Raw genomic sequence first — 288,358 nt, forward strand, 5'->3', positions numbered from 1 at the left:
CTTTGTAAGGTTACACAATCACGCCATTTTCAGGACTCACCACATTTCTGTCAGGGTCAGCTAAAACAAACACAAGCAGTAAATGTCACCAAAGATTTGCTTTTTTTTTTTATTTGAAAAAGGTTTTACACATTGTCTGCATATTGATAGCCCCCTACCCGCAAAGAATTCAAGGTATCTTAGCCGGGCATCATGGGCACTCAGGGGGGGCAAGCCAGGACGGCCACTTTCAAGCGCCGTCAGGGTTGGTTCATTTTGAATTCCGGCCTCAGGCCCAACTGAGCCAGCATAGTTGGCAGAATGTTGCCGTAAAAAGTTGTGTAGAACACAGCACGCCAGGATAATGTGATTCAGTTTGTACTCCGCCATATGTATGGGTGTAAGAAATAGGCGGAACCGGCTGGCCATGATTCCAAACGTGTTCTCCACCACTCTTCTGGCTCTGGTAATTAAAAACCCTCTGGTCCGGGGTGAGGGTCCTCATCGGGAATGGCCGCATAAGATGGTACTCCAGTGCAAAAGCTTCATCCGCAACGAAGACGAATTGGAGTCCTTTCACATTGTCTTCTGGAGGTGGCAAGTCTAAGCTGCCATTCTGGAGATGCCTGTAGAACTCCGTCTGGGCGATGACTCCACCATCGAACATCCGGCCATTCTTCCCCACGTCCACATACAGAAATTCATATGTAGCCGACACCACCGCCAACATCACAATACTATTGAACCCCTTATAATTATAATAGTACGACCCCGAGTTGGGTGTTGGGATGATGTGGATGTGTTTCCCATCAATTGCCCCTCCGCAGTTAGGAAAGTCCCACCGCTGGGCAAAGTGGGAAGCCACAGTCTGCCATTCCTGTGGCGTGGAAGGAAACTGTGGAGTAAAAAAAAAAAAAAATAGTCTTTTTGCACATAAACATGGAAAGCAGATTAGACACAAACATTCTTGGCCAACATCAAGATACCATTTATTTATGGGAATTTTTAAAGACCAAAGTATAAGGTACACCTATCAGATTCCCCCCCCTCTCATGGGCCATTTCTAACATTATAGGGGGGGAGACTTTTGGAGAGGTAACCCTCTCCACTTCATTGAGAGATGAATGCCTAGATAATGTGTAATACTTTGAACAGACTCTCCTTAGTTACACTATTGACAGCCCACTGGGCAGGTAAGAAGTGTCATAATACAAAGATTTAAATACACACTGTACACATTTTAGCACATTTGGACATTCTGCTATTACCTATCAAGATAATAATAGGATACCCAAACTTTAAACAGTGCCATTTGAAAGTATACAGGCAGGCCCTTGCACTACATGCTTTGGGGAATTCATCCATAAATCTGAGCACAGAAGAGATGGGTATAGTGTGTATGGGTTTGGCAAAGTCAGCAAATAGATGATTGAGGATAGATAGAGAATTGGTATCAGCTGACTTAGCAGTTGGGGGGAGGGAGGGTTCAAAATGATTTGGGGACCTCAAAAAAAAAGCCTCTGGCACTCTGCCTGAATTTAAAGCAGCAATCACATTTCAAAACATTTTATAGGGGTGTTTGGGGTAAAGCACTACTATGGAGCTGATAAAATACATTATTAAGTGACTACATGAGGTGAATTTAGGGTAGGAGACCATTCTGGGGAGGTAAGTGAAGGCAAATATGTATGAAGGACAACAAAAATAATGACATAAAAATCCAACATGCATGAGGAGAAAGGGGACATTCACAGCATATTACAATCATGGTAATTAGGGAATGAGGAAAGAAATACAATATATTATCAAACATTATATACAATAAAATGTGATATTAAAGGATAAAAATCTTACCTTAATATACTCCTTCTGCAGGACAGGTCTCTGGGATAATAATTCCCAGAGCCTGGGGGGAGATGCCTGTCGAGAACTTCAAGTCCTGCAGGCTTCTCCCCGTCGCCAAGTACCGCAGGGTGGCGATGAGCCTCTGCTCCGGAGTGATGGCTTGCCTCATGCAGGCTGGACTGGACTGGGACAAAAATTTGGCCCTGGACTTCCTCATGACTGGCCCACTTTAATTTTGAGTGTCCCCAACAGCGTCCCCCTTACATCATAGTGTCCCCAACAGCACCCTCCTTACATCAGAGTGTCCCCAACAGCGTCCCCCTTACATCAGAGTGTCCCCAACAGCATCCCCCTTACATCAGAGTGTCCCCAACAGCGCCCCCTTACATCAGAGTGTCCCCAACAGCGCCCCCCTTACATCAGAGTGTCCCCAACAGCGTCCCCCTTACATCAGAGTGTCCCCAACAGCGTCCCCCTTACATCAGAGTGTCCCCAACAGCGTCCCCCTTACATCAGAGTGTCCCCAACAGCGTCCCCCTTACATCAGAGTGTCCCCAACAGCGTCCCCCTTACATCAGAGTGTCCCCAACAGTGTCCCCCTTACATCAGAGTGTCCCCAACAGCGTCCCCCTTACATCAGAGTGTCCCCAACAGCATCCCCTTTACATCAGAGTGTCCCCAACAGCGTCCCCCTTACATTAGTGTCCTCAACAGAGTCTCCCTTACATCAGAGTGTCCCCAACAGCATCCCCCTTACATCAGAGTGTCCCCAACAGAGTCCCCCTTACATCAGTGTCCCCAACAGCTTCCCCCTTACATCAGAGTGTCCCCAACAGCGTCCCCCTTACATCAGTGTCCCCAACAGCTTCCCCCTTACATCAGAGTGTCCCAATCAGCAGCTCCCTTCACAGAGAGTCCCCACCAGCAGCCCACTTCACATCACAGTCCCCACCAGCAGCCTACTTCACATAGCAGTGCCCACCAGCAGCTCCCTTCACATCAGAGTCCCCACCAGCAGCTCACTTCACATCAGAGTCCCCACCAGCAGCTCCCTTCACATTGCAGTCCCCACCAGCAGCCCACTTCACATAGCAGTCCCCACCAGCAGCTCCCTTCACATCAGAGTCCCCACCAGCAGCTCACTTCACATCAGAGTCCCCACCAGCAGCTCACTTTACATCACAGTCCCCACCAGCAGCCCACTTCACATCACAGTACCCACTAGGGGTGCAACGGATCAAAAAACTCACGGATCGGATCGATCCTCGGATCAGAGTCACGGATCGGATCATTTTCGGATCAGCAAAAAAAAACGGAAACAAAAAAGACAAATCTTGTTACACCCACCGGAGTTTTAGATTTAAAAGCTATTTTCCACACAAAACGGAGCTTATATGCATAAATACAGTATTTGTAGATCGGATGGACTGTTTAGATGTTAAATTTTAAAAGCAGCAGCAAACCTGCTGACCTTACATGGTTGTTAATGTGACAGAACACCTCTGATTTTCACATTTAACGTTAAATGTGAAAATCAGAGGTGTTCTGTCACATTAGCAAATACTGTATTTATGCATATAAGCTCCGTTTTGTGTGGAAAATAGCTTTAAAATCTAAAACTCTCGTGGGTGTAACAAGATGTCCACTTGCCCCCTTCTAACTCTATAATTACAGTACTGTGCAAGGGAGTGTGGGGTGTAGCAAGATGGCGGTGACGAAACGTCACTTCCTGACGATACAGCGCCCGCCGCTGGGTGTACCAAGATGGCCGCAGCTCCGGAGCTAGGCCGAAGCCGCGGCCTTTCCTATGGCCGAGGCCGCCGAGCGCTCCGCGGATCGCGGGTGTGCCGATCTGTAGAGGTTGGCCCGAACGGATCATGGATCAGTGATGATCCGTTGCACCCCTAGTCCCCACCAGCAGCTCACTTCACATCAAAGTCCCCACCAGCAGTTCACTTCACATCAGAGTCCCCACCAGCAGCTCACTTTACATCAGAGTCCCCACCAGCAGCTCACTTTACATCAGAGTCCCCACCAGCAGCCCACTTCACATCAGAGTCCCCACCAGCAGCCCACTTCACATCAGAGTCCCCACCAACAGCCCACTTCACATCACAGTCCCCACCAGCAGCCCACTTCACATAGCAGTCCCCACCAGCAGCTCCCTTCACATCAGAGTCCCCACCAGCAGTTCCCTTCACATCACAGTCACCACCAGCAGCTCCCTTCACATCAGAGTCCCCACCAGCAGCCCACTTCACATCAGAGTCTCCACCAGCAGCCCACTTCACATCAGAGTCCCCACCAGCAGCCCACTTCACATCAGAGTCCCCACCAGCAGCTCACTTCACATCAGAGTCCCCACCAGCAGCCCACTTCACATCAGAGTCCCCACCAGCAGCCCACTTCACATCAGAGTCCCCACCAGCAGCCCACTTCACATCAGAGTCCCCACCAGCAGCCCACTTCACATCAGAGTCCCCACCAGCAGCTCACTTCACATCAGAGTCCCCACCAGAGAGCCCCCATCAGCAGCCCTTCACATCAGTGTCCTCCCTCTCCTCCCCCTCCCACATATACTCACCGTTTTGAAGGCAGCTTCTCGTTCCTCTCTCCAGTCATGTGATAACAAGTGATAGGGGAGAGAGGAAGTAAAGTCTGCCATTGGTCTATCTCCCCCTGCACTGCAGGTTGGAGGGAGCATAACGCCTAATGGAAGGAAGCTTCTCCTCCTGACAGGAGTGAAATTGCGATCACTCACTGTGAGAGAGGAGCGACTCCAGGACTGCATCTGACTGGCCCACTGAGCCATCAGCCCACCGGGAATCTCCTGGTAGTCCCTATGGCCAGTACAGGCCTGCATGCAGGTATCCTGTCTGCTGATATAGGGGGTCAGCAAAGCCAACAAACGGTGAAATACGGGGTTCGTCATCCGTGGGAAAGTTCCTGAAATCATCAGGATTATTCTCACGGATCTCACTGGGCAAAGGCATATGACAGAACTGGTCACGCTGAAGCAACCAATTCTTGGTCCATGAACTCCTCCCCACCCTGTTCATGGACTGGACTTGTGTCAAGGTTGGGACCCCAACACCAAGCCCCCGCACAGCACGAACTCTACGAGGAGTACGTATACGCAACATGGCTAGAAAACGGTCGGCTGCTCAGAACGAAGTAACAGAGCGCACTGAAGAACAGCAAGGCCTGTGAAGAGTGACCTGAAAAACAGTAACGAACGAACAAGAACACAATGACAAAGTCACGTGTAGCTTGCTTGCACGCACTGAAGAGCAGATACAAACCCACAAGCACAAACTGAACAGCAGAAAACAATCTGAAAACCACGAGTCTGAAAAAGCGCGAATCGTCTCTCACCAAACTTTTACTAACACGAGATTAGCAAAAGGAGCCCAAAGGGTGCCACGCTTGGTTCTGAACTGGCCTTTTCTAGTCTCGTCGTACGTGGTGTATGTCACCGCGTTCTTAGCAAGCGGAAATTCCGACAACTTTGTGCGACCGTGTGTACGCAAAACAAGTTTGAGCCAACATCCGTCGGAAAAAATCCATGGATTTTCGTTGTCGGAATGTCTGATCAATGTCCGATCGTGTGTACGGGGCATTATGCTGCACAGGGAAGGTGGTAATAAAGGCAACTATAGGGGAAATAACTTTGCTCTCTTCCATGAATTTTTCTTTAAGTATGTCCCCTCTGGGCATTAAGACAACTTGATTAAGAGTTGCCCTCAATGTCTCGATGTAATAAGCCTTTTCCACGAATCTCTTAGTTAAAATATCGGCCTGCACCAGAAATTCCTCAGGCTCGGTATAGTTATGGCTGAGTTGCATATATTGGCTCATAGGAACCGATCTGAGCCATGAGTCATAGTGGCAGCTATCTACAGGTATGTAAGAATTTCTGTCTGTTATTTTAAAGTAAGTTGATTTTCTATTTTTTTCTGTTTTACTTTATTATATTATATTATTTTATTTTCTGTTATATTCTTTTCTATTTTTTTTCTATTCTATTCCTTTATTTTCTATTCTATTTTATTGTCTTTGTAAATTGGAAAACTATTCGAATTCAAAAGCTTTCTGAATTAAAAAACTATTTGCATTCGAAAACTTTTTGAATTCGAATTTGAAACCATTCGCATTCAAAAACTATTCAAAATTGATTTGAAAACTATTCAAATCTATTTGAAACCTAATATTGTCCAAATTTTTTTTATTTTAGATACATTTAAATTTGGTACTATTGTGATTCGGAAATTCGAATACATCCGAATTTCCGAAAAATTTGAATGAGTCCGAATTTGAATTTGGATCAAAATGAACTGCACATGTCTAATATATTGTTCTGTGTGGTTCCTTTAAAGTCTCTCAATTTGGAATGCTATTACAAAAACATAGATATGGTACCTATGCAGCCCATAATTTTAGATAATTGTACTCCCACAGCAGAGTTGTACTGGAACAACAAAGCCCACATGGCCATCTTTTTGCAAGGTTTGGTGGAACGCATCGAGATTGCCTGGTTGAGAAATTCCTATCAAGCTTGTTGACCTTGTCTCCCTAGCTGTACAGATTAATATCTATTTTCAAGAACGTTCCTGAGAGAGAGCCTTCACTCCACGCCTGGCTCTTACCTTCCAGCATCTACTTGAACCACCTAGTGGTTCAAGTATCTGCACTCTGCAGACCTAACAGCTCTCACTTAAGAGAGGGGACTGTTTGTGCTGCATTGGATTGAAAAATGATATCTTGAGATGAAGTCATCAGAGTGTGGCTACGTTGTATGTACAGAGCATGGAGCATTGACGGGCTGCTAAGCCAATATGAATATTCAAAGGCAGAGGGAGACTCATGGCTTGTAGCAGCAACATCTTTGTACTTGTCACCTGAGATCTCTGCTCTGCCACCCTAAGAAGAGCATATGCAATTTGGCTGCTCACATATTCCTTTAAAGGAAAGAATCCATTGCCTGTCTCTCGGCCTCCATATCTGTGTTGCCAGAAGAGACATTTCCTAAAACAATTCTCACAGTGGGTGAAAAACTCCCATATCTATTTCCAAGCCAAACATTTCCAAGCCCCTTTTTTATTGATGTTGAGGACTTTTATGTGAAAGATGGGTCTCTTCTTTTTTTATTCTCTTGGGGGGACATCCTGGCATCCACAGGCACATGTTTCTTTCTTATCTATACTGGTGGCCAGGCCTTTACAAAGATGTGGAGGATTAGGTAAAAGCCTGTCCAGTGTGGGCCAAAACTAGGTCCCTTATCCAAGAACCAGCTGGTCCTCTCTTCCCATCGCCTATCCCCTAGGAACTCTAGTGCCATTAGGCCATGGGGTTTATCATGGATCTCCCTTCATTCAAGAGTTATACTGTAGTTGCAATTTTAGTTTTTCAAAAATGGCACATTTAATACCTCTCATGTTACTGTCTTTCACAGCAGCCTTGGTGCTCATCTTCATTCAAGAGATCCTCTGGCTCTATAGTATGCCAACCAGTATAGTATCTGATCATGGGCTCTAATTTACTTCAAATTTCTGGAGGGGTCTTTGTAAATCCTTGGATGTATCCCTACAGTTCTTTTTAGTCTACCATCAGTAATCCAATAGCAAATTAAGATAACTAACCAGTCACCTGAGAAATTAATTGGAGCCATCATATCTGCCCACCAGAACAACTGGGTTGCTCTTCTGCCTTGGGCTCAGTTTGCCCACAAAAATCGCTACAATGCCAGTGTCCAAGATTCTTCATTTTACACTATTTATGACAAACACCCATGTAATATGCTGCTGATATTCTGGTCTGGATACTTTGTAGAAAAACATGAACCAGAACTGGTCCAAAGTCCAGAACCAACTTGCGCAATCAGGCAGGCACTAAGCACAAACATTTGCTAGCCGGCATTGGCGAAAGGCAAACTGGAAACAAGGTTTGGCTGGCTATGAGGAATATCTTTGACGTTTGCCCCATGATAAATTGGGTCTTATGTTACTGTATCTCCACAGGAATCAACCCGGTTGGCTAGAGACTCCATTTGCTTCCACACCTGAAAATTCCTAACAGTAACAGATTGATTGGAGGGGCTTTTTTGAGATAACCTTGGTCCCAACTTCAGATGTATCAATTCTTCTCATGATAAGGTGATTACATCTTTGTATCCTGTTGAAACTTGGACCTCTGTGAGCGGGTAGACCACATAAAAGAGTGGGTAACGTTACACTCACCTGCGCTTTGCGCCAGTGCCAACTCTTTTCTTCTGTTCATGGTGCAGCTATTCAGAATCCACTGGCAGCACAGACATTTTGTTGCCAGATGTTGTCCTAAAGGGCTAGTGAACATTTTGCCTAGCTTTTGAGCAATGTATAAGTGTGCTAGCTGCTAAGCCCCCTGTCTCTCTAGAGTTTTTTTCTTGTTCATGTAAATCCTCGTGTTCCCCTGAAGCTTCTACCATTCCTGTGCCTGTGTATTCCAAGAAAGATTTCAGCATTGCAGCTTCTGTGACCCTTATGTACTCCTAGAGAGCTTTTAGTATCCCAGCACCTGTGAGCCCTGTGTGAACCTGTGTGATCTGTGCACTCCAAGTGAAACCTCAGCTTTTCTGCATTCAGTGCCCCTCCTCAGTTCTGCAAAAGCATGCCAGTGATGCAAGAGACTTTCACATCTGCGCCTGTGTTCTCAGCACCCCAGTGCTACAAGATACTCTTGTGTTGGTGTTCTGTGCTCGTACTCCTGTGTCTGTGTAATCCCAGCACCTCAAAGATCCCAAATTCTTCAAACTTCTTATACGCCTTGCCTGTTCAGATCAGTCAGAAGGCTGCAACCTTGGGCCTGTCAACAACCAAGCTCACCACTCTCTGCTGGGTGCTCTCCTGAATACCAGATCCTTAGATCATGTGCCTCCTGTGTTCATGGGGCTCTTGCTTTTGCTGAACATTCATTCACCTTATGTCCAGTTCCTTCCTACTGTAGAATATATTGTGTCCATTGTCACCCAGTGTCTTCTATTTCTCCTGCCACAAAGTGACTCTTAGGGAACAGATATTTTTCAAATGTTACCTCTGTGGCCTTCATCACCACACAGCCTGAGCTGCTACTACCCAGCCCTTGCCAGCCTGCTACTAGTAAATATGGACTCCTATCTGTGACAGTAGCCTACTGTAGTATGTGGTGATTTACAGGTTTTGTTTGACATGACACAACATTCTGTTTCTATTTAATCGATATATACAGTCCTAGGTGTAGTTCTGTACTCTCGTCCAATCACTGTCCAAATCTTGCCACCTCAACCTCCACAACATCTCCAAAATATGCCCCTTTCTAACTAATGACACAACAAAGCTCTTAATTCACTCCCTGGTCATCTCTCGTCTCTACTACTGCAACTCCCTTCTCATTGGCTTACCTCTACATAGTCTATCCCCCTTTCAATCCATCATGAATGCTGCTGCCAGACTCATCCACCTTACTAACGCTCTGTGTTTGCTACTCCTCTCTGTCAATCCCCCCACTGGCGTCCACTCACCTAACAAATTAAGTTCAAAATACTAACAACGACTTACAAAGCCATCCACAACTTAGCCCCCAGCTACATCACTAGCCTAGTTTCTAAATACCAACCTTTTCGTTCTCTTCGTTCCTCTCAAGACCTTCTGCTCTCCAGCTCCTTCGTCACCTCCTCCCATGCTCGCCTCCAGGACTTTTCCAGAGCCTCTCCAATCCTATGGAACGCCTTATTCCAATCTGTCCGATTATCTCCTACTATATTAGCTTTTAGACGATCCCTGAAAACCCATCTCTTCAGAGAAGCCTATCCTAACCACACCTAACATCTGTATTTTCTCCATCATCTTGTCCCCCACAGTGTTTACCTTTTGTTCCACTTGACCCTCCCTTCTAAATTGTAAGCAGGGCCCTCTGATCCGTCCTGTATTGATTTGTATTGCAACTGTACTGTCTGCCCCCATGTTGTAAAGCGCTGTGCAAACTGTTGGCGCTATATAAATCCTGTACAATAAAAATAATAATATAAAAGTAGATGTAAACCCGATTCATGAAATTTGAGCTAGGCACATATATCTGTGGTGTTTTGTTAGCGCTCTTCAAAGCAAGAGCAGGGTTCTGTGCTGGGACCAATCCTATTTAATTTGTTCATAAACGATCTAGAGGATGGGATAAACAGTTCAATCTCTGTATTTGCAGACGATACTAAGCTAAGCAGGGCAATAACTTCTCCGCAGGACGTGGAAACCTTGAAAAAAGACCTGAACAAATTAATGGTGTGGGCGACTACATGGCAAATGAGGTTCAATGTAGAAAAATGTAAAATAATGCATTTGGGTGGCAAAAATATGAATGCAATCTATACACTGGGGGGAGAACCTCTGGGGGAATCTAGGATGGAAAAGGACCTGGGGGTCCTAGTAGATGATCGGCTCAGCAATGGCATGCAATGCCAAGCTGCTGCTAACAAAGCAAACTGAATATTGGCATGCATGAAAAGGGGGATCAACTCCAGAGATAAAACGATAATTCTCCCGCTCTACAAGACTCTGGTCCGGCCGCACCTAGAGTATGCGGTCCAGTTCTGGGCACCAGTCCTCAGGAAGGATGTACTGGAAATGGAGCGAGTACAAAGAAGGGCAACAAAGCTAATAAAGGGTCTGGAGGATCTTAGTTATGAGGAAAGGTTGCAAGCACTGAACTTATTCTCTCTGGAGAAAAGACGCTTGAGAGGGGATATGATTTCAATTTACAAATACCGGACTGGTGACCCCACAATAGGGTTAAAACTTTTTCGCAGAAGAGATTTTAACAAGACTCGTGGCCACTCATTAAAATTAGAAGAAAAGAGGTTTAACCTTAAACTATGTAGAGGGTTCTTTACTGTAAGAGCGGCAAGGATGTGGAATTCCCTTCCACAGGCGGTGGTCTCAGCGGGGAGCATTGATAGCTTCAAGAAACTATTAGATAAGCACCTGAATGACCGCAACATACAGGGATATACAATGTAATACTGACACATAATCACACACATAGGTTGGACTTGATGGACTTGTGTCTTTTTTCAACCTCACCTACTATATGTACTATATGTGCAATATGCCCCGTAGCTGTCTCCTGCTCTGTTCTTCTGTTATCAGCCTGATAACTCCTGACAAGTTCTCTGTCACATATGATAAAAGCAGCCTGATTTTTTTGTTGTGGAGGATGCTATAGCTACATTAACAGAGCCCTGAACTATTCAACAAACAGAGGTAAAAATCTCTACCTATGAGGAGAAGGGGTGTGTGCCTTTCCTCCAATCAGCAGTCTTGGCTGTATGCCCAGGCTTCACTGCAGTGCTAACCAGGAAGAGAAAATCTCCTAACACGATGTGCACTTTCTAAACAGTATATAAAGATGGAGACAGCAGATATTCATGTAAAACTTATGTAGGGAGATTTGTTTCACCCCTGTGTATCATCTGAGGCTGTTCACTTCACTGGGTATATGTAGGGCTTTACATCCACTTTAATGATTACAGAGCTAAAATAATGTTTACTTTTTTTAAAGAGGAGCTTCAGTCTCCCTCCAAAAAGTTAAAAGTCAGCAGCTACAAATACTGTAGCTGCTGACTTTTAATATAAAGACACTTGCCTGTCCAGGAATCCAGCGATGTCCTAACCCGAGCCAATTCTTCAATCAGCTTTGGATTCAGGCACCGGCATCTTAAGTAAGGGAAACCAACAGTAAAGCCTTCCGCTTCCCGTGATGTGTCCCAGAAGGCTGCAAGGGGAAGAAGGCCCCCCCCCCCCCAAAAAAAGTGACAAATGTAGCAGTGGAGGGGGAAGGATGCAAACAGAACTTTCTCTTTTGGGTGAAGTTCCATTTTAATATCTGTTAGAGGTAAGCCTAAACTTAACATTGTAGTGTACATCAATACATAGCAGTGCATACTCAACCATGCATACATTGGTATAATAATATATTTTTTTTGGTGCTCTGTATGCCTGTTACTTATGCAACTGAAAAATATGAAATATAAAATGTATTCCACTTGCCTGACTGATTTCCATGGAATGACCAAGCGCCTCCATTATGAAAATGGATCCCTTGCATTTTGTTCAGAACACTTCCTTATGAAGTACTGCTGTATTGATTTGGGCACTAGGGACTGATCATTATAACAATTCAGTAGCTACAACATAATGAGTTTCCTGAGCAAAATCTTTATCTAGTGGTCACCTAGTTTGAAAAGTCTTAAGGTTATTTTGAGCCAACTCAATAAAATTATATAATCCCATTCTCTGCTCTGTGACTTATATTGATTTATTATTATAAAAGGCTGCTTCAAGACTACATTTCATTAACCCTTTAATTGTTGAAGGTTATCTAAAACCCTAATCTGAGACCTTCTTTTATGCTAGGTTAATTTCATCTAGTAATTACATCACAGAACTGCATGAACAAATTATAACAATAAACTCAATAAGCAAGTAAGGAATTATGCACAGCGATTAACTGCAGCTTGTGCTTTAATAACCAGTCCACCCGAAACTAATATTTCTTTCTTTTGTTTGATGTAGATGGCAGATGGACAGTCATAATAACAGATACAGATCTTGCTGCTAGAATTCCCAAAAACTTAAGAAGCCCGTGGTTGGTTCAGGTGTCCAGCCTACAAAAAAATGAAATATCTGTTTTGAATATACTGTATACTCAGCAGAGTTTTAAATCATTTATTCATTGATATCCAACCCATTGGAAGGACATCCCAGTTCACAGAGCTCATTTGATGTGATTAAATCCCTTCCATATGGTTTTCACCTAGCTGTTTGTATTATACGACAAGAAGCCGGTCAGAAAAGACTGTGCCATTGCTGACTTCTGCTTTGGAAAACTAGTTGTCTCGCTGTCATTTTGATCCTCTTGCTATAATAGTTGGAGGCTCTAGAAGAGAACAAAAATGCAGAAGAGTACTTTTTATTTTTCTCTTTCCTAGCCTGCATAATTGACCCAAAAGTAGTAAATCAATTAGCATTTTTAGAAGGAAATCACCAACTGGATATCCATATTTCTCAAAAGATACATTTATTTTAAGGCAAGACTCCAGGTAAACAGTTAAATACAACATTAGCAAGACAAGGTTGGTTGATTAGAAAAGTCAATGTTGACTTTTCACTAGTACAATTAAAAGAGAAGTATGAGATTGCTTTTTAAAAAGAATTATACCTTCCTAGGTAAATGCAGCATCGGGCCCGCCAGCTCTAAAACTGAAAGCCGAGCAATCAAACCTTGCTAATCGGTCAGTTCCCAGAGCTCTGTGAGCAGCCATCGCTGTCTGATCTGTCCCCCGCGCTCACTGCCTCAGGGATTCGCTGAGAGGCTGAGCCAGGTGCCGGTCCATGGTTGTGGGAAGATCCCGACCATATTGTCGTGATCTTTTCCCAGTTTGGACTGGCTCTCTGATGTCAGCCAACAGTGGGCTTCAGCCCGCTGTCTGCTGAAAACAGGTCACAGGTGTGCAGAACGAACTGCACTTCTGTAATTCACAGAAAGTGCAGCCAACTTCCCCAGTATCATCTTGGAGCCACCAAAAGATCCTGTTTTCTAGGGCTAAGCATATCTCTCTTACCAAAAACATGGTAGTGTTTAAGGGATTGGTTACCCATGTATTGAGCACTACATTGCAGGAAGCAGAGAAGGTGTGCCTGTGCTCCATACATAGAAATGTAGGTTTTAAAGAGGCTCCAACAGCAAACTACTGTAGGAAGTTACTCTTTACTAAAGATCGCCATACATTACTCAGTGTTTTCGTTTAGTTAAAAATTGAATTGATTCCCCCATCCACACATTCACGGATGCAGGAATCCTCCCTTCTATATCACTGTATTTTTACAGCAGGACTCCCCTGCCATCAGCATAATTGGCTGCATGCATTGATCAAAGCAAAATTTTCCAGCAGCCAGTTCATGAGAAGTCGATCAATAGATTGACTTCTCATGAACGGGAATGGCCATAGATGGATTGAAATTCAGCCGGTTCCTGCTGAACCAGCCAAATTTCAATCCATGTATGGCCAGCTTTAGAATACACACATAGGTAGTTCTCAGATGGTACGGTTAAGTTGGTGCCATTAATATACTTATTTACCAAAATAAAGAGTTTCACTCCAGTTCTTATTTAGCTTCATGTAAATTGACATTGCAGAGCAATGTAAACGTTAACGTAGGTCTAAATCCAGAATTAAGAGCATGTACAGTGAAACCTCGGATTGTGAGTAATGTGGTTTATGAGCGTTTCGCAATACGAGCTATTTTAAAAAAAATCCTGACTCGATTTGCAAGTGTTGTCTCGCAAGACGAGCAGAATTCAAGCCTCTGGGGTGTGCAGTACCGCATGTGGCCAGAGGTGCGAGGGCGCCAGTGATGCTCAGAGACACTCGGAGATGCTCGGAGACACTCCATTCCCGAGTGTCTCCAGGTGTCTTTGAGTATCTCCGAGCAGTCTCCATGCGTCTCCGAGTGTTTCCGAGTGTCTCCAGCGCCCTGCACCTCTGGCCACATGCGGTACTGCATACCCCAGCAGTGACACTGGAACCAATTATCTGAGTTTCCATTGATTCCTATGGGGAAACTCGCTTTGATATATGAGTGCTTTGGATTACAAGCATGCTTCTGGAACAAATTATGCTCATAATTCAAGGCACTACTGTAATTTGATAAAGCACTGTGTAATCCAAACATTTGCCATGTATGTTTTTTTTTTCATGAATATACTTGTTTCCCCCTTTTTCATAATTATTTGAGTATCAGTGCTGCTAAATCCCAACAGCCTTGTAGCAGCCTATGTGCATACATTCCAGCATTGGCAGCTTGTCTTAACTAATGATGACAACAGTAGACCATGTAGGTATTCAAACATTGACAATTACTTTTAAAATGACATTACAAATGTCAAAACTTATTTGAGACTTTAGTGAGTAGGTTTACACATGCTTTAATCTGGCACAATAGTATATATCTGATCATTTTTATACTATAATTATGATCATATCTTTATTTTTTGAACAGCACAATGTTGCTTGCCAGTAGGATAAGTGATTTATCTTTGTATTTGAGTTGCACGACCTTTGTTCTTGGCTTTCAGTGCTTTGCCTTCATGCATTAATCACATATCATGCCAGAGATATTTTTAGATGCATAACTGTGTACATTAGATGTTGCTACGCTCTCTGCATGCAACTCCAGTGCCCTATTCAGTGTTCAAGCGTATCAAAACCCAAGAAAAATATGTTGATCATATTGCAGCTTACATGTCCTTATGTGTGCTGGCTGCATTAATTTTCTTTTTTCACTTTTTCTCCTTTATCTTAACCTGGTAATCCTGCCATTAAATGAGTTCTGTGGTCACAGTATGCATTTTCTTTGAATAACATTGTAATAGCAATACAAACCGTAGTTATTTTTGACAATCAAATATTAGCTTACTTGAAAAATCTCCTTTCAGGTTGTGAGTTCTGCCTGTCTGCTGGTCATCTCTTTCCACAACTTCCTGGATTCGCTGCATGCTTTGCAGCTTTTCCTCTGCTGTTTACTTTCAGTTTCTAAGGACTACAAATCCCATGGTACCTTGCTGCCTGCAAGCACTGATTCCTGTACTGACTCTGCCTCCAGAAAAATACTCCTCTCAGCATCTCTGTAGTTCAGAGGGCAGGCTCTATGAAATGTGTGACACACATAGGTGTGCGCAGCCTATTGTATTAGGTGTGCACCTGAAATCTCCAACACATATGCCTTTGTGACATATTAACCGGCCTTTTCCCCAATCATCATCCTAAAGTAATGGGGTGGGGAGCAGGTGAGCACACAGGGGGACCTGGGCAGCAGAAATAAAAGGAACTGGGACACGAGGGGTGGCATACATTGGTACCAATAAGCTGTATTTTTCTCCCGTGGCAGCTGAATATCGTCGAGAGGAAGAGGAGGAGAAGCCTACTTTCAGCTGCTGCAGAAGAAAATACAGATCGGTCCCTTAACTTCCACTCCAGCCGCCTATCCTGTCCAGGTTCTGGGGGTCAGCAAGTAAGGATCGCGGCTTACCTGTCACCTGCCCACAATTGATGGGTTGCCAACTCCAGGATTAGGGTGTGCCCAGGCACACCTGGCACACCCCTTGTGCACGCCTATGGTGACACAACAGTGCCTGCTCACAGGGCATAGTGAGTACATGTCACAGAGTTCAAGGAATTAAATATTTGGGGGTTTTCACAAAGTATGTTTACAAGCTTCAAGGTCATTCTAATTAAAGCTGAACTCCAAGAATTTACCCACTTTGTAAAATGTGCTGGCTTACTATGAGTTAGGTTTCATTGGGAGCCGGGAGTACAGCTGTCACTATACTCCCGACTCTCTGACACAGCCGTTATGCCTGCCCCTTCCCTCTACTTTACATTCACAGAAGGCGTTATATTTTTAAATGGGTTCACATAATACAAAGTGCTCTGTTGGGCAGGAGGAAGTGAGGACCAGGCACAGCAGCTGCATGTAACCCTGCAGCTATAGAAGCTGAGACCAGAAGGTCCAGCATCTAATTGCTGGAAGTATAGCGACAGTTGTAAATTAAAGCGATAAACTTAAATTAAGGAGATAAGTCCACGAGGTGGTATGTACCTCATTGGACTTACCTTCAGCTTTAAAGTGGTAGTAAAGGTGTTTTTTTTTTAAATTTATACCTACATGTAAGCCTATAATAAGGCTTACAGTGGGAAAAAAAAAATATTTGATCCCCTGCATATTTTGTAAGTTTGCCCACCTACAAAAAAAGGGTCTATAGGGTCTATATTTTTTATCATAGGTGTATTTTTTTTTTTTTTTTAAATCTTTTTATTGAGTATAAGACATACAAACAAATAACAACATTCAACCTGCCACAGCATTGGGACTAGACCCACGCAGGAGTCAGTGCCAGCCGGCCATTGGGCTGCATCCAGCATTAATATCATACAGCTGTAGCATGTCCGAAAGAAAAGAACAACAACAACAAACCTAGTGCGGTATTGGCTCCTGCTCAATTAAAGTATTTCAGGATCAGATTTATCAGTTGAGACCCAAGGGACAATATTAGATATCAAATAAACCCATTTCAGAGATTACATTACCAAAAAATCAACCAATGTATCAGTATCACTTTCTCCTGTAGAGTGGTATTATGTACCTGTTCAATCAGTCTGCAGTTGCCGTGGAGGCCTCAGCTAGCCATTTTTTTGGGGCATCCCCTATTCGGATAGGTTTCCTTATAGAGTGGTAGTACTTTATTGACATGTGTTTTCCATAACAATATGGATGGCGGGGCTCGTTTTTTCCAGCAGAGAGTGATCATTTTCCTTGCATAAAAGAGCAGGAGCCCTATGAGGGTTCTCTCTGCTATCCTGGGGGCTAATTCTTCCACTAAACCTAGAAGGCAGATCTGCGGGGTTGGGGCTATATCTGCTCCCACCACTTCTTGTATTACAGATAGTACTTCTGACCAGTAGTTTTTAATTGCTGGATAGGACCAGAAAATGTGTATAAAATCACCTGGATCCCCAGTACATCTCCAACACTCCGAGGACAGGGAGGTTCTCATCTTATGCAATCTATATAGGGTGAGATATGCCCGATGTAGTATTTTGTATTGTATGAGACGGTCTCGAAGTGAGACCAGGATTTTGAAGGGGAAATCCCACATGTTCTCCCAATCCTCGGAGTCTAGTGTCGGGATATCCTGTGTGGGTATTATTTGGGCTTTAAACGCATGAGACAGTAGCATATAGCGAAATAGATGCGAGGGAGGCACATTGTATTGGGATACCAGGTGATTGAAGGGGTGTATGGCGGTGCCAGTGGTGAGGTCAGATATCAGTTTAATACCGCATTTGGCCCATATTTTAGGGTCTGGTAATGAGTAGAGATGGGGTAGAGTAGGGTTGTTCCAAAGGGGGTGACTGCATTTCGTGGGAACTTCTCAAGTTCCAGTCCTGCCCTTCAGGCCCTTAGAGTCGTGTGCATGGAGGTGGTCAAATCATATGGAGCCTTGGGACCTCGAAGGGGTAAATGTGTAAGGGCTTCCACAGAGTGAACCACTGCAGCCTCCAGAACCGCAGCGGGGTTGGACGCATCCGGTACTAGCCACCAAACTGCCGTGACCAGCTGGGCTGCCAGAAAATATTTCTGGCAGTCTGGAAATGCCAGCCCCCCTGCGACACCGTGTGGAGAGTGTGAATCTAGGGGGATTTGGACCCCAGAGGAAGGAGGAGAAAATTTGGTTCAATTTCGTGAAAAATGAGCAAGGTATACGAAATAGGTATGTAAATTTAGGTATGATTTTCATTTTAATTAAGTTAATGCAGCCTAATAGGGATAGAGGAAGGTTCTCCCGGGCTTTGAGTTTGGCCTTGACTACTTGGACCACCAGGTCTAGGTTAAGGGGGATAAAGCTGGATGCGTCTCTCGAGACGCGTACCCCCAAGTACACCAATTCGTCCACCCATTGCATCTGCAGATCCTGTGGGGCCAGTCTTTTTGCCTCAGTGTCAATAGCCAGCAACTGGGATTTTGTCCAGTTCACCCTTAATCCTGTTACATTGGGGAATTCAGTCAATACTTGCAGCGCTCCTCTAAGAGAGGAGTCCGCGCCATTCAGAAAGAGCAGGAGGTCGTCCGCATACAGAGCTACCCTCTCCTCCAGCTACGCTATTTTTAATCCTTTTATATGGGTCGAGACCCCCAGTGCCTCCGCCACCGGTTCCATAGCTATTGCGAACAATGCCGGAGAGAGAGGGCAGCCCTGCCTGGTACCCCTGGAAGGGGGGAGAAACATTACCTCCCAATCTGATTGCTGCCTTCGGGGATTTGTATAAAGTTTGCAGCCAGGCAATAAAAAACAACAGAAATCCCATCCTCCGCAGAGTTTCCCAGAGAAATGGCCATTCGATTGAATCGAATGCCTTTTCGATATCGAAGGAGGCAACCGTTCTAGTGCCCACATTGTCATGTATGGCATGTAAATTGGTGAATAATCTGCGGAGGTTAATATCCGTTGACCTATGTGCCATTAACCCAGTCTGATCTGTGTCTACAATAGAGGGCAGAAGTGGGTTGAGTCTAACAGTAATTAGTTTAGATAAGATTTTGAAATCAATATTAAGAAGTGCAATGGGCCTGTATGAGGCGCACTGTTTGGGATCTTTATTGGGCTTAAGGATTAGAATAATGTGCGCATCTGCCATAGAGGGTGGGAGCGCTCCCTCCTCCAGACATCGGGTATACAGGTCAGCCAACAGGGGGGCCAGTAGATCCGCATGAGACCGATAAAATTTGACGGGTAGACCATCAGGACCCGGTGCCTTCCCAACCGCCAGTGTGTTAATGATAGCATGTACCTCCTCCGCAGGGATAGGCCTAACCAGATGGGACCTCTCCTCATCCGAGAGCCACCCCAGAGCCAGGGGGTCCAGGAGAGGCGCCATCTCGCCAGGGGTCACATCCCGGGGGAGTGTGGTACTGTATAGTGTCTGATAAAAGGACTGAAACTCCTTTAGGATATCTTCTTGGGACGTAATAGATTCACCCGTGGGAGAGATCAGTTCGGGGATCAAAGTTATGGGGGTGTCATGATGGGACATCATTGCCAGTAGTCTGCCATTTCTATCCCCCTGCTCAAAGAATCTTTGTTTGGTGTGGAATAACTCTAAGAGCGTAACCTCAGTGAGATGGAGGTGGAGATCTCTCTTTGTGGACTGCAGTAGTTCAAAATTGGAAACCGAGGGGTCAGACCCGTAAGTGGCTGACGCCGCCTCAATCTCCCCCTCCAACCGCCTTGTGCTGGCTTGTTGATTTACTTTCACCCCCTTAATTGCTGACATATAGTGTCCTCTAGTGAACGCCTTGAAGGCGTCCCAAACTATGGGTGGAGAGGATGACCCCGCGTTATGTTCCCAAAATTCACGCAATGTTTGTGGAGTCTGCCCTGAAATCTCATCATGGGAGATCCAGTGGGCCCCAAGGCGCCACATGGAGCCATTGCGTTTGTCTCTGGTCCGCATAGTGATCTTGAGGGGGGAATGATCAGAAAGCCCGCTAGGTAGGTATGTTGCCTCCACTATGTTATTTAGCATAAGTTGATTTGCAAACGCATAATCAATTCTAGAGGAGGTTTTATATGAGGTAGAAAAACATGAATAAGCTTTAGTCTGGGGGTGTAACCACCTCCACACCTCAGTAACCCCTGCTGAAAGTGTCCACCCCAGCAGGTCCCCAGTAGAGGACTGCGAAGGCATGGGCCTATAAAGATCAGGGGAGAGGGTATTATTGAAGTCTCCTAGGATTAACAATTTAGCTGGACAGTATGGGGTAATCCTCTCCAAAATAGTGTATAGCACTTTCGGTTTGAAAGGTGGTGGGATATAAACTCCTACTATGATATACCTTTGTTGCCAGGCTGTCAATACCAAAATTACAAATTTGCCATGGGGGTCTGTATGAACTGCCTCAACATTGCACGGGTAGGATTTATTTATTAGTATTGAGACCCCCTTGGCATATGAGGAATACGTGGCATGAAAAGTTTTCTGAACCCAGGGCTTTTTCAAGGCCATCAGTTTGCCACCCGTCAAGTGGTTCTCCTGTAGGATCAGTACCTGCGGGTTGTGCGTCTTGACATACTGGAACATCAGTGCCCTTTTAAATTTTGAGTTCAGGCCTCTGACATTCCAGGATATCACCGACATTGTTCCCTGATCACGCAACTCCATGATACCAGGGGAGAATTGCTAACTTCAGGGTGAATGCGTCCCAACTGAAACCCACCTGATGAGTGTATTTAGAGCCAGAGCCAACCACACATAACATAGAAAACATAGCAACCAATTTAAAACTTCCCAAGCACCAGGTGCTTATCCTACCATTTCCCATCGTCCCCCAAAACAACATGGGGGAGGTCAGGAAGTGGCCTATACCCAAAAAAAAAAAAAAAAAACACAATGCCTGTGAACCTGATAGTCAGGTCACAGTGCAGTCTTCATAAGCACTGAGCTGAATTTAAGCTCGACTTTTGAATATTAAATGTCTCTTACTGGAGGCTCAAAATTCCTGGGATCACCCCAGCTAGTGTTCAACCTCTAACAGTAGGTGAGGGTTAGGGGATATGTATCCGGACACAGCCAGGAGGACCAGGTGATCTGGAGCAGTTGTATAGTTCCACCGGTTAGTGGAGTTCTCCAGATAGGTAGATAAAACCCGGCCCTCCGCTCTGAGAGATAAGAACAAAACAAACAAAAAACAAAAAAACTGGAGGGGGGGGGGTCACGTGTAAAGGTACACTTGAGGTAACTCCGGTGTTTACAGATAGTTTAGTAGGATAGATCAAAACCAGGATGTGGAAGATCCGTGCATTAGATGACTTAATGAGAAGAAACTTTTAACGCAAGTTGGTCAGCCAGTCATCAGCATCCACTGGGTTGTCAAAGAAGCGGGTCGCTCCGTCATGTTGGACTCGTAAGCGGCTTGGGTAGAGCATGCCATATTTAATGTTCTTGTCACTGAGTCGCCTGCGGACATCATTGAAGGTTTTCCTCTTCCTCTGCAGATCGGCCGAAAAGTCAGGGAAAAGAAGAATAGAGTTGTAATGTTTGAGTGTGGGGTGTTTGCGGGCTTCCAAGAGAATCCTGTCCCTGTCCCGATAATTAAGGAAGCGGACCAAAAAGGGACTGGGAGGACTCCCTGGGATGACATGGCCCGTGGGCACCCGGTGGGCCCTTTTAACAACGTATGTAGGGGGAACGTCCGTGAAGCCCAATAGGTTTTTAAAGAACTCCTCTGCGAATACAGCAGAGTGGTCCCCTTCTTCTCCCTCAGGCAGACCCAGGACTCTAACATTATTGCGCCTCAGCCTGTTTTCGGCGTCGTCCAATTTTGCGACAAGGGACTGTACTGTGCGCTGCAACTCGGCAATAGAGGTGGCATGGGTGGCCGTAAGATCTTCGGTGGCTGATACTCTGGACTCAGTTTTGGACATTCTCCCCCTTATTTTATTGAGGTCGTTCCGTATAAGATTACACTCCTCAGCGAGGTGGTCGATGCGTACCAGCAGCGAGGTCCTACTTCGCTTGATCGCAGCAAGGATCGTGGCTGTACCGTCTTGAGGCAGTGGGGCTGATCCCTCTGCCATTGGAGCCGGGCCAGGGTCCATTTCCAGGTCAGCCAGCAAGGCCCGAAGCTGCCCCAGTAGTATTGGGTCAGTCTGTGGGGAAGATGGCAGCGGTAGCCTGAGCGGTGCGTCGGTCTTTGTGGTTTTGGAGGACCCCCTCCCTTTTTTGGAGGAGGAGGACATTGGACAGTTCACCCCGAGAGCCCTCTATATGGGATATTTATTTATCCGTGCCCAGGTGAGCATGCAGGAGGCAATTCGAGGGCGATCAAGCTGGCAGCAGGCGCTGAGCCCCAGGAGAGAACACGCTGGGCCGGTCGTCAGTGTTCGCCAGCAGCTCCCAACTTCACCGCAGACACAGAGACAGAAACCAGGTGGTGAGGATGTGATGCTGGGTGCACTAGTGTGGAGATGGTCCAGGGCAGTATGAGAAGCAGAAGGGTGGCAGATGACAAACACTAGGCCCCAGGAGTTTTCAGCCAGCTCAGGTAAGCAGTCTCTGCTGGGCAGCACACCAGGCCTTGGCAGGGGTGTGGGTGGATGGCAGGAGTGTGGATGGATGGCAGGGCAGGAGGAGACAGATGATCCACGCGCCTGAGTCTGGGCAGGTCCGGCTGTGGCACCCCCCCGGCGGGATAGCGGCTCAGGAAACACCGGTGCTTTACAGGCTGTACTAGGCCGCGCTAGGCCGCGGCCGCCACGGACGTCCCTAGCAGCCAACCGTCCTCCGGACCACACTAGACAGGTGGATGGGCAGGCAGATGTGGATGGATGGATGGAGGACAGTCCCTTACCTCCAGTCCGGCCGGGATCAGATCTCCTCAGAGTGGCACAGGCCTGCAAGATGGCGGCGCCCGCAGGTGCCTGGAATCTATAGTGTACAGACGGCCCCGGGGGGGGGGAGAGACTCCGCAACTTTGACTCAGGACAAGGCAGGGGACACAGAGGAACGGGCTGGCAGGGTATCAGCCTGATTTGACAAGGCAGATGCACGGATGGGGAAGGATTCAGATCAGGATGCCCAGAGCTCCCCAGATACACATCCTCCTGTGCTCACATCAGGACACGCCCCTATCATCATAGGTGTATTTTAAATTATAGAGACAGAATATTAACCAAAAATCCAGAAAAAAAAACATGATACAAATGTTATAAATTGAGTTGCAGTTCAGTGAGTAAAATAAGTATTTGATCCCCAATCAAAACATGACTTAGTACTTGGTGCAGAGATCCTTGTTGGCAAGCACAGAGATAAGATGTTTCTTGTAGTTGGTTACCAGGTTTGCACACGTGCCAAATTATGAAATCTTGAAATGCAGCACACAATTCTCTTCTTCTTTAATGGGATAATAATGAAGCTACTTTGCTGGTGGTACTGATGGAGTTATTGCAAACTGATTTTCAAAGACTTTTTTTTTTCTAGTGATATCAAGAATAATATTGTTATGCTTTTTTTAATTCTTATTTGGGCAAGTTACCACAACATCATTATCCCGTAGTTTTTAAGATCAAAGATACAACTATGTTGGTGTCCCTTGTCAATATTACATAGTATTTTTTTAAATGTAACTGCCTACTCCCAAACTGTCATTTGAAGTAAAACACATAGCCAAGTATTATTCTCCACAATTGTTTTATTGTGCATTAAAAAAAGGAAAATTAGACATTCTGACTGCCAATAGAACTTAACCAAAAAGTGCATTCTATGCATCCAAAAATATGGAAAATATACCAAATCAAATCATTATTCAACCAAAAAATAAAATAAAAGACTCATGCATGTGTCCTGCTTCTTAAAGTGGACTTCCCTCAGCGCCGGCAGGGAGATCAACTCTGCCCCCTTTCTCTAGGCAATCGTCTGGAACACGTCACAGGTCCCAGATGATTGCGCAGCCAGTCATGGTTCCCGGCGTCGCTCGTGCATGCGCAGTAGGTGCCCAGTTACAATGCCGGCGCCACCAAACGGAGGGGGAGACGAGTGGGGATTTGAACCCCCGCATCGCTGGACCCTGGGACAGGTAAGTGTCCGATTATTAAAAGTCAGCAGCTGCAGTATTTGTAGCTGCTGACTTTTATTTTTTTTCTTAAGCGGAACTCCGCTTTAATATAGGGGGTCAACAATGCCAAGAGTTGGTGAAAACAGGGGTCCATCATCCAGGGATAATTCTGAAAAACATCTGGATTATTCTCCTGGAGCTCCCGCAGCAAAGGCATATGACATAAATGGTCACAATTAATAAAGCAACCAATTTTTGGTCCAAGAAAACCTCCTCCTCCTGTTCCTGGACTTGGGCCAAAGGAATAACTCCAAGGCCAATAATAAATAACACGTTATCTTCCCCGGTTCCACAACATGGCTGGTTGACGAATGGCTGTTCAGAAACGAACGGAAAAATGTGAAATGAAAAGCGTGAAATGAAAAGCGTGAAATGAAAAGTGCGAAATGAAAAGCGTGAATCAACACTCACCAAACTTTTATTAACGCAAAATTAGCAGAAGGAGCCCAAAGGGTGGTACTAAAGAGCTGAAAAACAACGTAGTATGTCACTACGTTCGTATTAGTTGGCCGACAATTCCTTGCCGTTTGTATGCAAGACAAGTTTGGGCCAACGCCCTTGGGGCAAAAGTCTACGGTTTTATTGGCCAACAATCCAATCTTGTGTACAAGGCTTTAGAGTGCCAACCATATTGAGCAGCATTGTCATGCTAGGACAGGAAGTGTGCAAGGATTACATAACACCTCCCTCTCCTCTCCATAAGGGTGGAATAGGTGTTTTGTAGTCCAGGGAGATATCAGGGAAAAAATGCTAACTGATATCAGCGCAGAGACAGAGTGCAGGAGATTTTCTGGCTGGATAGCTATTTTTTTGCACTTGACCAACATATAAAATAAAACCTTTTTAATTGTATACTGAACAGACCATAAGGGACCAAACAAGAGATATTTATTTATAGAGTTTACATAAATTTTTAGTGTGCGGTCCATAGGTGTGCGCAGCCTAATGCATTAGGGTGTGCACCCCAAAGCTCAAAGACACATACGTGTGTGTGTGTGTCTACATATATATGACCCCAGCACATTGATCTCCCTGCCGACACAGTGTAAGAGAAGTGTGCAGGTAAGAGGAAGATCTTTCCCATCTCCCCACCTGCACAAAGAGCAATAATGCTAATGCACACAAGGTGATTAGGGTGTGCCCAGGCACACCCTGCACATCCTGTGCACACACAGGGCCGTCTTAATGAGCAGGCACCCCTGGGCACTGCCCAGGGGCCCCAGCTGCATGGGAGGCCTCTGCACTTTACCTGCCCCCTTGTAAACATGTACTGCAGTGCTCGGCTTTGCCATGTCGATTCGGTCAGCAGGGGTGTCAGTGGTGCAGGGGAGGCTGCCTATAACACTCCCCTGCCATTTATTCAAGTTAGACTGTCCCAGACCCTCAGGCATCTTCACTATCTCCCGAGGCAGCAGGAGTTGGTGGGCGGAGCCAAGGGTGTGGCTGCCTCCTCCACTCCTCCCAAAGACTCAACTTCACTCAGGAGCAGGAGAGACCACACCAGCCCCGGGAGTCTTTGCATCTTGTAAGTGACTGAGCACATGTCACTGCATACTGCACTAACCTTCCAATATTTCACCCTATACTCTCCAAACCTACCACTATACCTCCCTATCTACCCACATCTGCCACTATATCTCCCTATCTACCCACATCTGCCACTATATCTCCCAATCTACCAACATCTGCCACTATACCTCCCTATCTACCCACATCTGCCACCATACCTCCCTATACCCACATCTGCCACCATACCTCCCTATCTTCCCACATCTGCCACCATACCTCCCTATCTACCCACATCTGCCACTATACCTCCCTATCTACCCACATCTGCCACTATACCTCCCTATACCCACATCATCTGCCACCATACCTCCCTATCTACCCACATCTGCCACCATACCTCCCTATCTACCCACATCTGCCACCATACCTCCCTATCTACCCACATCTGCCACCATACCTCCCTATACCCACATCTGCCACCATACCTCCCTATCTTCCCACATCTGCCACCATACCTCCCTATCTACCCACATCTGCCACTATACCTCCCTATCTACCCACATCTGCCACTATACCTCCCTATACCCACATCATCTGCCACCATACCTCCCTATCTACCCACATCTGCCACCATACCTCCCTATCTACCCACATCTGCCACCATACCTCCCTATCTACCCACATCTGCCACCATGACTCCCTATCTACCCACATCTGCCACTATACCTCCCAATCTACCCACATCTGCCACTATACCTCTCTATACTACTCACATCTGCCACCCTGACTCCCTATCTACCCACATATGCCACTATACCTCTCTATACTACCCACATCTGCCACTAAACCACTTATACTACCCACATCTGCCACTATACCACCCTATGCTACCCAAACCTTCCACTACACCACCCTATGCTACCCAAACCTTCCACTATACTACCCAAACCTGCCACTATACCACCCTATACTACCCAAACCTTACCCTTTACCACCCTATACTACCCAAACCTCCCACTATACCACCTATACTACCCAAACCTCCCACTATACCAACTGTACTACCCAAACCTGCCACTATACCACCTATAATGTCCCCTTCTGACCTTCCCTTTACTGTGTTCTCCAACCCCCCTGTACTATGCCCTCCTGTCCCCCCCCCCCATACCGTGTAAAGTTATACATAAATACACGCCGCTGATAGGCTGGAAAGAGGCATTTATGGCAGCATGGCAGGGGGCAGTGTGTACAAGGAGGGGGATAGTTTCAAAAAGGAGTGGGAGCAGTGTGTACAGGGAAAAAGTCAGTGTATAGAGAGGGGCAGTGTGTATGGGGGGGGGGGGGCAGTGTGTAGAGAAGGCGGGACAGTGTGTATGGGGGTGAATTTAATTTGGGATAATTCCCTGGTTGTGCGTATTTTTTGTTGCTAATCAGGCTCAAAAGCCACTCTCAATATGTAGCATCATTTATCCACACCCACTCCTTGCCACCTTGCGCATAGCGCGCCACAGGTCACCATCTCCCTGGTAGGGGCGCTAGTGCATTACTTTGCCCAGGGACCCATGATTTTAATAAGATGGCTCTGTGTGCACGCCTATGGAGCAGTCTATATATTGGCTGCATTAACTCTGGAAATGTTTAAAAATGAACTGACATGTCATAATATCAAGTTAAATTGAGTAATAAATCCAGCTCAGCAGCTACTATCAAATCCCATCATATATGTTAAAAGTCATGCCACCGCTGCTCTTAGAGAATGAATAGTATGCTGATTTCCTGTTTTAACGTTTTACTGTATTTTTACTTGATATTGATCTCCTCCTATACGCTATACTATATTTTCCTTAATCTGAATTTACTCCTTTACTTTTTCTTCATCCAAATTCCCTCTTTTATTTTTCCTCCCTCTGAATTTTCTTCTTTAGTTTTCCTCCATCTGAATTTCCTCCTTTACTACATTTTTCCTTCATCTGAATTTCCTTCTTGAAGCTAAAGAGCGATCTCAGAATGAAGTGCATCAATTAATAAATGAAGACATTAAGCAATCATTTTTCAGGCTTGACTCTAACGCTGGTGAGGCTGGTGTGTAATGGGAAGATGAATGCTCAGCGCTGATGTCTGTTAATGTGCAATAGTACATTCCCTAGCACTACCTCTATTCATCAGGGAGCTTCGGCAAGGGGAGGCATTTGTTATTGGCTGGCTCTGGTCCTCAAGGATAACATTCCTACCCTTTGATTGGTCAGCCGACTGCTGCAAGATTCTAAGCATCTTATTTTGATGATAAATATGAAGGCATGCTAGGCTGTGCAGGAGTGTAGTGTGCAGGCTCCTCCAGTCCAGGACTGACAGGCTGTGTCTCCCAAAGCCCTGAACAAGACAGGGGAAGAGGCAGAAAGTTGTGATGCTTTTCTTCACTCAGTGCTTTGGGGCTGTGTTAGATCTCATCCACCTAAGGTTTCAGCATTACCAAGCCAAGCGGGTCTTCTCCTCTGCTGGACAATTGGTGTGTGTGGTGAACCCAACACAAAACTCAAAGGTAAGTTGTCACACTGAGATCACAGAGCAGACAGTTCTTCCCTCTTGGAGCTTCCTGCCTGACAAACAACAGACTCTCCTTTCTCCTGCCTTGCACTCAGATCTACTATTGATTCATTGCTACTCCTGGTGTCTTATGTAACCGGCGATTTCTACAGCATTTATAATAGGATTCATCGTTTGCATGCAAAACACAGCTGTAGGGCAAATGTGTTTTATTGTAGGGAAGCAATTAGATGAAGTTTGCTTGCTGCGATGGCGTACACAGGATGTGTTTGTCTAGCTGGTGGAGATGTATGTTACGTGCTGCTTGTGCTGGAGGCTGCGATGTACCTCGTAGATGTACGATGGATGGATGGGGAGGTCAGACAGGCATGAAACCTATGATCGGTCCTCAACACAACTTTCACCACTGGACAGGCTGAGATGTCACTAGAAGGGTACATGGATGTATAAATGTGGCCGATTGTGCCGATCTCTGTACCCGGCTGCTGTACAAAGGCTATGAAAAGGGTATTTAGTGGGCATGATGTTTTTTATAACAGCCAGATGCTAAGAGAAGAACCCAGGATGAAAGATGCTGGGGAAACTTATGCTAAGGACAACAACAGTTATATTTATCTACCAATTTATACCTGGTTCCAAGTAACTAATACTAATATTAATATTTTATTATACTCATCATCATCATCACCTGCTAAGGACAACTGTATTTCAACAGTTATAGTTATTTACCACTTTATACATGGTACCAAATAACTAAACATAATAATATTTTATCATTACCATCATCATCACCTGCTAAGGAAGGATAACAACTGTATTTTCCACAGTTATATTTATCTACCACTTTATATATGTTACCAAGTAAATGATAATTTTTATAATCACCATTATCACCTGCTAAGGACAACAACTGCATTTTATAGTTATCTACCACTTTATGCAAGTAACTTATAATAATAGTATTTTATAATTGCCATCATCATCATCATCATCACCTGCTAAGGACAACAACTGTATTCCAACAGTTCTGGTTAGCTATCACTTTATACATGGTACCAAGTAACTAATAATATTTTATAATCATCATCATGACCTGCTAAGGACAACAACTGTATTTTCCACAAATATATTTATCTTCAACTTTTTTTTTTTTTTTTTAGTTGTTAATATGTAATTAATAGTACTATATAATCATCATCACCATCATCACCTGTTAAGGACAACAGCTGTATTTTCTTCAGTTGAATTTATCTACCACTTTTGTACATGTTTACTATGTAACTTCTAATAATATTTTATCATAATAGTAATCATCATTATTATCACCTGCTACAGACAACAACTGTATTTTTTTACAGTTTTATTTACCTACCACAGTATACATGCTACTTTGTAACCAATAAAAATCATCATCACCTGCTAAGGACCAATTAATTTTCTACAGTTCATCAACATCATCATCATCTGCTAAGGACAACAACTGTATTTTTTTACAGTTTGTTTTACCTACCACATTATACATGCTACTATGTAACTAATAATTATCATCATCTTCACCTGCTAAGAACCAATACATGTTCTACACTTCTATGTAACTTATCATCACCTGCTAAGGACAGGAACTGTATTTTTATTTATTTTTTTAGTTTTATCTTCGACTTAACATGTTAATCTGTAACTAATATTGATAATAATCATCATGCTCACTTGCTAAGGACAACACAATTTTCTACAGTTTTATTTACCTTCCACCTTATACATGTCACTATGAGGTTTGTTTACTAAAGGCAAAGATACTGTGCAATGCAAGTGCACTTGCCTCCAGAGCTGAGTAAAAGAGATAAAACTTCACTTTGCAAATCATATGCAAGGAAAATAATAAACATCATTTGTGTTTGTAAATGATTGGCTTATAGAAATCAGCAGAGCTTCCCCTCATTTCAGAGATTCCCCTCAGATCTAGAGCAAATGCACTTAAAGTGCACTTGCTTAGTAAATCAACCTCTAAGTAACTAATAATAACTAATAATAATAACTGTTTTTATGAAGATGGGTGATGAGTTGACAGGACAGCTCCTGTGTAGGGGAGGCAGGACTGCCAGGAGCTGTCCAGACAGGATGGTGCTGAAGGATGATCGCTCCCTCCTAGCTGTGTGCCACTGGAGAGATTCCTCCACACTGATCAGAGGGAAAACAGCTGTTTACATGGTAGCTGTGTGTAGACTGTGCTGTGATTTATTATTCGTGTGTAGCTGTTGTCAGGAATAGACTGAGCTCAGGATTTATTGCCTTTTAGCTGCAGTTAGGATGTTGTTAGACAAAGTGCTAAAACATTATCTGAGATACTCTGAAGATTAGGTAAATCCTGAAGTTTGTGATTTAGCTGCTAGTAGTAAACTACATCCAGATGGTTGGGCAGTCTATAGTAGGTGGTGAACTGCATCCCTTTGTTAACAATTATGATTAATAAGTCTTTTGCAGGTAATGACTATGCACTCTGGCTTACACCGACACAGGCAATCACTATAATCTACTGTGAAGTGCAATTTATGTCACAATAATTGATGATGTTGTTAGTGTTGGGATTTAACAGAGATCTGCACACTGCTTTATGGTAATAATAAGATAGCTCTTTTAGTCAGCTGGTACTCAATTTTTTTTGTGGGGGCGCAAACAAACTGAAATATTCTGAAAAAAAAAGCATCAATTGCAGCCTCACTGTGCCCATTAAACGCAGCCACTGCGCCATCAAACGCAGCCACTGTGCCCATCAATTGCAGCCACTGTGCCCATCAGATGCCACCACTGTGCCCATCAAATGCTGCCACAGTGCCCATCAAACGCAGCCACTGTGCCCATCAAATGCCACCACTGTGCACATCAACTGCCGCCACTGTTTCCATCAAACACAGCCACTGTGCCCATGAAACGCTGCCACTGTTCCATCAAATGCTGCCACTGTGCCTATCAAATGCTGCCACTGTGCAATCAAACGCTCCCACTGTACCCATCAAATTCAACCACTGTGCCCATTGAATGCTGCTACTGTGCCCATCAAATGCTGCCACTGTGCCCATCGAATGCTGCCACTGTGACTCCCCTGCCCGCTCGCCATCTGCCCAGCACTTACCCTGTCTCAGTGGAGCAGTGGGTGACGGCGCCAAGTGGTGTCCTCCATGGTCCTCCATGTCCTCCATGTTTTCTCCCATCCTCTCCTATAGGCGATTGGATGCCTGATAGGATGCCTGTCGTTTCAGCCAATTACGTGATGGGTAACAGACCCGAGCACCTGATTTGGTGGAGAGGCAGTTCAGTTGTAAGAAAGCGAATATTCATTCGCTTTTCTAACACACCTGGGTGAACTGTGAGCGCCAAGCATGGCGCTCGGGCGCTCACAGGTCACCTTTTTTGACGCATATTAGTGCCTAAGGCTCTAATCAGGTGCTTCAAAAACACCCCCCGCTGCTGTAATTCAGGTGCCCGAAAAGGGGCCAAGCGCCTGAATAGGGGGTGGCAGCGGCAGCCATGGAGAGATTCATGCAATGCATGAATCTATCCATTGGTCATAGAGGGTGGCTGGAGAGAGGGGGCGGCGCCCATGTGCCCTTATTGATGCACCGCCACTGGTTGTGAGTATAAACAACATGTGGGTTGGCTGTATACAAAATATGCATTTTATTCATAATGAGAGCTTCGTATGTGTAAGGTATAGGAAGCAGTTGTAGATTCAGTTAGATTTAGCTCTCCATTTAATGAGCATAGCAGTACCTTTCCAAGTTCTGTCATTTCTAGTAATATCAAAGATTAGAGGTGTAAACAATGAAATACAGGGTGCTAGATTATATTCAAGTGCACAATAATACCTGTATATTTCTTTTATTGGAGGCTTTGGAGTAGTGGATTTCTGGAGATTATTACAAACCGGTGCTTGCCAACATTTCATCTGAATGCTAACTAGATACAGTAAAACCTTGGTTTGAGAGTAACTTGGTTTGAGAGCATTTTACAAGACAAGCAAAACTTTTAAATACATTTTGACTTGACATACAGTATCTCACAAAAGTGAGTACACCCCTCACATTTTTGTAAATATTTTATTACCCGTATATCTTTTCATGTGACAACACTGAAGAAGTGACACTTTACTTCAGTGTAAAGTAGTAGGTGTACATCTTGTATAACAGTGTAAATTTGCTATCCCCTCAAAATAACTCAACACGCAGTCATTAATGTCCAAACCACTGGCAACAAAAGTGAGTACACCCCTAAGTGAAAATGTCCAAATTGGGCCCAATTGGCCATTTTCCCTACCAGTGTCATATGACTCATTAGTGTTACAAGGTCTCAGGTGTGAATGGGAGCAGGTGTGTTAAATTTGGTGTTATCGCTCTCACTCTTTCATTCTGGTCACTGGAAGTTCAACATGACACCTCATGGCAAAGGACTCTCTGAGGATCTGAAAAAATGAATTGTTGCTCTACATAAAGATGGTCTAGGCTATAAGAAGATTGCCAAGACCCTGAAACTGAGCTGCAGCACGGTGGCCAAGACCATACAGTGGTTTAACAGGACAGGTTCCACTCAGAACAGGCCTCGCCATAGTCAAAGAGGCTGAGTGCACATGCTCAGTGTCATATCCAGAGGTTGTCTTTGAGAAATAGATGTATGAGTTCTGCCAGCATTGCTGCAGAGGTTGTAGGGGTGGGGGGTCAGCCTGTACAGTGCTCAGACCATATGCCACACACTGCCTCAAATTGGTCTGCATGGCTGTTGTCCCATAAGAAAGCCTCTTCTAAAGATGATGCACAAGAAAAGCCACAAACAGTTTGCTGAAGACAAGCAAACTAAGGGCATAGATTACTGGAACCATGTCCTTTGGTCTGATGAGACCAAGATAAACTTGCTTGGTTCAGATGGTGTCAAGCGTGTGTGGTGGCAACCAGGTGAGGAGTACAAAGACAAGTGTCTTGCCTACAGTCAAGCATGGTGGTGGGAGTGTCATGGTCTGGGTCTGCATGAGTGCTGCCGGCACTGGGGAGCTACAGTTCATTGAGGGAACCATGATTGCTAAGATGTACTGTGACAGACTGAAGCAGCGCATGATCCCCTCCCTTCAGAGACTGAGCCATAGGTCTCTATTCTAACATGATAACGACCCCAAACACACCTCTAAGACGAACGCTGCCTTGCTAAAGAAGCTGACGGTAAAGGTGACTGACTGGCCAAGCATGTCTCCAGACCTAAACCCTATTGAGCATCTGTGGGGCATCCTTAAACGGAAGGTGGAGGAGCGCAAGTTCCCTAACATCCACCAGCTCCATGATGTCATCATGGAGGAGTGGAAGAGGACTCCAGTGGCAACTTGTGAAGCTCCAGTGAACTCCATGCCAAGAGGGTTAAGGCAATGCTGGAAAATAATGGCGGCCACACAAAATATTGACACTTTGGGCCCAATTTGGACATTTTCACTTAGGGGTGTAGTCACTTTTGTGGCCAGCAGTTTAGACATTAATGGCTGTGTGTTGAGTTATTTTGAGGGGACAGCAAATTTACACTATTATACAAGCTGTACACTCACTACTTTACATTGTAGCAAAGTGTCATTTCTTCAGTATTGTCACAAGAAAAGATATAATAAAATATTTACAAAAATGTAAGGGGTGTACTCACTTTTGTGAGATACTGTACAAGAGTTGTCCTGATAGACAAGTAATGTCATGTCATAACTGAGTATAAAACAGAACAGAGGAGCCTTTAAGTGTAGCAATATGGTTACAGGCACATCTAAGTATGCAGGCACCTGGAGTAAAGCTGTCCACATAAACCATCCTCCACACCGCCATCGATGTCATTCCTTCAACGAGCGCTTCAAGCCTCGCTTTCAAATCGCTCTACTGCAGGGTAGTCTTCCTGGTCATGATTGCAGACAGCGGTGAGAGGCCAGCGGTGTGGAGGACAGTCTATGTGGACAGCTTTACCCCAGACGCCTGCATACTTAGATGTGCCTCTTTTAATCATCAACCATGTGAGTTGCTAAATGTTGTACCTTCATTAAATGTAACCATATTACTACACCTAGAGGTGCCTCTCTTCTTTTTTATACTCTGTAGCTCCTGCTGGATTTTGCTTCTAATCCCCTTGTGGAGGCTGCCGTTTGAGGATGGACATTTTACGGTTACAGAACCTATCCCATCTCTATAATCTTTTTATATGGACTATAAACTGTACTTATGAATAAATGGTTGTGGAACAAATCTTTTGAGTTTCTATTATTTTTTATGGGGAAATTCCGTTGATATACAGTACAAGTGCTTTGGATTACAAGCATGTTTCCAAAACGAATTATTCGCGCAATCCAAGGTTTTGCTGTACACACTATTGTGTGGAATACTACATAATCACCTGTTATGATAAGCAAAGCATACACTGTAAATACTAGTTTGAAGGGAATTAAATTTTTCAATTAGGAATAAGTCATACTAATCAGAAGTTTGCATTGATTATTCATTTTTCTTATATAGGCATAGATATTTCCTTTGTTCTTAAAATAGCTTCCTTTATGTGTGTCAATAATGCATGTTGTTCTATCACTGGTAGCATACTTCACACACACAGTAACACACCAGAGCTTAGTCAACAGTTACCTTCAAGGCTCCAGCTGTTACTAGTTTGATCTGTGCTTTACACCTCTTTGGATCTTTGTTCACATTCTTTACTTTGCTTTGAACACAGAGGGCTTCCACTGAAATTACAATGTCAATGAGCCTGATTTTTTAAATGTAAAGTGCATGAAAAAGAAGTGATTCTGGGTCACATTTACTAAAGTGTGAAGTGCAGATATCCAGGTAGGGATTTACTAAAATCCTCCTTGCTCCTCCTAAGACCTTCTGCCCTCTAGCTCTCTTGTCTTCTCCTCCCATGCTCGCCTCCAGAATTTCTCCAGAACCTCTCCCATCCTCTGGAATTCCCTGTCAAATTCTGTCCAGCTATTTCCTACCTTGTCTACCTTCAGGCTGCATTCACACCTGAACATTCATGAAACACACGGAAAATCTTTTGTGTCTTTTGTGTTGTTCTTGCGGTGCCATTTATTGTTAATGGCACCCTAAATGTAGCAAACAGATGCATGTTTTTCCACATGAAAACACAAAAAATGCAGCAAAAAGCGCAGTTAGAATAAACACCCAAAATGGTACTTGAGCTACTTTGGTGTGTTTGTTTCATTGAAATGAATGGGCTGCCTTATGCGTGTAGCGCCAAAATGTGCACAAAAACAGGCCAAATAAAGCACACAAAAATGCGCATTCACAAATCGCTAGTTTCAAACCTAGCCTATGGCGGTCCTGGAAAGCTCATCTTTTTAGAGAAGCCTATGCTGCCTTCATCTAATAACTGTACTATTCATTTTTCCACCAGCTCATTCCCCTCACAGTTATTACCATTTGTACCACTTGCCCCTCCCTATTAGATTGTAAGCTCTCATGAGTAGGGCCCTCTTGTATTGACTTGTATTGTAACTGTACTGTCTCTCTTTATATTGTAAAGTGCTGTGCAAACTGTTGGTGACATATAAACCATTTATATTATTATTAATAATAATAATAAGCGTAAAATGAGCTAAAATGTAACTTTGCTTTCTTTAAGCATCCATCCTATGTAAGGACATTTGAGAAAAAAAAGAGCTTCTCTTTCACATGATTGGATATTTGAAATGAGCACAGGTTCAGTTCTTTTTTCATCTTAGTAAATCAGGCTTTGGAATCACTTCACTGCACTTCACCATACTTCACATTGATGTGTCATCAGGATACTGCCCTCTTCAAAATAGGAAGCATGGTTTATAGAAATGGACACTTCAGGTCTGCTTGATAAATTTCCATTCTACCTTTAGTAATTATCAGCCATGGCTAGAATGAGTGTTTTTTTCCCATAGAGAAAACATTTATTCTGGTGTTGGTTGCCAAGCACTAAAGGCAGTGTGCTGATTGAAATCACTAACTAAGGTTGTGCTTTGCTACGGGATTAACCAGAGTCTGTATTTAAATCCAAATCCAGCTGAACTCACTGAAATAAAGGACCTGTGGAAGAAAATAGACTAGACTATAGGGAACACTGATATATCCCTAAATTTCCTATTCAAAGTTTCCCCTTTCTGGTTCCAATTCATAGTTCAAGTCTGCTTTAAGTGGGGAAATGTATGGTCTTTTTTGGCTTGTTTTAGCGGAATGAAAGATATTTGCTATTTATATGAGCCTATTCTGTTTCTAATTGTACAGTTGATTATCAAAGTTTAAATCAGAACTCCAGGCAAACATTTTTGATGATTATCACTTTAAGGATTGCTGCTCTCTATTTATTTATGCCAGATAGTCAGTGGCGGCTGGTGCTCCATTTTTTTTGGGGGGGGGGGGGGTGGCGGCAAACAAACCTCTCCGCCAGGTCTTCACTTACCCCATCCCTGCCAGGTCCGCACTTACCCCATCCAGGTCGTGGCTTCCCGGCTTCTCCTCCTGGCCAATCCAGTCTTAAGACCCACTTCCTGTCCTGATTGGCTGGGAGGAGAAGCTGAAAGACAATAGCGAATATTGATTCGCTAATGTCATAAGTGGGTGGGCTCGGGGCGCAGTGCTCTGTGCCCCGAGCCCAACCTTTTTTGAAATATGTGCGTAAAATAAATAAAACTCATAGAAATCTATGCGTCTGGTGCCCTGCGCCCCTGGAGATTAGGGGAGCAGAGCCCTTGTTCCCCTTATGGACCGGCCACCGCTGCAGATAGTATAGCTGCATTGTCACTTATCCACCCCTCTTCTCTACTTATCTATTCACACAATGCCTTATATTATATGAACCATTCACAATATTCTGAGTGTTCTGTGAATATACCAGAGGAGAGGAGGGGTGGAAAAATAAAACTGTGGATTATGTGTATGAGAGCCACAACTCTTATTGTTGTAGCGACAGAAGTATAGCAAAACATGTGCTTTTGGCGGCACTAAATCTTTTTCTTTTTTTTTTTACTTGGAGTTCTGATTTAAAGTTAACAGAACAAGAGCTTTATTCAATGTTAATGTCTGTTATTAGTTTATGTGTGTGTATATTAACATCTCTCAACCATCTTAGTGCAGCAGTACTACAGCTATCTGTCCAAACCACCTGGATGCCCATCACCAAGACAATTTTCCATTTAGGCACACTTCCAATTGGCTAGGTTGGTGGAGTAAAATTCATAAGAATGATCCAAATTGTTCAGAGAAAATACACTCTGTATACTTCTACTATAATAATGAGTATTCATGGTGACATTTGTATAAGGGATGCACTAAACAAATTACATAAATCACTCTATTTCAGAACACATTATAAGCTATTTCTTTAAATGTTAAATGCAGTTTTATTTCTAAAAACAAAAACAGTGGTTTGGTACTGCAGTGTTTATCAATTCCATTTATCAAGGATTTCCCTAACAGTGGCTGAGCTTGTAAGATAAATGGAGAACTGCCTTATCCTAGACTGGTACATCTATCTCTGCTTGTACATCCACAAAAAGAATTCTTATGCATAAACTCATGCTCACTCTTGACACATTTAGATCTTTTGATTTAGGAAGCCTATTTAAGCATTATAGGCAAAAGTAGAACTTTTTAGGATAAAACACTTTATCAGTTTACAAACCTGATCAAGAATACTACTTACCAGTTTTACCATTAATAATTAAGATCAGTTTGATGCTCTTTGTAGAGAGGAAATGGGAAATACTGAATATTTTTCTGTATGTTAGGGACTACTCTAAACTCCAGACGCTGAGTTTATGCCCTGTACACACGGTCGGACATTGATCGGACATTCCCACAACAAAATCCATGGATTTTCTCCGACGGATGTTTGCTCAAACTTGTCTTGCATACACACGGTCGCACAAAGTTGTCGGAAAATCTGATCATACTGAACGCAGTGACGTAAAACATGTAGGTTGGGACTATAAACGGGCAGTAGCCAATAGCTTTCGTCTCTTAATTTATTCTGAGCATGCGTGGCACTTTGTGCATCGGATTTGTGTACACATGATCGGAATTTCCGACAACGGATTTTGTTGTCGGAAAATGTTATAGCAAGCTCTCAAACTTTGTGTGTCGGAAATTCCTATGGAAAATGTGTGATGGAGCCTACACATGGTCAGAATTTCCGACAACAAGGTCCTATCACACATTTTCCATCGGAAAATCCTATCGTGTGTACAGGGCATTACTCCTAGATATATTAGTCTATATGCTACTGCTCATATTTTGTGTGCTGCATGTCACTATCCAGAATATAAGCAAATTTAGAGACACCGGACCTCAGCAAGCTGCAATAGCACTTAAAGTGTTAGTAAACCCACAACAGGAAAATCAGTTTATATATGCAGTAAAGCATGCTTGCTAAATTCACTGTGGAACCTAAGGGGTTAATCCTCTGCATTGTGTAAAACGGCTGTCTTCTCTGATCCTCCCCTTCTTCCACAGTCCCCAATCTATCTGCTGATAGAACAGAGCTATGGGGACAAGCTGCACATGCTCAGTTTGGTGTGTATTGCTAGAGAGTTTTTTTTTCTTGGGAGAGTGCTTGTGATCAGCACAAGGCCAATCAGCACTGTCCAAAGGACAATCAGGGAGGAATGAAAACTCCTCCTACAAGCTTTAACCAGACACTGATAGAAGTCACAGGACTGCTCTAACTGCTGATGAGAAAGGGCCTTTAGCTTTAGTTTATATTGTATAAAATTATTTCATTTCCATGTTCTGTGTACTGTGGGGGATCAGATATAGTAAATGCACAGTCCTGGGCTTAGTAACACTTTAAAGTGGTTGTAAACCCTTACATTTACCCACTGAAGTGGCAAACAGGTGATACACAGAGATCAAACTAATCCTCCTACATATGTTGTATCTGTTTGCCTGTAGCTCTCTCTCCTCTCCAGTCCTTTAAAACACACAAATCAAAGGCTATTTCTCAGCTCCAATGTGCAGGGAGTGGGGTTTCAACATCACGCACTGCACAGCATAGATAGGAGAGCTAAGTGTAATCTGAGACCTGAGTGTAGGGAAAGAACACATGTCTGTCTACACAGCTGAAGCTGTCATACAACTTCTGTGTGCTAAGGGGGGGGGGGGGGGGTTCTGTGTTCTGAGTTTCTGTGGTGTTAGGATAACCTGTCAGAAGCAATTAAAGAGATAGCAGAGGGAAGAGAGAGGAGACAGAAACATTAATCGGTGCTTTGGCTTGAGACTAGTACACACTATGGAGGAATATGATCTGTTTATTTTTCATTTCAGAGAAATCTGATTTCCAGGTATGAATATTTTTACATAGTTATATTGCTTTAGGTTGGACCAATGTAACTATGCATATATTTTACACGGCTGATCCCTGGAAGCTGGAAATCACTGTATTAGACACTGCTACTACAGTGATCTTTACTAGTCTCCATGACGAGTGGCTGCCCTGCTATATTGTGAACACAGGCGGTCACTGTATTAGCTTTGCCTACTACAGTAATTTCTAGCTTCTCTGAGGATCCCACAGCTATGATGGTATATACATAGTTACATTGGTTCAAGCTGGACCAATGTAACTATGTAAAAATATGGATATCTGGAATTCATCTAGCCACTTAAGCGCCATGCTATTTGGCTGGCCAAAGACCAGAGCACTTTTTGTGAATCGGCACTGCGTCACTTTAACTGACAATTGCACAGTCGTGCGATGTGGTTCCCAAACAAAATTGATGTCTTTTTTTTCACCAAAAATAGAGATTTCTTTTGGTGGTATTTGATCACCTCTGCAGTTTTTATTTTTTGCGCTATAGACAAAAAAGGCGACAATTTTGAAAAAAAACGCATTATTTTTTATTTTTTGCTATAATAAATATCCCCAAAAAATGTATAAAAAAAATTTTTTTTCCTGAGTTTAGGCCGATTATATTCTTCAACATATTTTTGGTAAAAAAAATCGCAATAAGCATTTATTGATTGGTTTGCGCAAAAGTTATAGCATCTACAAAATAGGGGACAGTTTTATGAAATTTTTATTAATATTTTTTTTAACTAGTAATGGCGGCGATCAGCGATTTTTATCATGACTGCGACATTATGGTTGATACATCGGACAATTTTGACACATTTTTGGGACCATTGCCATTAATACAGCGATCAATGCTATAAAATTGCATTGATTACTGTAAAAAAAGTCACTGGCAGTGAAGGGGTTAACCACTAGGGGGCGGGGAAGGGGTTAAGTGTGTCCTAGGGAGTGATAATAACTGTTTGGGGGATGGGCTAGCAGTGACATGACACTGATCGCTGCTCCCGATGAGAGGGAGCAGACGATCAGTGTCCTGTGTTTACACTGGCATCTCCCTGTTCTTCAGCTCCGTGACACGATTGCGGGCAGCTGGCGGACATCGAGTCCGTGGGTTCCGCAGGCACGGTCATGGAGCTCGTGGCAGGCCGGCAACACACACGGCAGGAAATTCAAAGTGATGTACATGTGCATTACTTTGCCCAGCCATGCCATTCTGCTGACGTATATCTACAGGAGGCGGTCGGCAAGCGGCTAGAGAGACTCTGTCATGTACTAAAATGCTTTCAAAAAGGATATACAGTGGGGCAAAAAAGTATTTAGTCAGCCATCAATTGTGCAAGTTCTCCCACTTAAAAAGATGAGACAGGCCTGTAATTGTCATCATAGGTATACCTCGACTATGAGAGACAAAATGTGGAAACAAATCCAGACAATCACATTGTCTGATTTTTGAAAGAATTTATTTGCAAATTATGGTGGAAAATAAGTATTTTGTCAATATCAAAAGTTCATCTCAATACTTTGTTATATATCCTTTGTTGGCAATGACAGAGGTCAAACGTTTTCTGTAAGTCTTCACAAGGTTGTCACACACTGTTGCTGGTATGTTGGCCCATTCATCCATGCAGATCTCCTCTAGAGCAGTGATGTTTTGGGGCTGTCGCTGAGCAACAGGGATTTTCAACTCCCTCCAAAGGTTTTCTATGGGGTTGAGATCTGGAGACTTGCTAGGCCACTCCAGGACCTTGAAATGCTTCTTACAAAGCCACTCTTTCGTTGCCCGGGCGGTGTGTTTGGGATCATTGTCATGCTGAAAGACTCAGCCACGTTTCATCTTCAATGCCCTTGCTGATGGGAGGAGGTTTGCACTCAAAATCTCATGATACATGGCCCCGTTCATTCTTTCATGTACATGGATCAGTCGTCCTGTTCCCTTTGCAGAGAAACAGCCCCAAAGCATGATGTTGCCACCCCCATGCTTCACAGTAGGTATGGTTTTCTTTGGTTGCAACTCAGCATTCTCTCTCCTCCAAACACGACGAGTTGTGTTTTTACAAAACAGTTCTACTTTGGTTTCATATGACCATATGACATTCTCCCAATCCTCTTCTGGATCATCCAAATGCTCTCTATCAAACCTCAGACGGGCCCGGACATTTATTGGATTAAGCAGGGGGACACGTCTGGCACTGCAGGATCTGAGTCCTTGGCAGTGTAGTGTGTCACTGATGGTAGCCTTTGTTAGGCTCTCTGCAGGTCATTCACTAGGTCCCCCCCGTGTGGTTCTGGGATTTTTGCTCACCGTTCTTGTCATCATTTTGACCCCACGGGGTGAGATCTTGCGTGGAGCCACAGATTGAGGGAGATTATCAGTGGTCTTGTATGTCTTCCATTTTCTAATTATTGCTCCCACAGTTGATTTCTTCACACCAAGCTGCTTGCCTATTGCAGATTCAGTCTTCCCAGCCTGGTGCAGGTCTACAATTTTGTTTCTGGTGTCCTTCGACAGCTCTTTGGTCTTCACCATGGTGGAGTTTGGAGAGTGACTGTTTGAGGTTATGGACAGGTGTCTTTTATACTGACAAATTCAAACAGGTGCCATTAATACAGGTAATGAGTGGAGGACAGAGGAGCCTCTTAAAGAAGACAATACAGGTCTGTAAGAGCCAGAAATCTTGCTTGTTTGAAGGTGACCAAATACTTATTTTCCACCATAATTTGCAAATAAATTCTTTCAAAAATCAGACAATGTGATTGTCTGGATTTGTTTCCACATGTTGTCTCTCATAGTTGAGGTATACCTATGATGACAATTACAGGCCTCTCTCATCTTTTTAAGTGGGAGAACTTGCACAATTGGTGACTGACTAAATACTTTTTTGCCCCACTGTACTTGCCAACATGAGGCTAAATACTTACCTCTCCTCTCATTTTTGCTGCTTAAGGCTGCTCCATTGCAGAGAATTAGTCCCCTGAAGTCTGCTGAGAAACTTGCACTTCTGGGAATGTTGATCTCCATGGTTCTCTGCAGTTCTCACTGGTTCTGTCCTCTGGCTTCACATCACTGTAGAATGCAGTATTGAGATAAGCTCAAAGAAAGGAAGCTGTGAGAGCTGCAATGAACCATGAAGGCCAGCACCTCTGGAAGTGTTGGTTTCCCAGCAGAGTTTTGGACAGTAATTAGAGCTCTAATAAGTGACTTCGGGTAAGTATTCGCCTCTTCTTTAGGTTTGTCATGTAATGAAAACTTTCTAACACATGATAGGTTCTCTTTATTGCACTGGAAGTGCCATTATTGCATGTGATAACATTGCTTCATAAAACAAAGTACTTTAAAAGGTACAGTATGTGCCAACAAACAGATAAAAAGGTGAGCATTGAGGTGCATACTAGGAATGCTGCCTAAATGCTCAGTAATTAAATTTAGAACTATGGGCAAAACAAAAAAGGCTGGCATATATGCGGCAGCCAGTCATTAGCCTTGACACAGAAGCTTCTGTTTTTTCTAGAGTTCTACTTTAAGTTATTTATGCATGTAATGTTAAAATGTACTGGCCAACCCTATTGCATTGTGTTAGTAATTTGTTGATCTGGGAACCCCTGCTATTACATCAATTCCTAGGTCATGTGACAGTGGTAAGGCCTGGATGTTGGCTGCTAGGCTCAGGCACCATCACACGGGGAGGTATTCTTGCAGGCTAAGAATGTGCAGGTAACATGAGTATATGGGAGTCGGACACTGTCATCTTTTCATGCATTGACAAGGTGACAATGCCTTTTTAAGTTGAAGCAAGGTCCTGTATTATCTACATTAGTACCGTGAAAAGATAGAAGAAACTGCGCTTGGAGGATGGATGTAGCTGCTGGCACTTCACTAGACATAAAAAAGTGCATAATCAAATACATGCTTTATAGTGCAACGCTAGAATTGAAGTGAGTAAACACCGAAAAATATATAACAATATCAATCAAAGATCCATGCTCTGAATTCAGTACATAGAATAATGTGAAGAAAATTAAATGTATAAATAATAGAAGTGAAATGAATACACTTCAACAAATTAGTGCATCAAGATAGTCCTGAAGATGACAATAGCATAAAATCAGTGACCTGGTAAATTAAATATAGCAATCAATGTGAGGAATAAGTCCCAAGAGAATATAAGTGAATTCCCACATGAAAGATGATCTATCCAAAGGCTCAACAGTCAATCTGTGATCCACCACCACAATGTGTAGCCAGCACGCCTTCCAGAAATAGTGGACTTGGGTTTTGAGTCAGCAAAGCTGTGAAAGATCTCCATCTTTCCAATGAGGCTCAATCGCACTATAAGATCAAGCTCCCGTCTCATGGATATATGTAAAGGTTTACCAAGTATCTGCACATAGTTTAAAACCATTAATAAAAACTTTTATTTAAATTTACTAAACACATACAACAATCCAAATGGAAAACAGCGTTGTATAAAACCATCCGTCCCAAAGACAGTAAAAGGAAGGTCCTGGATCAAAGACGTAATGACATCATGGACACAACCTCCATCTGATGTGTTTTGTCCCATTTGAAATTGTCTGGGGTGTGGGCATTGTGTCAGGTCATTGCGCTTATATAAATTTTGCGTCCAAAGGAAATCGTCCGTTCGGACTATCAGTAATAATTTATTATTTTGCGTCGGGTGAAGTGTTTCAAGCCTCACTTTTGGCCCTCAGAAGAAATAGAAATAATCTAAGATTGCGCCAGGTGTTTGTTACTGCAGAGGATTTCCATTGCAGTTACGCCAGCCACACATGGATCGAAATTCGATCTGTTCATGCTGAATCAGCTGAATTTCGATCCAAGTATGGGCAGCTAGCTGGCAGTACTGATGTGTGTATTCTGACAGCAGGGAAATCTCCCCGTTGTCAAAATACAAGGGCCCAGTGGGAAGGATTGAGGAATCAAGTAATTTTCTTTCATTAAACCAGCACAAAAGAACAAAAGAAAATGACTTGCTTTTGGACAGTTTTAGCCATTAAATATATTATCCTCAGCTATGTTTGTAGTGATAAAAAGCACTGTCCTGATTAGCATTTACTGATTACTTGCTGGTTGCTGATTTGCTTACTGATTGGTTTCACTTTGTAGGTCTTCTTGTGGAACAAAAGCAATGCTACATTTTCCAGCATGTTGTATTGTGGGCATATAATTCCCTCCCAAGGTATACATGGGGTGCAGGGCTAGAACTTAATGTTCTTACTGACAGATAAGGGCACCACTTCATATGTGTTTATAATAAGAAAGCTTGATAAAATATTAAAATGTTATAAAATAGTTTTCATTTTGCACTATGCGTGATCAGCAGAAATATGAAACCAAAAGTCTTTTTGGAACAGAAAAATCAAAATGTATTATTTCTTAATGCAGTATAATATAATTTCATTTTTCATTGTTCATGTTAATGTTTCTCTGTCAGAGGGAAGCACAAGAGAAAGAGAGCTAATGGCATAAAAGAAGTGATTTGAAATGTCAAGGTTGTGTCATAGAATGGTATCATTACTGTATGCTGAGCTTTTTATCTTGTAAGCCTTTTATAGTCTACTATACTGTACCCTTTGTGTATAACTAATTTTCATTTACATAAATTACAATCATTCTGAATGGACCCATAAGTCACACTACAATAGAACCAGGCATTCTGAATCATATATGATTAACAAATTATTGTAAATTGAAGTAATTATAAAATAAAAGGATTTACATAGGATTGGTTTAATTGTCTATGTGGCAGGATCCCTCCCATCATATTTTTTTAAGAATTACACTCAACTTTTTAACTGAGAATGAGATTAGATTGCCAGGTAAACATGCTGTTTGTTCTGTAAGCTTACTTTTAATACACTAAGTTCTTGATTGTTTTCAAAGAACTGTATGGGTTACCTCCAGAACTGCTGACCAAAATTTAAGCAGAACTCCAGCCAAAAATAACAAGTAAAAAAATGAAAAGCCCATTAGGACTAAGATAAAATAACAAAACCAGCTTTGCTGCACTATTCAGCTTTAGTCCAGAGTTTCCCCCCACAGTACTTTTTTTCTGCCACTAGCTGTCCTAGATGTCTGATGGCCAGCATCATTTTACCCACTTACTCTGAACTCAGGTCACCATAGGCCCACCCCAGCCTGTTACTTGACAGTCAAAGGAGAAGCAGCCCAGTAATGAGCTCATCTCTATGACACTCCATTTCACTTCCTATCAGCATGCTCCTTGTCAGAACATGAACTGATTGGCTGATTATGCTATTGTTTCCTTTAACAATCTAGCTCTGACATATAGGGACTGCAGGACTGACATCAGGTCAAATTCAGGTACTTATACGGCATGTATTTAAATAATACATTTAATGTTGAGATAATGGCTACATATATAGACGCATCAGGGTTGATTTACTAAAACCGGAGAGTGCAACATCTGGTGCAGGTGTACATGGTAGCCAATCAGCTTCTAACTTCAGCTTGTTCAATTAAGCTTTGACAAAAATACCTGGAGGGCGATTGGTTTCTCTGCAGAGCTGCAAATGATTTTGCGCTCTACAGTTTTAGTAACTCAACCCCAATAATGTTTGTCTTTTAAATCTGCTTAGAAATTAGATTTAAAAATGGATTTGAGTTTATGAAATATACTTAACTTGATACCATTTTCTCCAACAAATTGCATTTATATTTTAGATGTCACAAGTGAAGTAAACAAGTATTCCACTTAGCCACTGAGCTTTTAAAATATCATTGTTAGGTCAAAGGACAGAAATGCACTCCTCTGAATGTGACAGAATGATTTTTGTCTAGACAATTTGCTGCATATTTTGTCCCATTTTAGCTTTGTTTTGATAACTTTGACATTAAATAATGTTAGAATGCGAATATCTATTTTGACATCGCTAAAATGAACTGATGGCTGTACTGCAATTTTGCTTCTAGTTGACTTTGTTCCACTTGGTGGTACTGCCAACGGCCCAATCACTAAGGGCCTCTTTAATTTTTTTTTTCACCATATGAAACAAAGCCCATTTTAAATAAAAGTGCTGCATTTTCTTTATTTAAGGCACTCTACTGATAAGGTTATATTAATATTTCCCATGGCCATCAATCATTTTTGGGAATATAATGAATGTACTAAATTATTGTTTCTCTTTTTTTCTTGTCATATAGTTGGTGGCCGGCATTTTCTGCACAACAAATTTTCAAGGTTTTAATATGTATCAAGACCCTAGGCCAGGGCAAAGCACCTGATGATTTCCTGAGTGCCATAATCTGTATTTTACAATAGAAAATATTCATAAGTAGAACATGAACGTCATACCTGGAGGTTAGAGCAAAGCATAACTTGAAAGACTGCGTGACTGGAGATTGATGACCTTGGCCCAGAAAAAGTTTAAGGATCACGTTTGGGATTCTGAGGGATAGGTCTCCGTTAATTGGTGACATTGGGGTTGATTTACTAAAACTGAAGAGTGCAGAATCTGGAGCAGCTCTGCATAGAAACCAATCAGTTTCCAGTTTTTTGTCAACGTTTAATTGAACAAACTAAAGTTAGAAGCTGATTGGCTACCATGCACAGCTGCACCAGATTTTGCACTCTCCAGTTTTAGTAAATCCACCCGCATGCATCAGGATTGAGAGGTTAACAGTAGAGACATACTATACAGCTGTTCTGTTTAACATAAGCAGTTGCAGTGTGTGGTTGCAGTTATTTGTCCATTCTGTCTAATCTTAATCATACTGTAGCTACCCAGGACACAATTATATAGGTCAATGGTAAAGAGGCCATCTCTGGCACAGTTGTGTCAATGTAGTATAGTGGCATTAATGATGTTTTCCTTGTCTTTAGTATCAAGAAACTGGAGCTTGCATTTTCAAGAACAAGGTATTTATGGCAGCTCCCATCATTGTATTCTGGCCGGTTCCCTTTAAGTAAGCGCAGTTTTACATTTGATTGTTTTTTTGTTAATGTCAACACATCATATAAGCTAAAGCTACCTGCGCTAGCGTTGTGCAGGTCCCTTAATTGTCATCCCTTTAAGTATAGCTGAAAAGAAATGTCCCTAAAGCAACAGTAATGTCTTCCCTAAAGAAAGATATAATCTGGTGGGCCACAAACCCTAACTTCACTGTGCTGAAGATCTTCAGTGGCTGAGGAATCTTCAGTGTCAAGCACACTTCCTGATGTATGTCCAAGTGTGTGTAGGATGCCTAGACCTCCACTGTGCTCTATGGTTCCATCCACTGCCCCCTACATCACTACTTGACACCGTTGCAATGTAGGGGCCGGTAGATGATACTACAGCATGCCAGGCATCTTACAAACTCAAAGTCATGTCAAATTTTGAAGATTCCTTAGCTGACGGGGGTCTTTAGCACATTGGAATTAGAGTTTACAGCCTACTAGAAAGGTAAGTATTAATACTTTTTTCTTCTGCAGGGATACTTTTTTGTGATAACATTTTAGGCATGTAATACAGCTGGGTGTAAGGAGTTTCTGTTAAGTAAATAAAGACATTTACACTCATTGTTTGTACTAGCTTTGATGTGCAAAGCTGTTTATTCACTCGAAAATTTTCTTGCAGCCCACTGTGGGCTGCAGAGAATTATACAATTCCAGGAACACATAATTCCAGAGTTGTACAATTAAGCACAGTTTGAAGTAATCGGTATGCATTTATTAAAATAAATCAAGAGTAATAATTTGTCCATTCAGGTGACGTGCAGATGATAATAATGCTGTCCACCAAGTTCAGCAAAGTTAAAACTCACACTTCCAGTTGATCCAGAATAGGGTAAAAAAACTGTTGAATATGGCCCAGTTTGCTCTAACAAGGAAAAAAAATTATTTTTGATTCCTAAAGGCAATGGAATAACTACTCAGATCCCTATGCTACAATTTGTTATTATATTAGTAGCTACTTATTTTGTGTGCATTTAGAAACGCATTCAGTTCTTTTTTACTACTAACAGTCCAGTCAGCTTGAACCAGTTCCTGTGGATGTATATTCCACATTTTCACAGCTCTTACAGTAAAGATACTTTCTTTATGCAAAGATTCAACCTTTTTCTTTCTAGTACCAAAGAGTATCTTTTATGCCTCAACATGAACAGCTTTTTTTATGACTTTACTATATGGGCTCTTTATGTTTTTATAAGAGGTGATAGTTCCCTTTAATTCTTCGCAGGGAGGCTAATTTAGTTCATATTCTTTCTAGCTAAGGTCCTTCATGCCTTTTAGCAATTTAGCATCCCTCCTTTGTATTCTTGAGCCTGTGGGGATGATTTACTAAATGCAAATAGGCTGTTCACCTTGCAAGGGAATTTTCACTTAGCTTAGTGAAAGTGACAAAAATTTACTCTGCAAAGAATAAGCAATCACAAGAAAGGAAATTAAAAATACTGTATTTATAGTTGCACATGATTGAACGAGGTAAATCAGCAAAGCTTCACTTCATTCATTAAACGAATGGAAGAAACCCTAGCATAGTGAACAACCTATTTACACTTAGTAAATGAACCGTAATGGGGTTGATTTACTAAAGGAAAATCCACTTTGCACTACAAGTGCACTGCAAGTGCACATGGAAGTGCAGTCACTGTAGATCTGAGGGGAAGATCTGAAATGAGAGGAAGCTCTGCTGATTTTATCATTCCCATTATGTACAAGCAAAAATGCTGTTTTTTATTTTCCTTGCATGTCCCCCTCAGATCTACAGTGACTGCACTTCCAAGTGCACTTGTAGTGCAAAGTGGATTTGCCTTTAGTAAATAAACCCCAATGTCTTTTCATACAAGAAAGTATCTTGACTGCTATAGAAACTGCAGATTAGCATGGCATACTGTTATTAAAGTGGAAGTTCATGCAAAAACTAAGGTCCCTGCACCTATAGCCACCAACATTCTAACACTAACCTCTCTAGCCCTGAAAAGAAAAAATCAGTATACATACCTTTTCTACAGGTGATCCGACCCGATCTCCAGTGGCGGAAGCTCTGATCCTACACTGAGCTGTCAGCCGTGGATTCGCTATGTGTGGGCGGATGCAGAGGACATGTCTCTCAATGGAAGCCCCATAGTAACTCTATGAGTGACGTCACTTCCTATTCATTTCACAGCCGTTGTCGGACGTGTACTCAGCAGAGCTTCCGCCGCTGGAGATCCAGTCGGATCGACTTCAGAAAAATGTATGTATACTGATTTTTTATTTTCAGGGCTAGAGAGGTTAGTGTTGGTTGCTATAGATGCAGGGATTTTAGTTTTTGCATGGACTTCCACTTTAAGTCTGTAATATACCAAGACACCCTTATACTTCTTCACAATAGATTCACTTATCCCCCCCCCCCAGGTTGCATGTGTAGCCCCCAAGTTTATAACTTTACATTTATCAAACTTTAAAGCCTAACTCCAGGCAAAAATGAAATTTAAAGTGCACTGTGCATTAATTACCTTTTTCCCCAGTCTTCATTTCAAGCACTAAAGAATACACTCTCAGCCCCATAAAGAATGGAAGATTCATAAAGAAGGCGGAACTTTAAATATACCACCTAGAAGCAAATCTATACAGAGGTTAAAACACATTTTATTACAAATTTAGAAAGCAGCTTTTGGTTAAAAACCAGTACACAGCCAGATTGGTATTCTCAGGATATGCGGTATGATAAGAATAGAAAACATCCAATTATTTGTATTATTATCTCAGTGGGGATTCTTTTGTATACCAATCTGGCTGTATACTGTTTTTTAACCAAAAGATGGTTCCAAACACCTCTTCCTAAGCCATCCTGCAGTGTAATGGCTCAAAGTCACAGTTCCTCTATGAGTCAAGCTAATTTCTTGGCCTGGAGACCAGACATTTTTCCCCACTCCTTATATTTTAGGGCACTGATCCCCTCACTACCCCTGTAAGTTCTCCTGCCTTTGGAGCCCATCAGAGAGAACTCAGCTGCTGCAAGTGTCATTTCCACCAATAGGAGATATCCACATTGTGCAGGCAGTAATATGGACACCATAAGAAAGGTCCTAGGAAGTAAAAAGAAGAAGAGAGAGGGATTGTCATGTGACCTTGGCTTCAGGTAAGGAAAATTGGCATTTGAATAGTTGGGAGGGGGGAATAGAGGTGGGAGAGGGGTTGCTAATATCCTGGAAGTGCGCTTTAATTGCCATGTCCAGTAAAAGTAGTACATCTGAGTCAGATTTCAAGTTAGAGACAACTTGTAAAGATTTTATTGCACTGCATACTACAGTTTTCTGTCATCTTTACGCTCAGGAAAGGTACTTTTTATCCCAAACTGTATATCATTTACAAACAGTTTAAAAAGTAACCATTCCAAAACTGAAACTTGGGATACACCACTTACCTTAACCATCTGGTATAAAATATTAATCTTGACTGCCTGATTTTTGTATTTAACTTTCAATATATTTTTTTTTATTTTATTATTCAAGTAATAAGACAATGTCATAGAAAGTACATTCAGTAAACAATAAAACTTATAAGTGTGAGATTAAGCATAAGCATCTGAGTGTCCTTACATCAGGATATGCAGAAATACAACACCTCAAAACATTAAACTGAGAAATATAGTATATTTGGTGGAAGTATTGGTGAGGATGACAAGATGAACTAACATAGAAGGATAAAAGTCGTTAGTGGCCAGGTCATGAAATATGTTTCTGATTCTTTAGGAACTAACTACGTAGAATCCCAATGAGCCACTTAGACTTGTGCTACTGGAAATGGTTATAGTACAGGGAAAAGGTATAGCGTAGGAACCGTAGGAGGGGGATAGGGAAGGGGAAGGGGAGGGGGAGGGAGAAGAGAAAAGAAAAAAAAAGTGGGAGGCGGTGGTTCCCTCGTGCCCTTTGCCATAAATCTCAAAAACATGGAATCATATGAACTATCAAGTCATCATATATCTCTAAGGATATCTGATAAACAGCAAGTATTAAAAAAAGGAGTAAGGAAAAGGAGAAGAAGAAAGAGGAGAAAGAAGAAAAAAATAAGAAGGGGGGGGGGGAGGGCCAGCCAGAGGTGAATTAGGATGAAGATATATATTGTATCTATGGGTCCCATATTGCATCAAATTTCTTAGTAGTGTTGCGGAGAATACAGATGAGTCTATCATTAACCATAATCCAGTCAAGCTTATTCTTTACAGAGTCAAGAGGAACCACCGACTGCTTCCAATATTTAGCAATGGTTATTCTGGCAGCCAAAAATATGTATATAATTAGTTTCATCGATTTTTTAGGGACTCCTTCAGGAAGCTTTTGGAAAAGTGCAGTTTCTGGGAATCTACGGATATTAATCCCTGTCACAGAGTTCACCAGGTTGAATACACGAATCCAAAATCTAGTGATATTTGGACACTGCCACCAAATGTGGTACATCGTACCCACCTGGCCACACCGTCTAAAGCACATGGGGGATGCAGATGGATGCATCTTAGCGACTCTGGTTGGTACTAAATACCAGCGAAGGAGGGTTTTATAATTAGCTTCAATTAGTGTTGTATTAATGGATACTTTAGATAAAGCATAAGCCATATCTTGCCAGTCAGGTAAATCAAAAGTGGTATTCAAATCCCGTTCCCATTGAATCATTTAAGGGAGTTTAGTATTCGGGTCAGTAAGGGTGGCATATACCGTAGATATTCTTCCCCGTAGGAGGCCCTTAGTTTGGCAAGATAATTCAAAATTTGTAAGTGTAAGAGGTCCAACTAATAAATTAAGTTTAGAACGTATAAAGGGAGTAAGCTGATTGTATTTAAACAATTTACTAGGGGGCATTTGTATTATGTCTTTAAAATATTGTAAGAGTAAGGTTGATTTCCATCAAGATAGTCTCCTATCCTAAGAAGTCCCATTGAAATAACAGTGGAGTCAGGCCGGGGGAGAATTCTGGATTACAAAACAAGGGGGCTAGTGGGGTATGTGGGGACGATAGGGGTCTACGATGTCGCACCCTGTCCCAAACTGCTAGGGAGTGAGACAGGGTGGGGCACAAAATAGGGGGGCAAAGGCAGTTCGGAAGCCACATTAGGAAAGAGCCGATAGAGTGGCATGAAAGAGCCTCAATAGAGACCTAGAGGGGTGGAGACCCCTTGGCTGTTGTATAGGAAAGCTGTGGTACTTGATAGTAAGCTTGTAAATTAGGGAGGCCAAGTCCACCACTCAATTTTGAGGCATATTTGTTCATGCGAGGCTTTTTATTATCCCAGATAAAACAGAGAACATCCGATTGTAGTCATTGTAGATCTCCCCTCGGGACTGCAATTGGTAAAGTTCTAAAATAATAAAGTATCCTGGGTAGAAATGTCATCTTAATAGAATTGATTCTACTGAACCAAGATAAGGGATAGTCTGCCCATCGTTGAAGATCTTCCTGTAGTCTGTGAAAGGAGGATAATTAGCCCAGTATAGAGTGTTAATCGAAGATGTCATTTGGATGCCTAGATACGGAAGGGAGTTTGATGCCCATTGAAAGTTATAGGTAGTTCGTAATTTCCGTTCCGTCGAGGTGGGCAAAGAAATATTAAGAGCCATAGTTGAGAGCTGGGAAAATTGGTGAAACAGGGTTAGCAGAGTAGGTAGAGTGACTTCAGGATTAGTGACATACGTGAGAACGTCGTCAGCAAACAGACAACATTTGTGCTCCTGTTGTCCGCAACGTACCCCATGTATTTTAGGATGGGATCGAATTGCGATAGCTAAGGGTTCAATTGCTAATGCAAAGAGTAATGGGGAAAGTGGGCAGCCCTGTCTTGTCCCACCTCAAATAGGGAATGAGAGTGATCTATAACCCTGAATGGAGACCCGGGCTGACGGATTGCTATATAGTGTTTTTAGTAATGAGATAAAGGTAGAGCCAAATCCGAAGTGGTAATTAAGTAGACCCAGTTCAAGCTATCAAAGGCCTTATGAAGGTCCATTGAAAGTAGTAACAGTTCCCTAGACCAAGGAGCATCCCATTTAGAATGAACTGCAGAAATTAATGTTATAGATCGGTGAACCTGGTCTAGCGTTTGGCGTTAGTTTATAAAGCCATATTGGTCTTTATGAATATACTGTGGTAGAAAGGCACCGAGACGCAAAGCTAAGAGTTTCGTTAGAATTTTCAGATCACAATTAATCAACGCTATAGGGTGGTAATTAGGGATATCAGTGGATTCTTTATTTGGTTTAGGTATGACACTGATGTAAGCCCTATTTTCGTCTAAAGGTACCTGTCCACCATCTTCTAAGTAATTGAAATAGAGAGCCATATGAGGAGCCAATTGTTCAGAAAACTTTTTATAATAATTATTGGGGAGGCCATCAGGGCCAGGTGCTTTATGTAAAGACAGCATTTTAACAGTGTTATGTATTTCATTACATGTAATGGGTTGGTCCATAAGTTCCCTATGAGATTCCGTGAGAGATGGTAGAGATAAAGTATGTAGGAAATCGCAGATAGAAGTAGACACGCGGCCCTGAGCTGGGGTATTTAGATTAAAATAGAAATCTTGAAATTCACGAAGAACCTTTTGAGGGTTTTGGGAGAGATTGCCCCCTGAGAGTCTAATTTTCGGGAGAGCAGTATATGTGTGTTTCAGGGTAAGTTTATGTGCCAGCAATGATCCTGGTCGGTCACGCGAGGTAAAAAGCTTATGATTAGTCCAGCGTAGACATTTCTCCGCTTTCGTAGTGAGGCAATTATTGAGTTCTGCATGGGCCTGTTCAAGCTTGAGCAACAAGTCTGGATGTGGGGATTGTTTCTGTTGGGTAGCTAGGGTTTCATATTCCTTAGTTTTGATCAGGATCATTTCATCGCAAGCTTTTTTGAGTCTGGATGCCAACTAAATCAAGAAACCTCGTATTGAAGCTTTGTGTGCTGCCCAATTAATGACAGGATTGCTATCTTTTGCTTTATTAATATCAAAGTAAGCTTTAAGGTGAGTAATAATGTCTAAGCAGTAAGATTCGTTATTAAGTATGGATTCATTTAGCCTCCAGTGGGATTTAGCTAACTTGATCGTTAAATTAGAAAACATAAGTACCACAGTGTCATGGTCAGACCAAGGTGTTGACACTATCTTAGTCGCGGTCAATTTGGGCAATAGCCCCGAGAGGAGAAATACATGCTCGATACGGGAATAATGATTATGGGCCCTAGAAAAGTGGGAATAGTCTCGAGCTGTAGGGTTGGCCTCCCTCCCAGCATCAACCAGGTCATGAGGATGTAACAGCTGAGCGAATTTTCGGCTTTGTTTGGGAGGGCACTGAAGTTGAGACTTATCCAATATATGGTCTAACGCTAGATTAGAGTTGCCAGCTAAGATCACATCTCCCTCAAATTCCAGTTGATTTTTGTATTTAAGTACATTTCCTATCCCTTTACATATTTTATTTTGCATCCACAGTCACCATTTCTCTACATTTATGTTTGTTCATAAAAGAAAATATTTGTTTGTTAACTTTTGTCTTTCCTAAGGCTCCATTCACATCTGAGCATTGCATGAACATGTGCAAATGTTTGAGTTTTCACGCACATTCACGGAAATTGCGTTTGTGGTGCCAATTATTACTAATGGCACCCCAAATGCAGTTGCAGACACATGTCAAACATGCCAAAATGCATGGTTAAAAAAACATGTAAAGCTCAATGCCTGAATAGATACAGGAGCTTTTTAATACATTTGTTGCACGTAAGGCTGCCCTATATGTGTAGTGCAAGGTGTACAAAAATACACAAAAACGCACTACGTGCTAAAAAAACTTGTTCACAATACACTTGGTGTGAACCTAGTCTAAATCCAGGCTAGCTGACAATATTGTTTTCTAACAGCGCTTATTTATATGGTGTTTTTAAGATCTCTTAAGTGTCTTCCGTACAATATTAACCACTTGCCGAACGCCGCACGCCTATGTAGGCCAAAACTTTGGCGGTGGATATCGTTGTTATGGCAGCAGCTAGCTGCCATAACCCTGGTATCCCCGTTTTCGTGCAGCGGTCGGCTTTCGGATAAAAGTGGTCCCTGCGGCAGATTCGCCGCAAGATCCGCCGTGATCCGGTGCCCCCCGCCGCTTACCGGAGCCGTCGGTAGCAGCGGAGGCGATCGCGTCCGTCTCCCTTCTGTGCCTGGAGACGAGTGAGGCTAAGATGGCGCCCACTTGTCTCCATGACACTGCTGGGTGGAAGCGACGTCAAAACGTCACTTCCGCCCACGCCTCTTAAAGGCACATTTTTTTCAATGTCATTTTTTTAAATGGCATTTTTTTTTTTTATTGCATTTTAGTGTAAATATGAGATCTGAGGTCTTTTTGATCCCAGATCTCATATTAAAGAGGTCCTGTCATGCTTTGTTCTATTACAAGGGATGTTTACATTCCTTGTAATAGGAATAAAAGTGACACATTTTTTTTTTTTTTTTAAAACAGTGTAAAAATAAATAAAATAATGTAAAATAAATAATAAAAACTATTTTTTAAAAAAAAAAAAACCCCGTTCTGATGAGCTTGTGCACAGAAGCGAACGCATATGTGAGTAGCACCCGCATATGAAAACGGTGGTCAAACCACACATGTGAGGTATCACCACGACCGGTAGAGCGAGAGCAATAATTCTAGCCCTAGACCTCCTCTGTAATGCAAAACATGCAACCTGTAGAATTTTTTAAACATCGCCTATGGAGATTTTTGAGGGTAAAAGTTTGATGGCATTCCACGAGTGGGCGCAATTTTGAAGCGTGACATGTTGGGTATCAATTTACTTGGTGTAACATTATATTTCACAATATTAAAAAAAATTGGGTTAACTTTACTGTTGTCTTATTTTTTTATTCAAAAAAGTGAATTTTTTTCCAAAAAAAAGTGCACTTATAAGACCGCTACGCAAATACGGTGCAAAAACAAGTATTGCATTGACTGCCATTTTATTCTCTAGGGTGTTAGAAAAAAAACAATATATAATGTTTGGGGGTTCTAAGTAATTTTCTAACAAAAAAAACTGTTTTAAACATGCAAACACCTAAAATCCAAAACGAGGCTGGTCCTTAACTGCTTAAAGATTAAAGCTCTGGAAATTAGATAAATTGACCCTTACAGTGCCTCCCCCACCCCCACACTACAAAGGTTAGTTGTTCATTTAGTCTAGGGTTTCAAGGATAAGGTATATTACTTACCATATTGCTGGCTCCGGCAGGCTTCTTCTGGCATCTATGCGATTGGTCCAACTGCGTCATAGGTAAGGCTCTTCAGGACAGGGCAGGCCATAGCCACAAGCTCACCTTCTCATATGCAGTTAGGGTTTCCACCTGTCCAGGATTCACCCGGACAGTTCGGGTTTGGAATCATGTGTCCCGGTTTCAGACTGCCTGGAACCCGGACACTTTATTTAGCCTGGACTATGGCTTTCCAGCAGGGTTGCTGGCTGAAGTTGTCAAAGCTTAGAGTGTCTGTTACACTCTTTCACACTGCCCAAAGCCAGCAATAACAAACCTCCCCCCCAAACACACACACACAGATGGTAGAGGAGAGAGGGCTCGACCTGCATCTCTCCCCCCCCACCCCTCTCTGTCTTCCCACACTCCAATCCTCGGTGCTGTGCCTCAGAAAAAGAAAGGGGGGGGGGGGGATTTGAAGTCCAGCAGCCTCAGATACATCTGGATGAGAGGTGCCAAGGGGTGAGTGAGCTCACCATCCCTGTCTGTGACTGAAGTATTCCCCTTCTCTCTCCTGCATCTGAGTAATTACACTAAGGCAAATCAGGGTTCTCAGAGCACCCCTTACATCAGAGTTCCCCTTTAAACCAGAGGCCACAGTGTTTCCCCTTACATCAGAGTCCTCTCCGTACATCAGAGTTCTCAGTGCCCCCCCTTAAATCATGATTCGCTTATGTTAGAGGCCCCAGAGTTCTACCTTACATCAGAATCTGCAGAGTCCCCCCTTACAGTGAAAGGGAACTCTGCAAGTTCAGATGTAAAAGGGGAACTCTGTAGACAGTGATATAAAGGGGGACTCTTGTTATTAACTTCATATAATTAGAAATGTTATTTAATAGCAAAATATATGTATAGTTTATACTATAAAAAAAAATTGCCTTGCGCCGCTAAAGTGTTCGGGTTTGACTTGAAGAAAAGGTGGCAACCCTATATGCAGTGCAGGATTAATAGCCCTGTACTGTACATGATCTTATCAAGGGGACTGCCTTACCAAATTTCCAGATTGATAGAAAATGTTTGCTAGTTGGGTCTTCTTTATTCTGTTATATAAAATCATCATGCAGTTTATAAATGTTTATGCTTTTGCTGCACTAGCAGTGCCATTTCACTAGCTAATTCAGGTTAATTAAAATCTATGAATATTACCACTACTTAAGCTAGTGCAGCTATTTCTGTCTATGTATGAAGCTGAATATCTATTTCATTAATACTGGGGGCTGTAACATACTGCAGTAATAAACTTTAGTAGCATGCACACCTAAAGGTAACTCCACGAATCCCACAGCTACCTCACGCTCTCCATTAACAAAATCACTTTCTTCATAGAGATATACATCAACATCTTTTCTCTTTACCCTGTCTGTCCAAAAAAAAAAAAAAATAGCCAGGGATATTAAGAGTCCAGTAGCGTGATGCATTAGACCAAGATTCTGCAGTACCAGCTAAATCATATTGTTTTTCATGCAGCAAAACTTCAAGTGCCCCCCTTTTACTTGACAGACTTCTGGCATTTGCAAATCGATTGGCTCATCACTAGTTCTTATCCAAGCAGATTCCTCATGCACAATATACCTGGCAGAGCTGTACAGACATGTCAGACTTACTGCTTTAACATGATGCATGAAACTTGAACAGGCTTGTTTAATAAGGCTGCCGAAAGGGCGATGATGATGTGCCAAGTACAGCAACCTGTAGCAGTCATATTTCTGTTAATTACAGCCAGATCGGTGATAGATGAACCCCGATGCAATATATATTCAAAGAAATATTTGTTTAATAAGGCTGTGTAAAGGGCAATATAAATGCAAAACACTTAATAGCAATGGGGCATTAATATACTATATACACTTGCATAGATAACGTTTATTATAGAAATAACGGGAAATGTGAACCATACTGGTAATCTTACCTTTAGAGGGCCCTTAAGTATTGTGCAATTTACAGTAACCATAAGGCTTTGCAGGTATTGATCCAGTGAGTATGAAGAAGCTGAATTGTAGAAGCATGAGCTACATTTCTTGCACTCTCAATCAACATATTTCTGTTACTATTTTTGTTCTGATTTCCCATAAGAATTGAGGGCATTATTTCAGTGATACTTATGTCATCAGTTCCTCACTGAATTTCTGCTGTGATAGTCATTTTTTATAGCAGACCAGTTTTCAGTTAGGTGACAAGTGAGGCAAGGCTGCCAAATTATTTTTCAGACTTGATCATCTTCTGTTAATGTGCTGATCATTTTCAGTAAAACTTTACTTTATAGGCTTTTACAATGATTAAAGGTCAGCACTTTAATGCTGGTCTGGATGATTGTAGAAGAGGGAACCACAATCTACATTACACATGATTGCACATAGCTCCATCCGAGGTCTCTCGAATAAAATGTAATTGATTTGTGATTACTGCATCTGATTTAAATATACCAATTTTTATGTAAAAAAAATAAAAATGGGGTAACACGGCCAAAGGGTATGCCCATTTAATTCCCATTTTAAAGCATATTATTTTCAAAGAATATAAAAGTGGCCAAATCACAACTTTGGAGTCTATTGCTCTTGCATACAGGCAGTCCCTGGGTTACAAACAAGACAAGGTTCTGTAGGTTTGTTCTTAAGTTGAATTTGTATGTAAGTTGGAACAAATAAATATTTTAAGTGTGACTCCTGCCAAAAAAAATCATGTTTAAGTTTTTTTGGATAGCATAGGGAAGGGTTAACACCCCTGTAATGTTTAATTTTGAAACATTACCCTTGTAATGTTTGTTTTGCTGTCTGTGCCCCTGTTCAGAAGATTTAGTGCCGGTTCACACAGGGGCGGCACGACTTGCAGGTCGCCTCAGCGAGGCGACCTGCAAACGACTTCTGAGGCGACTTGCAAAACGACTTCTGTATAGAAGTCTATGCAAGTCGCCCCAAGTCGCCCCCAAAGTAGTACAGGAACCTTTTTCTAAGTCGGAGCGACTTGCGTCGCTCCTATTAGAACGGTTCCGTAGCACAGAACGGGAGGCGACTTGTCAGGCGACTAGGTCGCCTGACAAGTCGCCCCTATGTGAACCGGCACTTAATCTTACTTTCTTTCCCTGTGACAATTGAATTTTGAAAATTTTGGGTTGTTGTGGAAACAAGGTTTGGTGATAAAGTTTCAGTGGAGACACCTTTTTTTCCATGATAACTCCTACAGGAGAGAATTACAATTCCTAGGGATAGATTTCCTCTCACTTCCTGTTGCCTCTCTCCATTTGTAGGTATGAGTCGTATGTAAGTCAGATGTGTGTAGCTCTGGGGACTGCCTGCATTTTTTTAATACTTGAGCAGTATATTTTTACATGTGTCTTACATAAGGACCTTAAGGTGTCCTGATATCAGCCTGATATCAGCCTCTTGGTATCCTTGCACAGCAGTACTTAAACTTGGAGAGGGCGGGGCACCTGTGCTAACTGTAAGCATGCAGAAAGGAACGAGCAGAACTGTTTATCTATAAGTGCGTTGTACTTCTTTGTTGTCTAAGCAGTGGGCTGCAGGTAGGGAGAAATACCATTGTGTACCACTAGTTAACTTGTGCAGAGATGGGAAAATTCTGAAGTAACTACTTTCATTCAGTTGTATGAGAACAGCTTCCTCAAGACTTTTGAAGAGTTGAGGGGAGAGTTTTCTTTACAGTCAAATTGGTTTTATTAATTCTTCCAACTGCATCATGCTTTATGCGCTCACTTCTCTTCAGTCAAGATATTCTTTTCTCCCACCCCTGTTTTGGATAAGACAATACAAGCAAGGTCAACCAAGGGTCTTACCTCTGTGACATATAGGGCACTGTTAGATAAGTTCCTACTGAATTCTCCCATTTGCTCTGTGGCTGGGTGGGAACAAGATAGTGGCCCTATTTCCGAAGAGGTTTGGGACAACATCCTTCGGTCTTTGCCTTTTGTTTCTCTCTCTCCATCACATAGAGTGTCTCAGATCTTTATTCTTCACAGGGTATATAGAACTCCTCAAGTTTTGCATGCTATCGGCTTGAGATCTGAGCCAACCTGTGCTAGATGTGGTAAAACAGGTACGCTGATACATCTTTTGTGATGGTGTCCCAAACTCCAGAGATATTAGGTGGAGGTGGTTGTTACTCTTAATGGGCTACTAGATGTCAATATACAGTTTGAACCACTTACGTGTCTACTGGGCTACCATGATTCTTTTATTTATACTTCACCCATCGTCAATACTATTAAGTGTTCCTTTTTTGTGGCCCGCAGACAGATTGGCCTTAAGTGGACCTCTCCCCATCCTCCTCCATATCTGACTGGATTTTTGATCTTAATAGGATTATCTCCTTTGAAAAACACATATTTTTTAAGGAACTCCATGAGGAAGTTTGACGCTATTTGGTCACAATGGCTTGAGTCTATGTGCCTGGTATTGGTATAGACCACTATCTGCACTATAAGTATTGCTTCGCGTTTGAGCATTTGGCTTAGTACATTTTGGGCACTCTGTGGCCTTAGTGGGAGAATTAATTCTATGAATGAATACCCCTGTTCCCCCGATGACATCAGTTATGACAAAACATGTAGGGCGGAGCTAATGTACGTGTCATTGCTATGCTTGTCCTGCTGTATATACGATATGGACTTTTTTTTACATGCATGGCTTGTTTACCTTGTATTGAAATACCATGCTTTTTGTATCATATACCATGTGAGTATTTTTAACCCTATTGCACAAATAAAGCTCCTTTGCGTTTTTACACTATGTGGACATTTTTTCTGTTTTATATCCATGGTGATAACCCATTACCCCATATCCGTTGAGATGTACCTGTATTCTATGTGATTTATTATGATGTTCCTGGATTAAATGTGATTCCTGGATGCTTGATATATGTGGATACATCATATTAGGAGCATTTGACTTCATAATAGAGACCTTCAACTCTGGTAAGAGTCCATCTTGTATTGGTGGTGGATCACATGGTGGACTTGAATCACTATTGTGTCAATGTTTGGATTTTTTGAATTATAAAATATTCTCAGCACCCAATGTATAACCATTACTATTAACACTGCACAATTTGTGTTTTAAAGTTTTATTGCACAGTATGTCTGACTGTTTTTGCTAGCGGCTTTTTTTTAAAAAAAATTTCTAGCACGTTTTCTCCTTTTTCTATGAATGAATACCAGCTACGTCTGCTTAACTAAGGCTGTGAGGCAGGCAGATGATGTCACAATCTCCACCTCAGCTAACCAGAGGAAGCTTTGTATTCACTCATAGAATACAAAGTTTCTGGTAAAAGGCTAAGCAGTGCTCAGCTCGACTGTCCTTTATTCCGAGAATAAAATATAAAATACCCATCTCACTGTTGGAACATTAGCAGTAGATACAGTAGTAGATGCAGTATTTAGCGTAGTAAATAGTTAAAGGGACATTAAACATGGGGATCAGTTTAAATTCCACCTTGGCAAAACTGCTGGCTTTGCTGCTGCTTCCATGCCATCTTATGGAATCAGACTACTGCCTCAAGTTTATGGTCTTTGCCTCACCACAGTAGCATGCAATGCCAGCTTACCCAGCTGCCATTATTTTGCTCAGAAATCCATCCCTGCCTTCCATCAGCACATGGAATATAATGTTTCTGTGTCATTGGACCACTCTCTCAGCAGCAAGGTACACACAACCATGGACACATGGTGCAGTAGGCATGGGCAGGGACAATACATATTCTTAATATCATACTAGGTCAGGCTTCTGGTGGCTGGGAAGGGTGAAGGACAGAGCACACTGATAAAGCTAGTTATGCAAGTGTGTGTCATGTCCTAAGGTTACAGTGCAGACACCCCTGCCCCTGCCTTATCATTGGCCTCATCCTCTGACTCCTCAGAACCAGCAGTTCCTCTCTCCACACCTTTCAAGTGCCTCAGTGTATATACAGTGCATCAGGGGAAAAAAAAGCTGCCCTGCTGTGTTGCAGCCTGCATGCCTAGTAGACAGAAGCCTCACTGAGCTAGAGCTTCTGGCAGCTCTAGCAGGCCCAGGCTAAGCAATGATTGACCACACACCATCTTCAACTAGGCAAGGTCATTTGTGACAATGGCGCTAACCCTATGTGGGCCCCATGGACTAAACCTTTAATTGTTATCTGCCCCCTTCCCAAAAAAATATACCTGCCACCCAGCTCCTGCCACCTCTCCTGGCTTATTATATTGTTGCTCCGGCACTGTAAAGGTGCCACATGATGTTTCCACAGCTGGACCTCAATTTACAAATTTCTAATGTGTGATGAGGGTTAAATCTTTGTGTCTCGAAGTTAGTGGTCTATTGCAGTGCCCAGGCATGGTAATAGTGCAACATGGAAGGGTTCATTTACTAAAGGCAAACAGGCTATTCACTTTTCAAGAGACGTTGCACTCTGCAAGGACCCCAGAGCTTAGTGAATGAGATGAAGCTAGCTCTGCTGACTTCCGTCATCCAATCTTGTGCAAAGTAGTGCCCAGCTGCCCATGTTCTTTATTGACAATAGCTTACCTATTAAACCCAAAAACAGGCATCATTTTTCAGGATTTGTGCTTATAGACTTCAGTGGGATTTGCTGTTAAGTATAGGTTTCATGAATTTTAGACGGGATTGTATTCAAACCATCCTTGACTTGAACCTGGGTAGATTCACCCATCCTAATCAGTAATTAGTGTAGGTTATTAAAAGAGCATAACAAATACCGTCTCATTAAAATGAAGCACGATCTTTCTTTCATTTGGGGACAGTTCATCTACTTCTCTAACAGTAATATATTATTTATGAGGTTTTGTACACAAGTGAACTGCTTCTTGAAAGATTTTATGCCAGCCTTTGCTTTAGTAATAAGGAAGGTTTGTGTGTTTTGCCTGAGGTGCTTCTAGATACACTGTCTGGATTGCTACAAATCTCCCTACTAAGCTGCTTTTTACATTTGTCATGTTTACTCATATGGTCTTTTTATTAATAAATGTTTATTTCATGGGAACATGAGCTGCATTGTATTTCCTGTCATAGCTGAAAGAAAATGCTCTAAATATCAAACTAGGCTTCACATACCACTGCTTTTCCTTTGTGCCATATTGGAACAATGAGGAAAAACATTATTAAAGCAGATCTATAATCAATTGCTAAAAATATAAAATAACCTTTTAACACATTAATGTTAATAATTTGTTTTCAATGTTTCTGAATATCCATCCTCATTAAAATAATATTTAGGTATCCTGCTATGATATTCTTGTTCAGCCGCTTCCTATTATAGTGTGATATGTGTCTCCTAGTTGTGCTCATTTGTTGTCCCTGATATGCCTAGCACTGGCATGGTTTACTACTGCCACGATTAGGAAGCCATTCTAGAGCCATTAACCAGAGCGAGTGCATGTAGACAGGGAGAGACTGAGAGAGGCTGAAGGAAATCAGCAGCACTGAGATGCAAAACAGGATAAAAAAGGTGAAAACAGTATTTCATGTAACACTCTCTACAGTCCAGTTAGGGTTTGGATATACTTTAATACTACTGTTGGCAGTAGTTGTATAAATCCTTGTAATAGAAAGAGTGTTAACAATAACATAGCCGTTCTCTTGAGTGACTGTGGCGTAAAAGTAAATCCCTGCAAGAAATCACCCTAAACAAATCTGCCCTCCTAAAATAAAATTTCTGCCTCCATGCCGCCAAACAAACCTACTTTGTCACTCTTAATACTCTCTCATCCAGTCCTTTTTTTGAATCTTCTCTACCTTTAAAGTGATTGTAAAGCTTTTTTTTTTTTTTTTTTTTTAAATTAACAAACATGTCATACTTACCTCCATTGTGCAGTTCGTTTTGCACAGAGTGGCCCCGATCCTCGACTTCTGGGGTCCCCTGGCGGTGCTGGTAGCTCCTGCCCGCATTGTATAACCCCCTAGGAGACGCGCTCTCCCAGGGGGTTACCTTGCGGGCATGCTCCAGAGTCCAGCATTTGCGTCCATAGACACAGAATGCCAGACTCAGCCCCACCACCCCCGGCACACGCGTCATTGGATTTGATTGACTGCAGTGGGAGCCAATGGCTGCGCTGCTATCAACATATCCAATCAAGAGCCTTGACAACGGGCAGAGGGGAAGAGCGCGTCTTCGGCATGGGAATTACGGGGCTCAAGTGAGTAAAACAGGGGGGCTAGGGGGCATAGGATGCATTAGGGTGAAAAAACACAAGGGTTTACAACCCCTTTAACTCACTACTTTGTCCTCCACCACCTTCACCCACTAACCCACTCACTACGTAAGAGATTGCCAATCACTTCAAAAACAAGATTGAGGCAACTCATGAGGATATCTCCACTGTACATATATCTTCCCCAATACCCTGTCTAACAGCACATTCAATACTTTCCTCTCTTGACCTAGCCACTACAGAAAATGTTACCAAACTTCTTTCAAATGCACATCTGTCTCCTGGACCCTGTTCCCTCACAACTACTACAGTCAAACTCTTCCTCCATCCTATCTTCTATCCAAGAACATACAAAGCCATTCACAACTCTGTCCCAGGCTACATGACCCATCTTGTCTCAAAATATCACTCCACCCTGTTCCTCCCAAAAGCTCCTGCTCTCTAGCTCTCTAGTCTCCTCCTCTCATGTGTACCTCCAGGATTTCTCCAGAGCCTCTCCCATCCTCTGGAACTCTCTACCTCAATCTGTTGGGGCTACGTCCTACTCTGGCCACATTTAGGTTAATCCTGAAAACTCATCTCTTTAGGGAAGCCTATCCACTTAACATTTGAACTTTTAATTCTTCCATCAGCTCACCCCTCACAGTTATTACCTTTTGTACCACTTACCCCACCCAATTAGATTGTAAGCTCTTATGAGCAGGGCCCTCTTAACCAGTGGCGGGCGCTCCATTAGGGGCACTGTCCCCCTAATCCATGCGCCCAGCCCCTAATCTACATGCAGGGCACCGGTCGTATGGATTTCAATGGGATTATTTTTTTTGAAGCACATGATTAGAGCCTGAGGTTCTAATTGGCTTCAAAAAAGGGTGGACTCAGGGTGCAGAGCACTGCGCTCTGAGCCCATGCAGTTGTGTGACATTAGTGGATTAATATTCACTAATGTCTTCCTGCTTCTCCTCTTGGCCATTTAGGAAGCGGGTCCTGAGACCCGATTGGCCAGGCAGTCTTAGGACTCCCGGCCAATTGGGTCTCAGGACCCACTTCCTGTTCGGCCAGGAGGAGTAGAAATGGCCCCAGCTCTTCCCTCAGCAAGCTGGAGCGAGGAGCAGCATTGGCCTCTTAAGGTAAGGCCACGGATCACTGTCATTCGTCTCCCACGGGGGGGGGGCTCCCACTGATTGCCGCCGCCCCCCATAGGGAGGGGGTTGGCGTTAGTGCGAGTGAGGGGGGCAGGTTTATTTGCTGCCCCCCCCCAAAATATTTAGCACCAGATGCTACTGCTCCTAACCCTCTTGTATTGTATGGTATTGTAACTGTACTGTCTACTTTTATATTGCAAAGTGCAAACTGTTGGCATTATATAAATACTGTATATTAATAATATTTTTAAAGCGCTAACAAAATTCAATCCTCAGCAAAGATACTTTGTATTAAAGGGTCTTTCAGAAATATAAGCAAATTTACGTATTTGAATACAAATTCTAGCTGGTGAATATGCAGCAGAGATATTCACAGACTGGTCTAAATACAGATGGTGGTAGTTTGTGGATCACACTACAAATGTCACCAACATCCCTGAATTTATTGCTCTGCTTATACCCACTGTAATTTCAACATCTAATTTCTCATGTGAGAAACACTATCTGGACCGGACAGCAGAGGGTTTTACAAACCCTCCCCAGACACCGGGAGTGCATTATATCTAACAAGCCAACTTCCAGCTGTCAGATTGAAGCAATCCCGCACCTCTGCAGCCTCCCAATTGCTTGCAAACCTCCCTGTAATGGGACCCCCCTGCATGCGCACAACCCTGTCATGTATTCTGGGCTGTGCGCACCGATCAGTGCGCCTCGGACCAGTATGGCGGGTGCCGCAAATCAGAGGGAAGGGAGCTGAATAGGGATGAGCTTCGAGTTCGAGTCGAACTCATGTTCGACTCGAACATTGGCTGTTCGCAAGTTCACCGAACAGCGAACAATTTGGGGTGTTCGCGGCAAATTCGAATGCCGCGGAACACCCTTTAAAAGTCTATGGGAGAAATCAAAAGTGCTAATTTTAAAGGCTAATATGCAAGTTATTGTCATAAAAAGTGTTTGGGGACCTGGGTCCTGCCCCAGGGGACATGGATCAATGCAAAAAAAAAGTTTTAAAAACGGCCGTTTTTTCAGGAGCAGTGATTTTAATAATGCTTAAAGTCAATCAATAAAAGTGTAATATCCCTTTAAATTTCGTACCTGGGGGGTGTCTATAGTGTGCCTGTAAAGGGGCGCATGTTTCCTGTGTTTAGAACAGTCTGACAGCAAAATGACATTTTGAAGGAAAAAACTCATTTAAAACTACCCGCGGCTATTGCATTGCCGACAATACACATAGAAGTTCATTGATAAAAACGGCATGGGAATTCCCCAAAGGGGAACCCCGAACCAAAATTAAAAAAAAAAAATGACGTGGGAGTCCCCCTAAATTCCATACCAGGCCCTTCAGGTCTGGTATGGATATTAAGGGGAACCCCGGCCAAAATTAAAAAAAAAAAATGACGTGGGGTTCCCCCTAAATTCCATACCAGACCCTTCAGGTCTGGTATGGATTTTAAGGGGAACCCCGCGCAAAAAAAAAAAAAAAAACGGCGTGGGGTCCCCCCAAAAATCCATACCAGACCCTTATCCGAGCACGCAACCTGGCAGGCCGCAGGAAAAGAGGGGGGGACGAGAGTGCGGCCCCCCTCCCTCCTGAACCGTACCAGGCCACATGCCCTCAACATTGGGAGGGTGCTTTGGGGTAGCCCCCCAAAACACCTTGTCCCCATGTTGATGAGGACAAGGGCCTCATCCCCACAACCCTGGCCGGTGGTTGTGGGGGTCTGCGGGCGGGGGGCTTATCGGAATCTGGAAGCCCCCTTTAACAAGGTGACCCCCAGATCCCGGCCCCCCCCTGTGTGAAATGGTAAGGGGGTACATAAGTACCCCTACCATTTCATGAAAAAAGTGTCAAAAATGTTAAAAATGACAAGAGACAGTTTTTGACAATTCCTTTATTTAAATGCTTCTTCTTTCTTCTATCTTCCTTCATCTTCTGGTTCTTCTGGTTCTTCTGGCTCTTCTGGTTCTTCCTCCGGCGTTCTCGTCCAGCATCTCCTCCGCGGCGTCTTCTATCTTCTTCTCCTCGGGCCGCTCCGCACCCATGGCATGGGGGGAGGCTCCCGCTCTTCTCTTCTTCTTTTCTTCTCTTCTTCTCTTCTTCATTTTCTTCTCCGGGCCGCTCCGCAAACCATGCTGGCATGGAGGGAGGCTCCCGCTGTGTGACGGCGCTCCTTGTCTGACAGTTCTTAAATAACGGGGGGCGGGGCCACCCGGTGACCCCGCCCCCCTCTGACGCACGGTGACTTGACGGGACTTCCCTGTGGCATTCCCCGTGACGTCACAGGGAAGTCCCGTCAAGTCACCGTGCGTCAGAGTGGGGCGGGGTCACCGGGTGGCCCCCCCCGTTATTTAAGAACTGTCAGACGAGGAGCGCCGTCACACAGCGGGAGCCTCCCTCCATGCCAGCATGGATTGCGGAGCGGCCCGGAGAAGAAAATGAAGAAGAGAAGAAGAGAAGAAAAGAAGAAGAGAAGAGCGGGAGCCTCCCCCCCATGCCATGGGTGCGGAGCGGCCCGAGGAGAAGAAGATAGAAGACGCCGCGGAGGAGATGCTGGACGAGAACGCCGGAGGAAGAACCAGAAGAGCCAGAAGAACCAGAAGAACCAGAAGATGAAGGAAGATAGAAGAAAGAAGAAGCATTTAAATAAAGGAATTGTCAAAAACTGTCTCTTGTCATTTTTAACATTTTTGACACTTTTTTCGTGAAATGGTAGGGGTACTTATGTACCCCCTTACCATTTCACACAGGGGGGGGGGCCGGGATCTGGGGGTCACCTTGTTAAAGGGGGCTTCCAGATTCCGATAAGCCCCCCGCCCGCAGACCCCCACAACCACCGGCCAGGGTTGTGGGGATGAGGCCCTTGTCCTCATCAACATGGGGACAAGGTGTTTTGGGGGGCTACCCCAAAGCACCCTCCCAATGTTGAGGGCATGTGGCCTGGTACGGTTCAGGAGGGAGGGGGGGCCGCACTCTCGTCCCCCCCTCTTTTCCTGCGGCCTGCCAGGTTGCGTGCTCGGATAAGGGTCTGGTATGGATTTTTGGGGGGACCCCACGCCGTTTTTTTTTTTTTTTTTGGCGCGGGGTTCCCCTTAAAATCCATACCAGACCTGAAGGGTCTGGTATGGAATTTAGGGGGAACCCCACGTCATTTTTTTTTTTTAATTTTGGCTGGGGTTCCCCTTAATATCCATACCAGACCTGAAGGGCCTGGTATGGAATTTAGGAGGACTCCCACGTCATATTTTTTTTTAAATTTTGGTTCGGGGTTCCCCTTTGGGGAATTCCCATGCCGTTTTTATCAATAAACTTCTATGTGTATTGTCGGCAATGCAATAGCCGCGGGTAGTTTTAAATGAGTTTTTTCCTTCAAAATGTCATTTTGCTGTCAGACTGTTCTAAACACAGGAAACATGCGCCCCTTTACAGGCATACTATAGACACCCCCCAGGTACGAAATTTAAAGGGATATTACACTTTTATTGTTTGACTTTAAGCATTATTAAAATCACTGCTCCTGAAAAAACGTCCGTTTTTAAAACTTTTTTTTGCATTGATCCATGTCCCCTGGGGCAGGACCCAGGTCCCCAAACACTTTTTATGACAATAACTTGCATATAAGCCTTTAAAATTAGCACTTTTGATTATTCATGTTCGTGTCCCATAGACTTTAACGGTGTTCGCATGTTCGAACGAACTTTTTTCCTGTTCGCATGTTCTGGTGCGAACCGAACAGGGGGGTGTTCGGCTCATCCCTAGAGCTGAACATCTGTTTTCCTCCCCTTCTTCTTGCTGACCTGGAAGCAATGTGTAAAACGTCACTTCCGGGTCCCTTCTTCATTTTCTATGGCCAGTATGATCTGTACTGCATTAGTTTCAAAGGAGCAGAGGTCAGACATCCAGGGTCTTTTAGACACCGGATATCTCATTAAAGAAAACCAGTCACCCAAAAATCATCACATAAGGGACATTTTGTCCCCTATGTGATGAAAAAAAGGTAGGTAAAAATGTTATTTTAAACTGTAAACATTTTTAATTACACCCAAGCTCAGAAAATCACCCCTCCAAAAAAATGTTTGGGGCCCTCCACCCTCACATACACACATGTACGGATGTAAACACACACGTGTTGAGGGTGTCTACGCATGAAAATGCTGATTTTGATACACATGTTACATATTGCCACACACATCAAAATGAGAGCAAAAATTCTAGCACCAGAGCTCCTGCGTAACACTAAACTGATGACCTGTAGGGGGCTTTTAAAGCATGGGCTATGGGAAATATAGGATACTGAAGTTTGTCTCCATTTTATAGATGCACGTAAATTTAAAGCTTGACATGTTCTGTATCTATGTGCTTGGGGCAACACCGTCTTTTATATTTTACTTAAAAATTGGGTCATTTATTGTCTTTGTGTGCCCTAAAATGAACTTTATTGTATTTTTTACTGAAATTTTTTGATCTCGATCCAGCAATGTGCAAGAGATTGGCAGCTCTCCGGCTCTCTCTCCCCTTATTGGACAGAGAGGCAGTAGTGGGAGCCATTGGCTCCTGCTGCTGTCAATCACAGCCAGAGAGGAGGGAGTGGCGGCAGGGCCAAGCCATGCTCTGTGTGTCAATGGACAAACAGAGGTGTCTTAGGAGAGAGCACTCATGATTGCCCCCCTAGCAAGCCACTTGTTATGGGGCACTCAGCAGAGGGGAGGAACCAGGAGCGCTGGCAGGGGACCCGAGAAGAGAAGGATCAAGTCTGCTCTGTGCAAAACTATTGCATAGAGCAGGTAAATATGACATGTTTGTTTTTTTTTAATGTGTCTTTCAAATCACTTTAATACTCAAAAAACTTTCCCAACACTTTCTCATCATCAGTAGATGTCACATGCATTTAGCAGTATTTACCAAGGATATAAAGAGTTTTTTCTAAATACTAACATAGCGAGGGCACCTCCTATAACATGCTGCTGCTAAACTGGAGTATTGGTTAGCAAGTCTTAATATTGCTAACCACCGCAAGCTCACACAGCCAGGCAATGACTGAATACAGCAAAGATTTAGTGAATCATTTCATTTTGCTTTTACACTTTATAAATTCTTGCTGACTAGAGCAGTTCTTTTTCCTTCCCAGCAAAACCGTTAACATAACTTTATGTCAATGTTTGGTTAAAGGTGCATTTTAGGCTAATCACATTCATATGCATATTTAAAATACAGTATTTTATTTTAATGACTCAACTTGTCACATGGCAACCATTTTTGGAAGCGACTGACTGGTTACTGTGTTAGCTTAGACAAGCGAAGAGAATACTAAAATAATGAGAGCTCTAGAGAGATACAGCAAGGATGAAGTAATATAGAGTTTTACTCCTCTGTAAACTCGAAAAATGTCAAATTCAGCGCCTGTGGTTTTTTTTTTTCATGTTTATAATTTATATAATATATATTTTAAAAAATTGTGAACTCTATGGCTGCAAGTACAACATATCCTTCCTCAAATTGAAAGCTTTTTATTTTGTCTGCCACCCCATTGGGTAGATTTTTCCCTAATTTCCTGGGCCTCTGACTTTCCCCCTAATAAGGGCACAAACAGGAAAAAAAGTATTTTGGCTTTGCTTTCCCATATAATGCACATGGATCCTAATGTTGCTCATGGAGATCTTGAACCTTGCAGTTATTGGAGGGCAGTTAGATACTGTCTTCTTAGCATACTTTTTCAAAGAGTAAAATTGACTTTATTGTTCAGCACATGCACAGAGACACTCCCCTCAGGATCCTCTCTCTAACATGTTTCATCCTCTATAGCAGGGGTGTCCAAACATTCTAAACAAAGGGCCAGTTTACTGTCCTTTAGACTTTATGGGGGCCGGACTAGAGCCAGTGGGAGTAGAAAATGTCCTTGCTTCCAGTGGGAGTAAACAATGCCCTATCTTTCATGACAATGGAAGGACTAGTGCCCCATCGTTGATGTCAGTGGAAGGAATAGTTCCCCAGTTGAAGTCAGTTGAAGGAATAATGCCCCGTCAGTGTCAGTTGGAGGGATAGTGCCTCATCGTTGGTGTCAATGGAAGGAATTCTGCCCAATTGTTGGTGTCAGTTGCAGAAATTTTGCCCTTTCATTGGTGTCAGTGGGATGAAAAGTATACCATTGTTGGTATCAATGGAAGGAATTATGCCCCATAAATGGTGTCAATGGAAGGATTTGTGCCCCATCGTTGGTGTCAATAGAAGGAATTGTGTCCCATCATTGGTGTCAATGGGAGGAAATGGGCCCTTTTGATGGTGTCAGTGGGAGGAATAGTGCCCCATTGTTGGTGTCATCAACAGGAATGATGCCCCATTGTTAGTGTCAATAGATGGATTAATGTCCCAAGGGCCAGATAAAAGCAAGCAAAGGACCACATCTGGCCCCTGGGCTGCAGTTTGGAGACTGCTGCTCTACATTGTATGGGAGAAACAAACCCCAGAGGAATGAATACCTGCAGCCTGGAGTTCAGAATTGCAGAGGTCTTAGCAGCAGCTTCATCTTTTTATGATCTGCTTTGTCCACAGGATTTTTATTCTACCTCAGTGAACGTCCACCTATCAGGCCTGACTGAGTGAGGCTGTGTATGAGCACTCGCTGATCAAGTAACTTGGCCAGCACAGAGACTTTAGTGGTAAGCACTCCTGCTTTGCAGCACTGTGGTCCTGGAATCCAGGCCAGGACACTACAGTAACTGCATGGAATTTGCATTAACTCACTGTTCTTGTGTGGGTTTTCTCTCACACTTCAAAGCCATATTGGTAGGTTATATGACTCCAATATAAATTGACCCTAACATGTGAATATGAGCTAGGGATTTTAGAATATAAACTCCTTTTGGGCAGGGACTGATGTGAATGTACATTATGAAAAGTGCTGGGTAAATTGTTAGTAATACATAAATGCATGTAGTAAATAGTGTAAGTGGGTGTGTTAAATGCATATAACCAATATAGGAAAAATCTACATCCGTCATTCAATAATGGAAATTTTGTACAATAAACGAGTAATATGAAAACTACATAAAAATACTTTAAAAATAATATATACAGGGACATTCATAAACATCCATTGGTCATAAATGAATCATTAACATTTTAAAAATATGCACCAGGAAGGTTCACTTGCAGAGAATATTTGTTAAATGTCAGATTCACTGCTTTCTAAATATACTACATATACTTTAAATAAACATATTTTGCATTTTTTTGCATTAAGTAATCCATACACCATAAACCAAAATACACAGCCCCAGAATGAATATCCATCATAATGCTTGTAACAACAAGTGCTTATTGGTCAGTGCAGCCATGTGACTGTGCTGACCTATGAAAACTGCATCTGAGGCTTCTTCATTTGGTAAGGTGTCCTAGGAGAAAGAAGTGCTTCTGTGTAGTAACGTGGCCACACTGACAAATGAGTGCTTGCCATTGTAAGAATTGTGATGGATGCTCACTCTGAGGCTGTTTAATGCAGTGTAGGGAACTGCTGCACCGGCAGCATGGGGCATCACAACCACTATGTACAGCGGGGTCCAGAAGAGTGGCTTGGATAATTGACATTTTTTCACCTCTTCTGTTTTTGGAGAAAGATTGAAATTACATTTTGAAGTCCTTCTAATGTAATTTTTACATTTTTCATATTTTTGTTACTGCAAAGTAAATGTAGAGATTTGTATATTGACACAGTGGGAGAGTAGTTTAGCTGCTTCAATGATTCAGCTGTTAAGATATCAACCAAAGGGAATGGTTTATTTATTTTATTCAGCTGACTTTGTGAGAAGGAGCAATAAAGCAAAACTTTTGTATAGCACTGCAAAGCAGATTACATAGTCTGTTATGTGCAAATACAGGTATGGCAGCTTTTTTTGTTATTTTTGTTTTTGTAATTCTTTTGTTTGTGTACCCAGAATTGTACAAAACATGCCAAGCAAAGAAAAGCATAAAGGGGTACATATATAACCAACATGCAGTATAAATTGTGCATAATATGGACTGCTCGGCTATAATAAGCATATAAAAATAGCACCTTTGAGTAATGTAATAAAGTCCTGGGATCACTTAGGGGGTCCCAGGGGCCATGAAAAGTGTCTTTGAGGCACTTAGCTACAAAAGAGGAAAAAGAGGGGTCAAAAAATGAAAACTGACAAAGGAGGAGTGGAGGGGGAGCAAGGAGGGAGTGAAGAGACATAAGACCAGAAAGGTAAGATAGCAGGGTCGCTCACCCAAGGCCAAAATCAGGCAAAACCCAGAAATTCACCCAGGTTGCGAAATCTCTCGTAAATAGGCATCCATGTATACAAAATGTTGCCATGGCCTCCAGGTGTCCCCAAAGGTCTTCTCCCGTTTGTATAAAGTCGCCTTAAGATCCTCCATGTCCCTAAGCTCATTAATTTTGGAGTACCAAAGAGACCTCGAGGGTGGAATAACAGATCTCTAATGCAGAGGAATACAGGCCTCTGCAGCATTCAACAACTGGATAGTAAGAGAGGCCTTATATTTTTTGATGGGCCGTGTTGAGAGGTGCAGCAGACACACCGCCAGATTTTTCCTGCTAGATCAACATTGGTCAGATCTTTAACCTGTTCCCGAACAGCTCACGTAGATATACTGCTGCAGAATGGCTTTCCTGGGCAAAATTCTGTATATATACGGCTTTGCCCATGAGAGCCACTAGAAGGCGCGCGAGTGCTGCCGGAGGCACGCACACCCACTGCACAGCGGGGGACCCGATGCGCATGGCTGGTGGGCACGATCACCGCTGGCCACGTGCGATCGTGTGCATGAGAGACAGTACGGAGATTTGTGTGTGTAAACACACAAATCCTTGTGCTGTCAGAGGAGAGAAGACAGATTGTGTGTTCCTATAAAGTAGGGACAGCGATCTGTCATCTCTCCTAGTTAGTCCCATCCCAACACAGTTAGAACACAGTGAGGGAACATACAGTTAACTCCTTGATTGCCCTCTAGTGTTAACCCCTTCCCTGCCAGTGACATTTATACAGTAATCAGTGCATGTGTATAGCACTGATTGCTTTATAAATGTCAATGGTCCCAAAAATGTGTGAAAAGTCTCTGATCTGTTTGTCACAATGACAATGACAGATCACCGCTATTACTAGTAAAAAAATAAAAATAAAAACGCCATAAAAATGCCATAAATGTTTCCCATAGTTTTGTAGACGCTATAACTTTTGCGCAAACCAATCAATAGTGCGATTTTTTTTTTTTACCAAAAATATGTAGAAGAATACATATTGGTCTAAACTGATGAAGAATTTTTTTTTTTTAATTTGGGGGATATTTATTATAGCAAAAAGTAAAAAATTTAGTTTTTTTTCAAAATTGTAATTTTTTTGTTTATAGAGCAGAAAATAAAAAACACAGAGGTGATCAAATACCACCAAAAGAAAGCTCTATTTGTGGGGAAAAAAAGGATGCAATTTGTGTTTGGGTACAGCATTGCATGACCGTGCAATTGTCAGTTAAAGCAACGCAGTGCCAGATTGTAAAAAGTGCTCTGGTCAAGAAGGGGTAAAATCTTCCGGAGCTAAAGTGGTTAATGGTAGAGGTCATCCCCTGCCAGAACGGTTTGATTCTTAGGCAGTCCCAGAAAATATGGAACATTGTGCCACGATCAGCGTTGCATCGCCAACACATATCTGGTACCTGTGGAAAAATGCTTTGTAGCTGGTTTCTTGGACCTTAGTGGCAGTCAAAGATTTCTGAGCAAAATGAGGAATTGAAAGAAGATCTGATTTCCACTTAGAAAGGAAAGACGGCGTAAAATCTTCTTTTGGTTGGATCAAGGCAGCATAGATAGTGGAAAGACAGTGGCAAATCGGTTCCCTTCTATGGCAGATGCTCTCTCATTCCGTAAGTTGACGGGAAACACCGGTGAACGAGCACACTGGCTAAGAAAGTGCCTGAGCTTGAAGCTACCCCAGAAGTCTAATGAGGGTACCGAGGTGTTCGTGAGGACAGTAGAGGAGAGCTTGCCATTGGGTCCCAAGAGGTTGCAAAGATGGAGACGATCACTGGACAACAAACTTTGGAACTGCATGTTGTGGAGGCCTGGGTGGAACTCCGGATTCCCCAGAATAGGGATCATGGGTGATGGCAATGGAGAAATTGAAGAACGCCGAAAGGTGTCCCTCGCAACCATCAACATACTACCTAGGGTAGGATGGGTACTGAGGTCTTTCAGCAGCTGGGAGGTGATCCAAGGTGATCCAGGGCCAGCTCTTTGCCGTGTCACCGGAGTCCTCCAGCTCCATCGCTACCCAATGTTTTGCGTGACAATGCCAGTCCACCAACCTGGTGAGGTGAGTCGCCCTATAGTATGCCTGCACATCCAGGAGGCCAACTCCACCCTGTCATTTAGGGAGATGGAGAAGTTGGAGTTGGAGACAGGGTTTCCAATGGAACCACACAAATTCCCGGAAGAGGGAGTTCACTCACTTGAAGGACACGGGAGGTAATCTAATGGGGAAGGCTTGTAGAAGATAAAGAACAATGTTCTTTGTTCAATGTTATGTTGGCAATAATGTCATCTTGAGGGCATTGCAACAGCCAAACCAGATCAACTTGAGTGAATGCCAGTGAAGTAAGCGGCTCAAAATTTGCTGAATAAAGAGTAGCAGGGTCTGGCGTGACATGTATTCCCAAATGACGAACAGAGTCAGTCGCCCAATGAAAGGAAAAAGAGGGACAGAGACGTCTGATTAAAGCCTGCTCCACTGAAATGTTGAGAACGGATATGTGATTTTAGGAAGCACACCCAATTCATTTTAAAGCAAATCTATTGCTCTTTTTAAAAAATTAGCGTAAGTTCTCCATGCAAAGAAAACAGTTAATATTTACCTGTCTCGAGGTCCACTTCCCCAAAACTTTTCTGCATTGAATAGCAAAGCTCAACATCCTGCACATTTCCTGGTATACCGGATACCTACTCCTTAACTGCACTCCGTGGTTCCTTTTGCTGATCACTGTGTCCTGTAGTGGCATAGGACCATAGGTGGATAAAACTACAGAATGCAGCAGAGGCCACACACTCCTAGAGGTGTTGAATGCCGAAGGTTTTACAGCAAGGATCTTCAGTGCAGCAAAGGTCAGCAACAAGGACTTTATGACCGGTAAGTATTAATTGACAAACAACACAATTAACAGCAGAGAATGGTTTAACAGGAAAAGATTAGGCTAGAAGAATTGGCTGTTCTCAGACAGCACCATGGACAGCTATGCTAGCATAACTCTTTCTGTATATGCACTCAGAACACACATTTTCAAAGAAATCAAAAACTAACAGTTACTTGAGTTACTCATTATAGCAATTACGGAAAGTGAGAAATAACCAGCTTCATAACTGTTAATTACGGGAATGTCAGAGAACATTGTCTGATCTTCAGCTCACAGGATAATCAGCCACAAATTGGATTTTCAAACTTTGACTCTAATTAGCTCTGCTACCTCTGTAACTGTTCTCTGTCATCTTATCTGCTTTTGTGACCCAGATCCCTTTCTCTATGCTTTATTATTTGCCACCAAGCCATGCACTGTGTTACTATATTTCAAGAAAACTTATTTCAGGGGCTTAGTAGAAGTTATTTACTCAGGGTGAAATCACAAGTGCTTCTGTTCCCCCACCAATATTTCTTTGGTTTTTCAAAAGTCTCATACATTCAAAGACTTCTTCCCTTCAACACCACAAAGAACCTGGTTTTACTGGCATGAGCTAATGTTTTCAAATGAATACCGATCACTCATCACAGAGTGAGTTGACAATACTCACCCTAACAGCTATTCTGCTTTAGCTCACCCAACTGACTTTTACAATTCCCCATAACCCTCTAACTAATGATTATGTTAAAAAAGGGGGAAGTGCAGGGTGGTTTGTAGTGCGTATCCAAAGTGAACATGGCTCAAAATGATTTAAAAAATCACATATTTTAATTAATACAGTGATAATCAAAAACTATAGCTTCCAAGTCTGGTTATCAATTTTATAAAGACAGTACAATTATGTTTATGGTACAAAGCATGGTGAGGTTATTTATAAATTAAATAGACATTTTTTTTAAATTTTAACTTTATTTTCTATTTTATTTTTACAATTGCAGGTTGCTGAAGCTTACTTTTAGTGGCAATCAAAGAAATTTGATTTGCACATATGAATTAAAAGGCGTAAATTGTAGCAATATTGTCACAGTGTATTTAAGAATGATGCCTGCAACCACAGTTTGTAGGCTTAATTCAGTAGGAGTAGGAGGTCTGCTTTTCCATGCAGAGTGCCCAAACTGGACATGTGGCAGGAGAGGTAAAGAACTGAACAAATGAAATGGATGATTAACCTCCCTGGCAGTCTGATTATGTCAGTATTTTTGAATGTCAAAGCGGTAAATTGTTTTGTATGGAAATTTATTGTTTTATATTGTGGATCTGTAATTCTTAGGAAAAACTCACTTAAATCTGTCCAAACAAGAGTCTAGTAGACATCTCGGGTATGATAAATTTTGAAACACAAAATCATAAATTATAATATAATAAATAATTATAAATGATTATAAAAAATTATAATATAATAACAATACATTTTATTTGATAATGTAATCAAACCAAAAACACTGAAATGTGTCCAAATAGGGTGCAATATTACTAGTCACTGTAATACTAGACACTGCATATTGGTTTAGTAAACATCCCGGGTATGAAAAATGTTGAAACATGGGACTGCACAAAGTCCGACGTCACAATCAGGACAGTGGAACCTGGTTTCCTTTCTGATTTTCCTTCCACTGTCATCTCGCTTGAGCAACAAACCACACACACCCTTGTAGGTGTTGACTTTTTCTAGGTTGGTGGGATGTAGTCCATGAAGTGATGACTAGTCAGGTGTCCCGGGTTGACAACTCCAACAGCACGGTGTCCAGCTCTATTGACAGCCTTTTTTTTTTAGTAGAATGTAGGCATTACACAAGCATTGCTCAAGAAGATCTTCTTGTAGTACTTCTTTTGCTGTTTCCTCATTGCTGGGTAGAATGTCATTGCTTGGTCGGCTCTGTCGATACCTCCCATGGTGTTGTAGTCTATCACTACATGTGGCTTTATGTTTTCTTCCCCACGTTTTGTGTGTACCATAACAGTTGAGGTATTTTGAACTGTATTCATTAGGCACACTTCTTTCTTGTCACGCCATTGCAGTGCCATCATTTTGCCTTTCTGCCAGGCAACCATTTCTCCAGTCTTCAGCTTCTTATTGCCAAACATTGGTGGCATGTCGCATCAGTTAGCCCTAACAGTTCCATAGGCATCTGTTTTGTTTTGCAGAAGAAACTCATAAAGATTAGGAGACGTATAAAAGTTGTCGGTTGTTACGCAATAGCCCTGATTTAGAAATGGCTCAATGAGTGAAAGATCTGAAGGTGTTGCCATTCCATAGTTGCTGTATTTTGGATTGAATTGTGTTCCTTTTCCAGTGTATATGAATGAATTCCAAATGTAGCCAGTTGACGATTCGCATAGCATGTAGGATTTTATGCCAAATCGTGCTCTCTGATGCAATGTATTATACCCAGCTGAGCCTTCCCTTGTAGGCCATTAGACTTTCATCTATGCTGATATCTCTTTCTGGCACATAGCTCCATTGGAAATTCTTTAGAATCATTTGAGATACTTCCCAAATTTTCTTTTTGGTCTAAAACCGCTTTTTGACCTAAAGGGATGCTTTTTGGATGCCATGGATGTTCTCAAGCTTCCAGGCAGAAAGAATGATAAAAGTGCAAGCAGGGCCCTGGACAAAGTACTGGGGACAAAACTGAGGTGAAATGGTTTGATACAGTAACATAATCTACAGATTACAATGTATTGTGTGTATGTTATGTTTTGAACTTTTTTTAATTTCCTGCCGGCTCCGCCCCCATGCATTGCGGCGCTCGCAGGGAATGGAACCCGGAAGATGGAGGCATTTGGCTGGAGGACATGACGGGAGGACACAGCGGGAGGAAATTGGAGGATCGTAGGGACAAGGTAAGTAACATTAGAGGGATACTGCGGTGTAATCCCGAGTGTGGCTTGGGGTTAGCGCTTTTGGTACTGAAAATTAACCCAAAGGCACATTCGGGATTACTGCCAGAGAGGTTATAGAACAACAGCATGTCACACAGGAATTTCTGACTTGCCGCTTAGCTAGGCACATGCACAGTTTATTGCTGAAATAGTCAATTATATTAATTTTGTTTTTCTTTTACATTCCATAGTGCACTTTATATGAATAGAAGGTGCAAAAGCAGCATTGTTTGGGTATTCAACATGCACAGCAAATTAGGAGGGTGTCATTCAGCTAGACGAAGGAGTTCATGGATCACAGTCACTATGGATTAATACATCTTTGGTGTGGACATGCTGTGACAATTTATCCCTGCTCTTGTTTATTTGCCAAAATAAAATAGGCCCAGTTTAAAAGCCTTCCCTTTAAAACAGCGTAATTATAACAAAATGTATATAATAATGATGGCATGGAGATAAAAAAATACATTTTGTCAGACTTTTTTTCTTGCTGTGAAAAACCTTAGAAGATGCGTTTTTTTATGTACTGTCTTTAAGTTTCTGAACAGTTGTTGACCTTACAACCCTATGATGTCTAACTAGTGTTTTTAACAATGTTATATGAAGAGTACATGACCATGCAAGCAAAGATATCCGTGACCCTAGGGTCATCGTAATAAATGGATGGGCGACATCACTACATTGCAGCATTGAAAAATGTAAACTCTGAGCAGAAAACTTGATCAAAGTCTTTCACAATAATGTTTCATAGACTGATCTTTTCAGTTTTGCTGGGTGTAAATAGCCACTGCAGAGTCTCTGTTATGTGTTTTATTCTGCAATTAAAACCATAGTGAAAGGGGTTGTGAAAGAATGCTAAATTAGTAATTCATGGAGCATTAATTTTTAATGGCCTCAAGTAATGTAAGCTGTAACTAGAGCTTTAAATGTTTTGTTTTGCTAAATAACTTATTTAATCAAGAGGTGAAGCTCTATTTATTTCTCAATAGATCAATAATTATCTTCATACGGGTTTTGTATACTGCATATAAATGTGACACCTCCTTCAAATTTACTATTAATTTAAAATGCAAATATGCAAATCAGCATGTACTATAACTAAAATATTAACTGTTCAAAGCAAATTGTTTACATAATGTGGGAATTAACAAAGTGAAATACATCAGTTATGTAGTGTAAATATTGGTGCATTTTCGGTGTGCCAAATTAACAATGGTATAAGGCAAGTTTCTTGTAGTGTTGCATCAGCTGTATCAAATCATGTTAAAAGTGCCAGTGGACAGTTTATATAAATGTCCCTCACATGCACCAAAATAATCACTTGTGCCAATGTTCTTATTTAAAAACAGTTGTAAAAGATACACCATTACCAGAGTGGTGTAAATACTGTACAGTAGTAAACTTGACTTGAGTTTCGCACCACAGTTTTGGTGCACATGGAGAAAGCAAGCTTGGATCTGGAGCACACCACCACCATGTGGCAAATTAACAAATTGGTGTGCACCACTTTTAATAATTTGTTGCAGGAAGTCCTAAATTAAACAGGCATAAAGAAATTGTAAAAAAATAAATAAATAAAAAGGACTCTGCGCTATGAAAAATTGTGCTATAAAAAGCAAAATATTTTATATATATATATTTAAAATATATATAAAAAATATATAAAATACTGTAGCTGCCTGCACCCTGACTAATCTCCTAAAAGGTCCAGATATAAAACAAGAAAATTGATGCAGCGCTTACTGTATCAAAAGGGTCACCATATGGTTATCATACAACAGTGCAATACTATATCCAAAATTAAAGTGCTTCGTGCTTTCCTAATGAGTGCATCCAAGCGTCTCCAAATAGTTGCTATACAGGCTATAAATAAAGTGCTCCATTAAAGGTTGCTTCTCAAAGTGCTTTACAAGGAAAACACAAGAAATACACAGGAAACATAGAGGAAAAAAGGGACAATTAAGCGTCTCCTCGAGACGTATAGAGGTGACATTGCTGGAACTGGAAGCAGAAAAGGCTAATTTTCCTGGATGTATACCACCTTTATGGAGAAAACCTTTACCATTAAATCCTGGATGACTCCAGATTTCCATCGTGGACCTTCAAGGCTCTTCTTCCATTGCCGGTGGCAATACAAGCACATTTGACTCATAGAACGTACGTTCTTTTGGGTCCACAGTCTCTGGTAAGCCTGCAATTCACTTGGGTGGTGGTACTATCACAAATTACCTTTCATCTATCCCATTGGTCACTCACAAGGTGAACAGGACTGCCCTATTTTGAATATGGACTGCGAATAATCACTACACGGAAGTCAATATATTTTTGAGACCACTAGAGACTTTATTATTTTATTATATACATTTTTCACTGTATTTATCTATATACAATTTTCACAGTTCTTATGTTGAAGTTATTTGAGGCTATTTAACGTAACACAATAGCGCTACACTTTGATGCACATGTGGTTTTGAACAAATAATCTGTTTGTTGTGTTAGCTGCTAAACTTTGAGAAAGCGCAGGGTTTACATTTTTGGTTTATTGTTAAAACTTGTCTAAAGAAAAAAATGTTTTTAGATTTGATTTTAATTAGTTTACAGAAGATGACTATCTGACATTCTTTGGAAGTTAATTCCAGAGTTTTGGAGCATAGCATGAGAAGGTGTTGTCTCCCATCGAGTGTAGGTGAGTAGAGGGGACACACAGCAAACCAGAATTTGAGGAGCAGAGGTTACGAGGCGGGGGAGTAAGTTGATAAAAGTTCAGAGAGATAATGGGGTGCCAAGTCATGAAGAGCCTTATAGGTGAGCAAGAGGACCTTAAAGTCTATGCAAAACCTAATGAGAAGCCAGTGCAAGAACTCCAGGATAGGGGTAATATGATCACTTGTACGAGACCTACTCAGGATTCTGGCTGCAGTATTTTGAACATATTGAAGTTGAATAATAATGAATTTAGGTACATCAACGAGTACATATAAGAAAGTTTTTAAATTCAAAGTTTAACCCTTCCGGAGCAAAAAATTTTGTCTCTTATATCCAAAAGGATTCTTGCTGGCTAAGATGTACAACATCTTAGTCAACGAGAATCCTTCTGGATATAAGAGACAAAAGTTTCAGCTCCGGAAGGGTTAAACATTGAATTTGATTTGAACTGTTTTATATCTGATAAATAGTGATTTTAGGTGTGTGTTTTATAGGTTTTAATATGTCAGTGGTTTAACTTTAAACCTTCTTATATGTTTTACTGTATGTGCATATTTGTAATTGTAATGCGATGTCTGCGGGTATGTAATGTCCTTTAATATTGATTTGGTAATGTTTAATAGAGGTAGGACTCTTCAGGAAAGTTTGAGCGTTTTTTTGTCCCCTGCCCTTTTTTGATTTTATTGGGTGAGTTAAGTGTCCCCATAGCTATTGGCGATCATGGATTAGAGCAGGAACTTCCTGTTTTCTGTGATCTCCATGGAGACAAGCCGCCTATTTAAATTTGTGGGTGACGTGGTAGCCCCACCCCTGCTGATGAAGTCCCATAGGGCATAACACATATGGGGGAGGAGCTACCTTGGGGATGTCACCCGCTGCCATCGTATTATCCATGTCATTGGTTTTTATGGTAACCTGTTACCACTGTATTTAGCCTTGATTCACGGCTTGTGAATAAATGATTTTATATCGGGGTGGGGCGAGCACGAAAATACCATCCCTTCTATAGAGGCACCATCCTGTAAATATATGCAGATGTGTTCCTAAAAAGGTATATAGAACTAAATGCGACTTTAATTGTGCCTCTAAGAAGTATAAAATAGATGAAAAAGAATTAATGAAAAAATATATTATTTTATTTTATTCAGCAAAAAAAAAAAGTTAGTACATTACAGTTAATACGGTTGAAATGGATTCAGGGTGTACAATTCCCTGATTTTAACAGAGTTATGGCCTATGCATTTCGCGGACGAGGCCGCTTTGTCAGGGCCTTTGAGAATGGCACAATGTGATCACGTGTAGATTCTACAAATGAAACAGCAATTAATATTGCATAGATTTATAAAGTTACATCAGTGAGGGCTAGAATATAAAATATATATAGACATTGATGCATAAATTTATACAAATTTATGTGTTTAATGAGAAATTGTTAACAATGTTTACTAAACAGATCTAGATGTTTTATAAAGTATTCAACAGACAAATATAACTGCATTATCAGTCCACTAGGGGTGTGTATGGCGATGCTAGTCAACATGTGAGGTTAAGCAGTGATCAACTCTATACTGTTAAATGTTTAAACAGGTAATGCTGTGGTTTTACATAAGAAGGAAAAGAGAATGTGTGTATATATATATATATATATGAGTCATATTTTTCTATCAAAAAGTAAAAGCCTCACATTGTCCCGCCGAACCATTACCCTCCAATTACAGTTCCCTGGTGAGTGGGGAAAAAACTTTTTGATAGAATAATATGACTCATATTTATATATATACATTCTCTTTTCCTTCTTTTTCTCAAAGGCCCTGACAAAGCGGCCTCGTCCGCGAAACGCGTAGGCCATAACTCTGTTAAAATCAGTGATTTGCACACCCTGAATTCATTTCAACCGTATTAACTGTAATGTATTAACTGTTTTTATACTGAATAAAATAATGTATTTTTTCATTAATTGTTTTTCATCTATTTATACTTCTTAGAGACACAATTAAAGTCCCATTCAGTTCTATATACCTTTTTAGGAACACATTTGCACATTGTGAATAAATGACTTATTTTTTTACGGAGAGCACTTAGATCATGTTCTTTTTACTCACACTGTCTTTGGCTGCTGCAATCCACTGGAGTGCTGGTTATCTTTATCCCGTTGTTGATACAAGCTCGTTTGACCTTCTGGGGGTAGCAATAAGACCCCTTTCACACTGAGGCGGTTTTCAGGCGTTTTAGCACTAAAAATAGAGCCTGAAAACTGCCTCTCATGTCTCCCCCAGTGCTTTCACACTGGGGCGGTGCGCTTGCGGGACAGGAAAAAAAGTCCTGCAAGCAGCATCTTGGGGGGGGGGCATACAGTGCTCCTACACCGCCCCTGCCCAATGGAATGAATGGGCAGCTCTTCCGAAGCACCTGAAAAGCACTTTGGAAGCGTTGCAACTAGGGCGCTTTTAACCCCTTCTTTGGATGCTAGCGGGGGTTAAAAGTGCCCCGCTAGCGGCCATAAAAGCGCCCCTAAAACTAGCGGTGCTTTACCGCTAAAGGACCCACCGCCCCAGTGTGAAAGGGGTCTTCACACAAGAAATCACAGGCACATTGGCCAGTTTATTTTGAGGATAGGGTCACATTTCTGGGTCATTTTATATTTTACTGGGGATTTTGGCTGTCTCTTGTGGAGACAGTAGTTGTAGGCAGTGTGCATTTAAAGTATATATAATGTGTGTTGGCTAGCTTACAGTATCTCTCTGTTTAAATGATTGTTGATAGTGTAAATGCAGCTGCAAAATATAATCAATATCTATCTTCTTTGCCATACGTCACGTTAACAGTCGCACAATCTGTTTTCATTAATTAGCACTTAATTCTTAGGGCTCTTTTCAATGTAATTAGATACTTTAAAAGCCCCTCAACAAATCTGGTCTCCAGTACTGCATCTGCCAAGTGTACATTATGTGTATAATCAATACTGAAAGATTTATGGCTAAATCACTTCCATAGACATTTTAGCAAGAATCTCATTACCCATTTCTCTATGATCACGAAAGCTACCATGAAAATTGCTACTCAGCCAGACAGTTTGTATTTTCTAAAATACATCCTTCCCCAATACTGTATGGGACTAGACATCTTGATATTGTACTACACGAAATAGTGTTGATTGACTAAAAGCGGAGAGTGCAATATCTGGTTTAGCTGTGCATGGTAGCCAATCGGCTTCTTATTTCAGCTTGTTCAATTAAGCTTTAGTAAATCAATGACGATGTATGTTAAAAATATTTCTACTTCAAATGTAAAGACTGAACAGAAATTTAGCAAACGAGAACAGGGAAGATAATTCTACTTACAGGTGATGTGTCATTTGGACAAACTAGAGTCACATGACTCTCTTCCAGTATGTATAACTTATATTGGACCTGAATTTAAAGTCAAGACTTGATATCTTATGGGAAACGTCTAGAAACTTTAATTGTGGTTGAACAGTACCCTGAAAAATGTACATTTTGTTTTGAATTACTCAAAAAAATAGCAGTGTCCATCCTGTGCCTCCAGCCTCATAGCTGTATATCTTCAGCATGAGAGCTAAGGTACCTCCACCTCTAACTGCTAGTCTCAAATTTAGAGTGAGATTTGGTGAATTCATTACTTTACTGCTCACTGTTCCCCTTGCTGGAGAGGAAGCTGTATCTGAGACTTGAATTTCTACCTTCATTCCGTGGAGATTTTTTTTCGGCACCTCTTCTGCTGCTTTAGTAATATTGCCCTACAGTTATCAGATCAACAGTCATCAGGGGGACATCTTTGGTAAGAGGAAACAAAGACCTACTCTTTTACCAAGATGGCCACCTCCACAAAGAGACACATTGCAGAACAAGGCAGAGTAAGTCAGTAATGGTAAAATCTCAGTTGCAGCCTGCGGTCAATGCTGGTGACTAGTCATTCACCCACCCACCACCTGCCTTTTTTTCACAGTTCACTTTAAAGTACACCTGTCATTATTCCAAACTTTCAAAGCTAAGCATTCCTATGAAAGCTGCCACATGTACAGAATCTAGTCTGGGGTCATCAGACCAGAGCAACCTGATGCAACAGACGTACTGTCTATGGACACTGAAGAGCATCTTTGGTTGTAGGTTAGTTTCAGGATTGAAGGCAGTGACATGCTTGTTTAACCTTCAAGAGGAAGTGAAGTCTTTACTGGTGGGTGGACTCTTGCCATAATGTGAAAGGATGAACAGCATACTTTCGAAATATGGCACACCTACCTTACAAATGTGCCCTTCCCCGGCACAGTTTGATGCATGCTCCCTTCCTCTTTTCTGCAACTGCCATCTCACCTGCTGATACTTCTGGGCCCCATGACAACCTCATCCTTTTCTGAGTCAGGATGACAAGTTACAACATGGTGAACATATCAGTAAAGGTTGCTGCAGAATAGCAATTCAGTAAGCAAACACCAAAACGTATTGCACCCGCTTTTCAATAAAAAACATTATGATAAAGCATGAAACCTTTCCTTTCTTTTAAAGTGGATCTTTACGATTCTGCATAAATGAATTCCTGGACTGTCACAAAACACAGCAATAGTATAATTTTTCCAAAAATGTCCTACCTTTACCTTAAAAAAGTCTTTGCTTCTCCTAGGCTGAATATAGGTTATGAGTCTACTGAAGCAGTAGGAAGCATTTCATCAGTCTCCTTTTCCCCCCAGTGCTATGGCTGCGACACTGTAAGTTACAAGGTAAGGGGCTGCAGCAGGGGGGTGATCTCTGTCAGACCTTTGTAAAAACAGCCAAGAACTACATGCATCTCAGTCCAACAAGCAGATCCCTATTTCGGATAATACCTGAACAAACAAGGCCGTATGCTTTTGCAGAGAAAAGCAGATAAACACATTTTAGGGGAATATTGTAAGTGTTACATTTACACATTACTTAGCAAGCATGTATTTTACATAAAATTACCTGATGCTAGGTCCACTTTAAAAGAAATGATGGTTATTCAGTTTTTGATGGCAGAGAGATGTTCACTGCATATATACAGACACTGTAAATATTATTTTCCATGCCACAGTTGCCAGATTTTTGTATTGCTGGTGTTCAAGACTTCATAAGCAGTATGTCAAGTTACAGATGCTTTATTTACACACATACTGTATATAGAGTTATGTGTGTGTGTGTGTGTGGGGGGGGTATACACTATACAGCCAGAGAGTGGAAGACATATAGAAGAGGCTAGAATATATTTTGGGTTTTTCTAATTAGTGCAATCCAAGAGATTGGAATATTTACTGATCACCAATCAGAGCATTACATGTCTAAAATAGAATTAGTCATTGGGATAAATCATTGCGATGAGCCACTGCTGATGAGTTGTTGATATGGATAGGCTTATTTCATCAAAGAAGCAAACTAGTAGCCTTTAAACAGAAAATAGGAACTTAAATCTCCCCCGTTGGCTTAAAAGCGAAAGACAAAATGCTATATTTTATATAAAATATTGGTATATTTATTTCAACTGTTGTTTTGTGTTGATTTGTTATTTCAACACTGATTACAGATAGGATCAGGTATCTCTTTAACAAAAAGAATTAATATATGTTTTTTTTGCTTTCCCAAACAGTTCCTGACTTTCTTTCCAACTCAAAAAAGGCCACACCTACCAATCCCATCCTATTTACCAATTTTCATTAACCCATACCTACTATTTGAAACAGCCCTTAATCACTTAGCCACCGCCCCACATAAATTTACTGCGGCAGGGCGGCCACTCTGTGGCAGATTAGATACCTAGTACATGATCTGACAGTACGGGGTCTGGGGCACGTGCCGCTGCTGGCGACCCGCTCCCACTGTGATTGGATACAGCGGAAGCCAATCAATGGGTCTGGCGGACTTGGCGTCCCCCGGGACCCGGAGATCATTAGGGACAAAGGCAGAACGGCAGTCTGCCTGTCTAAGCAAGGCAGACTGTCATTTTGTCAGTGGGGAAGGCTTTGATCCTGTGTTTCTACTAAGCAGGAACATGGATCTCAGCCTTCCCCTAGTCAAAGCACCTCCCCCAAAGTTAGTAAGCACAACCTAGGTATACATTTAACCCTTTGATTGCCCCTGATGTTAACCCCTTCCCTGCCAGTGTCAGTACAGTGACAGTGCATACTTTTTAGCACTAATCACTGTATTAGGGGTCACTGGTCCCCAAAAAGTGTCAAAAGTGTCAGTTAGGTGTCCAATTTGTCTGCCACAATTTCGCAGCTCTGCTATAATTCGCTGATCGCTGCCATTACTAGTAAAAAAAAAATCCCTTAGTTTGTACATGCTATAACTTTTACACAAACTAAGCAATATACGGTTTGTGGGATTTTTCTTTACCAAAAATATGTAGCAGAATACATATTAGCCTAAATTGATGAAGAAATTAGATTTTTTACATTTTTTTTATTGGGTATGTTTTATAGCAGAAAGTAAAATATATAGTTATTTTTTCAAAGTTGTCAATCTTTATTGGTTTATAGCTCAACAAAATAAAAACCACAGAGGTGATCAAAAACCACCAAAAGAAAGCTCTATTTGTAGGAAAAAAAGGACAAACATTTTATTTGGGTACAGTGTGGCATGACCACACAATTGTCAGTTAAAGTAACACAGTGCCATTACGCAAAACATGGCCTGGTCAGGAAGGGGGTAATACCTTCCGGAGCTCAAGTGGTTAACGTGTGCCTCCCATCACTGTTTATCCTAATTCCTGACAGATAGTGGTCTTTTACTGTCATTTCCTCTGGTGGGTCCAGGATACCCTAATTATCAGTGTAGTTAATGCACCTCTATCACCAGTCCATGATGGACTTTTCAGACTCTCAACAGTGTCACCGGAACTCACTGACAGATCTCAGTTTAGAGCACTTTGCTGAAAGCAACAGAAATGGCGCTTACATAAGCACTGAACCAAAAGGCGACAGCTCAATTTGCATGTATGATTTATTAAAGTGGTATGTATGTAAGCTGTATCCATGGAGAGGGGGATTATGGTGGGCTAGAACTTAAATATGCAGCTCATGAAAAGAAAGAGTAATGAAAGCCAAAGAAGCAAAGTAAATACCTCTTTAATGACCTAAAATGACTTTAACCGCTTTAGCCCCGGAAGATTTTACTCCTTTCCTGACCATAGTACTTTTTGCGATTCGGCACTGTGACGCTTTAACTGTCAATTGCGCGGTCGTGCGACATGGCACCCAAACAAAATTGACGTCCTTTTTTCCCACAAATAGAGCTTTCTTTTGGTGGCATTTGATCACCTCTGTGGTTTTTATTTTTTGCGCTATAAACAAAAAAAAGAGGGACCATTTTGAAAAAAAAAGCAATATTTTTTACTTTTTGCCATAATAAATATCCCCCAAAAATATATTCCTCCTAAATGTTTTCCTCAGTTTAGGCCGATATGTATTATTCTACATATTTTTGGTAAAAAAAAATCAAAATAAATGTTAATTAATTGGTTTGCACAAAAATTATAGCGTCTACAAAATAGGGGATAGTTTTAGGGCATTTTTATTATTATTATTTTTTTTATTAGTAATGGCGGCGATCTGCGATTTTTATTGGGACTGCGACATTATGACGGACACATCGGACACTTTTGACACTATTTGGGACCATTGTCATTTATACAGCGATCAGTGCTATATAAATGCACTGATTATTGTGTAAATGACACTGGTAGAGAAGGGGTTAAACACTAGGGGGCGATCAAGGGGTTACGTGTGTCCTAGTGAGTGATTCTAACTGTGGGGGGATGGGCTACTACTCACATGACAGCGATCACTGCTCCCGATGACAGGGAGCAGTGATCTCTGTCATGTCACTAGGCAGAACGGGGAAATGCCTTGTTTACATAGGCATCTCCCCGTTCTGCGGCTCTGTGACACGATCGCAGGGACACCAGCGGACATCAAATCCGTGGGTCCCGCGGGCACAGTCACGATGTATGCGGTGGGCGCGCTGTACAGGTACGCCCATTTGCCCACCGCTGCCATTGTGCCGACGTATATCCACGTGCAGCGGTCGGCAAGTGGTTAAGCCTAAACATGTTACAAAATATATATTATTTTCAGGTTTAAAGAGTCTCCCCAAAGAGTCCCTCTTTGCATGTTATACCATTAGACACCCTTGCTAAGTACTACCAAATATACTATTGAAACTGGGTTTTCTTCTCCCAAATTTCAACAGCTTAGACTCTCAATGATGACATTTGGGGCCTTCATGAAACTACATTCCTGCTTTTTTCATATTTCTTATGAATCCCTACTGATCTGAAACCAGTTTTCAGTTGACTCAAACCCTTGCTGCAAAAAATGATTGCCTTCTCTGGCAGATGGCAAGCAATTTATTACTGAGCTCCATATTGCAATTAATTTCTTACATGTATTAGTTTTGATGACTTGGGGCAAACATTATAAGACAAATAACATTTTTGACAAATTTCTTGTGTTTGCATATTAAAGTGTACATCAGCAAACATCTGATTACAAATTGTGCACAGAATGTTGCGTTTTTGATGTAATGACAAGAAAGCAAGCCTCTAATACAGGCTTTGGACAGCAAATACAAATGTACTTGTAGAATGTAAGTATAAATTGATTTAAAAAAATATATTTTAATGCCATAAATGCAGATCAGTAGTTTTCTTGAACAACTTTCCTTTAGATTTACCAAAACCATATGAGGTCAACCCTAGACACTTTCAATTTGTATGCAATCGGGCAGACCCTTGCACTATACAGTTACGGTAAATCTAAAGGAACTTGAATAAGAAAATTGTATAATGTATGGCCAGCTTTAGTTTGAGCTCCAGACGTAGCTCACTTTGACAAAACATTTCTTAGATAATGATGGTGCTGTTGGTGTAATACTATAGTTGTTCCACATTAGCCATAGATAGTACTGTAGTAGGAAAGAAAGAATGCAGGCAATACCTTTTGTGTTGCCAACTGAATATATTTTGAGCCGCAAGCTTTTGAAAAAACGTAGGGGTGTATTTACAAAGCAATGAATCTGACATTCAGCAATCACTTACACAAGTGCATGTGTTTTAAACAACATTAAGTTCACCACCAAAGAATGTTTGGTAAAAGTCACAATCTCTGCTTTATAAATCGACCCCTTTTCTTCTTTAGGCATGGTTTTATACCGATTTGTCAGTGTAATTCCCTTTATTGGTTAGTAACTTTAACTTGCAGTTTACTAAACAGGTGCAAATTTGGAAGCAATAATGCAAAACAGCTTCAGGGTGGCATAAAACAGGCATACACTGCAGAATAATGAAGGTTGCTCTGCTTGGAGCTTTAAGTGACCTTACATCAAGCACTGCCAGTGGGTTTCGATCCAACAGCATTTACATGTGAGTTGTTTGCTGGCTTTTATTGGAAGTGTATTTTTTAATAAGAGAGCAATGCACCAGTACAGCTTTTTTCTCTTTTATGGTTTGTTACACACAGGATTACTCCCACTGTTCTGGAGGGAGGAGGATTCTAAAAGCAGCTACTCTGGTTGTACAAATGTTTACTGACCTCTTTTATGCTGTGAGGTGATAGTATCTTCACAGTGATTATTGAAATCAGGTCATAATATTGACGGTCTCTAGCATCTTCCTGTTATCTGGGTGAATGGTTGCGCCATTCTAGTCTTAAGCCTAGTATATTAGTTTTTTTCATTCAACCCAGCAGGGCTTAACAAAAAAACTGACAGCTCCGGAGGAGCCGCTGTACCAACCATGCAATGTTAGTACAGCGATCTCCCCTACTGTGCTATTGTGTTCTGACAGGGGGAGGCCCCCCTCCCGCTGGAACACTCTAGTTAGCTCTCCCAGCCATTGGCTGAGAGCACTGATAGTGAGCTAATTGGCAGACCTTTTTTGGTCATGCCCCATCGACAGAAGATGGCCGAACATCTGGCATTTGTCCAACTGGCTGCAGTACATACGGGCCAAATGTTGACCAGTTTATATTGAACTGGCCATGTCGCCTGACCAATGTGTACTAGGCTACACTTATAGCACTGCAGTCTATTATTTTCAATTCCAACTCTCCTTGCTTCTTCTATGAAGGTATTTAACAAATTGAACTTCAGACAGGTATCATTTCCAATCCCAAATCCAGGAAGTCTAGAAGTTTTAAAACTTTTCTGTGAGCACTGTGGCCGATAGGTCTGTTGGCCCCCTGAGTGTACGGCCAAATGTAACATGCTAGGGTGAGTGGCCTTGGCCTAAGCTATGTACTGTATGGTTGTATTTCTGCACTACTTCAGCTAAGTAATGTATCCATTTCCTTAGTGAGTGGCACCATTCTTGAAAGAACCCGCTTTTAAAACATGGTCCCTGGTCTAAATGTATCTTCTGTAGACGGCAATATGAAAGGCAGAGGTGCTTCCACGCCATCTGGGCAGTGGTCTTAGAGGTCTATTCATGGGTCAGTACTGTCATTGCTAAGTGAACCAGAGAGACAATAGAATCCCATAAAGAAAAAGGGGTTACCTTTATAGATGATGTTGAATCCAGAAATAGTGAAAAAATAAAAATGTATTCATAATATCTAAAATAACATGGCAGAAAACTGTATAAAAAAAATTACACAATATCCATCACCACCACCATGAGGCAACGTTGTCTACACCGCAAGAATCCCTTAAAACCGTCACTGCGTGGCCACCCAGAGCAGGTAAGTAATTCAGGGATATAACCCTATCTCCTATTACTATACCCCCACTTTGTGTCCACGAAAAAAACCCCCGGGAGGACAGCTATAGGCTGTATATGAATTTGCAGTCATTGCCTAGAAGAGATGTAGTAATAGGACCTAGAGAGCATTACTATGAAAGAACATAATAGTGCATATAAGTGAACTGTCAATAGTTAGGTTCTTAGAAATCAATCAGAAATAATCCTATACAATGTTTGGTGTTAAAAATCTTCCAGCATACAGGCTTGTGTCAAGGAGCTATTTCCATGTTGGTAGTTCACCAAAGCCACACTTGCTTGAAGCAGAGTAAAGCAGATGTAATCATTGCAGTAATACTGGAGTTGGCAATAATGCTTTATCACCAAGGCTTGTTTGTGGAAACAAGCCTTGGTGATAAAGCAACAGTGGAGGTATCTTTTTCCCATAATAACACTTACATGAGTGAATTTCCCTTCCTAGGGGTAGATTTCCTCTCACTTCCTGTTGTCTCCCTCCATTTTTAAGTAGGAGTCGTTTGTAAGTCGGATGTTTGTAACTAGGGAACCACCTGTAAAAATATTGACTGGCATTGAGTGAAGCATGTACTTGAAATCAGTCCATACCATACAAATGGCAAACACTTCTTTTAAATGTAAGATTCATTCATGCTGTAACCAGCATTATATGTTGTGGATAGTCACTCATCGAAGCCAAATAGCTGGTTATGCTGCAGTGTATATGTTACACTGAAGAAGCAAAGCAAGTGGTAGATATACACGGCATAGTTCATTAGTTTCTTAAATTGAGCAAGCAGTCACAGAATATTCCAATCACATGGATGGTAATGCAATGCCCACCCACCAATAGACAACTTATATTAGTCAATATGAACAGTGGATGGTGGGGATCACCTATATACAGCTGTTCACTGGTACAGCAATTGAAACGTCTCCCACTCGTCCCAGTGTTCAAGGTCCACGCGTACTGTAAGAAGGTGTGCAGTGGATCATAAACCATTCAGGTTCATGTATAGCACAAGGACCACTGCCTAGCCACTTGGTCTCTCAACCTGCCCTGCATAAAGTATATTGCACTGTTCTCTCCACTTTTGCACTGGTGTCCCTCATCAGCACTTAGTGGGCAAACGTACAAGGCTTCTGGGGGTGGGCATGACCATGTGTGACACAAATGTCATGTTGTCAACGCGTTTCGCCATAAGATGTATCTCTTCGTAAGGCGAACGTAAAGCTTCATCGGGACCCATTGCAGCTTGGTAAAATAGTCCACCATTACTAGAACTTGATAGTATCCATCTTCTGATATGTTAAGTTTAAGAAAGTCAATAGTACTTTCAGAAGGTCAGACGTGTCAAATCAGAGGCAGAATTTGGGCCACCATTGAAGTCAATTATTCATTGTCATATAAAACCTATGTACAAATGTTAATATGATTGTACTAATGTTATCTTTAAGTACTAATAAAAGCTTATTGTTTAAAAAGAATGTAGGCCTTAAGCACCCTTTGACATTGAACAGACAACACATTTTTGGCAGACTTGTTTAAGCAACTGGAATAGGCTCACACACATGGCTTGTCTCTTAAACCAGGTAAATGTTTTGTGGACACTCTAATTTCCTACTTCCTTGTGAATTCTCTTTGCCACAGAGAAGGCATGTGCCCTTGACAGTATGACCTGCCAGGTCACTGAGTCATGGGAAAACATTACCCTATAGTACAGTATACCATCCTTTAGGATGAGACGGAACCACTCACTCAGCAGTTTGTAGATTTCTGGTAGTAGCTTTGATCTTTATCTAGGACTGGGCCACCGCCATAATCGAGTTGCCTATATTAGGGGGCCGACTACTGAATCCTCTCTCTGTATCTGCAATGTTTGCCTTCTCGTTCTTGGAGTATTCCTGTCTGCATTTCAATGCAGATAGCTCTATTTGGCGCTGAGCCATCCTTTCTGTGAGTTTCCAGATAGCCTTGCATGGAACTGTATGTTCAGGTTGCAGGTGAGTCTAATGATTTCATACCTACAGTGGCCATAGGTGCATCCAAGCCTCTAAGGCTCTGCTCCTTATATACTATGGTTGCTTCTAGCAGTTTGTGGAACTTCAGTTTGGAGTTGCTTCTATCTTTCTCTTGCAAGGTTTCTCTGATTTGTCAGACAGTAGTAATCTATTTTTAAGATAAATATTCGGGGGTGCATAAATTACATAAATGTTGAGTTGAGAAAATGACAGAAAAACATATTTGTCTAATTTCGGAAAAATCCTAAAAATAAAAAGATATTTATACAAATCTTCTCCTAAAATAAAGCCCCATCTGTTCCAAAAATATATCTAATAAATTAGAGTGGACTACACATGTTGAAATGCATAATGTGCTTAACTGGGACATCTTTGAAACAACAAAAATGCTCTGGGACTGCGAATTAAGGAAGAAAAAGGCCCAGGGACACAAGTGGTTAAAGACAATCAGTATGGATCGCTTGAAGAACAGAACAAGAGAGACAGTGATTATATAGGAGATGCCAAAATCACTTTTGCCTCATTTCCAAAATAAAGAGCATTTCTATTGTTCATTAATCTCACAGACTGTTGAGGTAGTGACTATGTAAGAAAAGAAGCAATGACAGGTCTGGTATTAAGTGAATCACCCACTTGATGGATGGCTCATCGCAATGTGCTACATTTATTATTTATATTTGCCGCACTCTAAGCAAAGTAAACAAAAGACAGAGCAATTAATGCATAATGCACATGGGAAGAAAAATTTCATCCTGTGATTTTCAACCCAGCATGCATAGCTTGAAATCAACCGAGAAATGCCAATATTACAACAACAGGATCAACTGCAAATGTAAGCTCATTTGCAAAATAAAGATTTACTACATGCTGTTAATTCACAAATAAACTGTTTTTGGCATTCATGCTGGTACACAAAAAATGGTAATATTTCATGAAATTAGCTAAGCCTCATGCACACTGTACTCCAAAGGATGCCTAGGAGAAAAGCAGCTGGAAAAACGCGGTAAAAGATGCGTTTTTTGCATGTGTGTTGTTTTTTTTCACTTTCAATTGATTTTGAAATCAGATGTTTGGCTTCAAAGGGCATCATTTATCTTATAAATACGTTTTCAGTAATATGAAATTATAACACTGTATATGGTGGGAAAGTCCAGGTAAGCACAGATCTTAGCCAACCAAAAATTACCTACCTACTGAAAAATTCCATATTCCCATGAATATTTGATCCTATGATATTCACTCCAATTGACATGTGATCACTATATGATTGCATGCTGCTATTCATCAGTTGATTGCTCATGATTGCTGTATGGCATGAGTTTGCACAATTAGTAGCTGAAAGTTGCAGGTAAATTGCTAGTTTACTTTTGGCTTTATGCACTGAAAATATACACACAAATTATCAGTCATCTAGCAAGTAGAAAAGATTATAGATATAGGGATATTTGAAAACAAAAATTATTCTCACGTTATCTATTTGTGGGATGAGATGGAATCATGTTCCTGTCATCTACGCCATCCCTGAATTCCTTATGGAATCAAAATCCTATTTGTTCCTCTTCAAGGTGGGCGAAAACTGAGCAATGGCGATTGAGTTACGCTAAAAGCATAACTGCTTATAAATGTGAATGTATTGTCATCTGGAAAATGAATGTTTCTCTCAAGGTGCATTGAATCAGCTTTGTATAATGGCATCAGAATATCCACAGACAATCGTGGCACTTAAACAAACCTAATAAAATGTCCCAAATCAGTAAGTGATGGATCTCCCAACAATAATAGTGCTACTTACACTTTCTTCCACATCAGTCCTACTTTCATAATTGGATTTAGACTCGTACAGAAGTACAAACCAGGCTGTTCCATGTATATATGATCTCTGCATTCTGTATCATCCAGATGTAAATGTAGGATAATTGCTGAATGTGACATACTGTTTATTGATTAAAACAAATGATAGTTCTGTTGGAAACTGCCACATGATATCAGGCGTTCTTCTCTTGCTGCATTTTCTTATCCAATGACCAGAAGTACATAAATACAAGTGAGATAATCACCTTGCTAGCTTGCTCTAATTCGCCTGGAATTGGAAAGGACCTGGTCTTTAAAGACCACTTAAGAGTATATTTATTAATACTAAGAAATATAATGTTAAGAAAGGTTAGTGATGAAAAAAAGTGCACTAGCGTACCTTTTTCTACAAACAACAAATTTCCAAACCTCAATGATCTTTCTAAGCAAAAATTCCCAGGTCCAATAGTTTCATCCAAAATAAATAACACTAAATAGGAGGGAGGGGGCAATATAAACCTTTCATAGGCAAACTTCAGAATTGCAGATGCCCAGTCATAATTCTTTGGGGTTGCTTTACTAAAGGAAAATTGATTGTTCACTTAGCAAGGGAATTTTTATTTCACAAGATAGCTTTCCTTTAGCTTAGCAAATAAGGTGAAGCTCTACTGACTTGTGCAAACAAATGGCCATTGTCCCCACCTATAACTGGCCTTTGCAGCAAGGAGCCCATGGAAGGGTGGCACATGTCAAACAAAAGGTTTGCAAAGCTAAAAATGTGTTTTACATAACACGCATTATAGCTTTGTGAAATTGCCGTAATACTGCAGTTTCAGTTGGATGCTTTGAACTGTAGTAGTAACATTTTCTGTTTGTTTGGGGTGAGGGCAGATGCCAATGCCTGTTCCTTGTTTTTTTTGTTTTTTTGTTTTTTGTTTTTTTAACACAACCCTTATTACTGTAGCATGTAAGTATGCAGGGGGATCAAAAAAGAGGAGCACGGGGAGTGGGACTTTATATGAAGTACATGGTTGCAAACAAGTAAATAGGTGAACACTGGGAATGTATTGATTAAAATTGATTAAACATGTGAACAATGTTAACATCAAGGTAAACGATGAACATTATGATAACAATAGACAAAATGATAACATAAAGTCACATGATGTAACCACTGCTATAAGGTAAACATTATGCATGATTAAGACCAGTATACACATGAAGATCTAGGTACCCTCTGCCACACGGCGTGACACTGGTGGGCTATATCGCGGTGGCGCCTATATGGAGGTCCTTTTGGGCGGTTCTGGCACTCGAGGCTCTCTGTCCACTTCACTCCACTTGGAATTTCCTTTTCCTCCGATCGGTTACCCCGCCACATTGAGGTAACCCTATGTGCTCTTCACTACTCACCTAGATCTTCACTTTTCCTCCAAAGCATTAGCTTGGGACTGCGATCCACTCTCTGTTGTTGTTTCTTTGCTATTTTGCACAGGCACTTTTGTGGTTAGTTCTCTTTCCAGCACCATCTTACCCTAGTGCACAGGCTTTTTCCTTTCATTTCCACCTTGGTCATCCCCTGTGACACCCATCTCCACATTCATTCGGTTTCACTTCCCCACAGGGTTGCCTCGTTGTATTCCATGCTCGCCTGGTGGCTGTCCATGTGGGTCGTCCCCGTTGAGCTGTCTGTCACGGCTCCCGGTTGGAGGTGTCCCTGGAGGCATGTCATGCCTCACCACCACACCATCTACATACAAACCAATAGTAAGTCTACACCTCAATGTTGGGGGTTTTACATCTTACCCCCACCTTTATTTGCATTCATACGTCTTACACATCAATTTTTATTTTTAGTTATACCAGGCGCATGCTCCTGATGAGTGGCCTATTAGGCACAAAACGCGTCAAGCTATTTGATGCCGTGTACCTAAATTCTCACTTTTCAACCTTTCAATACCATGCAACCCTTACTTCCACAGGCTCAGTGAGGCCATAGGTCCTGCAGGCATTATTTTAATTATGACTGTATATAACTTCATTTCTGGTGACCCAAGGAATTTGTCAATTGTTCTGTCATGAGACTCTTTGTTATTACCGTGTATACTGATCTTAATCATGCATAATGTTTACCTTATAGCAGTGGTTACATCATGTGACTTTATGTTATAATTTTGTCTATTGTTATCATTATGTTCATCGTTTACCTTGATGTTAATATTGTTCACATGTTTAATCAATTTTAATCAATAAATTCCCAGTGCTCACCTATTTACTTGTTTGCAACCATGTGCTTCACATAAAGTCCCACCCCCAGTGCTCCTCTTTTTTGATGTAATACAAGGGATGGAAATGCATGACCTCACTGGGCCATGATTTCATTCAAAGTCCCAAGGGATGGAAAGACATGACCTTACCAGGTTATGGCTTTCTTAAAGCCCCTAATCTTCCTCTTCTTTTTTTTCTTCAGTATTCAGGGAGAGTCATTAAAAATAGCTAAGTGCTGTATACATATAAAATACATATATGGAAGCTGTTTTACCTGCAACATGATTTGGATTTTGTCTATCCAGTATTGAGATATTCAAAGACCAACCAAACACTTCAGCCAGGTTGGTGATCTGGCTTTTCTCTACTCCAGTAATTTAATATAGTTAGGTCAGCTTCCTGACCTCAGCCCATAACTAAACAGTCAAAGAGAAGCAGGAGACTTGTGAGTTCCGCCCTCTGCTCATTCTAGTTATAATAGCTGATACCAATAAAAAGTTAGATACTTTCACTAGTTGTTTTTAACAATAACCACTATTGGATAAATGGCCGCTATTTCCAAGGACCCAACGTACACATTTGAGTGCATTTGGATCCTGTGCATTGAACACTGATTCCCTAGTAACTTTGACTGCACATATTTAATCTTAATGGCAGCCCCAGTACAATCAACCCCAGTCACCCCCCCCCCACTCCCCTTCCTCTCTTATACAGATCCTTCCTGCTACCCTCCCTTCTCTTTCCTGTTTAACAGGTTTCTTATTTCTTTTACCTTACCTTTTCTCCTTTTTTGTGTAACCCGATCATCTAGAGCAACTCACATATACACTACCCGACTAAGCCCAGGAGAGGTTCGAACTTCATTATCCCAAAGCAAATACCACTTTGAATAGATCTATCTGTCTTTTAAGTCTCAGTGTTGGGCAAGAACTAAATCTCATGTATCATTTACTTTTGCTGCCTACATGTTGTTATTTTACATGCATGGGATTTGCAATGTGATACTTTTTATCTGACTATACACCTGAGTTTACCTGAGATCTGGTCTTCTGGTTGTACTATGATGTACTGTTAAAATGTATGTAAAATTTAAAAATTATTGTAAACTCTATATTTTTTTGTTTTTAATAACAAACAAGTTTATACTTCCCTGCTCTGTGCAATGGAATTGGACAGAGTGGCTCAGTTCCTCCTCTTCTAAGGACCAACGCCTGCGCTCCTTGCTCCTCCTCCTCTCAGTGTGCCATTATAAAAAGCTGCTTCCTGTCATGGCACACCTGTGGGCTTGCTCCTGAGTCACCCTGCCTGTGTGTATAGACACAGACAGCGTGGGTGGCTTGAGCCCGCCCACTGCTCCCTTGTCACAAGATTTGACTGACAGCAGCAGTAGCCGATGGCTCCCACTGCTCTCAGTCAAGTCTGTTAGAGTGGGGAGAAATGAGGGAGCCGCTACAGATAGGCACAGTGCTGGTTCGAGTAAAGGCTCAAGTAAATAGGGGGGGGCTACCTAAACATTTTTTAAGTTAATGCTTTAAGATAAAAATATTTAGGCTTTAGATCCACTTTAATAAAATCTTATTGAAAGAGAAGAATGCTGTATAGAATTTTAATAATTGGTGTCTTATATTTGCCTGGAGATGTTATGCAAGTGACTAAAGTAAGGTATATAGAACTGTGCCACTACAAAGATCTAGGGTTATGATGGACAGCACATGTCCTAGGAGCCATATGACTGCAGTGCTTAATTGCAAGATCCCTGACTCTATTTGTCCACCTACTTACTGCATAAACTATTCTCATCATTATCATTTTCCTTTTGTTCACTTTTCACATATAATTTCATAGCTAGATTTTAATTGCCAGTCAGTTTTAGATGAACATAACTAAACCTTTTGTACTTTCTTTAAGAAGCAAGTGCATCCGACTGGTTTCCGGCAACAAACTTCACATCTGTATAACTAATTAGCTTAAGTTTCATGGCTCAGAAACCAGTGTGTGGCCTGGCTGGGTATATTTAAAGTATATATAAACCCTCACCTTGTAAAGCAGCCCATACAGTTTAAAATAGAAATGAAAGGTAAAACATTTGTGTACATATATATAAAGTATTATAAATACCTTTTTTCCTCTTGTAATCAATCACATGTTCACAGCTGCATAGAGAGGTAAGGAATAAGAAACATCAGCACACTAATCTTCCCAGTGAATGGTTGTGCAGGGAGGGTGTGTCAGCACCAGTATGATCATTGTTTTGGCTGAAAATTGGGAATTATGTGGTCAGCATCAGAGAAAGGTTGCTACCATAGAAGGAATGAAGCTGCTTGTTGAAGAATCCATTTATTTACTTTTTAAGAACAAGATAACACAAAAAAGAAGAGCACAACTGTAGTTCAATAAACAATATCCTAAGTGATTTTAGGGCTAATGTTAAAAACAAACTAGAGCCCGTTTCTTTTTATTGCTGTGTCTCTGAGGCACATATTCACTGACTTTGATTTGTTCCATGAAAGTATTTTATACGCTGACCCCTGCCCTATTGAAAGGAATTTCCTGATGACTTTTGACAAACATAAAAAAAATCACATCGCTGCTTTAGTATACTTAAGATTAATTCACTATAACTGAAAATGATTGTTTCCATAAATCACAGCTTGCTTTTAGGCTTGGGCACAGTCTTTATTGATATTTATGCTTGGGGTAGAACAAAATCAATTGTGCACATAATAAAAAGCTTCCAGTAAAATAAAAGAATGGCATTCTTACACTGCCCTGGAATGTAATGAAGAAGAACGTACACTAAGTAATTTCTGAATTTGTGCTATAAACGTGCCAAACATGCAAAACAGGTTAATTTAAATTACAGAGACTACTGAACCGGAGGGAGAATGGAACGTTGTGGCAGTCATCATCATTTTTCAAATAAAGGAGAAGCATTTCACACAGGACTCCTTAACTCATCACTATTGATAGAGTATATTAGATTAAAGTTATTAATTCTGTCTAGTGTAGGGGTGAGGCAGTGCTTTTAGTAGCATGAATACCAGGGTCACCACTGGTCAGAAGGGCTAGTGTGCCTAAGAGCATTTGTAGGCTGGCGTGAGTTCTTTATTTCAGCCATGTATGTGTAAAATAGAAAATTCTGATAGCAGCATCCATAGTTCTTAAAGATGGGACCGTTGCTGTACCGCAATAGGAAATAGTAACAGTACATAAACATTACTGGTTGGTTGAACTTCATAAACATTTACCATGTAGTCATGTAAGGACTGGTGTATCTCATATACCAGGTCTGATTTTTCAAGCAGACCTAAATGCTGTGTACCCAGAAATAGTAGCATTGTTATATTTTCAGACAGCAGCACTCTCTGTTTTGCTGTGTTATCCTTTACCTGTTTGCAATGCTGCCTCCATACTGCCAGAAGTGACACACTCTCTGGCTGTGTTCAAACTAATGCAAATTGGATGCGGGTTTCCCCAAATGCAAATAGCATGACAGGCGAGTGTGACCGGCTCTCAATGGAGCCGGGTTCATGTAGGTCCGGGGCAGCCGCGGTCTGCATTAAAAAAGAGTCCTTGCATCTTTGGCTCCAATTCAGGTGCGAGTCAGGTCCGAACTTTTGCCTGAATTCAGAACTGGTGAACAGGAATGCGTCAAACCCCATGCTTGGAACCCATGGCCAGATTTGAATGTGAGTTGAATAAATCTCATGATTCAGAGGAAAGTGTTAAAAACTGTTACCCTGAGAATGAACTTGGTACAAATGTGTGAACCCGGCCTCACTCATGTGTAAACTCCAGCAGCATAGCACCAGGAACATGTATATTGCTGCAATAGCAGCATATAAACAAATATCCTGCAGGAAGCATGAGGTGCTATCAGTACATACTTTAAGTATTCTGTATTGTCATCAAATGATGCGTGCTACAAGTTTGTTTTTATGCTGCTCTAAAACACATTAATATAGTACCACAAAAACATTTTGTATAAATTTGAGTTGTAAACTTTATGCTGTTTTTTTATTGTAACAAACAAAAAACTGGACAGTGTGCTTTAAAGTGGTTGTAAAAGCAAATAAAAAAAAATAAACAACGCCCTGCAAGACAAAGGCATAATGAGCTAGTATGCATCGCATACTAGCTCATTATGAAATATTTACCTTAGAATGATGCTGTTGCAGTGGTCTCAGCACACTGATGTGGCCGGTGACATGTCGTCCTGTAGTTACTTCCGGGTTCGCAGGTTCCTGCTCTATGATTGGTTGGACCGCGACGACATTACTCCCACTTGTGCGCGTGGGAGCCGCCGGTAATGGCACAGCAGCTGAGAAAATGGCACTAGTGAGAATTTTTTCAGTGCTCATGTGCTGATGACATCGGCACATGCAGATACAGTGAATATCTCCTAAATTATGCAAGTTTAGGTGAAATTCACAATACCTACAGGTAAGCCTATAATAAGGCTGTAAAAGTGGTTGTACAGCGTTTATAACCACTTTAAAGGTGCAGAAGAACTGACTAAGGGGATTGTGACTAGATTGTCACTTTTCTTAGTCACATAGCAATTACCTCAGAATGTATGATGAAGGAGAACAGGCTAGCAAAACCAATGTAAAGAGGCTTTTTCTGGGTACCCATTGCTTTCCTGACCAGATACAAAACAAAATCATGTTTTTCACACATCAGGTCCAATATGCCACTACCTGCACTTTGGAGAGGCATGCATTGAAAATGAGAAAGTAGAAAATTACTAGCAACTATAGAATTGATCTGAACATTATGACAAAATTTGTTAGTAAGGCACTATGTCCAAGAAATCACCATAAAGAAATGTGATGTTTCATTGTTCTACACAGTCCCATGTTTCAGGACTTTTGGTACTTCTAAGCGTGAGAACTACAGATGAGCAGCTGTTTGTTGGTAGGGATGAGGTTCGGTTGCACAACTTAGGATCTTGGAAAATCCCCGGACATCACAAACTTCTCAGATCACAAACTTTTGACCAAAAAGTTGGCATGTTGGCACAAAGAGCTTCATACAATGCAGTGTATAGCCTTTGCCCCTGGTCAGCTAAGTCACAGGAGCCAATACCTTAAAGGAATGAATATCCCAGCCCTTTTTCCATAAAGTTAGAACTGTTAGGGAAAACATACCATTTTTATTTATTTATTATTTTGACAATAGTATGTGTCCCTCATGGTAGTGTCCAGCTTCCTGTGCAATTTGTTTCACAATAGCTTGCTTATAAGCACTAAAAAGTGCAATGCTTTAATAACAATAATTTTCCTCCATAGACTTCAGTGGGGTTTGCTTGCTGACTTCAAACGTCAAGAAAGTTTTCAGAAATGTACATAAACCAAAACCAGGTGAAATTCACTCATTCCAATTTGTTGGTTACTTGAGGACACATATCTATTGTACTGAATGAGATATATTGATGATATCTCTGGTATGAAACAGGATGATTTTCTTGAGTTTATGGATTTCCTTAACTCTCTGATTCAGGAAAAGCATGTAACCTAGTGTAGCGCCACTCCCTTGGGGGTCGCTGGAAGATGACTGTCCCCAAGAGGTTGCCGGGACCTTGCAAGCCTCCCGACACCACTGACATCCTGGGTTTGGACATGATTCTCAAAAGAACTCAATTGCAAAGACACCCAATTGTAGCAAAGCAAATGAGTGTTTACTAAGGATTCTTAAGTCAACAGAAAGAAAGGAATGTTAGTGCAGATATCTTTCAATATAAAATGTTGGTCTTAGCAAGCAAAGAAAACAGATATACAATGCAATTGAAGTCACAGTAACTCATACTGTAATAACCAATGGGCTCTATGACCCCAGGTATGAAAGGGGAAAAAAAGACCTTTCTGTGTCAAACTGCTTCCTTAAAACTCTGATGCCATGGGCCCAGAAAACAAACAGCACAATTTCCAAGAACACAATATTTGAACAATGCAATAAGCATATTCTGAGTAAGATTTTCCCTTAATGCACACAGATGTATAGCACAGTCCTTTATGTGAGGGAGAGGAGGAGGAGACAAATTATTGTAGTTTAGGTGTTCATAATCTTCAGCTAGCTCAACAAGGGCCCAGAAATATCGCTGTGCAATGGCGACCAACAATAGTGGATAGCATATGCAAAATGTTTCGTGTTAGAAGCTTTTGTGTAAATAGATGGTGTAAAGGTGTCTGCATGCAGCGTCCTTTGTAGGATGCACACATTGAAACATAAGAGGCATATCGGAGCTCAGCTATGAGCAAATATTAGAACTGAATTTATTCTTTCTTGAGAACAGGTGATTAAGAGGGGATATGATCAACATGTACAAATACATAAGTGGTCCATATAGTGAACTTGGTGTTGAGTTGTTTACTTTAAGGTCATCACAGAGGACAAGGGGGCACTCTTTACATCTAGAGAAAAAGAAATTTCATCTCCAAATATGGAAAAAGGTTTCTTTATAGTAAGAGCTGTGAAAATCTGGAATAGACTCCCTCAGGAGCTGGTTCAGGCCAGCTCAGTAGATTGCTTTAAAAAAGGCCTGTATTCTTTCCTAAATGTACATAATATAACTGGATACTAACATTTATAAGCAAAGTTCATCCAGGGAACATCCAATTGCCTCTTGGGGAATCAGAAAGGAATTTTGTTCTCTGCTGCAGCAAATTGCATAATACTTTGCTGGTGTCTCTTGCCTTCCTCTGGATCAACTGTGGGTATGGGATTGTGTATATATGATTGTATTTTTTTGTTGTTTGTTTGCCCCTTTTTATTGGTTGAACTAGATTGATTTGTGTCTTTTTTCAACCAGACTAACTATGCACCTATGTAATTATATAGGAGGCAGGGCACTTATTTGATTACAGAAGATAACTAGAAAGGAAGAATTTCTTTGGTGCAGCTCACAGGAAGTGACAAGGACACCACATTTTTGGGAAGATCAACAGATATTGTACAGTGTCTTGCAAAAGTATTCCCCTTGGCTTTTTACCTATTTTGTTACATTATAGTCTTTAGTTCAATGTTTTTTTAATCTGAATTATATGTGATGGATGGAACACAATAGTCAAGTTGGTGAAGTAAAATTAGAAAAATATATACATAAAACTATTTTTCAGAAATAAAAAAATGATAATTGGCATGTGCTTATGTATTCCCCCCCTTTGTTATGAAGCCCCTAAAAATCTCTGGTGCAACCAAGTACCTTCAGAAGTCACATAATTAGTGAAATTATGTCCACCTGTGTGCAATCTAAGTGTCACATGATCTGTCATTACATATACACACCTTTTTTGAAAGGCCCCAGAGGCTGCAATACCTAAGCAAGAGGCACCACTAACCAAAACACTGCCACGAAGACCTAGGAACTCTCCAAACAAGTAAAGGACAATGTTGTTGAGAAGTCAGGGTTAGGTTATAAAAAAATATCCAAATCTTTGATGATCCCTAGGAGCACCATCAAATCTATCATAACCAAATGGAAAGAACATGGCACAACAGCAAACCTGCCAAGAGACGGCCGAACACCAAAACTCACGGACCGGGCAAGGAGGGCATTAATCAGAGAGGCAGCACAGAGACCTAAGGTAACCCTGGAGGAGCTGCAGAGTTCCACAGCAGAGACTGGAGTATCTGTACATAGGACGACAATAAGCCGTACGCTCCATAGAGTTGGGCTTTATGGCAGAGTGGCCAGAAGAAATCCAATACTTTCAGCAAAAAATAAAATGGCACATTTTGAGTTTGTGAAAAGGCATGTGGGAGACTCCCAAAATGTATGGAGGAAGGTGCTTTGGTCTGATGAGACTAAAATTGAACTTTTTGGCCATCAAAGAAAACGCTATGTCTGGCACAAACCCAACACATCACATCACTCAAAGAACGCCATCCCACAGTGAAACATGGTGGTGGCAGCATCATGCTGTGGGGATGTTTTTCAGCAGTCGGGACAGGGAAACTGGCTGAGTTAAGGGGAAAGATGGATGGTGCTAAATACAGGGACTTTCTTGAGCAAAACCTGTATCACTCTGTGTGTGATTTGAGGCTAGGGCGGAGGTTAACCTTCCAGCAGGACAATGACCCCAAGCACACTGCTAAAGCAACACTTGAGTGGTTTAAGGGGAAACATGTAAATGTGTTGGAATGACCTAGTCAAAGCCCAGACCTCAATCAAATAGAAAATCTGTGGTCAGACTTAAAGATTGCTGTTCACAAGCGAAAACCATCCAACTTAAAGGAGCTGGAGCAGTTTTGCAAGGAGGAATGGGCAAAAATCCCAGTGGTAAGATGTGGCAAGCTCATAGAGACTTATGCAAAGCGACTTGGAGCTGTGATAGCTGCAAAAGGTGGCTCTACAAAGTATTGACTTTAGGGGGGTGAATAGTTATGCACACTGACTTTTTCTGTTATTTTGTCCTATTTGTTGTTTGCCTCACAATAAAAATAAAAAAAATCTTCAAAGTTGTGGGCATGTTCTGTAAATTAAATGATGCAAATCCTCAAACAATCCATGTTAATTCCAGGTTGTGAGGCAACAAAACACGAAAAATGCCAAGGGGGTGAATACTTTTGCAAGGCACTGTATGTATTTGCAGAAAATGTTCATAGCCTGAAAATAAGAAGAAAACTAAGGCAACCAGCACATCTAAGTACTGAAATCTGCAATATTTTACATTTTTGATCTTGGGTTTAGTTAAACTTTAGTGATACTTTTTATGCATAAGTTCTTAATTGTCCTAATAATGAGAGCATAGTAAGCTGGCGTCTTTTGCCTTTACACATTGGGGGTTATTTACGAAAGGCAAATCCACTTTGCACTGAAAGTGTACTTGGAAGTGCAGTCGCTCTAAATCTAAGGGGTAGATCTGAAATGAGTGGAGGCTCTGCTGATTTTATCATCTAATCATGTGCAAGCTAAAATGCTGTTTTTTATGTTCCTTGCATGTCCCCCTCGGATCTACAGCGACTTTACTTCCAAGTGCACTTGCAGTGCAAAGTGGATTTTCCTTTAGTAAATAACTCCCATTGCATTAAAAGATATCCCTTTTTCCATCTTAGAAAGTAGACAAATGCAGTCTGAATATTTTCCAGGATATACTCACCACAGTTTTTGGTGTCCCACGAAGATTGAGAGGACATTCAACAGGCATCAGAGAGTTTCTGCTTTCCATCTCCATACAGCTGCTGAAGCTATAAAACATCGTAGCTATGGAAAGAATTACTTGGGAGAGGTCCAAAAACAACATGGGTGATCTGTCATATTGTAATGAAGAGCTTTTTCTGCACAGCTGTAACAAGAGACTTTAGCAGCTTTTCTTCTTTGATACTCTCACTGGTGAACTACACTATATAAATGAACAGCAAGAATGGAAATTATGAAAATGATCCTCAGCAGTGAAAACTAACATATTGAAAATCATTTTGGCTGAAATTCCCAATACAAGTGTTCCCATTCATCCAATGTCAGTGTAACTGCACAAAATCAGTTTGTATATGGCTACCTTCGGTAACAGCTCATACGCTTTTTTGGATAGCGATATTAGCTAGAATACTTAGTGTCAACCTGTTTCATTCAGGAGGGCTGGGGGAAAAGACTAAGCAGATCAACTAATGTTTTTGAATCTGCTGCCTGAAAAATAGTCCATTCAGTGACATATCAGAGACAGTACATATCAGTCTGCTCATCTTTGATTATCCATATTGACAGCATGCAAAATGAACCTGCTAGAAGTTTATATGTGGCAAATGAAAGACCCTTAGAGGCACCCTAGATCACTATACATGTTTCTCCAGAAATCTGCATGTGGTTTATCATAGAAGTACAACTCAAAGGAGTTGAGACTTCAGAGTGAACATCCAAGATGCTGCAATGCCCATTTACTGTGGACAGCAAGATAGAGTGAACATAGATACAATAGAACCTTTCAAGTATAGTACAATAAAAATCACTATAAAGCTATTATAGGTTACTCATGTACAATGCAGGACAGCTGACCCTCCATTGTATGTGATGCTGTCAGAAAGCCTGACACTGGAGTAGCAGTTAAGAGAAGTGGCTTTGGGAAACCGGTCATGCAGCTGGGAGGAAGTATTCAGGAACATAGAATAAGGTAACTATTATTGCTTTTTCCTAATCCCCTAGACTACACAAGCATTTTGTTTACCCATTGAATAAGATTTGTCTACCCATTGAATAATGCAATATGATCTCTTGTTCCTCTCCAAAGATATTTTTTGAGTGAATTTTAATACAGTTTTTTGGCATTACTTTTCAATAATCTACATGCCCTGAAACTAGCATGGTCTGTAAGTCAAGGAATGGCAACCTACATCAGGGGCCACTAAGACAAATATTTTGCTTTAACACAGAATGCCTTTTAAAGTCAATCAGTTGCAAGGGCGCATGCGCGGAGCGAAGCTGGATGTTCCGAGTTCCGAGCACAGCGGGGACTTCTGCGCCTTCCCTGGGGCCATCGAACCACCTCTTTCACCTTCTTAACCACCAGCACCCCTGGGGAAAGAGCAGTGCATGCCGTCTTCCAAGTCTTGTCGCGGGAAACCAACGCAAAAGCCCCTTACGAACTACCTCCTCAGGGTCCGGGAGATGTCCGGAAAGCCTCAAGATGGCGCTGAGCCACAACATGCACAGGCCTCAGCACACAGCCCAGTGGCCTCCCCTACCCACTCATAAGGGGATGGTGAGTACCCAGTACATCTCACCAAGGCAGACCTTGATGACAGCCTTGCAGCTACGTAGTCTAAGATTGCAGAGAAGTTCCAGACTGAACTGTTTAAATCCACAAATACACTGCAACAGGAGATAGCGGCTTTAGGGGGCAGAAGAGATCTCCTGGATACAAAACATGACGAGTTGCAACTGGCTTACACTGATCTCCGCAAAGATCATGAAACCCTTACCGAATCTGTTTCTTAGTTCCAGGCCCATCTGGAAGATTTAACCCTTTCATGACTAAGCCTATTTTTGAAATTTGGTGTTTACAAGATAAAATCCGTATTTTTTACTAGAAAATTACTTAGAACTCCCAAACATTATCTATATTTTCTTAGCAGAGAATCTAGAGAATAAAATGGAGATAGTTGAAATATTTTATATCACATGGTATTTGTGCAGTGGTGTTTTAAACGCAAACGTGTAAATAGATACCAAACATGTCACACTTTATAATTGCAGGCACAGGGACAAACTACGGTACCTAAGAATTTCCATAGGTGACGCTTTAAATTTTTTTTATGGTTACCAGGTTAGAGTTACAGAGGAGTTCTAGTGCTAGAATTATAGCTCTCGCTCTGATGATCGCGGAGATACCTCACATGTGTGATTTGAACACCGATTACATATGCGGGCGTGACTTCCGTTTTCTTTGCTGCGCAAGCTCGTGGGGACGGGGGCGCTTTAAAAAAATTTTTTTTTCTTATTTATTTTATTAATTTTTATATTTATAAATTGTGTTAAAAAAAAAAAAAATTTTTGATGACTTATATTGCTGTCACAAGGAATGTAAACATCCCTTGTGACAGTAATAGGTGGTGACAGGTACTCTTTATGGAGAAAAGACCCCCGATCCCTCCTTTGCACTTCAAAGTATTCAGATCGCCAAAAACAGTGATTCTGAATACTGTGTATCTTTTTAAAATCGGCGCCATTGGCAGCCGAGTAAACGGGAAGTGACGTCATGACGTCGCTTCCGCGTTTACATTTAGAAGACTGGAACAAAGCCGCCCACAGCTTCGTTCCAGCCCGCCCCCAGCTGCCGGAGGCAGCTGATTGGTCACCGGGCCTCCCGATCCCCCCCTCCCGCTGCTCTGGTATAACAACCGAGTGGCTTTTAGCCGCATCAGTTGTTATACCCAGAAAGCCGATTGCCCGCTGTAAAAAACGGTACCGGGATGATGCCTGCAGCTGCGAGCATCATCCTGGTGTAACCCCAGAAAGCCGAGTACGCTTATCTGCGTACACTCAGCGGGAAGGGGATAAATAACAGAAACAGACGGAACAATCTGAGAATAAGGGGGGTCCCTGAGGCGGTCACCGACCTAATCCCAGCAGCCCACAAACTGTTCCAATCTTTATTGCCTGACTCTTCAGTGGTTGCATTCTCCTTTGACAGGATCCATAGGGCTCTCCGTCCCAAACCGCCTGAGGACAAGCCCCCCAGGGACATAATCCTGTGCCCTAAAGACTAATGCCGCATACACACGACCGGTTTTTCCATCAGAATAAACTATGACGATTCTTCTGACGGAGTTCCACTGAAACAGACTTGCGTACACGCGATCACACCAAAGTCCGATCGTTTAGAACGCGGTGACGTACAACACTTAGGATGGGACTAGAAAAAGGAAGTTAAATAGCCAGTAGCCAATAGCTGCCCTTGCGTTGTTTTTGGTCCGTCGGAATAGCATACAGACGAACGGTTTTCCCGATAGGAATTTATTCCGTCAGAAAGATTTAAAACGTGTTCTATTTCTAGGTCCGTCAGAATTTTCAAAAGATATAGTCAGATGAAGCCCACATATAATCGGAATATCCGATGAAATGATTCCGTCGGACCTTTTCTGCCGGAAAGTCCGATCGTGTGTACGCGGCATAAGATCTAATTAAAGAGGAGATCCTTAGGACCTCCCGCAACACCCCTAACATTTTACTAAATGGGACTAGGATTCAGATATTTCCTAATATATCTTACGCCATGCTGGATAAGCGTCGCAAGATGAAGGAGATCACCACAGCACTTCAATCTGCAAGAATCCGTTATAGATGGGGGTTTCCATTTAAACTCCAGGTCCCACATAATGGCACTACATACACCGTCGTCACAGTCCAGGAAGGGAAGGAGCTCCTGGTCAGGCTGGGCTTAATGGCGAAAGAAGATCTACCTAGAATGCCCTCCACCCCTCACCTGTCGGCCATCTGGGCAGCCCCTTCACCACAGAGAGATCGCAGAAGACAAAGGCAAGATCTCAGAGACCGGCTGAACTGATCCAAAATGCTTTCTACAGGTTCCAGACCCCGTTTTTTTTTCCCACGGATAGGGACTGTGCAAGATGGCATGGGATGACCACCGCATTATACCGAGGTGGGGTGATTTAAAGATTTTTCAGTACTAGAGTCTCACCTCCCCCCTCTTGGTCTTTTATCCTTATTACACCATTATTCAACTTGATTGCTCCCCGCTGCGCTGGAGCACAGCAGCATAGCGGCACCCGCTTGGTTGTCCCCCTACTCTTGTTGACAACTATAGCAAGACTGGGACAGAGATCCTAAAGTTTGGGGTATTAGACCCGGGTCTCCCCTCCGTCTCGCATAAAGGAAAAAGGATTTTTTTTTCTTATTTTTCTCCACTATATTTTTTTCTCCAGCAGGTTGGTCAGAGTTTTGGACATTATTGTCCTACTGTACAAGAAATTTACATCTTTTATTTGATTCTTCTCATTGTCAGGAAGGCCTTTCCCCTCCCAACCCCCACTTGTTTGAAAACTCATGATTTGCTCTGTTTTTTTGTTCCTCTTGTTTTTTTGGACTTTTTGTAGAATCTATACTGTTAATAAGGGTACAGCTTTATCAATGTCTCTAACTATTGGCAGCCCTCTCAGGGGTATAACTGATGTATTGCAACCATCGGAAATTCTCACCTCTCCTCCTCAGGACCTTTCCCCATTAGCTCGCGCCTATATAGTCTCCCAAATTCACAATGGGCATTAAGGTAATTTCCCACAATGTTGGGGGCTTTAACTCCCCCCAAAAAAGGAAAAAAGCCTTCAAAACATATAAACACCTGAAGGCTGATATCTTGCTCCTACAGGAGACCCATTTTTCCGAATCTAACCACCCAACCTATTTTGATAGGTCTTATGGCATGGGTCATTATACCACTTTTGGGTCCAGGTCCCGTGGAGTGGCGATCTTTATTAGAAATACTATAGCATCTGATGTGGAACATATTAACAAAGATCCAAAGAGCAGATTTATAATTATTCAGGGTACACTACAAGGTAAGGCAGTTACTATAGCAAATGTATACGGCCTAATGACTCGCAAGCAACCTTCTTTAAATAATTTTTTCAGATTCTAGACAAATATCCTGATAAGGGGTAATTTTAACTTGGTTGCACTTTCCCCTCTCGAAAGAAGCCGAGTTGGGAGTGCCACCAACGCCTTCCCCAAAACCTTAAAATCACTGCCTAACACACACCAACTAGTAGACACATGGCGGGCATAACATGGGAGCTCAGGAGTACACTTTTTACTCACACCCCCATGACAGTTATTCTAGACTGGACTACTAATTTTGTACCCCTATTCTCCTTGCAAACTCCACCACAGCTACTATACATTCCTGATCATGGTCTGACCACCAAGTAGTCTCCCTGGACATTTCACATATAGGTCTCCGGCCTTCCACAGCGGACAGGAGACTTAACGAATCCCTTCTCACTGACCCTGTGCTGGTGTCTAAAATCTCTAAACACATAGAAGAATACTTTACCATTAACGACACAGAAGATATCTCCCCCACCACTTTATGGGCCGCTCATAAACCAGTAATTAGAGGTCATCTGATCCAACTAGCGAAAAAGGAAAAACTTTTGGATATCGACAGGCTTACCCCTGACCTTGACAAACTGTACCGCCTACACAGCCAAAATCACTCTCCAGATCTACTGAAACAAATTAATCCAAACAGGTTAGAGTTAGATAACATCCTTTCGGAGCAGACTGAGAAATCCCTGAGATGGTCTAGAGCTAAGTTCCTACTGCACAATAACTCAGCTTCTGCCATGTTTGCAAGAAAGCTCAACCAGTCTTTACAACCCCCCCACACATACAAACTTAGAAACTTAAGCGTGAATTTGGTCTCTCACCCCACGGAGGTACTGAAAATATTCTCAAAATTTTACAAAAAGCTCCTTTCTCCCCCACCTCCTTACCAGACTCCTCTCTTAACCACTTACCGAACGGCTCCTGTACATATACGTCTGCACTTTGAAGATGGATATCTCGATATCTCGGTAACGGCGCAACCGAGGTATCCATCTTTACAGGAGCCGGTTCTGTGTACTCTCTGCGGCGGGTTCACTGCAAGATCACCGTTATCGGCGGTGGGAGAGGTGCCACCCCCCCTCCCGCCGCTCTCCTGCGCCCTCCGCCGCTTACCGGAGCCGTCGGTAGCAGTGGAGGAGTTCGGGACCTGTCACTGCTGAGGTAAGGAGACGAGTGAGGCTAAGATGGCTGCCACACGTCTCCATACCATAGGAGGGCGGAAGCGACGCCATGACGTCAGCTCCGCCCATATGTCTTAAAGGCATATTTTTTTTGTCATTTTTTCAAACAATTTTTTTTTTTTTTTTTGCATACTAGTCCAAATATGAGATCTGAGGACTTTTTGACCATATTTAAGAGTTTTCATATGCGGGCGCTACTCACGTATGCGTTCGCTTCTGCGCGCGAGCTCGTCGGGACAGGGCGCTTTAAAAAAAAATGTTTATTTTCTTATTAATTTTACTTTATTATATTTATTTTGCACTGTTTTTTTTTTTTTTTTAAATTTGGATCACTTTTATTCCTATTACAAGGAATGTAAACATCCCTTGTAATAGAAAAAAGCATGACAGGTCCTCTTAAATATGAGATCTGGGGTCAAAAAGACCTCAGATCTCATATTTACACTAAAATGCAATAAAAAAAGAATTTTTTTTTTTAAAAATGAAATTGAAAAAAATGTGCCTTTAAGACGTATGGGCGGAAGCGACGTTTTGACGTCGCTTCCGCCCTGCAGTGTCATAGAGACGAGTGGGCGCCATCTTCCCCTCACTCGTCTCCAGGCACAACAAGGGGACAGACGCGATCGCCTCCGCCGCTGCCGACGGCTCCGGTAAGCAGCGGAGGGCACTGGATCGCGCCGGGAGGGGGGGCCCCTCTTCCGCCAACGATAAAAGTGATCTTGCGGTGAAACTGCCGCAGAGACCACTTTTATCTGAAAGCCGACTGCCGCACAAAAACGGGGATACTGAGGTTAAGGCAGCTAGCTGCTGCCATAACAACGATATCCGCCGCCAAACTTAGGACGTACATCGGCTTGCGGCGGTCGGCAAGTGGTTAATCTTCCCAGATCAAACGGGATTCATCCCGACAAGGCAAATCACAGACAAAATCTGGCTCGCATCCAATATTATACAAGATGCTGATCTTCTCTCACGAAAAGTGCTACTCCTGAGCCTTGACATCCACAAGGTTTTCGACAGCGTGTTATGGCCATATCTAGAACTGACCCTTGAGAAATTTGGCTTCCTAGGGGCCTTTGTACACGGATTTTGGGCACTTTTTTTTTTTTAAATTCAATACTTTTTATTCATCTTCATACAAAATACATCATATCTCATATTAAACAATGTACATAAAACCTCATAGTAACACAATCATCTACTTCACTACAAGATGTATATGTCCACCCTACCAGGTATGTTCTGCTAACTTTCTTCCCTTTTATACCCCCCTTTACACAGAACTATAAGCCTGGTGGTCAGCCCACTCTATATCTTAGTTACCTGCACGCACAACTCTACTTTAAACTTGAATCTTACACTTTTCCCTATCCTCTTTTTTTTTTTTTCTCTATACTCTATCTAAGATGTTCTACCTTCTCAATCCATGGAGTCCAGATTTTTTTAAATTCCTTTATATTCCCTCCTCTAGCATAAACTGTCTTTTCCTTCCCTATTGTTTCTGAGACCGTTCTAACCCAATCCTCTACTGAGGGGGGTTTCTCTGCTTGCCATCTCCTAGCTATTTCCTTTCTTGCCTGATAAAGGCATCTCCGCTCCGCTTTACTCTTAGCCTTTCCATTACCCAAATTTCCCACTGCCCCCAAAACACATAATTTCGGATCTATATTTAGCTTTAGATCGAAAACCTTATTTATATTCTCCACTACTTCCGTCCAATAGCGAAATAGCTTGGGGCATTTCCACGTCATATGTAACATATCTCCTGTATTTTTACATCTGGGACAATCGGCGTTTACCCTTCTCCCATACTTGAATAGTTTTTTAGGGGTATAATATGCCCTATGCAGGAGCAATAGATGTGAGAACTTCTGGGCCGGTGAGACCGACACCTGGTGACCCCCCTCCAGAATCTCTTTCCATTGAGTATCCGGTATTGTCCCCAGGTCCCTTTCCCATTCCCTTCTACACTTAAGTTTATCTGGTCCTTCCCTACTATTTTTACATATGTATTGGTAGAATTCTGTTATTAGGCCCCTTGCTCCCTCAGTGCTCTCTATCTTTTGGGAAATGGGAGATTGGCACCAGTTCGGGCCTTGTTCTCCAAATTGGGCCTGCAGTGCGTGCTTGATCTGTACATAATTAAAGTATGACTTATTTGAAATACCAAATTCCTCCTTTAAAGCAGCAAAGGTCTTTAACATATTACCGTTATATAGCTGCTCTAATTTTACTATCCCCTTTAATTCCCAAGTCTTAATTTTACCTATCTGTAATAGTTCCTGATAATTCTTATTATTCCATAATGGGCTGTACCTCGCTTCCCCCTCCATCCCCTTCATGCCCTTAATAAAGTTCCACACTTTTAACATTAGTTTAACCGTTGGGGTCCTATAGATAAACGAGTTTGCCTCTAATACCTCCAAGATCCGCCTATGAGGTGCTCCAACAATCATTATTTCCGTGTTGTTATTACTTCCATAACTACTACCTGATCTCAGATGTTGTAATTGGGCTGCCAGGAAATAGTTTCGAGGATGCGGAACCGCCATACCCCCCTCACATGTCGCTAACTGTAGTATCTGTAGGCTTACCCTGGAGTGCCCTCCCTTCCATATCAACCCTCTAAACAGCATATCTATTTTTTTAAACCACTTTCCAAAGATCCATACTGGTGAATTTTGCAAAATATACAATAGCTGAGGCAACCATAGCATTTTTAACAGGTTGCACCTACCAGCTACCGACAGTGGAAGTCTCCTCCATATACCAGTCTTTTTCCTAAATTTCTCCAACAGTGGGACCAAGTTATTATTTAGGAAATTATCCGGTTCTTTAGTTATGTGAATGCCTAGATATTTTGTTTTTTCCACAATTTTTAGTGCGGTTTCCTCCAAAAGGGTACCTTGCTTAATCGGGTCTATTGGCAATATCACTGACTTCTCCCAGTTTATAGAAAGGCCCGAGATCCCCCCAAACTCTGCAAAAATACCCATCACCTGACCAAGTGATCCTTCTGTATCTCCTAAGAAGATAAGTACATCATCCGCATATAATGCGATCCTCTCCTCCCCAGAACTTCTCCGGAATCCTTCCATACTCCTGTTTTGCCTTATAGCGGCAGCCACTGGTTCCATTGCTAAAGCAAAGATCAGAGGCGACAAGGGGCACCCCTGTCTGGTGCCTCTCTCCAAGCAAAACTCGCTCAAGAGTACATTATTACTTCTGACCCTTGCTTTAGGTTTATTGTATAGAATTTTTACCCACTTACTAAATGAGGGACCAAACCCATATACCTGCAATATATGCCATGTAAATCCCCATTCCAGGCTGTCAAATGCCTTTACTACATCTAACATCAGGACAGCTCTGGTGCCCGAGTTTTCTGTTGGGGTTTGTACATTCAAAAAGAACCGCCTTATATTTTCACTTGTTGATCTCTGGGGGATAAACCCAGTTTGATCCGGGTGGATCAACCTATGTATTATCCTTTGAAGTCTGCTAGCCAGAATCTTTGCCAAGATTTTTGCATCCGAGCATAATAAAGAGATCGGTCTATAAGAAGCCGGTTCCAAGGGGTCCTTCCTTTCCTTAGGTAATATTATTATTGTAGCCTCAGTCATTGACTCAGGTAGTTTCCCCTCCTGATACGCCCATTCAAATACCCTTAAAAGTTCCGGTAACAATATCTCCCCATACTTCTTGTAGATCTCCGCTGGGAGGCCATCCGGCCCAGGGGATTTCTTATTGGCCAGTGCCTTTACTGCTATACCAATCTCTTCTAATGTAATCGGGGCCTCCAATGCCTCAATCTCCAACCCTGAAAGGGAGGGCAACTTTATTTTCCCAAAAAAGCCATCCATATTCGCCCCCTCCGCTGAGCCCCGAGTACTATATAATTCCTCGTAATATATTTTAAATGTTTCATTAATTTTATCTGGATGAGATGTAATCACACCATCTTTAGTTCTAATAGCGGGGATCGTCGGGGGGGGAGAATCTGATTTTACAATATGGGCCAGTATCTTCCCCACTTTCTCCCCTTCTCCATATAACATTTGATTTTGAAATAGCCTCTTGTTTTCGGATTTCCTAGTCATTACCTCCTTATATTTTAACTGCTTCTCCTCCCATCTCTAATGTCTGTCCAGGGTTGGTTCTCTCACAAATTCCCTCTCTGCCGCTCGAAGCTCCTCCCTGGCCTTCTCTACCCCTGCCATTGAGGCTTTTTTTGACCTGGATACCTGCTGGATCAACAGACCCCGCAAGTATGCCTTCAGGGCATCCCACATTACCCCTCTTACTGTGGTGTCCTCATTTACACTTATAAACTCCCTCAGCCTAGTTATAATTTTATTTGAGTCCGCAAATATCTCAAGCCAGATTGGATTAAGTTTCCACATACCCCGTTGTCTATTTAATCCGATTTTGGGCACTTTACCACCACCCTCACACTCGAATAAAATTCCCGGGCTGCAATTGAGACTACTTTACGCTGGGCAGGGGAACAAGGCAAGGTTGCCCTTTGTCCCCGCTCTTATTTGCCCTGGCTATTGAGCCCCTTGCCCAATCTATCGGCCTGGACCCTAATATTAGGGGGTATTTGAAGGGGGACCAAGAATTCAAACTTAGTATGTACGCTGACAATGTCCTTTTATTTTTGTCAGACCTGGTTGTTTCCCTACCCAATCTAATTTCCACCCTATGTAAATTCCATGATATTTCAGGTCTGGGGGTTAACCTTTCCAAATGTTCTGCCCTTAAAATAAATTTTCCTCAAAACATGATATCCTCCATTCAATCTAAGTTTGGTTTTACCGTAGATGGAGAGACGCTGCCTTATCTGGGCATCAAATTGGCCCCTGCCCTCCACAGATTATACCACACTAATTACCCCCAAGCGTTCTCATAAATCAGACAACTATTACACACTTGGTACCATTACCATATCACCTTTTGAGGCAGGGTGCAGGCTGTGAAGATGTCAATTCTCCCAAAACTATTATTCTATTTCAGGGCCCTCCCGATATATGTGTTGCGTCAGACGATTGAGCTGATTCAGAGGGACATCAATAAATTTGTCTGGCAGGGTAAAAAACCCTGCCTGGGTAAGAAAATGGTATATAGACCACGGGCCACGGTCGGGCTGGGATTACCGAATCTTTGGTTATATTACCTTTCTGCCAAACTAGTCCAACTGGCACAATGGCACACCCTCCAGAACCATATCCCTTGGCTCCGCTTTGAGCGGACTTCCACAGTTCCCTATTTCCTACCTGGGATACTATGGGCAAACTTAGTTTGCCCCAAAGACCTATCCCCCTAAACCAAGTGGTGAGACAATCCCTTCACGTGTGGACATTATACAAACAGAAATTCTCACTGCTCCCACCAGGACCCAGACTGGCGACATTCCCCTTGGCATTTCCCTCCCCAAGTGATTTTGCTCATTGGATCTCGAAAGATCTTATTACCTTGGACTCATTATTGAAGGACAGGGTAATCTGCTCTTTTTCTACTCTGCAGTCCACCCACTCCCTCCCCAGAACAGAATTCTATAAATATCTTCAGATCAGACATTTTTTTAGTTCCCAATACTCCCTGAGTGGAATTAATACAGCCTCCACATTCGAGGACTTATGTGGATCCTTATCTAGAGACAGGGGTACTATCTCCACTACGTATTACTATCTGAATGGTCCGGGCCTTCCAGAGAAATCCGCAGCTATGCTCGGCTGGGAGACAGAGACTGGATAAGTGACATCCCCGTAAGATTGGATAGACAGGATTTCCAATATGCACAAACGCACAAAATCTACAGCGGTGAATGAAACAGTGGTCAAACTACACACAAGGTGGTACTACACTCCTTTAAAATTACATAAATTTTTCCTCACAGTCTCTGAAAACTGTTTTGGGGTTGCCTAGAAAAGGGGATACACCTACATATCTTCTGGAGTTGTAAGGTGCTTAAGCAGATCTGGCAGAAGGTATTTTCCAAGGTGGCCGAGATCACAGGTGTTCAAAAGACACTGACTCTTCAGATGTGCCGGTTTTTTGCAGAATTACCTGGGGTTTCCCCCCCTGAACAAAAATTGGCCCACACTCTATTCAGTGCAGTTCACTGGACTATTGCCCTGTTCTGGCGTACTCCTGGTGTCCCCTGGGACCAGATCCTTAAACGTATGGCACCATGCTCATCTACGATAGAAAGTGGATTTCTTGGTCAGCATGAAGTCCAAGGGGCAGGGGCAGACTGACAACTCATGGGGCCCCCGGGCAATAGAAGATCATGGGGCCCCCTGTGTCCCGACACTCAAGCCACACCTGCACAGGGAGACACGGGGGGGAGGGAGAGCACACAGGGGGACACTGTGGGGGGGAGCACAATGGGGGACACTGGAGGGGGGAGAGCACACAGGGGGACACTGGGGAGGGAGAACACAATGGGGACACTCGGGAGGGAGAAAACACACAGGGGGACACTGGAAGGAGAGCGCACACACACAGGGGGACACTGGAGGGAGAGCGCACACACACAGGGGGACACTGGAGGGAGAACACACACACACAGGGGGACACTGGAGAATAGAATACGTATCGGCCTAAATTGAGGAAAAAAAAGTTTTTTTTATATTTTTGGGGGATATTTATTATAGCAAAAAGTAAATAATAATGCATTTTTTTCAAAATTGTCGCTCTTTTTTTGTTTATAGCGCAAAAAATAAAAACCGCAGAGGTGATCAAATACCACCAAACAAAAAGCTCTATTTGTGGGAAAAAAAGGACGTCAATTTTGTTTAGAAGCCACGTCGAATGACCGCGCAATTGTCAGTTAAAGCGACGTAGTGCCAAAACGCAAAAAGTGCTCTGGTCTTTGGCCAGCCAAATGGTCCGGGGCTTAAACTGACAATTGCGCGGTTGTGCAACACTGTACCCAAATAAAATTGACGTCCTTTTTTTCCACAAATAGAGCTTTCTTTTGGTGGTATTTGATTATCTCTGCAGTTTTTATTTTTTGCGCTATAAACAAAAAAAGAGCGACAATTTTGAAAAAAACACAGTATTTTGTACTTTTTGCTATAATAAATATCCCCAATTTTTTTTAAAAAAAGTACATTTTCTCCTTAATTTAGGCCGATATGTATTTTTCTACATATTTTTGGTAATAAAAATCACAATAAGCGTATATTGATTGGTTTGCGCAAAAGTTATAGCGTCTACAAAATAGGGAAAAGATTTATGGCATTTTTATTATTATTTTTTTTACTAGTAATGGCAGTGATCTACGATTTTTTTGGGGACTGTGACATTATGGCGGACAGATCGGACACTTTTGACACATTTTTGGGACCATTGACAATTATACAGCAATCAGTGCTATAAAAATGCACTGATTAATGTGTAAATGTCACTGGCAGGGAAAGGGTTAACACTAGGGGGCGCTCAAGAGGTAAACTGTTTTCCCTAGTGTGTTCTAACTGTAGGGGGATGGAACTGACTATAAGAGATGACAGATTGTGGTTCCTAGCTATTAGGAACTCACAGTCTGCCTCTCCTCTCCTCACAGAACAGGGATTTGTGTGTTTACACACACACGTCCCTGTTCTGGCTCTCGTGGCTGCGATCGCACGTGGCCGGTGGTCATCGCGCGCCTGCTATCCCGCTTAAAGGAGCCAATGTACAGCTACGATGGTTCAAGGGATTGTGCCGTGTAATGACAGCGGCTGGTCGGTAAGCTGTTAAAGACCTCTCTTTAAAAAAAAAAAAAAAAAATATATATATATATATATATATATATATATATATATATATATATATATATATATATATATAGACAATGCTTGGTAGTTCTTCACTCCCTCATTAGCACAGGTAAAAATAAATTGACATGGAAAGAAAAGGTTAAGATTAAAAAGATCTAATCTGTAATTTTTAAGGACAAACTGTGTATACTTAAATGGATCTGGACCCCCTGGATTGCACATTATTTACAAAAATGTGGGGTTCTTGCGAGCCACAAGTGCACCAATGCCTCTAAGGCGTAAATAAACTATTTTTAAGCAGCAAACACTTCACCACGTTTCATTCCGTGTATTAAACATATATAACCAATTGTGCCTGCGCTAAAAAATATATAAATTGAGTGAAAAAAAATCATGCAGAAATATTAAATTAAAACCATAATTAATATGCTAATGAAGACATACATATATGAATATATTGTGCAATCCTTATATATGAAAAACCTCAAAGTGCATACATATAAAAGTGCAATCCTTATATAAAATGCTCAAAGTGCATCATGCATGGATATAAACCTAAAATCTAAGTGCAAATCCTGTGGCAATCAAGTGTCCAATCAAAATACGATTGGCAAATTCAAACTAAAGCAAAAAGGTGCAAGTAAACAGTGTCCATGAATTAAGTGTCCATCATGGAGAAGGAGAAGCATGATGGACACTTAATTCATGGACACTGTTTACTTGCACCTTTTTGCTTTAGTTTGAATTTGCCGATCGTATTTTGATTGGACACTTGATTGCCACAAGATTTGCACTTAGATTTTAGGTTTATATCCATGCATGATGCACTTTGAGCATTTTATATAAGGATTGCACTTTTATATGTATGCACTTTGAGGTTTTTCATATATAAGGATTGCACAATATATTCATATATGTATGTCTTCATTAGCATATTAATTATGGTTTTAATTTAATATTTCTGCATGATTTTTTTTCACTCAATTTATATATTTTTTAGCACAGGCACAATTGGTTATATATTATTGCACATTATTTACCTAGAAACTTTGACCACTCACACTTGATGTTGCCAAGTTAATGAGTGACTCATTTCCACCCCCCCACCTCTTGCCTAACCCACCAACCCAGACTGTCCTCCTTCTTACTCTTTACCCCCTAGTTGGCCACTGCAACACAATTAAGATGTTTTATGGGATTTTCTGTTTGAGGACACTGGGAATGTAGAATACATGACTTCCTTAACCTCAGACTATTATGTATTAATGTATTGAATGCTGATCTTGTGTATGTACCTTGTTCCTATTGCCATGTACGGTATATTTATAAGTGATTAAATAAAAATGTATTGAAAATGAAAAAATATATATTTTGCGGCATCTAGCTGCAAGTGCATCCATACTTATACTTTTCTTAACCCTCCCTGCAAAGTTTTTACAAATATCTTGTGATCCTGCCAGTGAAGTCTACCTTATGCAGCTTCTTGTGATGGGGTGATAATGCTGCTGCATTGTTACTGAATTCAGAGCGGCATTTTCATTCTTCTCTAGGATATTGCTGCTTCCACTACAGTGAAATAAGTGGACACTGTGGGGGGCATGGCATTGTCAATGCTGAATTGTAAGCCTGTATGTAGCTTGTCAATCAGTGGCTGGCCACAAACCACAAAGCCTAGCTCATACTGATACTTTTTATTTATTTTTTTTTTTTGCGTTTGTCACTGCACTTCATATACACTATATTACCAAAAGTATTCAGACACCTGCCTTTGCACGCAGATGAACTTTAATGGTATCCCAGTCTTAGTCTGTAGGGTTCAATACTGAGTTGGCCCACAGCTTCAACTCTTCTGGGAAAGCTATCCATAAAGTTTAGGAGTGTGTCTATGGGAATGTTTGACCATTCTTCCAGAAGCGCATTTGTAAGGTCGGGCACTGATGTGGACAAGAAGGCCTGGCTCGCAGTCTCCACTCTAATTCATCCCAAAGGTGTTCTATGAGGTTGGAGTCAGGACTCTGTGCAGGCCAGTCAACTTCCTCCACCCCAAACTCACTCATCCATGTCCTTATGGACCTTGTTTGTGCACTGATGCGCAGTCATGTTGGAACAGGAAGGGGCCATCCCCAAACTGTTCCCACAAAGTTGGGAGCATGAAATTGTCCAAAATGTCTTGGTATGCTGACGCCTTAAGAGTTCCCTTCACTGGAATTAGGGGCCAAGTCCAACCTCTGAACAACAACCCCACATCATAATCCCCTCTCCACCAAATGATTTGGACCAGTGCACAAAGTAAGGTCGATAAAGACATGGATGAGTGAGTATGGAGTGGAGGAGCTTGACTGGCCTGCACAGTTCTGAGTCCTGACCTCAACCTGATAGAACACCTTTGAGATGATTTAGAATGCAGACTGTCAGCCAGAACTTCCCGTCCACATCAGTGCCTGACCTCACAAATGCGCTTCTGGAAGAATGGTAAAAACATTCCCATAGAAACACTCCTAAACCTTCTGGACAGCCTTCCCAGAAGAGTTGAAGCTGTTGTAGCTGCAAAGGGTGGGCCAACTCGATATTGAACCCTACGGACTAAGACTGGGATGCCATTAAAGTTCATGTGCCTGTTAAGGCAGGCGTCCCAATACTTTTGGTAATATAATGTATGTGTTTTTTTTCACTCACTGAGGATAGGGGGGGTGATGTGTGCACTTCCTACCCTGCCTGTAGATCTCTCTTTGGCAAAGACCTTAACTAGTATTCGTGGCTGGTTTCAGCTTTCCATAAGGAGAGGAGTCTGCCAGGACTTTTGGCTAGGTGGACCATAGTGCCTCGCCCCCGCTAGGAGTCTTGCACCCTGGGTGGGTCAAGGAGGTCCTTTCTCTTTGGGAGTGGACCATTGATGCACCATGTGCCCTTTATTTGTGTGTGTTCACATGCACTGTTTTTGGTTTACATGGTCTTTAGTTAATGTGCACAGCACTGCGGGCTCTGGGAAAAAAAAAAAAATCAGCAGCTGACCACAACTAGCCTTGCCCAGTGATTTATTAACATTATGTCTGTTGCAGAAACTCACCCACTGTGAGCTGTGGTGTGGGTAGAAGGGTTGTGAGACACACATACAAGAATGTTTGGCTCACTTTGTGGAGGTAAAGGTGTTTTTTTTTCTTTGAGGCTTGTAGATCACATAGTAACTGCATGAGAGACCTATTTAGACAGTCACGCGGATTTAAGTGGACACTCTAGTTGTTTTGCTTGTGCAGAATGCTTCTTGTTTTTCCATATATTAATTTTGTATTATCAAAACTGTTCTAGGCAGTAATGCTCATGAGAGTAATGAAACTTTCATATAATTTTCATATAGCAGAACACAGATATTAAAATGTATTTCATTCATATTATTACCTGCATGTCTTGAAGGGTGACTTGAGCCTTGGCTGTTTGTTTTTAAAATCCTGCCAATGTGTCAGTCCTTTTCAGTAGGAGATGTTGGCAGCCATCAGGACTTCTCAGAGAAACACTTGCCACTACTGGGCCTTTATTTCTGTTCTGCATGATCAATTCATCTTCTGCTGCATCTCTTCACTGATAGTGTGGAACTAGTACAACAAAGAGCTGTCCATCTGCAGAGAGTGACAGGTAAGTAAAGACACTCCAAATGTAACCAGCAGAAAGATAGAAATATGGGGCTAATGTGTTACATTTATTTCAAAACCATAACTATTACAACAGCGTTTTCTCTGGATGTCGCAAAGAGTGCAAGGTACAGTATACATCTTTGGCAGGTGATAGCCATGCTTTTATAAAGAACATTGTTACTGAAAAAAAAATCCAGATTTCACGCAGTTGACAGTGAACAGTTAGTCTCTGATTTTTGATTTCTTACATGTTCTGTATGCAGCTGGCATATGTAGTGTACTCTTTTAAAGCAATGTTTGTCAATGTAACTTTTTCATAACTACATACTCTGGATAATGCTTTTATCTTTCTCTATACTCAGAAGGAGAGCACCATCTTTGTTTAGGCATCATCCAGGATGAGGACTAAAATCCTTCCCCTAGATGCCATAGACATGTAAATTCCAGTGCCTATGCAATAGCGTTTATGTCCTAGGTTATGCACACATACTGCCACTCACTCGTGACTTGGGCTACCCTTGGTCTCTTGCATTGTATAGCGCTCTTGAATCTCAGATATTTGCGTTCATACAGTTCTGCACACCTCGGAAATATTAATTGCTGTATTCTTATTGAATTGATCATTTATCAATGCAAAGAAAGATACTGTGAATAAATGCAATCTTTAACCACCCCCACTCTCTTACAAAAATCTAGTTTGCCTATTATCCATTTGATCTTACTTTTTCAGCTCCATTGGATTGCACATCCTTACTAAGTGAAACTGTAGGTTGAGTTTAGTTTATGTAAAGATGGAGAATAGCTATTGAAAATAGAGATCCCAACATATTAAAAGAATATCACAAGAGTATATTCCAGGGACAGGGGCTGTAGTTTAACATTATGCTGCCCTAGGCAATCATGCATAATAAAGAGACAGGTTTAAATTTATCTTAAAGTAGGTGTAAATCCCATTCATGAAATCTGACCTGGGCACATATATCTGTAGTGTTTACACACAGTGCCTTGAAAAAATATTCATAACCCTTGAAATTTTCCACATTTGGTCATGTTACAACCAAAAACATAGATTTTATGTGATAGACCAACACAAAATGGCACATAATTGTGAAGTGGGAGGAAAATCATAAATGGTTTTCAATTTTTTTTTTACAAATAAATATCTGAAAAGTGTGGCGTGCATTTGTATTCAGCCCTCTTTACTCTGATACCCCTAACTAAAATCTAGTGGAACCAATTGTCTTCAGAAGTCACCTAAATAGTAAATAGAGTCCACCTGTGTGTAATTTAATCTCAGTATAAACACAGCTGTTCTGTGAAGCCCTCAGAGATTTGTTAGAGAACCTTAGTGAACAAAACAGCATCATAAAGGCCAAGAAACACACCAGACAGGTCAGAGATAAAGTTGTGGAGAAGTTTAAAGCAGGGTTAGTTTATAAAAAAATATCTCATGTTTTGAACATCTCACGGAGCACTGTTCAATCCATCATCCAAAAAATGGAAAGAGTATGTCACAACTGCAAACCTACCAAGACATGGCCATCCACCTAAACTGACAGGCCGGGCTTAGTCAGAGAAGCAGCCAAGAGGCCCATAGTAACTCTGGAGGAGCTGCAGAGATCCACAGCTCAGTTGGGAGAATCTGTCCACAAATCTGCCCTTTATGGAAGAGTGGCAAGAAGAAAGCCATTGTTGAAAGAAAGCCATAAGAAGTCCTGTTTGCAGTTTGCGAGAAGCCATGTGGGGGACACAGCAAACATGTGGAAGTAGGTACTATGGTCATATGAGGCCAAAATTGAATTTTTTGGCTTAAAATCGAAACGCTATATGTGGTGGAAAACTAACACTGCACATCACCCTTAATGCACCACCCCCACCATGAAACATGGTGGTGGTAGCATCATGTTGTTGGAATGCTTTTCTTCAGCAGGGACAGGGAAGCTAGTCGATGGGCAGATGGATGGAGCCAAATATAGGGCAATCTTAGAAGAAAACCTGTTAGAGTCTGCAAAAGACTTGAGACTGGGGCGGACCCTAAACATACAGCCAGAGCTACAATGGAATGGTTTAGATCAAAGCATATTCATGTGTTAGAATGGCGCAGTCAAAGTCCAGACCTAAATCCAATTGAGAATCCAGGCAAGACTTGAAAATTGCTGTTCACAGATGCTCTCCATCCAATCTGACAGAGCTTGAGCTATTAGGAAGAATGGGCAAACATTTCACTCTCTAGATGTGCAAAGCTGGTAGAAACATTCCCAAAAAGACTTGCAGCTGTAATTGCAGCAAAGGCAGTTCTACAAAGTATGGACTCAGGGAAGCTGACTACAAATGAACGCCACACTTTTTAACATATTTATTTGTATAAAATTTTGAAAAAAATGTATCACTTTCCTTCCGCTTCACAATTATGTGTCACTCTGTGTTGGTCTATCAAATAAAAACCCAATAAAATACATTTAGGTTTTTAATTGTAACATGACAAAGTGTGGAATATTTCAAGAGGTATGAATACATTTTTAAGGCACTGTATCTCTCTCCAAAGCTCTGAGTGATGTGTTTTTCTGCTGCTCCATTCCTCTGTTATCAGCAGAGTCACTTCTGACAAGTTTTCCGACACACAAGATAAAAGTGGCTGGAAATTTGTGTCAGGGAGGGAGCTCAGAGATAGATAAGCAGAGAGCTTGTCTATTCAGACTGCAGCTCTGCACATTTCTTTGTTCCTCTGCCTATGAGGAGGGGGGATGCGCCTTTCCTCCAATCAGCTCTCACACAGTGTATGCTCAGACTCCACACCCACTGCTGATACAGGAAGAAGGATTTGTAACACAATGTGCACTTTCTAAAGAATGTAGAAAGGGAAAGACAGCAGATATACATGTGAAATTTATGTAGGGAGATTTGTTAAATCTCTGTGTATCATCTGAGGCTATTCACTTCACTCGGTATATGTGAGAGTTTACATCCACTTTAACAGACCATTAAACAGGACAGAAACAGAATCATTTTGTATTACATGATCTAAAGAGAGTCTTGTGACTCATCTCAAGTGCCCCAGCATTTACACCACTTTCAGAAGTTTTTTTGCTATATTTACTCACAAATGTTTTTATAGTGGTTATTCTTGGAAAAAATCTTTTCTAAACAAGCATGATTTGTACATTTTAGAAATAGTGTCCTAGGCACTGGTCCATGAGTGTTCTATGGTTAATAAAGCCCTGCCCAGATGTCTAGCAACGGGAAGGCAGCTGCTCAAAGAGTATGGAATAAAGAAATGCAAAAGTACTTTTAAAAATATTAATAATAAAACATGCCACAAGGGCTTTGTTTTTTCTATTTTCCTTGCGCGTGATTGGGTTTTCTTGGCAAAGTGAAATTTTACCACTCTGGCAAAAATTCCCTTGCAAAGTGAAATGTCTATTTGCCTTTAGTAAATTAACCGTAATGTCTCTGTGACTCAAAAAGAGTAACATGTGGCTGCAAAGCATAGTCTCTATAAGACCCTGTAACAAGAGTCAATCTGAGAATCACTACTTCAGTAAAAATAATTCTGAACACAGCTATTTGTGGTTATCCTTACAAACAAAATCCCTCATGGTGAAGTTCTGGGTAGCTCTGGTAACACAGGCAAAGAGCTGGAGGGTTCCAAAGACAAAGCGTTACTCTGGAAGCCCCCTGGACATGTACAGGAACCCAGAGAGTTATGAGAAATGGAGTAAAAAAATGGTGAGTAAATGGGCATTCAGTTACACTTCTTTCTTTAATAGGGAAACTGTGCTTGAGAACTGATGATGAGATGAGTGAAGGGAATGCTTTCTAACTTTGACAAAGTACATACAGAAATCAATGTTCTTTAATCATTTAAGCGCAAGGGAAATATACTCTCTTTGACTGCTTTGTGAAAATATATGATCCTTTTTTTCAGTCTTAGCATTTTGTTTGTGTACTTTCTCTTGCAGAGTCAAACTATATAATTAAAAGTTAAAGAAATGACTCTGCTGAGTTATGCTCCCTGCCCAGAATTTCGGTATTGCACTTCTAGAGACCATTTATCACATTAATCACTGCAGCTTCCGCTCTTTCACACTGTGCTAAAATATCTAATAAAGATGACACACTGCCTTCTTATAAATTCTCCTCCAATGACAGCACTATGACATGCTTTAATTTTTAGTGTTAAGAAAACAAATGAGGTGACCTCTGTGCAATCTCTAATAAGTATTACAGGTCGGTAATCATTTATGTGGCGGGGAAGTGAAAATGAATTTCAATAACAAGCAAAAAGCCCTAAATCATTTTAATTTCCCTGCTAATACACAAGACAGCAGCAAGAATATATGACATACTGTATATAGCAGACAGACATAACCGTAACCAAGCGCAGGAGGGAAGGATTTCCTAGCTGAAAGTGACAAAGAAATCTCTGTTAAATATCATCTTACTAACATATATTTGGATAAGCACCATTTTAAGAAATAATTTCTTAAAATGTTACTAAACCCAGGACCCTGCATCCACTATATCTGGTCTACCACAGTACACAGAACATGGAAATGCAATTATTTTAGTAAGTATAAACTGCTAAATACCTTTTCTCATCAGCAGTATATAGCAGTCTTATGACTTCTATCTGTATCTGGTTAAAGCTTGTAGGAGGAGTTTTCATTCTACTCTGACTGTCCTATGAGGCTGCAGGACCTCTTACCCTCTTTCTGGACAGTGCTGATTGGCCCTGTGCTGATCACATGCACCCTCTCAAGTAAAAAATAACTCTCTAGCAATACACACCATACTGAGCATGTGTAGAGTGACTCCAAAGGCTCTGTCTTATCAGGAGATGGATTGAGGACAGTGGAGGAAGGGGAGGTTGTGAGAAGACAGGGTCAAACAGCCTTCATACACAATGCGGAGGATTAACCCCTTAGGTTCCACAGTGAGTATAACAAGCATGCTTTACTGCATATACAGACTGATTTTACTGTTGTGGGTTTAGTAAAACTTTAAATATTAAGTCTGCTTATCTTGCGCTGTATTATATATTATATTAAACTTATTGTAACTTTTAAAGCATAGGTACCCAGTAAGTGACAGCTCATACCAATTATCACAGTGCTGCTACCATCAGGGACAGAGATTTCTTGCAAAATTAAGGCAAATGTGCATGGTTAGTCAAAGGATGAGGATGAGGACTAAAGCCGTGTACACACGAGCGGACTTTTTCGACCGGATTGGTCCAACGGACCGAGTCCGGCGGGCAATCCGATCGTGTGTGGGCTTCATCGTACTTTCAGCTGCCTTTTCCAGTCGAAAATCTGACGGACTTTAGATTTATGACATGCTTCAAATCTTTACGTCGTAACTCCGCCGGACCCAGAAATCCGCTCGTCTGTATGCTAGTCCGACGGACAAAAAAACCCACGCTAGGGCGGCTATTGGCTACTGGCTATCAACTTCCTTATTTTAGTCCGGTGTACGTCATCACGTACAAATCCGTCGGACTTTGGTGGGATCGTGTGTAGGCAAGTCCGTTCGTTAAAAAGTCAGTCGGAAGTCCATCAAAAGTCCATTGAAAATCCGTAGGAAAGTCCATCAGACCGGTCCGGTCGAAAAGTCCAACCGTGTGTACGCTGCATAAGGATTTGAGCGCTTTTAATGTGAAGAATGATTGATAATTGTGTTTGGAATAGGACTTATGCTGGAACTTTAAACAAACAGTTTAAGCATGATTACCACATTTCTTAAAATGGAACTTCACTTGGCCTCCCTTAGTAACTCGGCTCCCCTCAGGCGCCACCATTGGTGCATTCATAGATGTGCCCAGGGACGTTGCTAGGTCTGCAAAAGATCTGGGGCTAGAGCCCATAGCAGCAGTCACCGGTCACCAACCGGGGGGGGGCTGTGGTGCACGCCGGTGGTAAGCAAATTTTCGTGGGCAATGGCCGGTGTTGGCCGTGCAATCATTATGGCACCATGGTTGATATGGTGTCAGGGTCACCAAATGTGCATTTTGCTGCATTGGTGGCAGGCTGGCAGCACTGGTCCATTTAGTGAGGGCAAGTAAGCGGTGATGCGGGCGGGCAGTGAGAGATGATGTCATCTCTGCTCGTCCGCCCGCTCACTTCTTTCCTCTATTTTAGGCTACTTTCACATTGAGGCACTTTACGCTAAATATTGCGCCTGCAAAGCGGCTGTAATGCACCTCTCCTGTCACTCCAGTGACAGTGTGCTTTCACACTGGGGCGGTGCGCTTGCAGGACGTTAAAAAAAGTTCTGCAAGCAGCATCTTTCGGGTGCTTTAGGAGCGGTGTATACACCGCTCCTAAAGTGCCCCTGCCATTGAAATCAGTGGGCAGCGCCACCAAAGCACCTGCAAAGCGCTTCGGTAGCAGAGCTTCTCGGGCACTATTAACCCCTTAATCAGCCACTAGCGGGGGGTTAAAAGCACCCCGCTAGTGGCCGAAAAGCACTGTTTAAACTACAGTAAAACGCCGCTAAAAATAGCGGCGCTTTACCGTCAATGTCCCCCCACCACAGTGTGAAAGTGCCCTTACAGTAGCCTCTGTGTGTGGGACATCTGCTGCAAGGAATGCAGAGAGGGAGTCAGTGTTCTCCTCATGATCAGCGGGCTGTGCTGGCAGTGAAGCCTAGTGCTGCTTTTTGGCTTAGGGCAGCTTAGTGGGTGATGAGGCTGGGGAGACTGCAGCTCTCTTACTTCTTTCAGATGAGGAGGAGAGGGAGGCTTCGTCCATGTAAGAGTCTGCGTGACAAAGTCTCTGGGCAGTGGTTGTGGTGAGGCAGGGCGGCCGTTCTCTGCAGAGCCATCTTGGACTGCTGTGTGCTTCATGAATAAATCTGTGAGGCGGCGGGCAGTGGGGTCACTAGGGTTGGTGTCACCTGGTGCGGCAAAACATGGTGTCACTCCCCTCCTGTCTATCCTGTCCAGCGCCCTGCAGGCGCACCTCCAAATGGCCCCTGTAAATTAAAGTATAGGGTGGTATTGGGCAGGCTGGTTTGATATAGGGCAGGTTGGGGTTGTATAGTAGTGCAGGCTGGAGTTGTATAGGGCAGACTGGATTTGTAAAGGGCAGGCTGGGGTGGTATAGGGCAGTTTGCGGTGGCATGGGTCAGGTTGGGGAGATATAGGGCAGGCTGGGGTGGTATAGGGCAGGTTGAGGTGGTATACGGCAGGCTGGGGTGATATACAGCAGGCTGGGGTGGTATAGGGCAGGCTGGGGTGGTGTAGGGCAGGCTGGGGTGGTGTAGGGCAGTTTGCGGTGGTATAGGACAGCCTGGGTTGGTATAGGGCAGGCTGGGGTGGTATAGGGCAGTTTGTGGTGGTATAGGACAGGCTGGGGTGGTATAGGGCAGGCTGGGTGGTATAGGGCAGGCTGGGGTGGTATAGGGCAGGCTGGGGTGGTATAGGGCAGGTTGCGGTGGTATAAGGCTGGCTGGGGTGGTATAGGGCAGGTTGCGGTGGCATAGGGCAGTTTGCAGGGGTATAGGACAGGCTGGAGTGGTATAGGGCAGTTTGTGGTGGTATAGGGCAGGCTGGGGTGGTATAGGGCAGGTTGCGGTGGTATAGGGCTGGTTGCGGTGGCATACGGCAGGCTGGGGTGGTATAGAGCAGGCTGGGGTGGTATAGGGCAGGCTGGGGTGGTATAGGGCCGGTTGCGGTGGTATAGGGCAGGCTGGAGTGGCATAGGGCAAGTTGCGGTGGCATAGGGAAGGCTGGGGTGACATAGGGCAGGTTGCGGTGGCATAGGGTAGGTTGCGGTGGCATAGGGCAGGTTGCAGTGGCATAGAGTAGGCTGGGGTGGCATAGGGGAGGTTGCAGTGGCATATAGCAGGCTGGGGTGGCATAGGGCAGGCTGGGGTGGTATAGGGCAGGTTGCGGTGGTATAGGGCTGGCTGCGGTGGTATAGGGCTGGTTGCGGTGGTATAGGGCAGGCTGGGGTGGTATAGGGCAGGTTGCGGTGGTATAGGGCAGGTTGCGGTGGTATAGGGTTGCGGTGGTATAGGGCAGTTTGCGGTGGTATAGGACAGGCTGGGGTGGTATAGGGCAGGCTGGGGTGGTATAGGGCAGGTTGCGGTGGTGTAGGGCTGGTTGCGGTGGCATAGGGCAGTTTGCGGTGGTATAGGGCAGGCTGGAGTGGTATAGAGCAGGTTGCGGTGGTATAGGGCAGGTTGGGGTGATGTAGGGCAGGCTGGAGTGGCATAGGGCAAGTTGCGGTGGCATAGGGAAGGCTGGGGTGACATAGGGCAGGTTGCGGTGGCATAGGGTAGGTTGAGGTGGCATAGGGCAGGTTGCAGTGGCATAGAGCAGGCTGGGGTGGCATAGGGCAAGTTGCAGTGGCAAAGGGGAGGTTGCGGTGGCATAGGGCAGGTTGCGGTGGCAAAGGGAAGGCTGGGGTGGTATGGTGCCAGGTTAGGACTCCAAGTAGTGACATGTGCAGTGGTGCAGTAACTTACAGCATGCCTGGAGCTGAAGACGCTCTGGACTGATGTGTCCTTGTCTCTTTCTCCTTCAGCTGTGGGATCAGCCAGTGAGTGAAGGAGTCTGTGGGAGGAGTGGAGGAGGCAGCCACACCCCCAGCTCCTCCCACCAACTCCGGCTGCCTCCGGAGACATTGGAGATCCCCGAGGCCGAGGGACAGCTTAAGACGGGGGAGTGCTACAGGCAGCCTCCCCCGCACGGCTTGGTACTCTGCTCACACCGCTCCACTGCGGCTCTGCAAGCAGAAGTACAGTATGTACTACACACTGTGTAGCGGTGGGCGGCGGCCCCGGTGTCACCCGGTGCAGCCTGCCCCCCACCCCCATAGCAACGCTGGCCGGGACACGATGTCTGCAATCGCCGCTGTGATCTGCTGGTTTGCAGGGATCTCCTCCTCCCTGGGACAGACAGGCTGAGTGGCAGAGAGCCGGGTTTTTCACCCTGTGAATCGGATCACACAGCCATACTGCTCGGCGGCAAGGACACACCCCCGCTTCTCTCCTCATACGCCTCTCATGCAGTCCGCCCGCCGCAGCCCGAGTCTCTGCAGCAAGAGACTCGGGGCTATGGGACCCAGATTCGGGGCTATAGCCCCAATAGCCACCCCCTGGCGACGCCTCTGGATGTGCCCATGGGCTTGCCCAATCTTCGGATCCTGACAGAGCCTCTCAGTTTATCTGCACATACGCAAGTGATTTTCTGCACATGTGCAAAGACAGGGAAGGTTTCAGACTTCCCTGCTAGCAGTCTTTGCGTGGGAATCCATGCAAATGCTGCATGTGTGCAGATGACGGGAGAAACCAGAGCATGTGCAGATTTTCTGCAAGGCTCTCTCAGAACCCGAGCCCTGAGGCATATCTGTGCCATTGGTGTATTTAGGTTTTGTGCTGCCCTAGGCCTGACTAAGCTTGCGCACCCCCTAATTCAAATATGAGCCACCCCTTCCTGTCAAGGCCACACCCCTTTCTTTTTAAGATCCGCCCTGTCATCTTCATTGGAGGAGGACAGAGGGACGCCGCGGGAAGAGGACAGAGGGGCATGCTGCATCTTTTCATTTGGGGGGTAAGGGGATATAGGCTAGTTGCTTTGGGAGGGGAGGATCAGACCCCCTCCCCCACTAGCACATATCCTCTCCCCTCCCAAAGCACCCAGCACATATCCCCTTACCCCCCTCCCCTCATCCATGTGGGAATCTGTTATCTGCCCCCCTTCCTGGTTACTGTGTCCCCCTCCACTGTAAACTATACACAGACCTCAGAGCAGCAGCGCGGCTCATGCACTGAAGTCGTGTCCCTCCTCTGTGGCTCCTTCTCCTCCTGGCTGTGTACACTAGAACAAGGAGGAGGAGCTGAGGAGTGTGTGTGACTGACAGTGGAGAGAGAGGTGGCGGCTGCTACGGAAAGCCGATCGCGGCTTGTGGGACCCCAGGCAGTAGATGTCCTGGGTGCCCATGCTAGCGCACCCTGTATGGCCAGTTACCGAAGCTCAGTGCTGGAACTTGTTGTGGGCTCCGGGACAGTGGCGTCACTAGGTTTGGTGTCACCTGGAGCTGTAAAAATTGTGTCATCCCCCTTAATTTTTTGACTGGAGGCCCAGCGTTGGAGCTCATTGTGGCGGTCAATAAGGCCTAGAGGATATCAGGTTAGGCACTTCCTAATGGCTCAGTCCCTGGGAACAGTAATGGATAATGGCCAACAGGCTCTCTTACCAGACCCGGTGAAACCACAACAGTGATCCCTCCGGCTGGACGTTCACTCACTCTGGGTTGCCCAGGCTGACTCTGGTCAGTAGTGTAGCATGTCTGTACCCTGGCAGTGGCTTTATCTTTATCCCCCTCTGGTGGTGCAGTTACAGTGTGGCTCTCTCTCTGGTGGTGTGGGTAGAGCGTGGCTCTCTGGTGGTGCGGGTACAGCGTGGCTCTCTGGTGGTGCGGGTACAGTGTGGCTCTTTGGTGGTGCGGGTACAGCGTGGCTCTCTGGTGGTGCGGGTACAGCGTGGCTCTCTGGTGGTGCGGGTACAGCGTGGCTCTTTGGTGGTGCGGGTACAGCGTGGCTCTCTGGTGGTGCAGGTACAGCGTGGCTCTTTGGTGGTGCGGGTACAGCGTGGCTCTCTGGTGGTGTGGGTACAGTGTGGCTCTTTGGTGGTGCGGGTACAGCGTGGCTCTCTGATGGTGCGGGTACAGCGTGGCTCTTTGGTGGTGGGGGTACAGCGTGGCTCTCTGGTGGTGCGGGTACAGCGTGGCTCTCTGGTGGTGCGGGTACAGCGTGGCTCTCTGGTGGTGTGGGTACAGCGTGGCTCTGGTGGTGCGGGTACAGCGTGGCTCTCTGGTGGTGCGGGTACAGCGTGGCTCTGGTGGTGCGGGTACAGCGTGGCTCTGGTGGTGCGGGTACAGCGTGGCTCTCTGGTGGTGCGGGTACAGCGTGGCTCTGGTGGTGCGGGTACAGCGTGGCTCTGGTGGTGCGGGTACAGCGTGGCTCTCTGGTGGTGCGGGTACAGCGTGGCTCTGGTGGTGCGGGTACAGCGTGGCTCTCTGGTGGTGCGGGTACAGCGTGGCTCTCTGGTGGTGTGGGTACAGCGTGGCTCTGGTGGTGCGGGTACAGCGTGGCTGTCTGGTGGTGCGGGTACAGTGTGGCTCTGGTGGTACAGGGGTACAGCGTGGCTCTCTGGTGGTGCGGGTACAGCGTGGCTCTCTGGTGGTGCGGGTAAAGCGTGGCTCTGGTGGTGCGGGTACAGCGTGGCTCTCTGGTGGTGCGGGTACAGCATGGCTCTCTGGTGGTGTGGGTACAGCGTGGCTCTGGTGGTGCGGGTACAGTGTGGCTCTGGTGGTACAGGGGTACAGCGTGGCTCTGGTGGTACAGGGGTACAGCGTGGCTCTCTGGTGGTGTGGGTACAGCGTGGCTCTCTGGTGGTGTGGGTACAGCGTGGCTGTCTGGTGGTGCGGGTACAGTGTGGCTCTGGTGGTGCGGGTACAGCGTGGCTCCCTCTCTGGCTTCCCCCAGCACAGTACTCTCTTTTTCTCCTCCCCAGCAGAGTGCATGCATGCTGGGGGCTGTAGCATGTCTGTGGACACACAGGGGCGCCACTCTTAAGGGACTACTTTTCCCATGATGCCCCCCAGAGTCTTCTGATTGGCCCTCTGCTGTGGCCAAGTATGGGGTGAGAAACAGCGGTCAGGAAGCTGGGCAGCGGCACAGGGAAACCAATTAGAGCCGCTCTCTCTCTCTTCTCTCTTCGGCTGACAGAAAGAGGAGGGGGGGCGAGCGGGGGAGATACACAGACAGCCCGCATCTCTCCTCTCCCTGTCACAGCGCTGCTGATCCATTTGCCAGAGAACTCCCCCGCTCGCCCCCCCTCCCCTTTCTGTCAGCCGAAGGGAGAAGAGAGAGAGAGCGGCTCTAATTGGTTTCACCATGCCGCTGCCCAGCTTCCTGACCGCTGTTTTCCTCCCCATGATTGGCCACAGCAGAGGGCCAATCAGAGACAGAATCACAGATTTACGGAGGGGCGGCTTGACGGCTCTTAAACTACTTTCTAGCCCCCTCCGCACCCGGGACGCCACGACACTGCTAATCAGTACTCGCTGTACTCCCCAGATGGTGGCCCTGCTGTGCGGGAGTCGGGAAGAGGGCGCTGCTGCTGTTTTGGGGGGGGTGGCTTTTTGCCGCCCCCCCGCACAGTGCCGCCCTAGGCCTGGGCCTTGTTGGCCTAGGCCAAAACACAGCACTGATCTGTGCACTCACAGAGGGTGGGGAGAATTTCTCACCTGGGTGAAAACCACAGAAGTGCTGTACAAATAAAGTACTTTTCTAAAAAAAAAAAAAAAATGTCAATTTGTAAGAGAGAGAGCTGGGAGGAGGCAGGGTGGCACAGCATCACGTTTAGGGTGAAGGTCTGCTTTAATTGACCTCCAGAAGATTTACCCCCCTTCCTGACCATGCCATTTTTTGTGATACGGCAGTGCGTTACTTTAACTGACAATTGTGCGGTCGTGCGACACTGTACCCAAATACAATTTATGTCCTTTTTCCCACAAAAAGAGCTTTCTTTAAATGGTATTTGATCATCTCCTCGTTTTTAATTTTTTGTGCTATAAACAAAAAAGTCCGACAATTTTGAAAAAAACAAACAATTTTGTTTACTTTCTCTTATAAAACATATCCAATAGGAAAAAAAAAAAAAATCTTCATCAATTTAGGCCAATATGTATTCTGCTACATATTGTTGGTATTAAAAATCCCAATAAGCGTATATTGATAGGTTTGCGCAAAAGTTATAGCGTCTACAATCTATGGGATATTTTTATTTATTTGTATTTGTTTATTTTTTTGTTTAATAGTAGTGGCAGCGATCAGCGACTTATAGTGGGACTGCGCTATTTTGGTGGAAATTCAGACACTGACACTTTTTGGGAACCAGTGACACTAATACAGTGATCAGTGTTAAAAATATTCCTGTCACCGTACTGGCTAGGAAGTGATTAAATTGGGGCGATCAAAGGGTTAACTGTGTGCCTGACCAGTGTTTTTCTAAACTGTGGGAGGTGTTTTTACTAGAGAAAGACATGGATCTGCTTTGCAGAGAAATGGGATCCATGCCTTCCCTCTTGTCAGAGCGGCAATCTGCCTTGTTTACATAGGCAGATTGCAGTTCTGGCTCTGTGGCTGATGATCAGGGGAGTCTCTCTGTATAATTCTATACAAGAATTTCAAAAAGCAAGAGACAATCCGAAGAGATACAGCTTTTTGTTGTGGTCTCTCTCTAGAAATCAGTGGCGTACCCTATATTTATTGTTAATCTGCGAAACAAAGATGTTAAAACATCACTTTTTTTTAAATATACCACCATTATATATGAAAGGTTGGGCACCCCTGTACATCCAAGGCATTTGGAACAAAGGGTACCGCCAGTAATTTGAATATTACACTACAGACTGCTTACTGCAAGGGCATTTTTAATTAAAGGTGCACATAACCTTCTCAGAAATCCTTGCCATCTGCTCTATTGTTTCTCTAAGCCGGTACATTTGTACTACTTATCTGTGCCTTTCAATGACGGAAATAAATGTAAATGTTATAACAATATACAGTCATTGATGCCAATCTAATATTTGGTTGCAAGCTGTGATCAACAGTATCCTCCCACGTCCCGTTCTCAGACTTATCTTCCATTGCCATTTTCACATGTTTTTAAATTAAGCTGCAAAATGATTCTACATAATTAAAGCGATTTCTGTGATCCTGGTGTTAGTAAATCTCTCACATAGCAGCTTCATTTTGATAACTTAATTTCTGATGTGGATACTAAGGCTATGCCAAAGAGATTTTCTTCATCCAAGAGATTTTACAAAATCCCATTAGCATATGCAGGGAAGATAGCAAGTGAGACATGAATGCAAAGATTAAAGGGATTTAAATTGCTTGTCTTTGAATGTATAGCAGGCACTTGTATTAACTATTGGCAGGAGTTCTGTTTTAGATCTGGGACTTCTGGCTTTTGGGTATGAGATGGGGTGCATTCTTGCTGGTAGTTTTATATATATGCTGCTAAGAAATCTTCCAGCTACTGGGACCTTGTGGAAAAGGTATACATAGTGATAGCACAATGTACAATAACTTGGCATCTTGCTTTTATAGTATAATTTCATTTTGTTAGATGATGATTTCCATTCCAGGGAAAATGCTCAAATGACATTTCAAAGGGAGGATATCTGCTTTATTTGTATTTCACTACATACTGTCTATAATGACTACAAGCCATAATAGACTATAACAGTATCATTTAGAATACACTTCAGATGTATTTTTGTACATTATACCATTGTTCATTTTTTATTTCATAAGTACAAGTTTCGTAATTGCAATTTTCAAATGCATTTAAAAAAAAAATAATAATGGAAATTCCATCTTCCCACTGATATGTATGCTTTGTTTTGTTCTGATTTATCCGTGTGTTTACAGACTTTTAGTACAGGTGCAAAGCTATTAGGACTTCAGGTAGTGCAAATTCTTCATGACCAAAAGTTAGCAGACACCTTACATTCACACCTGTTAATGCTACAGCATACAAAGGCATTCTGGACAATTGTGCACTTCCAAACTTGTGGCAGCAGTTTAGGAAAGGCCATTTTTGTTCCAGCATTACTCGGTCGTACACAAAGCCAAATCCCTAAATACATTTGGTGTGGAATAATTTTAACACCTGGCCTCGACCTTTTTGAACTCCTTTGTAATGAATTGGAACAACCATGCCTGGTCTTTTCATCCAGCATCAGATCCAGACCTCACAAAATCTTTTTTGACTAAAGGGGCAAAAATGCCAATAGACATACTCTAAACCACAGAAACGTATAGGTTCTTATAGCCACAAAAAAGAAATGGGGGGGTTGAAACTCCCTAATATTGGCTATGATTTTGGAATAGGATGCTAATGTATGTGTGAACCAAGAATGCCACTTTCCTGATCTGGACAGCTTTTGTTTATGGCTAGAAGCAAATGACTTCTAGCAACTGTCTTCAGGGAGAAGACCAATCAGACATTGTTTCCTTCTAGGATAAGTGTAGCCAAAGCATGGTCCACTCTACTCCCCTCTACTTAGCAATAAATATGAAAATATGGTAAAGGGTAACTCCACTATGGCAATCTGGGGGCCTTCTTTCGTTGGTGTACAGAACTTTCCCAGAAATGTAATGTCCTGCTTGTGTGATTGGCTCACTGATTTTCTCAGAGCTTAGGGCTAAGATACAAGTCAGATTTTATGTGCAGCAAAGATTTCATTTTTGGTGAGATACTCCCAAAAGGTTAACTATTTCTAAGGGAATGCTGACACTGCAACATTCCTTATTAGAGCCCTGCAAGTGCATCATTTTTCAGCTGATCAATAATAAGAAAGTCACTCCCATTCAAATTAACATTGCACAGGGACATATTCATACATACAGCTTGTTAGGAATATGCAACATTTGTTAGAATCCCTGCAATGTACATAGGTCACCCAAGAATATATTTTTTTTTTTACACAAAAGTGAAGATACTTTGTAATCAGATAATTCATGTGCTCTGCTGAAGACTTATTAGCCAGGATTTGCATATATTTGAAGAGAAGTCCAGCACCGGCCATTATTTAGATTGATTTGAACAAATAAATCATTCTTTCTATATTTTGTTTATTGCTGTCATTGACCCCAGTTGGGGAGACTTCAAATCGTTTCCGTGACTTCCGTCCCTGTGACAGCAAGGCAAAAAAAGAGGGGAGTGGCGATCATGGGAAAGGAAGTCACAGACAGTAATAATAACTTGATAGAGGTTCTAACTCTCACTTATTTTACTGAAAACATTTTTGTGTAAAAGCTGTGAGAGATTTTTACGTTACTTCCTGTGCCACCAGGGAGTATATCCTCAATGGTGAAACAGACCACAACAAAACCATAACAGAGGTGGCCTGTCCAAAATTTAAAACAAAGTTGTGAATGGAGTCAGGCTTTTCTACAGCTCATCAACACTTGCTTATCTTTACTTATTGTGATTTACCCAAACCAATACTGCTTCCAAAATTTCAAGCATGCAAATTGGGTTAGAGGGTCAGTCTTTAAGAGAAACTGTCTTATCCCTGACACCAACTATTTTGGAATTATAAAAATGTTTATTCTAAAGATATATGGCAATGTGCAAAGCTTTGGCTTCATTCTTTAGACCTCTACCCTCAAATGTGAAAGCAGCATTACACATACAAAAAAAAAAAGAAAAAAATATATACATCCTGTATCCTGACTTTACACCATGGCTTTTGGGATCATCAGCATTCTGAAGATTTCAAAAGAAGGCTTGTGAGATCACCCTTACCCTAAATGTAAATTTGTAGCACTTTAACATTGGGGTTCCAAAGTTTAAGAAGGCATTTTGTGCAAAGGCAGACAGCACAAGATGATGAATGAACAGTTATTTAATTGTTTTGTTTGCATATGTCGAACAGATATAATAAAACACTTTCACCTCCCCCAGTCAGTTCCATCCCCCTACAGTTAGAATCACTCCCTAGGTAACACATTTAACCCCTTGATCGGCCCCTAGTGTTAACCCCTTCCCTGCCAGTGACGTTTGTACAGTAATCAGTGTATTTTTATAGCACTGTTTGCTGTATAAATGTGAATGGTCCCAAAATAGTCTCAAAACTGTGCGATCTGTCCGCCGCAATATCACAGAATTGCAGATCGCCGCCATTACTAGTAAAAAAAAAAATCTATCCCCTATTTTGTAGATGCTATAACTTTTGCACAAACCAATCAATATACACTTATTGCATTTTTTATTTTTTTTTTTTACCAAAAATATGTAGAGGAATACATATTGGCCTAAAATGAGTTAGAAATATGTGTTTTTTTAAATTGGGATATTTATATTGTGTTTTTTTCAAAAATGTCAGTTTTTTTTGGTTATAAGTGATCAAATACCACCAAAAGAAAGCTCTATTTGTGGTAAAAAAATGATCAAAATGTCATATGGGTACAGTGTTGTATGACATGACAGCGCTGAAAGCTGAAAATTGGCCTGGGCAGGAAGGGGGTGAAAATGCCCTGTATTAAAGTGGTTAAATGATCTCCAGAGAATCATACAATTAATGAAAATGGATTGCCTGAATTCATAAATTGCACTGTTCTCATCAGATCAAACTGCTCTACAAGCAGATGTTGAGAAGAATCAACAAAAGTCATTAGTCAGAGATTCCCCTGATTCCATTATTCCTATGAAGCATCTTATTTCTTATTCTGCTTTATATCCAAGCAAGTTATATAGAGAAAGTTGAAAAGCCAATATCAATCCTTAAAGTGAAACAGGCAGGATTTTATTGCATTACAGTTCTTACCTGCCTGTCCACCCCTAAATTATGCCAAGCTGACTGAATTTCCATGCATGCTCAGGAGTGACATTATTTCCGCCTGGCCAATGAAAACAGCTGGCAATCAATACCCGGCCACCCAAAGATGTCAGCAGCTGACGGGGAGGTCCAGGATGCCACATCGCTGGACTGAAGGTGAGTATAGTTTTGCTTTGAAGTGTGTGTTTTATCATGCTGTAGTGGGTAAATGTTGTGCGTTCCTTTTTTAAGATCTTTATTTGCTCTGATCTTGCAAGTTCCTCCTTTCTCGTTTTTCATTCTGATTATGGCAAGCATGGAAGCAGATCAGTGCATGAGTGGTCACTTTGTGTATATTTTCTACTAACACTATGACATCATGTCGCATGCTTATATCTCCTGTAATCTCCTTGGCCGCCACATGCCCACACATAGCCCTGCTTTGCTGATGAGTTGCGATCAAAGAATGCTTATGGGTCTATCATGCAACTTAACCTGTACCCTTCATGAGGAGATATCTGCTTCTTTGTAAACCACAAGACAACTCCACCTGGAGTCCTCGGTAAATCACCATGGTCCTAAACAATCAAAATGGTCTCCAGACCTCACCTGAACTAAAGCCCCTGCATGCCCCTAACTGACCCACAGTATATGGTCACCTGTTGTTTTGTTTTGCTATACTGTTATTTTCCATATATGTTTTTTTATTGCAAAAGGGCTACGTCCCTAACTCATCACTATGTTACTACAATACTATTACCTCCCCAAATCCAGGGTCCAGGGGGAAGATGTCTCTTCAATGTATTTTGTAGTGATTTCTTGTTTTTTACCTTCAATAAAAATTTGAACAAGGAGATCACGTGGCCTCCAATTAAAACAAAAAAAAATGGTACATCATTTATTTTTAAGTAAATGCTATTATAGTTAACAATTACTATTTGTGGTCTTACTATGGCCTTAGTACTGTGTTCACAAATAGTTTAATATCTGGAGTAGGGATGAGCTTTGAGTTCGAGTCAAACTCATGTTTGACTCGAACATCGGCTGTTTGCCAGTTTGCCGAATAGCGAACAATTTGGGGTGTTCGTGGCAAATTCGAAAGCCGCGGAACACCCTTTAAAAGTCTATGGGAGAAATCAAAAGTGCTAATTTTAAAGGCTTATATACATGGTATTGTCATAAAAAGTGTTTGGGGACCTGGGTCCTGCCCCAGGGGACATGGATCAATGCAAAAAAAAGTTTTAAAAACAACCGTTTTTTCGGGAGCAGTGATTTTAATAATGCTTAAAGTGAAACAATAAAAGTGTACTATTCCTTTAAATTTCGTACCTGGGGGGTGTCTATAGTATGCCTATAAAGGGGCGCGTGTTTCCTGTGTTTAGAACAGTCTGACAGCAAAACGACATTTCAAAGGAAAAAAAGTCATTTAAACTACGGCTATTAATGAATTGCCGGTCCGACAATACACATAAAAGTTCATTGATAAAAATGGCATGGGAATTCCCCACAGGGGAACCCCAAACCAAAAAAAAAAAAAAAAATGACGTGGGGGTCCCCCTAAATTCCATACCAGGCCCTTCAGGTCTGGTATGGATATTAAGGGGAACTCCGGCCAAAATTTTAAAAAAAAGGCGCGGGGTCCCCCTCAAAATCTATACCAGACCCTTCAGGTCTGGTATGGATTTTAAGGGGAACCCCGCACCAAAATTTAAAAAGAAAATGGCGTGGGGTCCCCCCAAAAATCCATACCAGACCCTTATCCGAGCACGCAACCTGGCAGGCCGCAGGAAAAGAGGGGAGACGAGAGAGCGCCCCCCTCCTGAACCGTACCAGGCCACATGCCCTCAACATTGGGAGGGTTCTTTGGGGTAGCCCCCAAAACACCTTGTCCCCATGTTGATGGGGACAAGGGCCTCATCCCCACAACCCTTGCCCGGTGGTTGTGGGGGTCTGCGGGCGGGGGCTTATCGGAATCTGGAAGCCCCCTTTAACAAGGGGACCCCCAGATCCTGGCCCTCCCCCCTGTGTGAAATGGTAAGGGGGTACAAAAGTACCCCTACCATTTCACAAAAAAACTGTCAAAACTGTTAAAAATGACAAGAGACAGTTTTTGACAATTCCTTTATTTAAATGCTTTTTCTTTCTTCTATCTTCTTTCTTCTATCCTCTATCTTCCTTCGGTTTCTTCCTCCATCTTCTTCTTTTTCTGGTTTTTCTGGTTCTTCCTCCGGTGTTCTCATCCGGCATCTTCCTCCATGCTGTCTTCTTCCCTTCTTCTCCTCGGGCCGCTCCACATACATGATGGCATGATGGGAGGCTCCCGCTGTGTGACGCTTCTCCTCTTCTGACGGTTCTTAAATAACGGGGGGCAGGGCCACCCGGTGACCCTGCCCCCTCTGATGCACGGGGACTTAATGGGGACTTCCCTGTGGCATTCCCCGTGACGTCAGAGGGGGGCGGGGGTCACCCATTACGTAAACCCACCCCCTTCTGACATCACGGGGAATGCCACAGGGAAGTCCCCGTCAAATCCCCGTGTGTCAGAGGGGGACGGGGTCACCGGGTGGCCCCGCCCCCCGTTATTTAAGAACCGTCAGAATAGGAGAAGCGATACACAGCGGGAGCCTCCCATCATGCCATCATGTATGTGGAGCGGCCCGAGGAGAAGAAGGGAAGAAGACGCCCCTTTACAGCCATACTATAGACACCCCCCAGGTACGAAATTTAAAGGAATATTACACTTTTATTGTTTCACTTTAAGCATTATTAAAATCACTGCTCCCGAAAAAACGTCTGTTTTAAAAACTTTTTTTGCATTGATCCATGTCCCCTGGGGCAGGACCCAGGTCCCCAAACACTTTTTATGACAATAACTTGCATATAAGCGTTTAAAATTAGCACTTTTGATTATTCATGTTCGTGTCCCATAGACTTTAATGGTGTTCGCGTGTCGGAACGAATTTTTTGCCTGTTCGCAAGTTCTGGTGCGAACAGAACAGGGGGGTGTTCGGCTCATCCCTAATCTGGAGCACCCTAAGATCTTTGTATTTTCTGTATGATGCCAGTAATGTAGCCATTATTTTGGATTAACATTCTTTTCTAAATACTTTTTTTATCTTAGAATCTCATAATCTTTCCATAGGGCTGAATTCATACTGTAAAACAATATATTTCATCTATGAAAAAAAAAATATCTCCGATCTACATTTATGTTTTTTCCTTCAAAGAAAAATACAAATCAGCAAATCAGAATAGATTTGTAACATTTCAAAAGGCGAGTCAAATGCCCAATGGCAAAGTAAAATCAATCTGAAAAGACTTATAGATTTGCATTCTGCAGTGACGAATGTAATACAAAGCCAGTCCAAAAACATGTTATTATCATAATTACATAGCGTGTTTAGTCACTCTAAACATCAAAGAAATGATTTTTGTTGAGGCTGAAAGCCGACCTCTATTCAACTTATTTTTCTTTCTTTACAGTTATCTGTTCATAGGATAATTTCATGTGCAAAGAATCATTTTTGGTGTAAACATTTTCTATGCTGTACCAACATTCAGAAATTAATTGAGGTTTTGCTCCAAGCAAAACTATAATGGTTGTGGGTCAAATGGATTTACATTTTTTTAAGTTTATCAGCAGTTAAACGTCTTTATATCTTTCTTTTGCTATGTGTATCAAATTTGAATCTTACAAATACACCATAAATACAAGTTGCATACCTAACACAGAGTTCACAGAGTATTATTTGGTTTTCTAAAGAGAGAGCACAACAGAAGCTGCTTACTTTTTTTCTCTAACAGGAACTGTATACAGCCAATAAGAGCAGGTGGGATAGGTAGATAATTATTGGACATTTCATTAAAAACTGTACTTTGGGATATGCAAATATTGTCAAAATATAAGAGGCATGTATATTCTTACTTAAATCTTGGTGCATTCTGTGTGTTTCTCCAGATATGTACAGTAAGTAATCCAGCATGAATATATGCATTTGTGCAGGAGCTTTCGGTAACCAGGATTATTCACTGCTGTTCTCTCCCCTTTTGTTGGATGGCTGGTCTTGTATCTGCCCTCTTCTGTATTTTTTTTTTTGTTTCAAAATGTTTATTGGAGTTTTCATTATAACAAAGATATTACAATGCAGAAATGAAATGTTACAAGTATGGCATGGTTTGTATGTATACAGTATAAATACAGTTCAACATAAAGTAAACCGTAATCAATAGATTACGCCACTGAAATGAATAACCAAACCAAAGGACGGAACAAATAAGAATGTCAATAGGTATTGTAAAACAATATCTTCATTAGTTGTTATTTGAGTATGGTATGACGTCTTACTTGTATATACATGTCTGGCCCTCTCCTAGTACTCTGCATCGTAGTTTTCAAGATGGGTATCTGAGTAGAATGAGGCGTGAGAGATTTGGGGGCTCATATTAAATATGGGGGGCCAGGCTTGGGAGAAAATGAGGTTAGGGGAGAAGGGGGGGAAGGGTGTGAAGGGTAGGTAGGGCATAAGGGAGGGGGGGAGGGGTAGAATGGGGGGTCTGGGAAATCTCTGACTCCTCCAGGTAAGGGTGGGGGTGGTTGGGAATATCCAGAATGTGTGAGTAAGGAACAAATCGGGGATAAAACCCCAGCGAGGTGGGGGCAAAGGATGAGTATCTCTAGTCTGTATATGTGTATAGCCTGAGTGGTCTTGTTATATAACCTAGTCACTGCATGTAGGAGAGTCCAGGATGGACTTGTAGTCCGGCAGAGTCTTAAAGTGGGTCCAGCACGCCCACTTATGGTTAAATTTCGTTGGGGTGTCTTGAGCGATATGTATAAGTTTTTCCATTTCTTCTATTTTGTTTATTCTGGCGAACCATTCAGCCAGGGTAGGTGTTTTGTGTGATTTCCAGTGTATGGGTATACATTGTTTTGCTGCATTTATCAAATACATCATAAGTGATTTATGGTATGTGCTGTGTGGGTGGGAAGAGAGGTGAAGGAGGAATTGAGCTGGGGCGAAGTCTAGGTTATAGGTGGTGATCCGTTCGATCACTTTGTGAACCTCTGACCAAAAAGTTTGGAGAGGGGTGCAGGACCACCACATATGGAGTAAGGTACCCTTTGCTTGGTGGCACCTCCAGCATGTTTCGGGAATGTTGGATTTGAATTTATGCAACAATGCTGGGGTATGGTACCACCTTGACAATATTTTGAATCCATTCTCTTGAGTGGAAACGTTTCTTGAGCCTTTATGTATGTGTGAGAATATACGCTCCCAGCTCTCTTCCGATATTTGTATAGAAAGATCCTTCTCCCATTTTTTGCAAAACTGACTGTCGTTGGCTTTGAGGTCAGCAAAAAGCATATTGTGTATCTGAGAAATAAGGTGTGTTTGTGGTGATGATTTGGTACATAGAGTTTCAAAGGGTGTAAGTTGCCTGGAACATTGACCTGTCTTATCGAGCGCTTGGAGGTAGTATGCTATCATTATGTACGTCTACTGTGGGATAGGTGTTTTATCAGAGCGTATTGCTAGTTGCATTGCGGGGATGATTTTGCCCTGGTGGAGGAAGTGGTATGCTCTGGTTTGTCCTTGAGGTAGATTGTCATCTAGAAACTGGTGGTGCATGCCTGGGGGGAAGTCCGGGTTCAGTTTTATTGGTGTCAATGGTCTGGGAGTAGAAGAGAGCGAAACCTCTTTGCAAGTTAAGTGGAAATAACGCAGGGTGGGACCTATCGTCGGGTGAGATAGGATCTCTTGTGGGATATGGTGAAGAGAGATCCACGGGAGTGATTTACATTCTAACTTCGTAAAGGAGGCTTCAAGGGAAACCCAGTCTTTCTGCTGGGTGTGAACATTCCAGTCCACTATCCTGGTGAGATGGGTGGCTATGTGGTAATTGGAGATGTTGGGAAGGCCTATTCCTCCTAAATTTTTCGGACGGGAGAGCAAGAGATGGCTTATTCTGTGTTTATGTTTACCCCATAAGAACTTAGAGCTGATCTGCCTGTATGACTTGAAAAATAGAGGGGGGATCTGTATCGGTATCGTCTGTAGTAAATATAAAATCCGGGGGAGAGCGTTCATTTTTAGTATGGCCGCTCTGCCAAACCACGAGAATGTCAGTTTATTCCAAGTTTCAAAGTCAGAGGCTAATTTGTTTAAGAGGGGGAGAAAGTTTTTACTATATAGGTCTGAGAGTGAGGATGGGATTTGTATCCCTAAGTACGTTAATGCGTCTTGTTTCCATTGGAATGGGAAGTTGTGTTTGCATTGGTCTACTGTATGTTGGGTTAGGGATATATTAAGGGCGAAAGATTTAGAGAAGTTAATCTTCAGGTTGGATAGGGACTGAAATAACTTAAATTCCGATAGTAATATTGGCAAGGTTGTTAAAGGTTGTGAGAGGAATAATAGTATATCGTCCGCGTAAGCAGCATACTTATATTCTTTTACTGGTGAGAGAATTCCTTTTATGTCCGGGTTGAGTTTTATTTTCCTTAGAAAGGGTTCTAGAGTTAATACAAAGAGGAGGGGTGATAGCGGGCACCCCTGCCTCGTTCCGTTATGGATCGGGAAGGCGTTCGACAGAGTACCGTTGATCCTTACCTTCGCTGCTGGAGAGCTATATAATGACATGATAAAGCCAATCAACTGAGGACCAAGTCCTATAGCTTGTAAAACCACTAGCATGTAATCCCAGGATACTCTGTCGAACGCCTTCTCCGCATCCAGTGACAAGAAAAATCCTTTTTGTTTAGTGCGTGTGATCAGGTGATGTAGGTTAATTGCTTTGCAGGTGTTATCCCTGGCTTCTCTTCCAGGAATAAAGCCGACTTGGTCGTAGGATATAATGGAGGGGAGAAGTGTTAATAATCTATTGGCTAGAATTTTGGAGAAGATTTTGATGTCTACATTTAATAAGGAGATCGGCCTATAATTATTAGTGTGGGAGGGGTCCTTACCTTCTTTTGGAATCACTACTATGTGGGCTTCTAGCATCCCACTAGTGAGGGGGTTAGTGGGGGAGAGAGAGTTAAAGGTCCGTAGGAATGGGGCTTGGAGGATGTCTGTAAACGTTTTGTAATAGGCGGCCGGGAGGCCATCCGGGCCCAGGCTTTTACCGGGCTTAAGTTGTTTGAGGGCCTGGGACCATTCCATAGAAGTAATTGGTAAGTCAAGGGATGCTGATATCTCTGGGGATAGTTTCTCAGGGGCATATTGATCTAGGAACGATTTAATATTTCGGATTTTTATTGGTGTAGGGGTAGATGTTGGTTCTGATGTATGTAGGTCATAAAGGGAGGAATAATAGTTTGCAAATTCCTTTGCTATTTCTTCATTTTGTGTGAGAGACTGTCCTGAAGTGGAGTGTAATTTGTGTATTGTGTTGACAGTTTTTTGTTTGCGTAGAGCCCTTGCTAACAATCTGCCGCTTTTGTTACCGAACTCATAAAATAGTTTGTGTGAGAGGGTGAACTTTTTCTTAAGGTTGGAGTAAATTTCTTCTTTGATAAGTGTACGGATCTCTGTTAGTTCTGTTTGGGTATCTTGCGCTAGCGTTTGTTTGTGGGATGCTTCTAGCTTTTTAAGTCTCTGAAAAAGGTTGTGTAGGATGGCTTTTTTGGCTTTTCTAATGGAAGCTGTAATAGATATTAGTTTCCCTCTTATTACGCATTTGTGTGCTTCCCATTGCGTCAGAGGGGATGTGTCTGGAGTATTATTTTCTATAAAGTAAACCTTCAGACAGGAGCGGATTTCTGCTACCTGTATTTCGTCCGTCAGGAGTGTGTGATCTAATTTCCATAAGTAGGGACGTTGGGGGGTGTCAGAGAGATTGAGTGACATAGAGATGGGGTGATGGTCTGAGAGTGACATCGGGTCTATAGTCGCGGTGGAGAGGGTGGGGAGGTCTGGTTGTGATAGGAATAAGTAGTCGATACGGGAATATTTATTGTGTGGGGCTGAGAAAAATGTGTAGTCCTTGTCTGATGGATGTAGGGTTCTCCATGAGTCGTGTAGTGCTAGGTCTTGTAGACATTTTTTGATCTGTTTTAGGGCTCTGTATGGAAGATGAGATTTGCCTGTTGAGGAATCTACAATGGGGTCAAGGGGGACATTAAAATCCCCCCCCAGAATCAGGAGGCCTTCCTGAAAGGATGATAATTCTCTCGTTATTGTGCGGAAGAACGGAACCTGAGAGGTGTTAGGGCTATAAATGTTTGCTAGGGTGATTGGTCTATTGTTGAATGTGCCTTTGATGAAGATGAATCTGCCTTGTGCATCCGTTAAAGTATCTGAAATTTGCAGGTGTGTATTCTTGGAAAGAAGAATTGAAACTCCCTTTGTCTTTGAAGAAGGTGTAGTGGCGTGATAACAGTGGGGGAAGAAGTGGTTCGCCAGATTAGGGATGTTAGTGCTAGAGAAGCGAGTCTCCTGTATGAAGATTACGTCTGCCTTTGAGCTACGCATTTGAGCAAATAACTGTGAACGCTTTTCAGGGATGTTTAGGCCCTTTGCGTTGATAGATATGACTTTCAACGGATGGGTGAGTGGTTGCGCCTGACGAGGTGCCATTGTCCCTCTTGAAAGGCTTGGATACCTAGGTTTATGAGGGTATGTAGGAGGAGTCAGAGATTAGTTTTTGGGTGTGTTTGGGTTTAGGGCAGGAGGATATTAGCGTAGTGATAAGGGTAGGGGTGTGTGTAAGGGAATGGTGGGAGGGTGTGTGGTAGAGTAGTTTCAGGGAAAGTAGACAAGGATACCGGTTGTGTGGGTCGGCCAGCAAACCCACTTGTTAAATACGGGGGTACCGGTATGAGTCAGCTAGAACCACTGGGTTCTGCTGTGTGCGGGAGTGGAAGGAGACGTTCAGAGAAGGGAGGTCGTCCTGAGTCCCAATGAGGTCATGACGGGCAAAGTATATAGTTGCTTAATATGCGGGTCGGGGCTCCACAGTGGGTGTTAAGGGAATCCCCCTGTGGGCCCGAATGGTAACTTAAATGTTTTTTGACTATGGTGTGTTGAGGGTAAAATCGCATCCTTGTCATAGGAGATCCATGAGTTATGATGTTGAATATAGGTCACGGGAGAGTTAGGGGTTTTTTGATTTGAGCGATGTATTATAGAGAGTGGTCAGATTCACTATCGTGTGTTACTTATTTATTTATGGAGTGGTGATAGTGACTTACTGCCTCTTATGCCAAGAGAGCTATAGTTGGTTGATGTTAAGATGAGTAATACATATGTTTTTGTCAACAAGTATAAAACTGTACAGGCCTCGGGTAGCGTTCGTGAGAATGAAGGTGTATGGAACCTGTGGGCCTGGCAACTTTCAAGATAACTAGCGAACTTGCACCTTTATAAACTTAACAAACTAAACGAAACAAAAGGTTAACGGAAACAATCGTACCTGTAAAAGAGAGGGTGGATCAACAATAAGATCTCCCTGGTATCGAGAGGGGCTCGCTCCGTCGCGATCTCTGGGCAAAATCTTTGTGAATTGCTCTCTACTGGTGGTTGAATGATAAGTAGAATGAATTTTGTGAGGGAGGGTCAGGCTGAGGTTGGAGTGTTCAGAGTACGTGGGTAAGTATTTTTGGTGTGGATCGCTTACCAGAGCCCGCCCCTGTCGACCTCCAGAACGATTACTGTATACGCTGTTGCCTAAGGTTTAAACATATTAGAGTTATATACCATAATGGATAACATAAGAGAAACTTAGGAGGGGCGGGGTTGTATGACAATAACTCTGACCGTATCTCAACCATTGGTACCATTATTCACGTATGTACAGTAAAATGGTTTTGTTATGCTAAGGAACACTTGCGCATGAGAGTGTGCTATGGGGTGATGCTCTAAGCTATTTATCCTAAAGGGGAGAGAGTGCGAGAGGAGGCCCTAAGATACGAGAATAATAAAATGGAGGGAGAAAAGCAGGGGTATAGAGGGAAAAGGATAAAAATAGAAAGACATTTATATTTACTGCAGGTGTCCTTAATTTTATGTCAGAGCAGCTTCTCTTGTTCTTCTGTTTGGGTATCTTCTGAAATCCAGGCTTTACCAGGCCGTTAGGTGATCCTGGCTCTGCGATGTGCAGGGGAGGCTGTGGGGCTGCCGTTCCTCGGCAGGTCCAGGTCTCGTTGCGGGGAGAGATGTGGCCTTTGGTGGTGTCGGCGGCGTCCAAGGTGGAAGTTTCCTGTTTCTGCTATGCCGTCCATCGAAGTGGCTCTGTGCAACTGGGGGAGACGAAAATCGCTGTACCAGTCCGGCAGGGCGACAATTGGGATATCCAGTGTAGAGCAGAAGTGGTCCAAGTCCTCTGGGACTCTGAGGAGGGCTGTACGGCCCTGGTGCGATGCAGAGAGACCAAAGGGGAATTTCCATCGGTATGCGATAGACCTGGTTCGCAGAATGTCAAGTAAGGGCCTCAATTCACGTCTCCTCTGCAGGGTAATGTTGGAGAGATCCTGGTAGATTTTGATGTTTGAGCCTTGAAAGATTATCTGATTACGATTTCTGGAAGATCTTAGAATATCCTCTTTAAGTGAGAAATCTATGAGACAGCAGACAGTGTCTCTGGGGGGGTCTGTATCTCTCCCTCTTGGTCGTAGTGCCCTGTGTATGCGTTCAAAACCTACCGGGGCATCTTGGGGCCTGTCCAGGAGTTCATTCACAATGGTAGTAACTGCTTGAGGTAACTGCTGTGAATCGATCGATTCTGGTATTCCTCTAAATCGGAGGTTGCGGCGTCTCCCGCGATTGTCGAGATCCTCCATGTGGCGATTTATGTCTCTTAAATGTATGGCGTGGGACTCAGTGAGCTGCTGAACATGGCACAGGGAAGCCTCGTGTCGTGTCTGGGTAGTTTCAACCTCTTCTACTCTGAGTGAGATTGCCTGGAGATCGGATCGCATGTCTGAGATGGCCGCCATCAGAGTATTTTTTATATCTGCAGCAACAGTATGAAGGTCATCTAGGTTTACTGCGGGTGGGTGTCTCTGTTCTGTCCCAGTGCCTGCTCTGCTCTGTGTGTCTGAGCTGGGGGTGCTGGCGCTCTGGGGCTGCGGCTTACTCGAGGCCGCTGGCTGAGCGGCCTGCATGGCGCCTCTGGGCCGGGAGCGGAAGATCTCGGGAATATGCTCTCCCCGCGGGGGATTTTGGTTCCGAGGGGATCTGGATCGGGATGCTGAGGTGCTGCGGGCTGTCCTTACCATAGCAGATGGTCGTCTGGTAGCGAAACGCTAATGTAGCGGGACCTCATGGACGGGAGCTTCAGCACAACGCGTCCATCTTAGAGCGGCTCCAAACCACGCCCCCCTCTTCTGTATTTTTTGCACGTGGTCTGTAGTAGGTGGGTCTGCTGGGTCCCTCCCACAGCTCTACTCTCTGAACAGGTTATGTTCAGCACATTGATAATGTCTTTGTTACTTTTACAAAGGAAATATCTATGTTTGCAAAGGCATTCGGTGTAAACAAAGTGGATTTATTTTCTTTGTGTTAGCCATAAATCAAACATCATTGCTTCAAGAACCATTTGTTGAAGCAGAAATAATTCCCCACTTCTTACTGTCTAATACAAATTACATAAGGCAGTAGTATTTAGAAGGGTTCATACCAACTTTGAAAACAGTCCACTCTTACTGATTAAACAGTCCAGTTAACACATAGATAGATCAGCCAGCTGGTTGAGCAAAAGAAAACAAACTGATTCTTCCATCTATACATTTGAGGTGGATGAGGGAATGCTCTCTGCTGCGTTATTGTATTCTGGCAGCGGGACTCCTCCTCTGCCAGAATACACTGATTGATCGAAAATATACTGACAGTCCCGTTCTGGAGAAGTCAATCACTAGATCAACTTCTCTTGAATGGGAACAGCCATACATGGATCAGAATATGGCTGGTTCCTGCTGAACTGGCTGATTTCGATCCATGTATGGCCAGCTCAAGGCATGAGGTTACAACAACTGCAGGTAAAAGGCATTGTTTGCAGATCAAGTTTACAGAAGTAGCAATTTCATCCAGTCAGTGAGATCCATGTTTGCAACCATGCCATTCCTGATAGTCTCTGCAATAAGGGTTAGTGGGATACTTTGTCAATCCAGTAATGACCCTATTTAGAGTGGGATGGCTCTTTAAGTCTGCTCCAGACTTGCTGCTTTCATCCCATATAGATAACCCAACTGCTGGCTACCATAGCCCATTTCCACTCTCAGTCGAAAAGTATGAAAAATATAAGCTGCACTACAGAACTTAGCCCTTCTTTCTGTGTTTAATTTGTCAAAAAACTGCATACATTGGTGTCTCCTGAAACCAACATTCCTTCTTGCTTTGCGCCACCAATGGCTTGCTAGCAAGCCTCAGACAGCAAAAATAAGAGGGGCTTTTACATTTCCCTACTCTAGCCAAAATGAACAAGAGAGAAAATTATTGTCAAATGCATACCGTAATTTTTAATTTCTAATCAATCTATCAATGGAAGCATACACATGGGTTGGGCTCCACTTCCTGAGCTCCCAAAGGACACCAAATGCAGCCCACTTACCTGACCCCTGTTTTGTAACTAGTTACTACATATTCTGGGGTAGAAGGTATGCTGAAGACTTCTCCTCTTTGCATGTAGCAAAATTCCTAACCTACATTGCCACCTTACCTATTTTAATAAGACTGAATTCCCTGAGGTGCTTTATAGTGCTCTTTAAGTGGGTCAGGAAACTTATGATATTTAACTTTCACATGAATGTGTTGCAAAAACTCACAATTCATTAAATCATCTGGCAGCACCAACTTTCCAGAAGAACTCACAAACAACACAGAGCAGGCAGTGTTGTGGGGCAACCCGCCCATTATATAGAGAGAGACACAATTTTCAGCACCACTCATGTCTGCACATTTAATCCTGACAACCAGAAGAAGAGGTGAGAGACGCTGTGAAATGTGCTTCATGCGTTTCACCACTCTGTAGCCAGGTGTCACATAAAAAGGGGTTAAAGAGCATACTGACCAGCCTCCCCAATCACCCAATCACATCCTTTCATGTAGCAAGGCTGAGCACTGCTCCACTGCTCCCCAATAGGAAAGGGATTCCCACAAAAATACTTTGCACCAGCAGAGAACTTTACTCAGGTAAGGAAGCCTGGTGGAAAATTCATGGCTCAGAGGGGGGTTACTTATCTTACTTCTGTGGCCCCATCTACAAAGAACAGAAACAGTGGTCAGCTGAGTGGGCTTCAATTTATCAGTATGTGTTCCTTGGGAATCCATTGAGCTGAGCTCAACCCATGTGCATGCTGCCATGAAGTGGTCAGGAAAAAAATATTTTGCGTATACATGCTTTAACTTTTTAATTTTGCACACTCATTACAGTACCTTTCTATGTTATTATGGCCAACAACTAATAATTATTCTTTTCAGTCAGTCAGTGTATAGGTTTATTGCATTGTTCTTTTATGTTGTGACAAATACCTAGTCAATTACATACTACTCTAAGATACATTATTAATTGTTACATTATTTATACAGCATTGAACTGCCCTGCTAGGCTACAAACATATATGTAATATGTACTTTACTCCATTAAAAATAATGATAAACAAGTCTTACCTTGTCATTATTTGCTATTAGCCTTACTGTTAAAGGTTAATTAAATATGCTAAAGTAATTACCGAATTTAATGGTTTACTAAATGTGAATGTTGAATCATCTCCATTTTCCTAGAGAACTAATATATTGAAGTTAACATTTCAAATTCTAATCTTCCAAATCATTTTACAGGGTATTTCAAATTCAGTTTTCTAATAGAAACATTTATAGTCCTAGAGTACTTAAGTACCTTGACTCATGCTAAGAGGTTTAGCAGAATGCACGAGAAAGTTCATTATTTTTAATTAGTGTAATTGCTAATGTTGCATTAAGAGTTTGGTTAGTAGAAGTAATTACAGTAAGTGTATTAGATGTGAGTATTGGCATTCATCTTGTGACATTATTAAAATTTCAGAGATAAAAATATCCCTTGTGGTTTGAAGCCACTACATTGTTTACCAAAGGATGAGGAATTAATCATAGCATCAATGCCCACCAAGCAGGCAAAGAATAATTATATTTTAGCAGGATTCTGTTATCCAGGGAATGGCTCGGTAGGTGTTATTTTATGATGGCTGACTGTGTGTATTTGTCTGTCATGATTATTAGAAGGAGAAGTTCAGTATGATGACAGTGGACACCTCATACTTTGTATACAGTGTTATGGAAGGTAAATAAAAAGTTGCATCCTAATTTTGGATGTTCAGCCTACCTAAATGTTATCTTGATTTACCTCTAAGAAGGTAATGTAACAGAATAATGGAACGGTGCGTTCTGGCACTGGGATCTCAATACTGCATCATTTTGGCATGAGACTGCATGAGACTGCACGTTATTGACACTGATGCTCCTAAAGCAAGACATGGGTGAGTATGAAGAAGTAGGGGTTTGGGTGTTAAGGCTTGGTTAAAAAATTGTTTAAAATAGTTTTTTTTCCACGGGTGGTGCTACTTTTTAATTCAGTAAGATAAACACAGTTAGGTCCATATATATTTGCACATAGGCACAATTTTCATACTTTTGGCTATGTATGCTACCAGAATAAATAAGAATAAGAATAAATAATTTGAAGTCAGACTTTCAGCATTAATTCAAGGGGTTGTACATAAATATCAAGTACAAATTTTAGGAACTGCAACCATTTGTATACACAGTCCCCCCATTTTCAGGGGCTCAAATGTAATTGGACAAATGAATATAATCATAAATAAAATGTTCATTTTTAATGTTTTGTTGAGAATCCTTTACTGGCAACGACTGCCTGAAGTCTGCAACCCATGGACATTACCAAAGACTGGGTTTCCTCCTTTCTGATGCTTTGCCAGGCTTTAACTGCAGCTGTCTTTAGTTGTTCTTTGTTTGTGGGTCTTTCTGCCTTTAGTTTTGCCTTCAAAGTGAAATGCATGATCGATTGGGTTGAGATCAGGTGATTGACTCGGTCATTGCAGAATATTCCACTTCTTTTCCTTCAAAAGCTCCTGTATTGCTTTTGCAGTGTGTTTTGGATCATTGTCCATCTGTACTGTGAAGCGCCATCCAATCAACTTTGCTACATTTGCCTGAATCTGGGCTGACAATATATCTCTAAACATTGCAGAATTCATCCGGCTGTCTTCTGTCACATCATCAATAAACACCAATAACCCAGTGCTACTGGAAGCCATGCATTCCCATGCCATCACACTGCCTCCACCATGTTTTACAGATGACGTTGTGTGCTTTGGATCATGAGATGTTCCAAACCTTCTCCATACTCTTTTTTTTTCCACCCGTCATTCTGGTACAGATTCATCTTAGTTTCATCCGTCCAAAGAATGCTTTTCCAGAACTGGTCTGGCTTTTTTAGATGTTTTTTGGCAAAGTCTAATCTGGCTTTTCTATTCTTCAGGCTTATGCCTTGTGGTGAACCCTCTGTATTTGCTCTTGTGAAGTCTTCTCTTGATTGTAGACTTTGACAATGATATGCTCACCTCCTGGAGAGTGTCCTTCACTTGTCTGAAAGTTGTGAATGGGTTTTTCTTTACTATAGCGAGGATCCTGCGATCATCCACCACTGTTGTCTTCCATGTACGTTATGCTGCTGAGCTCATCAGTGCGTTCTTCTTTCCTCAGATTGAACCAAACTGTTGATTTGGCCACTCCTAATGTTGCTGCTATCTCTCTGATGGATTGGTTTTGTTTTTCAAGCCTTACAATGGCCTGTTTCACTAGCATGGAAAGCTCCATTGAACACATCATGTTGGTTCACAGCAATAGATTCCAAATTCAAATACCACACTTAGAATCAACTCCAGACCTTTTACTTGTTTAGTTGATGAAGAAATAACGATGGAGTAGCCCACCTGGCCATGAAACAGCTTTTGATTTAATTGTGTAATTTTTTGGTCCCTTGAAAAAGGGGGATGGCTATTCTTAAGAGCTGTAATTCCTAAACCTTTCCTCCGATTTGGATGTACATACCCTTAAAATAAACCTGAAAGTGTGCACTTTCAGCCCATATCCAATATATAACTGTAGCTTGAATATGTTTTGGTATATACTTGTCTGTGTCCAAATATATATGGACCTAACTGCATGTGTGTGTGTGTGTATATATATATATATATTATTTTAAATGTTGATATGTGAGTGCTCATGTTTTATTCTGGGTAGAGCTAAGCCTGAGTTGATCTGTGATTGTTTAATGAAAATAAATTGTTTAAATCCCTAATCCTCAATTAGACTAGTATTAGGCTCCCTTTAGGGTTAGGTTACATGTTAGTATTGGAGGTAATTAAATGTTAAAGTGAACCCATTATCATAGGTTACCCTAATGTAAATAAAAGCAACTGCACAAACCTTCATATTTTGCCCTCATTATTATGTTTGTTTGATGTGAGGAAAGAGAGTAAGCCTTGTGTAAGCTCCAAGTTATGACTTTGAGCTTACATAGGGGTGTAGCTTCTTTCTCTGCCCAGGTATAATAGATTTGGGTGCTTGGTGCCCAATTGCTAAGGACCAGTTCAACCACAGGAAAAAAGAAAAACTAGTCACACGCTTCCAGCCCCAGATTGTCTCTCTTAGAGGCAAATAATTATTTTACTTCTAAGTACGTGCACTGGGTGGCTACTGATTATGTGAGTAGCATTTTAAATTCTTACCAATCATATAATTACAATGATTAATCAGAAATAGGTTAAGGAAGGCTTAGAACCCACCCATCACATTGCATCTCCTCTCAATTACAGCAGCTACAGCTTTGAGACAAGAAGTAAGTCTGCATGGCACTCACAGTGAAAGAGTACTAAAATATAGAAGAAGAAAAAAAGTTTAAAATCAATATATTAGGTTAGGTGATTAGTAGGTGAGTTTGTGAGCTAGTTAGTTAGAAATAGGCTAATATTTTAATTGTGGCAGATTTATTAGTGGTATTGTTATATTTTAATCATCAGTGAATTACAGTCAGCACAAGACTGGAAATTGCCTAATGTATAGAAATCCAAAATACATCACTGGCATAGGCATGTATCAAAACCTATGCAAATTTGAGGTTCCTATATTTAGGATAAATACAGTAGAAGGACTGAATTAATTCAAAATATTTTGAAAATAATTACCGTATTTATCAGCGTATAACACACACATGTATATAACACGCACATTAATTTGAAGAGTTTCTGGAAAAAACGTAAATTTTAAATAAGGAACTTTGAAGCAAAATAAGGGTCAGTGCCCATCTGCAGCCTCACCATTGCCATCAATGCAGCCTAAACAATGCCCATCTGCAGCCTCACAAGTGCCATCAATTCAGCCTCACCATTGCCATCAATGCAGCAGCCTCACTATTGCCATCAATGCAGCAGCCTCACCATTGCCATCAATGCAGCAGCCTCACCATTGCCATCAGTGCAGCCTGATCAATGCCCATCTGCAGCCTAGAGGGGACAGGGAGGGGGGCGGGACCAGCGCCAACAGATTACATGCAGTGAAAATCTCCTATGATAGAAAGAACAGTGGTCCATTGGTGGCCCAGGGGACTTCCTATTACAGAGGCCGCCAAGTAAACAGAAGATTCTCCCTCCGAGGCAGCTAAAATTGAAGTATTGGCATATAACACGCACATGCTATTTACACCCGATTTATTTTCATGGTGAAAAAAGTGGACATTATTCTCTAATGGGAGGATACAAATATATATATTAATTATACAAATCTCAGAGTTGAAAAAATACAAAAAATATATTAAACCAAATACATATATACACACATGGGTGCATCCAAGAGGTGTGATAGAAAGTTCTCAACCAGTAGGCTGTGGCTCCAATGCTTAAGAGATTCAGAAAGCAATCTGTGATGGGTGATATCAGAGCAAATAATTGGGCATCAAGCGCCTCACAAGAGGAGACACCGACCAAACCAAATCACCCACCAAAGGAGTACCATTGAATGGCCTAGGTACCATTGTGAAATCTACTGTTCCCTATAAACAATCAAAACATACTGGTGTGACATGTCAGTGGCGATACTTGTCATTAGAAAAGTTTAATTAAATCAAAATTTAGACATTTCATAGATGGACAAAAGGTAAAAAATATGCTTACATAAAGGATGTTTCTGTTAAATGAATGACTGGGAGCCTAAAGTGTCCAACAAAATGCTGCTGCAAATATATGGCTACATTCAGAGTTATAATTCCACACCTACAGTCCTGCAGGGAAATAGGAAAAACTCCTAATATAGTTTCCAAAAAGGGGGGGGACAAATTTAAGCTATCCTACCATAAACGTGATAGGAAAAAATTGTTTGCCTGTATATGCTGTTCGGTTCATATAATGAAGATTTGTGAGCAGGGTGGGACAGTAACATAAACGTAGATGATATAATCTGCAAATGGACGCAATAATATAAAGGAAAAAAGTTACTCCCCAGACCTGGGACGTGACATCTCTCAAGGCAAAGCAAAGGTTCCGCACAGGTAATATTCCTGGATAAAGAGATTATACCTGTTTGCAGCTGCATGGACAGTGTGGCTCCCAGGGATTACAGCAGCTAAAACTATGCCATATGGATCTGTTTATACTCCTCCCTACTGCGTCTGGCAGGCGCGACATCACGCCATCCAGACGCAAAACGGATGCTGTAAGATGACACTGCAAATGGGGAGGCGGCCACCCTCCCGTCCCATTGCGATCTCACACAGTGCATAGGGTTCCAGGCAAGCGGACACCCTGCCCACGATCCACCCACATAGGAGTGTCAAGCGCCGTGCCATACCTAACACCCAGGCACCCATGCAGTGCTCGCAGCGAGATGGGGAAGGGCCGGAACCCACCAGAGCAGCACCACCTTCCCTGGACTACAGGGAAATCCCAATATTTGGGCTTTCGTTTTACAAGTAACAAAAGAAATAGAGTCCACAAACTGGAACTCAGGACCTCAGCCAAATCTTCCGCTAAACTTAAAACAGGCACTTAATTCTCTAAGAAACAATGACAAGGTAGTTGTGAAACAAGGGAGGGAACATTGTCATTATGAACATAGAAGGCTATGAGAAAATGTGTTATGATATAATTTGCAACAGAGAATGGTATTGGCCTGTACCAACATCATTTGTGACACAGAGCATTAAAATTATAAAGATATCCTCAACCAAGCCCATAATGTAGGAACTATTGATGCAAACACATTTAAATTTCAAGATGTCACTAATCTGCGCACTCCAACATTCTATGCAAAGTGCATAAAGGAGTTTTGCCCCCACCGGGACGTCCAATAATTTCGACCTGCGGTTCCTTGACTGAGAACACCAGCAGAATTATAGACGAGTATCTGTACCCACATGTGAGGAGTTTGTCCTCGCACGTCAAAGATACGATTGAACTGCTTAAGATAATTGATGGATTACAGATACTGAAAGGAGTCTGGCTAGTTGCCATTGACATCGAGGCACTGTATAATTCTATCCCTCACATGCAGGGAATACAATCAATACGTAGCTTTTTGGGTGAAATGGACACAGAATCTTGTAACGATTTTATAACTGAAATGTTGAGCTTTATCCTTACTAACAATGTTTTTGTGTTCAAGCGATCCCACTTCCTCCAGGTGCAGGGTGTGGCTATGGGGGCTGGCTGTGCCCCCTCCTAAGCCAACCTATACCTGGGGGTTGGGAGCGCGATCTCTTTTCTCATAAGGAGAGTGCCACAGGTCTTGGTAACATTCTGACCTGGCATCGTTATATAGATGATGTCCTCATGGTTTGGGCATGATCAAAAGATGAATTGAACATATTTCTGGAGAGATTGCAAGTTAATAACTACAATTTAAAATTTACATATAATTACAGCCAGGAAAAAATTATCTTCCTGGATGTAGAAATCTTTATTAATGAGGCAAGAAACTTATGTTCAACCCTGTATAGAAAGCCAACGTCTGGGAACACATTATTGCACCCTACTAGCTCACATCCGACGCAATTAATTAGGAGTATTCCATATAGACAATACCTCAGATTGAAACGTAACTGCACCCTAGAGGAGGATTTTAAAAGAGAGGCGGCCCTGCTATTTGAATATTTAATCATGAGAGGCTACAGTAAGATGTGCCTAAGGAGAGCCTATAATAAGGTAAAATCGCAAGACAGAAATGTATTGATTTATAAACCAAGAAAAGAAACAAAGGCAGCGTCAACTAGGATAGTGACCAGATACAACAGACAAAATGACAAGGTCCCGAAGATCTATAAGAAATTCTGGTATCTTCTTACTGCAGATGACAAAATTAACAAGTATATAAAACCTTTGCCAGAAATTACTTTTAAAGGATCTAAATCCATCAAAAAAAGACCATGGTAGCTAGTCACCATGTTGGATATAGGCCAAGCCAAAAATAAAAATCAGGTACCTATCCATGTGGCGATTGCAACTATTGCCGCTTTATTTTGAGAGGTGAAAGCATTGGTCTCCCCAACGGCACTTGGGGAGGTCTAAATAATGAAGTCTATGTTGGTAAGACAAAACGTCCATTGTTTTGCAGAATTAGAGACCATGTCTCAGCAATTTCAAAACGAAAAATGGAAACTCCCATTAGTAGACACATGGGACTATATCATAATCACAGCTTAATAATGGTTGTTTTTTTTTTACTTTAGAACATATCCCCCCCACATGACAGGGGTGGTGATATTGATAAGCAATTATTACAGCTGGAAGCAAAATGGATTTATCTTCTACAGGCAACCAAAACTCCAGGCTTGAATGAGGGCATTAGTTGCAAACCCTTTGTATAGCTCCACCTGGCCCATTTACATAGACTCTATCTGTTCTGATCCTAATGCTGCAGGGTTGGAACCTGCTCCGAATGCCCCTGCCGCCACATCACCCCTTTTCTTAGACGTTGTGTTGTCATTGCGGGGCCGATCTTTAGCCACTATTGGGGCTCTCTTTTCCTAGTGAACCCCTTTTATTGGAACTTTTTTCTCAGGATTAAGAAATATGTATTAGTAACTAAAAAAAAATCATTTGGTTGCAATAACTAATATATGTATATACTGTACTGTAATTGCAATGCTAAATTTACTATATTGTAAGGGTGGATCCAGGTGGAGGGCAGGATTTTCGCATCATTCTATATGAATGATAACCAATACATGATCATACAGCAAATAGACTTTTATATTTCATGTGGTTTATTTACTTTTTCGAATAAATAATAGTTCCGCGCTTAGGACTGAAAGGAAAAAAAAAAGGAGAGAACTGCAGCCCCCCTATATGGTAATTCCACCAAGTGAAATACAGATCAGCAAATATCTTAGGAAAAAGGGGAATTGGCGCTGTTCTACTGAATATGCATAGAATGTAATTCATAAAAAACATATATACAACATAAGTATGACACAATTGTATGTGAGTATATCCAATGTGCTCATAGATAGCCGTGGTATAGTGCAAAAAGGGCTCGTCCACCCAGTGCTATCCAATGAAAGTGCAATGTGCTAAAAGTGATATAAATATGAGTATGAATATGCGTACAGCAAATACGTAAACAATCCAACACTAAACAATGGTGATCTACTAATTAGACCAATATTGTGAAATCCCCAGCATAAGAAAAAAAAAAAAAATCAACTCCAGTGATGGGTAAAAAATGCTACGTGAAAACAATAGTCCAAACCCAAAAAATTAGTTTTTGTTAAAAAAAATTTTTTATATCCCAGAAAAAAACTTTATTCTATATGAAAAAAGGCTTCTAAAAAGTGTCCCTTGTATAGGAATTGATGTTGCAGGTGTCCCCCGTCTTCCACCGCACCCCCACTCGTGCTCTCACTCACCAGACAGCCCAACCCCTGCAGGGGTAAAAGGCAAGTAGGTAGACTCCAGCGATGTTGAATCCAGGAGAGAAGTCCTCAGCCCACTGTGATGTATCTTTCAATGGTGTCAAAGGTGTCACGATATCCCCAGTATTAAATATCCATGCACATCAAGAAGAAAAAAGATATGTCTCATAGCGTGAGTCTGTAAAAATAAGTTTATTGTCCAAGAGATAGTTCAACATAAACACCAAAGCTAGCAAAGCTGTACAGGCCGGTTCCGAGCCTGGAGGGCAGCGTGGTGAAGCGTGCGTTCCACCGCCCCTTTTCCTAAGTTATTTACTTTTTCAAACAATTATTATTTTTTATTTTAATTTATTTTACTTTTATTATTTTCCTGTTCACAGAGCATTTGTTGGGCGTCCTGGATCGAGACGTTTATCCATCCCTCTGCCATCAGATCCCCACACGGACGCCCAGGGGCCCACAGCAGCACGGTCCTCATTTCTCAGTGGGGGCTATGTTGGGCTCCTGTGGAGACGGGGGCATTCTCTGTGGGTCCAGGCAAAAGGTGGTGCTGTTCTGGTGGGTTCCGGCCTTTCCCCATCTCATTGCGGTGCACTACATGGTCACCTGGGTGTCGGGTATGGCAGCTCCACAGTGCTCAAAACTCCTATGTGGGTGGATCGTGGGCAGGGTCTCCGCCTGCCTGGTACCCTATGCGCACTGTGGGCTCGTGATGGGACGGGAGGGTGGCAAAGTAATCTGTCAGCATCCGTTTTGCATCTGGACGGTGTGACATCACGTTGTGCATGCCCGATGCAGTAGGGAGGAGTATAAACAGATCCATGCAGCATAGTTTTAACTGCTGGAGTCCATGGGAGCCACACTGTCCATGCAGCTGCAAACAGGTATAATCTCTTTATCCAGGAATATTACCAGTGCAGAACCTTTGCTTTGCCTCGAGAGATGTCATGTCCCAGGTCTGGGGAGTAACTTTTTTCCTTTATATTATTGCATCCATTTGCAGATTGTATCATCTACGTTTATGTAACTGTCCCGCCCTGCTCAGGAGTCTTCATTATATGAACCGAATAGCATATACAGGCAAGCAATTTTTTCCTATCACGTTTATGGTAGGATAGCTTAAATTTGTCTAGCCCCCTTTTTGGAAACTATATTAGAAGTTTTTCCTCTTTCCCTGCAGTACTGTAGTTGTGGAATTATAACTTTGAATGTAGCCATGTATCTGCAGCAGCATTTTATTGGACACTTTAGGTTCCCAGTCTTTCATTTAACAGAAATCCTTTATGTAAGCATATTTTTTACCTTTTGTCCATCTATGAGATGCCTAAATTTTGATTTAATTGAACTTTTCTAACGACAAGTATCGCCATTGACATGTCACACCAATATGTTTTAATTGTTTATAGGGAACAGTAGATTTCACAATGGCACCTAGGCCATTCAATGGTACTTCTTTCTGTGGGTGATTTGGTTTGGTCTGTGTCTCCTCTCGTGAGGGCCTTGATGCCCAATTATTTGCTCTGATATCACCCATCACAGATTGGTTTCTGAATCTCCTAAGCATTGGTGCCAGAGCCTACTGGTTGAGAACTTTCTGCCACCCCTCTTGGATGCACCTATGTATTTGGTTTAATGTATTTTTGTATTTTTTCAAGTCTGAGATTTGTAATATATATATTTTTATCTACCCATTAGAGAATAATGTTCACGCATGTTCCTGAGGAAGCCGCGAGTGCATAGAGAAAACAACCCCTGTTCTTTTCTATGTGATTATTGTCTCTGTCTGTTTGTTCATGTTTTTGTAATAAAATAATTTATTTTTTTTATATTTTGTGATATATTAATTTTATTGAAACAACCACCCATAAAGTCCCATACTCCCAACATGGGTTTCCCTTCCCTTTCTTTTTTATTTGCTTTTTTTTAAAGGGACGATGGTGCGAAATTAACATATCTGAGTCTTGCTCATGCTAACCCATTATTCTATAAATATATAACATTTAGAGTATTCTTAAAACAAATGACCAATTTAAGGACCAATATGTGCTATAAAATGGTATAAAAATAAGTCTGGTATGCAAGTGGTAAAAAGTTATTGTTGAGTAAACTGGTGTATACCAAAATTTGGTCATGAAGATTATGATGACCCCTGGGCATTTTCCACATTTTGTCATGTTACAACCATTTATTGGGAGTCTATTCGTTAGACCAGCACAAAGTGGTACATAATCATGAAGTGGAAGGAAAATGATAAATGGTTTTCAAAATTGTGAAAAGGGGAGAGACACATACTGAGAAGATATAAAGTGCTGCACACCCCGATTAATGTCAAAAAGAAAAAGAAGATATCCCCCGTGGGGTTTTAAAGCAGCAAAAAATTATGAAAATAATAGGTTGTTACTTGAAAGAGTTTTTTTATTAATGGAACTTGACCATAATGGTTAAAATAGGAGCTGTGCTACAGGAGATAACACAAATGAAGCTGGCACAAGTATTATACAATGATCAAGCGCTAAAATAGGGTGATAATCCTGACGCGTTTCGACCCCGTTGGGTCATCTTCAGAGGATTGAGGCGCTGTGACAAAATTTGCGTATTAGAGTTCATGGATGTGACCATAAAAATACAATATAATATATATATGTTTAACAGTATAATTACCAATCACATTGTGTTTGAGCAGTTTCTCCTGAGCTTATAGTTCTCCGACGTCTCCCCCACCGGGTCCCGACAAGAGTCCCCGGCCGTCCACCACATCAACAGGGGAAAAGGGGGGGTTAATCGTCCATGCGTGTCTTACAAGGAGTCACACCAAGTGGATATCTCCCAAAACTGGGGAGGAGCGTGGGGGCAAGCGAGCGAGACCTGCAGCCAAAGCATCAAATAACAGACAACTGTACCATCAGTGCGTTCGGTTTAGCACGGATAGAGATATATGTATCATGTGTCATTTTTTGAAAAAAAGAGATAACTCTGTAATTTATTTAATTAAATATTTGTTGGATGTTGTCTGTGCTTGGGGTCAGCAATGTATGAATATTCCTATAGTGATGATGGTAACAAAGGGGGGGAGGGGAAGGGGTTAACAAGGGTAAGTAGGACTGCATATAGATATCAGTATATCAGAGTATGTAATATAATAGGTAAATAGTGGTATCTATGTGTTAGCCGTGAAACAAGTGACGAAGTAGGGTGAAAATATAGGAATGTAAAAAAAAAGGCGAGTGTGGGGAGAACATGTGAGGAAAGAAGGGGACGGGCAGACTAGTAGGGAAAAAAAAAAAAAAAAAAAACCAGGGGAAAGGAAGGGGATGGGAAAGAAAGAACGGGAAGGAGGGGGGGATGGTTAAGGGGAGAATGGGAAAAAAAAGATCAGGGAGTGAAGGAAAAAAGGTTTAAGAGGAAAAGATCCAGGGGAAAAAAGGGAACAGATAGGTGAAGTGTGAGGATAGTGCAGGTGGGGTGATGCATGTGAGTGGAAGGGAAGCATGGGGGTGGGGAAATGGGAAGGTGCAGTGCAAGGGGCCAAATAAAACAATCAAAAAGCAGTGAAAGCAAAAACATAGGCAAAAAACATAATCCAACCGTGTGTAGGTGAGAGATGGGTGTGTGTGATAGTGTACTGAAAAATGCATGGGTGCTGGAAAAGGGGTCATGAGGTGTCAAGATGGGAAGAAAATGAGACAGAGGTGAGACAAAGAAACACACAAGGTGAAGTGCCATAAAGGTGGACATGTATTGAGGGTGGGTAGAATCGGATGTAAATTGTACAAGATAGTATAACTAATCACAGTGGGAAGGAATGACGTGACAGAGACCCACAATACAGGGTATGTCAGGTCCAACTCATTAATGTGTTCAGATACTGGTGATTACCTGTCTCCAGAGTATAAGTCAGTTGATCAGTCTGATGAAACAGTAGGAACTAAAAGCAGATCCCCCAATCTGCTTGGTCATTATAAATAAAGTGCTGGCCGCTGATTGGATGCCTAATTAGGCTGCAGGTGCATGCAGGCTGTCCCCACCCCTCCTCCTCCAGCAGGGATTAACCCTCCACATGTGGCTCCCCCGGCGTTCAGGAAGATAAATATCCCGGCACAGCTGTCACATCCGCCGTAATAGCGCGATGTCGCGACGTCGCACGCACGCAGCATCGCGTGCCCACAACGCCACGGCATCCGGATGTGATCCGGAACGCCGCTGGCAGGAAGTGATACACCCGAGGGTGCAGAAAGGAGGCACGGACCCTTTAATTGTGCCCCCCCTCTTTTCCTGCCAGGAAGAGACGCAACGACGAAGCCCCCATCCCCAGGACAGGTCCACGGCCCATGGGACCCACATCGGGCTCCGGAAGGGAGAGAAGCAGGGGAACAACACAATGCAGACAATATGTAACAGGATTATAGAAACCTATAAATTGCATTCTAGTGTACAAAGATCTAGAAAGCTGTGGGTGGTTGGAATGCATTCGAGGCGGCCGTAGGCTACCTCCATTGGATTTGACAAAAAAACGTACATGTGATGCTCCAGATGGTAGGGGTTGTCATTACAGCAGAATGAAAATACTAGCCAATGTATTGTAAACATATTGAGTGCGCCTGAGGGGGCACACTAAAGTGTCCAGTATTATGATAGATTAGTGAAAACAGGAAAGAATAACAGATAATTTTATCCGATCTCACCTGTTATAAAATATTAACGTGTAATTACATGGGGATAGTCCAATCATCACCTATACATATACATTGGCTTATCCTGTAAACAATGTAACACAATACTTATTCAGTAGAAACAGTCACAATAAAAGTATTACAAGAATGCACAATTCAACCAGAATCATCCCACAGCTCATATCTTAACTCGAGTGTCAAAAAGTGGGGGGAGGGGTGTTTAACCACCCAATATTCGAGAAAAGGGGAGAGACACATACTGAGAAGATATAAAGTGCTGCACACCCCGATTAATGTCAAAAAGAAAAAGAAGATATCCCCCGTGGGGTTTTAAAGCAGCAAAAAATTATGAAAATAATAGGTTGTTACTTGAAAGAGTTTTTTTATTAATGGAACTTGACCATAATGGTTAAAATAGGAGCTGTGCTACAGGAGATAACACAAATGAAGCTGGCACAAGTATTATACAATGATCAAGCGCTAAAATAGGGTGATAATCCTGACGCGTTTCGACCCCGTTGGGTCATCTTCAGAGGATTGAGGCGCTGTGACAAAATTTGCGTATTAGAGTTCATGGATGTGACCATAAAAATACAATATAATATATATATGTTTAACAGTATAATTACCAATCACATTGTGTTTGAGCAGTTTCTCCTGAGCTTATAGTTCTCCGACGTCTCCCCCACCGGGTCCCGACAAGAGTCCCCGGCCGTCCACCACATCAACAGGGGAAAAGGGGGGGTTAATCGTCCATGCGTGTCTTACAAGGAGTCACACCAAGTGGATATCTCCCAAAACTGGGGAGGAGCGTGGGGGCAAGCGAGCGAGACCTGCAGCCAAAGCATCAAATAACAGACAACTGTACCATCAGTGCGTTCGGTTTAGCACGGATAGAGATATATGTATCATGTGTCATTTTTTGAAAAAAAGAGATAACTCTGTAATTTATTTAATTAAATATTTGTTGGATGTTGTCTGTGCTTGGGGTCAGCAATGTATGAATATTCCTATAGTGATGATGGTAACAAAGGGGGGGAGGGGAAGGGGTTAACAAGGGTAAGTAGGACTGCATATAGATATCAGTATATCAGAGTATGTAATATAATAGGTAAATAGTGGTATCTATGTGTTAGCCGTGAAACAAGTGACGAAGTAGGGTGAAAATATAGGAATGTAAAAAAAAAAAGGCGAGTGTGGGGAGAACATGTGAGGAAAGAAGGGGACGGGCAGACTAGTAGGGAAAAAAAAAAAAAAAAACAGGGGAAAGGAAGGGGATGGGAAAGAAAGAACGGGAAGGAGGGGGGGATGGTTAAGGGGAGAATGGGAAAAAAAAGATCAGGGAGTGAAGGAAAAAAGGTTTAAGAGGAAAAGATCCAGGGGAAAAAAGGGAACAGATAGGTGAAGTGTGAGGATAGTGCAGGTGGGGTGATGCATGTGAGTGGAAGGGAAGCATGGGGGTGGGGAAATGGGAAGGTGCAGTGCAAGGGGCCAAATAAAACAATCAAAAAGCAGTGAAAGCAAAAACATAGGCAAAAAACATAATCCAACCGTGTGTAGGTGAGAGATGGGTGTGTGTGATAGTGTACTGAAAAATGCATGGGTGCTGGAAAAGGGGTCATGAGGTGTCAAGATGGGATCTTTTCCTCTTAAACCTTTTTTCCTTCACTCCCTGATCTTTTTTTTCCCATTCTCCCCTTAACCATCCCCCCCTCCTTCCCGTTCTTTCTTTCCCATCCCCTTCCTTTCCCCTGGTTTTTTTTTTTTTTTTTTTTTCCCTACTAGTCTGCCCGTCCCCTTCTTTCCTCACATGTTCTCCTCACACTCGCCTTTTTTTTTACATTCCTATATTTTCACCCTACTTCGTCACTTGTTTCACGGCTAACACATAGATACCACTATTTACCTATTATATTACATACTCTGATATACTGATATCTATATGCAGTCCTACTTACCCTTGTTAACCCCTTCCCCTCCCCCCCTTTGTTACCATCATCACTATAGGAATATTCATACATTGCTGACCCCAAGCACAGACAACATCCAACAAATATTTAATTAAATAAATTACAGAGTTATCTCTTTTTTTCAAAAAATGACACATGATACATATATCTCTATCCGTGCTAAACCGAACGCACTGATGGTACAGTTGTCTGTTATTTGATGCTTTGGCTGCAGGTCTCGCTCGCTTGCCCCCACGCTCCTCCCCAGTTTTGGGAGATATCCACTTGGTGTGACTCCTTGTAAGACACGCATGGACGATTAACCCCCCCTTTTCCCCTGTTGATGTGGTGGACGGCCGGGGACTCTTGTCGGGACCCGGTGGGGGAGACGTCGGAGAACTATAAGCTCAGGAGAAACTGCTCAAACACAATGTGATTGGTAATTATACTGTTAAACATATATATATTATATTGTATTTTTATGGTCACATCCATGAACTCTAATACGCAAATTTTGTCACAGCGCCTCAATCCTCTGAAGATGACCCAACGGGGTCGAAACGCGTCAGGATTATCACCCTATTTTAGCGCTTGATCATTGTATAATACTTGTGCCAGCTTCATTTGTGTTATCTCCTGTAGCACAGCTCCTATTTTAACCATTATGGTCAAGTTCCATTAATAAAAAAACTCTTTCAAGTAACAACCTATTATTTTCATAATTTTTTGCTGCTTTAAAACCCCACGGGGGATATCTTCTTTTTCTTTTTGGTTTTCAAAATTGTTTAAAAATATATATCTGAAAAGTGCATTTGTATTCATCCCCCTTTACTCTGATACCCCTGACTAAAATCTAGTGGAACCAATTGCCTTCAGAAGTCACCTAATTAGTAAATATAGTCCACCTGTGTGTAATTTAATCTCAGTATAAATACAGCTGTTCTGTGAAGCTCTCAGATGTTTGTTAGAGAACCTTAGTGAACAAACAACATCACGAAGGCCAAGGAACACACCAGACAGGCCAGGGATAAAGTTGTGGAGAAGTTTAAAGAAGGGTTAGGTTATAAAAAAAAATCCCAAACTTTGAACATCTCACAGAGCACTGTTAAATCCATCATCTGAAAATGTAAGGAGTATGGCACAACTGCAAACCTACCAAGACATGGCCATCCACCTAAACTGACAGGCTGGGCAAGGAGAACATTAATCAGAGAAACAGCCAAGAGGTCCATGGTAACTTAGGAGGAGATGTAGAGATCCACAGCTCAGGTAGGAGAATCTGTCCACAAGACAACTATTAGTTGTGCACTCCACAAATCTGGCCTTTATGGAAGAGTGGCAAGAAGAAAGCCATTGTTGAAAGAAAGTCATAAGAAGTCCAGTTTGTGAGAAGCCATGTGGGGGACACAGTAAACATGTGGAAGAAGGTGCTCTGGTCAGATGAGACCAAAATTGAACTTTTTGGCCTAAAAGCAAAATGCTATGTGTGGCAGAAAACTAACACTGCACATCACCCTAAACACACCATCCCCACCGTGATACATGGTGGTGGCAGCATTATGTTGTGGGGATGCTTTTCTTCAGCAGGGACAGGGAAACTGGTCAGAGTTGATAGGAAGATGGATGGAGCCAAATACAGGGCAATCTTAGAAGAAAATCTGTCAGCACAAGACATGAGATTGGGGCAGAGGTTTACCTTCCAGCAGGACAACGACCCTAAACATACATCCAGAGCTACAATGGAATGGTTTAGATCAAATCATATTCATGTGTTAGAATGTGTGTTAGAAAAAAAGACTTGCAGCTGTAATTGCAGCGAAAAGTAGTTCTACAAAGCATTGACTCGGGGGACTGAATACAAATGCACCCACACTTTTCAGGAATTTATTTTATAAAAGTTTGAAAACCATTTATCATTTTCCTTCCACTTCACAATTATGTGCCACTTTGTGTTGGTCTATCACATAAAATACCAATAAAATACATTTACTTTTTTGGTTGTAACATGACAAAATGTGGAAAATTTCAAGGGATATTTTCAAAGGCACTGTAGGTACAAGATCTTACATCTTTTAGCACTGGCCTGTTTCTTCAATAGTGGTTCTCACTGATGATAGGCACTAGAGTCTTACACTGATCATGGCCTATCAGAAGTGAGAAAATACTTAAACTGCTATCCACTATCCACAGTGAGCTAGTAACATTATAACATTTTATAAAAAAAACACCTTTCATTGAGAATTAAACACTACCTCTTCTTTATTCAATTTATATTAAAAAAGACAAAAAAGATGTTCAAATGGTCTGTCCTGTACTCTTTATGGATAATCCTGTCAAGAATTCAATTTAAAGTACCGTATTTATCGGCGTATAACACGCACCCCAATTTAGGAGGGAATTTTAAGGAAAAAAAACTTTTAGGAGGGAAGTTGAAGGGAAAAAAACTTACATTTAAATGCCCTTCATTGCAGCCTTGTCAGTGCAGCCATGTCAGTGCAGCCTTGTCAGTGCAGCCTTGTCAGTGCAGCCTTCCCCAGTGCAGCCTTGTCAGTGCAGCCTTGTCAGTGCAGCCTTCCCAAGTGCAGCCTTGTCAGTGCAGCCTTGTCAGTGCAGCCTTCCCCAGTGCAGCCTTGTCAGTGCAGCCTTCCCCAGTGCAGCCTTGTCAGTGCAGCCTTCCCCAGTGCAGCCTTGTCAGTGCAGCCTTCCCCAGTGCAGCCTTGCCCCAGTGCAGCCTTGCCCCAGTGCAGCCTGGGATCCCCTGTCCCTGCTTCCAGGGCTTCAAAATCGCGGTCCGCGATTTGAAAATGGCGCCGCCGGCGCCGAAGTACACAGAGCCGGTCCTCGGCTCTTACCGGCGGCTCTCGTTTACTTTCGGCTCCACTCGTAGTCCCGAGCGGAGCTATCCGAGTAGGTTTGGATAGCTCCGCTCGGGACTACGAGTGGAGCCGAAAGTAAACTACACTTCATCTGAGCACTACTACAAAAATATGCTATTTAATTCATTTTTATTATTCAAAGCAAACTCACCCATTCATCTGTGTCTCCATGCATTATTCTGTTGGGAAATCACTTTGAAAAACCCCCTCCATCACTTCTGGCCATGGCCATCTTGAGCAAGGGGAGATGATTCATGTAGCATTTATTTCCTTTAATCAATCTGCCTTTAGCTCAGGCATGCAAGCAGGAGAGGTTGCGCTTAGCTGAGAAAGCCCCTGCTCCCCTCCTGAAGACTCCTGGGATGTATGACATAATTTGCCTAGGCATGGAAACCAGGAAGTAACTAAAGAAATTTAAAAAAAAAAGTTTAAAACAGGCAAATATGATATAGATTCCTATCCATTTACTAATGCTAGCAGCATAAGGATTAAAACTAGTCAATGTTGATTGAGAGAGTAAAGTTCCACTTTAAGCCTCATGCACACAGGATGTTTATTTAACCACTTCAGCCCAGGAAGGTTTTACCCCCTTCCTGGCCAGAGCACTTTTTACAATTTGGCACTGCGTTGTTTTAACTGGTAATCGCATGGTCATGCAATGCTGTACCCAAACGAAATTTGCATCCTTTTTTCCCACACATAGAGCTTTCTATTGGTGCTATTTGATCACCTTGGTGGTTTTTATTTTTTGCGTTATACACAAAAAAAGAATGACTATTTTGAAAAAAAATAAATTTTTTTACTTTTTTTGGTATAATAAATATCCCCAAAAATGTTTTTACAATACAAATTTCTTCATCAGTTTAGACCAATATATATTCTTCTACATATTTTTGGTAAAAAAAAATTGCAATAAGCGTATATTGATTGGTGTGCACAAAAGTTATAGTGTCTACAAGCTATGGGAAAGATTTATGGCATTTTTATGGCATTTTTATCTTTTTTTTTTATAGTAGTAATGGCGGTGATTTGCGATTTTTAGCAGTATTGTGACATGGTGGTGGACAGATCGGACACTTTTGACACAATTTTGGGACCATTGACATTTATACAGCAATTAATGCTATAAAAATGCACTGATTACTGTGTAAATGACACTGGTAGGGAAGGTGTTAACACTAGGGGGCAATCAAGTGGTTAAATGTGTGTTCCCTCATTGTGTTCTAACTGTATGGGGATATTACTGAGTAGGGGAGGAGACATTTCGATGTTCCTACTTACTAGGAACAAACAAAATGTCTCCTCTCCTCTGACAGCACTGGGATTTGTGTGTTTACACACACAAATCCCTATGCTGGCGCTCGTGCACGTGATCGCCGCCAACCACGTGCATCGGGTCCCACCGGCATGCAACGGGTGCGCGCGCGCCTGCCCTCTGGTAGCTCTTAAAGGAACCCCGTATATATACGGGATTTTGCGCAGCGGGGCCATTGTGCCACAATATATATACGCAAGCCGGTCAGGAACAGGTTAACTCTCCTAGAACATAACAGCGTTTTTTTAGAAACAATGCTTGATTCTTGTAAAAGTGTTTAACACTTTTGCAAAATTTTAGGAACTTTTACAGGTGTTAAGCTCTTGGGCGTTAATTAATTTAATTTGCCAGAATAAATAATTTATTCTGGTCATTGAAATTACATAATGCTCAAGCACTAAGGTTTCGGTGCATTTAGCAGTTTCCAGCAGTTTTTAGTAGTTTCAAGCATTTTTTTCTGCCCAAACTCTGCTGCTCCTGGACACAATGGCAGTGGGTTTTTTTCCTACCTCTAAAAGCTCCTGCCACTAGACATATGCCGGACAAACAAATTGTTTTGTTTCGTTTAAATTCATTAATCTAGTTATTTCGTTTAGTTAAATTTGGTTGATTCGTTCAATTCATATTGGAGATTCGCATTCGGGATTCGTATTCGGGATTCGTATTCGGGATTTTTAGAATTTTCTTTGAATTTACAGATTTTTTTTATTTGAAACGTTCTAATTGATAAATTTCGAATCAGTCGAAACTAAATTGTTATATTTTATTTTTATTTGAATGCAGCAAAGAGAACAAACAAAAAAAAAAATCTTCATCAAATGATTACAATGACTCTTTAAATCATCTTTGGCTTAAAAAAACAGAATTATTGGTACTAGCAGAAACAATTCACAGAATGAATAATACAATGTCTCATGCTAAGATGGTAGCCATCGATCAAAATCAAATTGCAAAATTTGAAAAACTTTGGCATCCTTGGATAAAACAACAGTTCCTGTCAAATTTCAATGACTCTGTCCTGTTGCCATGGTAACAGATTAAATGACTTACAGAGACACCCATTCTAAGGCTTCAAAGAGAACTAAAAAGAATAATAAACTGACGAGCGGGACAACCTTGTGGACCATACCTCTGCCTTTCTACCCTTTTTCTTCTTTCTCTTTCCTTTTCTCCACCTTACGATTAAAGCTCATTATAAGAAATTATTTGACCTATATACACTCTACCTGTAAACAATATGTATAGTAGGTATAAATCATTTAAATACCTACAAAAGTAACTATGGAAATGATATATATCTTTAATTTAGGTTTACGTGAACCCAATGTTTAATATTTGAAATTTCATGATATTTACCTATATAATCCCTACTGTAAAACAATGAGCTTACTTTATAGATCCTTGTAAACTTACTTTATGTATCTTTATAATATTGTATACTCAATAAACTTCTTTTGACAAGAAAAAAAAAAAACAGAATTATTTCAAAATGGTACTCTAATAACACTTACAGTCTTTGATTTCTTTGAATTCGATGTAAAATTCAATGCAAAATTCAATTAGAATTTCGGAAATTTGGACAAATTTTGTTTTGTTATTATCAGATATAACCGAATCTTCGAAACACGAAAAATGTATCCAAATATTTCGTAATGAAACAAACAGCACATGTCTACCTGCCACTAACTGCTGCTAAAAGCCTATTGCCGTGTACACACAACCGGTTTTGCCGTTGGAATAAACTCCGAAGGTTGCTCCGACGAAATTCCATTCAAGCGGTCTTGTCTACACACGGTCAACCCAAAACCAAAGTCTGACCGTCCAGAATGTGGTGACGTAGAGCACGAACAACGGGACTAGAAAAAGGAAGTTCAATAGCCAGTAGCCAATAGCTTCCGTCTCATACTTGCTTCAGAGCAAGCGCCGTTTTTGTCCGTCAGAACAGCATACAGACGAGCGGTTTTCCCGATAGGAATTGGTTCCGTCGGAAATATTTAGAACATGTTCTATATCTAGGTCCATCAGAATTTTCAAAAAATAAAGTTCGATGAGGCACACACAGGATCGGAATAGACGATAAAAAGCTTCCTTCTGACTTTTTCTGTCGGACATTCCGCTCGTGTGTACGCGGCTTTAGTGTGCATGGACACATAGGCTAATGTGGAGGGGTGTTTGAAGAGGCGGGAAAAAAAAAATCAGACTCCATGCATGAGGCCTAAATGTGGAGGTAGCATTTGTTTTGTTTTTTACCAGGCTAAGAACATTTTTGGCAATACAGAAAATATTTGTTGATCCTATCAGATACACAGTGTCCTGTGAGCTAACAGTGTTATCTCTCTTTTGTAAATTACTAGTATCTTCAATCCACCAATTAACAGAGATAAACAAAAGCAGACATGTTTGATGTCCAGCATGTTTGACAACTATGACGCCTTCCATTGATATAATGGAAAACAGATATAGACATGAGGGACAGGAAGTGTGTTAGTGGCAGTATTACTGGGTAAAAAAAAATGGGAAAAAAGGAAAAAAAAAAGAAAAAAGAAAAAAAAAGAAAACACTTCTAGGCATTGGTAAGCTGCAATATATTAAATGTTTTGTTCTTGGGTTTTTATCCAGTTTAAGAGTCATGCTAAACTAACCATCATTTGTGATTTGTATTGGATGGGAAAATCAGAGCGTTCAGTTTTAATCAGAAAATCAGAATTATATGGATTGTATAGCGTAGGACTACAAAAGGTTTTACTAATCCATGGCGATCAAGTAAATTGTATAATGTTTAGTTGGGTAAGAGACTGTTGTATTGGTAGAATATTTCTTTAGAACCCACTGCAATCTGTTCTTTAGAAATATGTTCTCTGATGCTGTTGCTTTTGTAGTGCTACTGGTAGCAATTAAATTACACATGAAATGCAGAAATACAATAGCGACGGAAATCCCTCTGTACTGTCTTGAAAGACATTAACGAGATGGTGAGGAAACATACCAGATACATCATATGTTTTCCTAATAAATAGCAAATTAATGTTTTAGGCAGCTAACAGAACATTAGCAGAATCTTTATTACACAGTTTCACTTTTACTACTACCATAGAGAAATGTATGAGCTGGTTTGCTAGTGACTAACAATTATCATTCCTTTTCTGTTTTATGTCTGACTGCTTCTGTGCTCAGCAATTCCATAAAAGTTGAGTGTTATTGCCTATTTTCTACAGTAACGTCTTTCTCTTTTAGAATGCTCCAAACAGATGTGCAGTCCCTGAAGATTCCTCTCTACAAACCACACATCATCAGTGCCATGAAACCATCCGCGACTCACAGCTGACTTCATGCACTTGTCCTTTGTACGCTTGCAAATGGGAAGGTCATTTGGAGGTCGTTATTGCTCATTTGACACACGCACATACAATTAACATACTGCATGGAACAGAAATTGTCTTTCTGGCTACTGACATGCACCTCCCAGCACCGGTAGACTGGATCATTGCACATTCATGTTTGGGCCACCACTTTTTACTTGTGCTCAGAAAGCAAGAAAAATACCAAGGACACCCACAGTTCTTTGCTACAATGATGTTGATTGGTACACCAGCACAGGCTGAGAATTTCAACTATAAGCTGGAGCTGAACAGGAACCGTAGGAGATTGACATGGGAATCCAGCCCTCGGTCAGTCTTAGACTGTGTTGACTCTGTAATCACCAATGGGGATTGCCTTGTGCTCAATGCCTCAATGGCTCAGCTCTTTGCTGATAATGGAAGTCTGGCTATTGGAATAGCAATATCTGCAAGTAAACTTTGTGCTGCTCAACCTGAAATGTAATATTTAGGACACAGATCTATAGATCATTCATACTTTTGGGCTTTTTAACCTCCCTGGGCTTTCTGGAGCTTGTACATATGAGAAAACACATTCAGGCAAAAATGTACAATTGACATTTATTTTAAATGTGTTTAGGTCTAGTTTCTGTGACAACTTTTGACTTGACTCATAAAGAACTAATGGCATAAATAAAATGTCAGTAGGATACAATGTGCAGAGATATGTATGTTTACATGTATAGTCATATGTTCATATATATGTTTATCTTTATCTATTTCTACCAATAGGTAGTGTTAACATTACTGTTGCCAGGTTACACAGATCCTAAAAATTCTAAAATATCACGATCTTGAAATTGCTTAAAAAAATGCTAGATATAAAACATACTTATGTTTAAAAATGCTGGGGTCATTTAGAAAATCTCAAAATAGAGCTGCTGCAGATAGCATGACTAAATATTTACTGTATTTTTACTAACTGTAGAAAATGTATAGAAAAAATAAATTTATGATTGCTATGCACAACGGTACTACAGAATGAAGTGAAAGGATGATTTCACTATATATATGTATATGTAAAGCCAAACTTTTCTTTTTGTTTTTTTTGGATGGACTGGTGAATGGTTAACACTCATTTTTTCTGTCTCTTTCCTGTCGGGCAGGGAGATTTCCCTTCACTTTCTGTCCCAGAGACAAACCAGGAAGTAAGAGAAGATCTATCCAAAGCAGATTTTTTTCTTCACCTCCTCTTCCTGGATCAACTCAACATTTTTGGATTTCACATCACTTTCTGTACAGGACGTAATGCTCAGCGGGACCAATAATGTGAGTGAATCTCCCCAGTGGGACCAGACTGCAATAAAAACAGACATAGGTTTTAACCCTCCCACATTCTACCCAACTGTAAGAAAAACATTTTGGCTTTGCATATATTTTAATGGTGTGCAAGTATGTACAAACCTTTAGTGCTTTGCTACATGGCGATGTCTTGATCATGGTGCTGCACAACTGTTGCTGTGTTGAGGCATTGTACATGAAGAGAGCTTGAGTTACAACATACATTTGAGAGACTTATCACAATTGACACAGATCCTCAGTCCCATTTACCTTTATTTGTTATTACACATGGAACCCATAAATTGATTCAGTCATAAAAATCAACTAAAATCAGAGTAGAGTAGAATGCAACAGTACATAGATTATGTTTACTTTTAAAAAATTCATACAACATTGATAAGCAGTGGAAAATCAGCAGCTTATATGCTTTCTATTAAATTAACAGCACTATAGCAAAAAAGGTGCACATATTTAACCTCCCTGGCGGTATGATTATTTCGGATTTTAGGTGCTGAAAGCGGTACAATTATTTTGCATGGAAATTTGGCGTTTTATATTGTAGGTCTGTAAATCTTAACAATAACACACTTAAATCTGTCCAAACCAGAGTCTAGTAGATATCCCGGGTATGATAAAGTTTGAAACACAAAAACATAAATTATAATATAATAAATAAAAATAAATAATTAAAAAAAATTTAAAAAAATAGTAATAAAATAAATTTCCCCACAATTCACTATCGCTCAATTCTGCAAGTGTTCTAATTTACTATCGCTGTTTTCTAGCTGGTCTAAAGCCACTTTTGACGTAAAGGGACACTTTTTGGTTGCTATGGACAATCTCCAGTTTCCAGGCAGAAAGAACAGTGTATATCATGTAAAACTGCATGCAGGGCATGGGCCAGAGCACTGGGGACAAAAGGGATGTGAAATAATTTCATACAGTACTGTAATCTGTAAGATTACAGTACTGTATGTGTTATGATTTTGACATTTTTTTGAATTTGCCGCCAGGCTCCGCCCCGTGCGTCGCGCCGCTCGCAGGGAACGGAGCCTGGCACGGAGAGGCTTCGGAGGAGGACGGAGCCCTCGGACACTGCGGGGGACATCGCAGGATCCCGGGGACAAGGTAAGTAACGCTGCCCCAGGATCCTGCAATGCGATCCCGAGTGTGGCTCGGGGTTACCGCTAATGGTACTGAATTTTAACCCCGAGCCACACTCGGGAAAACCGCCAGGGAGGCTACCAGCTCTGCTTTGTGCTTGATTACCAGAAAAAAAGCTATTTAAAATGTATGCACTCAGTCTGATTTTGTATTACGTACTTTTATAATACAGTACATTGGGTCACTTATTAGCTATGAAATAGAAACACATGTAGCATATATAGGGGTTGATTTACTAAAACTGGAGAGTACAAAATCTGGTGCAGCTTTGCATTGAAACCAATCAGCTTCCAGTATTTTTGTCAAAACTTAATAAACCCAACATTTCATATTCCTGATATGTGCCTGATGTACCATGTACTTGTATGAAAAAGTATCCTGTTCTCTTTGTATTGCTTCCTTTGGGTGGAATCCCTGGTTATACTGCAAGTCCCTCTGCTTTCCTATTAAAAAACTGACCACACACCATGGTCAGTTCCCCAGCTATGCTGAGAACTCAGCCTCCAATGATCAGATCTGTCCTGACACACCTCCTTCCTGCACAGCCTTTCACTGCTCAGTGTACTGCTGCTTCACCTCCCCTAGCTCTTATGCAGCTGGGAACAGAGGGAATGTGATCACTTATAAAAAAAAAAGGGAAAAAAGAATTTATAATTTTTTTTAATATCTATGCACAAATGTGTTCATTTCGATTTTAAACTGAATGGGTTCTTTTACAATAAAAAGAGAGAGCAACAAAGATCTAATAGATAGTCCTTCGAGCTTAAGCAGCGCTGCTTAAGCTCGAAGGACTACCTATTAGATCTTTGTTGCTCACTCTTTTTAATGTTTTGTATTAATATAGCAGCTGTTTAGCTTAACTAGGATTCATTTTAAACCTAAGCACTGGAAAAGTGACCCTGTTTACTTCTATTGTGTGGGTTGTTTTACAAGATAAACATTTACAATCACTTTAAATGCAAAGCTGCACCGAATTTTGCACTCTCCAGTTTTAGTAAAACAACTCCATAGTGTCTTTGAAAATTACAGTAACTCTCTCAAAAAATTTGCAGAATTTGTGTTCATACTAAAATCCATAATATGAAAGAGAAAAAGTATCAGATCCTTGTCTAGCCTATCACATTTATAGCTTGGCCAGGTAAGGCAAACTGTGATGCTCATCGTTATTGCTCCAGGTAGGTACAGGGTGTCTCACTAGTTGTGCCACATTTCTGCAATGCTCACCAGGAGCTTACATCATTTATGACTTTCAGAAATGATCAGCATTTTGTCTTTGTATTTCCAACAAAATGTCATCATTTGTCATCTCTTTTAAATCATCTGCTTCATCCCTGGCATTGCTTCCAGAACCTCCTTGTTATGGTCTGGAGTCAGGCTCGGAGGCCGGTAGCTATAGCAATGGAGCAGCACTCACTGACAGGTGGAACAGATATTCCCACAGGTCACCCTGGCTGATACCCTGACAGTATCACCTGAGGTGTGGGGTCTAAGTACTAACTGGTATTAACCAGAGCTCCTGATGGTGGAGATGGGCTTTGCTGCGTGTTATTACCAGGTCGCAGTCCTCAGGATAGCCCCAACAGGAGGTGAGCAAGCCAAGGTCCAGTAGCAGATATAGCAGGTAGGTATTAAGCAGAAGTGTAGTCGAGAAACAAGCCAAATGTCGATAACGGATGGAAGTAAAGATACGATCGGCAGCAGGAGAGACAAGAGCGAAATATTGGCTGGTGAAGGCACAATATTCTAGAGACTAGGAAGTGCAAAATATGGCTTAAATCAGGAAGTTCATTAAAGGAGCAAAGAGTTCAAGGCAAATAAGATTCAAGACAGGATCATTCAAGGAATTGTCTACTGAACTGTCCAGCATTAATGGTGACCCAACTTAGCCCATGGAACCTTCAAATTTTTGTTAGATAACCAAACTTTGTCACCTATGTGAAAGGTGGGAATTGATCTACGATGTCTGCCAGTGGCTTTCTTGTAATATTCCTGAGCCTCCTTCAATGTATCAGTCAATTTCTCCTGAATCTCCTGTAATGAAGTTAATCTGTTGGTAACAGCAGGAATCGGAGTTGATATAAGGAGATCAGGAATAAAAACTGGATGATACCCAGTGTTTAGGAAAAATGGGCTTTGGGAAGTGGAGCTATGTTTAGAGTTATTATAAGCAAACTCTGCCGTAGGAAGGTGGTCCACCCAATCATCCTGAAGATAACTCACAAAACATCAAAGGTATTGTTCCAGAGTTTGAATTGGTCCTCTCTGTCTGACCATTAGACTGTGGATGAAAAGCAGAGGACAGATTAATTGTTACACCCAAAGCTGAGCAAAAACTTCTCCAAAATTTTGAGGTAAACTGTACTTCTCTGTCAGACACCACATCATGAGGAATTCCATGTAGTTTAAAAACTTCTCGAACCATTACCTCTGCAGTATCTTCGGCAGAAGTTACCCCCTTAACTGGAATAAAATTAGCCATCTTAGTGAGATGGTCAACAACTACCAGGATAGTGGTCATCCCTTTTGAAAGGGGAAGGTTGACTACAAAGTCCATAGAAATTGACCCCCATGGTCTTGATAGAACAGGCAGTGGTTGAAGTAACCCCAGAGGAGAAGATCAGGGTGTCTTATTGCGAGCACAGGTTAGACACAAAGCCACATAACTCTTGACATCTTCCTTGTACCCAGGCCACCAAAAGGAACTTGATAAGAGTTCTTTTGTCTTAGAAATTCCAGAATGACCAGCAAGTTTAGAGTCGTGAACCAACCTGAGGGCTTCTACCCAAACTGATTCAGGTACATAGAGGCAATGCGTTTGAGTCCAAAAACGGTTGTCGTACTTGAGGTTGCTGTCCTTAGGAGGATGATTAAGCAGTGGGTCATGCTCATACCATTCCTTGAGACGATTTAAACATTTCTTAGAACTTGTAGCCCCTAGAAAGTTCTTTTGAGGCAGGATCGTACATTCACAGTTGCTTTCCTGGAGAGGCCCAGACAACATCCGCAATAGGGGATCAGCCTTACCACTCCTTGACCCAGGGCGGTACGAGATAACAAAATTGAACCTGGAGAGAAATATGGTTCAATGTGCTTTTCTAGATGGCAGCCTTTTGGCAGCACGAATAAATTCAAAATTTTTATGATCCGTGAAAAAGGTTACAGGGTGCTTAGCCCCTTCCAGCAGATGCCTCCACTCAGAAAATACTTGCTTAATTGCCAGCAGCTCCTTGTTTCCAATGTCATAATTCTTCTCGGCTGAAGACATAAGTCGAGAGAAATAAGCACAAAGATGAAGCTGCATTTTTTCTCCAATTCGCTGAGAAAAGATAGCTCACACAGCAGAATCTGAAGCATCAACTTATACGATGAAAGGTAGTTCAGGATTTGGATGTAACAGTAGGGGTGCAAAAGTGAAGAGAGTTTTTAGTTTACTAAATGCAGCCTATGCCTCAGGTGACCACAAAAGGGTATCCCTTTCTTTGTCAGCTGTGTAATTGGAGCAATTACCTTATAAATCTTCTGTAAAAATTGGCAAATCCAACAAATCGTATCTCCTTCACATTCCTAGGGACAGGCCAATCCACCACTGCTTTGATTTTATCGGGGGCCATGCTTACCCCTTCAGAAGAAATTATGTAGGCCAAGAACTGGATCTGAGTTTGTTCAAACTTGCATTTCTCTAGTTTGATGTAAAGTTGATTGCGCCTTATGCCCCGTACACATGATCGGATTTTCCCACAACAAATGTTGGATGTGGGCTTGTTGGTGGAAAGTCCGAATGTGTGTATGCTCCATAGGACATTGGTTGTTTAACTTTCTGCCAACAAATGTTAGCTAGCATGTTCTCAAATTTTCCGCCAACAAATGTGTGTTGTCGGACTTTCCGACCGCGTGTACACAAGTCCGTCGGACAAAAGTCCAAAGTACAAACACGCATGCTCGGAATCAATGCTCACCAAACACAACATTAGCAGAAGGAGCCCGAAGGGTGGCGCATGACTATTGAACTTCCTTTTTATCAGCTCATTGTACGTCTTGTATGTCACTACGTTCATAATTGTTGGTCAACATTTGTGTGATTGTGTGTATGCAAGACAAGTTGGAGCCAACAACCTTCGAACAAAATTCCACGGTTTTGTGGTTGGAAAGTCCGATCATGTGTATGGGACATTAGTCCCTCAAAGAAAATACAGACATGCTTGTGGTGTTCTTCCAAATTATCAGAAAAAATTTAATCATCCAAATATGCTATTACACACTGATCCAGCACATTGAGAAAAACATCATTAATGAAATGATGAAAAGTTGCAGGAACATTGCAAAGTCCAAAGGGCATGACCAAAGACTCAAAATGTCCATATCTGGTTCTGAAAGCAGTTTTCCCTCCATCTCCGGGACGAATGTAGACAAGGTTGTATGCCCCTGTAAATGTAATTTGGTAAAGAGCTTGGCGGAGCGGAGTCTCTCGAGCATTTCTTGAATCAGTGGGAGTGGACAGCGATTTTTAATTGTGATCCTGTTTAGATCTCTGTAGTTGATACATGGGCACAAGAGTCCTTTTTCTCCACGAAGAATAGGGCTGCTCCAGAAGGAGAGGTTGAGTGTCTGATAAAACCCTTCTCTAGATTCTCATTAAGCCACTACCTGAGCACCTTCAGTTCAGGTTCTGATAAAGAAAAAAGGCGACCAAAGGGTATTTCCCTGGAAGCAATTCAATGCGATAATCACAAGAGCGATGAGGAGGCAGCTGATCGGCTTTCTTTTTATCACAAAGGTCCCAAAATTCAAGATATTGTGGAGGTAGCTTGTTGTATGACTGGGTAGTTACCATAACTGCTTGTGAATCCTGGGTTGGTGGGGGGCTTATTTGATAAGATTATTTGCAATGTTTTTGTCAATAGTCAGATGTAAAACTCAAAGAACGTGTCTCTCAGTTGATGGAGGGATTATGGATAGAGAACCAAGGAATCCCCAGGATAATAGGGAACTACCCAGTCTTGTGGGTAACAGGTCCTGAAAACAAAGGTGAGCCATACACAGTTTCCATATCAATAGGGGCGAGCTTATTTCTTATTTGGATGTTATTATTTTGGGCAAATTCAATGTCCATGAAGTTTCCCCCGGCCCCTGAGTCCAGCATAGCAGAGCAAGGCATTTCACTGCTTTCAACTATAAGCTTTATAGGGATGATAAAATTAGTTGATAAAGAGTTCACTTTATCTGCTTCCTGAATCAAAGGAGAGACAGACTGAGAAATTGAGTTTATGTGTTCAGATACTATAACATCAGTTGCCGCAATTGTTTTTTAAATTTATTGGGACAATTAACTGCATAATGTCCAAAGTCTCCACAATAAAGACATAAGTTCTCAGAACGTCATATTTCTTTCTCCTGAGTAGTAATAGATCTTTTAATAGCATCCACCTGCATAGGTTCAGGAGTGTCAGAATCCAGAAGAACTCTTGGACCCTCAGGAGTAACTGACTAGTAGAAAAACGCATGCCACCATTACTGCCTAGGATTCCCAGTCTCTCCTTTTACCTTTCAGTAAGTCCCTGATTAATTCGAACACATAATTTAATAAAAGCCTTGAGGTCATCAGGTCTTTCTACTCTGGCAAGCTCATCTTTTACTTGTTCGGAGAGTCCTTGACAGAACTGACTCTTTTGCACTGCTAGATTCTAATTGGTATCTGAGATCCAATGTCGAAATTCAGTTGTGTACTCTGCAACAGAGCGTCTACCCTGCCATAAATTGTGCAATTTTGCCTGAGCAGTAGGGCAGCGGTTAGGATCATCGCAAACTTGATTCAAAGCAGCCACAAAAGAGTTGAAATTATCAAGGATGACATCATCTTTCTCCACATAAGGAGAGGCCCAGGCTAAGGCTTCCTCAGTCAGGAGGTTGATAACAAACAGCACCTTTTTTCCTGTCAGTAGCAAATACAGCGGGTTGCATTTGAAAGTATATACGACATTGATTAAGGAAACCTCTGTAATGCCGACGGTCTCCATTAAACTTGAGTGGTAGGAGCATTCGTGCGTTAGTATATACGGCAGCAGTATCTCGGGAACGAAAGTCCCGCAATTGTCTATGCAGATCAAGTTTGTCCTTTTGTAGCCCTTTCACTTCAATTTGTAACTAAAATTTTTCCTGGTAGTTAACACCAAACACCCGCAATTCAGAGATGTGCACCCTGAGAGAAGCCACAGCAGCTGCTACAATGGCCTCCATGTTTTGGGACAGAATATTCTATCACGGTCTGGAGTCAGGAAAAAAGCAAGTCCCCTTGCTTGGGACTTTTAAGGCAACAACAACACAAGTATAGAGTAAAAAAGCATTTATTATTACACATAAAATTTGATCATACAAACATGTAATGATCCGTTAAAGACAGGACATGACAAAAAAAACAAAAGAACAAAAACGTAACAAAATTGCATAGCAAGCATAGAGTTGTATTATAAATACTCTCAGATTATTGAAAATCTCTGGTATCCGACACATTTCTGGTTCAAGCCCTTCGTCAGGGGTATTGGATAGGAGAATATGTAATCATAGATTGTCATAAGATAAGCAGAAGCTGATTTGAAGGAGTACTGTATTATGAGAACAGAAAAAGTTGATAAGAGACTGCAGAAGATGGCGTCACTGGAAGCCTATTGACTGGAAGCCCCCCCACTGAACGAGTATCTTGTGGGAGTCCTCCATGAACTGGTTGGTCACAAATCAATTTGGTATATGAAGTGCAGTGGAGGAGTTGTAAAACAGTATTCAGTCTGATGATTGTTGAGTGATGCTATCCAAGCCTTAAATATAGCCTTTCTTGGTCCGTTTGTAGCACACTCAGGGTCACTTGAAAAACCCCCTCACTGTAATTAATGGTGCTCATCCACGTCCGACATCCATCTCTCCCGGCAGTGCTAAGTCTGGAGTCAGGCTCGGAGGCCAGTAGCTATAGCAGTGGAGCAGCACTCACTGACAGATGGAACAGATATTCCCGCAGGTCACCCTGGCTGATGACACAGGTTCACCTGAGTTGCAGGATCTAAGTACTACCCACCAGGAGTTGAGCAAGCCAGGGTCCAGTAGCAGATATAGCAGGTAGGGATCAAGCAGAAGCGTAGTTGAGGAACAAGCCAAATGTTGGTAACGGATGGTAGTAAAGATATCGTCAGCAGCAGGAGAGACAAGAGGGAGATACTGGCTGGTGAAGGCAAAATATTCTGGCGACTAGGGAGTGGAAAGACATGGCTTAAATCAGAAGTTCATGGGAGGAGCAAAGAGTTCAAGGTTTAAGGCAAATAGGATTCAAGACAGGATCACTCAAGGAATTGTCTACGACACTGTCTAGCATTATGGGTGGCTCAGCAAGTAGAGTCATTGCTGGACACCGCAGAGGTCCCAAGTCCAGGTCTTAACACTCCTGTTATGATCCACTCTAGTAGGTAGAAAACACTCTGCTCAGGATCATCTTCCCTATCTTTCACATTAGGCTAACCCAGCCATTCTCAGCTAGGGTTCTGTGAAAATCCTAGGTCTCATCCAGAAAATGCTATAAGAGCAATGAGCAGTAGAGTATTGATATTCTGCTTAATGGTATTTGTAAATTTCAGGGGCCATTGTTTCTTGTTTGGGGGCATTCTTCCTACTAACCTTTTACTCCCACTGACCACTAATATTAAGGGACACATTTCCACTGACTACTATATGTATGAGGGCTGAAAAAAGATCTGTTGTGGGTGTCAAATACTCAAGGTACACCACAGTCTTTGGATTTTAGTTTAATATTATGTTTACTACTTACTAAACACAGTTTAAGCAGGGGTTCACTGAGACCTAAAAATACATTTAGAGTAAAAATACATTCAAGGGTACCTCCAGTGTACAAAGGTTGAGAAAGGTTGGATTAACCTGAACTACTACCTCACCAATATCAACCTTCTGAACCCCTTAAGTTTGACCTTCAGCGAAAAAACTTTGTAATAACTGCCCTTTGAAAAGTCATCAACCACTTTCTACCTGCTAAAACCAATGAGCACTATTTTATTTGCATACTATTAAACCTTTCTGCTGCCTTTAATAGACTTGATCACTCACTTTTTACAACAAATGCTATATATTCATCTTTGTAGCCAGCCTTTTGTTGCAACTTGGAGGTTGAAACATGGCTTATGCAAGGTCTATTGCTATTACATTTATTCATATCAGTGTAAGGATAATAAGGCTTTTTTAGAAGGTGGTCGGGGCATGGAAGAGAAGAGGTTTCAAGGAACTAGTCACACATCAAAGTGGAAGCCTGTCAGAGTGAGGAATATGTTAAGTATTGCAGCTTTTTTCTGTACCCCTGGACTTAACAAACATTCAACCCTTGCAGTGCTATGGAAGGGGCCACACTGCAAGGATAACTTAAAAAAAGATTCTGAAGTTCAGCTTTAAATGATTGAACCTGCACAACAGACATGCAAATTTACAAATTACTGCATCATGCATTTTCTAGTTTGGTAAATGACCCTAAATGTCCCCAGATAATCTCAACGTGAGTTTTTTTTTTTTTAAGCAGAATGTATAGTTTGCGAATCAAAGTTAAAAAAAGCATAATTTTGACAAAATGTACAAAAATAAATATTTGTATTTAAATACGATGGCCTAAGTAGTTTCATTGCCATTTCTGCTTCTTTTTTGGAGTGGAATATTTGGGGATGCCATTTCTGATCTCTCTTTAAAAAATGTGAGGTGCCTAGCTGCCATACTATGATCAAGTAGTCGTCTTTCTGAGTCATTGACACTGAACAAGTACACAGATCACGAGTTCTGCTTGCTACAAATAAGTGAAAGAACGCTCTGAAAACAAAGGCAACCAAAAGACAAGCATTTCACAAAAAGGTCAAAAATAGTAACCCTCATATATCTATTTTGACAGTTGTACTTTATAGTGAACCTGATTTGTACATTCCATTTTTTACATTCCATAGAAGGAACCTCTGTTTCCCTTCATGTGAGATCCAATTTTAGTGTCAGCATTCTAGGTGCCCCAAATCCAGGTATGCTCTAATATGCCCGTACCTTCTTGTTAGGTGGTCCAAGTAGTATGCACCTACACCCTCCTGTCTCCTACGTCTCACTATTAACCCATAACTGTGATACAAATAGATATCAGAACACCTGGGCATACAGGTTATGGTTTCAGTGGAATTTTGACACCAGTACAATGAAACCAAACAGTGTAGTCAACAATTGTATTCCATCACTTGCATTTATGGGCTTATTTATATTTAGTTGCTGATAAAGCAGATAAATAGATTTACATTTTTTGAAGTTTTTAATGTAAACCAATTAGAGTGTTTACATTTTTAAGGCCATTTTGCAAAAAAAAAAAAAAAAAAAAAAAAGATAAATGGATTTTTAAAACAGCTTACTGTAAAATCCTTTTCTTGGAGTACATCACGGGACACAGAGCACCATAATAATGACTATCTGGGTTATATGCTACCTTTAGGTGATTGGACACTGGCAACCAATAGTAAGAAGGTTCCTCCCATATAACCCCTCCCATACAGGAAGTGCCTTTAGTTTTGTAGCAAGCAATGAAGATCCCAGAAAAGAGGGGAGGGACCTCTGTGTCCCGTGATGTACTCCAAGAAAAGGATTTTACAGGTAAACTGTTTTAAAAATCCATTTTTCTTTATCGTACATCACGGGATACAGAGCACCATAATAATGACTATCTGGGATGTCGTAAAGCAATGCATTTGAGGGGAGGGCAAAGTATTCTTAAATCCCCTTCAGGCCCAGGACCTATAAAGCTGCTCGCAGCACGCTGTGGCCAAAAATAGTCTCCTATTGAGATCTAACATCCAGCTGGTAAAACCTGGTGGACGTATGAACTGAAGACCAAGCGGCCACTTTGCAAACCTGAGCCATAGACACCTGCTGGCGCACTGCCCACAATGTACTAACTCCTCTAGTAGAGTGAACTTTGAGATATCGAGGTGGAACCTTGCATTTCAACTCATAAGCCTGGATAATGAGTTGGCGAATCCACCTAGTGATAGTAGAAATAGTTGCTGCCTGTCCCCTCTTAGGACCCTCTGGCAGAACAAAAAGGAATCAGTTTCCCGAAAAGGAGCTGACATGCTTAAGTAAACCTTGACTGCTCTGACCACATCCAGTGAGTGAAGCGACTTTTCCTCTTTAGTCTTAGGATTGGGAAAAAAGGAGGGCAAAATGATATCTGGATTCAAATGAAAATTGGAAACCACCTTAGGTAAAAAATCTGGATGGGGGCACATCACCACCTTGTCCTAATGTAAAAATAGAAAAGGTTTTTTACATGAAAGGGCGGCCAATTCAGACACCCTTCTAGCCGAAGTTATGGCTACCAGAAAAAACAATTTCCTGGTCAACAGAATTAAAGGAATATGCCTAATCGGTTCAAAGGGTTGAACCTGTAGGGCTGATAGCACCAAGTTCAAGTCCTAGGGACATAAGGGAGGCTTAACCGGTGGTTTTAAGTGCAGTACCCCCTTGACGAAGATTCGCACTAAAGAATGAGATGCAATTGGCCTCTGGAAAAAAACTGATAAGGCCGAAATTTGCCCTTTAATGGTTCCCAAAGATAAGTTTAGATCAATTCCTGATTGAAGGAAGGCAAGGATCCTTCCAATCGCATACTTGTGAGGATGCCATCCTTTCTACTCGCACCAGGAAATGTACGATTTCCAGACCCTACGGTAAATACTTCTAGGAAATGGCTTTCTAGCATTTATCAGAGTAGATAAGACTGAACCTCTGATACCACGGTCCTTCAGCACCCTAGTCTCAATAGCCATGCCATCAAATTCAGTGACCGTAAAGAAGGATGGTATATGGGACCTTGAGATAACAGATCTGGACGGTATGGGAGACACAGCAGGTCCTCCACCACCATCCTCACAATCTCTGAGTACCAGGACCTCCTGGGCCACCCCGGGGCCACCAGGATCACTGCAATCTGCTCCTCCTGTATCCTGTGCAACAAGTGCGGTAGCATCTGGATCGGAGGAAAAGCATAAATCAGAGAATACCGGTCCCAGGGAGCCACCAATGCATCTGTTCTGACAGCGAAGGGATCCCTGGTGCTGGTTACAAACCTGTTTACCTTGGCATTGAATCTGGATGCCAGAAGATCCACATCTGGCATCCCCCAGCGCTGGCAGGTCTGTAGGAAAACTTCGGGGTGAAGAGACCATTCCCCCGGTAGTAGCTGCTGGTGACTTAGGTAGACTGCCCACCAATTGTCCACCCCTGGAATAAAAATTGCCGACAGAAACGGCACATGTCTCTCTGCCCAAGTTAATATGTGATTTACTTCTCTTTGGGCTGCCCAACTCCGGGTGCCCCCTTGGTGGTTGATGTATGCCACCACCGTGGAGTTGTCGGACTGGATTCGGACAGGAAACCCCCGCAGTCTGGACATCCAAAATAGGAGAGCCAAGCGAGCTGCCCGAATTTCCAGCAGATTGATGGGCAAGGTCTTCTCTACCTGAGACCATAAACCCTGGATGGAAGCCTCTTCCAGGACTGCTCCCCATCCTAGACGACAGGCATCCGTAGTTACTACTTTCCAGGATACTGGTGGAATAGATTTTCCACCGTTCAAGTTGCTGGTCTTTGCCCACCAAGAGAGTTCCCTCTTTACCTGTAGGGATAGAGACATGGGATGATCCAAAGTTTGAACCGACTTGTCCCAAGCTCCCAGGATAGCTCTCTGGAACATCCTGGAGTGAAACTGCGCATAGGGAACTGCGCTGAAGGATGACACCATTTTGCCCAACAGCCTCATGCACAGACGAATCAAAGGACCTTCTACCCCCTTCACCTTCTGAACCAGCTCCACTATAGAGTTGCAAATACAACAATAAATAGCAGCGCAGGTTTCAATGTAAATGATAGACCACAATGCACATCATAAAAATAGTCCTTTGAGCAATTGGTAGCTCTTTGTGAGAGATATACAGTCTGTTAGCAGGGCAGCCTTATGAAGGGAGGTGAAGCCACTCCAATATGTAAAAGAAGAAAAACAGCAAAGGCACCTCTTAGTAAGATTGTATTATTTAATGATAAACCTCCATTAAAAGCACTAACATGTAACAACTTGTTAGTCCAGCAGGGGAATTACAGTAGGAGCCATACGTAATCTCTGCACTTTTCCGGTGGAAGAGAGCCTTGTTCCTCTGCGCTGTCGGCTTGTGTGTTCGGCGCAGACTTCCATTCGGTCCATTCGGTCTAGCCACGGCCCCTTTGGTATTTACAAAATGAGGCTTGTATCTCAGCCAGGCAGTCGAGTGGAGGGCTGGAACGCAGAATCGATGGTATGGACTGTACTGGCGTTAAGCCAGTACAGTCCAGTGCAGAGGAACAAGGCTCTCTTCCACCGGAAAAGTGCAGAGATTACGTATGGCTCCTACTGTAATTCCCCATGCCGGACTAACAAGTTGTTACATGTGAGTGCTTTTAATGGAGCTTTATCATTAAATAATTCAATCTTACTAAGAGGTGCCTTTGCTGTTTTTCTTCTTCCACTATAGAGTTGACCTTTAAGGGAGGTAGAATTACCCTTTCTTGGGTTGTGTCCAAGATCAGACACAGATATGTTAAGACCTGAGCTGGATGAAGGGCCGACTTGTCTATATTTAGAATCCAGCCTAGGAACCTTAGGAAATGGACCGTAATCGTAATGTTTTCTACCAAGGTGGAGTAAGCTTGGTCCCTTAACAGAAGGTCGTCTAGATATCCTACCACCGAGATCTTCGGACCTTAGGAATGCCAACACTGGGGCCAGAACCTTTGTAAATACCAAAGGGCCGTGGCTAGACCGAATGGAAGTGCCACAAATTGGAAATGAAACCCCTCTACTGCAAATCGCAGGAATCTTTGATGTGGACCGAAAATCGGTATATGAAGGTATGCGTCTTTGATGTCTATGGACGCAAAAAAAAAACTTTTCTCAAGCATGCGATTACTGAACGAACCGACTCCATACGGAAGGTTCGGACGTTTAGAAAGGAATTGAGGGATTTGAGATCCAAGATGGGCCTTACCTCTCCGTTCGGCTTCTGTACTGTAATTAGGTTCGAGTAGAACCCCTTGAATCTTTCTTTTTGTGGAACCTCGATAATTACCTTCTGCCTTTCCTGCTGTTCTAAAGCGAGGAATAGGCCCCTCTTTTTCCCCGGGTCTGATGGGACTCTGGATACCAAATATCGAGTTGGGGGAAAATCCCGAAACTCTATTTTGTAACCCTGAGATATGGTGGAAATAACCCACCTGTCCAGAACCAATTTTCCCCAAGCATCTGTGAACCACTGCAGTCTGCCCCCCACCCGCAAGAGTTGGGGCGCCCCTTCACAAGGAAGACTTGGAATTGGCTTTGGCTGGTTTCTGGGTCCAGGGTCTTTTTTGACCTTGAGGCTTCTTAAAGGTAGGTGGCTGAGGCTGTCGATACCTTTTAGGGGAAGAGGCACTTGGACCAGGAGCATTGGGAATCTTAAAGGAAGGCTGCTTAATCCTTCTTTTAACTGGAAGTAAAGAACTTTTCCCTCCTGAGATTTTTTGGATATATTTATCCAAATCTTCCCCAAATAGACGCTCACTGTGAAAAGGAAAAGCCGCGAGTAGCCTCTTGCATGGCGTCTCGGCCGACCAATTCTTCAACCACAGTACTCTGCACTTATGGATTGAGAGTAGCGCAAAACGAGACATCTGCTGGATCGAGTCCTTCATTGCGTCTACCGCAAAACATAAAGCACGAGGAAGTTCTGACAGTTCGTCAAAAACTTCCTCTTGAACAGGCAGGTTCCTGACCAATTTTTTAAAAGGGTCCTTCGACGCCTGACAAATACCGATAGCCGCAACTGCCGGGTGTACTGCTGACCCAGCTACCGCAAAGGAAGCTTTTAGTAAGGATTCCAGTTTTTTATCTGCCGGATCCTTAAATCCCTGGGCATTATTCACTGGGCAGGTCAGACTTTTATTCACTGAAGAAATGGCAGCTTCAACCAAAGGTGTATCCCACTTCTTCCTGAATTTTTCCTCCATAGGATATAAAAAAGAAAACCTTTTTGGAGGCAAGTACTGTATGTCCTGTCCGGGTGGTCCCAGTCAGCGTAAATTACCTGTTCCAATAAAGGATGCAAAGGAAATGCCTGGGAACCTGGTTGAGGACACAAGGATCCTAATGTAGAACAGGAGGGTCCTGGTCCCTGTACCGGAGGTAATTTAAATCCAGCTCTCACCATCTCAGCCAAGGACTGGATAAACAATTTCTAGGATTGAAGGCTGAATTTGGTTCTTCAGAACCTGAATCCCCAGCCGAGGACTCTTCAGCCTCTCCCTCCTCCTTGTCTTTAATGGCCTCCTCCGCCAAATCCTTGGCCCATTCTGGATCCAAATCACAGGGACCCATGCCAAAAGAATCCTGGTGCTCGTGATTCACCACTGGGACCAGGCTCGGGGTGGAGATCTATGACGTTTCTTCCATCCCTGTGTTACTGTAGCGATCATACCCGCTATTTTGCCTTCAAGGCCAGCTAGGGCTGATGCTAAATCATCCTTAGTAACATAGGCTGATGCAAGGATATTGGTAGTGGCCACCACGCCTGACAACTGCAATGGCTCAGCCAGGCCAAATGCCGCAGGTCTTTCAGGGGAGACTGATGCTGCAGTAACCTGAGGTTGATCTCCTGTTTTTGAAGGAGTCCCTTTAACCCCTGGACTTGCCCTGCTCCCTGTACCTCATTTCCTGGAAGACATTGCTTACAAGTTTTGAGGAAAAAAAAGGCACTCCCTCTGAGTTATATGGCTGGATCCAGCGTACAGCCACAGCCTTTACCAGCCTTCAACCTGTTGCAAATGTCCAAACTTACGCCCTCTGTGTCCCACCGCACACTAGGCTTCTGTGAGCCTAACTGACAAGCAGCATTAAATATGCAGGTGCGTGACTTCCCTCTATACTCGTGCACTGGCCTGTGACGCACGCGCGCCCCTGCTCTACTGCGCAAGCACACCCCGCGTGGCGCACACACAGGCACGCCGCGACACATGCGGCGACCATCACCTGCGGACGAGCACTGTGCACGCATGCGGCACACGCTCCTGATGCACGCGCACGCCCCTGCGTGCAGCACAAGCTGCCACGTGCGGGAGACACTCGCATAAGCTGCATCTGTCAGCTTCTCTGTAACCTCTGCTACAACAGCTTGCAGTGAGACACAAGGCATACACTAAGACATCTCATGTTTAGCAACAACAGTAGTATTGTTAGGCCTCCCAGAGGGAGTACTCACCGGTCCTCGCTGCAGGGCCTGATACAGGCCCAATCTTCCCCCATCACGGCGGATAGCGCCACTGAGGACCTTCAAGGACCGGGTCCCCCTTTGTACGGGGTCCACACCTCTGGACCTGTAAAGCACCCTTTTGGTTCCCTTGGGCAAGTAAAGACCAGGAATACCATATAACAAGGGTCCAGCGCCTTAAAGGACACATTACAAGCAAAACCTCACCAAGGCTCGGGTACCATGCACTTTAGCTTTTTTTATGCCATCCGAATGGATCCGATATAACATCCTCACTGGGACATTTATTGAAGAAAATTTGAAGAGCTTCCACAGCCGTGACCATCACCTTCAAGACACTGGCAAAAAACTAAAGGTACTTCCTGTATGGGAGGGGTCATATGGGAGGAACCTTCTTACTATTGGTTGCCGGTGTCCAATCACCTATAGGTAGCATATAACCAATATAGTCATTATTATGGTGCTCTGTGTCCCGTGATGTACAATAAAGAAATATATATATATATATATATATATATATATATATATATATATTCAGTTTATTCTTACATGTAGTGCTCAATATTGTTCAAAGTTACTTATGACCAACCACGGAACAATGAATTTACACAATAGTGTATATAAAAATGCAAACGGTTTACCCTTTTCATGCAGTTACATTGGGATTAATCTGCCAGGTAAAGGGTTTCTGGGCAGGCAAACCTAGCCTGTTGAGTCAGAAATAACTCTCCAGTGCAGGGCATCACTCTCTCTTACAATATAAACTAATCAGAAAACTGCAGACTTGTGAAAATAGGACCCTTTCATGGGCAGGATTTTTATTATTTAAACAAATGCAGAAAATCCCTCATAATGACCGCATTAGTCTACCATAAAACAGTTGCTCAACTCATTCCAGCAAATTAAAGAGTGACAAACATATCTGTACCAGGATTAGCATTTGGTTGTTCTATTTTGTTTAATGTTGGAACAGTATTTTATCTGATCGTATTTTGGTTTTATGTAGCAATAGTCGCTGTAGTTAATGAAGTGAATATTCTGCAGGATGCATACAACACGCAGAACAGCACAGAGAGATGTCAGCATTCAATAAAGGTGTTAAATCTACCAAGTCTAATGTCTGTTCTCCAGAGATCTCAGTGGAATCTGTTACATAGCTGAGCCGTGAATTAGTGCACATGAAAATTTTCTTTATATGCTGAAATATTCCCAAAATATTACATAAAAAGTATTTCTTTTTTAAAACTATATATACACATTTTTATATTATTGTAGGTAAATTTTATTTACATGTGCCTAATATTTCACTACAGCGTTACTACCTATTATGTTACACAAGATGCAATGCATACACACTATGATTTTTTGATCTATCTGATGTTCATCTGTTATGATCTGTATAAGTTTTTGGATTAAAGTTTTTTACAATCTGCAGGATGACATTCGGATTGAGTCACTGTCTGCTAATCAGGGCAGCCATCAGAAATTGTGGGGCCCCTTACACAGCTCCAGGCCTGGGCCCCCTGGGGCCTGTCCACCAACATTCCCCAGGGGCCACCCACTGACCGTCTCACCGAATACGCCCCCTGCCCATCCCACTGAGTCCTAAGTCGGTGCATCCACTTTTATTTTAACACTCTCCACAATGTATCTCGACCTCTGTCCATCATCATCCATCCCTCTCCACATTATATCCCCTCCTCCGTCCATCATCATCCATCCCTCTCCACAATATATCCCCTCTTCCGCCCATCTTCATCAATCCCTCTCCACATTGTATCCCCACCCCCGCCCATCATCCATTCCTCCCCACAATATATCCCCACCCCGCCCAACATCATCCATTCCTCTCCACAATATATCCCCACCTCTGCCCAACATTATCCATCCCTCTCCACAATATATCCCCACCTCCCCCTAACATCATCCATCCCTCTCCAGGATTCTGGGCGGAGGTGGGGATATATTGTGAAAATGGATGAGGATGATTCTGGGTGGAGATGAGAGTTACATAGTGAAGAGGCTCTCCACAATGTAACTCTCATCCCCACCCAGAATCATCCTCATCCATTTTCACAATGCAAGTACATCATGCCAGCTTGTCAGCTTCAGGTGTTATAATAATATGTAATAGTGTTCCATCTATTGGGGGCACAGCAGTACGCTCTATTTTTGTGATTAACCCTTCATGCTGCTCTCTCATATCTTCATGCACCTGAAAGGGCTGGGTTCATTTTTCAGGCTAAGAAGCTGACCACACCCGCTGCTCCAGTACTGACCAATGTGATTGCAACCTAGCAGCAGCAAGTAGCAGGCACTGCCTTAGAAGGGATGGAAGCGCATCGAGTGCCATTCTCAATCACCGTCCGGGGGGTGCTAGTGAAAGGCGGCGGTGGTGGAGGATGCCGCCCAGGCTGAGGCTTGTATCCTCTGCTGCACAGGCTAGCGGCTGCCTGCAGATCAGATGACAGTGTATTTTCATGTGAAGGGAGGAGGGGAGAGGGCCCGCCTCTGGGCCCCTTACAAAAGTACTGCCTGTACTCCCCTGATGGCGGCCCTGCTGCCAATTCTCCTGAGACCGTAAGTTACAGCTATCTTGCCACAGGTGGATCAGGCGTAGAGGTCACACTTACAGTGCTTAGTTTGGAGAGGCAGAACACTACCACACTACTATTATATAGTAGTGTGGTAGTATGACTGTATGACTTCCTATTTGTCTCCATTCATCCGGCAATACTTTTGCATTGTCACATGCATCTTATCTCCAATATGACAGGGCTCAAAACGTCCTGAGCTACTAACTAGGCCTTAAGAGTTACTCTCCACCATAAGTGCAGCCTCATCAATGCAGCCTCACCAGTGCCCATCAGTGTAGCCTCATCAGTGCCCATCAATGCAGCCTCACCAGTGCCCATCAATGCAACCTCACCAGTGCACTGGGTTATGATCAAAAGCCTGAAGTTCAGACAGCCTGGCCAGAAAGCTCACCTCGCTGGCCAGGCTGTGTGAACTTCGCTTGGAGACCTCTTCAGTGGATCTTTGATCCAACAAAGCGCTTTGTGACCCCCCTGAGTAAGGGTGGTCGCAGGCTTTCTGGTAAGCCTTCAATCCTACTATGGTGATGGGTATCACACTGTCAAGTGCCTGATCAACACTCTTACACCTATATGGGATCTCCTTTATTGAATATCAGCTACTGAATATCAGTCACATATGAACGTTTTGCTCCATTTTGTTTGGTATTGTCACCAATTTTTATTGTCATTAATTATTGCACATTGGTCTTAGTTGTTATTACACGTTTGCACTTCATAGCTTATTATATGTTTAACATCTATTTTTCTATTGATACATGAATTTCGTTTATCTATTTTTTTACAGTTCCACTGCATAGCAGTTATAGTTGGCAATATATATTGTTTCATTGCAATTATGCACTTTATCACATGCTACATGCATTGTGTCATCATGCATCGTTTAGTTTAATTTTAGCGCTGCACTTTTAATAATAGGATGAAAACGCAAATATATCTTTAAATTTCACCAGAATTGACTAGAATGTATACTAGAATTTTGGCAAAAATTTACTTTGCTATTATTTATAGAAACTACTGCAAAATAGGACCTGTTACCTTATAAATAACTTACTGGTGCAAAACCAAGGATAAAAACTGTACTCCATTCTACAACTCAGGAGCCAGTTATTCCTCCATTGGGCACCACAAACATACTTTAATACTGCAAAGAAATGAATGCCTTATTAAAGGGTTGAGGTGGTTGGTGTGTCTAAGCACCACATCCCAACTCACAAATACGGACATATACTCGCAAGTAATACAATTCTCAAAGAGAATTTTTTTCAACACGTTCTGTTTATCTTACATGGCAGCCCTCGCCTTAGAGAACACAAAAGAGCGACAACCAGACGACACCCCACGAACATGGAGGCGAGCCACCTGGGATATTAAAAGAAGCCCAGGATATAAAAACATGATTACAGGATGTAGATGAAAGGAAAAGGTAACTTATCTCACTAATAAATTAACCAAACACTTAACCAGAAACCTAAATAAATTGTGTTATAAAACAGGATATCATATATCTCTTATTACCATCCATTATGTGGTATCTGGATGAGTATGTTACTATAGTGTCCTTTCTTATTAATAGTTGTCACAAATCAGTTTTGGAAAGGTATAAATCCTATCCTATGAGAGTCATGTTTGACTGCTTTCTGCATACATCAGAGGCCAGGAGGAGTGATTAGAGATGGAGATGATGGCTTATCTAGTGACTTTTAACAAAAAAACAATTTCTCTATTTCAGTAACAGTGCTGTTTGCTCTGCCAACTACATGTTTTTAGAAAAAAAGGGGTATTTGAAAGAACTGATAGAAGTACGAGTAATGCAGTAACGCATTATGCCGTGTACACACGAGCGGAATGTCTGACAGAAAAAGTCCGACTGGAGCTTTTCATCGTATATTCCGATCATGTGTATGCCCCATCGGACTTTTTACGGCGAAAATTCTGACGGACCTAGAAAGAGAACATGTTCTACATTTTTCCGACAGGACCAATTCCTATCGGGAAAACCACTCGTCTGTATGCCTACCAAAAACGACGCATGCTCTGAAGCAAGTATGAGACAGAAGCTATTGGCTACTGGCTATTGAACTTCCCTTTTCTAGTCCCGTCGTACGTGTTGTACGTCACCGCGTTCTAGACGGTCAGAATTTGGTGTGACCGTGTGTATGCAAGTCAGCTTGAGGAGAATTCCGTCGGAACTCTGTTGGAAAAACCTTCAGAGTTTATTCCGACGGGAAAACCGGTCATGTGTACAGGGCATAAGTGTTAATGTGCCCTGACATATTGAAAGGCAGTTCACACCAATCTTTTTTTTGGAAGATGGAAAGACTATACATTCCCTGTACCTTACTTTACCCATAGCCCTTCCTTATCTCAGATAGCAGGGATAACTTGCCACAAATTTGTGGCAGTGTTGAATTGTAAGTCTGTTAATTTACTGCACATTTCCACTGGCAAGTTGCACAATTGCAGAGCACTTGAAGCACAAGTTCTAGTTGACACTTTTTCCCATTTGTAGCAAAATTGTGGGTCTCTGGCAAGAGCAAAGTTGTAGTGGGGAGTCTACAGCAAGAGCTCTGCAAGTCAACAGCATGCAAATTCAGCCACAGTGACCCCTGTGGTGACCCCTGACTATAACATAACCGAACCAGAACTTGCAGCAGACTTGTAGAATGTTTGCAAAGAAAGTTGATCTTGAGTCATGCAATGCGGACTTGCTGTAATTATGCAACGCACTTGTGAAGCCTGGCAAGTCTAGCAACAGCTTAGCAAGTCATTTTCAAACTTGCAGCACAATTACTTGCTATCTGGGATAGGAATCAGCAAGGATAGAACAATAACAACCTACTATTTCAACACAGGGAAATCTCATTAGTTTTGTATTAGTTGTTTTTCCTTGTCTGACCATAGAGACCTCTGATCATATACAGAGGCTTAGAAAGTGGCCTAAGTGTGTTCAGTATTTCTTTGAGATACAAGCTAGATTATGGTCCTTGCTTCAGTTTTGATACAGTAATGAATGGTGCACAAGTGATTCTTGTCAGCATGCAGGCACATTGTTGTAGTCTGTTACTAGAACAGTCATACCTGTATTTTTTGTTTTGCCTGTGTTCACAGGGAAGATTTCATTTGGTAATGCAGATTAACAATATCAATCCCTGTTCTGACAGCTGGCAATTTTACCGATGGCCCCAGCACTGGACTGAGAAAATAAAGGCTTTGTCCCAAAGTACTGCTGCTTCTGTATGCACTTTTTCCTTCCCATCACATATACCGAACATTGGAAAAGGCATAGTCAATAAAAGTCATTTGAAATATTGTTTCAGTGTTAAGGGATCAACAAAATGCTTGTGCATTGTACATTTGCTGACCTTGCTGTTAACATTAAAAAAAAAAAAATTGTACCAAAATCTGAAATACAGGCAGATTCAGGTTTGTATTTTATAAAAAAAATAGTTAGTCTGTTCAATATTTTTAGATAAACATATAAATTAGATCTACCTCAGTATGAAATAACCCAACATAGCTTCTCACTGAAAATAAGTATATTTAATTTAATTGTACTTTATATACATTCGTATAAATACAGTCTTGATATTAATCCCATGTACAGTAATTCCCTGCACTGCACTCAAAATTGGACTGAGGGGAAAGGAGAAATGTGTGTCAGACAGGGCCTATTGCATTGCATGGAAATTTAAAGTTATTGTAAAGGCAAATTTTTAAAATTATAATAAAAAAGATGTTATACTTACCTGCTCATTTATATCCCACATATCAGCATAAAACTGTTAGCCTTTAGAACCACTTTAAAGTGGACCTTCAATTATTTTTTTAACTTTCCATCTATTAAATCTTCTGCCCTTGTTGTTTTAACTTTGGATAGTAAAACATTTTATTTTCTGCCAGTAAATACCTTATAAAGCCCACTTCCTGAGTCTTGTCTGGTAAAAAGCCTAGGCTTATGACATCATGCACAGCTCTCTCTCACTCTTGTGAGAGTTTGCCACAAAGAGAGGGGGGTGAGTCATAAGAGGGCCAATGAAAGCTGTTTTTATTACAAATTATGTAAGCAGACTGCAGTTCCTCTTTAAGTTTATGTTGCCAAGCCTTGACATGTTCAGCAAGAATTTAAACTGTAGCTATATGTGAAGTTTTGGACTACATTCCTTAACTACTTCAGCCCCGGAAGGATTTACCCCCTTCCTGACCGGGCCATTTTTTGCGATACAGCACTGCGTCGCTTGAACTGACAATTGCACGGTCGTGTGACGATGCACCCAAACAAAATTGACGTCCTTTTTTCCCCACAAATAGAGCTTTTTTTGGTGGTATTCGATCACCTCTGCCTGTTTTTATTTTTTGCGCTATAAACAAAAAAAGAGCGACAATTTTGAAAAAAACACAATTTTTTTTACTTTTTGCTATAATAAATATCCTCAAATTAAAAAAAAAAAAAATGTTTTCCTTAGTATTTTTGGTAAAAAAAATCACAATAAGTGTATATTGATTGGTTTACGCAAAAGTTATAATGTCTACAAAATAGGGGATAGATTTATGTTATTTTTATTATTTATTTATTGTTTACTAGTAATGGCAGAGATCTGCGATTTTTATTGGGACTGCAACATTGCGACGGGCAGATTAGACACTTTTGACACTTTTTTGAGACCACTGACATTTATACAGCGATCAGAGCTATAAATAGGCACTGATTACTGTATAAATATCACTGGCAGGGAAGGGGTTAACACTAGGGGTTGATCAAGTGGTTAAATGTGTTCCCACAGCATGTTCTAACTGTGGGGGGGTGGGACTGCCTGGGGGAGGAGACTGATCAGTGTTCCTATACTAGGAACACATGATCTGTCTCCTTTTCCCTGTCAGAACATGGATTTGTGTGTTTACACACACAGACCCTTGTTCTGGTTCTGTCAGGAGCGATTGCGTGTGCCTGGCGGACATCAAGGCCACAAGGCATGTGCATCGGCTCCTTAGTACCATGGCGTGCGCACACCCCCTATATCTCTTAAAGCGGCCGCCGTACAGCTACGGCAATTCGTGCAGGGGAGCCATTCTGCCGGCGGGCGGTCTGCAAGCGGTTAAAGTGGTTGTAAACTTCTATCTTATACTTGTACCTATAGGTAAGCCTATAATAAGGTTTACCCATAGGTACTGTAAATATCTCCTAAACGTGCGCCGTTTAGGAAATAATTACTCTAAATGCAGCCTATAAAGTAATCGGCGCATGCGCTCTGAAAGAATGAACACCCGGGCCTTTCCTTCATTGTAAAGTAGTGAATGTACAGCGTGTATATTTGCTGTCCCCTCAAAGTACCTCAACACACAGCCATTAATGTCTAAACCGCTGGCAACAAAAGTGAGTACACCCCTAAGTGAAAATGTTCAAATTGGGCCCAAAGTGTCAATATTTTGTGTGGCCCCCATTTTTTTCCAGCACTGCCTTAACCCTCTTGGGTATGGAGTTCACCAGAGCTTCACAGGTTACCACTGGAGTCCTCTTCTTCTCCTCCATGATGACATCATGGAGCTGGAGGATGTTAGAGACCTTGCGCTCCTCCACCTTCCATTTGAGGATGCCCCACAGATGCTCAATAGGGTTTAGGTCTATAGACATGCTTGGCCAGTCCATCACCTTTACCCTCAGCTTCTTTAGCAAGGCAGTGGTCATCTTGGAGGTGTGTTTGGGGTCGTTATCATGTTGGAATACTGCCCTGTGGTCCAGTCTCCGAAGGGAGGGGATCATGCTCTGTTTCAGTATGTCACAGTGCATGTTGGCATTCATGGTTCCCTCAATGAACTGTAGCTCCCCACTAGTGGCAGCACTCCTGCAGCCCCAGACCATGACACTCCCGCCACCATGCTTGACTGTAGGCAAGACAAACTAGTCTTTGTACTCCTCACCTGGTTGCCGTCACACACGATTGACACCATCTGAACCAAATAAGTTTATCTTGGTCTCATCAGACCACAGGACATGGTTCCAGTAATCCATGTCCTTAGTCTGCTTGTCTTCAGCAAACTGCTTGCAGGCTTTCTTGTGCATCATTTTCAGAAGAGGCTTTCTTCCGGGAAGACAGCCATGCAGACCAGTTTGATGCAGTGTGCAGCGTATTATCTGGGCACTGACAGGCTGACCCCCCCCCACCCCTTCAACCTCTGCAGCAATGCTGGCAGCACTCATGCGTCTATTTCCCAAAGACAGCCTCTGGATATGACGCTGAGCACGTGCACTCAACTTCTTTGGTTGACCATTGCGAGGGCTGTTCTAAGTGGAACCTGTCCTTTTAAACTGCTGTATGGTCTTGGCCACCATGCTGCAGCTCAGTTTCAGGGTCTTGGCAATCTTCTTATAGCCTAGGCCATCTTTATGTAGAGCAACATATCTTTTTTTCAGTTTCTCAGAGAGTTTTTTGCTATGAGGTGCCATGTTGAACTTCCAGTGACCAGTATGAGAGAGTGAGAGCGATAACACAACATTTAACACACCTGCTCCCCATTCACACCTGAGACCTTGTAACACTAATGAGTCACATGACACCAGGGAGAGAAAATGTATACAGTAATTGGGCCCAATTTGGACATTTTCACTTAGGGGTATACTCAGTTTTGTTGCCAGCGGTTTAGACTTTAATGGCTGTGTGTTGAGTTTTTTTGAGGGGACAGCAAATTTATATTGTTTTACAAGCTGTGCACTCACTACTTTACATTGTAGCAAAGTGTCATTTCTTCAGTGCTGTCACATTAAAAGATATAATTAAACATTTACAAAAATGTGAGGGGTGTACTCACTTTTGTGAGATACTGTATATGCCACAGTTTGTAGATGCTATAACTTGCACACAAACCAATTAATATAAACATATGGGAATTTTTTTACCATGCTACTAAAACATGTAGCAGAATACACTTTTGCTTAAATTTATGATGGGGTTTGATTTTATTGGATATTTTTAATAACAGAAAATAAAAAATATCTCTTTTTTTTTTAATTTTCAGTCTTTTTTCGATTGTATCTCAAAATATTAAAAACCCACTGGTGATCAAATACTACCAAAAGAAATCTCTACTTGTGTGAAAAAAAATTAAAACAATTTTATTTGCATGCAGTATTGCATGACTGCACAATTGCCAGTTAAAGTAAAGCAGTGCTGAATAGCAAAAAATGTCCTAGTCATAAAGGGGGTAAAATCTTCTGAAGCTCAAGTGGTTAAACAGAAAGGGAACACTGAGGGGCATGTAGGTTTAGCACACTATGCTGCTATACCCATATAGAACAGCGCAGTGTGATTTTTGCTAAAGGTGAATGTCCCCTTTTAATGGCTGCTTTGGCAGGTGCCAAGGTCCCTAGGGCTGAGGGACCTAGCTACCAGGGAAAATATGATATATGCAATAATTTATTTTCTGATAATTGTGATGCTGGCTGGGTTCTGAAGATCAGTAGTTTACTAGTGATAGCATGACCTCACAGTTCAGGCTGTAGTAGTAGACGTATATTCATTGTAAATAGTGTTGCACCGATACCGATACCAGTATCGATATCGGTGCCGATACCAAGCATTTGCATGAGTACTTGTACTTGTGCAAATGCTCCAAAGCCTAATCCAATAGTTGGGCAGCCTCAGAGATGATTGGTGCTGCAGTGGGGGAGTTACAAGCACCGATCTCCCTGCGTGGCTTTCAGTAAAGCAGCTGACAGTTGTTTCTCCTCCTCTCCCGCCCGTGGCTTTCAGCCGCTGCGATCACTCCTGACTTTCTCCTGTATCCTCATCTGGCTCCCCGGGTCCTCTGTGTCCTCCTCCGGTCCCGGTTCCTGTCCTTCTCTGGGTCTCCCTCCATGTCCTCCTTCAGGCCCCCCTCCGTGTCCTCCTCTGGGTGCCCTTCTGTGCTCCCGGGGTTCGTCGTGTCCTCCTCGGGTCCTCCCCTGTCCCTGATCTGTCAGGATGGAGAGCGGAGGAAGGAGCTAGTAAATATGTCATTTACCGGCTCCTTCCTTTTTTGAATGTACAGAGTGTGTGATCACTGACTCTCCATTCCTAACTGAGCATTGTAAGCTGTGTTTCAGTTTATAAATGAATAGGAGCCTCTGTCTCCTGTCCATTCACCTTCAGTGCAGCTGAGCCTGCAGAGAAAGAAACTATGGAATTTCTGTCCTTGGTCCCTTTTCCTGTCCCAAAGCAGAGATGTCAGGGGTCTGTTTAGACCAGGGATATGCAATTAGCAGACCTTCAGCTGTGCAGAACTACAAGTCCCATGAGGCATAGCCAGACTCTGACAGCCACAGTCATGACACCCAGAGGCAGAGGCATGATGGGACTTGTAGTTTTGCAACTGCTGTAGGTCCGCTAATTGCATATCCCTGGTTTAGACCATTGATATGTCACCAAAGCCCCCCCCCCCCCAACAGGGCTGATAAAAAAAAAAAAATAATAAAAAAAAAAAAAAGAAAGAATTGTAATAAATATTTAAAAGTTAAATTGTAAAAAAATAAAATAAAATGAAATACAAAAAAAACTCCCCCATAAAGAAAGCTTTGTAAAAAAAAAAAATAACAAAAAAAAAAAATAAAATTTGTAATAAAATAATAATTAAAAAAATGTGAAAAATAAAATTGTAAAAAAACAAATAAACAAAAAAAAAACGACTGACACAGTCCACGCCTCATCAGTGTCCATCAGTGTCACCTATCAGTGCCCATCAGTGCTGCACATTAGTGTCATTGTCACATGCCATTAAAAAAAGTATCGGTAATCGGTATCGGCGAGTACTTGAAAAAAGTATCAGTTCTTGTACTCTGTGTTAAAAAAGTGGTAGTGGTGCAACCCTAATTGTAACCAAAGTTTGCAAGCAGATAAACAGTCAGTCCATCATTAGAGATGTCTTACCCTGCATTACATATAGCATGTGTGTGAGGTGCTGCAAACCAGCCCTCTCACAATGGATGGCAATTAACATTCCACAAACAGGGTGTACCGAACATGCAGAAACTAGTACAAAAGGCATGCCAACATTTCAAAAAGATGGATGACTAGAGAGGATAAGAATTTGGAACAGAAAGTTAAAATTAGAGAAATGTTAGAGAATAAAAAATCACACATGCACATAGGATGAACTGGATGGACCTATGTCTTTTTTTCAACCTTATACTACGCAAATTATGTAAACTATATAAAGAAGGAGCATTAGATAAAAGGAGCTAGAAGCCAGTTATGTGTATCCGCAAAAGAGTCAGTAGTTCATCTGTCCAACCTACATTGTGTACCCATTACTAAAAAAATTCTGCTGACAGGTGCCTTTTGTACTGCACCTGACTAATATAGAAGTGCGATGTTTAAATATAACACATGTAGATGAAAGGACAGAAGCTCATATCTTACGCTAGAAATACAGAGAACACTATTTCTCGCAAGTGTGCTGGTTGATCACGTAATGGAAAAGAAACGACTGTATATGCAGCATCATAGCAGAGCATTTTTCACACTTATGAGAAATCCCATATTAAAAAGAGTATCTGTCTTTAAAGTAGATGTAAACCATGTCCATGGTCCAGAAGTGGATAAAAGAGACAAAATAAAAAAAAAAAACATTATCCTAGTCTGTAAAAAGTTGAAGTTTCTTCCTGCCCCCTAAAACTCTGCTGTCCTAGGCACTAGCATACCAGTGCCATTATCATAAATACAGCTCTGTCTACAGGTGTAGGAACTTAACTGCAGCAGCCTCTAAAACCTCCATGACATTGCTGAAGCCAGGTCCTTCTGACAAGAAAAAACTCCCACACTTCTGAGTAGTGTCAAAGCTTGTTGCCAAGACTCCATATTCCAATTGGCTGATCTGTATGGCTTTTGCTGGCCAAAAGGAATGTGCAGCAGGCAGGAAGGAGAGGACATGCCTCAAAACAAGCGTTGAAACTTTGGCAAAACAGCTTGCCAATAGGCTTTAAAGCAAGGGTTTGGCCTCTGCAGGTATGCAGTTTTTACCTGCATTTTTGGTAAATTTTTCATGGCAGGTTGTGTTTAAGTCAGAGGCATAACATCAATGGCGACCCTAGGGGGGGGGCAGAGGGGGCCCTGACCCCCCCAACATTATGCTGTGCCCCACCATGTGTCCCCCCCCCCCCCAAAAAAAAAAAATTTTTTTTTTTTTTTTTTTTTTTTTACAAAAAATCAATGTCTAAGAGGGAGAGAGTCCCCAGTCAGCTCCTGCGGGTGATTCCTCCCCCCTCCCCTGCTCGCTGACACTGCATAATGCGAGCGTTCACACAACCATGGCCGCCTGATCTGCTCCTTCACCTGCATCCTCATTGGCAGGGAGAAGAGCGAGTTGCAGGAAGGACTCCACCAGGACTTTCAGTTACTGAAAAAACAGACTGATTTCTCCCGTCCTTAGGACAGGAGGACCAGCCTGTAAATTCCAAGAGATGCCAGACCAGAGCTGTCAATAGCAGGGGCAGGACAGCAAGAGGAGGCTGGGGAACCCCACAGTGGCAGAACACCAGGACCCGGAGGCAAGACAACCTTTGCAACCCTGACAGTTCTCCCACTGCTTTGGATGCTTATATTTTCTTGATATGCTGGTGACATATATCTCTTGTTTTCTGTCACCCTGGGGGACCCCAATACAGTCGGAAGGGAGCTCACTGCAGAACATGTGAAAGGGCCCGTTGTGGGGTCGTAGTAAAGGGCCCCAGGATATATATATATATATATATATATATATATATATATATATATATATATATATATATATATACATTTTATAGTTGCCCCCCTACTTTTGTCCCTGTCCCCCCATGTGCCCCCCCTAAATTTGAAAGCTGGAGACGCCACTGCATAACATCTGTCATTACCTGTCTAGAACCTTCTGGGCCCCGGTTTAAGAAACCATGAAGGGCCTTACTGACCCCATTCCGGATAGGGGTCCCTTCCCACTGATCCAGGGCCCCAGACACGTAGCTTGAAGCTTGTGGGCCCCGATGCAAAAGTTGACCTGGGGCCCCTCACTTCCACCCACTGCTTCTACCATGTGCCAAGATATAAAAGCTATATGTTGGCTGTCCCTCTCCTGCTGCCGGCTGCTCGTGCACACAAGTGAAAATGGTGGGGTTGTATGTAAAAAAGGTAACTCACAGTGCCCAGCCTTGGCTGGATGGACCCTCTGACTTCCAGATTCACATACAAGCCCACCACTTTCACCCAGAAGCTGTGAGTGTGGCCTGCTGCCCCCACTGTGTGTGTGCACGAGCAGGGCTGAGCAGGGGCGGGAGGAGGGTAGTGTACTGAGCTGGGCGGGGGTCTGATCAGAGAGTGCACCACTGGGAATATCACACCATTCGTTTATACATTCTTAAACAGCACCCAGTTGCCTCTTTCATGGCCAGGCTGCAGTGATGTGGGGGTGCAGGATATTGGGGAAAGGTGACACCCCCTTCCTGGTAAAGAGACATGCCCTCATGCCTCCTCCTGGTAATGACAGATTACCCCCTCCTTCAGGAGCCCCAATTTCAGATAATCACAGATGGATCTTTCCTCCTCTAAAGACAGATTAATTCCCCACCAGGACATGACAGATGACCCCCCTTTTCCTCCGCCAGCTAATGGCAGGTGACCCCTCCCCCCACCAGGTAATTACAGATAACCCCCTTCCCCTACCAGGTAATTACAGATGGCTTCCCTACTTCCCCCCACCAGGTAATGACAGATGACCCCCTTCCCTCCACCAGTTAATGACAGATCACCCCCTCTCCCAATAAGTAATGACAGATATAGCCCCTTCCCCCCACCAGGTAATGACAGATGACCCCTCTGCTTCCCCCCCTTAGGTAATGACCAATGACCCCCCCACCAAGTAATGACAGATGACCCCTTCTTCCCCCCCAACAGGTAATGAAAGATGACCCCCCTTCCCCCCACCAGGTAATGACAGATGACTCCCCCTCCCCTCATCAGGTAATGACAGATGACCCCCTTCCCCCACCAGGTAATGACAGTTGACCCCTCCCTGCCCCCACCAGGTAATGACAGATGACTCCCCCTCCCCTCACCAGGTAATGACAGATGACCCCCCTCCCCCACCATGTAATGACAAATTTCCTACCCAGCCCCCCCTTCTGCTCATCCTACTCAAACTGAAACAGTAAAATCTGCAGCCTCTGGAGCCTGCAAATCCTTGGGGACCCCTCAGGAGGTGTTAGGTGATTTGTCAGAACCCGTCAGCAGGTGTTGTGGGGAGGGTGGGGCAGCGTGTGTCCATGTGCAAGGATCTGACCAGTGTCTTACCTCACCAATGACAGTGGTTCCGGCTACCGGACGGTGCTCTCCTACTCCTCCTGGCTCGCTCAGCACTGTGACAGCTTAGTGTCCATCCCCACCCGGTTGTTAGCACTGACATTTTCCCATCCCGGGCTGGCCGACCCATCCTCCCTCCGCTAGCTATGCTCAGGCTCTCCACTCAGGACTTAAAGACTGCCCATCACATATATACTGCGGCAGGGTGGCTCTATTGAGAGTAACGGTGTCCCTTTATATCGTTTCATGCAATAGACGGCTGGGGGGACATGCCCGCTGCATTGTAAGAGGAGCCGATGCGCATGTCCAGTGGACCCAATGTCTGCCGGCCACCCGTGATTGCGGTACAGAGAGGCAGAACAGGGATCTGTAAATAAGTAAATAAGGCAGATCCCTGTTCTGACAGGGGACAACATGGAGATCTGCTGTTCCTAGTGATCAGGAACAGCGATCTCTGTGTTGTTACTGTCAGCACTTCCCCCACACAGTTAGAAACACACTGAAGGAACACAGTTAACCCTTTCATCGCCCCTGTAGTTAACCCCCTTCCCTGCCCGTGTCATTTGTACAGTAATCAGTGCATTTTTTTTAGCACTGATCACTGTATTGGTGTCACTGGTCTCCAGAAAGTGTCACTTAGGGTCAGATTTTCCGCCGTGATGTCGCAGTTCCATAAAAAAACGCAGATCGCTACCACTACCACTAAAAAACAATAAAAAAATTAAAAGTCTATAAATCTATCCCCTATTTTGTAGATGGTAATACAGTAACTCTTGCGCAAACCAATCAATATACGCTTATTGTTTTTTTACCAAGCCTAAGCTGATGAATACATTTTTTATATATATTTTTTATATGTATATAGCAGAAAGTAAAAAATATTGTTTTCTTTTTTAAAAATTGTCGGTCTTTTCTTGTTTATAGCACAAAAATTAAAAACCGCAGAGGTGATCAAATACCACCAAAAGAAATCTCTATTTGTGGGAAAAAAAGGCATCAATTTTATTTGGGTACAGCTTCGTATGGCCGCACAATTGTCAGTTAAAGTAGCGCAGTACTGTATCGCAAAAAATGGCGTGGTCATTAAGGGGGTAAATCCTTCCGGGGCTAAAGTGGATAAAAAAGGCACCAAAAGCTCTCCTAGCTGCTGACATCACACTCTGACCCGGATTCCGCCTGACCCATTACACTAGACAGGGAGACTCCACAGGCCGCCTGGAGCATGGACGGGGTCACAATTACGACCCATGTGACCACCGATGCTATGCCCATATAGGGCCCTTTACTGAGGTTGCAGGACCCTTTATTACGGTCCTGCAGTGGGACCCTTTCACATGTTCAGCAGCAGGACCCCTTCCTGCATAGTTGCCAACCTTCCCAAAAGATTTTCAGGGTCACATTTTTTTTCTATGTGTTCAGCCAGCCATTGTAGGCAGAGAACGTATCTTAATTAGGGGTGAGGCATTTTAAATGGGCATGATTCTACAAGAGCCACCTAATTCCATACCCCTTTGCACATCTCTACATCCCCCCGGAATGCCTCTGTACCCCTCAGCATGCCTTCATACCCGCTGCACATCTCTGTATCTCCCAAATAACCCCAGTACCCCTGCCAGACCTCTGTACCCCCAGCACACTTCTGTACTACCTTGCATATTGCTGCACCTCCTATACACACACCTCTGCACCTTTCAGCATCCACCGTACCCTCCAGCACAACTCTGCACCCCCACACACATCTATGCACCTCCTAGAATCCTCTTTATCCCCAGTACATCTTCATACGCCCAGCAAGCACCCCCACACACACACAGACACACACTTTTGCCTCCCAGCATCCTCTGTATTCCCCAACACATCTCAACACCCCCCCCTCCCCAGCACATCTATGTACTCTGCCGCACATCTCTGCATGTATCAACATCATTAAGGATGGTTTGAATTTGTAATTACAATTGCAATTTATATTACTAGTCGCTTATAACTGGCTCCTTCTGAAGTAGCAGCTTTTGCTGCAAACCTAGTAAAGGACATTTGCCAAGACGCATCATACTTTACACCCCACCTCAACCTTGGGGGTCATTTTCATTATATTGTTCGTACAATTGTTTGAAGCAGCACGTAAGGCTGTAACTATCAACTGTATTAATTCTGTCGATGTGGTTTTGTCCTACCATGTTTTTATATTCTATATACTATTAAACTGTTTTTACACAAATTATACATACTTTTGTCTATGTCCTTGAGGTATCGAGATAGTCCAAACCCTTTTCTCGCTTTCCAGGGGTACTTCTGAGGTGACCCCAGGCACCCATTTCTATGATACGTGGATGATGGTACCCACCCCTACCCTAGAATATACCCTAAACTGAGGCAATACTGATATTGATAATGTTACTATTCTGGAAAAGCAGGCTACTGCAAAAATAGACAAACGTCAAAAAAAGAAAACGAGCAGAAGAGAATCTTCATTGTGGTCGAATTGATGCCATGTTCAGCGTGTTATTGGGGCCTCATGTGGAGGATTCTTCTGAATGTGCATCAATAATCAGCTTGAATGATGAACTTCATCTCTATTTGAAGGAACCAGTAATTGACAGAAGAAGTGGTGATCATCTTCAGTGGTGGAAAGCCTCTCATGCTAGAAGATACCTCTCTGCTCCTCCTTCATCTGTACCAAGTGAGTGTGTTTTCAGTGAAGTGGCAGGAATTTATGAAAATAAAAAAACAAACCCATTTAACAGGTGAACATGCTGAAATGTTATGCTTTTTGCACTATATTGTTCTACTTAACTGGGAGTAAGAAAGTGTAGTGTCTTGTCCAATGTCTAGCTTTTTGCACTGCAGTAGTGATTAAAACCATTCTCGACCGGCTCATGCATATTTACTGCGGCACAATGGTGCCGCTGCGCGAAACCCCGTATGGGTACGGGGTCTCCTTAAAAAGCCACCAGAGGGCTTGCACACACTGAGGGAACACATATTTAACCCCTTGATCGCCCCCTAGTGTTAACCCCTTCCCTACCAGTGACATTTACACAGTAATCAGTGCATATGTATAGCACTGATCCCTGTATAAGTGTCAATGGTCCCAAAAATGTGTCAAAAGTGTCCGATCTGTCCGTCACAATGTCGCAGTACCGTAAAAAATCGCAGATCACTGCCATTACTAGTAAAAAAATAAAATCATAAAAATGCATTTAATCTTTCCCATAGTTTGTAGATGATATAACTTTTGCGCAAACCGATTAATATATGCTTATTACATTTTTTTTTACCAAAAATATGTAGAAGAATATATATTAGCCTAAACTGATGAAGAAATTTGTTTTTTAAAAACATTTTTGGAGATATTTATTATAGCAAAAAGTAAAAAATATTGTTTTGTTTTCAAAATTGTCGCTCTTTTTTTGTTTATAGCGCAGAAAATAAAAACCACAGAGGGGATCAAATACCACTAAAAGAAATCTCTAATTGTGGGAAAAAAAGATGCAAATTTCGTTTTGGTAGACCATTGCATGACCGCGCAATTGTCAGTTAAAGTGACGCAATGCCAAATTGTAAAAAGTTCTCTTGTCAGGAAAGGGGGTAAAATCTTCCGGGGCTGAAGTGGTTAAATTTAATCAGTGCAGTGCAATACACTAGTAACAGTTATACTTTTTCTATGTTTTGGGAAGCCATTTAAGAAGTTCTTGTTTTTCAAGCACTTTATTTTTCCCAGTTTACTTTTAGACCTCGCTCATCACACCATGGTGCACTGCAGAGATGTCAGTTTGGAAATCTGTGTGTGTTTTTCTCCCATCAGTTTTCATGTGAAGAACAAGCCCTTGATGTTTAATTTTAATAAACATTAACTTGTTCAGTTTATACCAGATTTGTGCATAAAATTGGTGTTATTTTTGAAAAGTTTAATGGGTACAAAATAACGGCAAATAATATTGGCTATCGGCAGGAGAGGTGGCCGAAATATCGGTTTTGTATCAGCACCAAAAAAATGATACTGGTCGATCCCTACTGTGTACTCTGTGTAACTTACTTCTAGCCCCTGTACTCTGTGTTACATATTGATTACCTTTGTACTCATCATTACTTACTCCTGACCTCTGCACTATGTGTTACATACTACTTACCTCTGCACTCTGCATTACTTACTCCTGCACTCTGTGTTATATACTACTGGCCTTTGAACTCTGTATTACCCCTTCCTAAACCCTGCACTGTGTATGAAATATTTTGACCACTTCACTTTGCATTACTTACTCCTGACCTCTGCACACTACTTTACTTACTCCTGTCCCTGAGCTCTGCATTACTTACTATTGACCTCTGAACTCTGCGTTACATTCTACTTATTCCTAAACTCTTGAATTCATCTTTAGTTTTTGTTGAAGCATTGCTACTGTAGCCAAGTCCCAGGGTCCCTGAAGCCTAATGGTGACCTCCAGGTTAGGGACAGCTGAAATTCTTCTGTGTAGAGTGGGTTACAAGGCATGGTGGGTGTAATGCAAAGTAGATTGATGGGCGCCAGACACTTCTTGAATGCAAAGAGATTTATTGTCTCTTAAACAGAACTGTGGGAGAGGGGTTAGGGCCAGGACACCCTTAAGTAGATGCAATATTCATTGTCAGACCCTGAGACTTCTATAGGTAGACAGCCATGCAGGGAAAGGCATCCAGCTAGACACCACATCTGCATGAGTAGGACCGCTGTCTCCTATGGCAACAATCTTGAAACAGTTTCTAACAAAGGTTGTAATGAACTCCAGTACTTCCTCTACAATCTCCTATTGTAGATCTTCACTCAACTGAGCTCCCAGTTTATCACTTAGACTTGCTGCTCCACTGTGCCCTGGAACCCCTGAGCTCTTCCAATCTTCTTACTCAGTATCTTACTCAAGCCCCCCCCCCCCCCCCACATCCCTTCTGGGTTCCTAGCTTGGGACTCACAGATACTCCTCAAGTGTCACCCCACTGGCCTGCTTGGTCCCTAGCTTGGCACACAATAATGCTCTGCAAGTGTCAGCTCCACTGGCTGGGTCCCTGGCTTGACATCTGCTGAAGTTTCCCAATTCTTCACCGTTCCTGGTTGGTGAGAATACTGCTCTGGTACTTGCTTGAGCTACTCACAGTGGTCCCTGGTAATAAGGTGAATGGTCCCTTAGTGGCGACAGCTTCCCCTCTACCTCCGACAGGTTCTCCGGCTGGCAGAACCGTTACTTCTGGTTGGACTGCAAGCCGCAGTCCCAACCTTATGCTGCTCTCTTGCTTCTGGATAGGCCCTCACACAGCCTAGTAGCCAGATGTCCCCGGGGTAGGCCTCAGGTCTCTGGCCTAGCAGCCCGGGGCAACACGACACACATCCACCCAGACAGCCATCCAGGTGGCACAGCACCCCAATCACCTGACTCCACCCTTGTCTTATCTAATGCCACCAGATCATCTATGGACAGGAGAGAGAAGTGCAGCAATTCCAGAATTAGGGTGAAATCAATTGACCTCCTATCAATTGGCTAAGGCAACTATCACTTGGCAGATAAATTTATTAGCAACCCTGCCTAAACATCAGGGTGCTACACTACTTTATCTCCGTAAAAAAGTGTGCTGCATTCTGGTAATCTTTATGTTTTACATGCTGTTCAGGTAAATCCCCACTTTTCCAGGGTTTCTTACCCTTGATCTAGGTCTAACAGGAATGGATCTCCATCAATTGTGATCACCAGTGCAATGGCACTGAAAGTGCACATCTAACATCAGCATCTTGCGCTAACCTGAAAAGGTTTTTTTACTATTAGGCTCTTTATTGCTGTAAGACTTACAGAACTAAAAGAACCTTTATAGTGTTATTGTCTCCCTGATTTGAAATTTCAGCGGGTGGTCTATAAGTAAGTAGGAAATAGCTACAGAAATGCAGTTAAAAAAAAAAGGTTTATTTTTTTTTTTTTTTTATGAATATATATATTAAAGAATGTATTTACATTTTCCTTGAGCTTTCTGTGAAACAAACTACCAATTTGCTTCACCTAGAATTCTGAGAATCTGGCCCCAATGATCTATAGAGTGTGCCATTTTAATCTTAATAAGCTGCTTTGTTTCTGAAGTGTTGGGTCTGTTCAATAAATGTCACAGCAGCCACTCTGGCTGAGAATTTTATCAACAAAAGTATTTTAAAGGTTTTTTTTTTGAAGGATTACTTGGTAGGTTACACAGGTATAGTGGAGGACAATTTTCTTTAAAGCAAAGAAAATAGAAAAACTGGAAGAGCATGGAGTGAGATATTTCTTTTAAGTACACAATGTAATTTAGGTCTGCATCCTAAAAGAAAGGCGAATGTATAGGAAAGATGTCCTGTTTCTCTGGTTACTGGGATGAAAATTGAAGAAGGGCATCTGCCCGTTGCAGCTTTGAAGCTGTTATTTCATTGTTATTTTCCTGATTGGCAGTTTAATAGAGCCGGAATATACTTCTGAAGCTATCAGATCACTTGTCAAAAATACTATCAAGCTGAAATTTTTTAATTTTAGACCTCTGTTATTTGTGAAATTCGAATTGAGTAGAAGCTTTAATCCTATAGGTTGTCAATTCTTATTTTCTCACTTGCTTTGAAATTGCTATTTTCAGACTCCACTTTGATATTTCATTCTGATGCTGATGCACAAAGACAAATGTGTATGGCACGTGGATATATTTGTTAGCCATTATTTGAATTTCTTTGTTCACACTGGCATACATAGTGTATGTGACTGATAGCTATGGAAACAGCTCCAATCCTTCACACCCTGTTCTCATATATCAGCCCCATTATGTGTGTGGGCTGCAATAAAATGCACTAGGTGCATTATCTAATTAAAGCTATTTTAATTGTAATCTCCAAAGCTGTGAGCAATACTTCATACACTAACAGACAAAAACATCTGTCTGGGTAACCCAACATGGAATATTCCTTTAAACTTTCAAAACTTAGTTACTTAATAAGGTCCTAATACAACACATAATTAAAAAAAGATCCATCATTATTATTATTATACAGGATTTATATAGCGCCAACAGTTTGTGCAGGGCTTTACAACTTGAGGGTAGACAGTACAAATACAATACACTTTAAAAGAGTAGGAATCAGAGAGCCCTGCTCGTTAGCGCTTACAATATAAGAATATTAGTGATTGAAAACAATCACTCTTTCCTATACAATACAATAGACAAGAAACCAAAGCTTTCTGACCAAATGAAGAAATACTTAGCACACTTCCTTCCTCCTGATTTTCATACAGACTTTTTAGTTATGTAGGAGTTGGAGCTTCAGCAGTTTCTCTACCCTCCCGCTTTCCCAGTTTCTCCCTCTAATGCCCCGTACACACGGTCGGACTTTGTTCGGACATTCCGACAACAAAATCCTAGGATTTCTTCCGACGGATGTTGGCTCAAACTTGCCTTGCATACACACGGTCACACAAAGTTGTCGGAAAATCTGATCGTTCTAAACGCGGTGACGTAAAACACGTACGTCGGGACTATAAACGGGGCAGTGGCCAATAGCTTTCATCTCTTTATTTATTATTTTTATTTAAATCCGACCGCGTGTACGGGGCATAACTCTTTTTGCTGTCTTGCTTTTTTTCTCCAACCCCCTTCCTTCTTACCCATTACTATTACAAAACATAAGATGCTCCGGTCAAGAGGAATTGAATGTCATATTTTAGCTGGTTGTTCAGTAATGTTTTGAATCGTTTTCTGTACTGATATCACACATTTTCTTTGTCTGTTACTTACATTTCTATGGAGAGTTACTTCTAAACCGTACTGTACACATTGTTTCTTTGTTAACATATTCAATACACACATTCTATATGCTTGTATTACTTGTATTACCCAGAGAATTTAATAAAAACCTAAGAAACTATAAAAAAAAAGATCCTTCACAGTTACACATGCAACTAACATATTTATGATGTCCCTTGCTGCACATGCTTTTGTATTAATAAACATTTTTTGCACTTTTATGAGCAAAACTACACTTATATGTTATGCAAAGTGGGAGAGGGGCTGTCAGGAATGAAGGTTTTTATGGTGGAGATACACAAAAATGCCTGATTTATGGGTTCTTGCTCAGAACTATTTATATCTATGTTCCTGAAAACACGTTGCAGGAGTGCGTGAAGAACTGCAGCAAATATATAGATGTAAGTCTGATGAAGAAAAAATTAATTAATGAGACAAAGTAGTGTAGTATAGCATACAGTATAAAATATTATTTTATACACAACATCCTTGATTGAAAAGCTACAAACATAACATATATGGCTACCAAGAGAATATCAGACACTCTCGTATATGTACAGATTGTACAGATTCAAAAGTATACCCAAAGGCATTACTCCTGTGAGATGACTGAACCATATACAGTCGAAAAATGTGGTTTCTACCTGAACATAACCAATAAGATCCACACTACAATAAAACCTTACTGTAGCTGAACCATTTTATAGTTGGATAGGGTAAGGAGGGGTTACAAGCTCTGTCAACTTTTAAATGCTGTCTGTGTTCCTAACAGAGCCTAAAACCCTGCCCCCCATGGCATTGTAAACTAAAAGAAAATCTTTGACTAGTGTTGGACTTTAATTTTACTATACTGCACTATCCTAACTACATTTATATATATATATATATATATATATATATATATATATATATATATATATATATATATATATATATATATATTTATATATTTATATATATATATATATATATATATATATATATATATATATATATATATATATTTATATAAACTTTTTTTTTTTTTTGATTTACAAATTATAAAAAAAAAAAAAAAAACAAGAAACAAAATACATTCACATTGCAAATATCATACCAGCAACACCACAAACAAGAAAAAAAACAAGAAAACCTGCCCTAAAAGGGCACAACACAATTACACTATGTTATTTTTCCCTTTAATATGGGAATTGCTTATATATCTTTATCTCTGTATTCTGTATTCATAGGAATACCACATCTCTTCCTTCCTCTCTCCCTCCCTTCCATTGCCTTTTCCCCTCTCCTAGCTTGTTCCCATATGGAATGAGAGGGTACCATCTTTTTTCTGTTATTTATATACCTATTTATCATTATACCCTTCTCTCTTGCACTTCCCATCTCTTCCTTCGCTCCCTGTTCTATAATTTGTAAAGAATCGGTCCAACTCCAAGGTTCCATCTGATGTTATTTTAAAATGTGTCATACCTGGTAACACTGACCATGGTTTCCACATTTTATAATATTTATTTAGCAAACCTCTGCTTCGATACACCTGCCATTGTTTTAAGAAAGTGTCATTAACTTGTGTTCGCCATTCCTCATATGTAGGGACACCCAGAGATATCCATTTTTGTGCAATCATCTTCTGTGCTACAAATAGCATTTTATTAATAGGTGTCCTAACATTTAATACATATTTTTCTTTTTATAGGTATCCCAATAAGCATACTTTAGGGTCTAATTGTATCTGGGTTTTATAAGCATGATTAATACTATCAACTATTTTCTGCCAATACCTAAACAATTTGGGGCACTTCCACAACATGTGTAATAAATCAGCTGATGGTCTCCGACACCGAGGGCATTCTGATGTTTCTCCACTGCCCCAATAAAACAACTTAGTTGGAGTCCTATATGCTTTATAGATTATATACAGTTGCGTTAAGCATTGCTGGAGTGATACAGACACTAGTTGTACTTGTAAGATATTCTGCCATTGTTCATCTGACACAGCTCCCAGGTCCCTTTCCCATCCCCTTCTAACTGGACAAATGGCATTTCTCTGATATTGTCTAGTCAAACGGCTATATGTGATAGATATGTGACCCTTCTTAGTTTGTATCTTTGCAAGAAAATCTATAAGTGGCATTGTTTGTAACTTAAATTTATGATCATCTTTAAACTGAGCCTGTAAAGCGTGTCGCAGTTGTAAATATTGGAAGAAGGTATGAGAGGGCAATGATTATTCCATTTGTAATTCCTTAAATGTTTTCAGTTGATTACCAAAATACAATTGTGAAATATATTTTCCCAGCTCTCTCCACACCCAAAATCCTTCCAATTTACATATTTCCTTTTTTTTTTCCCATAAAGGAGAATATACTGCTACGTCCCAATATATTGCATAATATATCTCGTTTCCTGCCACACTTTATGCATCAGTACCAAGGTGGGGCTTTAAGGGGCACAGACAAATGACTCTATTATTCTAACTATTATTCTATTACTTTATTATTCTAACTGGGCTATTAAATGATAATGGGAGAATCTGCTTAAAAGTAACGACTGAACTGGATCTGTCCATTCTATGGATCCCCATCCTGCCATCTGTTGAAGTTGAGCAGATAAAAAATACATTCTAACATTTGGCACAGCCAGTCCCCCCTTATCTTTTGGTAATTGTAATGTAGAAAGTTTGATTCTGGGGTTCTGACTTTTCCATAATAATATGCAAAATAAAGAATCTATTTTTTAAACCATTTAAGAGGTATCCACTGTGGCAAGTTAAGCAAAATATAAAGTAGCTGAGGGTCCAGAACATTTTTATCAAATTTACCCGCCCTACCAACGATAAAGGTAATTTAGTCCATACCTTACTCTTCATCTTAAATTTATTTAGTAAGGGCGTCAAATTATAGTTGAAATAATCCTCTATTTTTAATGAGACGAATACCAAGATATTTAAAGGACGTCGCTATTTTTATCTGTTTGGACGTTTGTAAACTGGAAATGTCTTGTCTATTAGAACTAATACAGATTTATCCCAATTTATAATAAATGAAAAGAAGCAAAAATGTTTTTATTAGTGTCATAACTGAGGTCAATGATCGATCTGTGTCTACCAAAAACAATAAAGCATCATCTGCATACAAACAGAATTTATCCTCCCTGTCTCCTCTCTTAAACCCCCTTATGGTGTTTGTTTGTCTTATTGCTATTGCTAAAGGCTCCAAAGCTAATGAAAACAATAATGGAGATAACGGACACCCCTGCCTAGACAAGGTAAAAAAAATCTGATATAGAGCTGTTAACTTGTACACGGGCTCGTGGAGCACAATATAATAAATTAAACCACCTCACAAATCCCTCACCCAAGCAATATATCTCTAGAACCTCCCATAAATATGTCCACGCCACGCAGTCAAACGTTTTGGCTGCGTTGAGAGACAATACAGCCCTATCCCCCACATTATCAGTTACCATCTGTAAATTGAGAAACAATCTTCTCAAATTTACTGTTGTGGACATTCCTGGGATAAAGCCTGATTGGTCTGGATATATCAATTTTTCCATACCATTATTCAACCTGGTAGCCAAGACTCTTGCCAGGATCTTAACCTCCAAGTTCAATAATGAAATCAGTTGACAGGACTCCAACAATAAATTATCTTTTTCTGGTTTTGGGATTACTATAATAATACTAGCATCATTCATAGATTCTGGAAGTTTAAAAGAATCAAGCTCTTTATTAAGCACCTTCAACAATACTGGTAATAGTATGTCTCCGTATGTCTTATATATTTCTGAGGATAGTCCATCTGGACCTGGGGCCTTTCCATTGGGAGATTCCGAAACTGCCTTTGTTAACTCTTCTAATGTTATTGGGGAGCTAAGTCTTTCTTTATCATCAATAGAGATTGAAGGTTCTTCTAGGAGGGATAAAAAGTCTATAAGTTGATTAATTTTATGGGAGGTCTTATGCCCCGTACACACGGTCGGACATTGATCGGACATTCCGACAACAAAATCCTAGGATTTTTTCCGACGGATGTTGGCTCAAAACTTGTTTTGCGTACACATGGTCGCACAAAGTTGTCGGAATTTTCGATCCCCAACAATGCGGTGACGTCAACCACGTACGACGAGACTAGAAAAGGCCAGTTCAGAACCAAGCGCAGCACCCTTTGGGCTCCTTTTGCTAATCTCGTGTTAGTAAAAGTTTGGTGAGAGACGATTCGCGCTTTTTCAGACTTGTGGCTTTCAGATCGTTTTCTGTGGTTCAGTTTGTGCTTGTGGGTTTGTATCTGCTCTTTAGTGCGTGCAGCAAGTACCATTGACTTGTCATTGTGTTCTTGTTCATTCGTTACTGTTTTTCAGGTCGTTCTTCACAGGCCTTGCTGTTCTTCAGTGCGTTCTGTTACTTCATTCTGAGCAGCCGACCGTTTTCTAGCCATGTTGCGTATACATAATCCTCGTAGAGTTCGTGCTGTGCGGGGGCTTGGTGTTGGGGTCCTGACTTTGACACAAGTCCAGTCCATGAACAGGGTGGGGAGGAGTTCATGGACCAAGAATTGGTTGCTTCAGCGTGACCAGTTCTCTCATATGCCTTTGCTCCGTGAGATCCGTGAGAATAATCCTGATGATTTCAGGAACTTTCTCTGAATGACGGACCCCGTATTTTACCGTTTGTTGGCTTTGCTGACCCCCTATATCAGCAGGCAGGATACCTGCATGAGGCAAGCCATCACTCCGGAGCAGAGGCTCGTCGCTACCCTGCGGTACTTGGCGACAGGGAGAAGCCTGCAGGACCTCAAGTTCTCAACAGGCATCTCCCCCCAGGCTCTGGGTATCATTATCCCAGAGACCTGTTCTGCCATCATCCAGGTCCTGCAGAAGGAGTATATGAAGGTAAGATTTTTATCCTTTAATATCACATTTTATTGTATTGAATGTTTGCAAATATATTCTTTACTCATTCCCTAATTACCATGATTGTAATATGCTGTGAATGTCCCCTTTGTCCTCATGCATGCTTGAATTTTATGGGGTTTTTTTGTCCTTCATACATATTTGCCTTCACTTACCTCCCCAGCATGCTCTCCTGCCCTATATTCACATCATGTAGTCACTTAACAATGTATTTTATCAGCTCCATAGTAGTGCTTTACCCCAAACACCCCCTAAAATGTTTAGAAATCTGATTTGTGTTTTAAATTCAGGCAGAGTGCCAGAGGCTTTTTTTTGTAGTGTCCCCAAATCATTTTTATTAATCCTCTCTCCCCCCAACTGCTAAGTCAGCTGATACCAATTCTCTATCTATCCTCAATCATCTATCTGCTGACTTTTCCAAACCCATACACACTATACCCATCTCTTTTGTGGTCAGATTTATGGATGAATTCCCCAAAGCATGTAGTGTAAGGGCCTGCCTGTATACTTTCAAATGGTACTGTTGAAGTTTTTGTATCCTATTATTATCTTGATAGGTAATAGCAGAATGTCCAAATGTGCTCAAATGTGTACAATGTGTATTTATATCTTTGTATTATGACACTTCTTACCTGTCCAGTGGGCTGCCAACAGTGTAACTAAGGAGGGCTGTTCCAAGTAATACCCATTATTTAGGCATTCATCTCTCAATGAAGTGAAGAGGGTTACCTGTCCAAGATCCCCCCCTATAATGTTAGAAATGGCCCATGAGAGGGGGGGAGGGGGAATATGATAGGTGTACCTTGTACTTTGGTGTTGTAAAATTCCCCTTAATAAATGTTATCTGGATGTTGGCCAAGAATGTTTGTGTCTAATCTGCTTTCCATGTTTATGTGCAAAAATACTAATTTTTTTGTTTTCCTCAACAGTTTCCTTCCACACCACAGGAATGGCAGACTGTGGCCTCCCACTTTGCCCAGCGGTGGGACTTTCCTAACTGCGGAGGGGCAATTGATGGGAAACACGTCCACATCGTCCCACCACCCAACTCGGGGTCATACTATTATAATTACAAGGGGTTCTATAGTATTGTGATGTTGGCGGTGGTGTCGGCTAATTACGACTTCCTGTATGTGGACGTGGGGAAGAATGGCCGGATGTCCGATGGTGGAGTCATTGCCCAGACGGAGTTTTACAGGCGTCTCCAGAATGGCAGCTTGGACTTGCCACCTCCAGAAGAGAATGTGGAAGGACTCCCATTCGTCTTCGTTGCGGATGAAGCATTTGCGCTGGGGGACCATCTTATGCGGCCATTCCCGATGAGGACCCTCACCCCGGAACAGAAGGTTTTTAATTACCAGCTGGCCAGAGCCAGAAGAGTGGTGGAGAACACATTTGGAATCATGGCCAGCCAGTTCCGCCTATTTCTGACACCCATCCATATGGCGAAGTATAAACTTAATCATATAATCCTGGCGTGCTGTGTTCTACATAACTTTTTACGCCAACATTCTGCCAACTATGCTGGCTCAGTTGGGCCTGAGGCCAGAATTATAAATGAAACAACCCTGACGGCGCTTGAAAGTGGCCGTCCTGGCTTGCCCTCCCTGAGTGCCCGTGATGTCCGGTTAAGATACCTTAAGTTCTTTGCGGGTAGGGGGCCATCAATATGCCAGACAATTTGTGAAGCCTTTATCAAATAAAATCCAAAAAAAGCTAATCTTTGGTGACATTTACTGCTTGTGTTTGTTTTAGCTGACCCTGACAGCAATGTGGGGAGTCCTGAAAATGGCGTGAATGTGTAACCTTATACAAAGCACTGTTGGGTGTTATTTACTAAAGGCGTAGACACTTTGCACTACAAGTGCACTTGAAACTGCACTGAAACTGCACTTGTAGTGCAAAGAGGATTTGCCCTTATGAAATAACCCCCATTTTCACAGAAAGCAGCAATTACATCACCACAAAAGTGTTGTAGCGTTGAGACAATAATCCACACATTCTTGATTAACAATCTTTTTAATACCTGCACAATCACATGTGCATTTAGAAAAGGTTTTTAAAATAAACCAACATGTTTGTTGTATAACAATTTTTGGGGTGGAATGATCAAAAATCGAAATGTCCATTTAAGATAAAACAGGCATGTGTCAAACCAACAAGAGAGACACAAATCTTGAACATACAAAATTCACATATGGTAAAACTTGAAGGCAATATCAGACATGAGTATTAAGGAACTGTGTTTGATATTGCGTTCAGATAGGGTGAAGTCACCCAGGAAAAGCCAAATTTTAAAGATGCACACCAATTTACGAATGTCAACATGTGCTAGCTGCCATCACGGGGGATCAAGGGACGTGTTTTGGGGGAGCAACCCCTTCCTCTCAGCTACTTTATTATTGAGGAAGGGGTTGCACCCCCAAAACACGTCCATTAATCTCCCGTGATGGCAGATAACACATGTTGGCACACTGTGTGCATCCTCAAAATTTGGCTTTTCTAAAAATCGCTAAAACATTTTTAACATTGTAGCACACAAAAAAACAAAGTGATTTGTAGGGGTTTTAAACTCTCCCCAAAACATCAATGATGTTATTATTTTTTTAATAACATCATTGATGTTTTTCTTGATGTATTCCAAAGCTAAATTATACCCCATGATCTCCCCGATCAGGATCTGTGCACTTTCAGAGGTGAAATGCCCTGGGTCCACAACATCACGATCACCTAAAAAGAGAGACAACTCAAAAAGCAGGTATTATAAATATGCCGGCATCCATCTCTTACCTGAGTCTGTGGTCGCAGACACTCACCTGTTGTGGTGCCAATTTCCACCACGTCTTCTTCCTCCTCCTGCTCTGCTTGGATTGGGGGTATTTCCCCTTCTTCCCGAGGACGGGGGTCTGTGGTCTCCTCGGATGAGGGGTGTCCTCCGAGTAAAACAAAAATGGTATAATTAGATATTTGATGGCCGAAATATAAAGATGAAACATTGCTTGGAAGTGGTGTACAATTGTCTATTTTTGCAGAGTTCCAAGATGTAGCATTTTTATTGTCCGTTGTCAAGCTTCAAGACTTTACCTGTCTTGTACAAGCTTCACAGATGGAGACCCCCCTATAGTATACACTGGAGCACCTGTGTGGGGCCCTCTAATAAAAAGAGTGTTCTGGTGTCTCACACTAGTGCTCCAGTGTCCAGATGTGAAAACTGCTGCTGAGTGTCCTCTCCTTACACAGAATCTAGTTTGCATTTCATTCTAGTCACAAACCCATCTACACAACCAAATATTTTTCATACAAGTTGGCCCTAAAAAATGTTGACAAATGCATATGGCCTAAACAATGGTGTTTTATAGGCCGAAAGAAAAATGTTTGATATGAACGAATAATGGGCCCATAAACATGAAAGTTGCCATTTTAAACTGTACAACACTTAAGAAAAGCACATGGAGCAGCACGAACGTAATAAAGACAAAAAGAATAGGAACACAGCACAACTACTTACTTTTTTGCAGCACTCTCCGGATCTTTCTACACTGCTCGAGCTCTCTTAATTTCAGGTCCGACCACCACTTCCTGAGCTGATCTTTCGATCGTCGTACCCCGAAATTCCGGTGCAGACTCCTGACCACGTCATGATCTTGGCCTTTCTGATATTGGGGTTGGGGTAAGGTCCATACTTTCCATCATAGTCGGCCTTCTTCAGGATGTCGACCACCTCCAACATCCCCCCAAAGGACATATTTGAGGCCTTAAATCGTCTCCTTCTGGATCGGGACGTTTACGGATCCGGGCTTTCCTCCTCCTCCTCCTCCTCGTTGCTATAATTAGCACGCACCTGCTCTGACTCCGCCATGTGCTCTTCACCCACTGCGCCGAACGAAAAGGGGTGGGGAATACACTAGAAAGAACGTCAGGGGCGAGCGGAGTTACACGCATGTGCAGTGTGTATAAAGCGTAACACGGGTACGTAGTATGTACGATCTGTGAGCGGAGGAAGGAGTATCGGAGGCGCCGATCGTGATAACGAAGGTAAGAGCCAAACTTGGGCCCATACTGCTTCTAGATTGAGGCCTATATTGTAACTAGATTAGGAGAGTTTTGCCTGACATTAGGGTTTGTCTTGTGTTGTGTCTTGCAGTGAAAATGGATATCTTGAACGATACCGACTTCATGGCAATATTCATTGACATGTTCAGGGAGCTGCCTTGTCTGTGGGAGATCAACCCACATTATAAGAACCAAACAAAGAGGAAGGCAGCGCTGGATCAATTGCTTGAAATTGTGAAGCAGGTGATCCCCACGGCAGACATCACCTATTTGAAGATCCTAATTGGTGGCCTGAGGAGCACATATGTAAGGGAGTGCCAGAAAGTCCAGGATTCGCAGAGATCCGGAGCAGCAGATGACATCTATGTCCCCAGGATGTGGTACTATGACAGGCTGCATTTTCTGGCAGGCCAGACTGAACCCAGGTCATCACTCTCCAGTCTTCCTTCCACGCTTCCTTCCCCCCCCCAGCTGAGGCTTCTGACGCCCAACCTGGGCCTTCCAGGCAGCAACATGTGGAGGAGCCCAGCTTGAGCCAGGTATAGCATTCTTCTAAATATTTCTGCTTGTCCAATCAATGATGTTAACTAGATGTTAGTTTGGAGTAATAATTTAGGATTTTGATTGATGATGCAAAACATTAAACCATGTCCCTTTTTCATACACAGGGAAGTCTCAGCCAGGAGGTGGCCGGGCCGAGCAGGCTGCCTGATATGCAGGTCTCTCCCCTACACCTGCAAAGAGAAAGTGGCAGGAAGAGGAGTACCTAGAGGAGGCTGCCATAGGCCTCTTTTGGAAGGCTACAGAGGCCCTGGGAGCACCACACACTGTGGAGGAGGACTTTGCTGGCATAATTGCGTGTAAAGTGCAGCGGATGGAGGAGGGCCAACAACTCATGTGTGAGTCATTAATTTTGGAAGCTCTCAATAAGGGGTTGAGGGGCCAAATAACATCAGATACCCACATTTGTGACCTCACACATGGTCCTTCTCCTCCTCCTCCAGGTCCTTCTACTTCTCCTCCTCCTCCTCCTCCTCCTCCAGGTCCTACTAGTCCTCCTTCTCCTCCAGGTCCTACTCCTCCTCCTGCCACATCTTCAACAGCAGAGCCACAGCCAGGAAGGAAGCGTGGAAGGGAGACCAGAAAGTGATGACCCTGGGTCCAGTCTGGTCTGGCAAAAGATGCAGCCTCTTGTGGTACCACAGCCTGGGGACACAGATGTCGTCTGCTGCTTTCCAGATCTCTGGGACTTCTGGACCAGACTGCACTCCCTTACATATGCACTCCTCAGGCCACCAATTTTGATGTTCAAGAACTGATGTCTGCCCTGGGGGTCCAAGGCTTCGCTAATTTCTGCTGTTTATCCAGCGTTGCCTCCCTCTTTGTTTGGTTCTGAGCCCTTAATAAAGGATTTTTGGTTTCAATTATACTTGCCTATGTGTGTTTTCCTTCAAAAAGGACAGTTTGTTGGTGAGGATTCAGGTACATTTCAAAACTACAATGTGAAATTAACAAGGGACACCAACACCAAACAATCTCCTTGAGATTAAATAATACAAGATAATAATGGTGTTGTGGTAACTTGACACACAAAACACACACAAAAATATTCTGGAGTAAAACTAAAACTAAAATAAAACAAAGATCAGCCTTGGAAAAAATACAAATATATTTTTGTCAGATGTGACAAATCAAAATATATTAAGGGAATCCCGATAAATAATAAAGAAAGAAGTTTGTGAGAAGTCTGTGTGAATATGAGCAGCAAAACTACTTCATTCTTCTCACATTATAAAGAAGAAGAGAGTGTGCTGTATTAAACCATTTTTAACATTGCACAGTGACGAAAGTGCTGTATCCATTGCGAACGCTAAGTTTACCAGACCGAGCTGTTCCGTCTCGGAATTTCTTCTGAGCATGCGTGGTACTTTGTGCGTCGGAACAGGCCACACAGGGTCGGAATTGACGCAATCGGATTTTGTTGTCGGAAAATTTTATAGCCTGCTCTCAAACTTTGTGTGTTGGAAAATCCAATGGAAAATGTCCAATGGAGCCCACACACGGTCGGAATGTCCGACAACACGCTCCGATCGGACATTTTCCATCTGAAAATCCGACCGTGTGTACGGGGCATTACTCTGACATAGATCACCATAAAAGGCACGAAAAGAGGACAAAATATCCTCTTGATTATAAGTAAGGTATCCTGTTGACATACATATAGAAGGAATATAGTGAGAATGGGTTTGGGATTTAGCGATTACTGCCAACATTTTCCCATTAATTTCTCCCTCCTCAAAATACCTATACTTTGCAAAAAATTGGGATCTTTCAGCTTTTTCCAAAGCTGTCATTTTATATAAGAACAGAAAGGAATTGGATACGGGACTTTGTATGAGGCTCGTCAGTTAGTGAAAATTGATGAGTAAACTACTTAATTATGAATGGATTTAATATCCCAATCCCTGGTGGGCTGTCCATAAGATTACACTATATTGGATTAATAATTTTATTGAGTTAATGAATAAATATGACTCAACATGTTTCATGGTGTTTAAAGACAATCATCAGGAGTAGGGATGGGCTTTATGTTCGGGTCGAATATGAGTTTGACTCGAACATTGGCTGTTCGCCCGTTCGCCGAATAGAGAACAATTTGGGGTGTTCGCGGCAAATTCAAAAGCCACGGAACACCCTTTAAAAGTCTATGGGAGAAATCAAAAGTGCTAATTTTAAAGGTTAATATGCAAGTTATTGTCATAAAAAGTGTTTGGGGACCTGGGTCCTGCCCCAGGGGACATGTATCAATGCAAAAAAAGTTTTAAAAATGGCCGCTTTTTCGGGAGCAGTGATTTTAATAATGCTTAAAGTGAAACAATAAAAGTGTAATATTCCTTTAAATTTCCTACTCGGGGGGTGTCTATAGTATGCCTATAAAGTGGCACATATTTCCCGTGTTTAGAACAGTCTGACAGCAAAAACCAAAATTAAAAAAAAAAATGCGTGGAGGTCCCCCCAAATTCCATACCAGGCCCTTCAGGTCTAGTATGGATATTAAGGGGAACCCCGTGCCAAAATTTTTTTAAAAATGGCGTGGGGGTCCCCCTCATAATTCATACCAGACCCTTCAGGTCTGGCTGGGATCTGGGGGTCCCCTTTTTAAAAGGGGCTTCCAGATTCCAATAAGCCCCCCACCCGCAGACCACCACAACCACCGGGCAAGGGTTGTGGGGATGAGGCCCTTCTCCCCATCAACATGGGGACAAGGTGCTTTGGGGGGCTACCCCAAAGCACCCTCCCAATGTTGAGGGCATGTGGCCTGGTACGGTTCAGGAGGGGGGCCACTCTCTCGTCCCCCCTCTTTTCCTGCGGCCTGTCAGGTTGCGTGCTCGGATAAGGGTCTGGTATGGATTTTTGGGGGGACCCCACACCATTTATTTTTAAATTTTGGCGCGGGGTTCCCCTTAGTATCCATACCAGACCTGAAGGGCCTGGTATGGAATTTGGGGGGACCCCCACGCATTTTTTTTTTTTTTAATTTTGGTTCAGGGTTTCCCTGTGGGGGAATCCCATACCATTTTTTATCAATGAACTTTTATGTGTATTGCCGGACCGACAATTCAGTATAGCCGCGAGTATTTTTAAATTACTTTTTTTTCCTTTAGAAATGTCATTTTGCTGTCAGACTGTTCTAAACATGGGAAACATGCGCCACTTTACAAGCAGACTATAGACACCCCCCAGGTACGAAATTTAAAGGAATATTACACTTTTATTGTTTCACTTTAAGCATTATTAAAATCACTGCTCCCGAAAAAACGGCCGTTTTTAAAACTTTTTTTGCATTGACACATGTCCCATGGGGCAGGACCCAGGTCCCCAAACACTTTTTAAGACAATACCATGCATATAAGCCTTTAAAATTAGCACTTTTGATTTTTCATGTTTGTGTCCCATAGACTTTAACGGCTTTCGCATGTTCGAACAAATTTTTTGCCTGTTTGCATGTTCTGGTGCGAACATGCCTCATACAAAGTCCCGTATCCATTTCCTTTCTGTTCTCGCACACTTTCAGGGATGGAGGCATGCAGGGGTGTTGCTAGATCTGCAAAAGATCTGGGGCTAGAGCCCGCAGCGGTCACCAACCTTTTTGCAGGCCGGGGGGTGGGGGGGGGGATGTGTGGTAAGCAATTTTTCCAGGGTGATTGAAGCGCATTGTTTCTATTATTACATTGTAATATAAAATGAAATAGTTCAACTCACCATAATGCAGAATCAGTGGGAGCACTGGATGTGTCCATTGCCCTATCTCCTGCCCACCGCAGCGCGACCCGCTGGTTAGGCAGGGACCCTGCGGCAAGAGACTCGGGGCTATGGGCCCCAGATTCGGGCTATAGCCCCAATAGCCACCCCCTAGTGACGCCCCTGGAGGCATGCCTCTGTTGGGTTTGGGTATTAATAGGTCTGTTTCTAGCTTGTCCTTTTATATAATAATTGTAAATCTTTCCAAATAGTAAAATGTATTGCCGTAGGATTCTCAAAATATTGGAATTCCTTTCTTTGTACCTCTCCTGAAAGACTGGTCGCCCACTCCACACCAGATCTTTTAAACCTACTAATAGCTTGTATAACCCTCAATAACCCCCTTAAGAAGGCCTTCATAGTATCCCATACCACCTGAAAGTTTGCGGACCCAGCATTATGAAAAAAAAAAAAAAAAAAGAGATTGGCGAATAGAGTCACCCCATGGTAACACCTCCAGCCACAAAGCATCCACACGCCAATTAGATTTAATATGTGGTTAAATCTTTTTTAAAGAAAGTAAAATTGGTGAGTGGTCTCAAATATTCCTTGCTAAATGTTGCATATCAGATACAAAAGGCAACGTTAGATCAGTGCCCAGGACTAAATCAATCCTGGATAGTGATCCATAAGTAGAAGAACAGCATGAATAAGCACTGATCGTGGGGTTTAAAATCCCCCATACATCATGTAGTCCCAATTCCTGTAAATGTCTAACAAAAGGAGTTTCTACCCATGGGCCTGCTGGAAAATAATCCATGTCTGGATTACAGACATTATTAAAATCCCCCATTATTAGCAATGGTATACCGTTATGTTCTGCCAAAAACATGTTAATTTTCTGCAATACCTCTGAGCTATATGGCGGGGGAATATACACTGAGCCCACAATATAGTCTGTACAGAATAAAGTACACACCAATAAAACATATCTACCCTGTGAATCTATCAATGCCTGTCTGCAAGAAAATTGGAGTCTAGAAGATATCAATATACTTGTACCTCTAGCATATGTAGAATATACAGAATGATATTGAGTAAGGTATCTCCCATTTTGTAATATTAATGTAGTATCATGAGTAAGATGCGTTTCCTGCAGGCAGACAATTGACGGATTATATTGCGCTAAACTAGAAAAAAATAGCTCTCTTTTTTACTGGTTCCTTCAGACCTCCCACATTCCATAACATCATACTATTTCAGTAGCCAGCTTTAAACACTAATGTATAAATAATATTTCCATAATACTGTATCTAAGGTCCCATACCATGTATGACCAATCAGATTTATCCATATTGTCAGGTATTACAACATTACCATAAGTGTATTTAAAAAAACCTTTTTCACCTAGAAAAAAACAGGGGGTGAAAAAAAAGAAAGAAAGAACAGATCCAGGCTTAATTATTATTATCTACTTTCCCAATCTTTTTAACAACCACACAAAAAAAGAAGATGATTGCAAAAAAATTTAAAAAATAAAGAAAAAGGAAAGAGTGAAAAAAGGTCATCTTCCTAATACCATTAGCTAATTATACAAAGAACGATCCCATTTTTACAATAATGAGACATCATCTCAGCTAAACACCCTATTCATGCTGAGGGGACACATGTTGCTATTTTTTATCTAACCAAGCAGTAGCCGCTTTAGGACTATCAAAAAAAAAATGGAATTATGGAAAAAAATCTTGCGAGCCACAATTATCCAGTGCCTTAATGGAAATTCAACCAAACAGCTACCCGGCTGCAGGCGCAGATCACGTATTCATGACCGTGCGATAAATGATATATGAAAAAAATGCGCCGCGCCTAGGGGTGTAACTGAATAACTGTAAATCTAAGTACAAATCATAGATAATAAAGCGTGCAAATCAAATAGAGCCTAAAGCTCTGATCACTTACTAAGATCACCTGCTGTGTGAATCCTAAAGCTCTGATCACTTACTAAAATCACCTGCTGTGTGAATCCTATGACCAAACACACTAAAAAATATCTAGTGCAATAAATCACAAAGTGCAATGTGCATAGAAAAACGTAATAAGATAAATATACAATCCACAGTGATTAAAATATAATCATTCCTAATAAGGTGTATATGCTAAAAAATGTTACACATATGTAGATCCACTGTGATTAAAATGAAAAAGAAAAAAAAAATTAAATAAAACAATATATATATTCGTAAAACACAAACAGAGTAAATCAATCACATGCGTGGGCGAATTGAAACTATAATCGCCCTAATAAAGGTGTTCAAATCACATCCGTGAAAAAATCTTCCAATCCAGTAACATAAAGTGACCAAGTTCAAATAAAAGTCAGTGTAATGGTGATGGTTCAAAGAAAAAGTTCCAGTTTTGAATCAAACGTGCCCAAAGAAAAACATGCTGTGAAGTGCCTTGGTGACCCCCAATGTGATTGCGCTCACCTTGGAGCGTGTGACACAGGTTTTAATTGTGTCAATACACGCTTTTGGAGCCACCCCTGGGCTCAGTATTAGGTACAGCTGATTCCCACACTGGATTCTTTATGGCTCCACTCACATCAGACCATATAAAAGAAAAAGGCTAATATAGTATAATACCGTAGGATACTTTTATTAAAATCACATCCAATCCCCACATGGGGTACTCACATTTATAAGGTGCTCATGTGCACCAAACATAACATAGGAAAAAACGGCTGTGCGGCGTGCTGCGGGGTGTGAGAGCTCCACAACCCAGCTCTGTGCTGATCGCTCCGTCCTGGCCCCTCCCCTACGCGTCTTCGACACAGGGAGTCACGTGTCTTCATGTCCCCCTGATGAAGACACGTGACTCCCTGTGTCGAAGACGCGTAGGGGAGGGGCCAGGACGGAGCGATCAGCACAGAGCTGGGTTGTGGAGCTCTCACACCCCGCAGCACGCCGCACAGCCGTTTTTTCCTATGTTATGTTTGGTGCACATGAGCACCTTATAAATGTGAGTACCCCATGTGGGGATTGGATGTGATTTTAATAAAAGTATCCTACGGTATTATACTATATTAGCCTTTTTCTTTTATATGGTCTGATGTGAGTGGAGCCATAAAGAATCCAGTGTGGGAATCAGCTGTACCTAATACTGAGCCCAGGGGTGGCTCCAAAAGCGTGTATTGACACAATTAAAACCTGTGTCACACGCTCCAAGGTGAGCGCAATCACATTGGGGGTCACCAAGGCACTTCACAGCATGTTTTTCTTTGGGCACGTTTGATTCAAAACTGGAACTTTTTCTTTGAACCATCACCACTACACTGACTTTTATTTGAACTTGGTCACTTTATGTTACTGGATTGGAAGATTTTTTCACGGATGTGATTTGAACACCTTTATTAGGGCGATTATAGTTTCAATTCGCCCACGCATGTGATTGATTTACTCTGTTTGTGTTTTACGAATATATATAGTTTTATTTAATTTTTTTTTTCTTTTTCATTTTAATCACAGTGGATCTACATATGTGTAACATTTTTTAGCATATACACCTTATTAGGAATGATTATATTTTAATCACTGTGGATTGTATATTTATCTTATTACGTTTTTCTATGCACATTGCACTTTGTGATTTATTGCACTAGATATTTTTTAGTGTGTTTAGTCATAGGATTCACACAGCAGGTGATTTTAGTAAGTGATCAGAGCTTTAGGATTCACACAGCAGGTGATCTTAGTAAGTGATCAGAGCTTTAGGCTCTATTTGATTTGCACGCTTTATTATCTATGATTTGTACTTAGATTTACAGTTATTCAGTTACACCCCTAGGCGCGGCGCATTTTTTTCATATATCAAAAAAAAAATGTTTCATGAAAAAAATAAAAAAACATTATACTTATCGAAGTTGTGGTACGTCTATAAAGCATATACATCTATGGTACAGACATTTCTTCTGGGGATGGGCCCTGACCAAATTTTTATTGCTTAAAGGTACACTCCAGGCAAAATAACTTTTTTATTAATTTACATAGGTCGTTAAAATTTCACATAGTGGTAGAGTAACTCTTCCTCTATAGTGGCTCTTCTTTTTCTTCCTTTTCCTTGCAGGCATAATGAAGTTTAAAGTAGGAGGAAATAGCACTGAAGACAAACCACACAGTGGGAGACCATATACTGCAACCACTAACATGATTTGTCAGTGATTGGATGAATTGATTTGCATGGACAGACGGGTCACAATCTGTGAGCTTGCTGAATAACTGGACTGTGGCCACACAATGCAATACGAAGATGATTGAAGAGGTTATTGGAAAGTGTATGCAAAGTGGGTACCTCGGCAGTTGACACCAGATTTGAAGGAGAGAAAGGTGGAAGTCTCCTATGATCTGCTGGAAGTGTTTAAAGCAAATAAAGATACGTTTTGTGCCGATCTGGTAACAAGAAATGAAGTGTGGGCATATTTTTATGATCCAGAAATTAAGAATCAGTCCCAGGGCCGTCTTTAATGTTGATTGGACCCTGGGCAAAAATTTTCTTGGGGCCCCCCCCCTCCATGCAGTTTTACTCTTCACCTGCTCTGAGACATACAATAAATAGCAGCTAGACTCAGAATCCATTTACTGAATCAGAACAGGCAGCGATTGGTTGCCAGAGTTTACAGTGTGTCATTACATCTCACTGACTGGTTGCTAGAGGTTACAGCACACATTATGGCTCACTGATTAGTTGCTAGATGTTACAGCACATGATTTCTGCTTGTTCATTGGTTGCTAGAGATTACTGTACATCAACACTGCTCACTGGTTGCTAGAGGTTACTGCACATCATGACTGCTTACTGATTGGTTGCTAGTAGTTACAGCACATCATCTCCTCACCACTGCCTGCACACCATGGACTGCGGAGGTGAGGGGACCCATTAATAGACAGAAAACTCCTAGGGTTCCTAAGACTCCTGGGATCCGTGGCAGTGCTGGGGGAGGAGAGGGTGTGATCAATGGCGATGCTGATTTTTTTTTTTTTTTAACGATTACCAATATAAAGAGGAGTTTCAACACTGGCCTTTAATGTAAAATGGGTTTATAGACTGCCATTAATGTAATAGGGGTTTACACTGACCACTAATATAAAAGAAGCATTCACAGTAATCACCAATGTAAGGAGGGATTTACACTGACCACCAATGTAAGGGCGACATTCACACTGGCCATTAGTGTGAACGAAAGGATTCTACACCAAGCACCAATGTAATGAGAAGATTTACACTGACCACCGATGTAACTGAGACATTTAGCCAGCGTTCACATTTGTGTACGTCGGGAACACATGCAAAATTGCTTTCCTGACACCACAGAAATGCGCTGCCCTTTAGCAGATAAACAGCAGTGCCATTAATTGTCAAAGACACCCTCAGGCATCTGACATGTTTCTTGGCAACGTGTGATTTTGAAAAAGGGTTTGGGACTTTCTTCCACATTTGTAGCTCTTAGAGCAGCCCATTGAAATGAATGGGCTGCCCTACACGTGACCTACGTCTTTATCCACCCTGTCAGTACACCTTTGCATCCTAAAACCCATGCTAACCTCTGCACCCCAAACCTCCCCCATCCTCTCCACTCCCCCTCCCCTTTAACGTTATCTGCCTCCTCTGCTCATCTTTGCACCCACCTTCCTTACCTCTATACATCCCCCTCCTTGCTCACCTGTGCACCCAAACTGTAATTCCTTCTCTGCCTACCTCTGCACACCCCACACTACCCTCCCCCCACCACATTGCTTACCTTTGCATAACAGGCTGATGTTAGGCTTAACCACTTCAGCCCCGGAAGGATTTACCCCCTTCCTGACCAGAGCACTTTTTACAATTCGGCACTGCGTCGCTTTAACTGCTAATTGCGCGGTCATGCAATGCTGTACCCAAACAAAATTTGCATCCTTTTCTTCCCACAAATAGAGCTTTCTTTTGATGGTATTTGATCACCTCTGCCGTTTTTATTTTTTGCGCTATAAACGGAAAAAGACTGAAAATTTTGAAAAAAAATGATATTTTCTACTTTTTGTTATAAAAAAAATCCAATAAACTAAATTTTAGTCATACAATTAGGCCAAAATGTATTCGGCCACATGTCTTTGGTAAAAAAAATGTCAATAAGCGTATATTTATTGGTTTGCGCAAAAGTTATAGCGTCTACAAACTAGGGTACATTTTCTGGAATTTACACAGCTTTTAGTTTATGACTGCCTATGTCATTTCTTGAGGTGCTAAAATGGCAGGGCAGTACAAGACCCCCACAAATGACCCCATTTTGGAAAGTAGACACCCCAAGGAAATTGCTGAGATGCATGTTGAGCCCATTGAATATTTATTTTTTTTGTCCCAAGTGATTGAATAATGACAAAAAAAAAAAAAAAAAATTTACAAAAAGTTGTCACTAAATGATATATTGCTCACACAGGCCATGGGCATATGTGGAATTGCACCCCAAAATACATTCAGCTGCTTCTCCTGAGTACGAGGATACCACATGTGTGGCACTTTTTGGGAGCCTAGCCGCGCACGGGGCCCCGAAAACCAAGCACCGCCTTCAGGATTTCTAAGGGCATACATTTTTTATTTTACTCCTCACTACCTATCACAGTTTTGAAGGCCATAAAATGCCAAGATGGCACAAACCCCCCCAAATGACCCCATTTTGGAAAGTAGACACCCCAAGCTATTTGCTGAGAGGCATGGTGAGTATTTTGCAGCTCTCATTTGTTTTTGAAAATGAAGAAAGACCAGAAAAATTTTTTTTTTTTTTTCTTTTTTCAATTTTCAAAACTTTGTGACAAAAAGTGAGGTCTGCAAAATACTCACTATACCTCTCAGCAAATAGCTTGGGGTGTCTACTTTCCAAAATTGGGTCATTTGGGGGGGTTTTGTGCCACCTGGGCATTCCATGGCCTCCGAAACTGTGATAGGCAGTGAAGAGTGAAATCAAAAATTTACGGCCTTAGAAAGCCTGAAGGCGGTGCTTGGTTTTCGGGGTCCCGTGCGCGGCTAGGCTCCCAAAAAGTCCCACACATGTGGTATCCCCGTACTCAGGAGAAGCAACAGAATTTATTTTGGGGTGTAATTTCACAAATCCCCATGGCATGTTTGAGCAATATAACATTTAGTGACAACTTTGTGCAAAAAAAAAAAAAAAATTTGTCTCTTTCCCCCAACTTGTGTCACAATATAAAATATTCCATGGACTCGACATGACTCTCAGCAAATAGCTTGGGGTGTCTGCTTTCCAAAATGGGGTCATTTGGGGGGGTTTGAACTGTCCTGGCATTTTATGCACAACATTTAGAAGCTTATGTCACACATTACCCACTCTTCTAACCACTTGAAGACAAAGCCCTTTCTGACACTTTTTGATTACATGAAAAAATTATTTTTTTTTGCAAGAAAATTACTTTGAACCCCCAAACATTATATATTATTTTAAAGCAAATGCCCTACAGATTAAAATGGTGGGTGTTTCATTTTTTTTTTTCACACAGTAATTGCGCAGCGATTTTTCAAACGCATTTTTTGTGGAAAAAACACACTTTTTTAAATTTTAATGCACTAAAACACACTATATTGCCCAAATGTTTGATGAAATAAAAAAGATGATCTTAGGCCGAGTACATGGATACCAAACATGACATGCTTTAAAATTGTGCACAAACGTGCAGTGGCAACAAAATTAATACATTTTTAAAAGCCTTTAAAAGCCTTTACAGGTTACCACTTTAGATTTACAGAGGAGGTCTACTGCTAAAATTACTGCCCTCGATCTGACCTTCGCGGTGATACCTCACATGCATGGTGCAATTGCTGTTTACATTTGACGCCAGACCGACGCTTGCGTTCGCCTTAGCGCGACAGCAGGGGGGACAGGGGTGCTTTTTTTTTTTTTTTTTTTTTTTTTTTTCTTTATTATTTTTTTGCTTTTTTATCTTATTTTTAAACTTTTCCTTTCATTTTTTTTTTAAATCATTTTTATTGTTATCTCAGGGAATGTAAATATCCCCTATGATAGCAATAGGTAGTGACAGGTACTCTTTTTTGAAAAAATTGGAGTCTATTAGACCCTAGATCTCTCCTCTGCCCTCAAAGCATCTGACCACACCAAGATCGGTGTGATAAAATGCTTCCCCAATTTCCCAATGGCGCTGTTTACATCCGGCGAAATCTAAGTCATAAAATGCTTGTAGCTTCCGGTTTCTTAGGCCATAGAGATGTTTGGAGCCACTCTGGTCTCTGATCAGCTCTATCACCTGATATCACCGGCTGAATCACCGGCTGCATTCTCAGGTTCCCTGTTGAGACAGGAGAGCCAGAGAAAAACACGGAAGACGGTGGGGGGGGGGGCATTCCCTCCCACTGCTTGTAAAAGCAGTCTAGAGGCTAATTAGCCGCTAGGATTGCTTTTACATGAAAGCCGACTGCTGGCTAAAAAGAATGATACCAAGATGATACCTAAACCTGCAGGCATCATTCTGGTATAACCACTCAAAGTCGTGAATGGCGTACCTGAAGACAAAAAAATGGTTAACAATAAAGCACAGTAAACGGTAAAGTATAAAAAATTGCATACCTGAAAAGCAAACATGATAAAACATAATCACAATAAAACATTGCAGAATATAATACAGTAAAAAAGAGCAGAACAATAGAGAGAGAATAGAGAGAGAGAGAACAATGAAACGACAACTATTTTTTTTTTATTTTTGTTTGTGGTTTTTTTTTTTTTTTTACACTTTTTTTTGTAACTGTAACTTTTATAACTGTAATCGGTTCCAGGTTCGGGTCTCTCAAAATGCGATGGCATCTTGGGAGACCCTGTGATAGTGTGCCTAGTCTGTGCAATGCTGTACCCTACGCTAATACTCAACTAGTGAATGGTAGCGTTCAAAACATTCACCAATGCAAAGACCAGGATTGTCAGGACAGGAGGGACAATAATAGCGGGTGTCACGTCTATATCCGCGCTTGCTGCAGACACAACATCTTTTTTGGGGGGGTTCGTTGGGTAGGGGTACTCGGGAGGACATATAAATGCCTCTCATGCAGCCGACTGCATTTGGTTGGGGATGTGAATGGGGGAAGTACGGGCGCTGCAGAAGCGGTGGGTTCCCAATTAGGATTGGCGAATGCAGCAGGAAGGGCATTATGGGCACGACAGGCCTATGTTTGTCTTTTTGGTGGCAGCGGGACACTACTTGTGCTTGCCACCTCACCAGCTTGAACTGCACTTATGGGACTCGCCATGTCACCAAGTGTTACTGCAGTGCTGGTTTGACTACGACCGGGGTGTACTAGGCCGCTGGTGCTTGCCAGTTCACCAAAACGCTACAAAAAAAAGTGACAGTGATCGATCGATACTGCACTTGGGTGGGCTGGGCTGGGCCGGGCGGAGGGGCAAAACGCAGGTGCTAGCAGGTATCTGGGCTGATCCCGCTAACACTGCGTTTTTGGGAACCCTAAACTGCTGGGGACGCTAGTATAGATCTGATCGGATCAGATATTGATCCGATCAGATACTATACCACTAAGGGAGGCGTATGCTGCGTGCGTGGGTGTTAGCGGTACTGGCGCTAATCTGACGCTGCCTGGGGCTGGTGCTTGCCAGTTCACCAAAATGCTACCAAGAAAACTGTTAGCGATCGCAGGGATCAGGCCTGACTCTGCGAACGCTGCAGTTATGCGTTTAGTGTTTTGTAAGTGACAGTGATCGATCGATACTGCACTTGGGTGGGCTGGGCCGGGCGGAGGGGAAAAACGCAGGTGCTAGCAGGTATCTGGGCTGATCCCGCTAACACTGCGTTTTTGGGAACCCTAAACTGCTGGGGACGCTAGTATAGATCTGATCGGATCAGATATTGATGTGTTCAGATACTATACCACTAAGGGAGGTGTACGGTGCGTGTACGGTGCGTGCGTGGGTGTTCGCGGTACTGGCGCTAATCTGACGCTGCCTGGGGCGACGCATATCACCGCCGGGCGATCAGGGGGCTAAACCTTTATTAGGTAATAAACGGCGGGTGTCCTGACACTATAAAAAATAAACGAACTAACCAGCGTCACCCGTAACAGTTATACGGTGATCAGTGGTGAAAGGGTTAACTAGGTGGCAATCAAGGGGTTAAAACATTTATTAGGTAGTATATGGGGGTCCCTGTCGCTATAAAACGCTGACAGCGAACCTAAATATTTACGTTCCTAACTAGCGTCACCAGTGACACTAATACAGCGATCAGAAAAATGATCGCTTAGCGACACTGGTGACAGGGGGTGATCAAGGGGTTAAAACTTTATTAGGGGGGGTTAGGGACCCCCCGCCCGCGGGAAGGCAGGGGGGTCCCTAACGTGATTTTGCCTGCCCGTGCCGCTCTGCTCACGTATATAGACGTGAGGCGGTCGGCAAGTGGTTAATGAACACAGTTGCAGGCAGGACTTTCAAACATGCCCCTTTATCTCCCCAGTGGGCAGCATTTAGTATAGGTGATGGTGGATATGACCTCGGGGGGGGCATGATATACACATGAATACAGCCTCTATTTACATATGAATGCTTTCGGTATTTACATATCAATACTGGTATTTACATGTAAACACAAGGTCTGCAGGTCAGTCATCTGTACACAATAGGGCAGAGCTGGGCGACATTAGTAACAGAACTTTACACTGAGAGACACAGCACAGGACTAAAACCTCAAGGGGTGAGGGAATTTAAACTGGGATATTTGGCAAGTATGAGGCAGCTGCTTTGGGCCCCACAACAATGACCGGGCCCAGGGCAGTTGCCCCTTTTGCCCTGCCTTAAAGACGGCCCTGATCAGTCCATGGAATGTCCTACTTCCTCTCCAAGGCCTAAGAAGTTTAAGAGCCAGCAATCATCACAGAAAGCCATGGTGACTGTTTTTTTGGGATGACAATAGCATCATCCTAAGAGCAATTTGTTTGACTTTGTAGGTAAGTGGACTATTGATGTGCTCTATGGGCTCATGAGCTCTCTTTTATAGGACTCCAGTTTTATAGGGATTTTTTATCCTAATTTCTAACTTCTAACCTAGTGATTATCTGTTTTTATAAAGAATTCTTTTCCCTCTGTATTTACAGATACTGTAATTTTCCTAACCTCTGTGTCATAAAAGCTTTTATTGTTAGTAAGACATTCACCATCTCTTATTTGCCTCCCTTTTTTATTTAATTTATCATTTTTCAGTCTTTACATTATTAATTATCTTCTGAGCCCACCTTATTTCTGCTTTTGGCAGAATAGGATGGGGATATTCGGTTATGTACATCCTATATATTTTTTCCTTTCTCTTTTTTTGTGTGGAGATGTTTTGTGTATATGTGGGCTTGGCTAAATCCCCCCATGGGTCGGTAAGCGTTTCTCATCTGTCCTCTAGTGGTAAAGCCCAGCAGCACCACAGTGCTGTTAAGTGCAGAGGGTTGCGAGCCAATAGTTTATATATTTTTTTTATTTTAAGTTATTTCATAATTTTTTCCCCCTTTTGTCATTATGGACAGATTCAAAAGGTTTTCCTTTTTTTTGTCATTGTGGACAGATTCAAAAAGTTTTTCTTTTTTTTCAATTTTTTTGTATCTGTTTGTCTTGCATTTTTTTTCTATGTATTCATTGTCATGATTATGTGGATTTTATTAGGTATCTTCCTGGTTTATTCTGTATTTCAGCACAATTACCAATTTCTTCATGTAAACTACACAAAGGTCCAGAGGAAGCGGTGATACCCCCAAAATGCATAGACCATACATAGTTTTTTACTATCAGTATTTAACACCTGTTAATGATGTTTTTAAATAATTAATTTATATATGTATAAAGTTTTAGGCACAACGGATTTCTTCATATGTTAAATAAAGAATAATGGTTTCTAATATTTTTTCCAGGTATCTGTTCTCAGTGGTATATTTAAAGTCCCATTACTTGTTCTATGGAACATTGGTTAATTGTGCAGAGCCCAAATGTGTATATCACACAGAGTTCAGGGCTCAGGAGTGCATATTGCATACGACATGCATTTCACACAGGATACAGGGTTCAGGACATTGCACAGCATACATGGCTCCACAGTGCATATGACACAGGGCACAGTGCTCAAGAGTGCATAATGTATAGGGCATAGGGTTCAGGAGTACATATTTCACAGTGCTTCACAGCATGTGTCCCACAGGGCGCAGGTTCAGGAGTGAGTAACACACAGACCAGTGTACAACCAAAAATTCCCTTCCCGTGCCCTAAACTCTCTCCCCACAGTACAAAGCTCTTCCCCCAACATTCCACCCACTGTACAGAGTTCTCCCCCCAACTCCCTCCTTAGCACAGAGCTCTCCTCCCACCCACCAAGATCGCCTCCACTTTCCCAGTATATTGTGTATATGTTTTCATTATGTAGTCATATCAGATTTATTAAATAATACTTTCATCCAATGTTTTTAGTTTCAATCCAAAGCCTATATACATTTTACTGCAAAACAGTATTTATTTGTAAAACCGTGAATTCCTTTCCTCACATGTCTCTAGTTAATTAACGCAATAATGGCAGGCATTTCTATCAATTACAAAGCCACCTGCTCTATAAAAGCATGATTTCCATCAGCCTGTGCAGCCACCCTGCTGTTTAAAGACATTTTGTCATAAAAGCAGTGTTGCACCTCAGTGGGGATTGAGTCAATGTTGTATTTTACAGCTTCACACAAGAAAACATAGGTAATAGGAATTATTCTGGCACAGGAGAGTGACCTTCCTCATTTCCGTGTTCATGGAACACTACATGTACAGTATGTAGCTGAGGAGTTTTGTCTTTTGAACCTATCCTTGCATTAAAGCAGAGATTTAAAAAAATTGTAAATGCAATCACTAAAATCTTGTATATGTTTTAAAATGTTAATGTGAGCAGGGTGTCAGGTAAGGAAATTCTAGATGGTTAAGGTATTTTCTCCTGACTACCCAAGTCCCTATTGTTTTGAGCAGTTTTGTGTTTTCTCACTGAGGATTCATCCTACCCCCTGGAACAGGGTATATTTAGAACTGATGAGAGGTTAGAGGTTGGTTCAATTAGTGAGATGGTACTGCAAGCAAGGAATTTAGTAGACCCCTTCTAGGCCCCCATAGGAAAGCCTGGGGCCTTCCGTGCCATAACGTAGCAGCTTCATATATCAGCCTTCCCTGAGAAAATGTATTCTCAACCAGGCTAAGCATGAAGAGAATTAGAACTTTGTAAATGCATACCCTGTTCAGTGGACAAGAGATGGACACCACTGTTCTGTTATGGATATCACCATGCGACTGATGAACTGTTATGCTTCTAATTACGTTCCAGTGAAGCATCAAAATATGAAGAACTTGGACCCGTCTCTTCTTTACTGCTGGTCATTGTGTGGCCTATACTTCATAGAGTGAGTAAGGACTGGGTTTAGAAAGGAATGGGGCTGGTGGAGGTTGGGAGAAGAAAGGTCTGCTAGGCAGTGTGTAGCTGGGTACCCTAGTTAACCATGCTCCTGGTCACCAGGTGCCTGTAGCCTTTCAGGTAGGTGTGTAATCTGACAGCAGTAATACCCAACCTGGAATTTAAGGATTATCCTTTCAGGTTACACTCTTTAAAATTGTAGAAGCACAGTAGACCCCTGGCCTAGACGTATGTGTTATAATGAAGCTTCAGACGTGTGGCCCCAGAGTCCTGTTATACACCCCTACAGGCCCCCCAGCACAGGATTTAGCTTAACAACCCACTGCTAAGGGGTGCTACAAATCTAAAATTCAAAAGTTGTTTTCTATCTTTTAAAATATGCAGCTTTCAAAAAATTATTATCCTTGCATGAAGGTCCTTGTTCAGACACATATGGGGTGACACAATTGTTTCCCTGTGTTGTCACCCTGTCACATGTAGCCTTGTTAGAGACTCCAGGGTTGTGCCAACTCATATTACTCAGCCATGATTCATTATTGTCACTTTTAAGAAGCCGGTCAAGAGCAATGTAATTGCTGGAGCAAGTACACAGAGGAGTACTTGTAAACTGTAAGTAATGCCGCGTACACACGAGCGGACTTTCTATCCTACTTGGTCCGGCACACTTTCCGACGGACTTGGTCCGCCAGGTGCGCCGGACTTTAAAACGGACGGACTTGCCCACACACGCCGGGACTTTCCGGCGGGCTAAGTCCGCCCGTCTTTCCGACGGACTTTCGCCGGAGTTCCGGCGGACTTTCAGAATGAACGGACTTGCCCACACACGGACAAGTCCGTTCATTTTGAACGTGACTCAGGTGCAACGGGACTAGAAAAGGATGTCAATCTTGCCGCTTTTATTGGCGAGATTGACACCTTACTAGCCCCGTCGCGGGGCATACCAGGCCCTTAGGTCTGGTATGGATTATAAAGGGGAACCCCGCTACGCCGAAAAAACGGCGTGGGGTCCCCCTAAAATCCATACCAGACCCCGATCCGAGCACGCAGCCTGGCCGGTCAGGAAAGGGGGTGGGGACAAGCGAGCGCCCCCCCCTCCTGAACCGTACCAGGCCGCATGCCCTCAACATGGGGGTGGGTGCTTGGGGGGGGGGGGCGCCCTGCGCCCCCCCCCCCCAAGCACCTTGTCCCCATGTTGATGAGGACAAGGGCCTCTTCCCGACAACCCTGGCCGTTGGTTGTCGGGGTCTGCGGGCGGGGGCTTATCGGAATCTGGGAGCCCCCTTTAATAAGGGAACGTGACTCAGGTGCGACGGGACTAGAAAAGGATGTCAATCTTGCCGCTTTTATCGGCGAGATTGACACCTTACTAGCCCCGTCGCGGGGCATACCAGGCCCTTAGGTCTGGTATGGATTATAAAGGGGAACCCCGCTACGCCGAAAAAACGGCGTGGGGTCCCCCTAAAATCCATACCAGACCCCGATCCGAGCACGCAGCCTGGCCGGTCAGGAAAGGGGGTGGGGACGAGCGAGCGCCCCCCCCCCCCTCCTGAACCGTACCAGGCCGCATGCCCTCAACATGGGGGTGGGTGCTTTGGGGTGTGGGTGCTACATGGTACCCCTACCCATTTACCTAGGAAAAAAGTGTAAGTAATAAAACACACTACACAGGTTTTTAAAATATTTTATTAAACAGCTCCGGGGGGGGGGATCTTCCTCCGGCTTCGGGGGTCTTCTTCCGGCTTCGGGGGTCCCTCCGCTTCATCTTCTCCCGGCGTCCGGTTGGTTCTTCTCCGCTCTCCGGCCTCTTCTCCCGGTGTCGCAGGTCTTCGGCCGGCCCCTCCGCTGTCTTCATGTAGCTCTATTGCGAGCGGAGGTCCGGACTTCTGGGCTTCTTGGCTTCTTGGCTTCTCTTCTCTTCTCTTCTCCCAGATGTTGACACGACGCTCTCTCCGGCTGGACTGGTCTCTGAGGGCACGTTAACTTTCTTCAAATCTAGGTCCGGCGGGCTTTTGGGAAGAAGTCCGCCGGAAAAGTCCGCCGCCGCCCACACACGGGCGGATTGTCCGGCACACTCTGGTCCGCCGGACCAAGTATGCCGGAAAGTCCGACCGTGTGTACGCGGCATAACTGAAAGAGGATATAGGGGATCAGATGCAAAAACAGTTGAATAAGAAGGTGAAAAACTACATTTTATAAACAAAATATAGCAAAAATGTAGTTTAGCAAACTAAATGTCATCAATGTTTGCTTTTAGGTCTACTTTCATAGAAAATTGGACAACATGTTCCAGAAGTGGGCGCTTCAAACTATTAAGGAAAAGAAAAGAAAAGAAGATATTATAGTGCATACATGCAAAAAATGACATTTAACTCCTGCAAGGCTATTTAAAACACCTGAACATTTTCAAAAAATATGGGGATTTGGTCACACCATATTGCTATATGGTGCTTAAGCCCACGTACTGCGACAAAGTACCCCATTACTAGTGGGTCCTACGCTATAGAGGTACCTGTACGTGATTTCGTGCACTGGGTCTGGGCAGGGTTACCAACTTACAGTAAATTTACAGTTTGTAAAATCTGTACTTTTTGCATCCCCCTCAAAGGACCACCAGGCTTGAGGGGAAAACGTCTATGGAAATCACGGAGGAGGATAGGGGCATGTACGTCCGAGGATGAGACCCAAGAGCTTTCCTCCGGATCATACCCTTTCCAGTGCACCAGGTACTGTATGCGCCCACTGAACCTACGGCAGTCAACAATGGACTGTACTTCATACTCCTCATGGTTCTCAACCTGTACAGGGTGAGGACAAGGCACCGAGGTGGTAAAGCGGTGGCAGACCAAAGGTTTTAACAAGGAGACATGAAATACATTTGAGATACGCATATTGAGATACGCAGAAGGAAGGTCTAATGCGTAAGCCACTGGGTTAATCCTGTGAAGAATACGGAAAGACCCGATAAACCGAGGTGCGAACTTCAGAGAGCATGAAGTCGGAGGTTGCAAGATGTTGTAGAAATTTTATGAATATGTATTCAATATGTATTGTCATAGTGTCTCCCACTGTTAGTTCTCCCGCAACCCACTCTAAAGAGCTGACTGGGGCAGACTGACGCTGGTTGAGATCCGTTTGGTAGTGAAAAGCTTCTTGTTTGCAGAGTGGGGATATGTCCACCAGCGAAGGGCCCCTGTGCGATGCACAGAACGATCGTCTGGGGGGGATGTGTTCGCTCTGCAGAGACATTATTGGTTTAGCGGATGTGCGCTCGTGTCACCCCTGTATGCCTGATCAACATATTTGGGGTGCCGTGGCATACACCTGCAGATAATCTCCCATCCACACGGGACGGTAGTATAGTTCGGGTATTTCATGAATAAGGATTCATGAAAAACAGTAAAAATGGGAGTCTTTGAATTGTTATGGTCAGGGGCAGAGTTCATGTTTGTTAGCCATGTGGTTTCCTTTGTTTAGTTGAAGAGCATGGCTTCCAGGTAAAACATACACACTGTCCCTGCCCAGACATGCCCATAAGACTCCCCTAGTCATTATTTATTGGTTGTTGTATAAACTCATCCTGTTGTAAGGATATCCTGTGTTGACATTCATATCCTGTGAGGTCATACTCTGTGAGGTCGTGCTGAGATGAGGACGTAAGTTGTGTTCATGTCTGAGTATTTGCGGATATGCGGGAAATAGAGTGATAGGTAGGATGCCTTATACCATTAGACGAAATGTGCGCTTATTAGTGCAGGTGAGATTGATTACGTTTAGCGTATAGAGAAATCTCCACGTCAGACCATCTGACGTGGAGATTTCGCTATACGCTAAACGTAATATTTTTGGTATACCTAAAATAGATTGGTACAGTTTGACAGTTTGATTGTAATGCTTATGGTGAGCTTTATACACCATTTCCTTATAGGGCATTATAAAGTCTGCTAGATTTGAAGTGGTGTTCTTGTGTTCATCCAACTAAGCAATAGCTTTTTTGTCAGGAACAAGACACCCTGCAGGGAAATTCACTGACCCAGGTCTTACACCTGCGTTGAATTGTTTATCTGTGCAAGGCAAGGATTTAAGGGGATATAATAGGTTGTATCAAACTGCAGCTTGAAGATTGGCTTCTATTTGTTACCACAGATACAAAATAAAGCACAAAGAAGGAAGGAAGGATATTTCAGACTATGTAAAATCCCATCAAAGTAGCTGCATATAGCACAATAAAATGTTGATGGGCTTTTATATTTTGTGCATTATTCCAGCTGATGTTAATTGACTAAACCTTTATATTTTAAAGTAGTGAAGAGAGTATCTCAGTGTCTCTGTCCATGAATAAAACACTGGAATTTCTTGTGCAAAGAATGAGTACATTGGCATAGGGCTCATTCAAATTATGTGGAGAGACCTGCATTTTTCTGCACTTCTAAAACACAGGTCCCTCCAAGGGCTCACAGAAAACATTAGTTCCTATGTGCCCTGTTCACACTTAAAACTAGTGTCACGTGCTGTACAAAGCTGTGCCGAAAAATGAAAAAAATGTTTACGCCGCAATGCACATAAATGCACCTAAAACACATACAGCGCATTCTAATGCCCTGTACACACGATCGGACATTGATCGGACATTCCGACAACAAAATCCATGGATGTTGGCTCAAACTTGTCTTGCATACACACGGTCACACAAACTTGTCGGAAAATCCGATCGTTCTGAACGCGGTGATGTAAAACATGTACGTCGGGACTATAAACGGGGCAGTAGCCAATAGCTTTCGTCTCTTAATTTATTGCGTGGCACTTTGTCCGATGCAGCTCACACACGACCGGAATTTCCGACAACACAATCCGATCGCACTTTTTCCGTCAGAAAATCCGACCGTGTGTACAGGGCATTAAAGTATTCAGACCCCCTTCACTTGCTTTAATTTTGTTATTTTGCAGCCTGATATTACAGTTGTTTAACTGCTTGCTGACCACCCTATAGCAGTTTACTGCTACAGGGTGGCAGCTGTGCGCAGAATCAAGTATATATACGTGATCACATACTTATGGGTAGGGGGCGTGAATGCGTGCTGCCTCCGGCTCGCTCCCGCTTTGATTACACACAGCGGAAGCCAATCGGCAGGTACCGGGGACCTGATGTCCGCCAGCACCAGCTGGTCGGCAGGCAGAGACATAGAGCTGCGTTCTGCCTAGGTAAACAAGGCAGATCGCCGTTCTGACAGGGGGGAAGGGATGGAGTTTGTGTCCCTGCAAAGCAGGGAATAAATTCCATCTCTTCCCCTACTAAAAGCACCTCACACAGTATAGTAAAACACTGGTTAGGCACACAGTTATCCCTTTGATCGCCCCTGATGTTAAACCCTTACCAGCCAGCATCATTAGTACAGTGACAGTGCATATTTTTAGCACTGATCACTGTATTCCCAAAAAGTTTCAAAAGTGTCAGTTAGTGTCAGAATGTCCACCGCAATATCGTCGCTGATCACCACAATTACTGGTAATAAATGAAAATATCCTACAGTTTTAGCTGCTATAACTTTTGTTCAAACCAATTAATATACGCTTATTGGGATTTTTTTACCAAACATATTTAGCAGAATACATATTGGCCTAAATTGATGAATGAAATGGATTTTAAAAGTTTTTTATTGAATATGTTTTATAGCAGAGAGTAAAAAATTGTCGGCCTTTTTTTGTTTATAGCACAAAAAAATAAAAAACGCAGGAGTGATCAAATGCCACCAAGAGATTTCTATATATAAAATTTTGGTATGTGTTTATATGTACTATATATTTTTGAACATGGGTTGTCTCTGAGATTTTTCGTTGTACAATAATTAGATTTGATTTGTATTATTATGCAAATTTGTTATAGCTTTGGTAATTAAAATCTTTTGTGTTCTGTTTTCTATTTGTTTCCCTCTTAGGGTCCAGCAGCGATGTGTGTGCCTCTGGTGTCCACCCCCCTCAGGGTCATCGTGCTCCTCTGGGTCTCTTTTGAACCTCCCGGCAGGCAGGGGGGGGGGAGGACAGCATTACCTTGCCGGCGTTTTTCCCCCCTTCTCTTTTGCTTTGCCACGGTGGCTTTTTCCTCTCTGGCTACTGGGGGCCGCAATGTTCTCCCAGGGGTGTCCTGTTATGTTCCCGAGCGTCACTGGCCCACCGCGCACGCGCGAAAAATTGCGGCGGCGTGCGTGGTGCGTCATGACGTCACACGGTCATTTTTAAAGCAGGCATTTGTGTATGGCAGTCTGTTTCCAGGCAGCGTGGGGTCAGACCGATAAAAGAGGTTCACCTGCATTAGTAAGTAATATGCTGCATACTCAGTCTACCTACTCCATATGTCTAACTACTAGGATCTCTTTTCTTCATCGCTTATCCTTTAAGAATTAATCTTTCATCATAGATTTCCCACATTCATCTGTTGTATCCAATGTAAAGAGTGTCATCTGTGGATCGGGTCATCCCCTTATTCAATTTTAATTATTTACTCTTTGAAGGTATGGTTAAGATGGAGTATTTTCCCAGCTTTGCTACCATCACACGTTTTTGTCTTTTCCTTTTCTCTTTCATCTTTCTTTGGGCACTGTCACTGACGGTCCTGTTGCAGGGGCCGTCCTATGGAGTTTTTTTCTTTATCACGTTGCATTGTTTTTTCTTGTCAAAGTGCCTCCTCTCTGCGTTTTTACCATTCCTCACTTCACACCCCCACTAGGTGCTTTGGCATACCCGTTTGTTCAACAGCACTTTCTGTTGTCTTCCAGGCGCTTATTTTTCACTCTAACTTGTTTTGCACTCTCTCACACTTTCTATCTCCTTTGTTTGTTCACTTGCACATAACAGTTTACCTCTAAAGTTATTAATTGGATATTTATAGCATTTTTTACAGTGTATTGGGATCCCCTTTGGTGCTCGGTGACCTCCTTGTGAGATTTATTAGGCCCCTCCTCTTGCGCCTATTTGGCCTTTCCATCTCCCTCTCCCCTTCTTCCCTCCCCTCCTCTCCCCCCCTTCTTGTGCCATCCCTGTCCTCCCCGCTCCTCCACTTTTACACAGCAAATGCAACCTCTTGTGGCCTGTTGGGCATGCTGCTCTTTTTGGGGGGCGGGCGCCATTTTGGTTCCACTGCGCTGTCTGGACCCCTGAGAAGACAATTTAAAGCAGAACTGCTGGCAGGCCGAAAATAAAGCTGTCCTTTGGTAAATATAAAACTCATTACTTACTCTGTAACTTTGTTAACCAATTGATGTCATTGCTTAGTTTTCATCGTGTTGATTGATGTATTGTATTCCTTAGAAGTCCATATCTCTTCCCCGCTGAAGAAGACCGCTACTATAGTATATATTATTATTAATATTATGGTATGACCTTTTACAGTTATTTTATCAGTTTTGTGTCTATTGTACCATTGTGTAACTATGCACTTTATGCCTTCTAGCAATTGATTTTAGAGCTCTTGTCTTGATGGACAGCTGTGTTTGTACATATCAATTTTTTGTAATAAACTGTTTTCATATAATACTCTGGACTTTTTTTGCTGCAACACAAAACCCCCTAGTGAATTTTCTATACTTCATATGCCACCAAGATAAAGCTCTGTTTGTGGGAAAAAAAAGGACGTACATTCTATTTGGGTACAGTGTCGCACGACTGCACAATTTTCAGTTACAGTTATGCATTGCCGTATCGCAAAAAATGGTCTGGTCATGAAGGGGGCTAAATTTTCTGGAGGTCAAGTAGTTAAATGAATTTATTTTCTCATTAATCTACACTCAATACCCCATAATTACAAAGTGAAACCATAATTTTAAAAATGTCAGTGAATTTATTAAAAAGAAAAAACTGAAATATCACATTGACAAGTATTTAGCCCCTTTGCAACACTTGAAATTTAGCTCAAGTGCCTCCCATTTCTCTTGATCGTTGCTGAGATGTTTCTACACCTTGATTGGAGTCCACCTGTGCTAAATTAAATTGATTGGACATGATTTTAAAAGGCACGCACCTTTGGTAAAAGCCATGAGGTCAAAGCAACAGTCTGCAGACATCAATGACAGGATTATTGCAAGGCACAGATCTAGGGGAAGGCTACAGAAAGACTTCTGCTTCACTGAAGGTTCACAAGAGCACCTCAAGGACTCTCAGACTGTGAGGAACAAGATTCTCTGGTCTGATGAAACCAAGATTGAAATTTTTCCCCTCAATTTCAAATATTATGTCTGGAGGAAACCAGGCACCACTCGTCACCTGCCCAATACCATCTTAACAGTGAAGCATGGTAGTGAGAGCATCTTGCTGTGGGGGTGTTTTTCAGCAGCAGTGACTTGGAGACTGATCAGGGTTGAGAAAAAGCTGAATGGAGCAAAGTACAATGATATCCTCAATGAAAACCTGTTCCACGGCGTTCAAGACCTCAGACTGGGCCAAAGATTCACCTTCCAACATGACAATGATCCAAATCAAACAGATAAAACAACACAGGTGTGGCTTGGGCACAACTCTGTGAATGTCCTAGAGTGGATTTCTGTGAATGAATACAAAGCTTTCTCTGATTGGCTAAGGCGGAGAGGCAGGCTGATAATGTCACAACCTATGACTCCAAACAATTCTACTCATTCACAAAAAACTAGGCTGCCTTTAAATGTCTGTGCGCCATTCAGACCAACTTGATATTGTCCTGGGTGTGAGAGGGGAACCCAGAACTGTGTACTGTGTGTAGCTGAGAATACAGCCAATACATACAGTGATAAGAGCTTGTCAGAAACCATGAATCAGACTGAGACAGACGTACAGTTAAATCACACTTGTTTAATAATAATAATAAAAAGGTAAACTGAGTAAACATAGTCAACACATAGCCAGAGTTCAAGAACCAGAAGGGATAGTCAGACAAGCCAAAACATCAAGGAGCCAGAGATGAGCGTAGTAGAACAGCAAGCAGGATCTGGAGCCAGAAGGAATGTCAGCCAAGCAAATCTTTAACAGGAACACAGGAGAGCGTCTCTAGAGATGTGACCAAGGCGAAGGCAGAGATCATCTGGGCTGGACGACTTAAGTAGGCAGGACTGACGAGCAGGATATCATCAACAGGTGAGTCACTGTGGAGAAAAAAGAGCTGGCAATTAGCCGACAGCTGAGCGACCAGCTTTGAGAAGGAAGGGCTGAGCCCAGCCCTGACAGAGCTGCTGCAGCACTTAGTGAAGGAAAAAATGTTTGTTTGGTCCAGCTTGGTCCAAACAAACTATTTGAAGTGAAAGAAAACATGGAAATCAGCTTTACAAACATGTCCAACCACCTAATTTTACCTCCCACCCCTTCAACCGCCAGTATAAACTAGGCCTTCCTAAAATGGGTCATGATGTAATCACCACCAGCCATCAGTAGGCTTAAAAAATATGTGTTTCTGCATTAGACTCAAGCAAAAACTGAAGCAAAAATAAAGTAGTAATTAAAGTAAAATACCCCATGCTTTTAGGTATTTTCAGGGAAAATACATAAAAAAACAAATGCAGTATTAAATGCAACTGAAGGCATTTAAAGGATCACTATCATAAAAAATAATCCCTGGAATTCATAAAGACTGATTTTGCAAAAGCATCTCGAGTGCATTCTAATGCTATGTACACACGATTGGACACACGATTCCGACAACAAAACCATGGATTTTTTTCCGATGGATGTTGGCTCAAACTTGTCTTGCATACACACGGTCACACAAATGTTGTCGGAAATGCTGAGCGGCAAGAACATGCTGACGTACAACACGTACGACGGCACTAAAAAAGGAAGTTCAATAGCCAGTGCGCCACCCTTTGGGCTCCTTCTGCTAATCTCGTGTTAGTAGAAGTTTGGTGAGAGACGATTCGTGCTTTTCAGCCTTGTGCTTTTCAGTTCGTATCTGTTCTTCAGTTTGTGCTTGTGGGTTCGTTCCTGTCTTTCAGTGCGTGCTGTCAGTTTGTATCTGTTTTTCAGTGCGTTCTTGTCTGCTCGTTTCTGATTTTCAGATCGTTCTTCTCAGGTTCTTTCTGATTTTCATTGCGTTCTGATCAGCCGACCGTTTTCTAGCCATGTTGCGGGTACATACTCATTGTAGAGTTTGTGCTGTGCAGAGGCTTGGTGTTGGAGTTCTTTCTTTGACCCAAGTCCAGTCCATGAACAGGGCGAGGAGGATTTCATGGATGAAGAATTGGTTGCTCCAGCGTGACCAATTCTCGCACATGCCCTTGTTGCAGGAGATCCAGGAGAATAATCCTGATGATTTCAGGAATTATCTCCAGATGACGAACCCCATTTTTTACCGTCTGTTGGCTTTGCTGTTGTCAGGGAAATGGCCGTAGGAGAACTGGAAATAGTGCCAGTTGTCAAGGAACCAACAGCAGGAGAAGGGCTCTAGGACCCAGCATCTCTACCAGCACTTATGGCAGGAGAAGGACTTTAGGACCCAGCATCTCTGGCAGGAGAAGGACTTTAGGACCCAGTATCTCTACCAGCAGGTCACATGGGCCTATATAAGGAAGTCTGCTAGTGTCTGCAGTTGCCGGTTTGTCAGTCTTCCTGTGTTCCTGAGCCTCTGTGTAATTAATATTTGGATTCCTGTTGTGACCCGGCTTGTTCCTGACCTGTCTGATCTGCTCTTCTGGTTTGACCCCCTGGCTTGATTTACTGACTTGTTGTCCTCTCCAGTACCTGATCCCGGCTTGTATTATGGACTTTGCTACAGCACCTGTTCCTGCCTGCTTCCTGATACCAGACCTTTGGCTTGTCCCTGTTTCTGCACCTGCCTGGCTTCCACTACTGTTCCTTATGCACACCTTGCCAAGTATTACTGAGGATTCTTATAGACTTTAGCCCAGCTGTGTTTCCTGTATTACCTGGTGTCCTTTTGGTGCCCACCAGCTCTTCTCTCTGGAATCCATCTGGCAACCTGTGCTTCTCTGGGCACTACACCCTCTGTACCCAACTTCAGGGGTGTACTGCACTCAGCCGCAAGGGGAGCCCTCTCGGCATTTCGGCCTCCAACCAGGTACGTGACAGTACAAACCAGCCATGACCGAGGCCAACGGAGGTGGTTCCCTGCTCAAGATGATGTGTCAACAAGTTACCACCCTTACGCAAGCCATTCAGAAGCTCCAGGATGGCTACTTCTGGTTGGAGGATCGGCTGCAGCATTTGCCTGTTGCTCCAGCCTTTGTAGACTCCAGTTCTTCCTCCTCCAACACGGCTCCAGTGTCCTTGCTTCCTCCTGAACCACGGGTACCTACACCCGAACGATTCTCCGGTGACCGGAAAAAGTTCAGGGCCTTCAAGAATGCCTGCCTACTGTACCTGGCCCTCCAACCTAGAACTTTTGCTTCTGAGTTTGTGAAAGTAGGATTTATCATTTCTTTATTATCTGAGGAACCCCAAGCCTGAGCTCATAACCTGCTGGAACAAAAAGACTCTGCTTTGAATACTATGGACACTTTCTTTGAGGCCATGACTCTGTTGTACGTTGACCCCCAGCGTGCGGCCTCCGCTGAATCTGCCTTAGTTGCCCTACGGCAAGGAAAACGCCCAGTGGAAGATTATACCATGGATATCCGCAGGTGGTCCACCGACACAAGCTGGAATGAGGCAGCCCTCAGGTTCCAGTACCGCCAAGGACTGTCTGAGGTCCTTAAGGATGAATTGGTTCGAGTTGCTATTCCCGACACTCTTGACGGACTTATTCACCTAGCCATTCAGCTTGACAGGCGCCTGCGGGAGCGGCGGTCGGAACGTGCTCAATCCTTCCAGCCTACACGGATGCTACCCAAGTTTTCTCCTGCTGTTGCACCCACGTCTGTTTGCCCTGCAATCCCAGAAAGGGAACCAAAGCAAGTTGGCCTGGCCCGTTCCTCCCTTACGCTTGAGGAGAGAAAATGCTGCCAGCAGGCCAATCTCTGCCTATACTGCGGAGGGGCCGGACATTTTTTACGCAGCTGCCCCATAAGACCCAGTAAGGTCTACCCACCAAGTTCCACATATCTCCAAGTCTCTGGATCCTGCCATTCTTACCTTGTTCTTCCCATCTCCTTACAAGTGGCAGAAAGGGAGATCCGGCTACAAGCAGTCATTGATTCGGGGCATGTAGCTGTTTTATGGACTTATCTCTGGCTAAAAAACTTGGTGTGCCCCTCTATGAAAAAAAGCAAAGACTTGAGGTTCTTTTGGCCGATGGTTCCCTGCCCAGTTCTGGACTTGTCACCCAGGAAACCATGCCCATCTTCACTACTACAGATACTGGCCATCAAGAATTTGTCCGCTTTGACATCCTATGTTCCCCCATGTTTCTCATCATCCTGGGAATTCCATGGCTGAAGGCACATAACCCGCAAATCAACTGGGCCAAGAAGGAAATCTCTCTTTCTTCAGTATATTGCCTGCAGAATTGCTTTACTCCCAGCTCCAGTAAGCTGTTAGCTGTCTGGCAGTGCAAGCTGCTCTCAGTAATCTCCAGCATGTTCCTCCAGCTTATCATGAGTTTATAGACATCTTCGACAAGAAAAAAGCCAATGTCCTCCCACCTCACCGGCCTTATGACTGTCCAATTGAACTGCTCCCAGGGGCCGAGATCCCGTTTGGACGAATCTTCCCCCTATCTGAAAATGAGCTGGAGACCCTACGAGTATATATTCACGAGAACCTTGAAAAGGGGTTTATCCAACCCTCTTCTTCTCCTGCTGGGGCAGGTATATTCTTCGTGGAGAAGAAGGATGGCACATTGCGGCTGTGTGTAGATTACAGAGAAATCAATAAGATCACTGTAAAGAACAGATACCCACTGCCTCTCATTCCTGAACTCTTTCAAAGGTTCTGAATCGATTTGCACTAAATTGGATCTGAGGGGCGCTTATAACCTTGTACGCATACGCCAGGGTGATGAGTGGAAAACAGCATTTCGGACGCGGTTCGGCCACTTCGAATACCTTGTGACACCATTCGGATTATGCAACGCCCCAGCCACGTTCCAGCATCTAGTGAACAACATTTTTCAGGAGTTCCTTGATTACTTTGTAATCGTATACCTCGATGATATCCTCATCTTCTCTGCCTCTTTGGAGCTTCATCGAATTCACGTAAAAAAGGTGCTCTCAACCTTGAGAAAACATGGACTATATGTCAAGGCAGACAAATGTGAATTTGAAAAAACATCTATTCAATTCCTGGGTCTCATCATCTCCACAGAAGGAATTGCAATGGACCCAAAGAAGGTGGAAGCAATACTAGACTGGCCAGCTCCTTCGGACAAGAAAGGTGTTCAGTGCTTCGTGGGTTTCTCCAACTTCTACAGGAGGTTTGTGAAGGATTTCTCCACCACCATAGCACCCATCACTCAGTTGACCCACCAGAAGGTCTGGTTCCAGTGGTCTCCAGAAGCCCAGACAGCCTTTGACAAATTAAAGAATCTGTTCACTTCCGCACCAATCCTACGGCACCCAGATCCAATCCTGCCTTATGTGTTGGAAGTGGATGCCTCTGAAGTAGCTACAGGGGCAATCCTGTCCCAACGGCAGGGGCCTAAGGCTCTTCTTCACCCCATAGCCTTTTTCTCTTGAAAGATGAGCCCACCAGAGAGAAATTATGATGTGGGAGATAGAGAACTTCTGGCCATTAAATCTGCCTTAGAAGAATGGAGGTACTTATTTTTAGGGCGCCGCTCATCCCATTATGATTTTTACAGACCATAAGAACCTGGAGTACCTCAGGACAGCCAAACGTTTAAGACCCCGTCAAGCCCGCTGGGCTCTGTTCTTCTCCAGGTTCAATTTCCATCTTACATATCGGCCAGGTTCCAAGAATGGGAAAGCAGATGCACTCTCCCGAATGTTTCCGGACACCCCTGAAACGACAGAGCCAAGTACGATCCTACCCACCCAGAATTTTTTGCTTTTTCAACCTGACTTAAAGACCTTAATCAAGCAAGCCTTAACCCAGTGCTCTGGATCAGAAGTGTCCTCACTGAGAAACCAAGATGGATTTTTGTGGCACCAGGATAACATTTTTGTTCCCCAGCCAGTCAGACTCCAAGTTCTAAAAATGTCACATGACCATAAACTTGCCAGGCATTTTGGGATACGAAGAACCACTGAACTTGTTCAGCTCTCATTTTGGTGGGCCAGCCTAAGACAGGACTGCAGAAAGTATGTGAACTCTTGCACCATTTGTCAGCGCAACAAGGGTTCCAATGCCAAGCCATGGGGACTTTTGAGGCCATTACACATTCCTGAACAACCCTGGAAAGAAATATCCATGGACTTTATAGTAGACCTGCCCCCCTCTGGGGGATGCACACCATCATGGTGGTGGTAGAACGCCTTTCCAAAATGGCACACTTCCTTCCGATGATTGGCACACCCTCCGCTTCAGACACAGCAAACATGTTCATTAAAGAGATTGTCAGATTACATGGATTACCGGATAGTATTGTCTCCGATAGAGGGGTACAGTTCACCTCCAAGTTCTGGAGGGATCTCTGCAAGTCTCTATCAATAGAAGTGTGTCTTTCCTCAGCTTACCACCCTCAGAGCAATGATCAAACAGAGAGGACTAACCAGACCTTAGAACAGTACCTTCGATGTTTCTGTACTTGCTCGCAGGATGACTGGATCTCCCTTCTTCCCTGTGCTGAGTTTGCATATAATAACTCTTTGCATGCAGCAACCAATCAGTCCCCTTTCTGGGCGAACTATGGATTCCATCCCTCCTTCCTTCCAAATACTATATCTGAAACATCTGCTCACGCTGTCCAGGATCGATTAAGGTTCATTCAATCCAACTACAAGTTGCTTCAGGAGGCCATGCAAAAAGCCCAAGAGGACTATAAAAAATTCCATGATAAAAGAAGAAGAGGGAATCCTGTCTTTAAGATTGGGGACAAGGTATGGCTTTCTTCAGTAAACCTCAAGCTCTCATGTCCCTCCCGGAAGCTTGGACCCAAATTTATCGGTCCCTTTGAAATCAAAAGAGAGATAAATCCGGTGGTTTTTGAGCTGGCACTACCCAATACTTACAAGATCCATCCAGTGTTCCACATCTCCCTGCTTAAACCAGCTGTACCCAGTCCCTTCCCTGGAAGAGAAGAGCCACCTCCACCTCCAGTATTGGTAGAAGGGGAAACAGAGTTTGAGGTCAAAGCCATTATGGATTGCCGGAGGAGGGGTAGGCAGGTCCAGTATCTAATCAAATGGAGGGGGTACCCTCCCGAAGACAATTCCTGGGAGCCTGCAAACAATGTGCATGCTCCTAGACTTGTGTAGGACTTTCACAGCAGACATCCCAAAGCATTGGCCTGTTGGGGCATCCGGAGGCTGCCCCTTGGGGGGGGCACTGTCAGGGAAATGGCCGTAGGAGAACTGGCAATAGTGCCAGTTGTCAAGGAACCAACAGCAGGAGAAGGGCTCTAGGACCCAGCATCTCTACCAGCACTTATGGCAGGAAAAGGACTTTAGGACCCAGCATCTCTGGCAGGAGAAGGACTTTAGGAACCAGTATCTCTACCAGCAGGTCACATGGGCCTATATATGGAAGTCTGTTAGTGTCTGCAGTTGCTGGTTTTTCAGTCTTCCTGTGTTCCTGAGCCTCTGTGTAATTACTATTTGGATTCCTGTTGTGACCCGGCTTGTTCCTGACCTGTCTGATCTGCTCTCCTGGTTTGACCCCCTGGCTTGATTTACCGACTTGTTGTCCTCTCCAATATCTGATCCCGGCTTGTATTATGGACTGCAACCTGCCTCTTCCTCTTGCCGGATCTACTGTGTTTGACCCCTGGCCTGGCTTCCACTACTGTTCCTTGTGCACACCTTGCCAAGTATTACCGAGGATTCTTATAGACTTTAGCCCAGCTGTGTTTCCTGTATTACCCGGTGTCCTTTTGTTGCCCACCAGCTCTTCTCTCTGGAATCCATCTGGCAACCTGTGCTTCTCTGGGCACTACAACCTCTGTACCCAACTTCGGGGGTGTACTGCACTCAGCCGCAAGGGGAGCCCTCTCGGCATTTCGGCCTCCAACCAGGTACGTGACAGCTGTCCCCTTATATTACCAAGCAGGACACCTGCATGCGGCAAGCCATCACTCCCAAGCAGAGGCTCGTTGCCACCTTGCGGTACTTGGCGACAGAGAGAAGTCTGCAGGACATCAAGTTCTCGACAGGCATCTCCCCCCAGGCTCTGGGAATCATTATTCCAGAGACCTGTTCTGCCATTATTCAGGTCCTGCAGAAGGGCTATATTAAGGTAAGTTTTCTCCTTTAACATCACATTCTATGTATTTAATGTTTGCTAATGTATTGTATTTATTTCATCATTCCCTAATTACCCTGATTGTAATATGCTGTGAATGTCTTCTTTATCCTCATGCATGCTGGAAGCTTTTAAAGTTCCTTTTTGTCCTTCATGCATATTTGCCTTCACTGATCTCCCCAGCATGCTATCCTGGGCCCATACACACCTGGGCCTAGTCACTTAATAATGTATTTTGTCAGCTCCATTGTAGTGCTTACCCTAAACACCCCCTAAAATGTATCTAAATGTTATTTTTGTCCTTAAATTCAGGCACAGCGCAAGAGGCTTTTTTTTGGGGGGGGGGGGGGGCAAGACTAATTTGGAACGCCCCCCCCAACCGCTAAGTCAGCTGATACCAATACTCTATCTGCTGACCTACCTCTTTTGTGGTCATATTTATGGATGAATTCACCAAAGCATGTAGTGCAAGAGCCTGCCTGAATACTTTCAAATGGTACTGTTTAAAGTTTTGTTCTCCTATTATCTTGATAGGTAATTGCAGAATGTAAAAATGTGCTTCCCATCCCTCGACCCCTAGGGTACCACACCCGCAGCTTAAATGGGTGGATGACTTCAGATACTTGGGGATTAAAATTAGCGCTGAAGTCCAGGACAACATGGACAATAATTTGCGACCACTCACGACGCAGCTTACGGCTAGGTGCGCTGCTTGGCGTTCCCTTCCACTGACCCCTCTTGGCAGAGTCAATTTACTAAGAATGATTTTTCTTCCCAAGTATCTCTACTTCTTCCATAACACACCCATACACATCCCTAGGACTTTCTTCCGAAGGCTGGAGAGTCTGCTGATACAATTTGTCTGGGCTGGGAGGCCACCCAGGGTGGCCAAGCAGATCTTATACCTCCCGCTTTCGGTGGGGGGTCTGGCGCTGCCGAATTTTCAAATCTACTATTGGGCAGCTGTTCTGGTCACGATTCGGTGGTGGTTCTCCCAGCCCACACAGAATCCGGCGGTCACTCTTGAGGCGGCCATTCTGGGCTTCTTTGCTGCTCTGAGCAATCTCCCGTTTCGTGGACTCAGGGCCAATTCGTCCATGATAACTCTGATGCGAACCACCGTGAGGGTCTGGCAGGAGGCTAGGAAAATATATTGGAAGCCCAATCACATTTCACCTCACATGCCCCTATGGGGTAACCCTATGCTCCCCCACTTTTACAGTATACCGGACCCCTCTCTCTCTGGGTGAAAAAGGGAATCCTTACATTAAAGCATGTGGTTTAGGATGGTAGGCTTGTGACTTTCCAAGTCCTGAGGCAATCCTTCTGTATTCCGTCCTCCTTCCAATTCAGGTACTGGCAGCTGAAACACGCCTTTGAAGCTCAGTTCCCAGCCCCCCTCATTCTGGAGCCAGATTCCATTGAATGGCTCTTGACTTCCAGTGTGATGGGGAAGCCTCTCTCAACACTTTATCTATATCTTACAGTCGAGTATGATGCCAAATTAACTAAAACCTGGGAAAAGTGGAGGTTGATATTCCATCTCTGGACGAGGAGGAATGGAAGGAGTGTTTAATCTCCTACATTCCCTCCATGATCACTGCAAAGGACAGGTTCATACAATTTAAGTTCTTACACAGGGCATATTTCACCCCACAGAGACTGGCGTGCATTTACCACCAAAGAGATCCCAACTGTCAGAGATGCAGGCAGGAGGTGGGCACGTTCTGGCACATGGTCTGGTCTTGTCCCAAAATCCAACCCTTTTGGTCAGCAGTTGCCTCCACACTGAGCAAAGTCATAGGCTCAAACTTACTGGTGGACCCCCAAATACTACTGCTCAATCATCTGGAAGATGTTGAGGGAGATAGGTATAGTAAACTGTGTCTAACCTTCACACTGTACTACGCTAGGCGAGAAATTTTGCTGGGATGGAAATTGGTAGAGCCTCCTACCCTGGCCTCATGGAGAAGGTCGTGAATATGGTACTCCCCCTATATAGATTGACGTATGAAAGTAGGCAATGCCCGGGGAAGTTCGACAAAATTTGGTCCTCCTGGGTGGACGCCTCCGGGGACCCTGACCCCCCTACTCCATAATTAGGACGTGAAGCACAGTGGAGGACATCCTACATTTCAGGTCTATTCTCCTTATGCCCATTCCCCTTCATCCCCTTCCTTCCCAACCCCCCCCCCCACCAGGCTTGATTGAATATTGCTTATTTACTTTGCATTATCTAAGAGTTTATAAGGATGTAATGCCATAGGAATATTGTTAAGCGAAACTTTTGACACCTACACAACTGGAATAGCTGATAAATAGTGGCTATCGGCTGAAGATAGATCTTACCATCATTATTATCACCACAATGATTGTACTAATTTTTTTTTTTTGTATTGTAATGCTGATTTGTTTAACAAAAATTTTCTGTTCAAAAAAAAAAAATGTGCTTCAATTTGTGCAGTGTGTATTCCTATTTTTGGATTATGACACTTCTTACCTGTCCAGTGGGTTCCCAATAGTGTAAGTAAGGAGAGGCTGGCCAAAGTAATCCACATTATTTATGCATTCAGCTCTCAATGAAGTGGAGACAGTTACCTGACCAAAACATCTCCCTCCCCCCCTAAAATGTTTACAATGGGCCATCAGAGGGGGTGAGGAATCTGATAAGTGGACCTTATACTTTTGTCTTTAAATACTCATTTCAATAAATGTTATACATGTTGGCCAAGAATGTTTGTGTCTAATCTGCTTGCAATGTTATGTGCAAAAGTACAATTTTTTTTTTGTCTTAAGGTTCCAACAGTATGAATCAGTCACTCTTTGTAATAAGGCAAAACCCAGAGTCTGTGTCTCTTGGGGGGTTTTGGACCTGAATTCAAAGTAACACCACCTCAAGGGTCCTCAGGCATGCAGCTCACAAAGAGCACCATTCCCCCAAATGCCCGGGGCCCACGATCCGTTGGCAAGATGATTGTCGACACAGTACCCCAAACAAATTGTTCCAAACAGAGCATTACTTACCCAGCCAACCTCTGCCTCTCTCAGAGAACATGCCCGCCGCTGGAGACAGACCTGGACTGTCCCTTCTCCCTGGAGTCCTTTCAGCCGTTGGAGAGAAGACAGGGTGACTGGGCTCACTCCATCATGCTGTTGGGGATCTGGGGCGACTGCCCAGCATGCCTGGGGTATACAAGTGGGGACTGAAGTCCCATCCACTTTTAGTAGGTGAAAATCCCCAAGTGCTTGCAAAGCACAGCTGACATCCTCCTGTCTCAGTGTCGCACCATTTTCTGGGGTTGTGTAAGTGGAGACCGAAGTCCCATCCACTACCACAGGAACTCCCTCTTCTGTTAGTTGAGGGCAGAGGCCAGCAGTACTTTGCCCTCTTGCCAGCACTTCTGCTGGGGACTCCACATCTGGCTAACCATTGGGGCAGGAGGCTGGCTTCCTCCACTCCCAAACTGTGTAACTGCCATTGGGTAGGTGAGCCGGCTGCTTCCTTTTCCATTCCCTCATCTGGCTGTTGGGATGGTATGTCTGTGGTACTGTCTCCCAGGTGCACGGATCTTTGCTGGGGAGGAAAGACTGCTTCCTCCACCCTGGCCAACTGTTGGGGAGGTACGACGAACACCTCCTCTCCCTTCTCCCCCTGTATCCTGATCTGCTGCTGGGAAGTGACCACCTCCTTCTCACCCTGAGCCTCTGGAACCTCCACAGATGCGGGGCAGACGTCTTGGACCCTCTGTCCGGTGGCCAGCCCTTCAACTGGGGAAGTTCCTTGTGACTCCACAGATACTGCTGTTGGTGCTGGGCATAGCACAGTGAAGTTTGGCCCTAATAACAGCTCTTCTTCTGCTGGAGGCTCACCAGGTTGTTCTTCCTCAGCAGAAAAGTCTATCAAATCCCCTGTCTCTGCAACTGGTGTCTGGGGATAAAGGTTCACCATCTCCTGTCCATGGAACCCAGAAGATGCTATCAGTGCTGGGCAGAGGTTAGCAGAGCTCTGCCCTATTGTCAGCACTTCAGCTTTGGGGATAGCGATCTCCAGATTTTCCACTGCTGATTGTCTGGCATTCTGCTGAACAGGCACATTCCTCCATCCAAGATCATCCAATGCAGAAACAGGTTCATCAAGGTCAGTCAGCACTTGCTCCATCCGCCATAAGACCTCCGCGTCCATAGCTGCGGGGGGCAGGTTGGCAAAGCACACTGTTACTGTGCCACATTGTCGACTCTTCAGCCAGGATTTCACAGTTGTCAACTGGTCTTTCCTGATAGTCCCAGGCAAAGGAAGCCCCACCCTGCTGCTGAGCAGAATCTAGCAGCTGTCTGTAGTCGATCTCCAGCTCCCATTCCTGAATGGCCAGAAACTCCAAATCTTTCTGTGCCCAGTGCACTTCCGAGACATTCAGTCTTCGCTCTCTGTGCTCCATTATTTCCTCCAAACGCCACTCCCGATCACTCGCAAAGTCAGGGTCCCTGGACAGCCTCCACTACAACAATCCCAGGCCATCGTAGTCAAAGCCTTCCATGGGGCTGTCATCTGCTGTCCACAGGCACACTTGGGCTACATACCACTGGAGGGCTCTGTAGCTCTCATCCAACCGCATTTCTGCCCGGATCAGCCTGCTTAACTCAGCTGTCCACTCCTGGTTCGGTTGTTCCCCCAATAACAGCATTTGCACTTCATACTGCGACCAGTACCATACATGGATGGAGGGGAGAACTTTTCCCTGGTGTCGCTGCTCACTGGCTAGCACAGAAGACCCCCCACTGTATAATAGAATCAAAGGAGAAATACTTCAGTATTCCAAGCTTCATGACAAACTACAAGTGCACTTGTAGTGCAAAGTGGATTTGCCTTTAGTAAATACCACCATGTCACTGTAAACTACACCAACTTACTACAAAAACTAGTATTGAGCATTGAAATAAGAAGCCACACATTGTTGAGTATAAAACATTTTACTCAAAGCACATTCACATATACATTAGAAAAGGGTTTTTTAACAAACCAACATCTTTGGTGTATAACATTTTTATGTTTGACAGTAGAAATATCCTTTTTTGGGTTAAACATGCATGTTTAACCACTTCAGCCCCGGAAGGATTTACCCCCTTCCTGACCAGAGCACTTTTTACAATTTGGCTCTGCGTCATTTTAACTGCTAATTACGCGGTCATGCAATGCTGTACCCAAACGAAATTTGCGTTCTTTTCTTCCCACAAATAGAGCTTTCTTTTGATGGTATTTGATCACCTCTGCCATTTTTATTTTTTGCGCTATAAACGGAAAAAGACCGAAAATTTTGAAAAAAAATTATATTTTCTACTTTTTGTTATAAAAAAAATCCAATAAACTCAATTTTAGTCATACATTTAGGCCAAAATGTATTCGGCCACATGTCTATGGTAAAAAAAATGTCAATAAGCGTATATTTATTGGTTTGCGCAAAAGTTATAGCGTCTACAAGCTAGGGTACATTTTCTGGAATTTACACAGCTTTTAGTTTATGACTGCCTATGTCATTTTTTGAGGTGCTAAAATGGCAGGGCAGTACAACCCCCCCCCCCCAAATGACCCCATTTTGGAAAGTAGACACCCCAAGGAAATTGCTGAGAGGCATGTTGAGCCCATTGGATATTATTTTTTTTGTCCCAAGTGATAATGACAAAAAAAAAATTACAAAAAGTTGTCACTAAATGATATATTGCTCACACAGGCCATGGGCATATGTGGAATTGCACCCCAAAATACATTCAGCTGCTTCTCCTGAGTACGGGGATATCACATGTGTGGGACTTTTTGGGAGCCTAGCCGCGTACGGGGCCCCGAAAACCAATCACCGCCTTCAGGATTTCTAAGGGCATAAATTTTTGATTTCACTCCTCACTACCTATCACAGTTTTGAAGGCCATAAAATGCCCAGATGGCACAACCCCCCCAAATGACCCCATTTTGGAAAGTAGACACCCCAAGCTATTTGTTGAGAGGCATGGTGATTATTTTGCAGCTCTCATTTGTTTTTGAAAATGAAGAAAGACAAGAAAAAACATTTTTTCTTTTTTCAATTTTCAAAACTTTGTGACAAAAAGTGAGGTCTGCAAAATACTCACTATACCTCTCAGCAAATAGCTTGGGTGTCTACTTTCCAAAATAGGGTCATTTGGGGGGGTTTGTGCCACCTGGGCATTCCATGGCCTCCGAAACTGTGATAGGCAGTGAAGAGTGAATTCAAAAATTTACGCCCTTAGAAAGCCTGAAGGCGGTGCTTGGTTTTCGGGGTCCCGTACGCGGCTAGGCTCCCAAAAAGTCTCACACATGTGGTATCCCCATACTCAGGAGAAGCAACAGAATGTATTTTGGGGTGTAATTTCACATATTCCCATGGCATGTTTGAGCAATATATCATTTAGTGACAAAAAAAAAAAAAATTGTCTCTTTCCCGCAACTTGTGTCACAATATAAAATATTCCATGGACTCGACATGCCTCTCAGCAAATAGCTTGGGATGTCTACTTTCCAAAATAGGGTCATTTGGGGGGGTTTTGAACTGTCCTGGCATTTTATACACAACATTTAGAAGCTTATGTCACACATCACCCACTCTAACCACTTGAAGACAAAGCCCTTTCTGACACTTTTTGTTTACATGAAAAATAATTTTTTTTTTTGCAAGAAAATTACTTTGAACCCCCAAACATTATATATATTTTTAAAGCAAATGCCCTACAGATTAAAATGGTGGGTGTTTCATTTTTTTTCACACAGTATTTGCGCAGCGATTTTTCAAACGCATTTTTTTGGGAAAAAACACACTTTTTTAAATTTTAATGCACTAAAACACACTATATTGCCCAAATGTTTGATGAAATTAAAAAGATGATCTTAGGCCGAGTACATGGATACCAAACATGACATGCTTTAAAATTGCGCACAAACGTGCAGTGGCAACAAAATAAATACATTTTTAAAAGCCTTTACAGATTACCACTTTAGATTTACAGAGGAGGTCTACTGCTAAAATTACTGCCCTCGATCTGACCTTCGCGGTGATACCTCACATGCATGGTGCAATTGCTGTTTACATTTGACGGCAGACCGATGCTTGCGTTCGCCTTAGCGCGAGAGCAGGGGGGGACAGGGGTGGTTTTTTTTTTTATTTATTTTTTTGCTTTTTTATCTTATTTTTAAACTGTTCCTTTCATATTTTTTTTTATTCATTTTTATTGTTATCTCAGGGAATGTAAATATCCCCTATGATAGTAATAGGTAGTGACAGGTACTCTTTTTTGAAAAAATTGGGGTCTATTAGACCCTAGATCTCTCCTCTGCCCTCAAAGCATCTGACCACACCAAGATCGGTGTGATAAAATGCTTTCCCAATTTCCCAATGGCGCTGTTTACATCCGGCGAAATCTAAGTCATGAAATGCTCGTAGCTTCCGGTTTCTTAGGCCATAGAGATGTTTGGAGCCACTCTGGTCTATGATCAGCTCTATGGTCAGCTGGCTGAATCACCGGCTGCATTCTCAGGTTCCCTGTTGAGACAGGAGAGCCAGAGAAAAACACGGAAGACGGTGGGGGGGGGGGCACTCCCTCCCACTGCTTGTAAAAGCAGTCTAGAGGCTAATTAGCCGCTAGGATTGCTTTTACACGAAAGCCGACCGCTGGCTGAAAAGAATGATACCAAGATGATACCTAAACCTGCAGGCATAATTCTGGTATAACCACTCAAAGTCGTGAATGGCGTACCTAAAGATACCTGGGGATGTGAATGGGGGAAGTACGGGCGCTGCAGAAGTGGTGGGTTCCCAATTAGGATTGGCGAATGCAGCAGGAAGGGCATTATGGGCACGACGGGCCTGCGTTTGTCTTCTTCTTGGTGGCAGCTGGACACTACTTGTGCTTGCCACCTCACCAGCTCGAACTGCACTTATGGGACTCGCCACGTCACCAAGTGTTACTGCAGTGCTGGTTTGACTACGACCGAGGTGTACTAGGCCGCTGGTGCTTGCCAGTTCACCAAAACGCTACCAAAAAAACTGTTAGTGGTCGCAGGGATCAGGTCTGACTCTGCGAACGCTGCAGTTATGCATTTAGTGTTTTGTAAGTGACAGTGATCGATCGATACTGCACTTGGGTGGGCTGGGCTGGGCTGGGCTGGGCCGGGCGGAGGGGCAAAACGCAGGTGCTAGCAGGTATCTGGGCTGATCCTGCTAACACTGCGTTTTTGGGAACCCTAAACTGCTGGGGACGCTAGTATAGATCTGATTGGATCAGATATTGATCCGTTCAGATACTATACCACTAAGGGAGGTGTACGGTGCGTGCGTGGGTGTTAGGTTTACTGGCGCTAACCTGACGCTGCCTGGGGCTGGTGCTTGCCAGTTCACCAAAACGCTACCAAAAAAACTGTTAGCAATCGCAGGGATCAGGCCTGACTCTGCGAACGCTGCAGTTATGCGTTTAGTGTTTTGTAAGTGACAGTGATCGATCGATACTGCACTTGGGTGGGCTGGGCTGGGCTGGGCGGAGGGGCAAAACGCAGGTGCTAGCAGGTATCTGGGCTGATCCCGCTAACACTGCATTTTTGGGAACCCTAAACTGCTGGGGACGCTAGTATGGATCTGATCGGATCAGATATTGATCCGTTCAGATACTATACCACTAAGGGAGGCTGCGTGCGTGGGTGTTAGCGGTACTGGCGCTAATCTGACGCTGCCTGGGGCGACACATATCACCGCCGGGCGATCAGGGGGCTAAACCTTTATTCGGTAATAAACGGCGGGTGCCCTGACACTATAAAAAATAAACGAACTAACCAGCATCACCCGTAACGGTTATACGGTGATCAGTGGTGAAAGGGTTAACTAGGGGGCAACCAAGGGATTAAAACATTTATTAGGTAGTATATGGGGGTCCCTGATGCTATAAAACGCTGACGGCGAACCTAAATATTTACCTCCCTAACTAGCGTCACCAGTGACACTAATACAGCGATCAGAAAAACGAAAGATCGCTTAGTGACACTGGCGACGGGGGGTGATCAAGGGGTTAAAACTTTATTAGGGGGGTTAGGGGGGTACCCTAGACCTAAAGGGGGCTACCACTAACTGCCCTACCACACTAACTGTCACAAACTGACACCAATGCAGTAATCAGAAAAAAAAAAAAACTGCTTGGTGTCAGTGTGACAGGGGGGGAGGGGTGATTGGGGGGTGATTGGGGGGTGATCGGGGGGTAAAGGGGGGCGTATTGTGTGCCTGGCATGTTCTACTGTGTGTCTGTTTTACACTCACATTGCAGTTTTCTCTCCTCGGAGCCGGAACGGAAAATACCGAGCCGAGGAGAGATGACATAATTTCCTCTGCCTCTGTGTACTATACAGAGGCTGGGAGCGATCGCAAGGGGGGGGCCAGGAATGGATGGCCTCCCCCTCATCTCAGAACGCTCCCAGTCAGAAGCCGACCGCCTCGGGCACCGGGGGGGTCAGATCGGACCCCCCGCCCGCGGGAGGCAGATCACGTACAGGTACGTGATTCTGCCTGCCCATGCCATTCTGCTGATGTATATCATCGTGAGGCGATCGGCAAGTGGTTAAAACCATAACATATGCAACTCAGGAACTCACAAAGTTCAACTTGGATAAATTGAAGGCAATATGTGACATTAGTATGTCATAACTGTGTTTATTTTGCCTTCATCAGTTGGGGTGATGTCACCGTGTAAAAGACAAATTTTGAAGATGCACACAAATTGGGAATGCAAATGTGGATTTCCCTCCTGATCCCATGCCTAATGTCAACATGTGCTAGCTCCCATCATGGGGGATCAATGGACGTGTTTCGGGGGTGCAACCCCTTCCTCTCATCTACTTGAGTTGCAAGGAAGGGGTTGCACCCACAAAACGCGTACATAGATATCCCGTGATGGCAGATAGCACATATTGACACACTGTGTGCATCTTCAAAATTTGGCTTTCAATTTACTTTAAAACTTTTTGAAAATAAAAAAATATAATGACAAAATGTAAAAATTTTGGGGTGTTTTATATTTTGCCTAAAACATCAATGCTGTTGTTGAGTCTTTTTATAATATCAGTGATGTTTTCCTTTATCTTCTCTAATTCCTGATTGCACACCCTGATCTCCCCGATGAGGATGTGTGCACTTGCACTGAAGAAATTAGTTTCTTCTTCCACAACATCCACCACATCACCTAAAAATAAAAAAACACACCATGTATTATGAATATGCAGGCATACATCTATTACCTGAAGCTGTGGTCTCAGACACTGACCTGTTGTGATCACTATTTCGCCCAATTCCTGAACCTCTCCTCCCTCCACATCTTCTTCAGGGTGTGTGGGAATTTCCCCTTCTTTAGGAGGTGTGGTGTTCTTGGTGTCCTCAGATGTCCTGAGTCGTTTCTCCCCTATGTGAAGCAAAAATAAGGGATACTTAGCACACAGATATTTAAGGCAAGAAATAGGAATATGAAAAATTGCCTGGAAGCATCGTTGTCAGTTTTGGCAGAGTTCCAAGCTGAAAACATGTTTTGTTCCCTTTCTAAAGCTGGAATACTTACCTTTTTTGTTATTAAAGTTTCGCAGATGGAGAGGCCCCTAGTATCCACTGGAGCACCTGCGTGGGACACCCTAAAAAGGTTGTTCTTGTGTCCCACACTAGTGCTCCTGCGTCCAGATGTGTAAACAGCTGCTGAGTGTCCTCTCCTTACACTGAACCAAGTTTGCATTTCATTCTATTTACTAACACATCTAGACAACAATGTACTAAACTTCTTTTCATTCAAATACCCCTGAACAAATGTAGTTAACCTGCATCTGCAAAAAACATCTTATTAAGGGTCGAATGATATTTAGTGTGAATGAACAATGTTTACTGTGAACGAACAATGTTTACTGTGAACGAACGATGTTTACTGTGAATGACGATTACTGTCCCCATGCCATTTTAAAATGTACAACAGTTAAGAAAAGCATATGTAGCAGCATGCAAGTAATAATAATTGGAACACACGACAAAATACTTACTTTTTTGCAGCACCCTCTTGATCCTTCTGTACTGATCCAGCTACCTGACCAGGTCTGACCAGCATTTCCTTAATTGCTCCTTGGATCGTCGTACCCCAAAATTCTTCTGCAGACTTCTGACAACTTTAGTCATGATCTTGGCCTTTCTCACATTTGGGTTGCTGTACGGTCCATATTTCCCATCATAGTTGGTCCTCTTCAAGATGTCCACCATCTCTACAAAGGACATATTTGATGCATTAAATCTCCTACTGCATAGGGACGTTTGTGGCTCCAGGCTTTCGTCGTCCTCCTCGTTGCTGATAATATCATGCACCTGTTGTCTCTCCGCCATGTGCTCTCCCACTGCGTCGAAAGAGAAGGGGCGGGGAATATACTAGAAAAAAGGTCAGGGGCAGAGTTTCACGCATGCGCAGTGTAGATAAAGCGTAACACGCTTGCGTCGTATGTACGATCTGTGAGCGGAGGATGGAGTAGCGTAAGCGCCGATCGTGCAAACGAAGGTACCATTTTAGCTTGGGACATCAGTGGTTAGTGGCCTATACTGCTTATAGATTGAGGCCTATATTGGGAGAAGATTTAGAGAGTTTAGCCTCACATTAGGGTTTGTCTTGTGTTGTGTCTTGCAGAGAAAATGGATAAATTTAATGACCATGACTTCCTCCCCAACTTTATTGATAAGTACAGAGAGCTGCCCTGTCTGTGGCAAGTGAAACGCCCATTTTATAATAACAAAATAAAGAGGAAGGCAGTGCTGGATCAACTGTTGGAATTGGTGAAGCCGGTGATTCCCACGGCAGACATCACCTTATTGAAGTTCAAAATTTGTAGCCTGAGGAGCACATATAATAGGGAGCACAAGAAGGTCCAGGATTCCATGAGATCAGAAGCAGCAGCAGATGACATTTATGTCCCCAGGCTCCGGCAGTATGACAGACTGCAGAGTGAACCCAGGCTATCACTCTCAACCCTTCCTTCCACTCTTCCTTCCACCTCAGATGAGGCTTCAGACATACAACCTGGGCATTCCACCCAGGAAGATATGGAGGAACCCAGCTTGAACCAGGTATAGCATTGTTCAACATATTTGTTGTCAAAAATGTAATTATGTTAACTAGATGCTATTATATTGATTACTAATTTCTGATTTAACAAACTGGTTTACAAATCAATAGACATTAGTAGCCAAAAATGATTGGGACAAGAATGAAAAATGCTGGGGTCAGAATGATAGTTTTTTCTATTTGTTAACATTCAATTTGCAACAGTCATGAGCTCAAAATTGTGTCTGATCGATGACCAAAAAAATAAACTATGTCCCATTTTCATATACATGAAAGTCTCAGCAAGGAGGAGGCCGTGGAAAGTGGCAGCCAGGAGGTGGCCGTGCCCAGTAGCCTGACCGAATTGTAGGTTCCTCCCCTCCACCTTCAAACAAAAAGGCTCAGGAAGGGGAGGAACGTGGAGGAGTCAGCGCTTGGCTACTGTGGTCCTCACAAACACCCCTAATGTCCAGGAGGCCTTTGCGTGTATGACGGCCAGTAAGATGCAAGAAATGGAGGTGGGCCAAAGCCTCATCTGTGAGGAGGTCATCTTTCAGGCCCTAAATAAAGGGGGTGAGGGGCCAACTCACAAACAAAAGTCATGTAGGTGAGTTGGACCATACTCCTCCTCCACCTCCTGCCACAACTCCAACACCGCAGCCACAGCCTGGAAGGAAGCGTGCAAGGAAGTCTTGAGAGTGATGGCCTGGGTTCAGTCTGGTCTGGCAAAATACGCAAGCTGTTGTAAGATCACCGCCTGGGGTCATATGCCATCTGCTGCTGCTCCTGATCTCTCCGAGTCCTGGACCGGATTGTGCTCCCTATTAAATGGACTCCTCAGGTTAACAATTTTGCCTGTAAAATAATTGATGTCTGCCCTGGGGTACAAAGGCTTTGACAATTTCAACAGTTTATCCAGCGTTGCCTTCCTCTTTATTTTGTTATGACCCCTAATAAATTACTATTTTTGTTTAACAAATACTTGGCTATGTGTTTTAGTTCAAAAGGGACAGTTTGTTTGTGAGTAGGCAGGTACATTTCAAAAACACAATGTCAAATTAACAAGGGACACCAACACCAACCAACCTCTCTGAAGTTAAAAAAAGCAAGATAATAATGGTGTTGTGGTAACTTGACACACAAAACGACAAAGAATATTATGGAGATCACTATAAAAAAAAACAAAAAGAAAAATTAAGAAGATCTTGATAAAAAAAATAAAAAGTACAAAAAACATTATTCTGGAGATCTGGCGAAAAAAAAAAAATAGATTTTTCAGGAAATCACAAGAAATAATAAACAAATCAGTTTGTCAGAACTATGTGTGAATATCAGCAGCAAAGCAACTTCATTCTTCTAGCATTATAAAGAAGAAGAGAATGCGCTGCATTGAAATATTTCAAAATTTGCAGCGTGACGAATGTGCTATCTCCATTACGAACGCTAGTTTTACCACACCGATCGCTTCCGTCTTGTACTTGATTCTGAGCATGCGTGGAATTTAGTGCCTCGGACTTTCCAACAACAACGTTTTTTGTCGGAAAATTTGAGAACCTGCTCTCAAACAGTTGTTGTCGGAAATTCCGACAGCAAATATCCGATGGAGCATACACACGGTCGGAATTTCCGACAACACGCTCACATTGAACATTTCCCGTTGAAAAATTTGATTGTGTGTACGGCCCATAAGAGTGATTCAATATGCGCCAAATTCATATACCTGTCTGGAACACTTGAATTTGCTGCTTGCTGCTCAACTTTTAAAATGCGTGCGAGACACTTTTCACTAAATCTGTCTACTCCAGTTTCTCTCTGTAAGTCTAAAGAGAGTTGGTTTTAATTAGCTCAACTTTCATTAGATATAAGCTATCTGTATTTTATTTAGAATTTGGCGCATTCATTGTACCATAATGTAAAAGAGCTGCATTTAACCCTTTCACGCCTAAGCCTATTTCTGACATTTGTTGCTTACAAGTTAAAATGCGTATTTGTTGCTAGAAAATTACTTAGAACCCCCAAACATTATATACATATTTTTAGCATAAACTCTAGAGAATAAAATGGCAATCGCTGCAATATTTTATGTCACACAGTATTTGCGCAGCGGTCGTTCACACGCAATTTTTTGGGAAAAAAAAAACACTTTCATGAATTAAAAAAAAAAAAACAGTAAAGTTAGCCCAATTTTTTTGTATAATGTGAAAGATGTTACATCGAGTAAATAGATACTGAACATGTCATGTTTTGAAATTGCGCACACTCATGGAATGGCAACAAATTATGATACCTAAAAATCTCCATAGGTAATGGAAGTGAAAGAAGAGCTTTCTAGATGCAACTTAAAGCAAGCCTAACAAAAGCTTACTCCTTCTTCCCTACGTGCTAGGCACCCCCTGGTACCTTAACCACTTCCAATACGGACCAATTCTGACACTTCGTTCCTACATGTAACAATCTATATATTTTTTTTGCTAGAAAATGACTTAGAACCCCTAAACTTTATATATATTTTTAGCAGAGGCCCTATAGTATAAAATGGTGGGTGTTGCAATCTTTTATGTCACATGGTATTTGCGCAGCGGTTTTTCAAACGCATTTTTTTTGGAAAAAAAACACTTTCATGAATTAAACAAAAGCAAAACACTAAAGTTAGCCTATTTTTTTGTATAATGTGAAAAATGATGTTAGGCCGAGTAAATAGATACCTAACATGTCACGCTTTAAAATTGTGTCTGCCCGTGGAATAGCGGTAAACTACAGTGCTTAAAATTCTCCATAGGCGACACTTTAAACGCCTTTACAGGTTACCAGTTTAGAGTTGCACAGGAGGTCTGGTGCTAGAATTATTACTCCCACTCTGATGTTCGTGACAAAACCTCACATGTGTGGTGCGATCACTGTTTACATATGCGTGCCGGAGTAGCGTATGCATGCGCATTTGCGCAACATCCCTTGTGACAGCATGAACCGTGACAGGTCCTCTTTATGGAGATATCTGGGGTCTATTAGACACAGATCGATCTGTGTGGACCTGGAAGTGACAAAGTCGCTCCCAGTTTCTGAGGTTACAGAGAGAAAGGAACAACGTCAGTTCCCCTCACTCTGTTCAGTGCAGCAATCGCCACCAGCCACATCACTCCCAAGCTCTGCGAGGGGACAGTCGAGCAGGGGAAAGGCGGGACTCCCTTCCAGCACCCACAGAAGTGATCAAGTGGCTAATTAGCCACTTGGATCACTTCTACCCTACTGGGAATCGCTGGCTGGAAAGATCCATACCGGGATGATGCCTGTAGGTGCAGGCATCATCCCAGTATAACTACTGAACCCCGAGAATGTCCATAAATGTCAAGTAGTTAATTTAGCTATACCACTGCTGCACCAAAATCCCCACTGCTGCCCATTTTAAAATCCAAGTACTTCTGGGTATGAAGGAGCATGTGACTTCCAGAGTCTGCTTGAGTGGCCAAACCCAAGTGCTGCCACATGGGAGCAGGGTGCATACCTAGTTGTGTGCTAGTACTGATTATATAGTGTATGGTCTATCTTTGCTGGTGGTCTTAAAGTCAGCCATGCACTAGTAGTTTTTCTTGAATTTCTTTGTTTTAGGAACATTTGTTTTATTTTTGTAGTTAGTGGGGTCAAATTGATGTTCATTTTTAACAGCAGGAGAAGGATGGAATTTTTTTTCTGGAACGAACAAAGAATTAATGTGGTTTTCGTTTCTAAAGTCCAATTGTTCCAAAATGGAAGGTTAAAAGCAATGGCCAGCTTCATGGGGACAGGCATCAGAATAGCAGGTAGCAAAACTAATGATGAGATGAAGCACCACAGGGTGCCTAGTACAAATTGTTATTTTCTCTCAGCTGATGGGTCTGCTTTAAGGCTTTCTTATAATCAGGAAGTGTATTTAAATAAAGTTCTGCTGCAAAACAAAAAATCTCAATTATTGGAAAATTGTTAAGCAGTGAAAAATTTTGCACATACCAAGGCATCAGTTAACCTACATTTTTATAACAGCTGGGAGTCAGTTGATTGTTATGTGCAACACCTCCAGTTTTTTATCAGTGAAGCCTTTTATTCTTGCATGTGAGTGGGCAACTAATAGTGTTGAGCTCTTGAGAGAAGAGCATTCAGAGAAATTCACAGTTGATTCTGTATACGGAATTGAAAGAAAATCACAGTTTTTCCCCAAACTTTATCAAAAAGCCATTTTTGAAGATTTTTGCAAGAGAGAAAAAAAAAAGAAATGGTATAACAAACAAAAGGGTACAGGGCTGCATGCTGCATATAAGAAGAAGACAGTGTCAGGACCTTTCTAGTTCCAGATAGGTACATACAGTAGGCGCATGCTTTACCACTTTTAGAACACGAGAGACACTTTTGCAAAATCCGTCTGCACCAGTTTTTATGAATTCTGGGGATTATTACCTCCATTGATTGAATCGTGCCAGCAGTCATCCAGTATGAGGAGGCTGCTAAATGCAAATTAAAAAGATAGCAAGTAATAAAGAGGGTAAGCAAACTATCAACAGAAAGGTACTAAAAGCTAAACAAATATAGAGGAACAGAGAAGAGAAAAGAAAAGAATGCAATTAAAAGCAAAAAAGTTGAAGGAAGCAATGAAATGGGGAGGTCTAGGTAGGTGTCTACGGCTAGTAACTCAGATTACATGCAGATTGTTTAATGTTACCCATAACTTACTAGGTTAGATGCTGGTAAATAATTAGTGGATGGCCATATGTCAGGACATTGAGAAGGGATGAGCTACCAGGGAAAACGGGTTTGTTGAAATTGCTGAAGACAATCGGATGCATAGGAATTAGGCTCTTCTATTTGAGAGATAAGGTTGATTTTAATAATCCATTTAAAGAATGCTGGAGGTGATTGGGACTTCCAAAATAAAGCAATCATTGTTTTAACCACATTACACTAGTACAAAATAAGAGACATTTATATATACTTGTGGCAGCCTCCCAAACCCTCATGTTATGGCCAAATTCCAGGCCATTCTGACAGTTAAAGTATCTGCATTTCCCAATAGTGATGAACCTTGCCATTCTTTCCTACCTCACATTTACCATTTACTCACAATGTCAGCAAGACACAGGTCTGCTTTCTAGACCTTAACATTCTAATTGGAGAGGATGGATATATAAAAACAGATTTATAACGGAAGCCCAGTGCAGGCAACACTCTGTTGCATACTAACAGCCTACACCCTGGTTCTCTAGTTAGAAGTACCCCTTACGCTCAATATGTACAACTACAGAGGAACTGCACTTCAGAATTTAAAAAACAGGGCACTCGCGATCAGGGCACTAAGATGGCCGCGAGGTAATCACGCTCCTCCACCACTAACCATATCGGCCGTAATAAAGCCGCCTGGAGATCGCTTCATCCCAGCTTCAGCGGGCATAACATCCCCTGTAACCCCCCGCGGATCAGATGGGGTGCAGAACGGGCACAACTTGGAGTTCCACCATGAAGCACGCCGCACACACGAACTCCATGGCCTTCCCGCCAGATGTGCCACTGGAGACACAGGCCTCTGACATGGAGCCCTCACCCCCGTCACTATCAGGTGAGCCAGATGCTTGCTCAGATGCATAGAGCCTGCATGGGGCCCAGCAGCCTTATCCAACACCAGCACTGAGAGATGCTGACTTGCTGGCTCGTTTTAAAACCATGCTCCAGGGTGAATTACCTACTGCCACCTCAAAGCTGGCTACACACCTAACAAAAGACATCCAGGAGCTGGGCAGCCGCACAAATGCTCTAGAGGACAGAATGGATTCTGCAGTCACTGTGATAGACCATCATGAACAGGATCTGCAGGACCTGCGTAAGGTACTGGATACAGCCCTCTTGAAATTGGAGGATTATGAGAATAGGTCCCGACGGGGGAATCTGTGCCTGTGGGGCCTCCCAGAAACCATTGATGACTTAACCTCCACTGCCACGCCGCTGTTCCAGGAACTGGTTCCAGCCATCCCCATAGAGCGTATGAAGTTCGATCGCATCCATAGGGCTCTGGGGCCCAGGAGAGAGGGGGGTCCCCCCGGGACATTATCATCAAGTTCACATACTTTCGCACCAAGGAGACCCTCCTTAAGGCAGCACGCGACAAGCCTAATTTATGCTTCCAAGGGCACAAGTACCAACTCTTCATGGACCTCGCACCCTCTACGGTACAAAAGCGGCGACAGTTGAAGCCATACACCTTAGTTCAGATGGAACATCATATTAATCAAGGGCGGAGCCACACTGTTCGCACGGTGGAGGAGGCCCAGGCGACCTTCCAGGCACTGCACCTGCTTCCCCCTCTGGATGCCTCCAACAGCCAGGTGAGGGCCTTGGGCCCCCAGCCTTCCTCCAAGCAGTTGGGTCGTGCGTGGGTGTCAGTCGGCAGCTGTAAACGGGTCCTCCCTAGCACCCCACTGCCTTCAAGAACCCCTCGTTCCGACCCAGGATGAATGATGGAATGGGTGAGCCAGCCTGCTACTCCTCTTCTGTGAAGCTGACTTACTCGCTAAGGACCAGTTTAGCAGGTCCACCTATATATTCCTCTGTTGGCCTGTTGCCTTACCAGTGGACTGGCCCTCCCAGGACTAATGTTTTTACTCAGGTCCACCCTGATGAATCTAGGGTCTCGTCTTGGGCCTTAATGCTACCTTTTGCCCAGGCTCTGGGCCCATGGGAGGGTGGAAGGGAACGGTGCCTCAGGTGGCACTGGAGCCTCTTTGGTGGCCTGAGCCAAGAACTATCACATGCACTATTTTTATCCTTGCATAAATTAGTTAGCTGTAAGACCTGCTGTTCTTCTCACTTCCTCTAATTCTTCCACTCCCCCCCCACTAGCTTCACCTCCCCCTTCCTCCCCCTCCCTTCCCCTCCCCTTCCCTCTCATCCCCTTCCACTTTCTCTTCCCTCCCCTCCCCTTCTCCTCTGCCCCCCCTTTTTTTCCATCTATTTTTTATTTTTTCCTTTTGGATATCAGTGCCATGCCCATATCAGTGGTCTTCCAGTTGGATCGTTGCCTTGTGCCTCGGTGGGCCCGCACCACCCATTGGGGGATAGTTTGGGTCACTGAAGGTTCCGTGGTGCCCCTGAGCGGGAGCCACGGCTGGGGACCACTGCTAATGGCCTCCCTCAGGCGTTCCTTGTTTGGGGACGCCTGACCGGAGAGGTTAAATTGTGTTGCATTAATTTTTATGTTTACTTTAACATAGTTCCTGAATTTTGAGGTGTGCTTATCATTTATCTTTTTTGTTTTGGTTTTCATAGCCCCCTCTCCAGGGGCGATTATATTTCATACAATTTAAAGCCATGTGGTTGGTGGTAGAGCCACCCCCCGAGTATCCTACAGTTAGAATGAGATGTCCACCTAGTGTGGTGATTATGTGTACTAAATACCATTATTTTCTCTCATCTCTCTTCACTCTCTTTCTTTCCCTTCTCTACCCCTCTCTTCCCTTCTCCTCTCGGACTCAGACAGCCTCATCGGGGATCAGGGTAGGTATCTGGCCTGTACAATTTTCTATGATTATATGATTTCTGTCTCTCCTCCAAAATGTCTCAGAATGCGTTGAAACTATTCTCACAAAATATCCATTGGTTTAATTCTTCCATCAAACGATCAAAGGTCTTCCGCCACTTAAAATCTCAATCCATAGATGTAGTCTCTCTGCAGGAAACCAGGTTCTCCCAATCCTCATCTCCCAGGTATTTGTCCTCCCATTATCCAGTGTTTTACATGGTCTCTGCCTCAAAGAAACACAGAGGGGTGCTGATGGCGTTCCAGCGTAATCTCCCATTCAATTGCTCTACGGAGATAGCAGACCCTACGAGTAGATATTTGCTCTTGCAAGGCACCCTGTGGGATCAAGAGGGCACCTTGGTGGGTTATTACGCCCCTAACACATTTAAGCAGAGGTTTTTTTCACACTTGCTTCAAGTGGTTACCAGGCACCAGAAGGGTCTGCTTATTTTAATGGGAGACTCAAACTCTGTCTTCAATTTTACTCTAGACAGGCGTAGTTCCAGGGAAGTACCTCAATCCCACGATGCCTCTCAAGAACAAGCTCTGTGCACTCTCTTCCAATCATATGGCCTGCTGGACGTGTGGTGTGAGCAACATCCGTCTTCTCAGGAATTCACCTTCTTCTCTAATCCTCATCAGAGTTTTTGCAGAATAGATCATGTGTTCCTTCAACTTAGCTCTCTGCTATTGGTGCACAAGATTATTATTTCCACCTCCCCGTGTTCTGACCACAATCTTTTGGCTCTTGGAATCGCCCTCACTGGATTAACCCGTCCAGCCTTTCTCTGGCGGATTAATGAATCCCTCTTAAATACCCAGGATACATGTATACAGGTGCAAACACACATCCAAACTTACTTTACTGAAAATGTAGGCTCGGTCGAGTCTCCGCTCTCCTTGTGGGAAGCCCACAAAGCGACAGTCAGGGGGCATTTGATTCAGATCGCAACCCTTAAGAAATGCACCAGAGAGCAATGGGCACGGGATTTGACCTCCCTGTTGGAGGTTGCATATGCAACCTGGAAAGCACACCCAACGGTGACAAATAGAAAGGCCTGTGACGATCTGGTCACTGAGCTGGACTTGCTCTCCTCCGCCCAGGCTGAAAAGGCTTTGCACTGGACCAAACATACCTTTTATAGTAGCGCAAACAAACCTGGTCCTATGTTGGCCAAAAACTTTAATTTGGTGGGGCGCCCAGGTAATCCAGTTCGGCTGCAGGTAAGGGGAGGTGGATTCACCTCGGACCCATCTAAGATAGTCTCTTATTTTGCTTCCTTTCTGTCATCTCTATACAGCAAACCTGCTTCTTTTGATCTAGGCAAGGCTGAGAGCTTTTTCAAACATTTAGTCTTCCATCATTGTCCTTGACGGCCCAAGACACCCTGAACGCACCTATCTCTGAGCAGGAGGTCGCTTAAGCTATCAAATCTCTTAAGCCGTCCAAGGCCCCGGGCCCGGATGGCTTCACCGGTCTGTATTACAAAACATTTGCAACCTTACTCACGCCCTACCTGACCTCTTATTTCAATTCCTGACGTGATGGCGCACGGCCCTCACCAGACTCACTTAAGGCTCACATTTCTATGATCCCCAAGTCATCTGAGAAGGCCACTGACCCGCAATCTTTTCGTCCTATTTCTTTGTTTAATGTTGACCTGAAGGTTTTGGGGAAAATTCTAAGCACAAAAAAAAAAAAAATACCTTCAGGTCCTCATTCACAGGGACCAGATGGGTTTTGTGCCTGGTCGTCAAGCAGGAGATAACGTCCGCAAAGTAATCCACCTTCTCCATATCCTCCACCAGCGTAAAACCCCAGGCTTTTTGCTCTCCTTGGATATTTATAAAGCATTTGATTTGCATTATTGGGACTACCTCCAATATGTTCTGACCCAGTGGGGATTTGGGACACATTTCCTATCGTGGATCCAAGCCCTCTATTCCTCACCGTCAGCATCCGTAAAATATGCAGGCTTCTTTTCCGACTCATTTCCTATATTTTGGGGTACCAGGCAGGGCTGCGCCCTGTCCCCAACACTTTTTATCTTGGCGCTGGAGCCATTGGCAGCGGCGATCAGGGCCAAAGTTGACATTTCGGTAGTCCCTTATGCTGGAGCCCAGCATAAGGCCAATTTTTTTGCAGATGATGCGCTTCTGATTCTGTCAAACCCACTCATCTCCCTTCCCAACCTGCAACTTGTGTTAGACCGATTTTCAGCCATCTCCGGCCTTCAAATGAACTCTTCCAAGACCACAGCGCTGAACGTCAACCTCCCTACGGATGTGGTGCAGCGTCTTCAAGAACATTTTCCGTATCGTTGGGCATCTCACTCAATTGAATATTTAGGCATCAAACTAATGCCTTCCTACTCTTCTCTGTTCTCCACCAACTACTACCCCTTGTTGTGTACCTTGACCACCCTCATGCATTCATGGCAATTTCCCACCCTTTTGTGGACAGGAAGGATCTCTGCAGCTAAAATGACAATCCTGCCAAAAGTTCTCTATTACTTTCGCACTCTGCCAGTTAGAGTGCCCTCTTTCTTTCTTTGATTTTTACAGAACAGGATCCTCCACTCTATCTGGGCGCATAAACGTCCTAGAGTCCCTAGATCCACTCTTTATACCCATAGACTACAAGGAGGCCTGGGGATCCCCAATGTCTCCAAGTACTATACAGTGGCGCAGATTTCCCCATTGACCATGCTCCACGTGACCACAGATGTTCCTCTGTGGGTGTTACTTGAATTGCCCAACTGCAACTCATCCTCGCTCCAAGCTCTGCTTTGGCTCCCTCATAAATTGCGCCCCCTTTGAGCCCCATGCTCCTGCATGGTCTACAGATTTGGGACTCAGTTTGCTACTCTGGTAATTTGATGTCCTCCTTTTACCACTACTCCCCATCACTCACAAGGAGCCTCAGGCATTCTCCTCGTAGCTACCCACGGGCTCAAAACTTTCTTTCCTCCCACTCCTTTCCTACCTGGGAGACCATCCGAGAAACACGCGATGCACCAGCTAGAGAGCATTATCCCTTCCTTCAATTAAAACACTGTATTACTTGGGCCGCACGTCCACTTACCCATTTCAAAAGACCTTTTTTAACATGCATGTCAGCATTCCCCTGGGTCCCCCGGCCTCATCTCGGCTATCTATGCATCTTTGAATGGACGTTCATCATCAGCAACCCTCTCTTATATGGCCCAATGGGTAAGGGACCTCCAGGCCCCCATAGACCTGGAAGACTGGAGTAAGGCCTGGAAAATGGTGGCCAAATGCTCAATTAATACAAACACCCTAGAAGCAGCATATAAGGTTTTATTCCGATGGTACTGGGTCCCGGCCCACACAGCTCAGGCCTTCCCAGGAAATACTGATAGATGCTCCCCGCGTGACTGCTATGTTACTTCAGGAATGAATGTCCAGTATTGTGAATGACTCACACGCCAAATTTCTCAAAATTTGGGGACCATGGATCTCTTATGAATACCCCACACTTCAAGCATCCTGTTTGGGCCTTGTCTGACTTCCTTATGTGAGGCTACCACATCCGAGTTCTCCAGTTCCCTTTCCCCCCTCTCCTATCTATGACCCCTTCTCTCTGCGTTTTTGCTCTTCTCCCTTACTTTATGGTTTCTCACTATTCTGACTCCTACCATTGCCTCCTATGGAGGGGGGTTGCAGGAGAAGAGCCTCCCCTTCGGCGACGAATTTGGGGACATGGAATTTTATGCAGTAGTAATTTTTGATACCATCCCCTATTTTCACTATGTCATAGGATAATTGTGAACGATATTGATCATTGGTAATTTTTACATGTCTCTAGCCCCTGCGTGGGTGATCAACGAGCTTGTTATAATTCTCTTGTTTACCCAAAAAACTCAATAAACATATTGAAACAGAAAAAACAGGCTGACCTGTTACAACAGAGACTGTTAAGCCCCGTAAACACGATCGTAATTTCCGACGGGTAATGTTGGATGTCAGGCTGTTGGCGGAAAATCCGACCGTGTGTATGCTCTATTGGACAATTGTTGTCGGACTTTCCGCCAACAACTGTTGGCTGGCATGTCTTCAAATTTTTCACCAGCAAATGTGTGTTGTCGGATTTTCCGATCATGTGTACACAAGTCCGTCGGACAAAAGTCCAAAGTACAAACGCGCATGCTCGGAAGCAGAAGCGCTCCGTCTTGTAAACTATGGAAAGTTTGATGGAAAACGATGAAATCTCCAAATGCAGCGCACAATTCTCTTCTTCTTTAATGGGATAATAATGAAGCTGCTTTGCTGGTGATACTGATGGAATTATTGCAAGCAAATTTTCAATGGCTTTTTTTTTTCTAGTGATAGCAAGAATAATATTATTATGTGTTTTTTTATTTTTATTTGTGCAAGTTACCACAACACCATTATCCCCTAGTTTTTAAGAATAAAGATACAACTATGTTGGTGTCCCTTGTAAATTTTACATTGTATTTTTTTAAATGTAACTTCCTACTCCTAAACTGTCATTTGAAGTAAAACATATAGCCAAGTATTATTCTCCACAATATTTTTTATTGTGCATTTAAAAAAAAAAAACAGACATGCTATCTGCCAATAGAACTTAACCAAAAAGTGCATTCTATGCATCCAATAATATAGAAAATATACCAAATCACATTATTATTTAACCAAAAAAAAATGTCAAAGCAATAACTCCAAGGCCATTAATAAATAACATGTTATCTCCTCCGATTCATGTCTGGTTGACGAACGGCCGTTCAGAAACAAACTGAAAAGCGCTAAATGAAAAACGCGAAAAGAAAAGCACAAATCAATACTCACCAAACTTCTACTAACACGAAATTAGCAGAAGGAGCCCAAATTGTGGTGCTAAAGAGATGAAAAAGCACGTAGTTTCTTTTTCTCCCTTCTCTGTCTGATGACTGTCCTGACTCTTTTTTCCCCCAATCCCCTGTCCATGTGTGACCCATGAATAGATCCAATCATTTGTTTACACATGAAAGTCTGGCAATTGATGTAATGTTTATTCTTTATTTACAACTTGATAGCCACATTAATTGTTATATGTAATTGTATCACTAAACAATATTTATGTTTTAAGTTTGTATTCTGTGTGTCGATTTCCATGCATGCTGTCTTAAATATTTGCCCATTACCATCATGGCCACCTTGGGCTCTTTTGGGCAATGTTTACCTAGTCCCTTATGGCATTTACTTTCCTTTATTCCCTTTTCCACCATTGCCACCCAGGGCTCTGCCCACTCAGTTGGTTCACTTCCTGTGATGGCCTAGTCTTGTCTTTCTCGGCGGATATGTGGCTCTGCAGTAGGGTGGGGCCACGCTCTGTTGTGACCCTCCCCCTGCTGTCCATTGGGCCCCTGGAGGGGTAGTCCCTCCCCCATGTGGCTTCATGCCCATCTAGGACCACGCGTACACACACTGCGGGGCCGGGCCTAGTGACGTCACATGCCAATTGCATTGTAGGTGGCGGCAGGCAGGAGTCCCACATATCCCCTCTGCTGCTGCACCCCTGAGACAGATCCTTTCTGGACACAGATCCCCTTCAGAGGGGTAGGTAATATGGCTCTCTCGCTTCATGAACCCGTGACACCGCTATACCTACTATGGCTACAGTTTGTAACTACAATTTACTCTTTTGACTTTAGGGAGGCTACTAGTTTGACTGTTTGACCCT

The 288,358-nt window shown here is 42.6% G+C and overlaps 1 protein-coding gene across 1 annotated transcript; it reads left to right on the forward strand.

Annotated features, from left to right (window-relative positions):
- Positions 1-27,632: 27,632 nt before the first annotated feature.
- Positions 27,633-182,115, forward strand: SIAH3 (siah E3 ubiquitin protein ligase family member 3). The gene is made up of 2 exons (XM_073614157.1): positions 27,633-28,107; positions 179,483-182,115. Exons 1-2 carry the CDS (start codon positions 27,973-27,975, stop codon positions 180,068-180,070), a joined length of 723 nt encoding a protein of 240 aa, XP_073470258.1. The 5' UTR covers positions 27,633-27,972; the 3' UTR covers positions 180,071-182,115.
- The last annotated feature ends 106,243 nt before the right edge of the window (positions 182,116-288,358 follow it).

This window comes from Aquarana catesbeiana, linkage group LG02 (genome assembly GCF_042186555.1).
Source record: "Aquarana catesbeiana isolate 2022-GZ linkage group LG02, ASM4218655v1, whole genome shotgun sequence".
Lineage (NCBI taxonomy): Eukaryota > Metazoa > Chordata > Amphibia > Anura > Ranidae > Aquarana > Aquarana catesbeiana.

Coding starts and splice junctions, on each gene's coding strand:
- SIAH3 (XM_073614157.1), top strand. CDS start 27,973: ATGCTTTTCTTCACTCAGTGCTTTGGGGCTGTGTTAGATCTCATCCAC. Junction 28,108..179,482: donor ACCCAACACAAAACTCAAAG/GTAAGTTGTCAC, acceptor TTTCTCTTTTAG/AATGCTCCAAACAGATGTGC.